The sequence below is a fragment of the Anomaloglossus baeobatrachus genome, chromosome 2 (assembly GCF_048569485.1).
Source record: "Anomaloglossus baeobatrachus isolate aAnoBae1 chromosome 2, aAnoBae1.hap1, whole genome shotgun sequence".
Taxonomy (NCBI): Eukaryota; Metazoa; Chordata; class Amphibia; order Anura; family Aromobatidae; genus Anomaloglossus; species Anomaloglossus baeobatrachus.
In genome coordinates this window covers 656,221,554-656,509,269 of record NC_134354.1, presented here as the reverse complement: position 1 = coordinate 656,509,269, position 287,716 = coordinate 656,221,554, and the positions used below count along the sequence as shown (strand labels likewise).

General features: G+C 45.8%; 2 protein-coding genes across 3 annotated transcripts; one reads left to right on the top strand and one right to left on the bottom strand.

Annotated features, from left to right (window-relative positions):
- Positions 1-56,809: 56,809 nt before the first annotated feature.
- On the top strand, positions 56,810-185,658 carry MYO1A (myosin IA). Of its 2 annotated transcripts, XM_075337051.1 has the most exons (29): positions 56,810-56,978; positions 90,790-90,940; positions 94,740-94,855; positions 102,736-102,830; positions 106,220-106,324; positions 106,801-106,847; positions 108,715-108,778; positions 111,802-111,900; positions 112,022-112,125; positions 113,467-113,614; positions 116,008-116,126; positions 118,747-118,833; positions 128,112-128,177; positions 129,422-129,526; positions 137,878-137,940; positions 139,085-139,285; positions 142,703-142,929; positions 158,732-158,932; positions 159,178-159,277; positions 160,137-160,286; positions 162,242-162,310; positions 162,464-162,550; positions 172,311-172,385; positions 177,347-177,481; positions 178,764-178,870; positions 179,039-179,171; positions 183,551-183,700; positions 184,363-184,502; positions 184,775-185,658. In XM_075337051.1, exons 2-29 carry the CDS (start codon positions 90,812-90,814, stop codon positions 184,893-184,895), a joined length of 3,243 nt encoding a protein of 1,080 aa, XP_075193166.1. In that variant the 5' UTR covers positions 56,810-56,978; positions 90,790-90,811; the 3' UTR covers positions 184,896-185,658. The 2 variants fall into 2 exon arrangements, with proteins under 2 accessions (XP_075193166.1, XP_075193167.1); XM_075337052.1 differs by lacking the exon at positions 162,464-162,550.
- Positions 185,659-190,888: 5,230 nt separating this feature from the next.
- Positions 190,889-211,883, bottom strand: CCDC89 (coiled-coil domain containing 89). The gene is made up of 2 exons (XM_075337050.1): positions 211,294-211,883; positions 190,889-198,489 (listed from the first exon to the last, which is right to left on the bottom strand). The coding sequence occupies exons 1-2, from the start codon at positions 211,864-211,866 to the stop codon at positions 198,067-198,069; spliced, it is 996 nt and encodes a 331-aa protein (XP_075193165.1). The 5' UTR covers positions 211,867-211,883; the 3' UTR covers positions 190,889-198,066.
- Positions 211,884-287,716: the final 75,833 nt, after the last annotated feature.

The following is a 287,716-nucleotide window of genomic DNA, read 5'->3' as shown; positions in this document are numbered from 1 at the left end:
CACATACGTGTCAAGAAGCTGCCAAACTCTGGCTCACGATTCTTCAATTTTAAAAAATATTTATGTGCTGCTGTTGGCCTTGGCTGATAGTAACTACTGTTTCCAGGACCACGTGACAGCACCACAGGAGTTGCTTCCTCCGCCCTCTACAGGGACAGGAACACAAGACGTTAAAAACCCCTCCACCTCCCAGCCTCTCCAGTGTTTTTCCTGTCCCTGTACAGGACGGAGGTAGGAACTTACCAGGATGTACGGGGTCCAGGTGGATTGAGGGGGGCTCCGCTCTCTCCGTCCGGCCTGTCAAGACGCCCCAGGCCGACACCTCGCTGCACGGGGTCCCTCAGCCGCGCCGGTCGAGCTGCAGCTCCCGGCGCTTCCCTCCGAGGGGAGGGCTCTCGGCCTCCTGCCTCGCGAGACTTCCGGGCACAGCGTGGAGAACGCCGGCGCATGCACGGACGCCGCATTTCTGGTTTCCGGGTTAGTGCGGCCCCGGAAAATTGGCACAAATTTCAAAACGGGACTCGGACGGCAGGACTGCGACCTGGCCCCTTCACTCAGGTAATAAAAACCTGGAAGGGTAGGGGGGTGGTACATTGTTTTTTCGTTAGGCTGCACTCCAGCACTGCCTGTGATGGCTGAAAAGGAATCAGACACAAAAACCCCTAAGGATGCCCAGGTCTCTGTAAGGGTCAGCCCTTCAGGGTTTCATTGCCCTGTAGCCGGGAGACTTGTCTGAGCCTTGTTCTTTTTTGCAGGGTGGAGGTTCTTCTGTGGGTTCTGGCACCATCCCCAAAAAGAAATGTACCACTAAAGTTAAACATTGTGTGGTGTGTGATGTTAAACTCCCTGACACCTGTGTTTAAAAAGCTCTGCGAGACCTGTATTACAAAACTGATCTCTGAAGAGCAGACTACCCTCCTGTCGGACATGAGGTCCATGATACGGGAGGAGGTTCAGGCTGTCGTTGCAAGTCACGTCCCCCCACCAGAACCCCCGGCGCCTCCTGCACAAAAACGTCCACGCCATCTGTTAGAGTCCTCAGAGGAAGATGAGATGTCCAGGAACTCCGACTCCCCAGGGGAAGATATGGTCCTGGGTCCCCTGCCTGAGGAAGAGCGGCGTTACTTCTTTTCCGCAGGCGACACCGATGAGTTACTCCGTGCCGTACGGAGAACTATGATGGTGGCGGATACGGAAAAGCCACGAACCATACAGGATGAAATGTTTGGGGGGCTCCGGTCTCAGCGCCACAGGGTCTTTCCAGTAAATCACCATGTGTGTGCAATGATTCTGGCCGAGTGGGAGGAGGTGGAGAAAAGACTGCTTGTTCCCAGGGACTTCAAAGCCAGACTACCGTTTGAACCCGACGACATCAAGGAATGGGAGGATGTTCCCAAAATTGATGTTCCCGTGGCAAAAGTCGCGCGGAAGACGTCAATTCCGTTTGAGGACTCCTCGGGTCTCCGGGACCCCATGGATAGGAAGGCTGATGGCCTTCTTAAAAAATCTTGGGAGGCTTCTGCAGCCACCATTAAGGCCAACATTGCCGCTACTTCCGTGGCTCGGTCTATGTCCCGTTGGTTATCTGACCTAGAAACTCAGGTTCGGGATGACGTCCCTAGAGACGCCATCTTGGAATCCCTTCCTATGCTAAAGCTGGCAACAGGATTCATGGCAGATGCTTCCGCTGAGTCTGTGCGTTTTTCTGCCAGGAATGAGGCAAATTCTGCCCGCAGGGCCATATGGTTGAAAACCTGGTCTGGTGACGGAGCGTCCAAAAATAAGCTGTGCTCCTTCCCCTTTTCAGGTGCCCGGGTGTTCGGTCCTGCTCTAGATGAAATTCTCGAAAAGGCTTCCGATAAAAAGGGCGGGTTTCCAGAGGTTAGACCCCCCCCCCCCCACGTTCCCTTCCCTCCCGGAGGTTTCGGCCCGCTAGGCAGGACTATAAGGGTAAGGGTAAGACGGGCAGGTGGGGTTTCCATAAGGGCGGCCCAGATAGGCAACCCCACTTCGAACCCCGCAGGAAACAGGATACATCCTGACGCCATTATCGGGGGGAGGCTCAGCCAGTTTTTGGGCACCTGGCAACAGATAACCTCCAATCCATGGGTCCTTCAAGTGGTGGGGGAAGGTCTACGGATAGAATTTTCAGGGACCCCCCCCAACCAGATTCCTCCTGACGAAATCGCAGTCGCAGTCCCTTGCCAACCGCCTATGGTCGGATGTGGATACCTTACTACACACCGGAGCAGTCCTCCCGGTTCTGATCTCAGAACAGTTCCAGGGCCACTATTCTTCCCTATTCTCTGTTCCCAAACACTCCGGAGAATTCCGGACAATCATAAATTTAAAGCCCCTCAATCGGTGGGTCCGGTACAAAAGATTCCGGATGGAATCAATATAATCCACCATCCTTCTTCTCAACACCCATTCCGTCATCGCCACGGTAGATCTGAAAACCGCATACTACCACATAGCCATTCACCCACACTACCAGGAATACCTGAGGTTTGCGTTAGAGAGGGACGGAGTAATGTATCATTTCCAGTTACGGTGCCTTCCATTCGGTCTCTCTTCTGCTCCCAGGGTGTTCACGAAGATAATGACGGAAGTTGTGGCGCACCTGCAAAGATCCAACGTGTCCATCGTCCCTTACTTGGACGACCTTCGGTTGTTGGCGGATTCCCCGGAGGAGCTCTCCCGGACGATCGCCACCACCTTGACTCTGCTGACGTCCCTCGGCTGGATCATAAACGATCAGAAGTCCAATCTCAGGGCGGAGACAAGAAAGGTGTTTCTGGGCATTCTTCTGGACTCCGATGCGCGAACATCCTTTTTGCCATCTCAAAAAGTAGTCATCAGGTCGATAATCCGGACCTTCGGCCAAAAGAACCAGCGCTCTGTCAGAGAGACCATGAGCATCCTGGGCATGATGACTTCCTGCATCCAATGTGCTCGCTGGAGTCAATTTCACTCCAGGCCACTCCAAAAGCTGATCCTGTCTTACACTGTGGGGTTCCGCTAGTTCCTCCATTGCAAGATTTCCCTGACCCCTCAGGCATTCAAGGTCTCTGATGGTGGATGTGCAGGAAAAATCTTCAATTGGGCGTTCTGTGGGACTGTTCGCCATCCGTCACGCTCACAACCGATGCCAGTCAGACGGGCTGGTGCGCCCATGTGAACTCCCTTTACTTTCAAGGCAGGTGGCCCCTGGAGGTGTCAACACAGTCGTCCAATTTCAGGGAGCTGCAAGCAGTTTGGCAGGCTCTACAGGCGGCTTCTCCCTTGTTCCACGGTCGCCATGTTCGGGTCCTCTCGGACAATGTTACGGCTGTGGCATTCCTTCGTCATCAGGGGGGCTCTCGCCACCCACCCCTGCAGGCTCTGGCATCACGGATCTTTCAGTGGGCGGAACGCACGGTTCTCTCCATCTCGGCTATCCATCTCAGGGGCTCGGACAACCATCTCGCGGACTTCCTGAGCAGGCGCACGATCGACCCATCGGAATGGGAGCTGAAGTACAGTGTCTTTCAGGATCTGGTCAAAAGATTGGGTACACCCCAGGTAGATTTGTTCGCGTCCAGGACCAATGCCAAACTACCAATCTTCTTCTCTCTGAATCCCCGGGATGCTCCGGCTGCGATCGACGCCATGGCCCAGCCTTGGTCCATGGGACTGGTGTACGCCTTTCCACCCCTGCCGTTGCTCCCCAGGGTACTCCGGAAGATTCAACAGGACGGCGCCCATGTGATTCTCATAGCCCCGTTTTGGCCCAAACGGAGCTGGTTCTCTTTACTCAGAAACCTGTGAGTTGCAGATCCAGTTCTCCTTCCCCTGACGGGCGATCTCCTCAGCCAGGGTCCAGTGCTTCACCCGGGCCTGGCTCACCTTCAGCTGTCGGCCTGGATCTTGAAGGGCAGTTCCTGAGACGGAAAGGCTTGTCGCTTGATGTCATCTCTACACTCCAGGCAAGTCGTAAGCAGATTACCCGGACCATCTACGGGAAAATCTGGAAGAAATTCTGCTCCTTTTTGGGTGAAGAACCTGCTGACAGTTCTCGGCCTAATGTTCCGAAAATCTTGGATTTCCTGCAACTGGGATTCCGCAAGGGTCTTACGCCTAGCACTCTGAAGGTCCAAATATCAGCGCTCAGCGTCTTCTTTGACATGCCACTGGCGTCCAATCCCTGGATTGCCAGATTCGTGAAGGGGTTCAGCGCCTTCGCCCTACAATTCGGCCCACAGTTCCTCCCTGGGATCTGACCTTGGTGCTCAATCGCCTTTGTGATTCTCCCTTTTGAGCCCTTATCTACCATTTCGATGGAACATTTGTCCTTCAAGACGGTGTTTTTAGTGGCCATCATCACGGCTAAGCGGATTGGTGAATTACAGGCTTTGTCTATCAGGGAACCGTATCTTCAGGTCCTGGATGACAGGATTGTGCTGAAACTTGATCCGACGTTTCGCCCCAAGGTGGTCTCCTCTGCTACCCTAGAACAAGAAGTTGTTTTGCCATCCTTTTGCCACAACTACACGAACCAAAAGGAACAGCGACTGCATTCCTTGGATGTGAAGCGGACAGTACTGAGCTATTTGGAGGCCACCCGGGACTGGAGATTGGACTCCACCTTATTCCTTCAGTTTAGGGGAAAATATTGAGGCAAATCTGCATCTAAGGCTGTCCTGTCTCGATGGGTTAGATCCACCATATCCTCAACCTATCAATTGGCGGGTAAGACCCCGCCAGATCACCTTAGAGCCCACTCCACTAGATCACGATCTACCACGTGGGCAGAAAGGGCGGGAGCTTCTTTAGACCAGATTTGCAAAACTGCCACTTGGTCAGGTCCCAACACTTTTTGTAGGCACTACAAGTTGGATATTCTGTCCTCCCACCAGACCTCGTTCGGTAGGAAGGTGCTCCAGGCAGTAGTCCCCCCCCCCCCCCAACTAAGGATAAATTAATTTGGTATTCTCCTGTGGTGCTGTCATGTGGTCCTGGAAAATAGGAATTACTACCTACCGGTAATGATGTTTCCAGGATCCATCATAACAGCACCCTTATTTCCCTCCCTTTGTTTCTACTGCGTGTGCATTTACATTGTATGTAGCTCAAGCATGAATAAACGTGGTGTTATACCCATCCTGGAGTGGTACTTGAAAAGCCACTAGAGAGGTTGGGAGGGGGAGGGGTTATTAACCTCTTGTGCTCTTGTCCCTGTAGAGGGCGGAGGAAGCAACTCCTGTGGTGCTGTCATGATTGATCCTGGAAACATCATTACCGGTAGGTATTAATTCCTATTTTTATGTTTGTAGAGATCGGGGCCTATGGGAGTGTGTCAAATGCCCGCATCTTTCACTCTTCCCGGTTTGCTCGATGGCCTCTATCTATCGATCGATCTTTAATATATCTTTATAGATAGCTATCTATGGCATAGTTTGTTAGGCCCATTCACATTTTATTTTTGAAGTTATCTAATTTCTTAAGCATTTTTTTTCTGAAAATCAAGGAGGGACTACAATATACAAAACCTGTGTTTTTTTTTTGGGGGGGGGGGGGTTTTCTTGGTGAGGCGAGTAGCTGCAAAATCATGTTAAAGTTAAAAAGAAAAAAAAAGTGACTGGATTTTAAGCTGCCATGAGGTTTTAAATTAACTATATATATATATATATATATATATATATATATATATATATATATATATATATATATATATATATATATATATATATATATATATATATATATAAAAATTAGCGAAGGCAAAAAATAAAAAAAAAAAAAACGTGAAAATTAAAGTGCTTCTCTACGTAACATCAATAAGCAAATAGTCCATAGCTAAGTAGACACAAGAGAATCAGTCAATTTATTAAAAAAAATTTTTTTTTTTTAAATTATGAAAAATGGACACAATAATTAAGACATAAGCAAAGAGGAGTTTATCTGGTCAAACCATGAAATAAACATATGCAAGCAGCTGATGCACTTTAATACACCTGGATCATAATGTGCACTATGAAAATCGAATAGTGCAAATTGTGCATCGATGCATGGGTGTTATGGTCCCTTTAAGAATCCAGGCACATAAACTGTCCAGCAAAATTGAAACAAACCTGGAGAGTAATGTGCAATACACTCTATGTGGAAAAATGATACTGTCCCTTTGTGTGCACTGGCGAAAGAGTAGTGCTGCTAGATTACAAAAGCCAGATCTGTAATATGCATGCGATGCAACGCACACTGTACACTCAAAAGCAGAAATATATGAACCCTTTGGGGGAAAAAACAAAACACAGGAGGTGCACTACAAGATTACCATAGGCTGGAAAATAATGGGTCTTTGCGCTGCTGAGCTGTATCTAAAGAGAGCATGTTTTTATATATAATATATATATATATATATATATATATATATATATATATATATATGTGTATATTTATATTTTATGATGTAATAAACACATTGCATGCATCTCTGACTCATGTTTGTGTTCCTTTTTTATTTGCACATCCATAGATATGCATCGGGGTCGGTATGGATGTGCATACACCTACAAACGCTTTAGGGCTGCTTCTCACTTGCGAGTTTCTCGCAGTAGAGCAATGCGAGAAAAACTCGCATTGGAATCGGACACATGTTAGTGAATGATTCAGCTCGCATTTGCGATTATTTTTTCTCAGTCCAAATCGGACTGAGAAAAAAATCGCAGCATGCTGCTTTTTTGCGAGTTTCTACTGCGAGTCTCTCCAATGCAAGTCTATGGCAGCGTGTAAAAAATCGGATGTCACGGGACGGCACTCACACCATCCTAGTGACATCCGATTTTCTAAATACATTTCTCGCATGTTTCCTAAAACACTGGAAACGAGTGATGTCTCACAATGTCTGTCAATCACTATTCTCTGTCAGTCGGTCTCTCCCTCTCGGTCTCTATTCTCTCTCTGTCGGTCCGTCACTATCTCTGTCCCTCTCTCACAGTTTGTCCGTCATTTTCCCCTCCTCTCTCATACTCACCGTTCTCCGATCTCCGGCGCGGCGCTGCACGGCATTCACACTGCTGCGGCGGCTTTTACTATTTTGAAAAAGCCGGCCGCTCATTAAACAATCTCGTATTCCCTGCTTTACCCGCCCACAGGCGCCTATGATTGGTTGCAGTGAGACACGCCCCCACGCTGAGTGACAGGTGTCTTACTGCACCCAATCACAGCAGCCGGTGGGAGTGTCTATACTGTGCAGTGAAATAAATAATTAAATAATTAAACCGGCGTGCGGTCCCCCACAATTTCAATACCAGCCAGATAAAGCCATATGGCTGAAGGCTGGTATTCTCAGGATGGGGAGCTCCACGTTATGGGGAGCCCCCCACCCTAACAATATCAGTCAGCAGCCGCCCAGAATTGCCGCATACATTAGATGCGACAGTTCTGGGACTGTACCCGGCTCTTCCCGATTTGCCCTGGTGCGTTGGCAAATCGGGGTAATAAGGAGTTATTGGCAGCCCATAGCTGACAATAAGTCCTAGATTAATCATGTCAGGCGTCTATGAGATACCTTCCATGATTAATCTTTAAGTTACAGAAAATAAACACACACATCCGAAAAAATCCTTTATTAGAAATAAAAAACACTAACAAATTCCCTGGTTCAACAATTTAATAAGCCCCAAAAAGCCCTCCATATCCGGCGTACTCCAGGATGGATCAGCGTCGCTTCCAGCTCTGCTGCATGAAGGTGACAGGAGCAGCAGAAGACACCGCCGCTCCTGTCAGCTCCATGCAGCAACTGAGGTGAGTATCGCGATCAGCTGAGCTGTCACTGAGGTTACCCGCGGCCACCGCTGGATCCTCCAACAGTGACAGCGGGTAACCTCAGTGACAGCTCAGCTGATCGCGATACTCACCTCAGTTGCTGCGTGGAGCTGACAGGAGCGGCTGTGTTTTCTGCAGCTCCGGTCACCTCCATGCAGCAGAGCTGGAAGCGACGCTGGACCATCCTGGATTACGCCGGACATGGAGTGCTTTTTGGGGCTTATTAAATTGGTGATGAGGGAATTTGTTAGTGTTTTTTATTTCTAATAAAGGATTTTTTCAGGTGTGTGTGTGTTTATTTACTGTAATTTACAGATTAATCATGGAAGGTATCTCGGGGAGACGCCTGACATGATTAATCTAGGATTTAGTGGCAGCTATGGGCTGCCAATAACTCCTTATTACCACGATTTGCCAACGCACCAGGGCAAATCGGGAAGAGCCGGGTACAGTCCCAGAACTGTCGCATCTAATGTATGCGGCAATTCTGGGCGGCTGCTGACTGATATTGTTAGGCTGGGGGGCTCCCCATAATGTGGAGCTCCCCATCCTGAGAATACCAGCCTTCAGCCGTATGGCTTTATCTGGCTGGTATTGAAATTGGGGGGGACCGCAAGCTTTTTTTTTTTAATTATTTATTTCACTGCACAGTATAGACACGCCCACCGGCTGCTGTGATTGGGTGCAGTAAGACACCTGTCACTCAGCATGGGGGCGTGTCTCACTGCAACCAATCATAGGCGCCTGTGGGTGTGTAAAGCAGGGAATACGAGATTGTTTAATGAGCGGCCGGCTTTTTCAAAATGGTAAAAGCCGCCGGAGCAGTGTGAATGCCGTGCAGCGCCGCGCCGGGGATCGGTGAGTATGAGAGAGGGCTGCTAACTTCAGTCACTCAGGGGATTAGCGGTCACCGGTGAGTCCTTCACTGGTGACCACTAATCAGGACGCGGCACAGACAGAGCCGCAGCATGACAATGAAGTCGGGTGAAGTTAACCCGAGTTCATTCTGATCGTGCGGCTGTGTCTGTGTCTGCTGTCATCTGCCATTCAGCTCTGCTACATGGCTGTCTGTGTCTGCTGTCAGCGGCCATGTAGCAGAGCTGAATGGCAGATGACATAGTAAAAAATACGCATTACACACGCATTACACACGCTAGTAAAATCATTAATTTATTCAGAAAAAGCATCGCACTTGCGTTGCACTCGGACCTAACGTGAACTAAAATCAGCCGAGTTTTTTTTCAGCCAACTCGGACCGATTTTACTCGCATAGATGTGTTTCCAGCCTTAAAGTGGAAAATGTAGCAGCATACTCCCCCCAGCTGACCAAATTTTCGCACTACAATAGACTAACTTTATGAAATGAGGCGAGTACAATCTGCTAATTATGATAGCACTTGCCATTTTATTGTTTAAAAGCTAAGTAAACCGTCCATTTAACAAAAAAGAGACTTCTCTGGGGCCACTTGCCAATCTTTCCGTGCTTGGATGGAGGATATGTGGCCCACAACGTCGCACCGTTCTACAATTTCACGCCATGTTTTTAAAATTAGTAATCTGTCATGTTATGTGTTCACCCGAGGGTCCCATAGCTCAGGATTCTGCTGGACCAGAGCTATTAAACGCTCAGTGTCAATTCTGTCTGACATTGTTGGCACAAAATGTTCACCTCGCTAGCAAACAGGTCTTCCCAGTAACAAAACACAGTGTTGAGTTTTCAATAAAGTCTATTAGGCCAGATTACAATTCAGGTAGTGTTGTGTAAAAAAAAAAAAAAAAACACGGATTCCATCTGTGTCCTGTGCGTGTTTCACATGCACCCATAGACTTGTATGGGTCCGTGTGAACCGACAAGCTGGAGAAAAACGAACAGGTCTCCGTGCGGCCCATACACTCTGTGTGAAAACACGGCTGTGTGAATAACACCATAGAATGACTTTGGTATGTGTGGCTTTCGGGTAAAAAAAAAAAAACAAAAAAAACAGATTTCACATGTACCTGAAACACAGACGTATGAAACCGGCCTAATTCTGCATCAACTGGACCTTATGGGTACTGGAGTATCACATTTTGTATGGTCCTAGAAGTAAATGAAACTCGAGAATTCCGGGTTAGAATCCTAGAACATGTCCGTGACATCAAGAATGCGGCAAAGTTACAAAAACTAGAGGAAATAGGGCTCTTAAAAAACATCCCCAAACACTTCAACGAAAAACATGAATGTAACTGGCGTTTGTTAAAATTTAGGGGGATAGAGAAGGTCCATTTTGGGACCAGAGGTGGCGACCTAAAAAAGATTCTGCACCAGAAGGAAGCTCGTTGGATAACGATTCTGGATACTGTTAGACCAAGGGGACTAAATTATGTCATAAGTTACAAACCCTTTTTGGCCTGATTGTGGCTCACGGTTCTGCAATTTGGGAGGGTTGTTGGATCTCTGTTTGCTTGCCTGCCATTTTACCATATGTTTTAATAATGTATTTTAATTTCCAGACTGCCTTTTTCCCTGGATGTATGAAGATTCACATAAAGATTGAATATCTCTTACAATGCAAGGGAGCTGAACTTATTGAACTTGAGGACATCGGGATATACTACAATATGATAATAATTTTTATACCTTTCATGTATTCCTCTGATATTGCGATTTTGCCCTCACTTCAGCCCTTCACTGCAATGGTGATTTTGACTTCCGCCCTGTGCGCGCGCGGCTCCCTGGTCTTCTCTCCTCCTCTCCGCCTGACGACCTATTGAGTGCTGAGCCTGTGCGCATGCGCAGACATGGTTCCGGGCGCGGTGGAGGATAGGCAGCGGGGGATCGTGGCGTGCCGCCATAGGACGGTAGGTCTCATTCTTTGGGGATAAAGGCAGCCTTGTGCACCACACCTGCACCTCCTGACGAGGCGGTAGCGAAACGCGTCGAGGTGCAGGGCGGTGTGTGTGTACAGGGTCTGAAGCGGTTCCTGGGTAGGTCATTGTACCTTTACCTGTCCTGGGCACCCTACATGGGCACATGTATTGACGCTTTGGTTGCAATCCTTTATCTACGTTTATGGTCCTATTATCACATTTAGATCGCAGAGCCTTATTATTGGTAACCTTGATCTAGTGCTATATGAGAGTTATTTCTCAATGATTAAAACTGCTGGCGGCGTTCACTGGTTAATGTTGTACCGAAAAAATCACAAAATTGGTTCTTTTATATGTATTTGGGCACATCTGATCCATATGAATTGATTATTTGCCGTTTCAGCTATATATTTAGGCACTCTATCAACTTGGGGTTATGGTATAAAACCAATTGTTTTCCTCTGTGAATAGAGGTCTTTATTCAATACCAACTGGGATTATTAAATCATGTCATATAAGTTGTTTTATTGCAATCATGTATTTCATCATATGTAATCATGTTGTTCATGTATATAATTATATAATCATGTCTTGCTCAGACCATGTATGTTAAACACACCCCCCTGCGGTTTTTACAACCTTTTTAAATGCACAGGCTGTGTCTCTTTCTGTCCTCTTTGTAGTCCTAGACAAATTTTGTATAAAAAAAAAATATATATTGCATTGAACTATTATGGTCTTTGAATATTTTATATTATTGAATATGAAGGTCTCTTGTAGGAATATAATCTGTTTTTGGTGATTCTTCATGGGATTATTATGCTAATATGGATTTAGCTATTCACATATTCTCAGATTACAATCCAGGTAGTGTTGTAAAAAAAAAAACAAAACAAAAAAACACGGATTCAATCTGTGTCCTGTGCGTGTTTCACATGCACCCATAGACTTGTATGGGTCCGTGTGAACCGACAAGCTGGGGAAAAATGAACAGGTCTCCGTGCGGCCCATACAGTCTGTGTGAAAACACGGCTGTGTGAATCAGGGCTGTGGAGTCGGAGTCGTGGAGTCGGAGTCGGAGCTCATTTTGGTGGAGTCGGAGTCGGTATAAAATGCACCGACTCCGACTCCTAAAATATATAATAAATTGGGGACAGGAGTGCAATGCAGAATGTGCTGAATATTTTACTAAATAATAACATTTAGTATAATGCTTATATTTAAGTGAAAAATGTATTGTAGTACAATGTGAACATCAGACATTTAATTGTTTTTATGATACAATAATCAAGATATTTGGATAGAACATAAAATATTTATTGGAATACAACTTTAGAACACAAAAAACTAATAAATTGTAAATATGTAAAATATATATATATATATATATATATATATATATATATATATATATATATATACAGTGTATATACACACACAAGATATATATGTAATCTACTGTATATTACATAGTGTATTACATATTTACAATTTATTACAGTTTTTTGTGTTCTAAAGTTGTATTCCAATAAATATATTTTATGTTCTATCCAAATATCTTGATTATTGTATCATAAAAATTATTAAATGTCTGATGTTCACATACACATATTCATGTACTACAATAAATTTTTCACCTAACTATAAGCAATATATGTAGGAGTCGGAGTCGGAGCCGGAGCCGGAGCCGGAGTCGGAGCCGGAGTCGGAGTCGGAGTCGGAGTCGGAGCCGGAGTCGGAGTCGGAGTCGGAGTCGGAGTCGGAGTCGGAGCCGGAGTCGGAGTCGGTGCAAGAGAATTTGAGGAGTCGGAGTCGGAGTCGGAGTCGAAGGTTTGGCTTACCGACTCCACAGCCCTGGTGTGAATAACACCATAGAATGACTTTGGTATGTGTGGCTTTCGGGTAAAAAAAAAAACAGATGTCACATGTACCTGAAACACAGACGTATGAAACCGGCCTAATTCTGCATCAACTGGACCTTATGGGTACTGGAGTATCACATTGTGTATGGTCCTAGAAGTAAATGAAAGTTTTAAAAGTAGAAAGCCTTCAAGCCTCAAATAATTATGAACCTTAACCGCTTTACCCCCTTAGTGATTTTCCATTTTTCTGGGGTTTTTTTTTTTTACTCCCCTTCTTCCAAGAGACACAAGTTTTTTTTATTTTTCCGTCTTGCCATATAAGTGCTTGTTTTTTGCGGGACAAGTTGTACTTTTAAATGAAACCATAAGTTGTACCATATAGAGTACTGGAAAACGGCAAAAAAATTCCAAGTGCAGGAAAACTGCAAAAAATTGCGGCAGTTTTTGGGATATTTTATTCAGTGTTCACTATATGGTAAAACTGATGAGTTGGTTTGATGTCTCAGGTCGGTACGAGTTCATAGATACCAAACATGTATAGGTTTAATTTTATTTAAGGGGTTAAAAAAAATTCACAAGTTTGTCCAAAAAAAGTGGCGCACGTTTTATGCCATTTTCCAAAACCTGTAGAGTTCTCATTTTTCGGGATCTATGTTTCAGTGACAGCTTATTTTTTTGCATCTCGAGCTGACTTTTTTAACAGTACCTTTTTTGCGCAGATTCTGATCACCTGGTATTGTATTTTGCGCAAAATTTGTGGCGACCAAAAAACATAATTTTGGCGGTTGGAATTTTATGTTTAATCTTTCTTTATTAAAGTAAACAAGAGAATTTACAGGAAAAAAAAAAAAAAAGATTCAAATACGTGATTACTTCATGTCAACTTACAGAGAAGAGTATAAGCCACATCCTAACTAACACCCCTTCTCTTACTATCATAAGGCACGCATATGACATGTAACCACCTTTTATAATACAGACAATCTCCTTCCAAAGGAGAACTACACCTCAAACAAAGCGAGGCTACTGCCGAAAACAAAAAAGAAAAGGAAAAAATGTGAAGATTTGGCGGTTGGAATTTTTTTGCCGCTACGCAGTTTACCGATCAGATTAATTGATTTTATATTTTAATAGACCGGGCGTTTCTGAACGCGGCAATACAGAGTGTGTGTATTTTTTATTTTTTAACCCTTTACTTTTCAATGGGGCGAATGTTTGATTGAACTTCTCAGCTTTTTTTTTTTTTTTGTTTTTTTGTTTATTGTTATACTGTCTGATTGCTCATTCATTTCTCCAGATCAGAGCAACATCGCTCTGATCAGGAGCAATGCTCCGTTCTTGTTACAGCCAGTGCTCTGCCAGCTGTAACAAGAACTGCGTCATGATAACGGCAGGAGTCATGACACTGTTCTACCGTGACAATCGACGGCTCCCCGTGTTCGCGTCACAGGGCCCCCAGTGGCGGCTGGAAAAGGTGAGGTCCCCGCTGCAGCGCATTAAATTGCGTTATCACATTTTGACAGTGAGATTTAAGGGGTTAACAGGCGCGGATGGATCATGTATGCATGCGCCTGTAAGGCTGCTTTCACACCTCCGTTTTTTCCTGTGCGGTACAATCCGGCACTTTGCAGAAAAAACGCAACCGTTTGGTTTTTTTTTGCTACCGGTTGCAGGTTTTTTTCATAGGCTAACATTTGTGCCGCATAGGCTTGCGTTCCGTCCGGTTTTTGCCACATGCGGCAGATTTAGCCGATGCGGCGGCCGGATGGAACGTTGCCTGGGACGTTTTTTTGTGCGGCAAGAAAACCCACATTGTGCCGCATCCGGCCGATGCGGCACATTTTCCTATGCATGCCTATGGACGCCAGATGCGGTGCAATGCGGTAAAAACCGCATCTGGCCGCCGCATGCGTTTTTTGCCACTGCACATGCTCAGTAGCCTGCCGCAAGCGGCAAAAACCGGACGGGCTGCATGTAAAAAACTTATGCAAAGGATGCGGTGTTTTCGCAGCATCCGTTGCATAGGTTTCACAGCCGGATTAAGCCGCACTGCTGAAACCGGATGTGTGAAAGGAGCCTAAGCTACACATCTCTGCTGATCAGATCAGCAGGGAATACCGCGGGTTTGGTCGTGAAAGGGTTAAAAATATCAACGATCTCAAGGTTGGTTACAAGTCCATCGTGAGAGTTCCTTTGTCCACAGTGTGCAACATAATGAAGAAGTTTTACCTGTGCCTTTGAGGCACACGTCTGTTGTGGAAATCAGCAGACGTGTGCGGGGATCACCACTAGCTCACCGCAGCACAGCTGCTTGTGATCACCCCTTCATGATTTAGGATGTACCGTTACGTCTTCGGTTGTGAAGGGGTTAATTGACTTCCCCTAACTAGACTTTCCACTGCAGTCTATCCTTAATACAGCAGCCACTGTCACCGATCTGGCTAATCGTTACTCAGACGCTTTCGCTCTGTGCCAGTCATTGCACTGGCTGCCGATACATCAGAAGATCCAATTTAAATTGTTTGTTCTCACCCACAAAGCTCTCCACAGTGGAGCACCCCCCCTACATCTCCAACTTCTTCTCAGTCTATCACCCTACACGCTCTCTACCCTCCGCAAATAACTTTCGACTGACATCCACACTAATCCGAACTTTCCACTCACTGCTTCAAGATGTCTCCCAAGTTGTACCAATTCTCTGGAATACTCTACCCGAAGAAACTAGGACAAACCACAAATTGCACAGCTTCAGACGCTCTCTAAAAACACATCTTTTTAGAGTGGCCTATCACCTTCCCTAATCGAAGTCAATTCATATACTCTACATCTCCTCCACTACTTTGTGTTTTGCTCATGCAGCCTTATCTATTCCCCATTTCTTCGAAATGGCTGGACTGTTGTTTTAAATAAGCACTTGTACCTTATGTCAACCCCACCACACCCCATTGTAGATTGTAAGCTCTTACGAGCAGGTTTGTCATTATATTTGCTTTAATTATTGTATTTTCTTTAACTGTTACTTATGAATGTTTGTATATGAACCTCTGAATTGTAAACCGCTGTGGAATATGTTGGCGCTATAGAAATAAAGGTTATTATCTCCAAGATCCTATCCTAATATGTAGTAGGTATAATAATATTTGGAAATCTAGTATAGTTCTCATGATTCACTATGTCATTTACCTCATGTTCAGGGAATTGCAGGACCTTGAGTATCCATGGTTACGTCCACGCATATAGTCAGTTAGTTGCTAGTGGTTATAACTATGGATACCTAAGGTCCTGCAATGCCCTGACCATTACGTAAATGACAGAGTGAATCATAGAGAATCATGAAAACTATACTAGATTTCTAATTGGAGATATTTGCTAATATTATTACACTTACTACATATTGGGATAGGATCTTTTGAGACGGGAATACCCCTTTAGTAAAAAACAACCAAAAAAACCCTTTAAAATTAAAAGGGAACCTGTCAGGTCCAATATGCACCCAGAACCACGAGCAGTTCTGCGTGCATATTGCTAATCCCTGCCTAACCGTCCCTGTATACACTAACATAGATAAAGAGATCTGTAAAAAAAAGTATTTCTAAAAATCCTTTATGATATGCTAATGATTGAGGGCACTAGTCACCTGGGTGTTAGTTCCCCTGGCTATTCGGCTCCATTAGCATGTTAGTACTCCCCTGTGGGCGTGCTATCATGCTAATGAATACACAGCGTCAGAGGATGATCTCACTCATCTCTCCACTGGTATCCGGTCCGACGCTGGATTTCGGCTTAGTGCGTATTACCTCGGAGTTTCGGTCATGCGCACTATGAAGCCGGGTGTACGAGTCCTGGCTTCAAACTGAAGTAGTGCGCATGACTGAAACTCCAGGGTCATGCGCACTGAGCCGAAATCCAGCATCCGACGCGATGGCAGCGCTCCCCCCATGCTAATGGAGCCGACTAGCCAGGGGAACTAACCCTAACCCAGGGGACTAGTCCCCTCGCTCATTAGCATACAATAAAATATCTTTAGAAATACTTTTTCTAAAGATCTTTATCTATGCTAGTGCATGCAGGGACGGTTAGGCAGGGATTAGCAATATACACCCAGAACTGCTCGTGGCTCTGAGTGCATATTTGACCTGACAGGTTCCCCATTGATTAGAGAAACACAATATTTCAACTTTTCTTCTGTTCTACTCCAAATTAATAGAAAATCATCTAAGACGTTTGTAAAAACATAGATAAGGGGAATATTCCGAATTCTGTTTGTTGAATTCTCCCATAAAGATTTTCTAAAACCAGCTCTCATTTCCTTTATGTTGGAGTTATAATTAATCATCAAATATGGTGTATAATGAACAATAAACTATCCATAATAAAATGCTGCTTCTGTCTGGACATAAGCAGAACTTGCTTCAAAAACTCTCATCACATTAATACTCTGTTCATGCTTGATACAGGAGTATAAGGTCCTGTGCGCACGCTGCAGATTTTGCCGCGGAATTGCTGTAGAAAATGTGTCTAACATTTCTGCAGTCATTCCCCAGCAAATCTTATGGGTTTTAAAAACTGCTGTGCGCACACTGCGTTTTTTTTTATACTCATGGATTTACCTGCGGATTTTCTGCTGCGGAATTAATGAGCACGTCACTTCTTTTCCGCAGGTACCTGCGGTTTTTGCTATAGATAATGGTAAAAATCCGCAGGGACTAACCTGCGGAAAAACCGCATGTGGATTTCGCTGCGGTTTTCGTGCGTTTTTTTTTGTTTTTTTTTACTGCAGGTGCGGGATTCTTTAAGAGGGTCAGTTTTTTTTTTTCTTAAGGGCTGCTTCTCACTTGCGAGTTTCTCGCAGTAGTGTATTGCGAGAAAATCTCGCATTGGAATCGGACACATGTTAGTGAATGATTCAGCTCTCATCTGCGATTTGTTTCTCAGTCCAAATCGGGCTGAGAAAAAAATCGCAGCATGCTGCTTTTTTGCGAGTTTCTACTGCGAGTCTCTCCAATGCAAGTCTATGGGAGCGTGTAAAAAATCGGATGTCACGGGACGGCACTCACACCATCCTAGTGACATCCGATTTTCTAAATACATTTCTCGCATGTTTCCTAAAACACTGGAAACGAGTGATGTCTCACAATGTCTGTCAATCACTATTCTCTGTCAGTCGGTCTCTCCCTCTCGGTCTCTATTCTCTCTCTGTCGGTCCATCACTATCTCTGTCCCTCTCTCACAGTCTGTCGTCATTTTCCCCTCCTCTCTCATACTCACCGTTCCCCGATCTCCGGCGCGGCGCTGCACGGCATTCACACTGCTGCGGCGGCTTTTACTATTTTGAAAAAGCCGGCCGCTCATTAAACAATCTCGTATTCCCTGCTTTACCCGCCCACAGGCGCCTATGATTGGTTGCAGTGAGTCACGCCCCCACGCTGAGTGACGGGTGTCTCACGGCACCCAATCACAGCTGCCGGTGGGCGTGTCTATACTGTGCAGTGAAATAAATTATTAAATAATTAAAAAAAAACGGCGTGCGGTCCCCCCCAATTTCAATACCAGCCAGATAAAGCCATACGGCTGAAGGCTGGTATTCTCAGGATGGGGAGCTCCACGTTATGGGGAGCCCCCCAGCCTAACAATATCAGTCAGCAGCCACCCAGAATTGCCGCATACATTAGATGCGACAGTTCTGGGACTGTACCCGGCTCTTCCCAATTTGCCCTGGTGCATTGGCAAATCGGGGTAATAAGGAGTTAATGGCAGCCCATAGCTGCCACTAAATCCTAGATTAATCATGTCAGGCGTCTCCCCGAGATACCTTCCATGATTAATCTGTAAATTACAGTAAATAAACACACACACCTGAAAAAATCCTTTATTAGAAATAAAAAACACTAACAAATTCCCTCATCACCAATTTAATAAGCCCCAAAAAGCCCTCCATGTCCGGCGTAATCCATGATGCTCCAGCATCGCTTCCAGCTCTGCTGCATGGAGGTGACCGGAGCTGTGGAAAACACAGCCGCTCCTGTCAGCTCCACGCAGCAACTGAGGTATCGCGATCAGCTGAGCTGTCACTGAGGTTACCCGCTGTCACTGCCTCCAACATGCGTTGAGCTGACAGGAGCGGCTGTGTTTTCTGCAGCTCCGGTCACCTCCATGCAGCAGAGCTGGAAGCGACGCTGGACCATCCTGGATTACGCCGGACATGGAGGACTTTTTGGGGCTTATTAAATTGGTGATGAGGGAATTTGTTAGTGTTTTTTATTTCTAATAAAGGATTTTTTCAGGTGTGTGTGTGTTTATTTACTGTAATTTACAGATTAATCATGGAAGGTATCTCGGGGAGACGCCTGACATGATTAATCTAGGATTTAGTGGCAGCTATGGGCTACCAATAACTCCTTATTACCCCGATTTGCCAACGCACCAGGGCAAATCGGGAAGAGCCGGGTACAGTCCCAGAACTGTCGCATCTAATGTATGCGGCAATTCTGGGCAGCTGCTGGCTGATATTGTTAGGCTGGGGGGCTCCCCATAACTTGGAGCTCCCCATCCTGAGAATACCAGCCTTCAGCCGTATGGCTTTATCTGTCTGGTATTGAAATTGGGGGGGACCGCACGCCGGTTTTTTTTAATTATTTAATTATTTATTTCACTGCACAGTATAGACACGCCCACCGGCTGCTGTGATTGGGTGCAGTGAGACACCTGTCACTCAGCATGGGGGCGTGTCTCACTGCAACCAATCATAGGCGCCGGTGGGCGGGGAAAGCAGGGAATACGAGATTGTTTAATGAGCGGCCGGCTTTTTCAAAATAGTAAAAGCCGCCGCAGCAGTGTGAATGCCGTGCAGTGCCGCACCGGGGATTCGTGCGTATGAGAGAGGGCTGCTAACTTCAGTCACTCAGGGGATTAGCGGTCACCGGTGAGTCCTTCACTGGTGACCGCTAATCAGGATGCGGCACAGACAGAGCCGCAGCATGACAATGAAGTTGGGTGAAGTTAACCCGAGTTCATTCTGATCGTGCGGCTCTGTCTGTGTCTGCTGTCAGCGGCCATGTAGCAGAGCTGAATGGCAGATGACATAGTAAAAAAATACGCATTACACACGCTAGTAAAATCATTAATTTATTCAGAAAAAGCATCGCACTTGCGTTGCACTCGGACCTAACGTGAACTAAAATCAGCCGAGTTTTTTTCAGCCAACTCGGACCGATTTTACTCGCATAGATGTGTTTCCAGCCTAAGACAGGCACTTTCTAGTGCTCACATAGCCTTATGCAGTTACATCCACCAATACCCATGTCACGTCATCCTGCCAGATCTTTCAGCAATGTTAAAAGGCGGCTAGAATCTTAGGCCTTGTTCAGTGTTTTTACCCTCATTTTTTTTTATGTTTTTGCTGCAGAAATTTCTTGAGAAAATGGTTTTAACCTTTCTTCAGACATTTCCCCAGCAAAACCTATGGAAAAAATAAAATAGCTGTGCGCACTTTTTTTTTCTTTTCTTAAGAACATTCTTTCTGCAGAATTTCTTGAGATAAAGAATGTGCATGTTACTTGTTTTCTGCAGTTACCTGTGTTTTTTCTTTTTTTTTTTTGGCCATAGATAAAGGTAAAAAACCGCAGGGACCAACCTGCAGAAAACAACGCGGTAAAAACGCATGCAGTTTTTGTTGCGTTATTGTTGCGTTTTTCGACCGCAAGTGCGCTAATCTTTCAGAAATTTGAGAAAAATCCTTTTTCTAGTGTGAAAAGAGCCTTATACCGTAGGAACACTGGTAAGGCTGCTTTCACACATCCGGTTTTTGCTGAGCGGCACAATACGGCGCTTTGCAGAAAAAAACGCAACTGTTTTTTGTTTTTTTTTGCCGCCGGTTGCGTTTTTTTCCGCATGGACTTGCATTAGCGCCGTATTGTGCCGCATGTCCTTGCGTTGCTTCCGTTTTTTGCCGGATGCGGCATATTTAGCCCATGTGGCGGCCAGATGGAACGTTGCCTGGCACGTTTTTTTGTGCGGCGAAAAAACTGCATCGCGCCGGATCTGCGATGCCGCACAATTTACAATGCAAGCCTATGGACGCCGTATGCGGCGTCCTGCGGCAAAAAACGTATCCGGCCGCCGGATGCATTTTGCACTGCGCGTGCTCAGTATCAAGCCGCATCCGTAAAAAAACCGGACAGGTCGCATGAAAAAACTTATGCAACGGATCCAGTTCCCCCCCCACCCCCCTCATCCCCACAAACACACCCTCATTATCTGCTTTAAACCAGGGCCATATGAATTCACTTACTTGAGTAAATGAACATTAGTGATCGAAAATGCACATCTAAGGCGCCTTCAAATTTGAGAGCAGTTTCCAAAAGAGTGATCCAAAATACCAGGTGAGAGGTGTTAGAAGCTTGATGATGGTTATAGGATGTTATTGATTGCAATTATTTATAACAAAGGGAGTGTAACTAAATATTAAGTTGAGGATTCCAACAATTTTGTCCAGAACATTTTGGGGGTTTTGTGTGAAATTATGTCCAATTTGCCCCCCTTTTTTTGTGGTGTTGTAGTACACACAAAGGAAATAAACATGTGCGTGACGAAATATGTATAATTGCAATAACTTTCTGGGCGATATACTGTATTTTTCGGATTTTCCGGACCGCCGACAGCAACTGGGACACTCTCCACACTGGCCTGCTCCACCATACAACCACCGCAGCTTCCGCTGCCAGCAGTAACCCGCCACTGCGAGCACGGACCTTCTGATGTGAGCACTGACCCACCACCGCTGCGAGCACAGCCTCTGCCTCCTGTGACCCCACTCCACCACCGCTACCAGCCTCCTCTGGTAAGACAGCAACAATCTCTAAATTTGGGGTGCGTCTTATAAAACAAAAAATACGGTACTTCATTTTTTGTAACAATTTCATAGGTGCCAACACTTTTGGCCAAGACTGTGTGTATATGTATGTAGGCATATATATATGATGTATATGTGTGTGTATTGATGTATATGTGTGATATATATTACGTCTACTTCTGTCTGTCTAACGCAGGGGTCTCAAACATGCGGCCCGTCAGGCTGCTTCGTGCGGCCCCCAGGCCCGTTTCCCTGTTCACTATTGTGGCCGGTGCAGGGGCCGCAGCCACTGTCTGCACTTTGTTAGATGAGTGTTTTGCCGGCGCTGCACTCTCAGAGGCAAGAACTGTGCGCGCGCAGCGCCGGCAAAACATTCATCTGACATAAATCGCTGCCAGGGGCAGTCACCGGGGCACGGCCTGCAGACAGCAAGAAGCAGAGGTGAGGAGCCGAGGGACCGCGGGACAGGTGAGAAGAATGGTGTTTTTTTATTTTTTGTGTATGTGAAGGACTGCACATTAACCCCTTAGCGACCTATGACGTACTGGGTACGTCATGGCTCCCTGGTGCTTAAGGACCCATCATGTACCCAGTACGTCATGGTGAAATCGCAGACCTAGTGGCTGCGATTGCCGTTTGCATTGCAAATAGCAAATACCTTAGATTCGGGCGGGGATGAGGGAACCTCAGGCGGGGTGGTGTCTCCTCCCCGGACCTATGGAGGCTGTGATTGGCTGTGCGGCGTTCGTCAGCCAATCACAGCCACTGTAATGGTTTCAGCCATTGAAAATGGCTGTAACATTGAAATCCAGCCCTGATCAGTGCAGCTGTAACACCGATCATTGGCTGGAGCTGGGTGACCTCTGTTTCACCCGCCCCCAGCTCTGATTGGAGAGATCGGTCACAAGGCCTGTCTCGCCAATCACTGTGGATCTGGGGCCGGAGACCGCCCTCTCACCTTCACTCCGGCGTCTGTGGGTGGAAGCCGAGAGCGATCGGTAAATTATAGCGCCCCCTTTCACCCGCCGCCACTGCCCCCACCACCCATTACTACAGGATGGGGACATTACTATAGGATGGGGATAAGGTGGGCACATTACTATAGGATGGGGACAAGGTGGGCACATGTCTATAGAATAGGGACAAGGTGGGCACAGGTCTATAGGATTGGGGACAAGGTGGGCACATTACTATAGAATATGGACAAGGTGGGCACATGTCTATAGGATGGAGACAAGGTGGGCACCTTACTATAGAATAGGGACAAGGTGAGCACATTACTATAGAATAGGGACAAGGTGGGCACATGTCTATAGGATGGGGACAAGGTGGGCACATTACTATAGAATAGGGACAAGGTGGGCACATGACTATAGAATGGGGACAAGGTGGGCACATTACTATAGAATAGGGACAAGGTGGGCACATGACTATAGAATGGGGACAAGGTGGGCACATGACTATAGGATAGGGACAAGGTGGGCACATTACTATAGAATAGGGACAAGGTGGGCACAGGTCTATAGGATTGGGGACAAGGTGGGCATATTACTATATAATATGGACAAGGTGGGCATATGACTATAGAATAGGGACAAGGTGGGCACATGACTATAAGATGGGGACAAGGCTGGGAACATTACTAAATGATGGGGACATTAAAAGGTGGGCATAATACTATTGGATGGGGACATTACTATAGAATGGGGACAAGGTGGGCACATTACTATAGTATGGGGACAAGGTGGGCACATGACTATAGGATGGGGACAAGGTGGGCACCTTACTATAGAATAGGGACAAGGTGAGCACATTACTAGAGAATAGGGACAAGGTGGGCACATGACTATAGGATGGGGACAAGGTGGGCACATTACTATAGGATGGGGACAAGGTGGGCACATGACTATAGAATAGGGACAAGGTGGGCACATGACTATAGGATGGGGACAAGGTGGGCACATGACTATAGGATGGGGACAAGGTGGGCACATTACTATAGGATGGGGACAAGGTGGGCACATGACTATAGAATGGGGATAAGGTGGGCACATTACTATAGGATGGGGACAAGGTGGGCACATTACTATAGAATAGGGACAAGGTGGGCATATGACTATAGAATAGTGACAAGGTGGGCACATGACTATAGGATGGGGACAAGGCTGGGAACATTACTAAATCATGGGGACATTTCAAGGATGGGCATAATACTATTGGATGGGGACATTACTATAGAAGAGGGACAAGGTGGGCACATGACTATAGGATGGGGACAAGGTGGGCACTTTACTATAGAATAGGGACAAGGTGGGCACCTTACTATAGAATAGGGACAAGGTGAGCACATTACTAGAGAATAGGGACAAGGTGGGCACATGACTATAGGATGGGGACAAGGTGGGCACATTACTATAGGATGGGGACAAGGTGGGCACATGACTATAGAATAGGGACAAGGTGGGCACATGACTATAGGATGGGGACAAGGTGGGCATATGACTATAGGATGGGGACAAGGTGGGCACTTTACTATAGAATAGGGACAAGGTGGGCACATGACTATAGGATGGGGACAAGGTGGGCACATGATTATAGAATAGGGACAAGGTGGGCACATGACTATAGGATGGGGACAAGGTGGGCACATGACTATAGGATGGGGACAAGGTGGGCACATTACTATAGGATGGGGACAAGGTGGGCACATGACTATAGAATGGGGATAAGGTGGGCACATTACTATAGGATGGGGACAAGGTGGGCACATTACTATAGAATAGGGACAAGGTGGGCACATGACTATAGAATAGTGACAAGGTGGGCACATGACTATAGGATGGGGACAAGGCTGGGAACATTACTAAATCATGGGGACATTTCAAGGATGGGCATAATACTATTGGATGGGGACATTACTATAGAATAGGGACAAGGTGGGCACATGACTATAGGATGGGGACAAGGTGGGCACTTTACTATAGAATACGGACAAGGTGGGCACATGACTATAGGATGGGGGACAAGGTGGGCACATGACTATAGGATGGGGACAAGGTGGGCACATGACTATAGGATGGGGATAAGGTGGGCACATGATTATAGGATGGGGACAAGGTGGGCACATGATTATAGAATAGGGACAAGGTGGGCACATGATTATAGAATAGGGACAAGGTGGGCACATGACTATAGGATGGGGACAAGGTGGGCACATGACTATAGGATGGGGACAAGGTGGGCACATGACTATAGGATGGGGACAAGGTGGGCACATGACTATAGGATGGGGACAAGGTGGGCACATTACTATAGAATAGGGACAAGGTGGGCATATGACTATAGGATGGGAAAAAGGTGGGCACATTACTATAGAATAGGGACAAGGTGGGCACATGTCTATAGGATGGGGACAAGGTGGGCACATGACTATAGGATGGGGACAAGGTGGGCACATGATTATAGAATAGGGACAAGGTGGGCACATGACTATAGAATAGGGATAAGGTGGGCACATGTCTATAGGATGGGGACAAGGTGGGCACATGACTATAGGATGGGGACAAGGTGGGCACATGATTATAGAATAGGGACAAGGTGGGCACATGACTATAGAATAGGGATAAGGTGGGCACATGTCTATAGGATGGGGACAAGGTGGGCACATTACTATAGGATGGGGACAAGGTGGGCACATGACTATAGAATAGGGATAAGGTGGGCACATGACTACAGGATGGGGACAAGGCTGGGAACATTACTAAATGATGGGGACATTACAAGGATGGGCATAATACTATTGGATGGGGACATTACTATAGAATGGGGACAAGGATGGGCACATTACTATAGGATGGGGAACATTACTAAAAGATGTTGGCCAAAATTTCTATATAGTGATAATTGTAACACTATTAGTTACTAGAAAGGGATAAAATGTAAAAAAAAACAAAATTAGGCATGACTTTTTTTTTTTTTTTACCATCAATTTTTTTTTTAACCAAAGAATGTGCACATTTGTTATAATAAACAAGTGAAAAATGTTGAAAATCAGTGATCCCAAGGTGTGTAAAATATATATATATATATATGGTACCAATAAAAATGTCACTTTGTCCCGCAAAGAATGCGGCCCCCAAATTATTTTTTTCCTCTGTGCAGCCCACACACCCAGCCGAGTTTGAGACCCCTGGTCTAACAGAAATACCACGTCGCTGATTGGTCGCGCCAGCCGCCCGCGACTAAACAGCGACAGACGCAGTCCGGTCGTGAATTGGCGTGGGATTTGAACCACACTTCGCTGTTTCGTCGCACACAGACACCGCCACACACAGAAGCCTCTATATACACCCCAGCAGCCTTTATATACACTCCAGCACACAGTAAAAAAAAAACAAAAACAATTATACTCACCTTGCACTTTCTTCTCTTTTCATACTCTGTAGTACTTTCTCCCTCCCCTCGCTGGCCCTGCAGGCAAGGAGATGCGGCTGCTTCCTATTTCCTTCTCGGCATGTGCCGCCCACCTCTCTGCTTAGCTGCCTCCGGATTGGATGTGGGTGTTGCTGAGGGAATGGTGCAGGCAGGCCCCTTAGATACCCGATTGCGGCCTTAACAACGTGACACAGACTGTCACAGAACCTGTGATAGAGAGCAAATGGAGGGGAAAGTAATGATTGCGGTGTGATGGCATGATGTGTGTGGGCGGCGGTTGATGCTGAACAATAACATTTAATGATAATGTATATATTTTACCCTTTATATTTATTGCACTTTTCTTAAATCTTGATAAACTAAATACATATTCTAGAATAACTGATGCGCTAGAATCAGGCCACCATCTAGTATATATATACAGTGCCTTGCAAAAGTATTCGACCTCTTTGAATTTTTCAGCCTACATTTCAGGCTTCAAACATAAAGATAAAAAAATTAATGTTATGGTGAAGAATCTATAAGTGGGACACAATTGTGATACTGCGATCAGATGTGAGGTACAGTGCCTACAAGTAGTCTTCAACCCCCTGCAGATTTAGCAGATTTACACATTCGGAATTAACTTGGCATTGTGACATTTGGACTGTAGATCAGCCTGGAAGTGTGAAATGCACTGCAGCAAAAAAGAATGTTGTTTCTTTCTTTCTTTTTTTTTTTTTTAAAATTGTGAAAAGTTTATTCAGAGGGTCATTTATTATTCAACCCCTCAAACCACCAGAATTCTGTTTGGTTCCCCTAAAGTATTAAGAAGTATTTCAGGCACAAAGAACAATGAGCTTCACATGTTTGGATTAATTATCTCTTTTTCCAGCCTTTTCTGACTAATTAAGACCCTCCCCAAACTTGTGAACAGCACTCATACATGGTCAACATGGGAAAGACAAAGGAGCATTCCAAGGCCATCAGAGACAAGATCGTGGAGGGTCACAAGGCTGGCAAGGGGTACAAAACCCTTTCCAATGAGTTGGGCCTACCTGTCTCCACTGTTGGGAGTATCATCCGGAAGTGGAAGGCTTATGGAACTACTGTTAGCCTTCCACGGCCTGGACAGCCTTTGAAAGTTTCCTTCCGTGCCGAGGCCAGGCTTGTTCGAAGAGTCAAGGCTAACCCAAGGACAACAAGGAAGGAGCTCCGGGAAGATCTCATGGCAGTGGGGACATTGGTTTCAGTCAATACCATAAGTAACGTACTCCACCGCAATGGTCTCCGTTCCAGACGAGCCCGTAAGGTACCTTTACTTTCAAAGCGTCATGTCAAGGCTCGTCTACAGTTTGCTCATGATCACTTGGAGGACTCTGAGACAGACTGGTTCAAGGTTCTCTGGTCTGATGAGACCAAAATCGAGATCTTTGGTGCCAACCACACACGTGACGTTTGGAGACTGGATACGACCCCAAGAATACCATCCCTACAGTCAAGCATGGTGGTGGCAGCATCATGCTGTGGGGCTGTTTTTCAGCCAAGGGGCCTGGCCATCTGGTCCGCATCCATGGGAAGATGGATAGCACAGCCTACCTGGAGATTTTGGCCAAGAACCTCCGCTCCTCCATCAAGGATCTTAAGATGGGTCGTCATTTCATCTTCCAACAAGACAACGACCCAAAGCACACAGCCAATAAAACCAAGGCCTGGTTCAAGAGGGAAAAAATCAAGGTGTTGCAGTGGCCTAGTCAGCCTCCTGACCTTAACCCAATTGAAAACTTGTGGAAGGAGCTCAAGATTAACCCCTTCACGACCTTGGACGGATCTATCCGTCCAGGATCGTGTCCCGTTAAGCCCCGCCCCCTGCCGCGGGCAGGCGGCGTGGATCGGCACACATATCAGCGGTTTTCAACAGCTGACATGTGTGCCTCCTAGCCGCGGGTGGAATCTCTTCCACCCGCGGCCATTAACCCCTTAAATCTTGCTGCCAAAGTCTGGCAGCAAGATTTAAATGCGCGCGGCCATGTTTGTTACTTACCGCCGCCCCCACCGGAAGTCACGTGTGTTATCACGTGACTATCGGTGGTTGCCATCGTAGCACAGGGTCATGTGATGACGCCTGCTGCTACGATGTTTCACTTTCGTTTTCCCTCGGCCGAGAGCAGAGGGAAAACCAAAGTGACCGAATCTGCTGATTACAGCTGGATTGCTGTGATCAGCAGATAGCGATCAGCGATCGGATTGCTGATTGCTATAGCCCCCTAGGGGGACTAGTAAAATAAAAAAAAAGTAAAAAAAAGTTTTAAAAAAATAAAAAAAAAACAAAAAACCTAAAAGTTCAAATCACCCCCCCTTTCCCCCCATTGAAAATTAAAGGGTTAAAAAATAAATAAATATACACATATTTGGTATCGCCGCGTTCAGAAATGCCCGATCTATCAAAATATAAAATCAATTAATCTGATTGGTAAACGGCATAGTGGCAAAAAAATTCGAAACGCCAAAATTACGTTTTTTGGTCGCCGCAAGTTTTACGCAAAATGCAATAACAGGCGATCAAAACGTAGCATCTGCGCAAAAATGGTACCATTATAAACGTCAGCTCGAGACGCAAAAAATAAGCCATCACTAAGCCATAGATCCTTAAAAATAAGAACGCTACGTGTTTCGGAAAATGGCGCAAAACGTGCGCCACTTTTATTGGACAAACTTGTGAATTTTAACCCCTTAGATACAAGTAAACCTATACATGTTTGGTGTCTACAAACTCGCACCGACCTGAGGCATCACATAGATACATCAGTTTGATCATATAGTGAACACGGTGAATAAAACATCCCAAAAACTATTGTGCGATGACACTTTTTTTGCAGTTTTTCCACACTTGGAATTTTTTTGCTGTTTTCCAGTACAATATATGGTAAAAGCTATGGTTTCATTTAAAAATACAACTTGTCCCGCAAAAAACAAGCCCTCATATGGCAAGATTGACAGAATAATAAAAAAGTTACGGCTCTCGGAAGAAAAGGAGCAAAAAACAAAAACGCAAAAACGGAAAGTGCCCGGGGGCTGAAGGGGTTAAAGTCCACATGAGACACCCAAAGAACCTAGATAACTTGGAGAAGATCTGCATGGAGGAGTGGGCCAAGATAACTCCAGAGACCTGTGCCGGCCTGATCAGGTCTTATAAAAGACGATTATTAGTTGTAATTGCAAACAAGGGTTATTCCACAAAATATTAAACCTAGGGGTTGAATAATAATTGACCCACACTTTTATGTTGAAAATTTATTAAAATTTAACTGAGCAACATAACTTGTTGGTTTGTAAGATTTATGCATCTGTTAATAAATCCTGCTCTTGTTTGACGTTTGCAGGCTCTAACTTATTTGCATCTTATCAAACCTGCTAAATCTGCAGGGGGTTGAATACTACTTGTAGGCACTGTATATAGTGGTCTAGATGACTCGTTTCGGCAAGTGCCTTCTTAAGGCCCCGTCACACTAAGCAACATCGCTAGCAACATCGCTGGTAACGAACAACTTTTGTGAGGTTGCTAGCGATGTTGCTGTGTGTGACATCCAGCAACAACCTGGCCCCTGCTGTGAGGTCGTTGGTTGTTGCTGAATGTCCTGGGCCATTTTTTAGTTGTTGCTGTCCCGCTGTGAAGCACAGATCGCTGTGTGTGACAGCGAGACAGCAACAACTAATGTGCAGTGAGCAGGGAGCCAGCTTCTGCTGAGGCTGGTAACTAATGTAAACATCGGGTAACCAAGAAGCCCTGTCCTTGGTTACCCGATATTTACCTTTGATACCAGCCTCCTCCGCTCTCACTGCCTGTGCTGCCGGCTCCTGCTCTGTGCACAGATAGCTGCAGCACACATCAGGCAATTAACCCGATGTGTGCTGTAACTAGGAGAGCAAGGAGCCAGCGCTCAGTGTGCGCTGCCCCCTGCTCTGTGCACATTTAGCTGCAGCACACATCGGGTTAATTAACCTGATGTGTGCTGTAACTAGGAGACTGGGGGCTGGTCACTGGTTGCTGGTGAGCTCACCAGCAACTCGTGTAGCCACGCTCCAGCGATCCCTGCCAGGTCAGGTTGCTGGTGGGATCGCTGGAGCGTCGCAGTGTGACAGCTCACCAGCAACCTCCTAGCAACTTACCAGCGATCCCTATCGTTGTTGGGATTGCTGGTAAGTTGCTTAGTGTGACTGGACCTTTAGTCATGTGCATCTAGGCCACTATAGTCCTCTTTATTTCCATCATTTTTTTTTTGCCAAAACTGATACCTGGTGTATGTAATTTAACCAATTTTTTGAATAAAATGTTACTTTTTAATCTTTTCTACTAAATTCGCTGGATTTTTTTTCAAAATTTCTCCTTATCCTTGTGCAGTTGGTTCTTGAACTGATCCGTCGCTGAACTACAAGTGCAATAATCACACACCTGGCCTTCTCACCAAGCAGTAAGCTGGCTATTTTTTCTTTTCCTGTGAAAATTCCTCCTAGGTCTTATTTTCAGGGAAACACAAAAATAAGTATGTATAATACATAATTAATAATAATTTTTTATTTGTTTTCCCATGTAAATACTTAGGCTATTAAAAAAAAAATGGATGAACTGGATCAGATTTTTTTCTTGAATTTTATTTGAGTAGATACGTTTCAATTGCAGAGCATGATGCAGATTCTAAAAAAAAAATAATGAAAATGTCCATCTCCCCTTACTTGGCCATGTATGATTCGCAGGTATTGTGCCCTTGTCGTCATGATTAGGGCAAATGACAAATAACTGCTAATCACGCACAGTCCCAAAAGATATATGCAGACCCAACATAATCATTGCTGCTCACCTCTGTCGTAAATCCTGACAACTCCTACTACAGGTGACTACTGCTGCTAAACGTTTATAGTGTGTAAATAGAGGTTGATCCAATCCCCATCAAATAATGAGCTACACGCATACATACCGGATGTGTGCAGCATGGAATACCTCACCGCTCTATTAAATAACACAATGAAGAGTTTTGATGCCATCTGGGCTCCTTGGGTGCAAAGGGATTGTTAATGGATGTGGTTACAAAAAGTAGTCCATGTTTAATTATCAGACTGACACTGTTCTTTGTTCTTCCTTATCCCATATCCTTACCCTTTTGTGTCAACGTCCTGTCTTTTCTAGTCTTCGTTGATGTTTAAGGGTAGGTTCACACACTGCGTTTTTTTGACGCTGCATTTTTGTGCGTTGTTTGCGGCAAAAACCACACAAAAACGCACCCGCGTCAAAAAACGATGCGTTTTACTGCGTTTTTGCTCACTGCGTCTTTATGCGTTTTTTATCAGTGAACAAAAAAAAAAGGTCTGATGTCATTTCCTTCTTCAATATGTTCTTCATTCTCCACTAGTGTATGCAGGAGAGCAGACAGCTGCAGAACTACAAGGCTCAGTATACTCCATCCAATACTGTATGCAGGAGAGCAGACAGCAGCTGCAGAACTACAAGGCTCAGCATCTTCTATACAGGACTGTATGCTGGAGGGAGAGTCAGGGGGAGCAGACCTAGAAGGTTCAGCATACTCCATCCAATAGTGTATGCAGGAGAGCAGACAGCAGCTGTCGAACTACAAGGCTCAGCATCCTCTATCCAGGACTGTATGCTGGATTTTTTTGCTCTCCCAAACAAAAAAAATGATGTGGGCTTCGCCATATTTTTGTATGCTAGCCGGGTACAGCAGGCAGGTACGGGCTGCCCCCAACCCCCAGCTGCCTATTTGTACCCGGCTGGGAGCCAAAAATATAGAAAAGCCCTTTTTTTTTTTTTTTTTTTTTTTTTTTTAATTATTTCATGACTTTCATGAAATAATTAAAAAAAAAGAAAATGACGTGAGCTTCGCCTAATTTTTGTGTCGAGCCAGGTACAACTAGGCAGCTGGGGATTGGAATCCATAGTGCAGGGTGCCCATGCTTTCTGTGCACCCCCGCTGCGAATTGCAGTCCACAGCCACCCCAGAAAATGGTGCTTTCATAGAAGCGCCATCTTCTGGCGCTGTATCCAACTCTTCCAGCTGCCCTGATGCCGGGTGGCTCGCTGGGTAATAATGGGGTTAGGGCTAGGTGTGTATTATCAGCTGGCCCTAAGCCCAAAATTCATGGTGTCACGCCAATATTAGACATGGCCACCATGAATTTCTAGTAAAGATAAAAAAAAACTCACAGAAAAATATTTTTATTAGAAATAAAACACAACACAATTAGTGACTCCATCTTTATTGAAATAAAGAGCCCCCCTCCGCAGTAATCCTGGGTCAAGGGTCCCGCGCCGTCCAATCCGGATCCAATATCATCTGATCGGTTTGCTGGAAGGCAAAGCAATCAGATGATGTGTCAGGATCAAGGAAGTGAATCACATCACACATCAGCTGATTGTATAAACTGCTTTTATTCAATCAGATGATGCATCAGTGCAAAAAAAAAAAAAAATACTCACTTATGTGCTGATTACCGGCAGCTCATGGAGCGGAGTTTGATCGTGTCTGATCGCTGCAGGAGCTGCCGGTAATCAGGGATGAAGTCTCCTGACGGCATCCGCTGATAGGTTAAACCGGCCGGGCGCCGCGTCACCCCGAGACTTGCGATCAGCTGATGCGTCAGGTGACTGCATCAGGTGATCCATCGCCAGGTCCTGCAGGCATACGTACCCGGGGAGACTGCAGACAGTTGGAACGGCGGTACCGGGAAGTGGAGCTGGGAGCGGACATGGCACCGGGAGTCTGCACACAGGTGAGTATGACTTTTTTTTTTCTACTCTTCACTTTTGTTTTCACAGCTGCCTCCACCTCCCGCCCAGACATGGCGCCGCACGGCAGCAGACATGCACAGGATTGGAGGTGGATGGTACCGGGAGGATTCACGCTTCTGTGTTTACTGACAGAAGGAATCCTCTTCCTGTACATGTCACTTTACTACCCACCTCCTGCGTTTATAGCTGCGTTTTTGGTAATTGACATGCTGCGTTTTTGTGGTCACCACAAAAACGCAGCTGAAAAAAAACGCTGTGTGCAGACAGCAAAAATGAAAACTCATAGACTTTGCTGGGGGAAGCAAAGTCATGCAGTTTTCTGGGCAAAAACGCATACCCTAAAAACGCCGCGAAAAACGCACTGTGTGAACTTACCCTAAATGTTGCTATTTCATCCTTCTTCTCTGCACGATTCCTAAAACTTAACATGGTCAAAACAGAGTTCATTGTCTTTCCTCCTCCTCACTCATCTCCTCCAACAAGCCTTTCCATCAAACTTGATGGTTGCTCACTCACCCCAGTCTAACAAGCTCGTTGCCTTGGAGTAACCCTCGACTCTGCTCTATCCTTCAAGCCACACATCCAAGCCCTCTTCAACTCATGCCGATTACAACTCAAAAATATCTCCCGGATCCGTGCTTTTCTTAACCAAGAATCTGCAAAAACATTAGTGCATGCCCTCATCATCTCCCGCCTCGACTACTGCAACCTCCTGCTCTCTGGCCTCCCTTCCAACACTCTTGCACCCCTCCAATCTATCCTAAACTCTGCGGCCCGCTTAATCCACCTCTCCCCTTGCTACTCCCCAGCCTCGCCACTCTGCCAATCCCTTCACTGGCTTCCCATCGCCCAACGACTCCAGTTCAAAACATTAACCATGACATACAAAGCCATGCACAACCTGTCTCCTCCCTACATCTGTGACCTAGTCTCCTGGTACCTACCTGCACGCAACCTCAGATCCTCACAAGATCTCCTTCTCTGCTCCTCTCTTATCTCCTCTTCCCACAATCGCGTACAATATTTCTCCCGTGCATCCCCCATACTCTGGAACGCTCTACCTCAGCACATAAGACTCTTCACTACCGTGGAAAGCTTCAAGAGGAACCTCAAGACCCACCTCTTCCAACAAGCCTACAACCTATAATAGCCCTCAGTCCAGTAGACCACTGCGCAACCAGCTCTGTCCTCACCTATTGTACCATCACCCATTCCCTGTAGACTATGAGCCCTCGCGGGCAGGGTCCTCTCTCCTCCTATACCAGTCTGTCTTGTACTGTTAATGATTGTTGTACGTATACCCTCTCTCACTTGTAAAGCGCCATGGAATAAATGACGCTATAATAATAAATAATAAATAATAATAATAATAATGTAACCATAAGAGATGAACTCTTCAGGGTTGAGTTCATTCATTGTTGCTGATAGATTCTTTAGTAAAATTGTATTGATTTTTATTATTTTGAGCTTTATGTTGTAATTTTGTAAGTTTACTTTTGGAAATTCAATAAAAATCACTGTGTTAAACAAGAAAAAAATGTGTTGCATCAAGCATGTGGAAATCCTTATCTTTATGACTGTGTCTGGCCTTCCTTAACACTGCATTTTTTGCTCTTCAATGGGAAGCACTTACTTTTACGATTTCCCTGACTTGTGGAATAGGTTGACCCCGACTACAAAATTAATGACAGGAGCGGTTGTAATTTGTGTTTCTATATACAACATTGTGCATGTATATAAGACAACCTACTTGGATCAATGATCGCTGAAGATGCAGCGACGACACTGGAAGTCAATAGGAGAATTCCTATGAAGTCACTGGACAATGTCCTCAAATCGAGGAACATTTCACTGGTGACGAAGACACGGGCTCATTCATAGTCTGGTCATTTCTTTAGTAACCTAGGGATGCGAAACCTGTAAAGTAAGGCTATGTGCCCACGCTACAGGATTTACCGCGGATTTTGCCGCGGATTTACCGCGGATTTGCCGAAAATCTGCAGCAGCAGCACTTCCAAGCCATTTCAATGGCATTTTGGAAATGCTGTGCCCATGCTGCGGATTTTTCCGCGGCGGATTTGCCGCGGATTTTGATCCGGAAAAATCTGCAGCATGTCAATTGTTTGGTGCAGATTTGGTGCGGATTTTTGGCTTTGAATGGGGAAAAAAAAAAAAAAAAAATCCGCATCAAAATCCGCGGTAAATCCGCGGCAAATCCGCGGGTGCGGATTTGCCGCGAAAGTCGCGGATTTTCAGGCAAAAAAATCCGCAGGGACATTCTAGCGTGGGCACATAGCCTAAGGGAACAAGACAGAAGAAGAATCAATACCTTTTGAAATGTGGTGGTGGATAAGGATGTTATCAATACCACGGATAGCAAGAAGAACAAATCAGTTTTGGACCAAATCAGGCCAGATATGTCACTTGAAGTGAGTATCACATTGCTACGACTTGCCTACTTTAGAGGCATCGTACAGAGAAAGCAGTCACTAACGAAAGACATCATAGTGAGAAGAATAGAATTAACAAGACGAAGAGCAAGACCAGCAACCCAATGGCTTGATCCTGTGAAGATAATGGCGGAAGAGACCCTGGTGGACCTATCTAGGCTGCACAAGATCGATCTTCCTACAGAGCATTTATCAATCAAGTTGCCAGGGTTCAAGCTCGAGCTGAACGCTGTTATGAAAAAAATATATAGGACATTTAATCGATTAGATTCTCTCAGCTGCTGACTTTCAATTCTGGATTCTGTAGCTCCAATTATTACAGTACTTCACATGATTCCTATGCAAATAATTGTTTCACTAGGTTCACAAGTAAATGTGTATAGGTTTCCTATTTATGATCGCTTTCTCTGGATGATGGAACTTAATGGCCTATTCTTAATCAGAAGAGTTTTGTAATTTTTGTCCTGTGTTGTTACATTCCTTATTATATAGCAGTGTGGTGCTGGAAGAAATCACTGAATCATCAGCTATAGGAATAAAGGATCTCCCTGTATACATGGTAGCCATGTGCTAGGGCTCATTCACACATCTGTGTTTAAACATGTTTGTGAAAAAATGATACCGGTGTCACCAGTGCATGGTCCGTGTGTATATTTTTACCATCAGTTTGTCATCAGTGTACATATAGCACACCAAAGGCATCCATGTGCTGTATGTATTTCTCAAGACTCATAGACTTGTATTGCCCCTTGTCATCCGTACTGCCGTACATGTCCTCCATGTGTTTCACGTGGACACACTGCGTAAAAATACGGACATGTGAATAGCACCATAGGTTATAATGGGTTTGACAACTCTGCGTCAATAAGAAATATCTGGCCACTTGTATGAGGGAGAACTATTCTTAATTATGCCATATGTATTGTTACTTTGTTTGGTGAGTTAAGGGACATGGTCCATTATTTCATGTGGGACTGTCCGGCGCCTTTGTTGCTTGCTAACTTGTGTAATTGCTGCTGATTGTGGATTATATCAGCCTCCTGCAGTATACTAATCTGCTTCATCTGGCGGACAATTGACCTAGCGAACAATAAGGAAACAGCCATGGTTATGTCTCCCCAATGCTGTGGGACACAATGCCCGGCAGTGGGAGCTGAGGGATATAAAAAGGGGCCTTTTCCTATTCTACAGGACTTCAGCCTAAGGATAATGGTTCCACCTGGTGGAATACAGAATTGCTCCACTACCCAACACTGAATCCACAAATTTGTTTGGAAAACCTAAGTTGGGACTATACGGACACCTGGCCACATACCTCGCTGTGCTCGGTCGGCTTACTTATCTTGACACCATCTCCTCTCAGTACTTGCCCACCAAAATCAAGGTGCTGCTGGCTGGGGTAGTGGTCTTGGATTCCCCGAAGTCATGGTGGTTCTACTACCTGGCAAGTCAGCTGAAGGGTGAGACTCACTTGCACCATCTCATGTCCTTGCTGGGAATGTATTATACACTGTTGACTCTTGGGACCCTAATAGTGTTACCAGAGTGTGGTAACCTAAACCTGTGTTGTCTGAGTAGTGCTCTGCCCACGGGGAAAGAGTACAGGCGTTCAGTAGGATGAGCCCCGGTCCATGCAGTCTTTGTAAAGTTAGCCAGGCCAGTGGACGAAAGACCCACTGACCCATGTCTCTACAATGGGTATGTGTGGTATCTGTTTGTTTTTTTTGGTTTGTTTTTTTTCATGGATACCACACGTATGTACCTTATGGATGTCTGAATGAGATGTTACTATTATTCTTGTATACTTTAGTACACAATTAACTGCATTTGGTTGGACGCTGACAATGTGGATGGTAATTCTCAGAACATCCTGAGATAGGTCAAATATTAATTCATAGTATAAGGACCTGAACGGCAAGTCGAAATCTAACATGATATACAGTATGTCTGGCAGTAATCTGTACTGATAGAAATATGCTACATGAACAAAAATTATGGGCATGAAATAGTTGTACTAAATAAAACATTTTATGAGGTATGGAGGGTACCTGTGTAAATAAGTAGTGGACCTCTAGGGGTCTATGAATTTAATTTATTTTTTTTGTCCAGGTGTAACAGCACAGTTGAAGTGGAAGCCTAGAAGCTCTTAATAGGGATTCCATGGACAGGCTTTTCACAAATCACTCCATTTAGACCATGGGTGGGGAACCTCTGGCTCGTGATGTCCTATTCTCCGGCCCTTGGGCAGATTCCTGGGAGACTACCTTTTGCAAACTGCCAGCCCTTTAATTGTTCCTTATACCAGTAGCATGCAGAGTTCACTACTGAACACTGCAGCACATGTAATGAAGGATTATGTCATGGTGCTGGCGCTAGTACTTTGTTGGTAGAGTCAGCGCACTCTGCACTCAAGTCTTAAGGACAACAACAAAAGCTGCAACCCTATTTCTCCAGTGATGTATATGCCCCAGCATCTCCTGTGACATATATAATCCAGCCTCCATCTCTGCTGTGCGATGTGTATGACACATAGCTGACGCCAGCTAATGATTTCGCCAGCTCTGCTTCTGAGCCGACATGATTCTAGTGCCGTACGCGCACAACGGTGTGTGGGAACACATTTCCCTCAGCGCCACACATGTACGGCGGATGTCATAAAGGGGTTCAGAATATATCCAATACTGTGATTCGGTCCATGCGGCAGATCCAGACTTTTTTTTTCCCATCCCAATGCAGACATGGCATAGAGTTCAAATCGCCCCCTTTTACCACCTTAAAAATTAGGAAAAACACTAAAATATACACACATTTGGTATTGCTTCTTTTGGAAAAGTCTGATCAATCAAAATATAAAATAAATTTAATCCAATCGATAAACAGCATAACAAGAAAATAGAATAAAATCCCTAGAATTGCAGGGGGGGCAATTGATGCCACTGTCTTGCTGTCTGCCTGAAATGTTTTTAAATATCAAAACTCCCAAGATGGATCTCCAAGTTGTGTCTTGTCTGTACTGGTAGGGGTATGGGAGCACCAGCCCTACACCTGTCTCTCATCTACCTCAATATTTCTTAAGTCAATAGTCTGGGATGCAAATGGCTGTGCGTAAACAGTGGAACTGTACTAGAAAACGTATTTTTGCTGTTTTGGAAACTTTGCGACCCCTCCCTAAAGGTGTTTTCTCTGCCTTTGGATTAGCCCCCCCATTGAATCCAATAGGGTTTGAAAAGGTTCGCCGAACAGTTCAGCGAACATAGGGAAGCGCCAAGGCTCGGTGAACCAAACTTTGAAAGTTTCGCTCATCTTTATGCGTTCATAACTCTGGAAAGATTTGATTTTATAAGCCCTTAAACCAGCAATGTTCTGTCACACAAAATAGTTAATAAATAACACTTCCCACATGTCTACAACAGCACAATATTTGAAACATGTTTTTTTTTCGTTAAAAAGCTAGAAGAGTTCAAAGTTTATCAGCAATTTCTCATTTTTCCAGCAACATTTCATAGCATTTCTGTATGCAAGGTGTCGATTCGTGTTGAATTGATGATGCCCTGCAATTTTTTAATTCACTTTTTTTCTCTATCTCGTTCCGTTTTCGACATAAAATTGCGAACTCCGTTGTTTTCCACCAGGTGGCGCTATAGGTGGTTTCATTGCATAGCGCATGGCTACTTTACTATATGTAGACACCACTTCTATTCCTATAGCTGCCGCCGTTCTCAAGTTAATGGTGGTGGACAGGATATGGGTGGACACTGTATAGCAGTATTATGCTGGGTCTATACAATGCAATGTAATGTGGTTACTAAATGGCGGTATTATGCTGGTTCTATACAATGGAATCTTGTTACTATATGTCGGTATTATGCTGGGTCTATACAATGCAATGTGGTTACTATATTTCGGCATTATGCTGGGTCTATACAACAGAATTTTCTTACTATATGGCGGTATTATCCTGGGTGTATACAATGCAATCTCTTTGCTATATGGTGGTATTATCCTGGGTCTATACAATGTAATCTCATTACTATATGGCAGTATTATGCTTGTTCTGTACAATGCAATGTTTTTACTATATGACAGTACTATTCTGGGTCTATACAATGCAATGCAATGTGGTTACTATATGGCCATATTATGCTTGGTCTTTACTATGCAATCTCATTACTATATGGGTGTATAGACAATGGATCTTAATACTATATGTCGTTATTATGCTGGGTCTATACAATGGAATCTTGTTACGATATGGTGTTATTATGCTGGGTCTATACAATGGAGAGAGTAAAGTAGGGTCTCCAAGCAGCACAGAGTATTTCCGGAGAGGAGTGCACTGACCTTAGGGTAGGTCACAGACTGAGGATGTCATAGTCGAAGAAGCATGGTCTCACAGCAGAATAGCGGAACTCAGCAGTGGAACATCACAGTCTCATAGGAGGTCAGAGGCACAGAGTATTTCAGGAAAGCAGTAAGCTGATGTTGTGGTAGGTCACAGATGGATCATTACACTGTGAATGATGCAAGACACACTGGCAGCACTGAGTATTTTAGGATAGGAATGTTGTGATATTGTGGTAGGTCACAAGCTGGAAATTGCAGGTTCCACCCTCAGAACAGAGTATTTCAGGAAATGAATGTCGAGTGCAGTCTCTCTCTCCAGACCTTCCTGGGTGTCCTCCCAAGCCTTCCTCTGAGGGTCTGCCGGAAAAATGCTTGTGTTTCCTATTGACTTCCATTATGGCAGTTACTCGGGCTGAGCGCTCAATCATTACAAATTGCTCTACTTGAGTAACGAGCATCCGAGCATTTTAGTGCTTGCCCATCACTAATTATGATCATTGTGCTTATAACTTTCTATTGTATTTTATCCATCTGTGTTTATAGAACATGTTGAAGTCGCTGGCCTTTTATCCTCCTACTACAAGCTTTCTGGTATGTGATCTGTTTGACTTTTTGATTTCCATGTATATATCTACTACGTGAAATCTAAAGTATGCAGTTAAGGCCCAGTCACACTAAACAACTTACCAGCGATCCCAACAATGATCCACCCTGATAGGGATCGCTGGTAAGTTGCTAGGAGGTTGCTGGTGAGATGTCACACTGCGACGCTCCAGCGATCCCACCAGCAACCTGACCTGGCAGGGATCGCTGGAGCGTCGCTACACAAGTTGCTGGTGAGCTCACCAGCAACCAGTGACCAGCCCCCAGCCAGCAGCGCCACGTGGAAGATGCTGCGCTTGGTAACTAAGGTAAATATCGGGTAACCAACCCGATATTTACCTTGGTTACCAGCGCACGCAGCTACACGTGCAGAGAGCAGGGAGCAGCGCACACCGCTTAGCGCTGGCTCCCTGCTCTCCTAGCTACAGCACACATCGGGTTAATTACCTGATGTGTACTGCAGCTAAATGTGCACAGAGCAGGGAGCAGCGCACAATGCTTAGCACTGGCTCCCTGCTCTCCTAGTTACAGCACACATTGGGTTAATTACCCGATGTGTGCTGTAGCTACATGTGCAGAGAGCAGGGAGCCGCGCACACTGCTTAGTGCTGTCTCCCTGCTCTCCTAGCTACAGTACACATGGGGTTAATTACCCGATGTGTACTCTGCTACACGTGCAAGGAGCACGAGCCGGCACTGACAGTGAGAGCGGAGGAGGCTGGTAACAAAGGTAAATATTGGGTAACCAAGGACAGGGCTTCTTGGTTACCCGTTGTTTACTGTGGTTACCAGCGTCCGCAGAAGCCGGCTCCTGCTCCCTGCACATTCAGTTGTTGCTCTGTCGCTGTCACACACAGCGATCTGTGCTTCACAGCGGGACAGCAACAACTAAAAAATGGCCCAGGCCATTCAGCAACACCAACGACCTCACAGCAGGGGCCAGGTTGTTGCTGGATGTCACACACAGCAACATCGCTAGCAACGTCACAAAAGTTGTTCGTTAGCAGCGATGTTGCTAGCGATGTTGCTTAGTGTGACAGGGCCTTTAGTCTTTTAGTGAGTACATTTTATAGGGCAATATATAATTAGCATAGAATTGCATAAGTATTGGAGCTTCTTACACAGATATCCTATATACAATATAGCACATAATTACAGATCCATTCATGACAGGCACATACTTAATAACCTGAGCCATAAATGCTTATTGTTAAGGGCGTGAATAAGGTTGGTAATATAATGTGTACCTTACCCTGTAATAACTATGTTTACTTAAGCGCCAGGTACTTTGTTCCATTCTTCACAGTTGCATTGACATTTCAATCTGATTTGTTCATTAGTCTCTATGGACTTTCACCAAGAATGTGTAGTATTCCCTGATAGGTGTGTCATCGTGAAAGACTGTGCAAAAGTATAGAAGAATGGCTATAATGTACAGCAGGGATACGTAACCTGTGGCTCAGGAGTCCTATGTGGCTCACGGGTCCATGATGTGTGGCTCGTGGCTGTCTGCCAACTTAATGCATTAGCACCAGGCGTAGAATACAGCTATGAAGAGCAGGTCTCCAGATGAAGACTTCTGTCAGCAGCTGTACACAGAAGAGCAGATCTGGATGCCTATATACGGTCCTTGAGTTTAGGGAGAAAAATTAAGGAAATGCTAAGGATGATACTGTGCGATAAACAGACTGATTGAAGCTTGATCCAATAATGTAGTGGTACTCAGGGCCAGGACGACGGGTAGGCAGGATAGGCACCCAGCTAGGGCGCTACCTCCTTATTTCCTGAGGGTAGCGCACCTTGGGAATAAAAAAGTGACAGTGATGGCGCTTTCCTGCAGCCAAAGACATTCAGTACACTGATGGCTGGGGTGCAGGCACAGTGAGCAGTGTCAGTCACCGACACTGCTCACACTTCTATCTGTCTGCACTCTGGCGGTCGCTCCGCCTCCCACCGTGCACTCAATTGTGGAGTCATCATACTATACATTATACGTGGGGGGCATCATACTGTATAGGGGCTGTGAGGGGTATTTTACTGGGGGCTGTGGAAACCTACTGTAAAGGGGGCTGTGGTGACCTTACTGTATAGTGGGCTATATGGGGACATTCTGGTGTCTGTGGTGACCATACTGTATCCGGAGTTGTGGTGACCATATTGTATAAGGGGCTGTGGTGCACATCATACTGAAAATTGGAGATTTTTGGAGGACATCATACTGCATGGGGGGCTGTGATGGATATCAAACTGTATGTGCGGCTCTGGTGACCATCATACCGTCTAGGGAAATAGTGTGAGGAGGGAGTTAAAGTTTGCAGAGGTAGGCAGTATGAGGGCATGGCATGAAAAGAGGGCACATAATGAATATACAGTGCCTACAAGTAGTATTCAACCCCCTGCTGATTTAGCAGGTTTACACATTCGGAATTAACTTGGCATTGTGACATTTGGACTGTAGATCAGCCTGGAAGTGTGAAATGCACTGCAGCAAAAAAAAATGTTATTTCTTTTTTTTTTTTTAAAATTGTGAAAAGTTTATTCAGAGGGTCATTTATTATTCAACCCCTCAAACCACCAGAATTCTGTTTGGTTCCCCTAAAGTATTAAGAAGTATTTCAGGCACAAAGAACAATGAGCTTCACATGTTTGGATTAATTATCTCTTTTTCCAGCCTTTTCTGACTAATTAAGACCCTCCCCAAACTTGTGAACAGCACTCATACTTGGTCAACATGGGAAAGACAAAGGAGCATTCCAAGGCCATCAGAGACAAGATCGTGGAGGGTCACAAGGCTGGCAAGGGGTACAAAATCCTTTCCAAGGAGTTGGGCCTACCTGTCTCCACTGTTGGGAGCATCATCCGGAAGTGGAAGGCTTATGGAACTACTGTTAGCCTTCCACGACCTGGACAGCCTTTGAAAGTTTCCACCCGTGCCGAGGCCAGGCTTGTCCAAAGAGTCAAGGCTAACCCAAAGACAACCAGGAAGATCTCATGGCAGTGGGGACATTGGTTTCAGTCAATACCATAAGTACTCCACCGCAATGGTCTCCGTTCCAGACGAGCCCGTAAGGTACCTTTACTTTCAAAGCGTCATGTCAAGGCTCGTCTATAGTTTGCTCATGATCACTTGGAGGACTCTGAGACAGACTGGTTCAAAGGTTCTCTGGTCTGATGAGACCAAGATCGAGATCACACACGTGAATTTTGGAGACTGGATGGCACTGCATACGACCCCAAGAATACCATCCCTACAGTCAAGCATGGTGGTGGCAGCATCATGCTGTGGGGCTGTTTCTCAGCCAAGGGGCCTGGCCATCTGGTCCGCATCCATGGGAAGATGGATAGCACGGCCTACCTGGAGATTTTGGCCAAGAACCTCCGCTCCTCCATCAAGGATCTTAAGATGGGTCGTCATTTCATCTTCCAACAAGACAACGACCCAAAGCACACAGCCAAGAAAACCAAGGCCTGGTTCAAGAGGGAAAAAATCAAGGTGTTGCAGTGGCCTAGTCAGTCTCCTGACGTTAACCCAATTGAAAACTTGTGGAAGGAGCTCAAGATTAAAGTCCACATGAGACACCCAAAGAACCTAGATAACTTGGAGAAGATCTGCATGGAGGAGTGGGCCAAGATAACTCCAGAGACCTGTGCCGGCCTGATCAGGTCTTATAATAGACGATTATTAGCTGTAATTGCAAACAAGGGTTATTCCACAAAATATTAAACCTAGGGGTTGAATAATAATTGACCCACACTTTTATGTTGAAAATTTATTAAAATTTAACTGAGCAACATAACTTGTTGGTTTGTAAGATTTATGCATCTGTTAATAAATCCTGCTCTTGTTTGAAGTTTGCAGGCTCTAACTTATTTGCATCTTATCAAACCTGCTAAATCTGCAGGGGGTTGAATACTACTTGTAGGCACTGTAGAGAGGGTTCAGTGTGGGCACAGGTTGGGGGAAGGTTAGCATGATGGGGGGACAGTGTGCAGATATAAAGAGTGTAATGGAAAGCAGTGGAGAGGAGTCGGGTGTGGTGCCATGGTTCTTAAGGGCAGATGGTGAGGTGGTCTAATAGATGCACCATTTCTGGGGTGGCTGAAGGTTGCTATTTTTTGCTGGGAAAAGCCAAATAACCATAGACCTTCTCACCCTGATAATACCAGCCGGAGGCTGTCTGCTTTACCTTGGCTCCTCTTCTTTTTTTTTTTAATTATTTAATTTTTAGCTTCCAAGCAGCAAGCAGTAACATCTCCATGCTGTTCCCATTCCTTTTAAGCACTTTTTGCATCTTTTTCAGTTATTTTCTGTCCCCCACAGATCTCCTAGGTGGGTAAACCAGAAAAATGCTTGAGTTCCACATAGACTTCCACTAGACTCCATACTCAAATAGAGTGGGTCCGAGCATTGGACCTGCGCAATTCGAGTAACCAAGAACTTTAGTGCTTGCTCATCACTATTTACTTGTAATACCTATTATGTCTCATCAGTACCGTTGTTCCTGTATGGTCCACAGTCTGATAAATACTGCTAGAAATAACTCCCACCATTGTTAAACACCTTCTGGGAGATGTTGGTTCATGAGATACAAATGTACATTGGCCTGACTTGATATTGATTTCTGTACTAAGCTTGGTGATGTATACATGTACTGAAATTTTATATACTGAAGTTATTCTGCTGAAAATGGCAATATCATCTAAGTAAGCACAGGTAAAGCCCTGACATTGTTCCAACAGTCGATATACCAGCCTCAGGAAAGTAACAGGAGTTTTTTTCATCCTTAAGGGGATTCCCAGGAACTCAAAAAGTCCATATGGAGTAATGAAGGCCGAGCACTCCCAAGCGTCCTCTGTTAGGAGTATCTACCAGTACCCCTTGCTCAAGTCTAACGTAGTTACAAATCGGGCACTGACTGCCGATCCAATAGATCATCATTCCTGGGCATGGGGTAAGCGTCACGCTTGGTGGCATAGTTTAATCTCCGGTAATCGACCACAGAACAATTGTGTACCATTCTTCTTGGGGACCAGAAGGACAAGAGAGGCCCAGGTGGTGCAGCAATAATAGGTTAACGACTGCGAGATGCCAGGCCAGTAAAAGGTTGTCTCTTTTCAGTTCTTTTTGTCCCTTGATGCCCAGCCAAGAAGATGTCATGGGCCAGATGGAGTAGCCGTGCCCTATACTTCTGGGGAACAATGAGTTGCCTGGTCACCACATCAGGGTTGTCCTTGCCACTAACCTTCATTACGCGATAATACAATCTCTTTTCTTGGTTGAAGCGATCTCCATTATCTCCCACATGCCCAGTTTCTGCCCTTAGCCTAAGGGCAGCCAAGGTACTGTCACCCTCTGTTTCTCTTCCAAACTTCTCTCTGTCCCAAGACTCTCCCAATATAGTAGCAGGGATGGATTGTTTACTAACTCTGATGATGTTCGTGGTGGTTGCTCCCTGGTGAAGTCCTGATGTTGTGCTTGCATGGCCTGTAGTCGGGTGATGGCTCCCACAAAATAGCCCTATAACTCCCCAATGTCATTTGCAAGGGGGATATCTGTGGGAAGATCTCCCAGAACTCCAATCCAGCACAGTTTTTTCCCCATAACCATAATCTAAATGCACAGGAGCTTGCTGTATATACAGTATTTCCATTTTCCCCCCGCCAGTGCAATGGGGATTCCAGGGCCCTGGTGTGGTGCCTTGGGTCAAACCACACAGGGGTTAGTTGTAGTCAGGAATGCCACAGTGTCTCTAAATCATGACACTTTGTATCCATCGATTAAGACATCATGCAGGTGGTGTTGCTGTTTCTCTGGATAGCTTGGGGACAAAGGCCGGAGGCTGTACACTCCAGAAGGGCTATCTATTGTGCAGGGGTTGTCGGTTCACTGTGGTGGGGGTGATGGTAGCTCTTCCTCAGGCGGGATGGAGTGCACAAGATGCATCGGACGAGGTGGAGGTGTGTGGGGCTCCCTTCGAGTTCTTGAGGGACAACTGGATTGCAGGTGCCCAGGTTTCCTGCATCTATAACATCTCTCTGATTCCCAAAGGTTGTGATTATAACTGTTTGTACCCAGGATTGTGAGATGTGGTTGTCATTTGGCCTGTGGCTGGGTGGAAAGGCAGTTATAACTGGAGGGGGCCGGTGAATGGGATCAGGTTTTGATTTATTCTCCAGAAACTTCCTCCATTGCAGTTGGAAAGTAAGGGCCTCATCGACCAGGGCTGCAGCTCTATTCAAAGTGCGCATCGTGCACTCTCGAACCTATTCCCGTATTTCTTAGAGACACTTATCATGAAATTGTTCTATAAAGAACGCCTGTATAACATCTTGCACAGTGAAGGCATTTTCTGCTTCCAGCCATCTCCACATGCCTGAGACATATTATGGGCATATATCCTAAAAGATCCCCATGTGGTACATGGGAGGTTTCGGAACTGGGCCCTATAGGAGTATGGGGTAATAGCATGGTAATCCAGAATAGTCCATTTTACAATATTGTAATCCCGATTCCGCTGTGAGTCAATGGTTCAGTAAGCCTCTGCCAAGCTTCCGTTCAGGAGTCCCATTAACAAACCCATCCAGCCACAGTGGAGCACCTCCATTATGACACACTGCTGCTCAAGTCCTTGAAGAACCCTTCCACATCTCCGGGTGCCTCATCAAATGGCTTGAAGCCCATCTGGGTGATCCGTACACGCTTCTGGATCATTCGGTTTACACTCCAAGTAACATTACTCCCTCTTTTGGGCTCCATTCCTTCTGGTCTCCGCTGTGCTCAGCAAGCTTTCCTCTGTGCCATCTGGGCCCAGAAACACCAGCTCTTCATAACACACCAACCAATTCACATACAAATTAACGGGGATTTCTGACGACCACTCCAGCAGCACATGTTGGGACCTAGGACTTGAGATAGATGCAGGTGGGACTTGCATCTATTGTATCCTTATGGCATAAATATATGAGATGGGAATGCCCCTTTCATAGTCTTAACTCATATAATCGACAGTGGATGTTCCCAAAATGTGTTGCATTGGTGATCTTGGGGTCTATTTGCAACGTATTTCTCTTTCTGTTTTGCACTTATGCCATGAAACTCAGAAACTCAATGAGTGGGTTCTAAGAGCCCGGAACAATGCCAAAGGGAGTGTACTTTTACCATCCACCAGGAAGTTATACATTGGTATATCGTAAATAACCTCATTTGCAAAAGATTTACATCTTAATGTGCCAATCGTGAATAAATCTGTCTTTATCTGTCTTTATGATATGTGGTTTGTATGTTTGTACTTATAGTGAGGAGAGGAATGCTAGGATAATGCAAACCTTGTATGCTTTTAGACTTGTACTACCAGCTTATAATGTCATTTGTTGGATCCTACAGGATAAGATTTGCCGTAAAGTCATGGAATAATCTCTTACCATATCTTACAAGAGTTGCAGGTTAAATAAAAAAAAAATGCCAGCTAGACACCAAAAAAACATGAATGAACGGCCGATTCATCTTTTGTGTGTCATGTATAATCACCAGCAGCGTATAGCCTGGTGATTACATGGTGGCATGGGCCCCCTGACAGTATGTTTATAGGTGTTTCAAGTTTAAGTTGTGGCATTGAGCGGTGCCAAATTCAGTATGGGGAATGAAGGGTTAATTCCCTTCATGTGGTAACATGAGCAGGCTGCTGTGATTGGTCAGCCTGCTGCGTGGTGGTAATGGAAGTTGTTATGATGGGAATTTATGGGGTTAATCTGCCCCCTGTGAGTAACGCGAGCAGGCTGTGTGATTGGTCAGCCTGCTGCGCGCCAATTTTAAAGTCTGTCATTGGTGGACAGAGGTAAATATGCAGGAGACTTGCCTTTATAAGGAGCCAGCTGTGAGCCAGCTGTGTCAGTTTCCAGCTGTGAAGAAAGAAGAATCCAGATGGAATCCCTCCTGGAGAAGATGATGGCTCGGGTCGGCGCAGCGGACGGCGAAGAGTGGCTGAAGAGGTGTCTGGCGCCGGTGAACGAAGCCGCCGAAGTGGTCCTGGATCCAGCTTCGGATCTCGCCGGCGTTCCTGCGCGGAGGGAAGAACTTCTGCGGCCCGGAGAAGGAGAAGACGTCCGGAGATCCCTGCGGAAGAAGAGGAAGAAGAGCGACGTCCACTCACCGCCTGCATCATGTTCTCAGCGGTCCGGCGGAGGGAGGAAGAGGTCGGCATCTGCTCGCGGTCGGCGCGGCGATGGGAGGAAGACGCCGGAGACATCGCGAGAGGCGGGAGTTCCGGCGAGAGGAGGGTCCGGAGCATCGCGAGACCGCCCAAGAAGCCGACGAGATTTGGCCGCGTCATCAGGGCGCGACTCCCAGAAGGCTCGGCGGGCGATTATCCCGGAAGTCGCCGTCGGGAGTTCCGCTCCGGCTGTTGTGGCCGGGTATAGCGGAGATCCTGGGTCGCTCACGGGCCTGTACGCGCCGCCAGCCCCATTGCAAAAGAGCTCAGCTGGGGCTTTGGCGGCGGCGACGCAGGTCTGGAGCTCGACAGAAGAATCCGAAGAGGACGTCGCAGCGAGCGGAGGTCGTCAACCCCAGTACAGCGCGTTGGATGGACCCGGGAGCGGAGGACATGGTGAGAGCCCCCTTGCTGGAGCACCCAATGTTAATTGTGTAAAGGACATGGTCATTAGGACTTTGTCTGAACTGCTTGGGGGCCATGTAGTGCTACCCCAGGCACCTGTTGCTGAAGTTTCTATTCAGGACAGGTTCCCTGGGGTGGCAGAGTCTCATTTAAAGGAAGCACTGACATGTGATGTTTCCCCTTTGGGTTTTCATCTCAGTGCTTCCCTTAAGGAAAAGATTTGGAGACAAGAATATGTAGAGATCTTTTCTCTGTTACCGGTTGCTAGGGAACTGCAGCATAAAGTGGAGAAACCGGATGGAAAACAAGAGGTTGAGTCAGAACGAAAGAAAAATTTTAAATCATTTTATTCATGGTTACAGGCTTTCTCCATTTATGCTGCAGTTCTTGGGGAGAAGTTTCCTAAATTGTGTAGTGGTTTGTTTCAGCACCAAGATTGTATTCTGGAGGCTTATCGTAATTTCGGTGGCTTAGCGTGGCTGAATTACGATGAGTCTTTCAGGCAGAAGTTGGCGGTTCACCCTGCTGTCAAGTGGGGTGTTAAGGATGTCGGGTTATGGCTGAATTTAATGCTGCCTCAGCGACAGAACCCTCACAGACAGCAGGTGAATGTCAATTCAAAAAGGGGGGTGTGCTTTGCATTCAATGAGTCCTCGTGCAAGTGGCAGGGTACCTGTCGCTTTCGCCATGAGTGCTCGTTTTGTGGCGGGGCTCACCCCTTGTTTAAATGTTTTAAAAAGCATGGTCAGTCCACGGTACAGCCATCTGGTGTTAGGGAGCAGTTTTTCAAAGGCTCAGACTCCAGTGAGCCTGGAAGGAATGCTCCCGTGGCTAGACCGTTTTCCAGACAGGCCGAAGGCAGCTCTGGTTCGTAGTGGGTTTCAGGCAGGTTTTCCTGTACCTTCTTTTGAAGGTATAGGTTGTAATGTAACTAGGAATTTACAATCAGTTGATAGCCATAAGGAGGTAGTCAGGGCACATATTGAAAAAGAGCTGTTGTTAGGCAGGGTGTCTGGTCCTTTTGAATTTCCTCCGTTTACAAATTTTAGGATATCACCTTTGGGGGTTGTCCCCAAGAAGGAGGTTAATTCTTTTAGGATCATACATCACCTGTCTTATCCAGCAGGTAGCTCACTGAATGATGCTATTGATCCTAATGCATCTTCGGTGAGTTACACATCCTTTGATGAGGCTGTGGATTTGCTACGGAAGTTTGGCCCGGATTGTTTCCTGGCCAAATCTGATATCAAGTCTGCCTTCCGGCTTCTGCCAATTAACCCCTTGGGTTTTAATTCTTTGGGTTTTTGTTTTGAGGGCTCTTTTTATTTTGACAGGTGCCTCCCTATGGGTTTTTCTTTATCATGTTATTATTTTGAGTCCTTTTCCACGTTTTTGCATTGGTCAGTTCAAGAGGGGTTTCCAGAGGGGGGTATGTTACATTATTTGGACGATTTCCTTTTTGTTGGTAGGTCAGGACGTTGTTTGCAATTGCTAAATAAATTTTTGGGTTTGATGAAGTTTTTTGGGGTGCCGTTAGCTCAGGATAAAACAGTTTTCCCTTGTACGGAGCTTGAGTTTTTAGGGATTGTTCTGGATTCACAAAAAATGGAATTGAGGCTCCCTGGCCAGAAGATTACAAAGTTAAAAGGCTGTATTGCGAGTTTTTTAGTGAAGAAAAAGTGTACCCTGCGAGAGCTCCAATCTCTGCTGGGTGGTTTGAACTTTGCATTAAGAATTCTGCCAATGGGGAGAGTGTTTTCCAGACGTTTGTATGATGCAACTAAGGGTGTTAGGTGTTCAGGTTCACACATTAGAATTTCGTGTGAGATGAGGAAGGATTTAAGAATTTGGTATGAATTTTTAGAAAGTTTCAACGGGATTAGCTGCGTTCAACAGGATTTTATGTTGTCTCAGGATCTCCTTTGGTTTACAGGGGTGTCTAAGGAAGTGGGGTTCGGTACGATTTTTCGTACACACTGGTGCTTTTCTTCATGGCCTTCATCTTGGTTGTCGGAAGGTTTGCTGGAGAAGCAGGTGTTATTGGAGCTTTTTCCGGTTTTTGTTTCAGTGCATATTTGGGGTAAGGAACTAGCGAATAGGAGGATTATACTCATATCGCATTGTCAAGGTTTGGTTTTTGCTTTGAACACCTTGGTGGTGAAGTGTAGGTTTCTGGGTGGTGTGTTGCGCAGATTGGTTCTATTGTGTCTGAAGTGGAATATTTGGTTGAAGGCTCGTTTTGCTCCTGAGTGCAATAATGCTTCCGTTTTTTACCTCTCTTCTCAGCGGTTAGAGGAATTCAGGAAGAGTTCAGGAAAGATGGATCCCCTTTTGACTGCATGCCCGTCCCAGTTGTGGGAGGCAATTTTGGATTAGTAGCAGATTCCATTAAAAATTCTATTGCACCAGGGACTTGGAAGGCATACTCGGCTGCTTGGTTGGCATGGAATCAATTTTGTGATTCCAGGAATCTGGTTCCCCGCAAGTGTGATGTGTCGACAGCACTTGGTTTTTTGAATTTTTATGTTGGTTTAGGTTATCGTTATAATTTTTTGTATAAAACATTTTGTGGAATTTCTTTTTTCTTAAAATTATATGGTGAGGAGTCTCTATTAAGCTTATTTGTGGTTCGGCAGGCGCTAAGGGGTTGTAAAAAAGGTTGTGTTGTGCCTGATCGCCGCAGGCCTATATCCGTGAATCTCTTAGAAAGATTATGGTTTATGTTGAGTGAAGTTTGTTTTAACAATTTTGAGTTATGTTTATTTCGTGCAGCTTTTGTGCTTTGTTTCTTCGCAGCACTCAGAATTAGTGAGTTGTTGTCCCATAGTCGGTACAACACCTCGGGTTTATATAGAAAGGATGTTTATGTATCTGACTCTTGTGCGGTGTTATTTATTAGTAGGTCCAAAATGGATCAACTTGGTAAAGGGTGTTCTGTGAAGTTGCGTCCTTTATGGGATTCATGTATATGCCCCGTCACCAATTTATGTAAATGGCTTACTGTACGGGGGGATACTCCGGGTTTGTTGTTTTTACATGTAGACGGTTCGCCTGCCACTAAGTTTCAATTTAATGCAATATTAAAAAAATGTATGGTTAAGTTGCAGCTAGATAGCTCCAACTTCTCATCACATTCTTTTCGGATCGGGGCGGCAACCGAGGCAGCAAGAGCTGGCCTCTCGGGAAAAAGAATTGGTAAAATTGGCAGATGGGCGTCAAAACGCTATCAGTTGTATATACGCCCGAATTTATTATAATTAATTTATTCTGTCTCTCTCCAATTCTAGGCCCAATGGTGATTTGGCTTGTAGGCCATTCGTTTATACACTGGGCGCAGAGGAGAGCGGCTTGTAGAAGTTACACAGAAAACTTATCTTTTCAGTATGAACTGATAAATGTTTTTTGGTACGGTATAAGGGGTCTGAAATTTTCTAATTTACTTGGCACCTTAAAAGGTATGCTGTTGACTCATCCGTATCCTGACCTTATAATTTTACACATTGGAGGGAATGACTTGGGTAAAATAAAGACTTTGGACTTGTTATCTAATTTCCGCAGAGATTTTGCGTTATTAAAGAATCTTTTTCCTTATTCAGCATTGATTTTTTCTGAAATTGTTCCGAGACTGGTTTGGAATGGCCAGCTTGCCTTTTTGGAAAAAATAAGGAAACGTGTCAATCGCGACATGGCAAAATTTTTTGTTAGTTTGGGCGACTTCTCATATCGCCATAGTGATCTGGAAGGTTTTACGGTTGGCCTGTACAGGTCTGATGGGGTACATCTCTCTGACGTTGGTCTGGACATTTTTAATGTGGGTATCCAGAATATGATAGAAAAATGGCTGCGGTGTTTGGGGGGGGCCTCGTATTGTTAATACTCGGCCGTTTGGGAAAAAATCGCCCAACTATGTTGGGTGGATTGTGGTTTTATAAGTGGTTAATGGTACTTTATGGTGGTATTTATGGAATTTTATGGTTATTGAATTTCAATAATATGGTGAATTTAATTTATCAAGTTACCAATAATAAAACACCACGGCCATTTTTATCCAAATGTCATGTGTCTGAGTATTTATTCTTTATTAATGGTAAGTTAATTGGTTATAGTAGGCTTTATGCTACCATGTATAATCACCAGCAGCGTATAGCCTGGTGATTACATGGTGGCATGGGCCCCCTGACAGTATGTTTATAGGTGTTTCAAGTTTAAGTTGTGGCATTGAGCGGTGCCAAATTCAGTATGGGGAATGAAGGGTTAATTCCCTTCATGTGGTAACATGAGCAGGCTGCTGTGATTGGTCAGCCTGCTGCGTGGTGGTAATGGAAGTTGTTATGATGGGAATTTATGGGGTTAATCTGCCCCCTGTGAGTAACGCGAGCAGGCTGTGTGATTGGTCAGCCTGCTGCGCGCCAATTTTAAAGTCTGTCATTGGTGGACAGAGGTAAATATGCAGGAGACTTGCCTTTATAAGGAGCCAGCTGTGAGCCAGCTGTGTCAGTTTCCAGCTGTGAAGAAAGAAGAATCCCCCGCCCGCCCTCCCAGTGTAAAGTCATGGTTTTTAACTGTTTATTATTTTTGTCGTGATGTTTTATTAGTTGGGAAAAAATCGCCCAACTATGTTGGGTGGATTGTGGTTTTATAAGTGGTTAATGGTACTTTATGGTGGTATTTATGGAATTTTATGGTTATTGAATTTCAATAATATGGTGAATTTAATTTATCAAGTTACCAATAATAAAACACCACGGCCATTTTTATCCAAATGTCATGTGTCTGAGTATTTATTCTTTATTAATGGTAAGTTAATTGGTTATAGTGGGCTTTATGCTACCATGTTTTCTTTTTTTTTTGTCTATCAACATCTTTGCACCAAATTCTTTAAAATATCACATGTGGTGAGTGAATTTTTTGTAACATTGAAAGTGCTTTTTAATTTTTCAAAAAGTCACATGCTCTGCTAAAATGTTCCAAATTTAGGCCAAAAATAACAGATGTAAATAAAAGTACTCCAGGGAAGGTGGGGGAGGTCTGGAGTATATTTGGGCAAATTTTTTTTTTTTTTCTTTTTAAAAATTGTAACTGATAAATCAGCCGTAAGCAGGAGACCCCAAAACGGCTATAAGAATCAGGAGACCCCAACACCCCTCCCACAATGATGAACAAAAAACAGTCCAGAACATATAAAATAGAGTTTAAAAAAAGTAGAAAATTAAGTGATGAAAAAAATACTAATCAAAAACAGGCAAAACACACTAAAAACTAGACCATAAAAAGGAGCAAATGCAATAAAGAGTGGGATCCATAGAGTTTACTGAAGTAAAAAAAATCATTACTTTTAACGTTGCCAATACAAAATGTATTTATACTTTATTTTAATAACAGAGACATTTCTTAGTGATTTCCTATTGCTTGCTTGTGTTGTGTCTACGTGTGCATCTGTAGGAAGGACAGTAATTGATGCACAATTCTGTCTGTCTATTCCTATATCTCTGTTTCTCTCTGTCTAAATTTATCTATAGCAATAGTGGCCGACCATATGGCCACTATGTGGCCCGTGATTTGGGGGGGCCTGATGCAGGCGCCAGCACTTACACAAGGTCCCTGCCCGCCATTACACTTTCAACTATACAGTAACTGCATTAAAGAGAAAAACTACAGTTGAAAGCAATGATGAACGAGGGAGCACTCCGCTTCACTCCCTTCCACATCATTCTTCCGCTGTATATGTGCTCTGATATCTCAACGCCGCAGGCATGATGATGTCACCACTGTAGACTCTTTGTGCCGAGATGTGCAGTGCTGCAGATTTTTCACCAAATAGACCAGGATCAGCAGGGTAAAAACAGAGAGGTGAGTTTTTTTGGGTTTTTAAGTCAGTGAGTGCACTGGCATATGACTATGGGATGTGCATTATAATATATGGAGGACTATGGTGGTACATTATAATATATGAAGGACTATGGTGGTGCATTATACTATATGGAGGACTATGGAGTGCATTATGCTATATAGAGGACTCACTTGCACCATCTCATGTCCTTGCTTGGATTGTACTATACAGTGTGTCCACCCATATCCTGTCCACCGTCATTAACTTGAGAACGGCGGCAGCTATAGGCATAGAAGTGGTGTCTAGGTATAGTAAAGTAGCCATGTGCTATGCAATGAAACCACCTATAGCGCCACCTGGTGGAAAACAACGGAATTAGCATTTTTATCTCGAAAACAGAACGAGATAGAGAAAAAAAGTGAATCAAAAATGATAGGGCATCATCAATTCAATACGAATCGACACCTTACATACAGAAATGCTATGCTATGATATGAAACCCATAACCTCCTCCCCCCCCAAAACATTGAATGCAGGTCACGCATATGGCGCTCATTTAACTTTGATGCTCAAAGTGGCCACCGTCAGCTGCAATGCACATCTGAACTCTGGACAACATACTGTATCTTGCTGCACATGGTAGGTGACACGTTTGCACAAGCATCTGTAATACGTCGTCGTAGGTCCTGCAATGTTGGTGGAGGGGTCGCATACACCTGCTTTTTGATGTGACCCCACAGAAAGACGTCCAATGGGGTCAGGTCAGGTGAGCGTTGAGGCCACTCCACACAGCCACCATACCCAATGACTTGTAGGAAGGTCTCCATGTTGTATTGCTTCATGTCCGCAGTCTTGTGAGCTTTACACATTCATATCATAGCATTTCTGTATGCAAGGTGTCGATTCATATTGAATTGATGATGCCCTACAACTTTGTAATTCCCTTTTTTTCTCTATCTCGTTCCGTTTTCAAGATAAAAATGCTAACTCCGTTGTTTTCCACCAGGTGGCGCTATAGGTGGTTTCATTGCGTAGCGCATGGCTACTTTACTATACCTAGACACCACTTCTATTCCTATAGCTGCCGCCGTTCTCAAGTTAATGGCGGTGGACAGAATATGGGTGCACACACTGTATATAGAAGACTATGGTGGTGCTTTATACTATATGGAAAACTATGGTGGTGCATTATACTATATGGAAGACTATGGGGTGCATTATACTATATGGAGGACTATGGGGTGCATTATACTATATGGAAAACTATGGTGGTGCTTTATACTATATGGAAAACTATGGTGGTGCATTATACTATATGGAGGACTATGGGGTGCATTATACTATATGGAGGACTATGGGGTGCATTATACTATATGGAGGACTATGGGGTGCATTATACTATATGGAAGACTATGGGGTGCATTATACTATATGGAAAACTATGGTGGTGCTTTATACTATATGGAAAACTATGGTGGTGCATTATACTATATGGAGGACTATGGGGTGCATTATACTATATGGAGGACTATGGGGTGCATTATACTATATGGAGGACTATGGGGTGCATTATATTATATGGAGGACTATGGGGTGCACTATACTATATGAAGGACTATGGTGGTGCATTATACTATATGGAGGACTATGGGGTGCATTATACTGTATGGAGGACTATGGGGTGCATTATACTATATGGAGTACTATGGGGTGCATTATATTATATGCAGGACTATGGGGTGCATTATACTATATGGAGGAATATGGGGTGCATTATACTATATGGACGGCTATGGGGTGCATTCTTGTAGACTATGACCCCTGTGTATACTGTGAGGGGCTTCAATAGGAGGTAAATTACTAAGTGCTATAAAGTTGTAAGATATGTTCTTATGTGACTCAGGCAAATATTCAAATTGTCTCTCCAGTAAAGGAGACAAACTCTAGCACAGCGCCACCTATTGGAAGTAGCAATCCTAAAAGTCACAAGTGGATTTTTAACAATCCTTTGCAATATGACTCAGGATATATAAGCCAGATCAGAATCCCAATTTGCATAATTATCAGGCAAATATTAATTTAAATGAGAACTTCTGCTATGGGGCCCCATGATTTCTATGTATGCCCCTGTATTTATCTATCCCAGTGCAGAGCTCTTTTCCTTTATACCCGCACATATTGTTCAGCTATGAAAATGTAGAATATTAAGACTGTAAAATCAGTTTTAATAAAAGCTGGAGTCTATAGTTAGAGCCATTCCGCAGATTTGTGTTCTTCTTCTGGATGCAGTGTGGGTCTCTCTCAGGTAGGGGGTGATACAGGGTCAGATACTTAAGGAAATAGGTGTGGTGAGTAAGGGCTGTGCTCAGCTGTAAGTGCTGCCAGTCTCTGCACAGCTGCCAGACACCATGGACAGCTCCCAGTGAGCACACACTAAAGGATCCTGCTCCAATAACCTGGTCTTCAAGGCTCCTGGAGTGTTCTTCATAATTAGGGGCTGCAGCCATCCCACCGCCAGCACTGGCTGTGAATACTCATTTCTCTGGAAGGTGAGTGCACATTTGCTAGAATTCTGCAGCTGCTAAATAATAGAAACTAAGTCAAAAGGGTCCATAGTGCAAGTAGGAAAGTCAGGTACTTCCTCTTTCTGGTCGCTGCGGAGAATCAGGATGTCTTTTATTGCACGATATGGACTTTAATACTTTACTAAAGATTTTTTTTTTAATAGGTGATAAATCCAGTTTATTTGTTAAAGGGCTACAGCCTTAGATTTAAAGTAAAGCTGCAGATGAAGTCCTCAATCAGGCAGCAATGCGATAACTATTGAATATACATTAAAGTGGATATTCATCAAAGTCGTGTTACTTCTATCACTACATACAGTTTAGCAAATCAGAATGAAAACCCTTTAATATCCACCCAATTATGTCTTCTAACTTATTAGAGAAATGAAATCCCTAAATGATCCCAATATTAAAGACGTGAATAACCGTCCCAAAGAGGTCATCCCTTGTAATTCATGCTGACGGCTATTTACCATCACTAATTTCTGTAAGGTTATATTGTATAGGACACCACAGCTGTGGTTATAAAAAAAAAAAAAAATCCCCCCCTGAAAAAGCAGTATCTTCAGAGCGAGCCCTGACCACCCGAGTTTGTCACTTATCAGGCCATTGGGACTAAGGTATTACAGTGCCGTGTATAAAAGAGTAAACTGACATATTGAGCTCTGCTACATCTTAAATTCCCCAATATTATAGATTGTGTTTAATGGGTTAGAGGCCTCTTCACACCTGAGATTTCATGTTAATGACTGTTCTCTTATTGTATTAAAATATTGCAAGATTATCTGTATAGGAGTTCACAAATAAAGCAGTGTCCCCAGGTAAGATCAGTAAATGGGTCCCCTTAAAGGGAATCTTTCACCGGGGTTTTGCTCCCTCATCTGAGAGCAGCAAAACGTAGAGAAAGAGATCCTGATTCCAGTGATGTGTCACTTAGTGAGCTGTTTGCTGTAATTTTGATAAACATCAATGTTTTCTCTGCTGCAGATCTAGCAGTTATAGAGAGCTCATGAATATACTGGACTACTTGGCAGCACGCCAAGCAGTCCTCTAATGATAATCTACTGCTGATTAATCAGTAATTCTATCAAACTACACTAAGCACTACACTAAGTGGCACATCGCTGGAATCAGGGTCTCTGTCTCTACGTTATGCTGCTCTCAGATTCGGTGGCAAAAATCTGGTGACAAATTCCCTTTAAGGTCTGGTTCCCACAATGAGTCTTACAGTTTCAGCAATGTGAATGGACTTTATAGAAATCTCATATCCCCATGCGTCTTTATAAACTGACCTACAGTGAGTGCTTGAAATCCACACCTTGACAATTTCCCCTGTGGGTATGCTGAGTTTTATGTCTGGGTTTTTTCCATAGAATAGATACTGCAAAAATGCACTGAAATTGCATGGAATCCGCACATGACTGTATCTATAAAGTTTGTCAAAGCCAAATACACATATTGGCATAATAAGTGCATGATGGTGCATGATTTTTGGAAATAAGGCTGCCTAAGAAACACTCATTTTTTAAAAATTGTGCAGTGTAAACAAACTGCTTGATCACCCAATGGATAAGTAAAATGCTTGTTCGTCGGGTGAAATGATCTTTTGGCATGCTTAAAGAAAAGTCGTCATTCTCAACAGCACGTTGTTCTGTGTAAACAGGACATGAACTGCAGAGAAGACAAACAGTGTGCATGCGCAGACCAAATTACTGCAGATCGTTCTGTGCACAGACATGTATTTAATGCTACAGTAGTCCTGCAATGTGAACGAGCCCTAACTCTACTATTGCATTAACCTGCCTACTTCCACTGTGTCTATGTGACCACCCTCGGGGAATGGCTGTAATACACCACTCCGCTTCCCACCATAAACCATCTCCTGTTTGATCGTCTACGTATTGAGATATACACTATATGCTTTATGATAACTCCTCTGTCAAAAATAAGTAATTGTCCGGATGATCCGAGAATTGATGGTGTGAATCCCTTGGCAATGTGCTGACTGACTGTATTGCACATGGTTAACCCCTTTCTGTCGGTCAATGATGGAATCGTGGGCAGATGCAAAAGCTACAAGTTTGTGCCAAATTTCAGGTCTTGTGGCCATAACCGTCTCATATAGTCCAATCATGCTGGTATTTTGGGTCTCAAGACCCACTATCAGGGTGGGAATGTGGCCCCAATACAGATAAGAATGAAGCCCTAATTATGTGAAAGTCCTACCGTCGTTGGCTATTTGTCTATGGAGGCATGCTGCTATGCCAGATGTCATAAAAGTGTGAAGTCTGATAACCGAGTATCGTGATGGCCAACCTGCCCATGACTGCCTAATTACACACCATAAAACATAATGATACCAGCATGCCCAGCATATGGGTGAATTGGTTTGTAGCACATGAGGTTGTTGCTGTGGGTCAGCGAGGTTTCCTTGACATTACTATCATCTGGTGATGGAATCCTGACCAGGTCCTGTCATCTTTCCACGCAATCTAGCTGTTTATATACGCGCCTTTGACATATTAGTGGCCTTGACATGACAGCTCTTCATTAAAGGGGTTGTCCAGGCATATGATATTAATGCTATATGATTTGGATAGATCATTGATATCAAACTGATGGGGGGGTCTATCACCAGGTTTCCCCCAATCTGTTGTTATTATCTCTGTCAGTGGCTAGATATGAGCAGAGCTGAACGGGATAGCCCATTCCAATTTGTAGCTGCTGCTGGCGGGTGCGGCAGAGCGGTTCCTGTTCTCTGGAATATCAGCTGACGTGCCAGTACAGCCTTATTCAATGATTGTCCACCACCAACAGAGCTGCTGGAGGCTGATTGGTGCGGGTGCCGAATTTCAGACATCCACTGATCTGATATTGATGACTTATTCTAATGATACTTCATCTGTCACCAGGGGTTTTTGCTCTACCATCTGAGAGCAGCATAATGTAGAGACAAGACCCTGATTCCAGTGATGTCACTTACTGAGCTGTTTGCTGTCATTTTGATAAAATCAATGTTTTCTCTGCTGCAGATCTAGCAGTTATACAGAGCTCATCAATATTCTGGACTACCTGCATAACGCCAAGTAGTCCTCTAATGATAATCTACTGCTGATTAATAAATGATTTTATCAAAACTACACTAAGTAGCCCAGTAAGTGACACATCACTGGAATCAGGATATCCGCCCCTACATTATGCTGCTCTCAGATTTGGTGGAAAAAACCTGGTGACAATTTTCCTTTAAATCTTTTCTCTCCGAGTAGTTTTGTGTTATTCCCTGCAGTCTGCCCCATCATCCTGCTAAATATAGTAGTATCTGTAGTATTGGTTATTGATTAGAATTCCTAATAACAGTCATCCAGGTGTGTGATGCTGCACAGGAGAGAGGTAATATAATGGGGTAAGGGGCCACATGACTAATGTGACCTTCTTTGAGGTAGGCGGGTGCGGTGAGGTGCAGAGATGATGCGTCAGCTCAGCCGGTATCACTACTCCATGGTGTGGCCGGGGGTGCTGGACTTTTCCCATTGATCTATCAATGTCCTAGATGATACTGCAGCAAAACTGCTAACAAATTCTCACAATCCACGATAATGTGTAGTGTTCCTGTCACTGGCCTGATCTTTGCTCACTTATGTACTTTTATGTATTTATGGCACCGAAATGGCAGATTATTTGGACTTTTATTTGAGGGGAAAGATAAGATTAGATTTATTGCTCTGGTTTGGGAGTCAAAGGTGGATATAAAGTGTAAAGAAGACATAGTGTGCAGAGCAGTCCACTTCTGTAGAGTCTAATCCCATAGCACTTCACAAGGATTATCTAATAACTATCCTGGTCATTTTAATACTGTGAATTTGTGCTACAGTCATAGAATAAGTCAGATAAATCAGTATTCGGGACGGATTCTCTATTGTTGGTGTCTTAAAGGGGTATTCCCATCTCTAAGATCCTATCCCAAAATGTAGTAAGTGTAGTAATAATAATAATATTAGCAAATACCCCCAATTAGAAATGTAGTATAGTTTCCTGATATAGCTATGTCACTTACCTCATGTGCAGGGATGGCAGTGGCTTAGGTATCCATGGTTACAACTACTAGGAACTAACTGTCCCCTATATGAGTGGCTGTAACCTTGGATACCTAAACTGCAATGCCCTGCACATGAGGTGAGTAACATACCTAATCAGGAGAACAATACTACATTTCTAATTGGAGGTATTTGCTCATATTCTAATTATTCCATCTACTACAGAGTGGGATAAGATCTTGGAGATGGGAATACCCCTTTAAGACCCCTATACACATTAGAAGAAAGTCGTCTGAACCCATCAATTAGGGTTGGCTGACAATCTGATGGGTAAAGGGCATCCTGACTCCTCCCCCTACAGATGATTTTGGGAAAAGAAGGTTCCAGATGCTGGAATATAAAAGTGTGAACCTCTTTGTTTTTCAGGTAAGATAAGCGGCTCACAGATATGTCTGACAGGAGTTATCTCCACTTCTCCAGTGAAAACAGATGAATACTCAGCCAAGTGGATCACTCATTTATGAGGGAGGAGAGAGAGATGGCTGTCAACCAAACTGACCGCTATCTCATAGGCTTCAGTACCACTTGCATATAGCTTCCAATGTGAAAGCTTCGGATGTGATATGATAATGACCCTCTGCTGCGAGCGTCAGCCGAGGGTCATGCGACTGTGATGAGATCTTGCGATCGTGTCACGGCTGTGGAGAAGAGATAGGAAGCACTTTCTCCATCTCCTCCGCTGTCTGTCTCTACGTATATCGCACTGCAGTCGGATAACATACAAGTGCAGTGCGATGTTTCACTCGCACCCATAGACTTGTATGGGGGGTGTGAGCCGAGACCCGCTGCCAAACACAGCATGCTGCGAGTCATTTCTCATGCTGACATGGCATGAGAAATCAATCGCAGATGGACACTGCCCCCATAGTTTTGCACTAGAGTGAGAGAAATCCGATGTTTTATCGGATTGCACTTTTCCATGCAAAATGCAAGTGGAACCGAGCCCATATACGGTATATCGCCAGCTTTCCAGTGCGCTCACACGAGCGTATGAGTCTCACATCGCATCACCGGACTATCCTAACAGGAGCGGGTCGGCTGCATGTATTTCTATGCATCCGCCACGCTCCTGTCCGATAAGTGTGCGGCCGCGCCGGGTGATGCGATCCGATAATCATGCGAGTCATACGTTCATGTGAGTGCACCCTTGTATAGTAAACCTGCCTCCTTCCTGCACCATGCAGAGGAAGCTATCGCACTACATACAAATGGGACCTTCCTTAGATTTACACACATTTTGTTATAGGGAACTGTTCAGTTGATTCATGCTGCTCGAACCGCTGGCAGCACGAATCGCAGCCTGTCTGCAGCCGGGTATATTGCAGCTGGGCAGCTCTCAGTCTTGTATGGGGGAAGGCGGAATTAGGGAGGGTTTGTACCACCTGACTTGTGGCATTAAATGACAGCTGAGCAGCCATTTGTCTGCAGGTCTGCGGTTAATTAATACAGTGCAGACTGCATCTCTCATGTCATGCACAGAAAAATTGGTAATGGATGGTTCTGAGCACAATCTTTTCACCCGACGAACAAGCATTATGCATGATCTTCAAGTGATTGGTCTCCTGCTTACACTGGGAAATTATCTTAGAAAGGCTTGTTCATGATAATTGTCCAGTGTAAATAGTCAATGTAATAAATATCCATTTACATAATCTATTTCAGTAATCCATTGTGATGAGATATAATAAAAACCAACATAAAGATAAAAAATTAGATCCTCTCCAAAGGCTGCTTGATGTCTGCACCATCCTAACCACATGTAACAGGGAACCCATTTGGACCCCTCTGCCATCTTTTTAACATTGCAGCAGCTGTGAAGACGCCATTCATGCACAGGCTATAAGGGGCCCCCTCCCTCCATGGGCCCTATTGGCAGACACATGGGCTGCCTCAATGCTATGTACACTGAACGCTCATGATTTCAGCTCTGAATGCAGATGGTGTATAACATATCCCTTTACTTGGACCTTTCTTGCAGTCTGTAGTCTCGCCAAGATTCTTTAAAGAGATTTGACTGATCACATTTCTGAGATTATCTAATGAAACATAGTTAATGGGAGTTAAAAGCTTGGGGGGGGAGACACAAATGGCTAGTAAATATTTAATTATTTTACTACGAGAGGACCTTAGAAGGCAAGAGCAAATACGGTATTATTCTTCCATTGTAGGTTTCTCTCTTCCTTACAAATATTGAACAAAATATAGTTAGGTTAGACAATCCCGCTCATTTCCTTTTCTCCCTATAAACTGTACATCTCAGTTAATTGGAAATGTCACTCCGCTTTCCATTAAAGGGATAGTCTTGTATAATGATATTGATTACTTTGGATAGGTCATCTATATCAGATTGGTGGTCAGACTCTCACTGATCAGTTTTTAATAACTCCACTGCAGGCCGGACTGAAACCATGTACAGCGTTCTGGCGCCCCTGAGGCTTCAGTCGCCACAGGGTACTGTACCTCACTTAAGGTGCAGCATTCATCTTGGGTAAGGAGAGGGTTAATCACCAGTGTTTCCACATTTCACAATACATACAGCTTAGGCACATTCTCACCGGGGGCTGGACAAGGGTAGGCTGCGGGGCGGCCATCACGAGGCATGGGACTTTCTCAGTCACTAAGACAACCACCCGGGGGCCGGGCACCACTTGGGGTAGAAGTGGGAGCAACCTTGACACAATCTTCAGTCAAGTCGAGACTTCAGTTCTGGCAACACGACACCACCTTCCTTTTTCTTTCTTCACAGAGCCTGAGGCTTAGAGCAAGAAGCTCAGCCCGGGTTCCTCACTTCTGAAGGGGCATCCCTTGGGAAAGGACACATTCAAACACCGGTGACTGCCTCTAACTTACCCAGGATTGGCTGGAGCCCATCACGGCGAAGATGGGCACCTCCGGGCAGCCCAAGGACAGTGAATAAAGACCTGGAACCGCAACTACTGTGTCAGCCCTTCATTGCCATCGCTGTCTCCCCGCGCTTCGGTGCCAACGGCCACTACTACCTCCATCATCCTCCCTGGGGCCTAGCTTCACCTGCAGGAAGCTGAACTGTCCTAGCTGCGACACCATCCACCACAGAGGGCAACGGCGGCTAATCTCTGGCCGCATACTGGAGGTGGCGTCACGAGACAACCACTACTCTCAACATTCTCATCCCGTCCTTCAATTCCCTTTTGGTGTACACCTCGGGACAACAAAGCCAGGCAGGTCCACCCATTACATCCCAGACCTGACAACACTGGCCCAGCGTTGAGTAATTTAACCCCTGTCTCGTGGGTGCTACATTTTGGCATCACAAACAGGATTCTGTGCCCGAACAACGGATACTGTGTGCCTAATGGACTGTGTATTTATGGACTGTGTGAGACACATTTGCTAAGAATGACAGTCGCCATTACTTGGGCAGCGCGGGAACAGAAGGGGCGTGCCATCATGGGCGGGACCCAAAAAGAGCGCAAAAGCATGGGTGGAGCCAAGAAAAAGCGTGAAGGAGAGCCCCACTGCTGGAAACCAGCAGGAAACCCTGTACCTGCAAGGACATGTCCATGGAGGCACCACAGCGCCATGCTTCAGCAACTGGAGTTGATGCCAGCTACACCGGTGATGGTGGAAGCCAAGGGACAAACCTTGGGTAAAGACTCGATCAATGAACTGCGGCTTCAAATCCTGGACTTGATCAAAGGTATGGCTACTTTGACCAAGGCGGTTCAAACCAGGCTGGAGGCTCAGCAACCTGTAACCATTGAACTGGCTTCTAGTGCCGACGACCTCCCTTAGTTGTGACGTTGAAGGAACCCGCTGCCTCAGATCCCCGACCGATACGATGCAAACGGGCAGCTAATCTGCCAGAGCTGCAACAAGGCTGGACATTTTACCCAGAGATGTCCCTTTAGTGCCCTGAACCAGGGGGCTGGGACCAGCCCTCTGGTACCACCAGCAGCCAAGAAAGAGTAAATGTTTTCTTATGCAAATGTTGATGTTTTGTTGCATTGATCACACTAATGACCGGTAACTGTTTAATGTTTGAAACTGTTGATTGATAATGCCTCCCATAAAGGGAAGATTGTCTGCCTGTTCATTTTGTATAACAAAATTGCGGTGAACCATTGTTATTTTATTGCAGCCCGGGAGTGCTGCAATTTGCTGTGGGGGAATGTGGCACCCCTGAGGCTTCAGTCACCACAGGGTACTGCACCTCACTTAAGGTGCAGTATTCATCTTGGGTAAGGAGGGGGTTACTTTCCCGGCCACTAGGATAAGCACCTGGGGGGCAGGCACCACTTGGGGTAGAAGTAGGAGCAACCTTGACACAATATTCAGTCAAGTCAGGACAACAGTTCTGACAACACAACACCATCTTCCTTCTTCTTATTTCACAGAACCTGAGGCTTGGAGCGGGGTGCTCAACCCGGTGGCTAATCCCCAGCCGCATACCGCAGGTGGCGTCACAAGACAACCACTACTCCCAACATCCTCATCCCATCCTTTAATTCCCTTTTGGTGTACACCTCGGGCCACGAATCTGGGCAGGGCCATCCATGACATCCCAGACCTGACAACACTGGCCCGGAAACGAGTAATTTAACCCCTGCCTCGTGGGTGCTACGGAGTCACTGAAGGAAGGCATGGATCCCGGGCCGTACGGGCTTTGTGCTCCTTCACAAGGAGCCCCCATGTATGAATTTGGACGGGGAATACAACACTTACTGGTTTCTTCAGACCAGTGTCCATCACCTCGCTGCTGGTCCCTGTTGCAGATGAAGTAGTAAAACGCGACACCAGAGTTTTCTTGGTAAACCAAACTTGTACAGTTTATTCTTCACACCGTTATGACAGACATGGCCTCACTTCTCACAGTTGTGCTATTTCTGTTATTGTGGTGTTCTCTCTTTCGAACTATCCCCACTATCTAGGATCTCATACTCAAGCTGCCGGTCCTATGTCTCCGTTCCTCTATCTTTCACTGTTGTCCACTTCTGGGCCCTGACAACTGCCTAGTTGTACGACTTCCCTGAGCACGCAGGCGTGAGCGGTAGGCTCTGGACTTCTCGAGGTTACCTCAGGGTTTCTTGACTGGCCCTGACACCGTAGTCTTCTCTTCTTACTCAAACCCTACCCTAGAACTGGCACCCCAAAAGGACTGCACCACTAGCCAACCCACTTACCACCTGTCACTTCTCCCCCCATTTAGCTGAACCCTACCTAACCTAACATCTAACCTACCACTGCTCCTGCCTGATCGCCAGATTGCGCCGGTTGCTACATGGTCACGGGTCTGCTACATCATGGCCTACTGTTCGCTAACAGCAGTACATATTATCATATACACTTTAAGACTCAACAACACCTACAATATACTTAGCATAAAACATCTTTTACAGTTAACTAAATGGCATAACAGTATGAGAACTCAACCACCTCTTACATTACAACCAAGTGAACTGTTTAGTGACCACTGCTGGGTACTGTAGATAATTTCTTATTGAAGTGAATAGGTGCTAAGCTGCAGTACATAGGAGCAATCTCTGTGACATTCGCACCCGTACACTGTTAATGTCAAGCCGTCGACAGAGCTATTAGCAGTTGATCATAGAGGTGTCAGGGAGTCTTCCCCACTGATCCTATGTTGATGACTGATACTATTGATAGGTCATCAATATCAAAGTACCCAACAATCTCTTCAGAACTAATAACTGCATATTTGCAATTTTCTCATACATTGGAAGAAAGTTTGGTCAACAAATATTGTCATACTTTCTAGTTGGGTCCATTCCAATATTAAATTATCTATACATGAATGTAATGAGTGACCAAGGCCCGGTTCCCACTGCCATTTTGTATTTTGCTCTTAAATGTATTGTCCACGATTTGAAGTAAACGTCTGCTTTTTTTTTCAGTAATTTCTCCACTTTTGTTCTTGTGTTGTATCAATTGCAGCTCATTCCTTATAAATGGTCAGTATAAAAAACTCTTTAAGAGAATCTGTCACCACATTTGACCTTTTTAAACTAATAATATGAGCATACAGGTTATAGAATGCTGAAAAAAGCCATAACGTTATACCTCATATCAGATGCCTTGTGGATAAATCATCTTTTATACCTTTATATAAATGATCTCTTCCAGGCTATGGGGTGGATACTGCCTGGAAGATAACTCCGCCTCCAGAGATTATTTTAAATAAAACAGGCATTACCAGTGTGAGACAAGTAAGGCTGCTTTCACACTACGTTTTTTTAACATCCGTCATGAACGTTTTTTAACGCAAAAACGAATCCAGTGCATATGCGTTTTCATTTCAATGCATTTGCAATGGACTCGCATCAACATGCGTTCACCTGCGTTTGCTTGCGTTATAGTGAGGATCCAGCGACTTGCAGTTTAACTTTTTTCAAAAACGCTACTTGTAGCATTTTTGAGCTGCGTCCAAATAGGATCCTGACTATACTGCACGCAAACGCATGTGAACGGTGGCATGCTGATAGACAGGATCCTGCTTGCTCTACTGAGCATGCCCAGAAACCAGCCTCGCGTGATCAGTCTCTCTCTCTCTCAACCTCCCTCCCCCTCCCTCTCTACCTCCCCCCCTCTCCCTCCACTCTCCCCCGCCTGAGAGCGGAGGATGCTCGTACCCAAGGTAAACATCGGGTAACCGCGGTCTTAGTTACCCGATGTTTATCTTGGTTAAGAACCGGCTCCTAGCAGCTGCAGACACTCGTAACCAATGTAAATAACGGGTATCCAAGCAAGTTACCCGATGTTTACCTTGGTTACGAGCCTCCACTGTTGTCAGAAGCCGGCTCCCAGTCTTTCAGGTTCAGTTCCCCCCACTCCCGATCACATGACTCCAATGCCCGCCCATAAACTTAAAGTGGCAGGATCCTGCAAAGTAACACATGCGTTTGCATGCCTTTTTTTGCTGTAAAAGCAGGATCCGCTTTTGCAGCAAAAAACGTTCATAACGCATGTTAAAAAAAACGTAGTGTGAAAGCAGCCTTACTGACACAGAATAGGAGAAATAAAATTTGTCTTCTTTCAAACACATTTTTTGCAGCTCACTGAAACAATATTGCAACACTGTCTCTCTGCAAGGTGGAGGCTGAAGCCGAGCGGAACCTGCAGACTATCAGCTATAATCACATACAGCTCTGCAGTGAGAGCAGAGAGTGGCCCTCGCACATCACACTGGTAACGCCCCTTTTATTTAAAATAAGCTCTGGAGGCGGAGTTATCTTCCAGGCAATATCCATCCCATAGCCTGGAAGAGCTAATTTACATAAAGTGATAAAAGATGATATTTCAACAACAAGAAATCTGATATGAGACATACAGGTATGACATTTTTCAGCATTCTATAACCTATATGCCCATATTACCAGTTTAAAAAGGTCAATGTGGTGACAGATTCCCTTTAAATAAATCACTAGTACATGCAGAGATAAGAAATTGTGTCATTACTTATCAGATATATATGCTGCTTTCTTCAGCTATGAGCCATTTCTCATTTCTTCTGCCTACGCAAATTCAGCATTTACTCTGAAAATGAAAAACTAAAATCCATGATGGCCAAAGTAACAGACCAGTTCACTTGGAGGATCAGATTACAACTGCCTATTGATGTCTATGGGAAAAGGAAGTATAGAGAAGGAGAGAGCAGCAATGTGCCAAGAACAGAGGCATAGGCACACACAGACTTGTGTTTATTTCCCCCCAGTGATGGATTCACAACATCATTTTCTCCACCCACTAGCTCAGAAACAACTGAAAATTAGATATAGAGCCTGCAGAGGAGAAAACTGGTGAAGAATGCAGGATACAAGTGACTTGATGGCCAGAAATAGTGTTATTGCTCATAGACATATACAGACATGACCGCCTATTCTAAAAGGTCATCTGAAGTGACAGATACACTTCAATTGATTAGAGCTAGGTTGCAATAATGAGCCCGACCTAAGGACAGGTGCAGCTTGCTTTATCTTCTAACGGCGCCATGACAGCTAGGAAAAATCTATACAGACTCCAAAACTCCTTATGGATCGTGTCGACTTGGGGTGTCCGGTTTTATAATGTTATCATTTTCTGGTGTTTCTAAGAACAGTGATGAAGAATGTTATCATTGCTGTCAAGGCACTGAAATTCCAACAAAAATGGTCAGTGCATACAGATATTCTTTCACTCGTTCTTGACCCAAATATAAAACCTGTTAAGGGGGCTTTACACGGTAGCGATATCGCTAGCAATTTCTAGCGATATCGAGGCGTGTAAGTACCCGCCCCCGTCACGCATGCGATTGTTTGTGATCGCTACCGTAGCAAACATTATCGCTACGGCAGCGTCACACGTACTTACCTGGTCGGCGACGTCGCTGTGACTGCCGAACAATCCCTCCTTCAATGGGGAGGAACGTTCGGCATCACAGCGACGTCACCGCAACGTCACTAAGCGGCCAGCCAATCAAAGCGGAGGGGCGGAGATGAGCAGGACGTAACATCCCGCCCACCTCCTTCCTTCCGCATTGGGACGGCGGCAGGTAAGGAGACGGTCCTCACTCCTGCGGTGTCACACAGCGATGTGTGCTGCCGCATGAGCGATGAACAACATGGATAAACAACCCTTACCGATTTTTGAGTTTGGGACGACCTCTCCATGGTGAACGATTTTCACCATTTTTGAGGTCGCTTAAGGTCGCTGGTCAGTGTCACACGCTGCGATATCGTTAATGACGCCGGATGTGCGTCACTACCTACGTGACCCCGACGATAAAACATTAACGATATTGTAGCGTGTAAAGCCCCCTTAAGTGTTTCCCAACCAGCATGTGCCATATATACAAATTCCAAGGTCCCTTATAGCCTTACAAAATGGGGGACACATGGTCGCACAGACCCCCTCAATGATTTTGTTTGTATCCAATATAACATTCTACTTTTGGCATTATTTTACTCCCCCCTTTCTTTGTTTGTATTAATGATTGAGTGTCCAGAAGTACTTACAGGTAGAGCTGGTCAAACTCGCAAAAAAGCAGGACCGGCGGGTCCCTGCTGAAATTAATAAAAAAAACCCTGTTACCCATATAAGTCTATGGGGACCAGAATCCAGAGATTAAAAAACGTGAGTGGAAGGGATAGGGGGGTAGGTCGCGCGGTCTACTCACCGAGGCTGTGTCATAGTGGCACACTCCGGGTCAAGCATTCCCTTTCGGAGCCGGCAATTAAATCTCATCTGCTTTGCCTGCCCACAGACACGTGTAATTGGTTGCAGTTAGATGTGCCGCCACCCTGAGTGGCAGTATGTCAGCTGACTGCAACCAATCACAGACGCCAGGATGGCTGGTAAGTGGGGAAAGCAGTGCAAGTGTCTACGGATCAGTATGGTGGTATAAAAATAAATGAATAAATAAAGCAATCGGCGCAGGGTCCCCATATTCTGATGCCAGCACAGTCTAAAGCCTGCGGCTGGAGCCCCCAGCTGTTGGGCTTTAACTGTGCTGTGTATCAAAATAAGCCCAGAGTCACACGTACGAGACACTCGCATCACATCACCTGGCACGGCCTGCTGCTCTCCGAACATAAGCGTGCAGGTACATAGAAACACATGCGGCCGACCCGCTCCTGTCAGAAAAGTGTGCGGCTGTGCTGGGTGATGCGATGTGAGACTTGTGCGAGTCCCTCGCAAGTGTAACTCCATCCTTAGGGCTCATTCAGACATTCCGTCTGTCCTGTTCAGTTCCTGTTTTTTTTGCGGACCTCCTGACAAGACCATCTATTCAATGTCTTTTGTGTAGGATCGGATAGCACACGGAAGCACTTTCGTGTGCATCAGTTCCTACAAAAAAACACATAGGATGCCATGTGTCCGTTCTGTTATTATGGAACATGTCCTATTCTGTTCAGTAATAACAGACCGTGACACTATACAAGTCAATGGATCCGCAAAATCCCCAGAAGCCGCATGGAAGCACTTCTGTGTGACATCCATCAGGTGCCCCTGCAGTCTGTGTCCCGCTTTCACGCTAGCACTGCAGCTGCTCTCACTGCAGTGGGTCAGCATCTGCCTGCACAGCAGTGTATTGGCATCTGCTACAACAGCAGTATCAGCAGCTGCGGGGATGACGAGCACCAACATTAGGAGGTTAGCAAAGTTCATTACCTGCGGTGATGAAGGCCTGCACTCCTAACCTAACGTCAGCGCTCGTCACTGACTTCCATGCCTGCCGCGTTCTCATATCACGTCTAACGGGCGGTCCGAGACTGTGACTAGCGGTGACGTCACAGGCCGCTCGCGATACTTTGCTTGTGAACGCGGCGGACAATGGAAGTCGGTGACGAGCGCTGATTTCAGGAGTGCAGTGGTGTTCGTCACCCAGGTAATGTACCTAGCTAACTTCATGATGGCAGCGCTCGTCATCCCCTGTGGTGACCTGGGCTGATCTAATGATGTTAGCTCAGGTCATTGCACTGCTCTCCCAGCCAATGGGGAACATTCTGTTCTTCCCTGACTGGGACAGTGAGTATGGATTTTCGTGGGACCCCCTTATTGGATTACGCCGGACCCGGATTTGTTTTTTCTTTTCAATAAATTGGTGAAAGAGGGAATGTTTTGGGGAGTGTTTTTTTTTCACATAAAAATTTGTTTGGCATCAATTTTGTTTTATTACTGACTGGGCTAGTGATGTCGAATATCTGATCACATCACTAACCCCAGGGCTTGATGTCAGGTGATATTACACAGCTGGTATCAACCCCATATATTACCCTATTTGCCACCACACCAGGGCATTCAGAATGAGCCGGGTAAAGTCCCAGGACTGTCACATCTAATGGATGCAGCAATTCCGGCCAGCTGCTGGCTGATATTTTTAGGCTGGGGAACTTCCAATAACGTAGTTCTCCCCAGCCTGAGAATACTAGCCAGCAGCTGTGAGGCTTTATCTTGGCTGGTACCAAAATTGGGGGGGGGGGGGAGACCACACACCGTTTTTTTTTTAAAAATTTTTTATTTATTGTACTGTACGATATTGACCCCCCCAATCACATACGCCGGTGAGCAGGCAAGCTGTGAATATGAAATAAGCCTAATGAGCAGCTGGCTCAGGAAGAACAAAGAGCTGCCGCAGGAGCAGTGACAGCTGCGCTGGTGATCGGTGAGTATGTAGCGTTTGCTCCTACCCCTATGCGCCGGATTCTGTTCCCCATAGACCAGATACCCAGGATTGTATGTAACTTTCCTTCCTTTTTTTGTGGTCCGCAAAAAAACCCAGAAGACACACAGATGATACATGGACTGTATACGGAATGGAACGCCACAGATGCAGTTGCCACACGGATGCCACACGGGTGCATCTGTGGAAAAACAGGACCTTTTTTGCGGACCGGAAAAACGGAACGGTCGTCTGAATGTAGCCTAAGAGAAACCGCATGCGGCTTTTTTTTATTTTTATTTAAATAAAAAAAAACCAAACAAACAGACTTGCGGTCCCCCCCAATTTTGATACCCAGCCAAGGTAAAGACAGCAGGGGGCTGGTATTCTCAGCACGCAGCCACTCGGTATTGCCGCATCCATTAGATGTGACAATCCCGATGCTACCGGCTCTTCCCATTGCCTTGGTGCGGTGGCAATCGGGATAATAGCAGGGGTTTATAACAGTGCACAGCTGCTACTAAACCCTAGGTTAGTGATGGCTCAGGCATCTATGAGATACCAGCATCACTAATCTGTAAATGAAAGTAAATAAGTAGAAACACAGTGAAAAAAATCCTTTATTTGGAATAAAATACAAAAACACACCCTGTTTCACCACTTTATTAACCGCAATCACCCCTCCAGGTCCAGCGTAATCCACATGAGGTCCCATGCCACTTCCAGCTCTGCTACAGTATATATCACAGCGAGCGGCCATAGATCAAGACCGTTGGCTGTGAGTGCAGACAATGACTGAGCCACGATGGGCAATGACTGCAGGCAGACACTGCCACAGGCTGGGGGCGTGTCTGACTTCAACCAATTACAGACAACAGGATGGATGATGGGCGGGGAAAGCACGGAAAGCTGTGTGTATGCAATGAGCTTATTGCGCTTTGCAGAGAAGGAGGGAGGGCATGAGATGCTGGGCTGTGACGAGTAGTGAAACTCCGCCCAAAGCCCAGTCACTCAGGGAAACTGGAGCCACCTCGATGATGTCAGGTCAACTGGAAGTTAACGTGACATCACCGAATCTCAGAGGTCACGGAGCCCGGAGGTCATGTGATGGGGATGAGCGGACCGCAATAGCACTGCTCACAGGCACAATTGACTAGCCAAGGTATGTGAAAAAAGCCTTCTTTATGAAGTTTACATCGATGTGTGACCACTATGCTGAGTAGTGAACCCCTCCTTTAATAAACATCACGGCCTCCTTTATCCATACAATGGTCTCTAATAATATTATTTAGTATGTATGAGGAGTTCGTCTTGTGCTGCCAATTCTTCTTATGCAGCAATAGGTTTTTTTAACGGCTACATTTACTCCCTCTCAGATACAGTTCAGGGTTGTTCAACATTGCTGTGAAGCCAAAAAATGCAAGACTTCCAGTAATGCGACCATTAGCTCTGACTGCTCTTGTGCTCATTGTCTGGTCATACGAGTCAGTGTGGTTTTTATCAATAGATTGTAAATTAAATGAAATCATTATCACAGGTAATACTATACTGTTCACATTTCAGTGGAGAGATCTGTAACGTATTGGGGGAAAGATCTCTAAAGTATGATACTTAGAGGGGAGATCGTTAAAGTATGGTACTTAGAGGGGAGGTCTGTAAAGTATTAGAGGGGAGGTCTGTAAAGTATTGGGGTAGAGAGCTGTAAAGTATGGTACTTAGGGGGGAGATCGGTAAAGTATGGTACTTAGGGGGGAGATCGGTAAAGTATGGTACTTAGAGGTCCAAATAGTAATTTACCAATTAATTCTTCTCATACTCGCCTTATGTCTCCATTTCACTCTCCGTTCTTAAGTACAAAACACATATACGAAGCCTTTCTGTGCCCTGATCAGAAATAATCTCATCAGAATTGACGATTATTGCTGAACATAAGTGTGGATCTAAAGTTATTTCAATGGTTATGAAGACCATTTGCTCTATTAGCTGTAAAGGTTGTTCTCTATTTCTAGCTGGAAGGTATTAGTCAGATATGTATTAGAAACCTTAACTTACAATGAGTCTCTAGTCTTTACTTTGATAGAGATGGAAAGTGGACTAAAACGCGCTTATCTCTGAACATCAAGCATCCTCATTAATAGCATTTCATTTCATGTGAAGGGACTCATATAGTAGTTCACTTTGCTATTTTTATAACTCTTTATAGGTTTTTAGTGCCTAATGTTACAGGCGAACGATAGCTCTGTGTGTCCACACATCAGCTCTGGCAGGTTTATCATGGGGACATTAAGTGGATCCAAATCATTACCTGTAATCACAGATGACTCAACAAATAAGTATGGTGTATATGGGAAATATGGTTTTGCATCACGCTGTGTAGAGACATGGTATCCATACACATGATATAGCTTAACTAATTTAAAGGAGTTTTCTGACTTCTAGGCTTATCGGATCAATGATCGCTGCAGAGTGTATAATCCTATGGTCAGTAGTCACTTGCATGTTCTCCGAAAACCTCATGGAGTCACTGTGTGGTCCCCTATGTACCGTACATCACGTATCTACTGTCACTGACAAAGTTGACAGAGCTTTGCTGTGCATCTCCGCAGCTAAGCAGTTCTCGGTGGCGGCGATGGCACCAGGAACAGCTGATTGACAATATTGCCAGCTTTCAAACCCTCACTGATCAGACATTGATGACATATCCTAAGGATACATCATCAATGCTAAAGTCCCAGACAACCTCTTGAAGGCTGACATTTCCTACACAGGTCTTAATGAAAGGAGCACTGGAGTAAGATGCATCAAATTCATTAAAAGGGTGACTTTGGCGCATCGTGCAAATGTTGTGCACGTCCGCTGGAGATGTTAGCTAAGGACTGTCATATATCTCTGGTGTGGTTTACAACACTTATGTAGCATAAATTATGATGAGTTTGATTTGATGTGTTTCGCTGCGCCCTGTCCCACCCCAGTTTCGCCAACTTTGGTGGAGTTCGCCCGGGCTGGCTGAAAAATTAGCAAAATTTGCAACTTTGAATTGCACTAAAGTTTTGAGACATATTGGCAAAAACTCCTTAATGAACTGCCTAAAATTACAAACTGCCTGTAAATTCGATTTTCAGGGGTGGCTATCTGGGCTATCTGCACTTGCTGGGAATTGTAGTGATGCAATCACTGGAAACCCACAGGCTGAAGTTGGCTGGTGTAGACAAAATTATTACATGACAAAGCTGTGGAGCCTTCCTTCATCCCAGGATGTTTACCAGGTAACTCAAGGGGTTTCCGCATGGCTTTATTTGTTCCATGCTAGGAGTGTGCCTAAGACAATTCATTCAGTGCTTTGTATCCTGGATCCACATCCTTCCTCTCCAGTGTATTGAAGTTGCTATTCCGGATGTCAGCTGTATGAGCTATATGGTAAATGAACCTGACTGGATACTATTATGCAATTTCCAGAAATAGTGGAATGTACATTCATATCGTAGAAGAAAACATGTCCCGGAAAGACCAAAGATGGGCACACCAGATGTAGATCCGCAGTCTTCCTCATAACGACAGAGCCTATAAAATGATGGTCTGTTGGTGATTGCTGTGAGTTTTATTAGGTATTTGTCACACTGATGAAGAGAAAAAGAGACAATAATGTGACCTGGAGTATTAGTGCCGATGCCACCAAAGCACAACCAAAATCCTAGTTCTCCACTCCACACCAGGCAGAGAGGCTTAACCATGTAAGGGGATGGTCGCCATGGAAAGGAACAAGTCCCTGGGATTAGCAAGCCTAGTGCAGAGCAGAGTGTGTGGGGAGAGGGAGAGGAGAGGAGCCCGGAGTTGTAGCTCCCGGGTTGCTACAGAAGCGTGCTCCAAAAGGGCCGGGACAGGCTGTTAGTGAGGAAGGGGCCAGAGGTAGCCCGGGCAGGGTAGTGGTCCACCGGTACCAAGGGTGACCCGGATCACTGCAGGGGAGTGGACTCCCCGTTCCCGGCTGAGGAGAAAGAGTGGAGAAAGAGGCACCTGGCTGCAGGGAAAGAACAGGGGCTGCTGCACCGTGCGTGGGACACTAACACCCTCCGTACCGAAGGCTGCGGACTCCGGCAGTTTCTGGTTAATTCCTGACTCTGTGTGAATTTTCTTGCAACGCGAACTGTGAGTAACAACATCCCCCGGTCCAACCGGACGCACAGATCTCAGACCATCTCCATCTCCTCCCTGCACCACCTCACTGGGGTCCCGGGACACCAACACCCTACCTGTGGAGGGAAATCACCACCTTCCTGGCCACCACCTTGCTGCCCACCACCATCCCCGGGATCCATTAACCGGCAGCGGCGGTGCTCCGTTACCTCACCGCACACCACGGGTGGCGTCACGGACAATCTCCCTTACCTAATCCCCTTCTTACTGTGGAGCCTGGGAACACAGACCGGGTCACGCCACCGTGATACCCACAGAAGTGACCCCGTGGCCCGGATCTGAGTACCCCTTGTACCCGGGCGACACAGATCCACTGACTTCTGATGCTGCAGGGGAAACCCTGCCTCAAATGTGGAGTAACAATGCTGCTGGCCAACACTGGCACTCAATCAGGAATGCCAAGGAGATGAGGACGTCAGGAGGCTGGAGACTGGTGTAATCCTGAAACTAGAAAATGGCAATAACCCTTGTCAAATACTTCCCAGCAGGACGTGGGGTGCGCCTGCAAGGGTTATTTTATCTCCTCACTCATTCCAACAGTCAACCTCTCTTATAAGCTATATAGTAAGCATTAATCACACCCCGACTCAGTCCACACACCCCGTCTACACAACATGCTGCCACCACTCACCAAACACATGGGTTGATGAGTCCGCGAAATATATCACTGTCTGACAATCAAAAGGGTCACACACACTATGTAAGGCTATGGATTCTTTAGAGCATACAAAGATCTAACGCATTAAAAGTTTTAAGCTAAAATATAATAAATACAGTGCTTACAATAAAAATGCATAAGAGATAAACATGACACACAAATATGCAGAGCAGTTCTAAAATAACAGAAATACCTATATGTTCCAGTCTAAAGTTATCTTCTGTTTCCTGGAGGAAAGGAGAAATTGAATTATGTAACACAATCAGAATAGGCTGACCCCACATGTTGACAACCTTCTTTTGTGCAGCCCAGCTTTTTATATGCGTCATCCTGGGCTCATGTTACTAGGATGGCTTAGAATGGAATATTAATATTAGCTATCTTGTGCTTCCCCCACTCCTTTCTATACAGTAAATGGGAAATATTCTACCCAGTTACAGACTAAGGGCCGCTTTACACGCTGCGACATCGCTAGCAATTGCTGGCGATGTCGAGCGCGATAGCACCCGCCCCGTCGTACGTGCGATATGTGGTGATCGCTGCCATAGCGAACATTATCGCTACGGCAGCGTCACACACACATACCTGTTCAGCGACGTCGCTGTGACTGCGGAACAATCCCTCCCTCAAGGGGGAGGTCCGTTCGGCGTCACCGCGACGTCACTAAGCGGCCGGCCAATAGAAGCGGAGGGGCGGAGATGAGCAGGACGTAAACATCCCGCCCACCTCCTTCCTTCCTCATTGCCGGCGGCCGCAGGTAATGTGAGGTTCCTCGTTCCTGCAGTGTCACACATAGCGATGTGTGCTGCCGCAGGAACGACGAACAACATCATACCTGCAGCTGCAACGATAATTGGGAATGGACCCCCATGTCACCAATTAGCGATTTTTAACGTTTTTGCAACAATTCAAAATTGCTCATAGTTGTCACATGCAACGACATCACTAAGGAGGTTGGATGTGTGTCACAAATTCCGTGACCCCAATGACATCGCTTTAGCAATGTCGTAGCGTGTAAAGTGGCCCTAACACTTTAAAGCTCAGAGTCCTAGGAACTGAGGTGCCATGTTTTGACACATCCAGTGAAAGCTCCTTCTTTCTTCCAATACTGGTAAATATAGTTTGTCATTTTGGCACTAATGTAACTTTACTGTTGTTTCCCAGTAAAAACACTAACAAGCAAAAGGATAACAATGTTTTGAACATTTGACTTTCAGGCTCCATATCTCTCCATTTTCCACAGCTTCATCATGTTAAACACAATCATCCTGGCAATCTCATACATTAATTTGACTTGCAACTTGTTATCATATGATTAGTTATGCAGAGTCTTATCATATCACTGCATTGTTACTGTTTTGCGCCTAAAAATCTAAATTTAAATTTGATTATTTTGTTAGTATTTTGTAAATCCACCTTTGACTTTCAAAACTGCCTGAATCCTTCTGGACTCGCTCTCTATCACCTTCAAGCATGCCACATTCCCAATGTTGGTGTATACTGGTCGTCTCACGGGATATATACAACTTTTTCTTCATCTCTACCCACAAGTGTTCAATTGGGTTGAGGACTGGGGACTGTGGAGGCCAATCCAGCACCTCTACTTCATTGTCATTGAACCATTTCTTTGCCAATCCCAATATATGCTTCGGGCCATTGTCATGCTGGAACACTATGACGTTCTTTGATACCCATAGTACTTGAGTGTACGAAGTAATTTGTCTTGAAGGATACTCACATATAGCTCAGCATTGAGACCACAATTGATCTTGGTCAAGTATTTTTTTCAGGCAACCATTTCAGACTTGTGTAACGTGCATTGCACGGTTCTTGCATGGTCATCTGTGATCTCACTGTTATAAAGCATATGAGCCAGCTCCACTGCTATTTGTCGCACCAGAACTAATAAACCTTGTGATGAGCCCACTTGCCGACTCTGATATTTTGCCTGAACGTCACCTCTTGGCTTTTAAATAGATGGACTGACTTCATTTGATATTCTTTGAACTGTTATGGCACTCATGTTGCAGACAGGGGCCGGGGCCGCTGCAGGGGCTGCTCGGATCCGGGTTCGTTACTGCGGCTAGAGTAGTGGCTGGACCCGGGCTCGCACGGCCGGCCGTCCTCACAACCGTAGGAAGGGAGTATTTACAGTGGATGGTTTTGTCGGTGACGCCACCCGTGGGTTGTGGTGAGAGATGGTAGCACCATCGCTGCCTGGTGATGGGGCGCCCGGGGCTGATGGAGCGGGGCAGCAGGATGGAATCCCCTCCACCGGTAGTTGAGGTGTAGTCCCGGGGCCCAGGTACATGGGAACAATGGCTACTGGAGGGGACGTGCCAGGTTGGACTGGGGGTAAATGGTGTACTTACAGTTCAAAGAATCGCACACAAGTCCAGTGATAAACCAACTTGCCAGTGACCGGTCGCCTCCGGCGGGTGTATTCGGGTCCCTTACTCCTGCACACAGTGTTTGTGTTTTCACTGGGACAACTCCGCTTGGAACGGGGAAGTCCACTCCCGCTCCCGGTACTGTGTATGTTGGGAGCTGTGGCCCGCGAAATCTGACCCTTGGGATTTCTATGGGTTCTGACAGACACCCTATCCCCCGCGTTGGGCTGCCGTTTTGCTCTCTGGGCTTCTGAGGAACAAGGCCTGAAACCTTGTCCCCGGCTGGTTAACTAACAAGGGGGCTTGCAACCGTCCTCATCCTAGGGTCCACGTACCCCAACTGTGCACGGCCTCTGGACCGGATTCCCGCTGTCGGCACTGGCGGGCTACAACCCTGCCCCAGTCCACTTTAGGTCTCCCGCGACCGGATCTCCGTCACCTGTGGTCCTGCTTGCTGTCTGCCACCTAGTCTGGTAGTCCAGGGGCCCCAACCCCTGACTCCACTGAACTTCCACACTCCTCCACTGTCAACTGTCAGTACTGTTCTGTTGTGTTCCCGGCCCTGACACCTCAGGACCCCTATGTGGGCGTTCCCATCCACCTTGTCCCACCCACTGGTGTGTCCCTATTGTCATGAGGGGGTGACTAGGCTTTACTGGCTGTGTGGTGTACCCGGCTGTGGGTTTTGTGTTGGTATGCAAAGGAGGATGGAGCATTGTACCTGAGAGATTTGTACAACCTCTGTGACTACCTGGTTTTGTCAGGGCGTCACACTCACATGATGCAGTTTGGCAATTTTCTCGTCCGGGAGACCTGGATGAACTAAATGATGTGGTTTCTCTTTTCTTGGGAAATCTTCTTTATGGCTGCGCCTCGATTCAAGCCTGTGACCCTTTGTTTGGAAATCAACCTAATAACACACTGAGCTATTAGGGAATGTCAGACTAAGTTGTATTGTGTAGTATACAGGAATAAAAAAAAATTCCCTCAGGAGCGAAACAGTAACAATGCAGTGACATGACAAGAATCTTCATAAGTAATGATATGCTAAATAGTTACAAGTTAATTTTATGTATGAGATAGCCAAGATGATTGTCTATAAAATGAAGGTAGTTTCACATTCAAAGCTGTAGTGAGTGGATGGTGAGATATGGAGTCTGAAAGTCAAAAGTTAAAAACTGTATACCAGTTTTAATTGCTTGTCCATTCCAAGAAGGCATATTTCAATAAAGATGGAAGTGTCATCTAATTAACCAATTATCTTCAGTGGGGGTGGATTTGTCCTTTCAGAGAAATGTGTTATCGATTTTAATTTCTTGCCAAAAGTACCAGTCCAGCTTTAAAACTTGCTCCTGGTATTGCAGAGGCGGTGAGCAGGAGTGAACGCACTAGACCACAGGGTGGACCCGGGCTTACTCTTTAGTGGGAGGGGCTTAACTAAGCGACTGCCACAAGGCGGACGCCAGGTACCCCTCCCAGGGCAGTGACTGGAACTGTGGCAGCTAAACCCCAGGATAGAGGACGGACTTGGCTATAGGCACAGGTGCAGGCCTGTACAGGCGGGATGGTTGAGGCAGACAGACAGGCGGTACGGAAAAAAGCCTGCATGTGACTGCAGGCTGCAGAATAGTGACAGCATGCCATGTGCACCCTGCACAATTTCTCGTTATTCCCGGAGAGAACCATTTGCATACTTGCCATCATGAGCCCACTAGTTTCATCCGGATTTTCTCAATTTTGCAAATCAAATGTGTGGTCGCGGACAACCGCTTGCACCAGGAATCACATTGCGTGCCAGCAGAGTTATGACCCAAGCCCACAGTCTATGGGCCTATAACTAGCATTGATAATGCAGCATAGAAATAAGATATTAAAATATGACTTTTCACGTTTACTGTACACTCCTAGGCTTTTTATATATTGCAACCGGTAGTATTACTTTAAATTTGTGATCCTGAAAATATGCTGGCAAAGCATTATAAAATGATATAACCGTGTCATCACATCCATTGAGATTCTAAGTTTCATTCGGAGTCTGAAACCCTCCAAGAATTAGTGATCATTGCGTTTTATTGCCCTTATTACAGAGCAGAGTTCACCTTTGCAGCGTCGGTGCAATTCTATGCATGTTCAGAGCTGCATAATAAAATGCCTTGTTGCTATGTGCCAACCATAAACCCCTGCCACTACCTGTCAATTGTGGATTATAAAAAGTAATTACTGTCAGTATTTGAATAAAGACCCTACATTACAGACTATATGGTAACATCAATATGAAAACCTGTGCTATAATATTGATATTTAATAAGTGTGATTCTCCATCTTCTATCATCAGCTCAGTGTTGGGTCCAACTTGACCACTAATTATTTCTTAATATATATTTACAGTAATTTGTTCTTAGTTTTTTTGGTACTATAAAGGTACCAAACAGTTATAAAGGGAATATGTCAGTAAGATCAACCCTCCTAAGCCATTTATATGGTATGTAGGTCATAGGAAGTTGAATAAAATAATACCTTGATATTAGAAATCTGATGTCTTAAGGCCACTTTACACGCTGCAATCTCGGTAGCGGGATCGCTGGCGTGCATTCCCGCCCCCGTCGGTTGTGCGTCACTGGCAAATCGCTGCTCGTGGCGCACAACATCGCTCTGACCCGTCACACGTACTTACCTGCCTAGTGACGTCGCTGTGACCGGCGAATCGCCTCCTTTCTAAGGGGGCGGTTCATTCGGCGTCACAGCGATGTCACTAAGCGGCCGCCCAATAGAAGCGGAGGGGCGGAGATGAGCGGGACGAATATCCCGCCCACCTCCTTCCTTCCTCATTGCGGGCGGACGCAGGTAAGGTGAGGTTCCTCGTTCCTGCGGTGTCACACATAGCGATAGGAAATGGACAGCGTGTCAACGATCAACGATAAGGGAGTATTTTTTGATAGTTAGCGGTCGCTCATACGTGTCACACTCAATGACGTCGCTAACGAGAACGGATGTGTGTCACGAATTCCGTGACCCCAACGACATCTCTTTAGCGATGTCGTTGCGTGTAAAGCGGCCTTTATTCCGGAAAAATCTACATATTTCATAATATGTATATGAGCAGATAAGAACTATGGGCCAGGTACATATTTCCCCAAGAGTCTGCCTACAGACATTATTTTAAATGAAAGGGGGTGTTCCCAGTGTGAGACATATAATGACTGACAGTCTGCTCTCCTGATAACACTGCAGATCTGTGTGTGATTTATAACCTAACACAGTACAGCAAACCTGAATTTTGTTTCATTACAAACACGCCTGCAGCTGCAGTTGTCCTCACACAGTGCTTCATCTCACCTCAGGCAGTAGTGTGGGGGAAGGGCAGTACAGTAGAGCTGACAGAACTATGAAAGGAGAGCTACAACTACAGAGGTGGTTGTAATAAGGCAAAGCTCAGCTCTGCTGTACTTTTGTTAGTTTAATAAAATAAGCTCTTCAGACAGATTCATAGAGCTCAAATGGAACCTGACAGCTGATGAATGCTGCTCACTCCGTGGCCATCATGTAACCAATCAGCTGCTTGAATTCAACTACATATGTTTAACTCTGAAAAGGGGACTGAGCTTCATGAGTGACTAGTCAGACAGGTGTATCCCAAGCAGTGTCTTCCCACCCGCTACCCTTGAATGAAAAGTGTCTCCTTACAAGCACAAGCAGGGAGACATCTGACAGTCACTATCAGTGAGCAGGGAGAAGCCACCAAGGATCTGCCTATCTTTTATTTTGGTCTTTTTATTTAATTCTAGTTTTCATGGTCTTTATAAGGGTGGCAGGTGAGCTAGAGAAACTGACTATAGCTTTAGCATGATGGAGCAGTGCTATAAAACTGCTAAGTATCAGAAAGCTAAAAAACATTAACATCATCCATCGTTAGACATATACGTACATCATTTGTTATGTCGTAGACTGGACTAAATTTGGGTTCTAAATCTAAGTTCTCAGGTGCTTTATTAGGGTATTAAGGGTTGCCAATCTGTAATTAAAGAGGTTGTCCCTACTTGGACAACTCATTCTCAATTACCTTGTTTCTCCCGAGTAAAATAATAGCAGCTATACTCACCACAGGTGCGGGTGCCATTTTAGTGGTGTTGGCACTGGCCCTCCCAGGGCTTGCATGACATTATTATGTCATGTGATCACTGTGCCCAATCAGCGGTCGCTTCACTTGACAGTTTTGATTGTTACAAGACACCTCTTATTTTTGGGCCAAAAGAGGTGTCGAAAGTGAAAAAAATATACTCAACTCCCGGACCAACGCAGCTCCTCTGTAAGTCAGCACTGCATTCCTCGACGGTCTCCAAGTATAAACTTCCTGCAGGGGTGACACGAGAGTGCTGCCGCCACTGATCGGATGAAGAGCAGAAGAAATAATGTGGGGGATACATGCTGATCTGGCAGGTGAGTATCATTTTTTTTAATCTACCTGGGCTTATTGATAAGGTGAAGTAGTGGACAACCCCTTTCATTTGTAGTTAAGAGAAAGTTGAAAACATTACCATGCTATTGGACTTTGCTCATTGAAATATGCCATAGACCCAACAAGAGAATTGTCAAATGAAACAACAAAAAGGATAATTAAACTCCTTCACAATGACATTTCTGTATGGAATGCGGGGAAATTTTCTGGCTTTTCCCATTTAGCTTTTTATAAAACTTGATGAAAGTTCAAAGAAAATGGAAAGATTAAAGAAATCAATACGATCGAAAAACGAGGATGTCAAAGAGTCAGGATACAAAACTCCAAAGAATATACCTCCAAGATGGAAAATGCACAGGAAAACAAATGCACAATCAGTGATCGGACGCAGGAGTCAATATGTGTGACAGATGTAATAACCCTGATGAATTATATGGGATTTACATACAGAAAAACCAAACCAAAACCAATACTTACACCTAAACAAGAAAACAAAGTTCTATTGAGCGAAAGAGAAGCCATCATGGAGCTTGGATAAGAGTGACGTTCAGTGATGGATCACCAATCTGAATCGGCCAAGGAGATGATGACGGTGCCCCACTCATCTATGATACGAGGATTCATGTCGGGTGAAGAAACAGTGGAGATGGCCTCATTACCTCAACAGTCAGTGCACTGGTGTATGTAGATATTTCAGAGACTTTTATCATTATTAAACTCATAAAAAAAACCTACACATACCATAAATCATTTATAAACATATAGCTTTGGCATTAACATATAAAATATGCAAAAAAACATTTTCTTGGAGACAATACCATACAAATACCAAGAAAAGAAAAGAAAATCAAGAAATGTGTGGTAATGTTTGCTTTAATCCTATAAATCAAAATAGATCTAAAAAATGACTCAAAAAGCGATAATTCACATAGTGTTGGACATAAAAAAATAGTAGAAGGATAAATCCCTTATAGATGATGGACGTTCCTAATATATAGATCCTTTTCTACAATATTACAGTACAATACCACCAGTGACAGAGGTCGATATACAGCGCAAAGTTGCTTAGTGCAAAATTAGTAATTTAGAGAAAATTCATTGTCTCAATAATACAGTACAATATAAATCACTATGTAAATATATCAACTAAAGTGCAAGAGGTTATACAGTTAGGTCCAGAAATATTAGGACAGTGACACAATTTTCGCGAGTTGGGCTCTGCATGCCACCACATTGGATTTGAAATGAAACCTCTACAACAGAATTCAAGTGCAGATTGTAACGTTTAATTTGAAGGTTTGAACAAAAATATCTGATAGAAATTGTAGGAATTGTACACATTTCTTTACAAACACTCCACATTTTAGGAGGTCAAAAGTAATTGGACAAATAAACCAAACCCAAACAAAATATTTTTATTTTCAATATTTTGTTGCGAATCCTTTGGAGGCAATCACTGCCTTAAGTCTGGAACCCATGGACATCAGCAAACGCTGGGTTTTCTCCTTCTTAATGCTTTGCCAGGCTTTTACAGCCGCAGCCTTCAGGTCTTGCTTGTTTGTGGGTCTTTCCGTCTTAAGTCTGGATTTGAGCAAGTGAAATGCAGGCTCAATTGGGTTAAGATCTGGTGATTGACTTGGCCATTGCAGAATGTTCCACTTTTTTGCACTCATGAACTCCTGGGTAGCTTTGGCTGTATGCTTGGGGTCATTGTCCATCTGTACTATGAAGCGCCATCCAATCAACTTTGCAGCATTTGGCTGAATCTGGGCTGAAAGTATATCCCGGTACACTTCAGAATTCATCCGGCTACTCTTGTCTGCTGTTATGTCATCAATAAACACAAGTGACCCAGTGCCATTGAAAGCCATGCATGCCCATGCCATCACGTTGCCTCCACCATGTTTTACAGAGGATGTGGTGTGCCTTGGATCATGTGCCGTTCCCTTTCTTCTCCAAACTTTTTTCTTCCCATCATTCTGGTACAGGTTGATCTTTGTCTCATCTGTCCATAGAATACTTTTCCAGAACTGAGCTGGCTTCATGAGGTGTTTTTCAGCAAATTTAACTCTGGCCTGTCTATTTTTGGAATTGATGAATGGTTTGCATCTAGATGTGAACCCTTTGTATTTACTTTCATGGAGTCTTCTCTTTACTGTTGACTTAGAGACAGATACACCTACTTCACTGAGCGTGTTCTGGACTTCAGTTGATGTTGTGAACGGGTTCTTCTTCACCAAAGAAAGTATGCGGCGATCATCCACCACTGTTGTCATCCGTGGACGCCCAGGCCTTTTTGAGTTCCCAAGCTCACCAGTCAATTCCTTTTTTCTCAGAATGTACCCGACTGTTGATTTTGCTACTCCAAGCATGTCTGCTATCTCTCTGATGGATTTTTTCTTTTTTTCAGCCTCAGGATGTTCTGCTTCACCTCAATTGAGAGTTCCTTAGACCGCATGTTGTCTGGTCACAGCAACAGTTTCCAAATGCAAAACCACACACCTGTAATCAACCCCAGACCTTTTAACTACTTCATTGATTACAGGTTAACGAGGGAGACGCCTTCAGAGTTAATTGCAGCCCTTAGAGTCCCTTGTCCAATTACTTTTGGTCCCTTGAAAAAGAGGAGGCTATGCATTACAGAGCTATGATTCCTAAACCCTTTCTCCGATTTGAATGTGAAAACTCTCATATTGCAGCTGGGAGTGTGCACTTTCAGCCCATATTATATATATAATTGTATTTCTGAACATGTTTTTGTAAACAGCTAAAATAACAAAACTTGTGTCACTGTCCAAATATTTCTGGACCTAACTGTATATAGTAAGTATACAAAAGTGATTGCAAAGTGCTTAAGGAGTGGTACATAAAATATGCTGCATACTATGGCATATACGTAAATGACTGTCTCCTTCATAAGCATATAACAAGTGAACCAGTCCTGTTGCGTCCACATAAACATCCAGACAGGGACACAAGATATGACACCGTAAAAATATGAAGACTGGATCAAACAAACCACATCACCACATGTCTTTGCGCCTGGTAAAGCGACAGCGAAACGCGTATCAAGGGGCTGATACATTGATAAAAAATAAGTTTGGTGATCATGATGTCATTTTTTATTATAGTAATGTATATTTTCATAAGAGCAAAGAGAGGTAAAATATTTCTTTAACTCAATGAGAGATTGGATCTAAGTACGTATGGTGGAACTTTAAAAAGTAGAAATTTGAAAATTGGTCCATGACAATGCTCCATCCAGGAAATCTCATCTGAAAATTGTTTTTTGATAAAGCTGGAGCCTGCTCAATGTAGAATATTTTTTATCATTAGTAAAGTTCATGCCTTAAGGAATTTAGTTAGTCATATATGAGCAGGAGATTCGAAGTACGTAAAAGGATTTATTCAGTTGATTCCTTATTTTTAAATCGATGTGGGTTTGACCTCATATGCGCTGCCGACGGTGCCATTTTATTAAAGACTAATATGGATGTGAACGCACATGCACCAACAACTACGTTATTTTATTACAGACCAATGTGAATGCAACCAAAAATAGAGGTTATCCTATGCCATTTTTTAAATTATTTATGAACAAATACTTTAAAGAAAACAGTGTGGGGTCCCTCTTATTTTTGATAACCTGCCAAGGTAAAGCGACATCTGGGAGCTGGTATTATCAGGCTGGGAAGGCCCATGGTTATTTGGCTCTTCCCAGCCTAAAAAAAAGCAGCCTGCAGCCGCTCCAGAAGTGGTGTGATCATTAGATGCACCAATTTTGAGGCTTTTTCCTGCTCTTCATGATTGCTCTGGTGCATTGGGTATCGGGGTAATATTTCTAGGGTTGATATCAGCTGTGAATTGACAACTGTCATCAAGCCCAAGGGTTAGTAATGGATAGGCGCCTGTCAGACGCCCTCATTACTAACCCAGTAAGTTAACTCCTTAGCGACCTATGACATACTGGGTACGTCATGGATTGTATGAGGTTAATCCCTGCCCCCTGCTATGGGCAGGCCATGGGGATCAGCACACATATCAGCTGATTTCCACCCCCAACTATTAACCCCTTACATCTCGCTGCCAAAATCTGGCAGCGAGATGTATATGCGTGCCACCATTATGATAACTTACTTCGCCTCCATCGGAAGTCACGTGACGTGATCATGTGACTTCCGGTGATTGCCATGGTAGCACAGGGTCATGTGATGACGCCTATAGCTAACATGAGTCACTTTCTCTCAATGCTGGAATAGTGCCACCATTGATAGTAAAGCAGCATACCTGCAGATCTCAGCTATGTAGCTGTGATCTGGAGATATGGAAGAGCGATCAGACAGCTGATTCATATAGCCCCGAAAGGGACCTAGTAAAATAAAAAAAAGTTAAAAAAAGTTTTAAAAAATGAAAAAAAATAAAAAAAAAATAAAAGTTCAAATCACCCCCCTTTCGCCCCATTAAAAATGAAAGGGTTAAAAAAATAAAAAATATACACATATTTGGTATTGCTGCGTTCAGAAATGCCTGCTCTATCAAAATCTAAAATTAATTATTCTGATCAGTAAACAGCGTAGTGGCAAACAAATTCCAAATGCCAAAATTGCCTTTTTTGGTCGCCGCAAAATGCAATAACAGGTGATCAAAACATAGCATCTGAACAAAAATGGTACAGTCAAAAATGTCAGCTCAAGACGCAAAAAATAAGCCATCACTGAGCCATAGATACCGAAAAATGAGAATGCTATGGGTTTCGGAAAATGGTGCAAAACGTGCGCCACATTTTTTGGACAATCTTGTGAATTTTTTTAACCCCTTAGATACAAGTAAACCTATTCATGCTTGGTGTCTCCAAACTCACACTGACCTCAGGCATCACAGTGACACATCAGTTTTACCATATAGTGAACATGGTGAATAAAATATCCCAAAAACTATTGTGCAATTGCACTTTTTTGCAGTTTTTCCACACTTGAAATTTTTTTGCTGTTTTCCAGTACACTATATAGTAAAACTTATGTTTTCATTTAAAACTACAACTTGTCCCGCAAAAAACAAGCCCTTATATGGCAAGGTTGATGGAAAAATAAAAAAGTTACGGCTCTCGGAAGAAAGAGAGGAAAAAAAACAAAACGGAAAAAAGCAAAACGCCCGGGGCTTAAGAAGTTAAAATAAAAAAAAAAAAAAAACACAGGAAAAAATAGTTTTATTTGAATAAGAAAAAATTCTCAACGTTCCGACGTAATCCAGTGGTGAATTAAGACACCGGACACTCGTTCACCAATTGATTAATTTAAAAAATGCTCAAAGCTCTGACGTAATCCAATAGTATAGTGTCCCACGTCATCCATCAAATCCTGTGGAGCCTTTTTTTACTCCTGGTCAGCGGCAGATACTGAATTTCTCATGCTCAGAATGAGGCTCCATAGGATTCGATGGACAAAGCAGGACATTATACAATTGGATTACGTCAGAACTTTGAGGAGTTTTTAAATTAATAAAGTGGTGAACGAGGGAGTGTAGGGGAGTCTTTATTTAAATAAAATATTTTTTTTCCAGTGTGTTTGTGTTTTTAAATGTAATGGGGGTGTCCATCAATTCACTGCTGATATCAACTCTCAAAGTATTACTCTGATTGCCACCGTGCCAGAGCAATCGGGAAGGACAGGGCAATGCACCAGAATTGGCGCATCTATTGTGATGAGCCACTTCTGGGGTGCTGGGGCTGCTATTTTTAGGCTGGGAAGGGCCAAAAAAACATGGACCTTCACAGCCTGATCATACCAGATACCAGCATCCCAGCTTCTTCTTCAGCTTGACTGGTTATCAAAAAATAGAGGGGACCCAATGTCCTCTTTTTATTTATTCCCTATACACATTTGTTTGTCCTGCTGTTAACCCCATTTTGTTTCCTTTTGCAGCCCTTTTGCCCTTAGTACAACAATTTTACAGCCATTTTACAACACCAAAGTTCTGGTCCCCATTGACTTATATGGCATTCAGGGTCCAAGGTCAAGCCTGGGTACTGAACCAAACTTTAAACTAAAGTCTAGCTTAACCAGGCAAACCCAAAGGTCCTCAGGTCTATTTCACCCTATTCCCGGAGTCTAAAATTTCCCAAAAAAATAAATTCACAAAAGTATGTCTGATATTGAGGTAGAATGAAGCGCACACAGAGAAAAAAGCAGCAAAAAAACCTTAGCTATATTGCTAGTAGACCAAAGAGAGTATATGAGCAAAATATCTCCCTAGTAGACTATGTATTTAAAACATCAGGTCATCATACAAATACAATGTTCAATCAAAGTTTATTTAGACAACCAAACGTTTATAATGGGACATAGCAAATACCATCATATTGGGTAAATCTGAGCTCAGCAAATGATAAATAAATGAGAATGATATTCAGGAGAAAGCATTCAACGTAGGAACATATAAGAAGAAGGTATTTACCACCTGGGCCCCCTGACACGCGTTTCGCTCTTTGGCTTCATCAGAAAATGTACATGGTGAGTCATAGTTTGGGTGTTTCTATCAAGGGGTGCAGTCAATGGGCTGCATCCCTGTGATTAAGCAGCTGTATCCCCTGGGGGGATAGCCTTGCCCGGGCCTCGTATCTATCCCCCATGGTTTACAGAAAAATGGATTTCTTCAGCACATATAATTTTAATCAATATTCCATATAATTTTAACCAGTATGGCCATGTCTGTACTTAGTAAATTCCTACTGACAGGTTCTCTTTAAATTTAATTGATCATCTTGATTTATATTGCAATATATAGTATATCACGTGTTGTGGCCATTTTTAAACAAGGTTTTGAGTGAAAAGTTGTTTCTAACTTAAAATATCTCCATTATTTCTGCAGATCCCAAGCCCAGACCTAAAAGATGGCTTTCAATACAACATCCTTCCTGGACGGCATGGTTGGAGTAGGGGACATGATTCTTCTTGATTCTCTGTCTGAGGATTCGCTACTCCAGAACCTAAAGGAACGTTTCAAACATGATGAGATCTATGTAAGTACAAGCACACTCCGTGCTTAGCCTCCGCTCCCATGCCATTCTGTATATATGCATTGTCTGTATAGTCATATTACTTCTATTAGTACTTATTTTTATATTATTACTACTATTATGACATATGCTATAGATGCATATTGTGGGCTGGAGCATTCAGTTGTGGCGGCACATGAATCCTAGGCTGCATATCTAAAATATAATTTAGTGTTTTTTTGTCTTGTACTTGGACAAAGTAGTAATTGAAATAGATCAATAAACTGTACTTAAGTGGGCAGACGTATTCTTTCATTTTATAGAAAATCTGCATTATTTATGGACATTATTCAAATGAACTCTCTATTTCCAAGAAAAGATAAGTAAAGGAAGCAAAATACTTACATAGTAGTGGATGTGACTGTAGGTCATGAGCGGCTAAAACCACTACTTACAAAAGTGACCTTGTACCAGGTTCTGCATAGTAAGATAAGATGGAAGAAGATAAGGGAATAGCATGAGCCGCGAGCAGGGTTGGGATAATTGGAAGATGGCACGTAATAGTAGTAACGAAACCATAGTATTGCCGTGTGATAACATACATACCAACAATTCTCCATGTTTGGGCATTTTGAAAATGATTTATTAGTGTATATTTTTTGTTTGATAAGAAATTTAGTGATTATTCTTCATAGGGTTGATCCTCCCCTATCATGGTGGCCTTTGCTTGACCCTCCCCTACCATGGTGGCCTTTGCTTGACTCTCCCCTACCATGGTGGCCTTTGCTTAACCCTCCCCTACCATGGTGGCCTTTGCTTGACCCTCCCCTACCATGGTGGCCTTTGCTTGACCCTCCACTACCATGGTGGTCTTTGCTTCACCCTCCCCTACCATGGTGGCCTTTGCTTGATCCTCCCCTACCATGTGGCCTTTGCTTGACACTAGCCTACAATGGTGGCCTTTGCTTGTCCGTCCCCTACCATGGTGACCTTTGCTTGACCCTCCCCTACCATGGTGGCCTTTGCTTGACCCTCCCCTGCCATGGTGGCCTTTGCTTGACTCTCCCCTACCATGGTGGCATTTGCTTGACTCTATCCTACCATGGTGGCCGTTGCTTGACATATACATTTTTTTCAACCATTCTTACCTTGAATCACCACTTTTACACCTGGACTTTTGTTATAGAATTTCTGTATTTGTATGTGATAGTGGAGAGTAGCAACCACTATAGGACTGGGATGCCAGAAATATTAGTAGCTCACTGTCATTCCTGGGTAGTTTATTGAAGGAATGTCATGATGCTGCCTTGGCCTGTACAGAGAGAATGAAGTGTATCGTGCAACTTCTGCTCAAAAATGGGAGAGAAGAGCCCACTTCTGCACAGAGACCCACTAGAGGATTCACCTGTTACCCTGTGGGTCAGTCGAGCCTAGTCCCAACATTATCTACGATTAGGTCCAATTTTGTATTGATGCTGTGCATGAAACATAAGTGATTAAAGAGACACTAAGGGCTCCTTTAGACTATTTAACCTGCAACCTTACATGTTTTCTGATTGGTGATCATTTCTTGAAACCTAGACGTGTAATATTTTGTTCACTGTGCATAGGCTGTTGTTGTCATCAGCATGGGTCCTGTTTACATAAGATGATATTCCACTGTGAATGATAATTTTGAAGTGCAACCAAAAATTATTTCACCCAACGAATGAAGGTTTTGATCGTTCTCTGGGTGATTAGTAGCTGCTTACCCTGCCTGATTATCTGGAACACAGCCTTCCTAGGAACCCTTGTTCCTGATAATCATGCATAAATGCTCCCTTAGTATTAATGATCATGTGATAATATATGGGTCTGTGCATTTCTGAAGCTGTTAGCACTGTGTCCATTAGAGCACAAACTCAGTGACCATTCAGATGAATCTATCAGACTTTGTGAACAATTGAAGCTGTGTATGGTGGGGTATAAATATAAGTAATGGTTTCATGGTGACGTTGGACCTTCTCATACCCGATAATCATACACTAAATGCCACAGGCTAAGTACCAGTTATTGTTGCCAACATATGCATTGCTTTACAGCCGCTTCCCAGACATCTCCTGGCCATTAGGGATATACAGTATCTTGAGAAGTTGTGGAAAGGAGAGATATACAGAATCAAATGGCAAACACGAAATCTGCAGCAGACGCCTAATTGTATTATGTTAGCATAGATTAAAATCTGTAAGGAATTTCCTGCCCCACTGGAATACTTGTCACTGAGGGTTTAGTTTATGCTAAGGAATATGGATATCTTACAATATAAAGAAAAATACTAAACTAAAGCACTAAATTGGTTTTGTAACCTCATTGAGCTTTGAACTTGATAGGCAGGTGTATCCAATCATGAGAAAAGGTATTTAAGGTGGCCACTTGCAAGTTGTTCTCCTATTTGAATCTCCTATGAAGAGTGGCATCATGGGCTCCTCAAAACAACTCTCAAATGATCTGAAAACAAAGATTATTCAACATAGTTGTTCAGGGCAAGGATACAAAAAGTTGTCTCAGAGATTTAAACTGTCAGTTTCCACTGTGAGGAACATAGTAAGAAAATGGAAGAACACAGGTACAGTTCTTGTTAAGCCCAGAAGTGGCAGGCCAAGAAAAATATCAGAAAGGCAGAGAAGAAGAATGGTGAGAACAGTCAAAGACAATCGACAGACCACCTCCAAAGACCTGCAGCATCATCTTGCTGCAGATGGTGTCAATGTGCATCGGTCAACAATACAGCGCACTTTGCACAAGGAGTAGCTGTATGGGAGAGTGATGCGAAAGAAGCCGTTTCTGCAAGCACGCCACAAACAGAGTCGCCTGAGGTATGCAAAAGCACATTTCGACAAGCCAGTTACATTTTGGAGGAGGGTCCTGTGGACTGATGAAACAAAGATTGAGTTGTTTGGTCATACAAAAAGGCGTTATGCATGGAGGCAAAAAAACACGGCATTCCAAGAAAAGCACTTGCTACCCACAGTAAAATTTGGTGTAGGTTCCATCATGCTTTGGGGCTGTGTGGCCAATGCCGACACCGGGAATCTTGTTAAAGTTGAGGGTCGCATGGATTCAACTCAGTATCAGCAGATTCTTGACAATAATGTGCAAGAATCAGTGACGAAGTTGAAGTTACGCAGGGGATGGATATTTCAGCAAGACAATGATCCAAAACACCGCTCCAAATCTACTCAGGCATTCATGCAGAGGAATAATTACAATGTTCTGGAATGGCCATCCCAGTCCCCAGACCTGAATATCATTGAACATCTGTGGGATGATTTGAAGCGTGCTGTCCATGCTCGGCGACCATCAAACTTAACTGAACTGGAATTGTTTTGTAAACAGGAATGGTCAAATATATCTTAATCCAGGATCCAGGAACTCATTAAAAGCTACAGGAAGTGACTAGAGGCTGTTATTTTTGCAAAAGGAGGATCTACAAAATATTAATGTCACTTTTATGTTGAGGTGCCCATACTTTTGCATCGGTCAAATTTTGTTTAAATGCGGATTGCACATTTTCTGTTAGTACAATAAACTTCATTTCAATCCAGAAATATTACTCAGTCCATCAGTTATTAGATATATGAAACTGAAATAGCTGTTGCAAAAACCCAAATTGTTATAAAGAAAAAAAGGTTAACATTAATAGGGCTGCCCAAACTTTTTCATACGACTGTAAGACTATTGCACCATTCAGAGACCACTCCTGTTTTATCCAATGGACTAGTAAAATTTTATTTAATTTATCTTGCTATATGTATAATCCCACATATCCTCTTCTGTATTCCAGACCTATATAGGAAATGTAGTCATATCAGTGAACCCCTACAAGCAACTTTCCATTTACACACCGGAGAAAGTGGAAGAATACCGAAACTGCAATCTGTACCAGCTGAAGCCGCACATGTAGGTGTAATAAAGGGAACCTTCGTATTGATTAGGAAACGTCCATCAATTAGTAGTCACTGTGTATGTATGTAAAGGCCCCGTCACACTAAGCAACATTGCTAGCAACATCGCTGCTAACGAACAACTTTTGTGACGTTGCTAGCGATGTTGCTGTGTGTGACATCCAGCAACAACCTGGCCCCTGCTGTGAGGTCGTTGGTTGTTGCTGAATGTCCTGGGCCATTTTTTAGTTGTTGCTGTCCCGCTGTGAAGCACAGATCGCTGTGTGTGACAGCGAGACAGCAACAACTAAATGTGCAGGCAGCAGGAGCCGGCTTCTGCAGAGGCTGGTAACCAATGTAAACATCGGGTAACCAAGAAGCCCTGTCCTTGGTTACCCGATATTTACCTTTGATACCAGCCTCAGCCGCTCTCACTGTCAGTGCCGGCTCCTGCTCTGTAAACATGTAGCTGCAGGACACATCGGGTTAATTAACCCGATGTGTGCTGTAGCTAGGAGAGCAAGGAGCCAGCGCTAAGCAGTGTGCGCTGCTCCCTGCTCTGTGCACATTAGCTGCAGCACACATCAGGTAATTAACCCGATGTGTGCTGTAACTAGGAGAGCAAGGAGCCAGCGCTCAGTGTGCGCTGCTCCCTGCTCTCTGCACGTGTGGCTGGTCACTGGTTGCTGGTGAGCTCACCAGCAACTCGTGTAGCCACGCTCCAGCGATCCCTGCCAGGTCAGGTTGCTGGTGGGATCGCTGGAGCGTCGCAGTGTGACAGCTCACCAGCAACCTCCTAGCAACTTACCAGCGATCCCTATCGTTGTTGGGATCGCTGGTAAGTTGCTTAGTGTGACTGGACCTTAAGTCACATACCGCCCTAAGGAGAAGCAACGTCAATAAAGTGCAGGTGTCAGCACAGATCTCAAAGGGCAGGTATCTCAAAGTGCAAGGTGTAAGATATACAAAGGTAGACTAATGGTCTCCATAACTTCCATTGATCCGCAGCCGACATGTTATTCATGTTTTTACTCAAGTGCCCTATACATGTAATACACATTTCATTTACAAAGGGGTATAAATACAGATCGCACAATATACATTATTTTTATACCAATATGGATGATTGTGCAGTTAGAGAAATTCTCTTTAAAGGAGAGGGTCACCCATATTTCTTTTTTGCTAGATCAATATTATGTTGAGAAACAAGGTTTCTCTCAAATACCTTATGTTGGTAATAGTGCCTGTGAGTGGCGTTATTGCGGACCGCTGTTCCCCATCGCCTGACCCCAGGGCTCTGTGACCTCGGGGATCTGGTGATGTCACGTCAACTTCCTGATCATGTGACATCACCGTGGTCGGCAGCAGTCTTCCTGAGTGACTGGGCTGTGGGCAGTGCTTCACAGCCCAGCATGACAGCCCATCAGCTCCCTCCTCCCTCACAGCAGATTGCTGCAAGCAGGAGACACGCTGGGCTGTGACTAGCAGTGAGACACCGCCCACAACCCAGTCACTCAGGAAGACTGGGGCCAGCTGCGGTTATGTCACGTGATCAGGAAGTTGACGTGACATCACCAGATCAGCGAAGTCACAGAGCCCTGGGGTCAGGTGATGGGGAACAGCGGTCCGTAATAGCGCCGCTCACAGGCACTATTATATAAGGTATTTGAGAGAAACCTTGTTTCTCAACATAATATCGATCTAGCAAATAATAAATATGGGTGAACCACTTCTTTAAGCCTCTTTGCTCTTTCTGTGCCTTCAGTTCTGGAGCATCTCGGAAGACATTAAATAATCACACACAGACTGGTCTCTATGGACATGTTTAATGACAACCCAACAGAAGCATTTCAGGAAGCCCGTCCATGGAAAACACTGCAAAGGACCCTACTACTCTCATAGATTTCATTAATAGATCAATGCAATAGAATATAGTATAAATAATAATACTAATAATAATAATAATAATAATAATAATAATAATAGTCATTCTATAGACAAATACTATACTGTATATACAGTATGTATATTTTATAAACACTGCAGATGCTATATAGAAATCTTGTAGATACTATAAATAGACTAATATTTTAAATAGATGTTATAAACTAATATTGTATATAAAAACTATAAATAGATTAATATTGTATATAAATGCTATGAATACTATAAATAGATTAATATTGTATATAAATGCTATAAATACTATAAATAGATTAATATTGTATATAAATGCTATGAATACTATAAATAGATTAATATTGTATATAAATACTATAAATAAATAAGTATTGTAGGTGGATACAATAGATCCTGTAGATACAGCAGATAGGTACACATGTGCACATTAATCGCATGCATAGTACAATGACACCACTGGTATAGTAAATATAATTATTCTTTTCTTAATTTGCCGGCCTCCTGGGAGCCCTCACTTGTGCTATATATATATATGTCTGCTTGACAATTATGTAGCAATGACAAAGAAAAAATTATTAATTAAAGAGAAGGCTGATATAATATTTGGGACTATCATAATGAAACGAGTCATTGATTTTACATATGGGCGAGAGACGTAAGGACATTGCACTCATGGTGAAGAAGCCCCATTTTCTAATACTACTTGTCTGAAAAGGCTATCCCCTTCTATGATATACAGCATATAGCATATTCTTGTGTAATGTAGTAGTGCATGTGATATCATGTATCTGTTATATGATGTGACATCATTTATGGTCACAAAATAATGCTCATTGTTACTTTTATTAGTCTCCCAGAATATTATCCAATGTGATAGCTAAGTGGGATCTGTCAGTAAGATCCTCCCACCATCTCCACCCAAACCACATATATAGACATGCAGGTAGGTCTAAAGCCCGCTTTCCACACTGAAATATATCTTACAATGTGTCGGCGGGGTCACGTCGTAAGTGATGCACATCCGGCATCGTAAGGTACATTGCAGTGTGACGGGTACGTTCGATTGCGATTGAACGTTAAAACGTTCATCGCATACACATCGTTCCTGTCTCTAGAATTGCACGTCAGATTGTTCATCGTAGGTACATTGCAGTGTGTGACACCCCGGGAACGATGAACAGATCTTACCTGAATCCCGCGGCTCCCGGCCCACAATGTGGAAGGAAGAAGGTGGGCGGGATGTTTACGTCCCGCTCAGCTCCGCCCCTCTGCTTCTATTGGCCGGCTGCCGCGTGACGTCGATGTGACGCCGAACGTCCCTCCCACTCCAGGAAGTGGACGTTCGCCGCCCACATCGAGGTCGTATGGACAAGTAAGTACGTGTGACGGGGGTTAATCGTTTGTGCGGCACGTTCAACAAATTGAACGTGCCACACATACGATGGGGGCGTTGCAAATCGCAGACGAAATCGTATGCAAAATTGAAACGTGTAAAGCAGGCTTTAGTGTATGTAAATATGTTGACTCCTTTTATATCTTCTATCTCTTGTTGCATTCCTGAATAATTAGCTGTTTTATTCATATTCAAATGATATGATAACTGCTCTGAACGTGACTAGGCACCTAACATGACTTTGCCTCCTAAGGCCTCTTTCACACGTCCCTGAAAAATACGCACGTTTTTCATGGACGTGTCAGAGGTGCGTTTTGCCCGCGGTGTGCCGTGTGTATAGCAAACATGTGTTCTCGTGTGTTATCCGTGATAACACACGAAGAACGGGAACTTTCTACTCACCTGTCCCTGGATTTTCTGTCCGTGGTGCTTATCTTCAGTCTCCAGTCCTGCTGACTCCCCGCTGCTGCTTCTTCCGGCCGCAGTGAAGTGAATATTCAGTGAGCATAATGAGCGGCGGTTGGCAGCAAGTGACAGCAGCGGCAGAGACAGGAGGGCTGGAGAAGGTGAGTAAAGGTTGTTTTTTTTTCTCACAGATACATGGCTTTTCTCCGGTGCGTGTCACATGGAACATATCCGTGTGGTCCGTTTGCATTACGTGTGACATGTTTGCGTTCCGTGTGACACCCGTGATGCCGGAGAAAAACGGACATGTTGGCGTGAGAAACACACGGACACACGTAGGTACGGAATGGACACACATTCCGTTCGAAAATACTTACGTGTGCCCAAAACATTAGGAATACAAAGGTCCACGTTGTACGTGTCTCCAGTACGTGAGAAAATTGCCAAACACGTACCGGAGGCACGTACGTGTGAAAGAGGCCTTAGGTTGTTTCCCAGCCCAGCTCCAGCCTCTTTTGTTTGATTGATAGGTCGCTGTCTGATTTGTTTACCTGACTTCACACAAATAGTCAGCTATAAATCCAACTAAAGAGCCTGCTGCATAAATAGGGAAAAAGATCTGGAGATCCTTAAGTCCTCTAACACAGCCAGAGCACTTAACACCTTGTTGGCATATTAATGAAAATACTAATTTCTCAAGAATGCAGCAACAGATAGAAGATATGAAAGTATCAATGTATTTACATTTCCAATACATGCATGCCCATATATGCAGCTTGCGGGTGGTGGGTTTTTGTTACTAACAGATTCTCTTTAACATAGAAGACTCACTAATATTTACATGGCATTTTTAGATTATAATGATTCTAAGCTATATTTTATGTTAGTAAACTGCTTTCCTCTTTGTAGTGTACATAAAGATGTCAGTAACTGAAGGGGTCCTGACTACTTGTATGTACAATACAGAGAATCATGAGGGCACAGCAGTTGTGGCAGTGCTATTAGGTCCATGAGGGAGTTGGAATTGTTCTTGACAATTTAGGGGCACTTTGCACACTACGACATCGCAGGCGTCGCTCTCGACATCGTAGTGTGTAAATCCTTTATGATATGATTAACGAGCGCAAAAGCGTCGTAATCGTATCATTGGTGTAGTGTCGGTCATTTCCATTAATTGGGAAATACCGATGTTACGATGTTATTCCTCGTTTCTGTGGCAGCACACATGGCTGTGTATGATGCCGCAGGAGCGAGGAACATCTCCTACCTGCGTCCTGCGGCTCACGCCAGCTATGCGGAAGGAAGGAGGTGGGCGGGATGTTTACGTCCCGCTCATCTCCGCCCCTCCGCTTCTATTGGCCGCCTGCCGTGTGACGTCGCTATGACGCCACACGACCCGCCCCCTTAATAAGGAGGTGGTTCGCTGTCGAGAGCGACGTTGCAGGGCAGGTGAGTGCATGTGAAGCTGCCGTAGCGATAATGTTTGCTACGCCAGCTATCACCATGATATTGCAGCTGCGACGGGGGCGGGGACTATCGCGCACGGCATCGCAGCATCAGCTTGCGATGTCGTAGTGTGCAAAGTGCCCCTAAAAGTGCTTTACACAGCATTTCACATTTCATCTACTGTATAGATCTTAAAACATGAATAACATTTGCAATTTACATGGTGTAAAAGAAATGATCCAGTGAAAGGTTATGCCATATTCTTGAGGAGCAAGGTAAGAAAAGGAAAGACCGCACTCCATCCGCTGTGCTGGAAAAGTTTTATTTCATACGGTGCAAGATAAAAGGCTGGAGGCAACCTGCAAGCCGGCTCCTAGGGGGGGACGACGGCCGTTTCGCCTACTGATTAGGCTTCCACGGGTCCACCAGGAAGAGATTTTGACTTGTAAGGTTTTCATTTTATTAATTGCCGACTACGGTATCTGCATTACCTCAATTCCAACATCTTCACTGATGAAGACCGATAGGCTAAAACAGCCCAGCCTACACATTCACATCGCAGATACCTGAACTATGTTCTAAGCCTCCCTTTGAGGTGAGACGTTGACCTGTGCAGAAACCATTTACTGTATATAGTATGTATATATTTTGAAGAGACGTTTTCAGTAAATCAATGTTGATTCTATGAATGGAGGCTTTATCAGCAGTTCTGTTAGAACTCACGACAAGAGCCGTACAGCATGCAGCTATACTCTTACTGTAAATAATGTCAGAAATGTAGCTGCTACCCAACACCTTTAGTGCTATACTAACATCGGTGCCCACAATTTGAGGTCCAGTGAAGGCATTATATTGGGTATGTATATTGGAGTCTATGGATATCATAGAAGGTGGTACCCCAAAAGTCCTCATCCTTGATAACTGAGTTCAGCCACGTATTACATGAAGGTGGTCCCTCAAAAGCCCTAGCCCTGGATAACTGAGTTCAGCCATGTATTACATGAAGGCGGTCCCTCAACAGCCCTAGCCCTGGATGACCGAGTTCAGCCATGTATTAGATGAAGGTGGTCCATCAAAATCCCTAGCCCTGGATAACTGAGTTCAGCCATGTATTACATGAAGGTGGTCCCTCAAAAGCCCTAGCCCTGGATAACTGAGTTCAGCCATGTATTACATGAAGGCGGTCCCTCAACAGCCCTAGCCCTGGATAACCGAGTTCAGCCATGTATTAGATGAAGGTGGTCCATCAAAATCCCTAGCCTTGGATAACTGAGTTCAGCCATGTAATAACATGTATTGTCTACTGCCCCCACTGCAGAAAAATATACTACATGTGGATGTGCCATCAGTTTTTATGTGGTCAATGGTGTTCTATCATTGAGCTCACAGATAGTTGGCTCCCCCAGAGTAAAGGGGGCTTTACACGCTGCGACATCGCTAATTCGGAGTCGTTGGGGTCACAGAATTTGTGACGCACATCCGGCTGCATTAGCGATGTTGCTGCGTGTGACACCGATGAGCGATTTTGCATCGTTGCAAAAACGTGCAAAATCGCTCATCGGTGACATCGGGGTCCATTCTCGATTATCGTTACTGCAGCAGTAATGATGTAGTTCATCGCTCCTGCGGCAGCACACATCGCTATGTGTGACGCCGCAGGAACGAGGAACCTCTCTTTACCTGCTTCCCGGCCGCTATGCGGAAGGAAGGAGGTGGGCGGGATGTTCCGGCCACTCATCTCCGCCCCTCCGCTTCTATTGGGCGGCCGCTCAGTGACGTCGCTGTGACGCCGCACAGACCGCCCCCTTAGAAAGGAGGCGGTTCGCCGGTCACAGCGACGTCGCCGGGCAGGTAAGTATGTGTGATGGGTCTGCGCGATGTTGTGCGGCACGGGCAGCGATTTGCCCGTGTCGCACAACAGATGGGGGCGGGTACCCACGCTAGCGATATCGGGACCGATATCGCAGCGTGTAAAGTAGCCTTAAGGGCGGCTTTGCACACTACGACATCGCAGGTGCGATGTCGGTGGGGTCAAATCGAAAGTGACACACATCCGGCGTCACTTGCGATGTCGTAGTGTGTAAATCCTAGATGATACGATGAACGAGCGCAAAAGCGTCGTTATCGTATCATCATTGCAGCCTCCGACATTTCCATAATGCTGGTGCAGCGACAGGTACGATGTTGTTCCTCGCTCCTGCGGAACCACACATCGCTGTGTATGAAGCCGCAGGAGCGAGGAACATCTCCTTACCTGCTGCTGGCCACAATGCGGAAGGAAGGAGGTGGGCGGGATGTTTACATCCTGCTCATCTCCGCCCCTCTGCCGCTATTGGCCGCCTGCTGTGTGACGTCGCTATGACGCCGCACGACCCGCTCCCTTAGGAAGGAGGCGGGTCGCCGGCCAGAGCGACGGTCGCAGGGCAGGTGAGTGCATGTGAAGCCGGTGTAGCGATAATTTTCGCTACGCCAGCTATCACAAGATATCGTACCTGCGACGGGGGCGGGGACTATCGCGTGCGACATCGCAGCATCGGCTTGCGATGTCGCAACGTGCAAAGCCCACCTAAGCCTGCATGTAAGATACTTTTCATGCTGCTGTATGCTTTTATTTAGCTCACATCACTAGTCTCATAACAGGTACTGAAGTGACCACAATGTATCCTGTGCTGCTTCATGAAGCTGGTAATATTGCTATGTCATTATTTTTTTTCTGATTCTTTGCTTTTTAGCTATGCTGTGGCTGATGATGCCTACCAGTCTTTGCGGGATCGTGACAGAGACCAATGTATCCTAATAACCGGGGAAAGCGGCGCTGGAAAAACAGGTAGATTTCCTTAAATGTTTAGTCTTCTTTATTAATGGGTTATCCACTATAGGACAATACTAGCTTAACCAATTTAGGACTTGAATTTAAAAAAACCCAGCACATCCTAATCTCCTGCAGCAGCGCCATTCCAGCGATTGTTCATGGGGAGTGACACGTCTTGTTTGTCACATGGCTGCAGATCATTAATATGCCTTCAGCACGGACATCCACACTGATGAAATAGTAAAGGTTGCAGCTGACAATGATCTGATCACTGGTTGCAGCCAGCACGTGGCACAACAAGTCATGTCCCTCACAGGAACAACGGCGCTGATATTGCTGGATCGGCACTACTCCAGGAGGTAAGAATACACTGTTTTTATTTTAAATAGGACCCTAAATACATTAACCTGTGGTTGTCTAGTAGTGAAGAACCTCTTTAATACAATGTTAAGCGGGCTTTACACGCTGCGATCTCGCTAGCGAAATCGCAAGCGATTGTACCCGCCCCCGTCGGTTGTGCAACACGGGCAAATCGCTGCCCGTCACGCACAACCTTGCTTACCCCCGTCACACGGACTTACCTGTCCTGCGACGGCGCTCTGGCCGGTGAACCGCCTCCTTTCTAAGGGGGCGGGTCGTGCGGCGTCACAGCGACGTCACACGGCAGCCGTCCAATAGAAGCGGAAGGGCGGAGATGAGCGGAGATAATAAGAATAAGGAGATATTCCTCGCTCCTGCGGTGTCACACACAGCGATGTGTGCTGCCGCAGTAACGAGGAACAACATCGCTAATGAGAGGTAAACGACTTTTTATTTTAGGACGATCTCTCCGCGGCAAACAATTTTTGCCGCTTTTGCGATAGTTTTAGGTCGCACATAACTGTTACACGCTACGATATCGTTAATGAAGCCGGATGTGCGTCACAAACAACGTGACCCCGACGATAATTCATTAACGATATCGTAGTGTGTAAAGCCCGCTTCAATCCTAGGCTTCCATCTAGAAACCGATGCGAAAAGAGAAAAGTAAAGGCCATGGGTGACTTTTGCTGGTTAAGTCAGTGAAGATGTCACTTTCCAAAGTATTGTAATAAGAAACAATCCTAAATAGTCACTGTCTGTCTTTTCAACACATTTTGATTATATTAATATCATAAAAGCAAATATTAAAGCCTATGTAATTTATCTTTATCAGAGAAATATTGGGTTTTTTTCTCCACTCATGAGCCACTTCTACTTCTCCCCTGTTTTCTAAACTCATCATTCATTCTAAAAAACAGCTAAAATCAGATTGGCTCAAGCCAAGATAGACTTTCAGCTCACTGAGTTATCAGATTACAGCTGCCTATTAAGATAGATAGCAGAGTGAGAGTCAGAGAATCACACACAGCACTTCTGTTGCTTTCTAGTAAGTGCTTTTTTCACCAGTTATTGGAATAATTGCTTAAGATTGTAGTATAATGGCATCCATGCTGCTGCTTCTGAACATGTAGTAGACAGGAGAGCATTAATCCCTCATGTCTCTGTGTGCTGTGTTGGTGAGACATCATTGATACTAGTAACCACCATTAGCTCTCAACTATAAATTGGAAATTAAGCCTGAAAAGGAATGTCTGTCAAAAATGCAGGATTCAAGTCATATAATGGCCAGATATAGTGTTATTCCTCATGTACATATGACAACTTGTTCTAAAAAGTCTCCAGAATTGCCAGGTATTCTTTAATGGGAATCTATCACCACTTTGACTTTTATAAACTGGGCATACAAGTAATAGGATGCTGAAAATAGTCTTCCGTGTATGTCTCACAGCAGATGCCTTATTGTTGAAATATCATCTTTTATAACTTTATGTTAATGACTTCTTCCCTGCTATGGGGTGTATGCTGCCCAGAAGATAGCCCTGCCTTCTTGCTTCACTAGCATCATTTTTGCCACCTATTATCCTCACAGACTGCCTGTGACGTGTAGTTCCTTCTCTTAAATCCTGCACCTGAGCAGTAAATGTCCTGATGTTAGCCTGTATTGTTCCTCCATCTGAAGGGCATTGGCTTCATGAACTGTTCTGCGCAGGGGAGTCACTGCTACTTCCGGTCTAGTGATCCCCGGCGCCCTATTGAAAGGTGCTCTCCCTACTTCCTTCGAAGGGCAGAACAATACAGGCTAGCCTTGGGACATTTACTGCACAGGCGCGGGATTCGGGAGCAAGAACTACACGTCACAGGCAGACTGTGACAATTAGGCCCCTTTCACACGTCAGTGATTCTGGTACGTTTGTGCTTTTTTTTAAACGTACCAGAATCACTGACATACGCAGACCCATTATAATGAATGGGTCTGCTCACACGTCAGTGATTTTTCACTGCACGTGTCTCCGTGCAGCGTACCCGCGTGTTCGTGATTGCCGCACGAAGACATGTCCATTTTTTTCTGGCATCACTGATGTCCCACGGACCACGCAGTGGTGTGGTCCGTGAAACACGTGCCAGAAAAAAACGTGCTTCTAAAATAAAAATCATTTTTACTCACCCGGCTCCAGTGGCGCTCTCTGCAGCCTGTGCAGCCTGCTACTTCTGAGCCGGCTCATTACTGTCGCGCATATTCATGATGCACGACACAGCCGACCCGGAAGCAGCTGCTGCGGGGGTCAGCGCCAGCCGGATGCTGCACCGCGGGAGCGATCAGCACCATGGAGAGCGGGAGCGCGCACAGGTGAGTTAATCTCTAAGTGCAATCACGGACCACGGAGAACGGAGCCCGGATTGCACTTAGACAACCCACGTGTGCTGTGATTCACGGCACACGGAGGGACATGTGCATGTTTTACACACCAGTGAAAAACGTCAGTGTTTTTCACTGACGTGTGAAACGGGCCTAATAGGCATCAAAAATGATGCTAATGAAGCAAGAAGGCAAGACTATCTTCTGGGCAGCATACGTCCCATAGCCTGGAAGAACTAATTTACATAAAGATTTAAAAGATGATTTCTCAATAAGAATGCATCTGCTATGAAGCGTACAGGTAAGACTGATTTCAGCGTCCTATTACCTCTATGCCCATATTAATAGGTTAGAAAGGTCAAACTGGTGACAGATTCCCTTTAAGGAAGATGAGGAAAAGTCTAAAGTTGCTTCAACCGTGAAAAATGACTACATTTGCTAAATAATATGCTTATCTCATCTTATTTATCTCCAACTACCGTACTTCAAACGCTTATACATATTCTAAGTCCTCGAGAGATGAATTTCCACTTTGTGATTGGTCCATTATTTTGTGCAGTCTTGATATAATCAGATGACAGGGTCGGCTCTGCTGCACCGGTGGGCTCTGACTGCTTCATCTGCGCAGATCTCTATTATGTTAGAGCTGCCTTCTAATATAAGTGCATGTTCTCGCTCTTCTCAGAGGCCAGTAAATTGGTGATGTCATATGTGGCTGCTGTGTGCGGGAAGGGAGCCGAAGTCAATCAGGTCAAGGAGCAGCTCTTACAATCAAATCCTGTCCTGGAGGGTGAGTAGCGAAAAGTAATGATGAGCCTGGCCAGTAATGTCTGTCGGTCTCAGGCATGGACTATATTTAGTGTTGTGGCTATTTTATGGATCACTAACGATAGAATGAAGTAACAAATGGATGGACATTTATGATGAAGAGGAATATTTCCATATATCAAGTGTTAATGTTCCCTCCACAGACTATATATATCTGTATCAGCACAAGCCCACGGCTTATTACCTTTATTAAAGACCTCTCCATGCACAATGCTTCCATTCATCTGATTGGAAACTCTGCACGCCGGCCTCTCGGGGCACATTGTCTGATCACATATGGTCTGATCATAGCTGTGTGGACACTGATTGGGGTAATTTATTTCTGTACTCTGCGGAGGAACATTGAGAAACACTGGCTGATCTTACTCATAGATGGAGAAGTTACACAAAGTCGATTTTTTTTTTATAAACTTTTTGTCTTTTTTTTTTTCTTTCCAGCTTTTGGAAATGCCAAAACCATCCGAAATGATAACTCCTCCAGATTTGTAAGTTCTTCTCTCACAAATTGGCATGTTTTCCCTCCCGCACATGATAGCTGACTATTGGGTAGAATGGTTGGGCACTACGGGTTCAGTGAGTGTGCCACCTAAATGTAGAGGAAACTAACGGCACTCCAAGAGATGCAATCAGAAAAGGAGTTTTAACTTTATTAATGTGTCAGCATAAAACTCTAATATGTGTAATGGCCAACCCAACATTTCGGTCATCTGTGGACCTTGGTAATAGCCGCTTATCCTGCAGTCCTTCCTATTGACTTAGTGCACAAATATTTACAAACATATCTGCATACCATAGGATTATTGACAAGAAGAGATATTTGGATGGAATGCAAATTAGGGATTAAGGGTATGTGCCCCCGATCCACACATGCTGCGTCCTGGAGGCAAATATTCTCTGCAGGAGAACGCAGCTGCCCGTGCCCATGATCGGGTATCTGGTGGCTGCGGACTTTAGCTCTATTCTACCCGCAGAGAAAACACGAGTCTCCGCAGCATAAATTGACATGCATCGGCTGGGGAAGCTGCACCGCAGGTCAGTTTATGCTGTGGAAAAAAAGAAGCACAGTGCCCAGGAGATTTCGATAAATCCATCCACTGTGCTTGTACTGTACAACACAGCGTTTTGGGTGCAGGGAAAACACGCAGCATCCAAAACACTGCTACTCCTGATCATGTGCACGGGCCCTAATTCTATCATCCAATGTTTTTTGTTGGATAATAGTGGAAATCCTTATATTCACAGTAGGATGGATGTGTGATTGTAAGAATTAAGTGAAGGCTATAAAGAAGTTGATCAATGATTTAATCAATGATTAAATGATTTAATGATTTGATCAAAGATCAATGATTTAGATGAAGGTATTAAGGGTAAACTGATTACATTTGCTGATGACTCAAAGCTAGGAGGAATAGCTAATACTAGAGAAGAGAGAGAGGATTCAACAAGATCTAAAGCTGGAACAGTGGGCAGCAACTAATAGAATGGTTTTTAACAGGGAGAAATGCAAAGTCATACATCTTGGCAAGAATAATGAAAAGAGCATATACTGCATGGGAGGAATAGAGCTATCCAACAAGCATGTGTGAAAAAAACTTAGGTATACTAATAGGTCACAGACTGAACATAAGTCACCAGTGTGACGCAGCAGCAAAAAAGGCAAACACCATTCTGTATTAACAGAGGCATACAGTCTAGATCATGTGAAGTCATTATCCCCCTTTACTCCTCTTTGGTCAGCTGGAATATTGTGTCCAGTTCTGGGCACCAAATTTTAAAAAAGACATCAACAAACTGGAGCAAGTTCAGAGAAGAGTGACCAGAATGGGGACTGGTCTGCAAACCGTGTCCTATGAGGAACGGTTACAGGATTTAGGATTGTTTAGCTTTCAAAAGAGAAGACTGAGAGGAGACCTAATAGCGGTCTACAAAGGCTGTCACACTGTAGAGGGATCAGTTTTATTCTCATTTTTACAAGGAAAGACTAGAAGCAATGGGATGAGACTGATTAAGAGTAGACAGATTAGATATTAGAAAAAACTTTTTGACAGTGAGGGTGGTCAATGAGTGGAAGAGGCTGCCACGAGAGGTGGTGAGTTCTTCAATGGAAGTCTTTAAAAAGAGGTTGGACGGACATCTGTCTGGGATGATTTAGTGAATCCTGCTTTGAGCAGGGGGTTGGACCAGATGACCCTGGAGGTCCCTTCCAACTATACTATTCTATGATTCTATGAAGTAAGACATCTAATGTTGATAGCTAAAATAGGACATTTTTATAGATCACCTATATTATTGGACTATACTTTTTGTAAAACTATACAATTGACACAACATGACTTATTTTCATCTTTACAGGGGAAATACATGGATATTGAATTTGACTTTAAAGGTGATCCAATGGGAGGTGTGATCAGTAATTGTAAGTATCATGTATCTATCTATTTAGCTAGCTATCCATCTATCTGTTTATTGCACCTCATGGTCTTTAAATCTGATAAACTGATGTCATGTCGCTAGGTTATGGTATCCCCTTTTATTGTTGAGTGTGGGGTCTCTGGGAGCTGACTCAGCACTTTCGCCTTTTCATTCTCAGTATAAATGGGGATTAGAGAGGTCAGACCACATTGAAGGAGTGTACTTTTTTTAATTCATGGGCTTGTGCTGGATTAAAATAATTTAAAAAAGCCATTTCGCATCCTCTCCTATGCACCATTACCTCGCACCCTCTGCTTTCCAGCATTACCTCTTTGCTGCTGCTTCGGGCTTTGTTTGTTGGCTGCAGTGGTGCTGTCACAACTACAGTGCACAGCACCTCTGCAGCCAATCACTGAGCTCAGCAGCTCATGCTGTTTCTGTTGGCACAGCCCCTCAGCTCATTGGCTATTATCAGTGGGATGTGCATTGATAGTTGTGATGTCACCGCTGCAGCCAGTAAACAAAGACTGAAGCAGTGGTCTGCGGAGGATGAGCTTTTGTATAATTTAAACCCAGAGTGAGACCATAAAACTAAAAAAAGTTATAATTGGAAAACCCCTTTACGTTTTATTCTGAAACATAAAACATAAAATAAACCCACTGTCAAGTATTACAGACACCTTTGAGTGTGTGCTTGAGACTGGCGGTGTCTGCTATGTTATGGCTTCACGTGTACAAGTGAGGCTTTCCTGTTCCCAACTGGGATATTTTTCTTAGATGGTTTATAGCAGGAAGTCTCCCACTTCGGCTCAATGGGATGACAGTTAATTTTCTTACATATATGTAATGCATCATTCTTAAGGCAACAGATGAAACCAGCCGAGAGGATGCTTCCCTGCGAGGATGGTTACGATCCTTTCCTATTTTAAACTAGTACTTGAATTTATTTTTCTACTCAATCATCAATTAAGGGATTTTCCACCCTTGATTTATTGCTTTAAAAAGTATACCACAAAACCAAAATATCCAGTTGCCTGATGCCCACTGCTCCTTTTCTAATGCTGTTGGGGTCCCCACTGGACTCTGCAGTACTCAACCCACATTGTCAAACGTGATGAATAACTGGCCACAAGGGCACCCATCTCTTCAAAAGAGGGAGACCATTTTCTGTGCATCCTGATTCTGTTCTACAAACATGTGACTGCTACAGCCAATCACTGGCCAAAATGGTACAAAGAAAACTGACCAGCACTTCCTAACACAATGAGGCAAGTGTGAACAGGTGCAAGCTGCTTTGAATGTATTATATACAAACTAAAGAATACAGCAGCACACTGTGTGAGCCAAAAAGTATGCAATCATTGAATATGTGGCATTTAAAAGAAATTTAACAGTCAATTTGTCATGATTCGCCTCCCTATCCACATGGCTAGGGGGCGGAGCCTTCTCTCGGGCCTCACTTCCGGCCCCTGGATGCCTTAAAAGCTGTCACTTCCAGTGAACCAGCGCCGGCTATAAGCTTAGCTCTGCTTTGCCTGTGATTGCTGGTCCTGTGAGTGATATCCTGATCTGTCTGTTCCTGTGCCCCCGTGCCCTTGTCTGTGTTCCAGTGGCAGCATTACACAATTTATGCTACCCACAGTCAGTATGAATCAGAGCTCCATTGCTTCAGAGAACATATAGTTTAAAGAGTTGGGTGGGAACTATAGGGGTTCTCTTCTTCTGTAAATCGGAAGAGACTCACCCATTCAAGTCTGTGAGAGTGCAAAAAAAATTGGATGCCACACGGTGCCATAATATAGCATCCATTTTTTACAGATACATTGCAGTTCTGTAACATAGGAAACTGTAAATGGGAAAAAAACAGATTCCGTACGGATCACAAATGAATAAAAAAATTGTCCCAGTTTTTTTAAGGAAACTCTGAAAGATTTTTTCACGCTAGGTATACGGGGAAGTACCAAGCGAATGGTGAAAGGGAAGCAAAACCTGTGTCTAGGGAAGTGGATGGTGATCCCTAACCACATCTACCGCTGGTCCCTGGGGTCCCTCACCACCCTAGATAGGTTCCACACCTATGCGCCAAGCCGGATACATGACCTTAGGTATCCTGAGTGCTGGGCCCTAAATAGGGAATTGGTTGGATGAGCTCTTCGTCAACCCCACTAAATGCTAGAGAAGACCCAAGGAAAACACACAGGGAAAATGCATGAATTACTTATGACTTAGGTAGAAGTTCAGAAAAGTTTCAGCAATCATACCACAGATGAATACAAGCCTCTTGCTTGCAACCAGAGTTAGAATGAACTGAACAATATCACCAGCGCAAGTCCAGGGAAGATGGGAGTATTTAAGCACAAGGGGAATACTGATGATCAGCAGCTGAATTGAAGGAGGGCTCCACTGGGTCCAAAAGAGGAAGAGATGAAAACCCAGCAGGAAAGCTACTAGTACAATAAATACTAACTGCTAGAAAAATAGAAAGTCAGGGATCATTTTTCGCAGCCAAACGCTGTGACCTTCTATTGCCATAAACCAAATGACTGTCTGTCACCCACAACACACCCATGACAGATTTTTTATATGCTTGTGTGAACCTTCCCTTATACTAATAGGAGGAGTGCTCAGCTAAGGAGGCTAAAGTGGTGATGCTGCACCCAATAAATAGCTGCACAGATCCCTTCTCCGTACAAGTAAGAGGGGGAACCACAGAGACCAGTTGAGAGACCCAGGCAGCATTTGTTTAAGAGCATTGGGGTTCAGTACAAAGTGAATGCTTTATTATTTTTTATAGCTTACTCCATGCTTTTCTTTATCATGTTTGGAAAACCTTGTTAATTACTTTTTTTTGCCTAGTTATCAGTAAGGTTTTAAATCTATTTAAACAAAGCAGCGAACAAAACACCTGAAGCGCCATCTTCATTGTGGTGAAGAAAAAGAACAAGGATGTGATCGAAAGCCACTGTTTTTATGGAGATTGGAAGGATTGTAAAAACATTGATCATATTTCTTTCCTGCCTTGTGTAGACCTCCTGGAGAAGTCACGAGTGGTAAAACATGTGAAAGGAGAACGAAACTTCCATATATTCTACCAATTGCTGTGTGGGGGAGGTGCTGACCTACTAGGTGAGGTTGCGAACCTTTCAGTGGATATATTTTTCTTTTTAGCAACAATTTGGACAAATATTTTGTAGTGTGATTTAATCTTTTACTTAACATCTTGTATTTTCTATTTTTCTTTGCTTAGGACAACTGAAATTGGCTCCAGATTGTAGCAAGTATGTCTACTTGAACAAGGACCCAAGTAGTTTATCTGGCATGAGTGATGCTGAGAACTTCAGAACTGTTAAGGTACGTGCGTTACCATTTCTAAGCTTGTTAGATTCAACTAACGATGGATCATTATTAAAGGATGAAGACTGAGGAGTCGGTGCTGTTTTATGTTTTCTTTATTTCTCATTCCTTACCCACTTTTTCAGTTATTTCTTTCTTCATTGATCTACTTAATTTGCCATGCTGAAGATTATACTGTTAATTGAAAATATTTTTGGAAAACATGAAATCATATTTACATACACCTCTAGGGTATATGCACATAGAGGGGCCAATTCATTAATACTGGCAATGCACACCGAGCAGGGCCGCCATCAGGCTATGACTGTGTATATTTTTATATATATATATATATATATATATATATATATATATATATATATAAATATATATAAAAAATAATATATATATATAATATATATTTATATATATATAAATATATATAAATATATATATATTTTTATATATATATATATATATATATATATACATATATATATATATATATATATATATGTATATATATACATACATACTAGGTGGAGCCTGGGCGGAGGCTCAAGGGGGCCTCCAAATTTTGCCAGTATGGGGCCCTGAAATTCCTAGCGGCAGCCCTGTGCACACGCCATTCTTAATGAAAGGCTCGCTGGTGAACAAGGCACCAAATTCAATAAGAGGCACGCACTGCTAATTGGATTTAGTAGGTTTTTTCCGTACCATGCATCTTGCCAGAAAAGTAGTGAAAGTAGCATTTCTGACATAAGAAATGCTGACACTATTGCTGAATTTTGATAGCCACATCTCATCCCATCTGGCTCTACCTCAACTTCCGCCCATTTTGGTGAAGCTGCTTCAAACGTCCGTTAAAATACTAACAGTTGCAAAATATTTGCGCTTTTCTGAAATTTTTTCTCAACTTTTTCAAGCGTTTTACACCAAGTGAGAATGAGCAGAAACTCCAAGTTTTGAGGAGGTTTAAGTTTTTGAGAAGTATTTGGTGAGTTTTTTTTGAAAAAAATCGCGTCAATGACACTTGACAAACTATTCCTATTTATTTCTATTTTAAAATCAATTTTTCTGTTCATATGCTCAGTATTTTGAACGTTTTTTTATCCACTTCAGGTTTTGATAAATGCCCAAAGGGAAAATAGAATGTGCACCTGCCCTTATACACTATGTGTTTATTTGTCAGTACTGCAAAGTCGGTCACGTCATGATGCAAAATGGTCATTTCAGGTCTTGAGTAGATATGACACAACTTTAATGCCCAGTCCACCATTTGTGTATAATGTGTAAGATATGTCAGAACCGTATAGTCATCACAAAATAGTGACACTGATCATGTCATGTTCTTTACAGGATGCCATGAAAATTATTGGATTTGCAGATTCTGAGGTGATTTCAATTCTGCAAATTGTTGCAGTTGTTCTGAAACTGGGAAATATTGAAATAAAGGGCCAGTTTCAGGCCAATGGAATGGCCTCATGCTACATCCCAGATGCAAAGGGTAAGAGCAACAAAAAAATGTGTATTATAGTATAGCCGTACAGAATAAATATTGTCAAAGAAGACCTATCACGGCCATAAAAATGTCATTTTAAATGTTGCTGTTCTCCTGAATCTCTTGAGCCATAGCTCAAGAATAGAGTGGAACAGGGAAAAAAACAATGTCTAATTCAGGATAACAGCAGCATGGAAGCCAGGTAAAACAAACTTCTATATGTATGGCAAGTGACAGGTTTACTTTAAGTGATGTTTAGTGATGAGTCAGAGCACTACCATGCTCAGGTGCTCGGTACTTGTAATGAGCAGTTGGGTGCTCGGATGGGTGCAACTTGAGTACGCAAGTATAATGGAAGTCAATGAGGAACTCCAACTTTTTCCTGGAAGAGCTCACAGAAAAATGCTCAAGTTCCCCTTTGATTTCCATTATACTCGGGTACTTGAGTCGTGCCATTCCGAGCATCCAACTGCTTGTTACGAATACCGAGTACCCAACTATGGTAGTGGTCGCTCATCACTAAACATCACTTAAAGTAAACCTGTCACTTCCAATAAATATAGAAGTCTGTAAATACGCACATGGTCAAAATTGTTGGTAACCCTCGTTTAATGAAAGAAAACCCCACAATGGTCACAGAAACAAATTGAATCTGACAAAAGTAATAATAATTTAAAAAATCTATGAAAATAAACAAATGAAAATCAGACATTGCTTCCACAGAATTTTAAAAAAAATAAAACTCATGAAACAGCCCTGGATAGAAATGATGGTAAACCTGAAAATAATGTGACAAACGATACTTGTTAAATCAAGGTACTGTACGTCAGCTAATTAGCATCACAGGTGTCTACAAACTTGTAATCAGTCAGTGGACTGAATATAGGGCTACAGATACTCACTGTGCTGTTTGGTGACATAGTGTGTACCACACTCAACATGGACCAGAGGAAGCAAAGGAAAGAGTTGTCTCAGGAGATTAGAAAGAAAATTATAGACAAGCATGTTAAAGGTAAAGGTTATAAGACTATCTCCTAGCAGCTTGATGTTCCTGTGACTGCAGTTGCACATATTATTCAGAAATGTAAGATCCAAATCAAAGAGACGGATGATACAAATGGTAATAAGAGAGACCAGAGAAGCTTCTAAAGAAATTAAAGGTGAACTTCAAGCTCAAGGAACATCAGTGTCAGATCGCACCATCCATCGTTGTTTGAGCCAAAGTGGACCTCATGGGAGACGACCAAGGAGGACACCATTGTTGAAAAAAAAATATTACAAAGCCAGACTGGAATTTGCCATACTATATGTTGACAAGCCATCAAGCTTCTGGGAGAATATCCTATGGACAGATGAGACAAAAATGGAACATTTTGGCCAGGCATATCAGCTCTATGTTCCAAGATGGAAAAATGAAGCATATCAAGAAAAGAACACTGTTCTGTGGTTGCTTTCCTGCATTTGGCACAGGGTCTCTTGAATCTGTGCAGGGTACAATGAAATCTCAAGACTATCAAGGGATTCTAGAGAGAAATGTGCTGCCAGTTTCAGAAAACGTGGTCTCAGTTGCAGGTCATGGGTCTTGCAAAAGGATAATAACCCAAAACACACAGCTAAAAACAGCCAAATGGCTAAGAGGAAAACATTGGACTATTGTGAACTGGCCTTCTTTGAGCACTGACATAAATCCTATTGAGCATCTTTGGAAAGAGCTGAAACATGCCGTCTGGAAAAGGAAACCTTCAAACACGAGACAACTGGAGAAGTTTGTTTTTGAGGAGTGGCCCAAAATACCTGTTGATAGGTGCAGAAGTCTCATTGACAGTAACAGAAATCATTTGATTGCAGTGATTGCCTCAAAAGGTTGTGCAACCAAATATTAATTTAAGGGTACCATCATTTCTGTCCAGGCTCATTTGATGAGTTTTAATTTTTAAAAATTCTGAGGAAGCAGAAAAGCAATGTCTGACTTTCACTTGTTCATTTTCATAGACTTTTAATTTATTATTACTTTTCTCAGATTCATGTGTTCTGCGACCATTGTGGGTTTTTCTTTCATTAAACGAGGGGTACCAACAATTTTGACCACGTGTGTATAGGAGTTCAAACACAGAAAACCCTGTAGAGGCCTGAGGAACGTCTCTAATGGAAAACATCAGATTCGGCAGCAGACAATCCCCATCCCTGACAGAATTGTTGCTGGTGTAGTATTTCCTACACTTGTCTCAATGAATTATCAATTCAAAACATGGAGAATGTTAAATGTTTTGTTTATCGTGATAAGCTAGTACTTTTATCTAATACCCTTTATGTATTTTTTACAAATCTTAGAACGGTCACTTACCTCTCCATTTGATCCTATATATGCGTTTGTATTACGCTCTTATTTCACATTCCAGAAATCAAGGAGATTTGCTCACTGATTGGACTTGATGCGGCTACATTGGAAAATGCATTTAGTGTCCGCACAGTGGAAGCTAAACAAGAGAAAGTAGTGACAACATTGAATGTGGCGCAGGTAAAAAATAAAAAATAGAATGTAAGAAAAAAGTTTTAAAAAATATATGTGGCCAGATATAGTGATAGATAGACTGATAGACAGACATATAGAGGCAGCATAGTGGCTCAGTTGTAAGCACTGGAGCTTTACAGCATTGGTGTCATATCCCACCAAGGACATCTTCTGCAGTCAGGGCCGGCTCCAGGTTTTTGTGGGCCCCGGGCGGAAGAGTCCCAGTGGGCCCCATCCACACACAGACACACACATACGTACACATACATATACATATTTAAAGACAAACTCACAAAAATACATATAGAACTGACACATCTATACAGTCATATACACTGACATACATAGATACACATCATACATGCATACAGACACACACAGCTCTACTGCATGCATACAGACACACACAACACAACTCTGCTGGATACATACATACATACACACATAGCTCTGCTACATACATACACACATAGCTCTGCTACATACATACACACATAGCTCTGCTACATACATACACAGCTCTACTGCATACATACACACATAGCTCTGCTACATACATACACAGCTCTGCTACATACATACACACATAGCTCTGCTGCATACATACAGACTCACACACGGCTCTGGGGGGCCCACACACGCAGCTCTGGGGGGCCCACACACGCAGCTCCAGGGGCCAGCACTTACGGCACCGGGGGGGCAGGGCATACACCTAGGGGGAAGAAGCCCATACAGCTCACCAGGGCCCATAAATCAAGGGGCGGGGAGGGCACATACCGCTCAGGTCATGGTGGAGAGGGGGCCACACACCGCCGGAAAGAAACGCTGTGCTGGGGGTCGCTGGCTGGCACTGCGCCTCCTTCATCTGTGGGACTGAGCAGGACACCAGGCGGTAGCTCCGCCCACAGATGAAGTTCAAACCAGGAAGTCTGCACGACTTAAAGGGACGGCGCCACAGATTTCTGCCGAGGACTGCGGTCCCCGGAATTCGGCCCGGGGGCAGCAGAACTAAGGCGAGTGGGCCCCATCCAAGGGGCACCAGAACTGACGAGGCTGAGTGGGCCTCCCCGGCTCTCCAGGGCCCCGGCATTTGCCCAAGTATGCCGCGTGCTGACGCCGGCCCTGTCTGCAGTCCTTGGTGGGACAAAACCAGTAGCTTATAGTTTGTATTTTCTGCCCATGTTTGGGTGGGTGGGTTTCCTCCAGGTTCTCCGATCTCCTCCCATACTCCAAACAAGTACTGATAGGGAATTTAGATTGTGAGCCTCAAGGGGCACAGTGAACATAACGTCAGTAAAGTGCTGTGGAATTAATTGTACTATATAAGCAAAGCGTGATAAATAGATTGATGAATTGATTAATTAATAGATATGGTAAGGTCAAATATACAGTGCCTTGCAAAAGTATTCATAATCTTGAACTTTTCCCATTTTTTCACATTAGACCCATAAAGTTAAATATATTTTATTGGGATTGTATGTAATATATCAACACTATGTAACAAGTATTTGTGAAGTGTAAAGGAAATGGTACGTGATTTTATATATATTTTTAAAATATAAATCTGAAAATTATGACGTGCATTTGTATTCAGCCCTCTGTAGTCTCATACCCCTAAATAAAATCCTGAGTGACCAATTACCTCCAGAAGTTACCTAATTGGTAAATCGAGTTGATCTGTGTGGAATTTATTCTCAGTTAACTACAGCTGTTCTGTAAAGGCCTCAAAGGCTTGTTTGAGAGCATAAGTGATCAATCAACATCATGAAAACCATGGAACACACCAGACCGGTCAGGGATAAAGTTGTGGAGAAGTGTAAAACGGGGTTAGGTTATAAAAAATAGCCCAAGCTCTGAATAGCTCATAGAGCACTGTTGAAGCCATCATCCAAAAATGGAAATAGTATGACAGAACTGCAACTGTCGCAGCGTGTAAAGTACCCTTTAGCGTTGGTATATCACATAAAATTTCAATAAAATACCTTTAAGTTTGTGGGTGTAACGTGAAAAATTGTGAAAATATAAATGGGAGTTTCAATACTTTTTCAAGGCACTGTAAATAATAATAATAATTTTATTCATTTATATAGCGCTATTAATTCTACAGCGCTTTACATACATTGGCAACACTGTCTCCATTGAGGCTCACAATCTAGAGTCCCTATCTGTATGTCTTTGGAGTGTGGGAGGAAACCAGAGAACCCGGAGGAAACCCACACAAACACGGGGAGAACATATAAACTCCTTGCAGATAGTGTCCTTGGTGGGATTTGAACCGAGGACCCCAGCGCTGCAAGACTGCAGTGCTAACCACTGAGCCACCGTGCCGCCGTAAATGTTCCTTGTCTGTTTATGGCATTGATGACTGTCACTAATGAGCTTTTGTGATTTGCACGTGCCAAACATACTGCTCTCTGCTCTTTCTCTTGTATCTAATTTTTGTAGAGATCATACTTTAATAGACAGACAATGAACTACTTTTTCATACCATGTACAACTTTTATTGTGTATAACCAATCTTTTTTTTTTTTTTTTACATCTTATTATTTTTTTTTTTTTTTACATCTATTATGTTATTCTGTTTTGTTTTATGGTATTTTTCTTACAATTGCCGACATTGTTTTAGGGAACTTATGCAAAAGATGCCTTGGCAAAGAATATGTACGACCGACTGTTCAGCTGGCTGGTGCAGAGGATTAACGAAAGTATAAAGGTTAGTCTCATGGCTTCTCTGCTAAAAAGTGACACCAGCAATTACATCCATCATCCAATTTGTAGTATCTCATTTCTACATTTTGAACTAATGTTTCAGATTTCATTCAATAGTTTATTTATATCAAGGTCCATTTTCTCATGTGCATTAAATCTATCATTGTTTCTGGACGACATATTAAAGAGGTTGTCCACTACTTTTATATTAATGTCTGATTGGCCGGGGTCTGACACCCTGCACTCTCGCCGATGAGCTGTTTTCGGTCTTGGCGGCGGCAGCAGGTGACCAGAAAAGCTCAGTTGCGGAACTGCTCTGTCTTCTGAAAGTGTCTGTGGCCGGGTTCTGCACATCCACCTCCAATTGTTTAGAATGGGAAACGGATGTGTCGTACCTGGCCGCGGCCACTATCACAAGACAGAGCAGCACCGGAATTGAGCATTTCCGGCTGCCTGCATCCACCGCCGGGACTGAGAACAGCTGAATGGCGGGTGTGTGGAGTGTCAGACCACGGCCGATCAGGCATTGATGACCCATCCTAAGGATAGGCCATCAATGCAAAAGTAGTGGACAACCCCTTTAAGATACAGTCATATGAAAAAGTTTGGGCACCCCTATTAATGTTAACCTTTTTTCTTTATAACAATTTGGGTTTTTGCAACAGCTATTTCAGTTTCATATATCTAATAACTGATGGACTGAGTAATATTTCTGGATTGAAATGAGGTTTATTGTACTAACAGAAAATGTGCAATCCGCATTTAAACAAAATTTGACCGGTGCAAAAGTATGGGCACCTCAACATAAAAGTGACATTAATATTTTGTAGATCCTCCTTTTGCAAAAATAACAGCCTCTAGTCGCTTCCTGTAGCTTTTAATGAGTTCCTGGAGCCTGGATGAAGGTATATTTGATCATTCCTGTTTACAAAACAATTCCAGTTCAGTTAAGTTTGATGGTCGCCGAGCATGGACAGCACGCTTCAAATCATCCCACAGATTTTCAATGATACTCAAATCTAGGGACTGGGATGGCCATTCCAGAACATTGTAATTGTTCCTCTGCATGAATGCCTGAGTAGATTTGGAGCGGTGTTTTGGATCATTGTCTTGCTGAAATATCCATCCCCTGCGTAACTTCAACTTCGTCACTGATTCTTGCACATTATTGTCAAGAATCTGCTGATACTGAGTTGAATCCATGCGACCCTCAACTTTAACAATATTCTCGGTGCCAGCATTGGCCACACAGCCCCAAAGCGTGATGCTACTGTGGGTAGCAAGTGCTTTTCTTGGAATGCCGTGTTTTTTTGCCTCCATGCATAACACCTTTTTGTATGACCTCAACTCTATGAACTCAATCTTTGTTTCATCACTCCACAGGACCTTCTTCCAAAATGTAACTGGCTTGTCCAAATGTGCTTTTGCATACCTCAGGCGACTCTGTTTGTGGCGTGCTTGCAGAAACTGCTTCTTTCGCATCACTCTCCCATACAGCTTCTCCTTGTGCAAAGTGCGCTGTATTGTTGACTGATGCACATTGACACTATCTGCAGCAAGATGAAGCTGCAGGTCTTTGGAGGTGGTCTGTGGATTGTCCTTGACTGTTCTCACCATTCTTCTTCTCTGCCTTTCTGATATTTTTCTTGGCCTGCCACTTCTGGACTTAACAAGAACTTTACCTGTGTTCATCCATTTCCTTACTATGTTCCTCACAGTGGAAACTGACAGTTTAAATCTATGAGACAACTTTTTGTATCCTTCCCCTGAACAACTATGTTGAATAATCTTTGTTTTCAGATCATTTGAGAGTTGTTTTGAGGAGCCCATGATGCCACTCTTCATAGAAGATTTAAATAGGAGAACAACTTGCAAGTGGCCACCTTAAATACCTTTTCTCATGATTGGATACACCTGCCTATGAAGTTCAAAGCTCAATGAGGTTACAAAACCAATTTAGTGCTTCAGTAAGTCAATAAAAAGTAGTTAGGAGTGTTCAAATCAAGAAATTGATAAGGGTGCCCATACATTTGCATCGGTCAAATTTTGTTTAAATGCGGATTGCACATTTTCTGTTAGTACAATAAACCTCATTTCAATCCAGAAATATTACTCAGTCCATCAGTTATTAGATATATGAAACTGAAATAGCTGTTGCATAGAGGCATAGAGAAGGAGATGCTGAGCAAACTGATAAATGGCTTGAGGGAAAAGATTCAGTATAAGGGCTCGCTCACACTACTGTATATATCGAACGAGCACTATCCGATTTTTTTTTATTGGATAGCCCTCAATCTAATGTTATACTGTGGGACAGTGCTGATCAGCGTTTTTTTCTAATGTTGATTCAGCAAGAGTAAAAGACGTTGTGATTTGCCGTGCAAATTTGATGCCACTCACCAAATTCAAGTCTATGGGTGGGTGGAAATCATCGTACTGCACTCGGATTTCATCCGTGGACTTAGGCGGGCTTTGCACGTTGTGACATCGCAAGCCGATGCTGCGATGTCGCACGCGATAGTCCCCGCCCTCGTCGCAGGTACAATATCTTGTGATAGCTGGCATAGCGAAAATTATCGCTACGCCAGCTTCACATGCACTCACCTGCCCTGCGACCGTCGCTCTGGCCGGCGACCCGCCTCCTTCCTAAGGGGGCGGGTCGTTTGGCGTCATAGCGACGTCACGCAGCAGGCGGCCAATAGCGGTGGAGGGGCGGAGATGAGCAGGATGTAAACATCCCGCCCATCTTCTTCCTTCCGTATAGCCGCCGGCTGCAGGTAGGAGATGTTCCTCGCTCCTGCGGCTTCATACACAGCGATGCGTGCTGCCGCAGGAACGAGGAACTGCATCGTACCTGTCGCGGCACCGGCATTATGGAAATGTCGGTGAATGCACCGATGATACGATAACGACGCTTTTGCGTTCGTTAATCGTATCATCTAGCATTTACACACTACGATGTCGAAGGTGACGCCGGATGTGCGTCTGGAAAACAAAGCACTAACAAAAATACCAAGTAGCTCCAATACAAACACAAAGAATGACACCCCCCCCACCCCCCCTCCATCAGAACCAGTCTTCCGATCAATTGGCCCTGAAAAACATTGCGAACCCACGACTTACAACGCTGAGACTTCCATCGACCAATCTGTTTAACTGTCTCAGCAGGGAGACCACACCTAGAGGTTTCCATCACCGCCCCAATACGAAAAGAATGCAACGCAAACATCGCCAAAACCAGTCCCAATGATCTCAAACATGCCCAAAAAACACTAATGAACTAATATCTGGACAAAAAGACCCGTCCTCGAGACATAACAATGGGCCATCCTGATTCGGGTGGACCTATGCAAAGCTCAAAACGCACTGCCAATGGCACATACCTGATGCCATAACCTTCCCTAAACGAACCCGCCTGCCCCCACTTGATCCGTTTTTGATTTCTGCATCCAAAATTCGATCCCCATGCTCCAAAATTAGGACGTCACTATTACCCAAGCCCCCGGGGCACGTCATACTGGGAAATACCAATCCGCCAATACACAAAGCCCCGAAAAACCGCCAACGAAAAGCCAACCGCAACAATGATACCTTAATTCCCTACCCAAACATTCCAATAAGCTAAATAACACAGGCCGTCTACCTATGGCCCCTATGCAAACCCTTCAACGCCTGAACTACCCAAAAAAATTTTTCCCATCCTGTACACCTCGCAACCAGAAATCGAATGCCAAATCTGCAATCAAATGACTCAACTTCGTGGAAGACCAACCTGTTATCGCCACTCCCCCGATTTTCCCAGGAACAGTCCTAACTGGGAATCCTCATTCAGCATGCAACCACCCAACCACTACTCCCAGGAACCCATGTGGCCTGATACGCCGCCCACGTGGTACCAGCCAAACTGCCTGAATCCGTGGTCTTGCTGCTTGAAGACCACGCTCCAAAGCTGCGCAGGGGACTACAAGCTGCTGCCGTCCGCCTCTACCGCAAAATCCCGGAAACAATCTCACTGAAACAGGAAAGGAAATCCGCTATTAGGTTCTCTATACCTGGTACCTGAGCTGCTGTGACCCGTATTAATTTCCAAACAAATAAAGACCAACTGCTGCAACACCCGAACAACTTGTGGTAGAATATGCCGAGCCGTTATTAATCGCCAGCACCACCCCCATATTGTCCCAGTTGAACCGGATCTACTTATTCTACAACTGGTCACTCCCCAAATGGAGTGCGACCATCATTGGAAAAAATTTCCAATAGCGACACATTCCTTGTCAACCCCTCCGCCATCCAACTTTCTGGTCACCAATCCGCACATCACTGATCCTGAAAAAAGGCCCCGAAACCTGAGTCACCCGCAGCATCTGTAAACAATTCCAATTTGAAATTAACCACTACCTCATCCTTAAGCAACGAACCACCATTGCCCTGCTCCCCAAAAAATTCTCCCCAAACCAACAAGTCCGCTCAATGTTCCTCCGACAAACTTATGTAGGGGTGAAGAGCAAGCACTCCAGCTGTAGCGCAAGCTAGCCGACGTGAAAACTCGGCCCATTGACATTACCCGACACGCAAAATTAAGTTTCCCCCAATAGTGATTGAACCACCTTTAATTGTAACTTCCTCACCCGGCATGCCCTTGCTACCTCAACCTTAAGCGTGGCAACCTGTCGTCAGGAAGCCGAACCTCCCAAATCACTGAGTCAATTATAATGGCCAGAAACTAAATACAGGTATTTGGCCGAACAGTTTTTCCCCAGGTGCCAAAGGCACCCCAAAGCCTCTCGCTATCCATTCCATTGCTGCTAGAATTCTTGTGCCTGTGCCGAAACAGCCAATCCCACACACCAAAAATTCATCCCGGTAAGGTACCAGTGATGCCAAACCAGAAACATCACGCCCCACCCATTCTAAAAAAGAACTAAAGGTTTCAACAAATGTGCACGATACTGCACAACTCATTGGCAAGCAGGGGTCTCCAAAACAATCTCCCTTCCAAAAACAAACCAATAACGAACACATTTGGATGAACTGGTAAGAGCCGGACAGCTGCCTCAATATCTATCTATTGCCATCAACACACCCCTCCCACAACTCTTTACCTACTTTGTAGCCTCATCAAACGACGTATACACCACCTAACGAAGCTCAGCCAGTATACCATCATTCGCTGACCTACCCCTGGGATGAGACAAATGGTGGATTAGCCGAACTTTACCTGGCTCCTCCTTGGGCCCCCCCCCGAATGACGAAACCACAAAATACGAAAAAGGTAGGAGGGTGACTAACTGTGCCCCCCATTCTCCCCAACGCCACCTCCTTTCCTAACTTTCCACCTACCAGCGCCAAATGTTGATACGCCGAGGGAGATTCCTGGTTGTCCCTGGAACTTCAAAAACAGGGGAAGGAATCCTGAAACCCTCCCCAAAACCCAACCTCAAACTTCAGCTTTGTCCCTAACAGGATCCCTATTTAGGTACGGCAGCATCGCAACTAAGCTCACCGGTGTCTGACCCTTGGACACCCCATGGGATGCTCCGTTACAATAGGTGCGGAGATGTCCAAACAACGGCAAGTGGCACTGACTTGCCTTCCCCCTCATTAACTTACCAACAGGAACTTGACTTCTAGGACCCTGTCTGTCCGTACCGACCACTGGCACCCCAGCTTCCTGACCGGCCGGGGAACCCTGCCCCGCCCTGAAATGACTGCCCAGATCTGGCTGCCGCCATCACCCGCAACCACAAACCTATATCCTTCTGATCCCATCTTATGGATGGACGGTAGCCATCCTCTGATGACACTGCTCCTCATAACGGATCCAGGTCTACCCCCCATAAATCCTATAGGCCTCACCAATCGAGCCCATATAGCAAAACAACTGAAAACAATTCTCTGGCGCCTTTCGCCAATTACTCTTGCCCAAACTGCAACGCCTTAAACCAATTAGCATAAGTCTGAGGAATCAAGTGCCATCGCCACTTCTCCCCATCTTCCTTCTTGCTATCGTCTTTTCCCCCTTTGTCAAAATAAATTTTGCCACCTCCTTACTCCTTTCAGTTTGAACTGCCACTAATACTGGGGAAGAGATACTCCCAACTGTGGACTCACTAGCCGCAATGACGGACAAATTAACCCAAGCCGCCACTGGCGCCGGGGTTTCCCTGGCCCCTAATCCGTGCCCGCAACTGGCGAACGCAACTTAAATTCTGACAACTCCCCACTTAACGCATTCCCCCTAACACCCGCTGGCACCCCCAAACCTAACCCCAGCTGACCCGTCACCCCCCCTTTACTGTGTACCTAAACAGCATGTGAAGACAAACAAAACATGTAATCATACTCACCAGGCTGCACAAAGGTAGAACCTCGCCAGCCGGACCACCTGTATCCTGACGTCCCTCCTGCCGATCTAGCATGACTTGGCTCCTCCCATCCGACTCTGCTCCATTGCTGTTTTAGCCGCGCGGCCCGAGGCCCCGCCGGCCGCATATCCTGGACCTGACGATCAGTAGCGCCGACCAACAGGGGGAGCTGCATATTATCCTCAGGGCTCTCCAAGCACGGCCCCCCCTGCTCCGCTCCATGTGGCCCCTCTCCCAGACAGGGCCTCTGTAGCCGCAGGCCCTGAATGCCAGGCCCGATGTAGTTCCGACCGCAGCCGCCTGGCTCCGCCCACCTCACAGGGATCCATCCGGGATACTATCGCTGCAGGGAGGAGGGGCTCAGGGCGCTCGGCCGGTACATCACCAGAGCGCCCCGCCGCACCGCTGACGTCACTCGCCGACAAGGCAGCAGCAGGCCCCGCCCCCAACTCCAGCGCAGGCCTGCCAACTGCCGCCGGGCCCAGCCGCCCGTCTGAATTCCTCCCAGGCCGGGGCCTGCCGGACCTCGCAGCTCGCGGCGTCCGGCCTGGAGGGTCCCCGGAGGGGCTTCTGTGGCGACGCTGGGCCCTGGGAGTCAGGTCAGGTGACCGCCTCTTTGCCGGTCCAGACCTCCGGGGGGCGCCGCTGTCGCAGGGGTGCAGTCCTTGCCCCCCCCGGACTCCCACCGAAGATCCTCGCTACCATGCTCTGCAGCCACCTGGGGGGATGGTCCCAGCAGCAGCTCTCAGCCGCTCCAGGAGCTGATCCACGGAGTCCATAACAGGTACAGAGATGGGGACTCTCACTGGTGTCCCAGAGCGGGAAAAGTGCCGCTCCTCCCCCAGCTTCACCTTTTAACTGTACCCTGACTTACTCCCCCTCCCCTACCCGTGACATCATGACCTCCACTCCAATCAGTGTCATGCTGGCCTCCACACATGCCCGGGGGGAGGGGGGGGTCAGTGCTCCGGCCATTCTTTCTGCTCAGTCACATGTTGCAGATCAGAAGATTGTGACAAGTTCCTTTTTAAGGGATTGTCCACTATTTAGACAACCCTTTCTCAATTGTTATAATCCCCATGTAAATAAAAAACAGCTTATACCTCTGGTATCATTCCAGCAACCGTAATGCTGGGTCTCACAGGACTCACATGACTTTGTTATGACACTTGAGCTTTGTAGCCAACCAGTGGCCGGTTCACTCACTTCCTTTGGTCATAAGTGACACCTGGTGGAAGTCCGAGCGCAGCAGCAGCTCTCACCTCTTCCAGATGGCAGATATATCCTTAAGAAGTGAGAGTGGCAGCAGGACTCACATGGCATAACAAGGTCTCGTGAGACACAGGCGTCATTGGAATAGTGCCGACACTGGAGGTGAGTACAGGCTGTTTTTATTTTATATAATGATTGAGAATTGCTTGTCTGAGTAGTGCATAACCATTTTGAGACTTTTTGACTATGTTACAGTGACATCAGAAACTGGTTTAAGCATAATACATGTATGCAAGATGCTTGCTGCCTTTTTGCATGTAAATTTCAATCAATATTGTATGATGGCATGTTTATCAAAGGCCATATTCACTTTCTGAATCAGTGATCCTAAAGGAAAGGAGTTAACAGTCCATGCTGCCAATGGAGACGATGAAGCAAAGGTATAAGACAAGTCGTTTTGTTGAGTCTACACGTTTCGAAGTGTTAAGCTTTTTCAGGCCATAAACTACTACAATTGCAGTATTATACTGTATGTCCTGAAGAAGAAGTTTAACACTTTGAAATGTGTAGACTCAACAAAACTACTTGTCTTATACCTTTGCTTCATCGTCTCCATTGGCAGCACGGACTGTTAACCCCTTTCCTCCCGATATACTGATTCTCTCTCCTCTGTTTACAAGTGCTATACGTGATTGTGGTTATACAACCCAAGCCAGGTGAGCCTGATTCATAGTTCACAATTCATTTGTCGTTCAGATAAGACCCTATATGCGCTTCTCTCCCCTGTTTTTAGCCCACACTTCTGCATATTCACTTTTGTACACATATCACAGTATAGGAATTGTGTAAATCATATATTCAGCCACTAAATTTCATGTTGATATTCTGTGAAAAACATACACTCCAATAACATAGATGTTTAATTTTCCTCATCATCCTATGTATACATTTTCACGTATAAGACATAGTTTTTTGTGAAGAGTTTGTGTCACGCATGGACTTGGGGAAGGTCCGCCACACAGCTAGACACGCAACAAACAAGGGGTACACTGGGGAGCCTGATGCTAGGGATGGGGATGATGGGACACCTCCTGTACTCACCTACATCTGCACCCTGCACTCCTAGCAAGACATATACAGGTTTCACACCTGTCGTTGAGCAGGATACTTGAAACCCTAGAAAGTCCTGCGATAACCCTGGCTAGTGAGCTGGCAGGTGAGGATCGCTAGTCACACCACTGCATTAAAACAACCGGAAGGGAAACGGAAGGTACGACAGACAGGGAAAACAATAAAGGATACGGTCCAACTTCACGGTTGCAGTCAGACACCAGGATTGCAACCTACACAGCTTCCATCAACAAAGCGTTCAGCAGCTCCTTCCCTTCCAATTCTAGCTTCAGAATAAATCAGAATAACCGACTCCATCAACTGGGAGATGGGGCCATATATAGGGGAAGGGAGTGGTCACCAACTGGAAGCACCTGAGGACAGGAATCAGAAGTTGTTGGAAGCTGCTGGCAACAAAACTTACATTAACCCTTTCAGCACCAAAGGAAAGAAACACATTTAATATTAAAACTCTCGAAACAGAATGAGACTCAGGCCCTGAACACAGGTCACTATATGCAGAGAGACCACCGTGACAGTTTGCCTCACAATATTTATATTTATGCTACTTTAATCCAACCTCCTCTTTTAGGTCTCGGAGTTCCAGGGGAAGAAGGTGATGGGAGTACTGGATATTTATGGATTTGAGGTCTTAGAGGTAAGTTTAATTTAAACTTTGGTTATACCCTACTAACTATAGTGCTTAAGCCCAAAGTCTTGAGTTCACTGCTCACATGAATGCAGCACTTGACTATTTTTGACAGTCCTATTTCTTATGTTTTCTTAGTTTTCCTTCAGTCAGATCCCCAGCATCAGTAAGTTATTCCCTGTCCCCTATTCCACAGATAAGGGATAACTTACTATCTTGGAAATAACTCTTTAAAGTTAATCTGTCAGCACGATTTCACACCCTAAACTATCAATATGTGCACGTAGCTCTTTCAATAACAAGTCCAGCAATACCTTTACATGGCCAGTCTGTCCCTCCAATACTGAGAAATCAGTGTTTCAACTGATATTGATATTGATATGGGGCTGAAGAGCTATGGTAAATCTCAAGCATCTGTCACTCCAGCTCTATTCCCCAAGCAGCGCCGCCTCCTTCTGGTTGCATAACGACTCCTTTACTTGAAGTCACACAACATAAAGGCTGTCAGTTAAGCAAGAGAAGGCGGCATTGGGTAGTGAATAGAGCTGGAGTGACAGAGACTTCAGATCTACCATAGCCTCATTTGCATATCAATTTAAGCATTGATTTCTCAGTAACGGAGGAACAGACTGGCCATATAAAAGTATTTCTTGACTTGTCTTCACAAGAACTGTATGTGCATTTAAATAGTTGGGGAGGGGTGAAATCCTGCTTACAGATTCCCTTTAAAGGGGTTGTCCACTACTTTTACATTATGACCTATCCTTAGGATAGGTCATGAATGTCAGATTGGCCAGAGTGCAACACCCTGAACCACCACTGATCAGCTACTCTCAGTGCTGGCAGCGGCAGCAGTCAGCCGGAAATGCTCAGTTCTGGAGCTGCCCCGTCTTCTGATAGAGGTTGCGGCTGGGTACTGCACATCCGCCTCCTATTGATCTGAATAGGAGGCGGATGTGCAGTACCCGGCAACTGCTACTATCAGAAGACGGGGCAGCTCCAGAACTGAGTATTTCATGCCGCCTGCTGCTGCCACCGGCACCAAAAACAGATGATCAGCAGGGGTGCAGAGTGCCGGATCCAGGCCGATTTGACATCTATGATCTATCCTATGGACAGGCCATCAATGTAAAAGTAGGGGACAACCTCTTTAAGATAAACCTTTCCTTCATTATATATGGATGTGTTTACAGAAAAAAATGACTCTTCAGCTGTAGCTGTAAATATTTTTTTTTAATTGTTATTTTTACCAGGAAAACAGCTTTGAGCAATTTATTATTAATTACTGTAATGAAAAACTGCAGCAGATCTTTATTCAGATGACTCTGAAAGAGGAGCAGGAAGAATACGCCAGAGAGGTAAGTAAAATGGTGATCTTTCTGGTCACGTTATTCATTTTACTCCTTTCCTGATGATAAGCGTGTGAATCTTATTGTAGGGAGCATACCTGAGGGATGGAGCGAAGTGTAAAGGCCCTGTCACACAGAGATAGATCTGTGGTAGATCTGTGGTAGATCTGTGGTAGATCTGTGGTAGATCTGTGGTAGATCTGTGGTTCCAGTGAAATTGTGGACAATCAGTGCCAGGTTTGTGGCTGTGTACAAATGGAACAATATGTCCATGATTTCACTGCAACCACAGATCTGCCAAAGATTTATCTGTGTGTGTGACAGGGCCTTTAGGGCTCATTCAGACATTTGATTTTCTGACGTACAAGAAAATCTTACTTATTGCTTTGATGAAACTTTGATCAGACGGTGGTCCGAGTGTCATCAGTTTTTATCTTCTCCTCCTTTCTTGGGCTAAGTTAACATATCCTGTAATCATCCGTGAGATCGGATCTGGCAGAGATCCATTGGCAAAAAAGTTGTGCAAATTCAACTTTTTTTATCCGTTCTTAAATATTTGATGTCGGACAAATTTGTTTTTAAACATAAGAGACTATAGAGGATGGATCCATTAACAGATTGCTATTTAGCCATCTAAACTAGGAATGGGGGGCGAGGGTATTCACTTTATAGAAGGGGAATGTAGTGCAGATAGTGACCAGGGCACAAGTAATGAAATTGGGGGTGGTACGGGGGGAAGAGTTAGGACAGTTAATACAGTAAGCAGGAATACAGGTACAGAGTCATACGTAATGTGCATGTACACTAATGCCCGAAGCCTCACAAATAAGGTGGAGGAATTAGAATTAATATTGTTGGAAGAAAATTATGATATAGTGGGGATATCAGAGACATGGCTGGATGAGAGCTATGACTGGGCTGTTAATTTACAGGGTTATAGCCTATTCAGGAATGACCGTACAAATAAGCGAGGGGGAGGTGTGTGTCTATATGTAAAATCATCGTTAAAACCCATCCTGCGTGACAACATATGTGAGGGTACTGAGAATGTAGAGTACCTATGGGTGGAGATAAGGGGGGGGGGATGAATAATAAAATAGTGATAGGGGTGGGTTATAAGACGCCGAATATTATGGAAGAGGTAGAGAGTCTCCTCCTAAAGCAAATTGATAAAGCAGCGAGTCTCGGAGAGGTAATTATTATGGGGGACTTTAACTATCCTGATATAAATTGGGGAACAGAAACTTGCAGTTCCAGCAAAGGAAATAGATTTTTGATAACAATGAAAGATAATTACCTTTCACAAATGGTACAGGACCGCACAAGAGGGGGAGCACTACTAGACCTTGTACTAACCAATAGGCCAGACCGCATATCAAATATACAAGTTGGGGGTTACTTGGGGAATAGTGATCACAAAATAATAAGTTTTCATGTATTCTTTAGTAAGATGTCTAGTAGAGGGGCTACAAGGACACTAAACTTCAGGAAAGCAAATTTTAAACAGTTGAGAGATGATCTAAGTGCAATAAACTGGGATGATGTACTAAGTAATGAAAGTACACAAAGCAAATGGGAGACTTTTATGAGCATCCTGAATAGGGCTTGTGCAGAAAATATACCCTATGGGAACAAACATGCTAGAAATAGGAGGAAACCCCTATGGCTAAATAGAGCTGTAAGGGAAGCAATAAAAGAAAAACAGAAAGCCTTAAAAGAATTAAAGAGGGTAGGTAGTGATGAGGCATTATATAATTATAGAAAATTAAATAAAATATGTAAAAAGCAAATTAAGTTAGCTAAGTTTGAGACAGAGAGACTCATTGCGAGAGAAAGTAAAAATAATCCTAAAATATTCTTTAACTACATAAACAGTAAAAAACTGAAAAGCAATAGTGTTGGCCCCCTTACAAATAGTCTTGGTGAAATGGTGGAAGGGGATGAGGGTAAAGCCAACCTGCTGAATGACTTTTTTTTCTACGGTTTTTATACAAGAAAATGCCATGGCAGATGACATGACCAGTGATACCATAAATTCACCCTTGAATATTACCTGCTTAACCCAGCAGGAAGTACGCCGCCGCCTCGAAATCACAAAGGTTGACAAATCTCCGGGCCCGGATGGCATACACCCCAGAGTACTACAGGAATTGAGTTCTGTGATAGATAGACCATTATTTTTAATCTTCTCAGATTCCTTAATAACAGGGTCGGTACCGCAGGACTGGCGCATAGCAAATGTGGTGCCAATATTCAAAAAGGGGACAAAAACTGAGCCGGGAAATTATAGGCCGGTAAGTTTAACCTCTACGGTTGGTAAAATCCTTGAGGGTTTCTTGAGAGATGCTATACTGGAGTATCTCAAGAAAAATATCCTTATGACAGAGTATCAACATGGGTTTATGAGGGATCGATCCTGTCAAACTAATTTGATCAGCTTCTATGAAGAGGTAAGTTCAAGCCTGGACCAGGGAAATGCAGTGGATGTTGTGTATATGGACTTTTCAAAAGCTTTTGATACGGTGCCACACAAAAGGTTGGTACATAAAATGAGAATAATGGGGATAGGGGAAAATATGTGTAACTGGGTTAAAAACTGGCTCAGTGATAGGAAACAAAGGGTGGTTATTAATGGTACGTACTCGGACTGGGTCTCAGTTCATAGTGGGGTACCACAGGGGTCAGTATTGGGCCCGCTTCTTTTCAACATATTTATAAATGACCTTGTTGGGGGCATGCGGAGTAGAATTTCAATATTTGCAGATGATACTAAACTCTGCAGGGTAATCAATACAGAGGAGGATAAGTTTATATTACAGGGAGATTTATGTAAATTGGAGGATTGGGCTGAGAAGTGGCAATTGAAGTTTAATGTAGATAAATGTAAGGTCATGCACTTGGGTAGAGGAAATAACATTTATGATTATGTACTTAATTGTAGAACACTGGGTAAAACAGACACAGAAAAAGACTTGGGTGTATGGGTGGATGGTAAACTTCACTTTAGTGGACAGTGTCAGGCAACTGCTGCCAGGGCTAATAAAATAATGGGATGTATTAAAAGAGGTATAAGTGTTCATGAAAAAAATATAGTTCTACCTCTGTACAAGTCACTAGTGCGACCGCACTTAGAATACTGTGTACAATTCTGGTCACCGATATATAAGAAGGACATGGCTGAACTGGAGAGGGTGCAGAGAAGAGCCACCAAGATTATTAGAGGAATGGGTGGGCTGCAATACCAAGACAGGTTATTAAACTTGGGGTTATTTAGTCTGGAAAAACGAAGGCTTAGGGGGGATCTAATCACAATGTATAAATATATGAGGGGACAGTACAGAGACCTTTCCAAAGATCTTTTTACACCTAGGCCTGCGACTGGAACACGGGGGCATCCGCTACGTCTTGAGGAAAGAAGGTTTAATCATAATCACAGACGAGGATTCTTTACTGTACGAGCAGTGAGACTATGGAACTCTCTGCCGCATGATGTTGTAATGAGTGATTCACTACTAACATTTAAGCAGAGCCTGGACGCCTTTCTTGAAAAATGTAATATTACCAGTTATGTATATTAGATTTTATGACAGGGTATTGATCCAGGGAACTAGTCTGATTGCCGGATGTGGAGTCAGGAAGGAAATTTTTTCCCCATTGGAACTTGTTTGCCACATTGGGGTTTTTTTGCCTTCCTCTGGATCAACATGTTAGGCTACGGGTTGAACTAGATGGACGTAGGGGCACTTTGCACACTGCGACATCGCAGGTGCGATGTCGGTGGGGTCAAATTGAAAGTGACGCACATCCGGCATCGCATGCGACATCGCAGTGTGTAAAGCCTGGATGATACGATTAACGAGCGCAAAAGCGTCGTAATCGTATCATCGGTACAGCGTCAGCGTAATCCATAATTACGCTGACGCAATGGTCCGATGTTGTTCCTCGCTCCTGCGGCAGCGCACATCGCTGTGTGTGAAGTCGCAGGAGCGAGGAACATCTCCTACCGGCCTCACTGCGGCTTCCGTAGGATATGCGGAAGGAAGGAGGTGGGCAGGATGTTCCGCTCTGATTGGCCGCCTACCGTGTGACGTCGCAGTGACGCCGCACGACCCGCCCCCTTAACAAGGAGGCGGGTTGCCGGCCACAGGGACGTCGCACGGCAGGTGAGTGTGTGTGTGAAGCTGGCGTAGCGATAACTTTCGCTACGCCAGCTATCACCACATATCGCTGCTGCGACGGGGGCGGGGACTATCGCACTCGACATCGCAGCATCGGCCTGCGATGTCGTAGTGTGCAAAGCCCGCCTTAGAGTCTCCCTTCAACCCTAAAAACTATGATACTATGATACTATGATCTGTTATTTTTGCATTTATAATGGATCCATTGTTTTCTTACAGGATCCGTTACAAATGAAAAATAAATAGCAATCCATTAACAGATCCGTCCCATGTTAAAAAAATGGATCTGGCAGAAATCAGTTTCCCAACGGATCTCTGTGAAATCCGTTCTAATGGATGATTACAGGACATGTGAACTTAGGGGTACTTTGCACACTACGACATCGCATGTACGATGTCGGTGGGGTAAAATCGAAAGTGACGCACATCCGGCGTCGCTGTCGACATCGGAGTATGTGAATCCTTTTTACTACGATTAACGAGCACAAAAGCGTCGAAATCGTATCATCGGTGTAGGGTCAGACATTTCCATAATTTCGGAAGGACCGATGTTACGATGTTGTTCCTCGTTCCTGCGGCAGCACACATCGCTGTGTGTGAAGCTGCAGGAGCGAGGAACATCGCCTTACCTGCGTCCCGGCTGCAATGAGGAAGGAAGGAGGTGGGCGGAATGTTTACGTCCCGCTCATCTCAGCTCCCCTGCTTCTATTGGCCGCCTGCCATGTGACGTCGCTGTGACGCCGCACGACCCGCCTCGCCCCCTTATGAAGGAGGCGGTTTGCCGGCCAGAGTGACGTCGCAGGGCAGGTAAGTGCATGTGAAGCTCCCGTAGTGATAATGTTCGCTACAGCAGCTATCACAAGATATCGCAGCTGCAACGGGGGCGGGGACTATCGCGCTCTGCATCGCTACCATCGGCTTGCGATGTCGTAGTGTGCAAAGTACCCCTTAGCCTAAGACTGTGTGCATACATTGCTTTTTTGCTGCATTTTTCATGCATTTTACCTTGCACGTTTAAATCAATACTACAAGAAAAAAACGCATCCCAGCTAAGTTTATGAGAATCCTGACTTGCTGTGCACGTTACAGATTTTTTTTTCCTTGCAGACTATGGTGCAGAAAAAATCTGCAACATGTCATATTTTTCTGTGTTTTTTCCTGCAGATACAGTGCCTTTGCAAAAGTATTCGGCCCCCTTGATTTTTTTCAACCTTTTCAAAACTTTCAGGCTTCAAACATAAAGATAAAAAAAGTAATGTTATGGTGAAGAATCAACAACAAGTGGGACACAATTGTGAAGTTGAACGATATTTATTGCTTATTTTAAACTTTTTTTAAAAAATAAATAACTGAAAATTAGGGCGTGCAATATTATTCAGCCCCTTTAAGTTTATACTTTGTGTCGCCCCCTATTTTTTTCTGCAATTACAGCTGCAAGTCGCTTGGGGTATGTCTCTATCAGTTTCGCACATCGAGAGACTGAAATTCTTGCCCATTCTTCGTTTGCAAACAACTGGAGCTGAGTGAGGTTGGATGGAGAGTGTTTGTGAACAGCAGTTTTCAGCTCTTTCCACAGATTCTCGATTGGATTCAGGTCTGGACTTTGACTTGGCCATTCTAACACCTGGATACGTTTATTTGTGAACCATGCAGTTGTAGATTTTGCTTTGTTTGGGCTCATTGTCTTGTTGAAAGACAAATCTCCGTCCTTGTCTCAGGTCTTTTGCAGACTCCAATAGGTTTTCTTTAAGAATGGTCCTGTATTTGGCTCCATCCATCTTCCCATCAATTTTAACCATCTTCCCTGTCCCTGCTGAAAAAAAGCAGGCCCAAACCATGATGCTGCCACCACCATGTTTGACAGTGGGGATGGTGTGTTCAGGTTGATGAGCTGTATTGCTTTTACGCCAAACATATCGTTTGGCATTGTGCTCAAAACGTTTGATTTTGGTTTCATCTGACCAGGGCACCTTCTTCCACATGTTTGGTGTGTCTCCCAGGTGGCTTGTGGCAAACTTTAAATGACACTTTTTATGGATATCTTTGAGAAATGACTTTCTCCTTGTCACTCTTCCATAAAGGCCAGATTTGTGCAGTGTACGACTGATTGTTGTCCTATGGACAGACTCTCCCACCTCAGCTGTAGATCTCTGCAGTTTTTCCAGAGTGATCATGGGCCTCTTGGCTGCATCTCTGATCAGTCTTCTCCTTGTTTGAGATGAAAGTTTGGATGGACGGCCGGGTCTTGGGTAGATTTGCAGTGGTATAATGCTCCTTCCATTTCAATATGATCACTTGCACAGTGTTTCTTGGTATGTTTAAAGGGAACCTGTCATCAGAAATTTAGCTTGAAACCTAAAAGTTTCCCCCTCTGCAGCTCCTGGGCTGCATTCTAGTAAGGCACTCTTTCAGCATCTTTTCAGTAGTTCTTCATCTCACAAATGTTCTTCTGTGTGATCCAAACACTTCAAGCTTCGATTTTTCTGTCCATAAAACTTTTTGCCAATCTTCCTATATCCAATGTCTGTGTTGTGTGTTGCTTTGCCCATATTATTGTTTTCCTCTTATTAGCCAGTCTCAGATATGGTTATTTCTTTGCCACTCTGTCCTGAAGACCAGCATTCCAGGGTCACCTCTTCACTATAGACGTTGACATTGGCGTTTTGCGTGTACTGCAGAAGAAGAAGCTGCCAGTTGAGGACCTGTGAGGCATCGATTTCTCAAACTAATGACTCTAATGTACTTGTCTTGTTGCTCAGTTGTTGCCCTGGTTAGAGCCTATTTGTGCTCTCCTCTGAAGGGAGTAGTACACACCGTTGTAGGAAATCTTCAGCGTCTTGGTAATTTCTTGCATGGCATATCCTTCATTTCTAAAAACAATATAGATGGTCGAGTTTCATATGAAAGTTCTCTTTTTCTGGCCATTTTGAGAGTTTTATGGAACCAACAAATGTAATGCTCCAGATTCTCAACTAGCTCAAAGGAAGGTCAGTTTTATAGCTTCTCTAATCATCAAAACTGTTTTCAGCTGTGCTAACACACTTACACAACGGTTTTCAAGGGATTTCTAAACATCCATTAGCCTTCTAACACAGTTAGGAAACAATGTATCATTAGAACACTGGAGTGGTGGTTGTTGGAAATGGGCCTCTATACAGCTATGTAGATATTGCATTCAAAACCAGACATTTGCAACTAGAATAGTAATTTACCACATTAACAATATATAGAGTGTATTTCTGTTTAATTTAATGTTAGCTTCATTGAAAAAAAATGTGCTTTTCTTTCAAAAATAAGGAAATATCCAAGTGACCCTAAACTTTTGAACTGTAGTGTATACGGCATGCTCTGTGAGGCTGTCTGTTGCTCAATAACCTCCACGCTCATCTGACCTGACCCCATTGGACTTCTTTCTGTGAGGTCACATCAAAAAGCAGGTGTATGCGACCCCTCCACCAACATTGCAGGACCTACGACGACGTATCACAGATGCTTGTGCAAACGTGTCACCTACCATATTGCACAACGTGCAGCAAGATACAGTATGCTGTGCAGAGTCCAGATGTGCATTGCAGCTGACGGTGGCCACTTTGAGAATCAAAATTAAATGAGCGCCATATGCGTGACCACCATTCAATGTTTTGGGGGGTCATGGGTTTCATATCATAGCATTTCTGTATGCAAGGTGTCGATTCGTATTGAATTGATGATGCCCTACAATTTTTTTAATTCACTTCTTTTCTCTATCTCGTTCTGTTTTCGAGATAAAAATGCTAACTCCGTTGTTTTCCACCAGGTGGCGTTATAGGTGGTTTCATTGCGTAGCGCATGTCTACTTTAGTATACCTAGACACCACTTCTATGCCGTTTTCAAGTTAATGGAGGTGGACACACAGATAAGATATAAGAACAGATAAGATTAGCCCTCCATGGTGACTTTTGGTTATATAGAGGTCAAGGAGTAAACATGGACCGTTGCGCGACAATGTGTCCATATATGGAAAAAGTTTCAGGTGACTTGCACTGCAAGAAAGAATTCCAACCATTCTACCATATGGAATATTTGAGTTCACACAGGAGTCGCAACGTTTCCTGTGTAGTCATCATCATTATAGTATAGCTAAGTGTTCTATATGGTACTATATGTTAGATTCATGTCTCATATTGTTATTTTTATTTCAGGGAATTCAATGGACCCGAGTCGAGTTTTTTGACAATGAGATTATCTGCAATCTGATAGAGGATGTAAGTAGCACATAAGGCCTGAAATGTAAAAAGTCAAAGCAGGAAGCATCACAAATGTGCTATTCTTAGATAGTATGTAGGTTTAGGGCTAACTTCAAGATTATTCAGACCCTCGGGCGCCATTGATCTCTACTACACTTGGTATTTTTCTTCCTTACTTTCCAAGAGCAATACCTTTTTTTTAATTTTCAGCAAATGGCATTGTAAGGTGTTTTTATTCATGATAAGAGCTATGGATTGTGATGTTACCCAAGCCCCACGTCCAATCAGCGCCGGCTTCTGCCTCCCCGCCTTCAGACCAAATCAATTAATCAGCAGGAAGTGAACACTGCGGCTTCACTCACTTCCTGTTGATTGCTCGTTTGGTCCAAAGGTAAGGAGACAAAAGTTGTTACTTATTGGATACGGGGCTCGCGTGACGTCATAATGTCACATGAGCCCCAGAAATGCGAACCGCGGCACCGCTGAAATAGCACTGGTAAGGGAGGTAAGTGTGTAGACTTTAATATTTTCACTGGGGAAAATGTGGAATCTGAAAGAGTTGTTTTAGTAGTAGACAACCCCTTTAAACTACAGGCAACAGTCTTTTTTTGACTGTTGCCTGTGGTTTGCAGCTCTTTCCACGGTTTCTACCTTTTTGTTTTTTCCGTGGTTCTTTTAAATTGAAATCATGTGTAGTGCCTAATGGATTGCTACGTTATTCTAACCCCTTTAAACTGTTGTAGTCAGAACTAGCTACAATCCAACAGTTAGACACTGGTGCCGGCTGTATAACACAGCTCGCATGAGTGCTATATGTGCACAGTTGCTGTACATATACAAGGGATATCATCAATGGAAATCAATGTCACGTGTGTTCTCTAGGAGCAGTAGGCCCACATGCCTTGGTTTGCCCAGTGCTAATGTTAACCATGGTTTTTTGTAAATACATAGAACACATTTTACTATCTCAGTCACAAGAAAGAACTTCATTGATATACTGAACGCCCATCTCTATTCATTATTATTATTATTCACTCACAGGCTAATCTACAGTTATGGCTTAGAGTTACTCTATTCTATATGTTCTCATATAATGTCAAAGAACACAAATTTACCAAGTGCTAATAGTTCTAAATTAACCCTTTATATTCCCTTGTGGCAGAGTACAAATGGAATACTTGCAGTCTTAGATGAAGAATGCCTGCGCCCAGGAAATGTCTCTGATGCCACCTTCCTTGCCAAGCTTGGGATTCGGTTCAAAACGCATAAGCACTTCAAGAGTAAGGCTACCCAGAATGACAAAAAGATCACTGATAAAACCTTACTTGATAATGCCTTCCGAGTAGAGCATTATGCTGGTCAGGTAAGAACAATGTCCTGCTATCCTGAAAAGCCTATCCATGCATAGTAGTATATATTTGTAGTAGTAGTATTTGTTCACACATATAGGCTCCGATTTATTAAGACTGGAATTTTGTTTACCAGACCTAATAAACCGGTGCTAGTGTCATGTGGTGTTGAGGTCCACAGTGGTGGGGTGCCGCAGCAGCATCAGACTCTGTTCAGATTGCAGAGTCCGAAAGGCAACCTGAGATCTCCTTATTGCTCAGCCTTAGGCTAGTTTCACATTTGCATTGTTTTCCTTCAGTCGCAATCCGCCGTTTTGGAAAACAGCGGAATCCGTTAACGGATTCCGCTGCTTCCCATAGACTTGTATGGACGACGGATTGTGACTAATGGACCTGCGTTGCTTCCGCTGGCCGATGCTGCGTTACTTCCGCCGGGCGGAAGGAACGCAGCATGTAACGTTTTTTGAGCAGCGGAATCCTTAGGATTTCGCTGCGCATGCTCTCTCTGGCTCCCTGCACACGTAACCAGAGTACACATCGGGTTACTAAGCAAAGCGCTTTGCTTAGTAACCCGATATTTACCCTGGCTACGTGTGCAAGGAGCCAGCGCTAAGCGGTGTACGCTGGTAACCAAGGTAAATATCGGGTAACCAAGCAAAGTGCTTTGCTTAGTTACCCAATATTTACCCTGGCTACGTGTGCAGGGAGCCCAACACTTCCCCGTTTGGCTCCTCCCCCTCCTGCACTCGATTCAGCATGTACACACGCACGCGCGCACACACACAAAAACACACACACACTCACCTGTCCCCAGCCATGCAGTCCCCGCGGCACTGTCCTCAGCGCCATGGCCCCGCTCGGCTCCGCCCACCCCGCACTCCGACCCCCGCACACAATCTCAGCGGCCGAACGATCAGCTGATCACCCGGCGACCAGCTGCTGTGAGCGATCAGCTGATCACCCGGCGACCGGCTGCTGTGAGCGATCAGCTGATAACCCGGGGGCCGGCTGCTGTGAGTGATCAGCTGATCATCCGGCGGCCGGGTGATCAGCTGATCGTTCACAATAGTCTGCCGCCGGTAAAACTGTAAAGAAAAAAAAAAAAGCAGATTCCGTTGTTTTGTACGATCCGTTGCATCCGTTCTGCCACTATATGCAAAACATCCGTTGCATGCATCACACAACGCAATGCAACGGATGCCGTTCAACGCAAGTGTGAAACTAGCATTAGCTGGGCATCGGCTGAGTCTATTCCACTACTTCTCAGTCCTGCAGGAGTTAATTCCTGTGAGAGTGATATGGGACTACAGGAGACTGAAGTTGCTAATTTCTACTCAGCTGTTTCCGCCCTATTTCAGGCTGAGGAGACGGTTGATTTGCTGCTGATAATAGCTTCAGCTTATGCTCCTGCGATTCCCGTCTTGTAACCTATTTTTCGTGACCAGTACTTTGCTGTTTGAATGGTGTGGAAGTTTCCCCGTTGTGCGTTTACATCGTTCTTTATACTTTATTCCCTCCCATACACGTATTGTCTCTCCTTTTTGTGCAGTGTGTACTTGTGTTGTTTTTTTCCCTGTCCCTGTAATTTATGGGGATTGATGCAGTGTGTCCAGCCCGCCCCAAGGAAGAGGGGGAGAAAGAAAAGGGCTCTGACAGGAATCAGGGTCATGCTGGGGGTTCAGATCTTGCTATAATCAAGCCTACCTCTGAGATAAGGGACAGTGCAGGGACCCAGTCTGAGGGCCAGTATATAGGTGTTCCTATTTAGTCATTTTATACTCCCTGATAGCTGCAGTAAGATGCTCCAGATTCATTAAGAGAAGTCTGCTACCGCCAGAAATGTATGCCTGCTAGGGATGCCATACAGGTCTTCATAATTTACACAACAAGTGTGCAGAACTGGCTGAGACTGGTTTTATAAAAAGAAATCGTTGCACAATTTTTGCAGAATTATGAGATAGTTACATAGTTTCATAGTTGTAAGGTTGAAGGTTGACTTAAGTCCATTGATTTCAACCTACAGCCTGACATGTTGATCTAGGGGAAGACAAAAAGTCCCATGTGGCAGACACTAAGATCCATATTAAGGGAAAAAATCTTTCTGACTCTACATATGGCAATCAGATTAGTTGCCTGGATCAATGCCCAATCACAAACTCTAATGCACATAAACCATAATATTATATTTTTCAAAAAAAGCATGCAGTCCTCTCTTACATTTCAGTAATGAATCAACCATCAGAACATTGTGGCAGAGGGTTCCATAGCCTCACTGCTGTTACAGTAAAGAATCTGCATCTGTGATTATGATTAAATCTCCTTTCCTCTAGATGTAGTGGATGCCCCCTTGTCTAGGCCTAGGTGTACAAAGATCACTAGAAAGGTCGCTGTACTGTCACCTCATATATTTGTACATTGTAATAAGATTGCCCCTAAGTCTTGATTTTTCCAAACTGAATAACCCCAAGTTTAATACCCTGTCTTGTTATTGCATTCCACCCATTCACTTAATAACCTTGATTGCTCTTCTCTGAACCCATTCTAGTTCAGCTATGTCCTTATATACTGGAGACCAAAATTGTTTCAGAGTATTCTAAGTGTGGTGGCATTAATAACTGGTATAGGCAGCGTCGGACTGGCTACCGGAGGAACTGCAGTAATACCGGGCCTGGCCGCAGTTACCTGCACTGAACTCTGGAGCTCTCAGCTGAGCTCCTGAGTGCAGCCTGGGCTGTCCGCAGTTGAATGCAGGTAACAGCAGCCAGGAGTGGTAATACCGGAAACTGCCGGTAATACCAGTCCCGGCCGCGGTTACCTGCATTGAACTCCGGAGATGTCATGAACTGCACTGTGATAGCCGGGGAATCAGTCGGCGCTTTCAGTCCTGGAAACCTGCAGCTCAGTCCAGGCTCCACTCCGGAGCTCAGGTGAGAGCTCCAGAGTTCAGTGCATGTAACCACGGCCAGGCCTGGTATTACTGCAGTTCCTCCCGTAGCCAGTCCGACGCTGGGTATAGGGGTAAAACTATGTTCTCCTCATGAGCATCTATGCCTCTTTTAATGCAACTCATTATTTTATTAGACTTGGCAGCAGATGCCTGACACTGATCACTAAAGTTGAGTTTGCCATCCAACATTGGATTATCTGAGGTGTACAATTTTGTGCCATTTCAAACAGTTTTACACAAGAAATCTGTTGATGAATGTGGGCCATAAAAGACCAAACGTCACCCGAATTATATTATTTGTCTTTGTTGGAAATAAAGATCCGATTGTTCTAAGGATCTCTTAATTTCTTAATATATATTTGCATTTGATAGTAGAGGGCGTAGATTTACTCTCTCATGTCATGTCCTAAGATGTTCTTTAGAGATAATAGGGTTGAAATAATTGATATAATGCAGTCTTCTTACAAGCCTGTGTTTTGCACAGGTCACATACATCGTTGATGGCTTTTTGGACAAGAACAATGATCTCCTCTTCAGAGACCTGTCCCAGGCTATGTGGAAGTCAAAGCATGAACTGCTGAGATCTCTTTTCCCAGAGGGAGACCCGAAGAGCACTTCTCTAAAACGTCCACCCACCGTTGGCTTCCAGTTCAAAGGCTCAGTGTCAACCCTTATGAAGAATCTGTATGCCAAGAATCCCAATTATATCAGGTAACGTGTTACCCGTGATCGATTGTTACATTGGTTACCCCCCATTTCATTTCATTATCATAGTTTGAGATTATAATTATACAGTTAAAAACATTGCAATATTTCATTTGCTGTATGCTAAACTGTTTTGCCAGATTTTAAGTAAAATCTATACAGACCATCGTATACAGCCCCCCATAACCCCAGAACAGATATTGTGAATAGTTAAAAGATATACTGTATGATTAACTGGTAACTGTATATTATTCTGCATTTACATTGGAGTTTTACACTCACTAAAATATTTTTAAAGGTAATGTATCACATATCTATTTTTTTTTAATAATGAAAGCTGCTTTGTTGATGAGGAGCAGCTGAATTGCCGGCAGAAGCGGTCAGTGACGCCTCTGAGCCGGCATCGGGTATAACAGGCAAATGGTTGCCTCTGTTAGCCTTAATTTTTAAGCACTTGGAAAAAAAATCATGGATATCCTCTTTAAAGAAGATGTCCCAACCAATTTTTTGTTTCTTAATGCCTCCTAAATATGTATAAGATTTTGTGTGAGTGCATTAAAATACTTACTGATCACCATGTTCTCCGGTTTCTAATGCCACTTTTCTTGTTTCCCAGCTTACACAGGACAGTTGTGTTGAGCTACCTCCATCGATATAAGCCTATGGAGATTTAGGACCAGGCTCCATAGACTTATCTTGAGAAAGTGACTTTAAAAGGAACCTGTCAAGTGCAATATGCACCCAGAACCACGAGCAGTTCTGGGTGCATCTTGCTAATCCCTGCCTAAGGCGGGCTTTGCACACTACGACATCGCAGGTGCGATGTCGGTGGGGTCAAATTGAAAGTGACGCACATCCGGCGTCACAGTCGATGTCGTAGTGTGCAAATCCTTTTTGATACAATTAACGAGCGCAAAAGCGGCGTTATCGTATCATCGGTGTGGGGTCCGACATTTCCATAATGTCGCTGCAGCGACAGGTACGATATTGTTTCTCGTTCCTGCGGCCGCACATGTGTCGCCCTGGGCAAGCCAGGGGACACGGGTCACAACACCACCACTACACCCCACACTCCAGGTAGGCACATCACAGCTAACCACAAATCCTTGTTGCCTTCCTCCAGAAGTCTGATGATGCACACCAGGGGGTGGGCCAGGCGGTTGGCTCCGCCCACCGAGGAGCTCACAACTCTGGAGGCAGGAAGTAACCAGGCAGTCCAGCTAGGGACATGAAAGAGTGAACAGCAGAAAGCCCAGGCAGGGCTAGAGTAAACAACAAAGAAGTGAAAGTGAAGGAAAGCAAAGTGGAAAAGGAGGAAAGCAAGAAGTGGTGACAGAGCAGAGAGTGTGAAAGCCTGAGAGCCCAGCCGTGTGTAGGGCCAGAACAGCAAGGTCAGCGACGGCGGTGACTGTTTGGAGGGGGACCGTTTGGAAGTTCCTGGAAGGACCCCGTTGGCTGTGTGCCCGGTGGTCTGGAGCAGTGTTCCGAAGGACAGTCAGCACCAGGGCAGGGGCCTCTCGGACCCCGGCAAGGCTAGGAGTCGCCAAATTTGCCAAATCTGTCAGTGACGGGGACGCAGATCCCCCAACAACCAAGTCCCGATTGACGGCAACAGCCCGACCATTACCGGGGAGACACCGCCACCGCCAGGGCACAAGTTTCCCCAGGGCCAGCGCCTGCGGGCAAAGTGTAGAGCTCCTCCGGCCCAGATTGCAGTCGGGGAGCGGGTAACCGGAGGGAATCCACCGCTACCATCAGACAACATAGGTGCAAGGAAGAGAAACGTCACCGTCACCTACCGGGAGTGCAGGTGCAGCCGTCTGTGGGACCGTCCTACCAGCCGTTGGTTTACCGTACAGACTGTGCCCGTGTGTCAGGCTGAGTGAGTACCAAAGTGCCGCAAGGCACAGCGCTGCCCCCGCGTCCCTGCGCCCTCCAGGCCCTACACTTCACATCTCATCACCGGGCCCCGGGATCACCAACCCCTACCCACGGAGGGGCAACACAACACCTGGCTGCTCCGCATCACCATCCCCGGGACCCCCACACTGAGCAGCGGTGGTGCAATCACCACAACCGTGGGTGGCGTCACGAACTATAACAATCCCCACATCCAACAAACACCCCCTTTCACTCACGGGCGAGGAGTGTCGCTCGAGAAACCCCGGGATCCGGCCCACAGCTCGAGCCACCACTGAGCAGCTGCCGGACCCGAGCAGAAGGGGTGAGCGCGGTGTGCTGACACCCTCCTCCCCGCCCGCGACAACTTGGCGTCACGAACAGGATCTTACCGCTCTGCCGTCAGGTGGAGGTGCGCCTTGTTACCGCCGGAGGCATCCGGCAGAAAAATTTCAGAAGCCGCCATCTTTGGCGCGAAAAGTTCCCGCTCGAGCGTCTTCTCGAGCAGTAGAAGCGCGAAGGCCAAAACCCCGCCCCGAGAGAGGAGGGGCCGGAAAAAGCTAAGGGGGACGAGATGGCGGCTGGCGGCATGTAGTCGCCGCTATAAAAGCAAGGACGCCAGGACCTTGCCAGAAAACCGTTCCTGGAAGCAAACAGCAAAGACACCATGTGGATGCCGTCCCGAAACACCGTGGCCCCCGCGCCGGGAACCGCAGCGTGGGTGGAGATCCGGACCGCGCAGCTCCATCTAAGGCTGCAGGTCAAAATGCAGCTCCTCCTGGAGGAGTGGGAGACCGACATGGCGGACGTTTTGGCAGCCATGCGGAGACGCGAGGAGGAAGCGGAGGAAGGGAGGGTGAGTGACCCACGCCCCTATGTCCCGGAGGGACCGGACGCTGCGGCTGAGGGACCCGGTCCAAGCCCTCTCCCCCCGTTGCCTCTCTCGCCACCCGTCTCGGAGGCCGTGACCCCGCCACTAGGCCCGCTACCACCGCAACTGGTAGCGATACCCAGCCCGTCCGCCCCAGCGGACCGACCTGTAGCCGGAGCCCGTAGCAAACCGGAGGCATTGCCTTGGAAGGCCCCAAAGATTGTGCCAGAGACAGTCCCCGAGCAGCTTCCCGAGCCGGAGCCGATGACCCGCTCCGAGCCAAGGGCCCAACTGCGGAAAGCCCCTGTGCCCATCCCCCACACCTCGGCTGAGGTGGCACCGGGTTGTCGCTGCAAGGCAGCGCCCAAGGCCATGACACCGCGGGATACGCTACCCACCTTCCTGACAGTGGGTAACGTGCTGGATGTCCCGCGGGGCTCAACCCGTGCGCCGGAGCCATACTGGGACAGGGAGCCGACCAAGCTGGGCCTGGAGATCGCGGAGAGGGAGCGAAGGAAAGCCGAGCTGGTGGCCCGAGCCATAAGGGAGAAGGAAAACCTGCGGCAAGCGACCTTCCGTGTCCGGGGCCCGTTCTACGAGGGGCAGGTGAGGCGATTCGATATCCGCCGGGGCTACGGGTTCATATACGAACCGGGCCTGGAGGCCGAGGTGTTTGTAGCCTGGTGGGATGTACATGCTCACCTGCCCGAAGAGCATCCTGGCCGCAATTTGATACCGGGAGACAGGGTGCGGTATACTCGGCACTGCGGAGAGAGTGGGTGGTTTGCCCTGGATGTGAAGCTGAGGGGCAGCCCGGAGAGCAAGGTGAGCTCTGCACCCCCTCCCTCGGAAGAAGCCGCAGACGGACCGGAGTAGGGCAGCGGATGCCCGTTGCACCGTCCCCGTGGGGACCACCAGAAGTTTGCTGTTTGTTTGAGAAAGTTGAAAGTTTGAAATCATGAAAATGAAAATGACCGAGTACTTCACCAGATTTGTTTGTGATTTGCAACCGGCTGGAGCCGGCACCGTTGTCCCCGTGGGGACCGTTTAAGTTTATTTGCATGGGAACTATCCATGGACAAGCCCGTGAACTCTGCAGGGCAACCACAAACGTTTAGTGGCTTGTAAATATGTTGGGTACCGTTACCGTTTCCGCTATACCGTCTCTGGAGAGGCAGGTTGGAGGGAGGGCCCTGAGCAGAGCAGGCCAGGGCCCAGCCACCAAAGGAACCGGTGGCCACCCTCTGGAGGGCAAGGACAGATCCCGCTCGGGTGACTTGTGCTGGACTGTGGGTCAAGGGGTGCTGCCTGGGTTTTAGGGGCAGCATCAGGGCCAGGTTGCTTGGGTGGGAGAGAGCGGAAACCGTGACCGTATACCGTTGCAACGTTTAAGTAAATGTGCCTCCCGTTTGGGAAGAGTTTTTGACTAAAAATGTATTTATGTTTTGCTTAACCCTGTTACCCCTTTTACAGAAAAATAAAACCGGTGTAGGACGGCAGCCCGCGGACGGTCTGCATTTTGCTAAGGGGGAATGTGTCGCCCTGGGCAAGCCAGGGGACACGGGTCACAACACCACCACTACACCCCACACTCCAGGTAGGCACATCACAGCTAACCACAAATCCTTGTTGCCTTCCTCCAGAAGTCTGATGATGCACACCAGGGGGTGGGCCAAGCGGTTGGCTCCGCCCACCGAGGAGCTCACAACTCTGGAGGCAGGAAGTAACCAGGCAGTCCAGCTAGGGACATGAAAGAGTGAACAGCAGAAAGCCCAGGCAGGGCTAGAGTAAACAACAAAGAAGTGAAAGTGAAGGAAAGCAAAGTGGAAAAGGAGGAAAGCAAGAAGTGGTGACAGAGCAGAGAGTGTGAAAGCCTGAGAGCCCAGCCGTGTGTAGGGCCAGAACAGCAAGGTCAGCGACGGCGGTGACTGTTTGGAGGGGGACCGTTTGGAAGTTCCTGGAAGGACCCCGTTGGCTGTGTGCCCGGTGGTCTGGAGCAGTGTTCCGAAGGACAGTCAGCACCAGGGCAGGGGCCTCTCGGACCCCGGCAAGGCTAGGAGTCGCCAAATTTGCCAAATCCGTCAGTGACGGGGACGCAGATCCCCCAACAACCAAGTCCCGATTGACGGCAACAGCCCGACCATTACCGGGGAGACACCGCCACCGCCAGGGCACAAGTTTCCCCAGGGCCAGCGCCTGCGGGCAAAGTGTAGAGCTCCTCCGGCCCAGATTGCAGTCGGGGAGCGGGTAACCGGAGGGAATCCACCGCTACCATCAGACAACATAGGTGCAAGGAAGAGAAACGTCACCGTCACCTACCGGGAGTGCAGGTGCAGCCGTCTGTGGGACCGTCCTACCAGCCGTTGGTTTACCGTACAGACTGTGCCCGTGTGTCAGGCTGAGTGAGTACCAAAGTGCCGCAAGGCACAGCGCTGCCCCCGCGTCCCTGCGCCCTCCAGGCCCTACACTTCACATCTCATCACCGGGCCCCGGGATCACCAACCCCTACCCACGGAGGGGCAACACAACACCTGGCTGCTCCGCATCACCATCCCCGGGACCCCCACACTGAGCAGCGGTGGTGCAATCACCACAACCGTGGGTGGCGTCACGAACTATAACAATCCCCACATCCAACAAACACCCCCTTTCACTCACGGGCGAGGAGTGTCGCTCGAGAAACCCCGGGATCCGGCCCACAGCTCGAGCCACCACTGAGCAGCTGCCGGACCCGAGCAGAAGGGGTGAGCGCGGTGTGCTGACACCCTCCTCCCCGCCCGCGACACACACATCGCTGTGTATGAAGCCGCAGGAGCGAGGAACATCTCCTACCTGTGTCCCGGCTGCAATGCGGAAGGAAGGAGGTGGGCGGGATGTTTAAATCCTGCTCATCTCTGCCCCTCTGCTGCTATTGGCCGCCTGCCGTGTGACAAAGGAAGAAGGCGGATCACCGGCCAGAGCGACGTCGCAGGGCAGGTGAGTGCATGTGAAGCTGCCATAGCGATAATGTTCGCTACGCCAGCAATCACAAGATATCGCAGCTGTGACGGGGGCGGGGACTATCGTGCTCAGCATCGCAGCATCGGCTTGCGATGTTGCAGCGTGCAAAGTACCCCTTAGTGTCCTAGCATTTAGTAGCAAAGATAAAGAGATCTTTAGAAAAAGTATTTCTAAAGATCCTTTATGATATGCTAATGAATACAGGGAGTAGTCGCAAGGGCGTTAGTTCCTGCACTCATTCCACCCTCTTAGCATGTTAACACGCCCACAGTGTCATCAGTGGTGACGCACGTACCTGTGACCGTTTTCATCGCTTCAGATGCTGGGCAGTGCACATGATCAGGAGGCCCCGGTACTTCCGATCATGCGCAGTAGACCTCTCTGAAGCCGGGACGCGTACACCCGGCTTCATAGTGTGCATGACAGAAGTGCTTGGGCCTTCTGATCATGCGCACTGAGCCTAAACCCGGCGTTTTGAAGCAGTGACAATGGACACAGGTACACGCGTCACCACTGATGACGCTAGGCAGTGTGCATTGAATAGCATGTTAGCACTCCACTGTGGGCATGCTAACATGCTAAGGGGGCAGAATGAGCACAGGAACTAATGCCCTTGCGACTAGTCCCAGCGCTCATTCGCATATCATAAAGGATCTTTAGAAATACTTTTTCTAAAGATCTCTTTATCTATGCTACTAGATACAGGGACGGTTAGGCAGGTAATAGCAATATGCACCCAGAACTGCTCGTGGCTCTGGGTGCATATTGCACCTGACACACACATTAACCCCTGAGTGACCTGATTAGTATGTTTTCACATGGGCCAAAAGAGCACTGGAGCTGTTCTGGAAATCGAAGATGATGGCGATCAGTGAGTATTTTAATGCACTTATACATCATTATACATATAATTTGGAGGGTTTAAATAAAAATGTTGATGGAACATCTTCTTTAATTTATTAATACACTTCCAGGAAAATTAACAGAGGAACACTGCTGAGTTATGAGGAAATATGACACAAAATTGTAATTTTATGTATAATACAAGTATTTACCGATCTGCTGTGTACGGGTGATGAGGTCCTCTTTACATAGTGAGTTGGGATCATTGCTACTGTAAATTCTTTTAAAACTGGTAATTTTAATTGAAAGTTTTAAAGCCAAACAAAATAATAATACATCAAAAGGACAAAAGTTTAGACTTTCGATTAAGAATATGTGAAGAGAAAAACATTTAGGGGAACGGCTGAGGAAGAGGAAAGGAGTACAGATGGGAGAGGGGAACCTGATATGGAGTCAAATTCTACTCAATGGATTAAATGTGTTAAGAAGAATCAGCATATATAGGCGTACTGGAGGTGTGGCGAAAGGAGTATGAATTCTGTCCAGGGTGGCCAGATTTTCATGAATTTATGAAGTCTAGGCCTGGGTTTCTCCAAGCTGAAGCGATGGTTTGCAATATAAAAGAAGTAAGGGTATTGGATTATTTAGGGATATTGTGGATGTGTTCATCTAGTAAGACCTCCCAAGGATTTTTCTTCAGGTTATTTTGTCGCGGGCGGGGAGGAGGATGGCAACGTTGCGCTCTCCCACTGCTCGGGTCCAGCCGCCGCTGCTCTGCGGCTGCTGCTGCTCGGTGGCTCAAGCGATGGGCCGGATCCCGGGGACTCGAGCGGCGCTCCTCGCCCGTGAGTGAAAAGGGGGGTGGTTTGGTGTTGGGGATGTTGTCCGTGACGCCACCCACGGTTGTGGTGATTTTTGGTGACACCACCGCTGCTCCGGATGGGGATCCCGGGGACGGTGACAGGGAGCAGCTATGGTTGTTATTCTCCCCTCCGTGGGTAGGGGGTTGGTTGTCCCGGGGCCCCGGTGATGGGGTAGGAGAGGGTGTCAGGCGGGTTATGGGGCCTGGTGAGGTGCAGGGATGCAGGGGCAGCGCTGTGCTGCACGGCACGGAGGTACTCACTCAGCCCAATGATGATGACACAGTTCACGGTAAAACAAGCGGCTGGTTGGATGGGTCCCACGGACGGCTGTGGTTTTGTTGTTCCCTGCAAGTTAGCGGTGACTGTCTCTTCCCTGCACCTAAGTACGGTTGTTGGTATCGATGGGTTCCCACCGCTAACCCGCTCCCCGGCTTGGATATGGGCCGGAGGAGCCCTTCTTTGCCCGCAGGCGCTGGCCCTAAGAAACTGGTGCCTTGGCGGTGGCGGTGTCTCTCTCATACGGTTGGACTTTTGCCTTCAATCGGGACTTAGTTGTTTGGAAACCCGGAGGTCCCCTTCACTGACGGATTTGGCAAATTACGGTGACTCCAAGCCTTGCCGGGATCCGAAAGGCCCCTGCCAATGGTGCTGGCCTTTCTTTGTGTACCGGTCCGGTACCGCCGGGCCACCACCCGTCCACGGTCCTTTCGGCAACTCCAATCGGCCACTCCTGCAGACGGTCACTGCCGTCTGCAAACCTTGCTGTCTCCCCCGGGGCACACACCCGGACGCTCTCAGTCAGTTTTGCTTGCTCTCCTACCACTTCACTCCTCACACTTTCGCCTCTCAAACTAATCTGCTTGGTTTTCCCGCCTCCAGGACTGTGAACTCCTCGGTAGGTGGAGACCAACCGCCTGGCTCCACCCCTTGGTGTGGACATCAGCCCCTGGAGGAGGGCAACAAGGGTTTTGTGTTCTGACCTTGGTGTGCCTGCAGGGAATGTGGGGTGTGTTGTGGTGTTGTTCTCTGTGGCCCCTGGCTTGTCCAGGGCGACACAATTTTATGACCTGTAACTGAAAGAATGAGGAAGTGCAACCTAATCCAGAGCTTGCGTGCTTTGGAGCAAAGCCACCATTTATGGTACATGTCTCCTGTGGATTGGCAGCCTCTGAAGCACTGAGATGAGTAGTTAGGAATGGATTTAGCCAGACTAAAATTCCATCTCATCTTAACTTTATAATTTGTTTCCAGTATCAAGGTATTAAGTAAATAAACCACCTGTGGTGGAGGACCAGATTTGAGTCCAGGCTATATCAGTTAAACTAGGGCAAATAACAGATTCTCACAGAGAGATGTAGGTAAGTTTACGTCTGTGGTTAGTATGGATTAAATGGTTATGTAGGAGTGAGAAGGACCTTGGAGCATGAATGGTTGCATCTCTGTTCTAAAGGAGTAAAAAAAATATGAAGGGGTTACATTCCTCAATAAGGAAGTAATGAAATGTTTGAGCTCTTTCGAGGGGAAATTGAATTTGTCTTGGAGGGAAGGAAACGGAATGACACCATCTACATTAATTAGATGGTGAAGTCTGGAGACGCCCGCAGTAATCTCTGCATGGAATGATAGGGGAACTTCACGCCTGGAAAGAATTGAGTGTTACCCCATAAGAGTGCTGAGAATAGAAAGGGAGAGATAATAGCAGAGGAGTATTTTTTGAGGAATCTCAGATTTTAAGTGAGTGGGACATTATAGGATGAAGAAATATTTTTATGTTGATTTGGAAGGAGCCATAGTAAGGCATCAATGGCACGTGGGTAGCAATTTGAGGGTTCCAGGGAGAGTCAAAGAGGTGGTTCAAAGGATGCTATAGCGTTGGGCAGTTGAGCTTCTTAATAAAATTTAGTTACATTAAGAACCCCTAAGCCACCATTCGGGAGTGGCGGTTCAACGTGACCTTATTTACGTGGGGAAGACCGCTCAAATGTTGAGTTGTTTTAAGGTAATAAGAGGGATGGAAACAAGTAGATTGCTCCTCATTTGTAGTAAAGAGCAAGGTTTACATAGTATTTAGGGGTAGTTTGTAGCAAAGAGGAATTTGAAGTTGGTGGTCACCTTAACACTGAGGTAATCGAGTTGATTACTGGTTGGAGCATGAATACAAGGGCTAGGAACAGGAGAAAACCAATGTGGCTAAATAAGGATGTAAAAGGGGCAATGAATAATAAGAAAAAGGCATTTAAAAAGCTAAAACAAGAAGGCAGCGAGGAAGCATTAAAAATATATAGAGAAAAAAATAAAATGTGTAAAAAACAAATATATTTAGCAAAAGTAGAAACTGAGAGACTCATTGCTAAGGAAAGCAAAGCAAATCCCAAACTATTCTTTAATTATATAAACAGAAAAAAGATTAAAATTGATGGTGTTGGCCCTTTAAAGAATAATGAGGGTAAAATCATAGAAAGCGATGTGGGAAAAGCAAATGTTTTAAATACTTTTTTCTCAACTGTGTTCACACAGGAAAAGCATATGCCAGGGGACATGCAGAGTGATCATGTAAATGCCCCATTAAGTATGACCTGCCTAACCCAGGAAGAAGTGCAGAACCGACTTAGTAACATTAAAATTGACAAATCACCAGGCCCTGATGGCATTCACCCTCGGGTATTAAGGGAGTTAAGTAATGTGATAGACAGGCCTCTATTCCTTTTATTTAAAGACTCTATAGAAACTGGGTCCGTTCCACTGGATTGGCGGCTAGCAAATGTGGTACCAATATTCAAAAAAGGGTGCAAAAGGGAACCTGGAAACTATAGGCCGGTAAGCTTAACATCTGTTGTGGGTAAAATGTTTGAAGGGTTTTTAAGGGATACTATTATGGAATGTCTCAATGTTAATAACTGTTTAACTCCATATCAACATGGATTTATGAAGGATCGCTCCTGTCAAACTAACCTGATCAGCTTCTATGAGGATGTAAGCTCTCACATGGACCGAGGAGAATCATTGGATGTCATTTATCTCGACTTCGGTAAAGCATTTGACACTGTCCCACATAAAAGACTGCTAAGTAAAATGAGAACGCTTGGGCTCGGGGAAAATGTGTGTAGATGGGTAGGTAGCTGGCTTAGTGGTAGAAAGCAAAGAGTGGTTATTAATGGTGCATACTCAGATTGGGCCAGGGTTACTAGTGGGGTGCCACAGGGGTCTGTATTGGGCCCCCTACTATTTAATATATTTATTAATGATCTGGTGGATGGTTTACAGAGTAAAATATCAGTATTTGCAGATGATACAAAACTATGTAAGGTAGTTAACACAAAGGAGGACAGTTTGCAACTACAGATGGATTTGAGTAAATTGGAGAATTGGGCTGAAAAATGGCAAATGAGGTTTAACACAGATAAGTGTAAGGTTATGCACATGGGAAGGAGAAACAGATGCTACGATTACTTACTAAATGGGAAACTGCTGGGGAAATCAGACATGGAAAAAGACTTAGGCATCTTAGTGAATAAGAATCTAAATTGGAGTGCCCAGTGTCAGGCAGCAGCCACCAAAGCAAATAGGGTGATGGGATGCATTAGAAGAGGTCTGGGGGCACGAGATGAAAACATCATTCTCCCTCTGTACAAATCACTAGTCAGACCACACTTGGAGTATTGTGTGCAATTTTGGGCGCCAGTGCTGAAGAAAGACATTACTGAACTTGAAAGGGTTCAGAGGCGGGCTACTAAAATAATAAATGGAATGGGTGCATTACAATACACGGAAAGGTTATCAAAATTAGGTCTATTTACTCTAGAAAAGAGAAGACTTAGGGGAGACCTAATAAATATGTACAAATATATCAGAGGGCCATATAGAGATCTCTCCCATGATCTGTTTGTACCAAGGACTATGACAAGAACAAGGGGGCATTCTTTTCGATTGGAGGAAAGAAAATTCCTACATCAGCATAGAAGAGGGTTCTTCACGGTAAGAGCAGTGAGGCTCTGGAACTCTCTTCCTGAGGAAGTGGTGATGGCCAACTCACTGAATGAATTTAAGAGAGGAATGGATGCATTTCTTGTTAGCAAAAGTATAGAAGGTTATAAATAGCATAATCTTACAGGTAGATAGAAGAGCGACCTAGATTATTAGAGGAATGGGGGGGGCTGCAATACCAAGACAGGTTATTAAACTTGGGGTTAGTTAGTTAGGAAAAACAAAGGCTTAGGGGGATCTAATCACAATGTATAAATATATGAGGGGACAGTACAGAGACCTTTCCAAAGATCTCTTTACACCTAGGCCTGCGACTGTAACACGGGGGCATCCGCTACGTCTTGAGGAAAGAATGTTTATTCATAATCACAGATGAGGATTCTTTACTGTACGAGCAGTGAGACTATGGAGCTCTCTGCCGTATGATGTTGTAATAAGGGATTCACTAGTAAAATTTAAGCAGAGCCTGAACGCATTTCTTGAAAAATATAATATTACCAGTTATGTATATTAGATTTTATGACAGGGTGTTGATCCAGGGAACTAGTCTGATTGCCATATGTGGAGTCAGGAAGGAATTTTTTTCCCCATTGGAGCTTATTTGACACATTGGGGTTTTTTTGCCTTCCTCTGGATCAACATGTTAGGCTACGGGTTGAACTAGATGGACGTAGGGGCACTTTGCACACTGCGACATCGCAGGTGCGATGTCGGTGGGGTCAAATTGAAAGTGACGCACATCCGGCATCGCATGCGACATCGCAGTGTGTAAAGCCTGGATGATACGATTAACGAGCGCAAAAGCGTCGTAATCGTATCATCGGTACAGCGTCAGCTGTAAAGAAACAATGGATCCATTATAAATGCAAAAATAACAGATCATAGTATCATAGTATCATAGTTTTTAGGGTTGAAGGGAGACTCTAAGGCGGGCTTTGCACACTACGACATCGCAGCCCGATGCTGCGATGCCGAGTGCGATAGTGCCCGCCCCCGTCGCAGCAGCGATATGTGGTGATAGCTGGCGTAGCGAAAGTTATCGCTACGCCAGCTTCACACACACACTCACCTGCCGTGCGACGTCACTGTGGCCGGCGACCCGCCTCCTTGTTAAGGGGGCGGGTCGTGCGGCGTCACTGCGACGTCACACGGCAGGCAGCCAATCAGAGCGGAGGGGCGGAGATGAGCAGGATGTAAACATCCTGCCCACCTCCTTCCTTCCGCATATCCTACAGAAGCCGCAGTGAGGCCGGTAGGAGACGTTCCTCGCTCCTGCGACTTCACACACAGCGATGTGTGATGCCGCAGGAGCGAGGAACAACATCGGACCGTCGCGTCAGCGTAATCATGGATTACGCCGATGCTGCACCGATGATACGATTACGACGCTTTTGCGCTCGTTAATCGTATCATCCAGCCTTTACACACTGCGATGTCGCATGCGATGCCGGAAGTGCGTCATTTTCAATTTGACCCCACCGACATCGCACCTGCGATGTCGCAGTGTGCAAAGTGCCCCTTAGAGTCTCCCTTCAACCTTAAAGACTATGAAACTATGAAACTATGAAACTACATGGAAAGCAAGTGGAAAGGAAAGCCTTGTTTTATTTGTGTTGTTAGAGAGGCGGAAAGAGTGATCTTCAGAGCCTGGCAATTTGACTGACCTCTAAGCCAGGCACTAATTAATTTTTTTTTAATTTACCAACATAAAGGGGGTTACAAGAATTATGGCCTATATGAAGTATTGCCTAAAAAGTAACATATTTGAGAAATATCAGTAAAACCTAAACTTTTGTTCAGTAAAATTACTTCAGATGAAGCCTTCCAGACTGACGTTAAAATGATCTATTATACCTTGTAATAATCAGTTGAATAGTATCACATATCTATTTAGTAACTATGTGTACATATAAGAGATGAGCAAAAAGATTTACAGGCACAGTGGCCATATATATAGTTTGTGGCCACTGGAACTGAGCCCTGCAAAACTTTCCCTACCTGCTGGTAGCGCCTCTTCTGATTAGCCGGCTCGGAGCATTGACATGATTGTATTGTGCCATAATGATGACATTGCTCTGGGCCTACTAATCAAAAGAAGCGCCAAGGATTCAAGAAGGTACAAGAAAGTGGTCTCTGAATGAAGGCCCTGAATCAAGGTCTTGCAAATAAATCTTGCTGTTCTACTCCAATATTTATTATTTGCTTGCCCGGCATGTAATATTCTGGAGGTTGTCATCCTTACTTTCCTTTCTCACTTTTTGCTTTGCTACTGTTGTTCCTCCATTTAGTCTCCTGCATTGTTCATTTTTGTATCCTTATTTTCTCTTCTCTTCCCCATCCACCTACTTTTTTGTCTAAAATTATCTAATTTGAACACCATGCTTGTTGACTTAATATATTGTATGCTTCATTGTTACATTGTATCTTGCACATTGCGGTATATTTGTGAAATGATTTTAATTGTTATGATGTGGATTAGTTATTGACTTAATATAGAATGAAATAACGATTGACACCCATGTGGACCAGTCAAATTAGAGCTACCATTATTTTTTGGATTACCTAAAGCAAATATTTAGAATTTTGTTTTAATACCCTATTATAACATTATTACTATTTGCAAATACATTATATATATATATATATATATATATATATATATATACAGTTAGGTCCAGAAATATTTGGACAGTGACACAATTTTCGCGAGTTGGGCTCTGCATGCCACCACGTTGGATTTGAAATGAAATCTCTACAACAGAATTCAAGTGCAGATTGTAACGTTTAATTTGAAGGTTTGAACAAAAATATCTGATAGAAATTGTAGGATTTGTACACATTTCTTTACAAACACTCCACATTTTAGGAGGTCAAAAGTAATTGGACAAATAAACCAAACCCAAACAAAATATTTTTATTTTCAATATTTTGTTGCGAATCCTTTGGAGGCAATCACTGCCTTAAGTCTGGAACCCATGGACATCAGCAAACGCTGGGTTTCCTCATTCTTAATGCTTTGCCAGGCCTTTACAGCCGCAGCCTTCAGGTCTTGCTTGTTTGTGGGTCATCCGTTTTAAGTCTGGATTTGAGCAAGTGAAATGCATGCTCAATTGGGTTAAGATCTGGTGATTGACTTGGCCATTGCAGAATGTTCCACTTTTTTGCACTCATGAACTCCTGGGTAGCTTTGGCTGTATGCTTGGGGTCATTGTCCATCTGTACTATGAAGCGCCGTCCGATCAACTTTGCAGCATTTGGCTGAATCTGGCCTGAAAGTATATCCCGGTACACTTCAGAATAAATCCGGCTACTCTTGTCTGCTGTTATGTCATCAATAAACACAAGTGACCCAGTGCCATTGAAAGCCGTGCATGCCCATGCCATCACGTTGCCTCCACCATGTTTTACAGAGGATTTGGTGTGCCTTGGATCATGTGCCGTTCCCTTTCTTCTCCAAACTTTTTTCTTCCCATCATTCTGGTACAGGTTGATCTTTGTCTCATCTGTCCATAGAATACTTTTCCAGAACTGAGCTGGCTTCATGAGGTGTTTTTCAGCAAATTTAACTCTGGCCTGTCTATTTTTGGAATTGATGAATGGTTTGCATCTAGATGTGAACCCTTTGTATTTACTGTCATGGAGTCTTCTCTTTACTGTTGACTTAGAGACAGATACACCTACTTCGCTGAGAGTGTTCTGGACTTCAGTTGATGTTGTGAACGGGTTCTTCTTCACCAAAGAAAGTATGCGGCGATCATCCACCACTGTTGTCATCCGTGGACGCCCAGGCCTTTTTGAGTTCCCAAGCTCACCAGTCAATTCCTTTTTTCTCAGAATGTACCCGATTGTTGATTTTGCTACTCCAAGCATGTCTGCTATCTCTCTGATGGATTTTTTCTTTTTTTTCAGCCTCAGGATGTTCTTCTTCACCTCAATTGAGAGTTCCTTAGACCGCATGTTGTCTGGTCACAGCAACAGCTTCCAAATGCAAGACCACACACCTGTAATCAACCCCAGACCTTTTAACTACTTCATTGATTACAGGTTAACGAGGGAGACGCCTTCAGAGTTAATTGCAGCCCTTAGAGTCCCTTGTCCAATTACTTTTGGTCCCTTGAAAAAGAGGAGGCTATGCATTACAGAGCTATGATTCCTAAACCCTTTCTCCGATTTGGATGTGAAAACTCTCATATTGCAGCTGGGAGTGTGCACTTTCAGCCCATATTATATATATAATTGTATTTCTGAACATGTTTTTGTAAACAGCTAAAATAAAACTTGTGTCACTGTCCAAATATTTCTGGACCTAACTGTATATCGTTGTGTAAACTTCTTATAACCAATGCAGGTGTTTGAAGCCAAATGGCACAAAGAAAGCCTCCTTGTTTGAGGATATCCTTGTGAAGACGCAAGTCTGCTATCTGGGACTACTGGAGAATGTGAGAGTACGTCGGGCTGGATATGCTTACAGACAAGAATATAGTTCTTTTCTGGATCGGTACAAGATGGTCAGCAGACAGACCTGGCCCAAATGTAGAGGAGAACCACGGTAAGGTTACATAAGATCAACATGACCTACCAAGTAAAGTGGAGTTATACATTCATCATGTCTATCAAACATGTTGTTCATCAGGTAGGTCTTCTGTATGCCATAGTATTATTGAAACCATATGTTGGGCAAAGTATAAAGTCCTTACCCTTGATGATATATCTTCTTATAAACTTTCTGACTTACTCAAGAACACCATTTCTATTGGAATCTTCACTCCAAATTTTACTTTTATTTTTGGACAGTGATGATGTAAAGGCATTATTAACTGACCCTCAAGTCAATATTTCCGCTAATGAAATTTCATATGGAAGAACAAAACTGTTTATCAGGACCCCAGAAACAGTACGTATTTCTTTTTCCTTTATATACCGGTCTCATTCTTTTACTAATTTCCACTATTATACTGTAGTTATTTATTTATAAAAGAGACGAAATTGTTAAAAATAAAATATCTGAATGAAATCACTTAATTCAGCATCAGTATTGGCACATATGAGGATGTTCAACGTGGTGCAGGTCCCAGGCGTTTCTGCTGATATACAACTAAAGCCTTGTTCACACCAACTTTGTGGCTACGTCTTTAGTCCTGAGAAAATGGATTCAGGAGTATCAGGGTCATTGACTTTAATGAACCAGAGTCACTTTTTGTTTTGTCTGACCTCATTTGGGGCAGTATTCGCCTTTTGCAAGTGGACACAAAAATGCAGTTGACCACATTTTTGTGCCTGCCTGAAAAAGGTAGACACTAATTAGGTACGGATAGAGCACAAAGTGATTCCGTCTGCTTCATTAAACTGAACGGCCCCATTGGCAGATACTCATAAATTTTGTTTTTCAGCCTTGAAAGAGCCACTCACATGTCAAAAAAGTGATGTGAACCTGGCCTTAGTTGTTATGTGAAGAACGTTTTTACTGAACTGACCGACACAATGAGTCAAGAGTTCTGATTCTTAATTTCAAGGCTCCGAAGTTGCATGTGATACCAACTGCCTTGCAGAGTAATATTTCTCTAATCCAAAGCTGTGTAGATATACAATATATTTGTGTCATTTTGACCAATACAAGTACAGACCTGTAGCTGTAATATTCCCTTAAAAACGGGAGCAAATTTGTCTGACAGGTCGGCTTTCAGTCCTATTTTAGATAAGCTTAGGTTAATATTTTTGTGTAATATTTGACTAAATAATGGACTTGCTTTCAGCTTTTTGCCTTGGAGGAATTGCGCCGGAAGAAAATGGATGAGTTGGCAACACTTATACAAAAGATTTTTCGTGGATGGAGGCTTCGGGCTCAGTTTTTACTTATGCGGAAGAGTCAGATCATCATTTCTGCATTTTACCGTGGGCACGCAGTAAGTAGTTCGGTTCAGCGTGTTCAGCCGGACTTTCGATAAAATTCAGTTCTGGACCTGAACCCCAATAGAAGTCACTGATTGTGCAATTTGGATCTCCCCCCATATGCAGCCAGCCATAAACAGAACACTTCCAGGGGGCGGGTGGTTTCCATTTTTTTTTTTTTGTGCACACTACATCCGATCGCCCAGTTGTTACCCCCAGTGTGAGTCATTCAAACACTGCAAGCGGCTCACACTGGGGTGAGCACTGCATGTACCTGAGCACAGCGATGCTTGCGCAAGTGGTTTTCATACTAAAATACCCAAACTCCAAACCTGAACTCTATTTTTTTGTGGTCTGTGTTCGGCAAAACACCAAACCTCAGGTTCGCTCATCTCTAGTTAAAAATCTAAGGTGATGTAAATTAATTAGTCAGCCCTAAATATAATCTGAGAACGTATAAAATAATTTTTGATAGTTTTTTTGTATCCAAAAAGTTGGGGAGTAAGTAAAATATGGTGAAGCAGTATTAGACAGACGTTTTATATTTAAAAATGAGCCACACTTTTTTAAATTTGGCTTAAATGACAGCACAAGGGAAAGTGACTTATAAAAAGTTCTGTCATATTAAAGGGAACCTGTCAGGTCCCATATGCCTTGTAACCTACAAGCAGGATGATGTGTGGCCTAAAAACCCCTTCTTACACATCCCTGCATTGTAATATTGTGTAAAATGAATGTATAAAAAAAGTTTTATAACTTACATGTTCCCTATGTAAATGAGCAGAGGTCCCAGTCCCCAGGGCGTCTCTTCGCCCCGTCTAGTTTACACTCTTTCCGTGGTATCACGCCCCTGTGGGTGTGATACCATAGATTTACATAAATGACGTCTCTGTCAGCTCCTGGGAATTCCGCGCGTGTGCTCTTCTCATAGTATAGCACTGCTGTACATTGCGTTGCATATATTGACAAAAAGAGCCACTCAGACTGTGAATTTTAGAAAATTTAAAACTCGTGGATACCTTTGACATGAAAAAATACCTACAGCGGTGAAATATGTTTTGATCACGTCACCAATTTCCTAAGTAAATATGATTCTAAAGGTGCTACTGGCATGAATTTCTCCCCAAATGTTGGTAACAACCCATCCAATCCACACTGGCAAAGAAATCAAACCACAGATGTCCATAAATTAAGTTATGTAGTATATAATAATGAAAAATGGCATAGGGAAAAAGTATTGAATGCATGCAGAAAAAGAGATGTAAAAAGCCATGGAAAATCATGATATCAACCGAAAACTTTCAGTAACTAAAAAGCAATCCTGACACTTATTAAAAAATAATATCAGCTGGTTCAACTGATATATCAACTTCCAGTTGACCTGACATCACCGAGGCGGGCTTCGGTGTTCCTGAGTGACTAGGCTGTGTGGGAAGTTTCACCGCTCGTCACTGCCCAGCATCGCTCCTGCTTGCTGCGCTCTGCAGCGACGGAGGGAACACGCAAGATGCTTGGCTGTGATGAGCGGTGACACGCCGCCCACAGCCCAGTCACTCAGGGAGACCGAAGCCCGCCTCGGTGATGTTGGGTCAACTGGAAGTTAATGAGACATTACTGGATCTTAAGATCATAAAGCCTGAGGGGCACAAGATGGGGATAAGTGGACCGCAATAGCACAGTACTACACCAGGGATTTGAGAAAAGCCTTGTTTATGAGCTTTACATCGATGTGTGGCTACTATGCTGTGTAGTGGACCACCCCTTTAATCTAAAGGTACGAAAGCAAAATGAAAAGCGCCAATATACAGATAAATAATACTAGCTCTACTATTCTTATTTGGTCAGTACCTAGGGTTAAAGGCTTACAAGTACAGGTATTTAGCAATGCTTCAACTAGTTGTTTTTAGGCTTGGCTTCCTTTACAAATCCAGGTTTCTCTACAGATTCCATGTGTGTTTTTGTTTTGCAGCATAAGAAACATTATCAGAAAATGCGCTTCTCTGCCTTACTTTTACAAGCCTATACCCGAGGCTGGAAGGTATGATATGACATGATACACATATTTTTACGACAAGTAAAATAATAAAGTGACTAGCTTCCTAGGTGATTATGACCAATAATCTGCATGTTTGTATATAATCATATTATCCTGTGTGTTTTGTGCTTTTGATTAGTGTTGATTTGCTTCTAGGCACGTGTGTTGCTAAGGCGAATGAAACTTCTCAACCGCCAGTCAGAAGCCTCATCTACTATTTGTGCTTATTGGAGGGGATACAAGGTAATGCTTTGTCCTCCGCACCATAATCCCAAGGACATTTGCCAAATTAAGTGTGGGCTACTTGAGCAACATCTAAAACAAATAAAAAAAGAAAATAGTTTACCAGCATCAATCAAAAATTAAATAAAAAATAAATTATATATAATATATATATATATAATACATATATATATATATATATATATATATATATACAGTATATATATATATATATATATATATATATATATATATATATATATATATACAGTATATATATAATATCTCAGAGATTCACCAGCCATACTACATATTGGTGTGCACAGAGGCCTTTAAAAAAATGGAGAAGCTATCTTCAGGAAATGACCTATTGTTTAAATCAGGTTTTTGTGTTAAATGTAATTTTCTTTATTTTTTGAGAATGTTTTTTTCCCAATTTGTATTAAAAATAAAAAAAAATGAAATCTTGCAATTTTTGTACTGGACACTGGGGCTTTTTTTTAGACTCAAACTTAAAGTGGTTGTCCACTACTTTAACATTGATGGACTCTATTCTTAGGATAGGCCATCAGTGGCTGATTGACTGGGATACGACACCTGGCACCCCTGGCGAGCAGCTGTTTTCAGTGCCACCAACATCGGAAGGTGGACGGAGATACTCTTTTGTGAAGCTGCCTTGCCTTCTGATAGTTGCTTCGGCCAGGTACTGATTTGAATAGGAGGTGGATGTTCAGTATCTGTACTTAGCCACTATTAGAAGACGAGGCAGCTCGCAAACTGAGCATTTCCGGCCGCCTGCTACTGCCGCCGACACCAAGAACAGCTGATCGGCGGGAGTGCTGGGTGTCGAACCGATCAGACATTGATGATCTTAGATATCACTAAGGATAAGCCACCAATGTAAAAGTAGTGGACAACCCCTTTAATGTTGTTTCTGTAAACAACAAATGTTCATAGCCATAAGGCTGGACTCACACGAGCGTATGGCATCCGATGCGAGAGCATCGGATGCGATATGCTAATGTCCCCCGGCTCAGGCTCTGCTGCGAGCGTGAGCCGGGTGTCATGCGACTGTAACCCGATCTTGCGATCGGGTCACAGCTGTGAAGCTGTGTGCGGGCACTGCGGAGGACAGGGAGGGGTTAATCCTCCCATCTCCTCCACTGTCAGCCTGTGCGTAGATTGCACTGCACTGGGATAACATCCGAGTGCAGTCCGATGTATCTCTCAGATCCATTCACTTGAATGGGTGCGAGAGATATGGCGGTAGCAGCAAAACGCAGCATGCTGCCGCTTTTCTCGCATCCAGAATCTGGATGCGAGAAAAGCTGACCAACAGCTCAACCTCATTGCCTAACATTGGTCAGAGTGCAATGCAAGAATTTCTCGCATTGCACTCGTCCGATTTTCACGCTCGTGTGAGCGTACCCTAATGAAAAGAGTTTGACTCTATCTTTTGTATTGAAGGATTTAATGAGCCTGTGAAAAGGCAGGTTCAGCTGTGACAACCCCTATGTTAATTGGTGGATTCGGTGCTATGAGCTGTATATAGAGCTGTTACCTATCATTGTAATCCTGCCTCCGATGACACTGAGCCTTCTTAAAATTATTATTGACAGTATAGGAAGTACTACACTAAAAGAAGAAAATGTGGCAATTGAGAAAATGTAAGCATTACTCAGTTCTTTCTTTATTAAAGATCATACTTTTAAGACTAAATGTTGCCAACATTTTTTTAAAATATGTAATAAGTATTGCAAAAACCTGATTTTAATAATAGATCATTTTCTGATGCTACCACCCCTTAAAGTGCGTTTACAATATGTAGGGTGATGGAGGATTTCCAAAAAATCACATATTTGTTTGAGTGATGCTAACAAGTTTTATTATTTTTGTTCCTGTTTTATCTGGAAATGTAAATCAAATTGTTTGGCCTTTCGCACCAGGATATATGATTTGTCTGACTAGTGATAGTGCTGTCTGAATATTTATACAGTCTAATGACAGTGGTGATCATCTCCCGATCTCTGGTTATCTATCCTGTTCTTTTCCTTTTTTATACCATACAAAAATAACTCAGGATAAACTTGATTGATCCACCGCCTATATATAATGACTAATATAATAAAAGATAATAGTTTAATTTCTCAGGTATGCAAATTTGGGTTTAGGAAATGTTTTTCAAATCCAATGACTGATCTTTAAGTTTTTTATGCCCTAATTTAAAAAACAAACAAAAAAAACCCCCAAAACAACACTCCTATTTTTAGCCATCACATATGGATTTTGCACAAAACGAGAGTGAAATTATGTGCAAGCAAGATGAAAAAGAATCTTTTTATAACCAAAAATGTACTATATATATATATATATATATATATATATATATATGTGTGTGTGTGTATGGGAAACCAGCAAGGGAACCCCTGTTTCATTCTGTTTTTTTCTATTGTATAATGCATATAACAGGGAGTGGTGCTCTGTTTGCTGGATTTGCACTCTAGCTCCTGGCTGCTTCATTAGCCTCCTTTTTGTTCACCGGCTGATCTTGTAGGTTTTTAAAACCCAGAAAAGATGCAGTGTAGTGTAGGACCCAGCAAAGGAGGGTGCCGTGAAGGGGCGCTGGGCTGGTATTGCAATGGCCACTATAATATTCTAAATACCTCCATTTATGTATAAGGTAGAATTTATTTTGGTTTTTCAAAGTATGCGGCTGGAATTTTTTCTCATATGTATATATATATATATATATATATATATATATATATATATATATATTGGTTGGCGCTGTGTGCAGCCACTTTTTCGCCTGGTTGGGGAGTTTTGATATCAAAGTTTTTTTAAGGTGCCTTCTGTTTCCCCATGCCTTGAATAGCATACAAACCAATTTTCAGCCAATTCTGTCCACTGGGTCAGTCTGCACACAGCTCCAAAAACCTTAGGTTATTTTATGGCCACCTTGTATATACAGTGCCTTGCGAAAGTATTCGGCCCCCTTGAATTTTTCATCCTTTTCCCACATTTCAGGCTTCAAACATAAAGATAAAAAATTTAAATTGAAGAATCAACAAGTGGGATACAATTGTGAAGTTTAACGAAATGTATTGCTTATTTTAACCTTTTATAAAAAATAAACTGAAAATTGGGGTGTGTAATATTATTTGTCCCCTTTAAGTTAATACTTTGTTGCGCCACCTTTTGCTGTGATTACAGCTGCAAGTCACTTGGGGTATGTGTCTATCAGTTTTGCACATCAAGGGACTGAAATTCCTGCCCATTCTTCCTTTGCTCGAGCTGAGTGAGGTTGGATGGAGAGTGTTTGTGAACAGCAGTTTTCAGCTCTTTCCACAGATTCTCGATTGGATTCAGGTCTGGACTTTGACTTGGCCATTCTAATACCTGGATATGTTTATTTATGAACCATTCAATCGTAGATTTTGCTTTATGTTTGGGATCATTGTCTTGTTGGAAGACAAATCTCTGTCCCAGTCTCAGGTCTTTTGCAGACTCCAACAGGTTTTCTTCAAGAATGGTAATGTATTTGGCTCTGCAATTCATCCAGAGTGATCATGGGCCTCTTGGCTGCATCTCTGATCAGTCTTCTCCTTGTTTGAGATGAAATGTTTGAGAAACGGACAGGTCTTAGTAGAGTTGCAGTGGTATGATACTCCTTACATTTCAATATGATCGCTTGCACAGTGTGTCTTGGGATGTGTAAAGTTGTGGAAATCTTTTTGTAACCAAATCCGGCTTTAAACTTCTCCACAACAGTATCACGAACCTGCCTGTTGTGTTCCTTGGTCTTCATGATGCTCTCTGTACTTTAAACAGAACACTGAGACTATCACAGAGCAGGTGCATTTATACAGAAGTTGATTACACACAGGGGGCTTATATTTATCATCATCAGTCATTTAGGACAACATTGGATCATTCAGAGATCCTCAACGAACTTCTGGAGTGAGTTTGCTGCACTGAAAGTAAAGGGGATGAATAATATTGCACGCCCCAAGTTTCAATTTATTTTTTATAAAAGTTTAAAATAAGCAATACATTTCGTTCAACTTCACAATTGTGTCCCACTTGTTCATTCTTCAACATAAAATTTTAATTTTTTTTCTTTATGTTTGAAGCCTGAAATGTGGGAAAAGGTTGAAAAAAATCAAGGGGGCTGAATACTTTCGCAAGGCACTGTACTTATTGAACACTCATTTTGCAACTTTATTGGAAAATAATTTTTGCGCCTTTTCCTTTTTTCTTCAAAGCTTCTTTTGATACCTTTTTTGGCTTATAGAAGGCCTGCGGATCTACTCTGTGAATGTTTCCAGCAGTAGTCTCCCATCATGTTCACGTTCCCTTGGTATCGCCCTTGGTATCTATGTTGATATTCTCATTCCATCTCCTTGATATCCTGATGAAATCTTTCTCCTTCCTCTTCGCTAACAGCACCAAGGTGTTCAGTAAAGTTATCCTAATGAGAATGTAAAAAGTGTAACTTCAAAGTCATCAGACAAACCCAGGCCTTGAAATGTTTCAGCATGTTCTCCATGATGGACTTATATTTTGAATCTTTGTATCTTTGTACTTTGTCTTTGTACTTTGAATCCTTCAAATTTCTTCACGATTTCTTTAAAAGAATCCCAAGCCCTTTTCTCAACAGCTTTCATTTTTGTTTTGAACACGTGGTCCTTCATGAGTTTCCAAATATCCAAATCCACAAAAATGCCTTACTTCAGTTTTGCTTTAGACAGTCCCTGAAACTTGGTACACAGGAACTTAAAAGTCTCCCATTCTTTCTGTAAAGCTTTCACTGCTTCATCAGTCCAAGCTTAAGGTGGAGTAAAGCTTAACCCCTCAATGACCGCAGGCCGTAAAATTACGTCCTAGTGGTCATAGTGTTAATGCCCCTGGCTGCCGTATGCAGTCATGGGGGGGGATATCTGCACACATGTCGGCTAATTTATACAGCTGACATGTGTGCCTACCAGGTACGAGCAGATCCGCGATCTGCCCATACCTGTTAACCCCTTAAATTACCCTTTGAATTATAATAGCAGTCGTTGTGTTCCGTTTACTCACACCCGACACCGGAAGTCACGTGACGTGATCATGTGGATCTGATGGTTGTCTAGGTAGCACAGGGTCATGTGATGACTCCTCTAGCTCACATGACTCCCTTCCTGTCTCACACGGCTGAGAGCATATCTGGTATTCACACATGTGTATCTGTGATCAGCAGATATGACAAAGCGATTAGACTGCTGATACTTATAGTCCCCTAGGGGGACTAGTAAAATAAAAAAAAGTTAAAAAAAAAGTTTTGAAAAATTAAAAAAGATAAAAAACCTAAAAGTTCAAAGTACTCCCCTTTCGCCCCATTGAAAAGTAAAGGGTTAAAAAAATTCAAAATATAGACACATTTGGTATCGCCGCATTCAGAAATACCCGCTCTCTCAAAATATAAAATCAATTAATCTGATCGGTAAATGGCATAGCAGCAAAAAAAAAATCCAAACGCCAAAATTAAGTTTTTTGGTCTCCACAAATTTTGCTCAAAATGCAATAATAGGCGATCAAAATGTAGCATCTGCGCAAAATAGTACCGTTAAAAACGTCAGTTCGAGATGCAAAAAATATCACTGAGCCATAGATCCAGAAAAATGAGAACACTACGGGTTGCGGACTATCGCGCAAAAACGAACGCCACTTTATTTAAACCAGATTTTTTTTAACCTCTTAGATAAAAGTAAACTTATACATGTTTGGTGTCTACGAACTCTCACCGACCTGAGGCATCACAGCAACACATCTATTTTACCATATAGCAAACATAGTGAATAAAATATCTCAAAAATAATTGGGCAATCACACTTTTTTTGCTATTTTTCTACATTTGGAATTTTTTTGCCGTTTTCCAGTACACTATATGGTAAAACTCAAGATTTAATTAAAAAGTACAACTTCCGCCAAAAACAAGCCCTTACATGGCTATATTGACAGAAAAATAAAAATATTACGTCTCTCGGAAGAAGTGTGGCAAAAACCCCCCCCCCGGAAAGCGCAAATTTGGCCGGTCGTGAAGGGGTAAATGCAGGAGCACTTAGTGGGGTCAAGTAAACTTTCCACAAGTACCATATGTTCTTGAGTCCAGGGTTATAAAAATGTTCTAGTTGGCCAACTTTTTAGGCTTCAGTAATTTAGTGATCCCTGTTGTCCCATTCACACAAAAAGTCTGGCTACCTTGTGTATCCTTCTTGCTGCCCAAGGAGCAAAGAGAGAATTTTCAGATCACTATATATTTTTCATCCTTAATCCTCGTTTTTAAGTTTCTTAAGAATAAAGTCTAAATTCTCATAGCTTTCTCTCAAATGCACAGAATGCCCTACAGGCGCTGAATCATACTTGCTACCATTGTGCAGTAGCAGCTTTCAGACTTTTTTGAATGAATCAATAAAGAGTCTCCACTCGCTTAAATTGTACTCAATGTTACATTTTTCCATCAGCCGAGGAACATCACTACAATACACTAGAGCACCATCTTGATAAAAGTATGGAAGGAATTTCTTTTCTTTGCTTCTGTACCATGAAAAACCGTTACCAAGGGCTAGCAAGATTGTTTCATTTGTTCTAGAGCCTACATTTTGAAACAAATCTACAATCTGAATGAATTTGCCACTACACTATATAGACAAAATTATATGGACAGCTACATACAGTCATATGAAAAAGTTTGGGCACCCCTATTAATGTTAACCTTTTTTCTTTATAACAATTTGGGTTTTTGCAACAGCTATTTCAGTTTCATATATCTAATAACTGATGGACTGAGTAATATTTCTGGATTGAAATGAGGTTTATTGTACTAACAGAAAATGTGCAATCCACATTTAAACATAATTTGACCGGTGCAAAAGTATGGGCACCTCAACATAAAAGTGACATTAATATTTTGTAGATCCTCCTTTTGCAAAAATAACAGCCTCTAGTCGCTTCCTGTAGCTTTTAATGAGTTCCTGAATCCTGGATGAAGGTATATTTGACCATTCCTGTTTACAAAACAATTCCAGTTCAGTTAAGTTGATGGTCACCGAGCATGGACAGCACGCTTCAAATCATCCCACAGATGTCCAATGATATTCAGGTCTGGGGACTGGGATGGCCGTTCCAGAACATTGTAATTGTTCCTCTGCATGAATGCCTGAGTAGATTTGGAGCGGTGTTTTGGATCATTGTCTTGCTGAAATATCCATCCCCTGCGTAACTTCAACTTCGTCACTGATTCTTGCACATTATTGTCAAGAATCTGCTGATACTGAGTTGAATCCATGCAACCCTCAACTATAACAAGATTCCCGGTGCCGGCATTGGCCACACAGCCCCAAGCATGATGGAACCTCCACCAAATTTTACTGTGGGTAGCAAGTGCTTTTCTTGGAATGCCGTGGTTTTTGCCTCCATGCATAACGCCTTTTTGTATGACCAAACAACTCAATCTTTGTTTCATCAGTCCACAGGACCTTCTTCCAAAATGTAACTGGCTTGTCCAAATCTGCTTTTGCATACCTCAGGCGACTCTGTTTGTGGCGTGCTTGCAGAAACGGCTTCTTTCGCATCACTCTCCCATACAGCTTCTCCTTGTGCAACGTGCGCTGTATTGTTGACCGATGCACATTGACACCATCTGCAGCAAGATGAAGCTGCAGGTCTTTGGAGGTGGTCTGTGGATTGTCCTTAACTGTTCTCACCATTCTTCTTCTCTGCCTTTCTGATATTTTTCTTGGCCTGCCACTTCTGGGCTTAACAAGAACTGTACCTGTGTTCTTCCATTTCCTTACTATGTTCCTCACAGTGGAAACTGACAGTTTAAATCTCTGAGACAACTTTTTGTATCTTCCCCTGAACAACTATGTTGAATAATCTTTATTTTGAGATCATTTGAGAGTTGTTTTGAGGAGCCCATGATGCCACTCTTCATAGGAGATTCAAATAGGAGAACAACTTGCAAGTGGCCACCTTAAATACATTTTCTCATGATTGGATACACCTGCCTATGAAGTTCAAAGCTCAATGAGGTTACAAAACCAATTTAGTGCTTTAGTAAGTCAGTAAAAAGTAGTTAGGAGTGTTCAAATCAAGAAATTGATAAGGGTGCCCATACTTTTGCACCGGTTAAATTTTGTTTAAATGCGGATTGCACATTTTCTGTTAGTACAATAAACCTCATTTCAATCCAGAAATATTATTCAGTCTATCAGTTATTAGAGATATGAAACTGAAATAGCTGTTGCAAAAACCCAAATTGTTATAAAGAAAAAAGGTTAACATTAATAGGGGTGCCCAAACTTTTTCATATGACTGTACTACAGCTATAGGAGCTTTTATGACATCCCATTATAAATCCATGGACATGAATGGTCCCTTTAATGCTAAAATACGTTTTCCACTCTGTTAAGAAGAATTTTTGCAAGATTTTGGAGTGAGTCTATGGAACTTTTTACCCATTCATCCAGAAGGACATTTGTGAGGTCAGATACTGATGTAGGATTATAGAGCTGGTTCACAATCTGTTTTAGTTCATCCCAGTGTTTTTTACTGGGGTTGAGGTCAGGGCTCTGTGCAGCCAGTCATGTTCTTCTACAGCAAACTAACCCAACTATGCCCTTTTGGATCTTGCCCTGCACACTGGGCATAGTCATGAGGCACACAAAAGGACCTTCATCCAACTGTTTCCACAACATTGGAAGTATACACTTTTCCAAAATGTCTTGGTATACTGAAGAATTAAGGATTCCCTTCAGTGTAACTAAGGGGCCTAAGCCAACCCTTGAAAAGCAATCCCATATCATTATCCCTCCTCCAAACTTTACAGCTGGCACAATGTAGTTTGGAAGGTGATGATCTCCTAGCATTCACGAAACCCAAACTCATCCATCATACTGACAGAGAAGAGTAGTTTGTCACTTACCAGAACACACTTCCACTGATCCATAATCCAGTGGCAGCAGCCTTACACCACTCCATCTCATGCTTGGCATTGTGCTTCAATGGAAAAACTCGGCCATGGAAATCCATGTCATGAAGCTCGTGGCTTACCGATTTAGTACTGATGTTAACTCCAGGGGAGGATTGGACTCTTAAGTTATTGAATCAACAGAGTTTTGGTGACTTTTATGCACTATGAGCCACAGCACTTAGTGACCCTTAGGGGCAGACATATCATTGGTGCAACTTGTGTGGCTGCACAGGGCCCCAAGAGTTAAGGCTGGCCCATTTCTACCTCTAAAGCAGGTGGGATTTTGCAATTTCATGAGCTCTTGGGCTGCAAAGGACCCATATATTGTTCTTGCATAGGGGCCCTCTTATGTCTATGTCCACCAGTGGTGACCCCACTGTAGCATTATGTGGTCTGATACAAAGTGGCTAAGTTCTTTTCGTTCTTAAGCTTCCATTTTTTAATAATATCCTCATAGCCGATGATGGAATATTTAGCAGGGAAGAAATTTCACAAAGTGAGTCATTCCATCGGTGGCTCCTATTACTAGTATGCGTGAGTTCATTAGAAGGAGCCATTCTTTCAGAAATGTTAGTAAGGGCAGACTGCATGGCATGGAGCTGTATACACCTGTAGGAATAGGACTGAGTGAAGAACCTGGATTCAATGACTAAGAAGAGTGTCCTAACACTTTTAGTGTATGACTGTCTCGAATACTACACATTATTCTTGATGTTTGAACACATAGAAAATATAGTGTGCAACTCATGTGATAAAGTCTTTCTACAGGTGAGAAAGGAATACGCCAAAAAATTCCGATCTGGTGCAACAAGGAAAATTGCCAACTTCATCTATCTGAGGATTGTAAGTATTTCGCTAATGTCTGGGTTTTGCCGACATGAAAGTATAAAAGAAAACTCCACCTTATATCAAACTTGAATAGCTGTTTCTTACTCACCTTTATAATAAGGCTGTCCAAGATGACAAAACAGGACTGCTTTTTTGTAACAAAGAATAGCACTGCTTCTGTCCACAGGTTACACGCAGTATTACAGCACAGCACAATTCACTTCTATGCAACCAAGGTGCTATAGCTGACACCGCCTATGGACAGGTCTAGCTCTGTCTAGTTATTATTATATTTCTGCATTGTGCTGTTCCTTTATTATCCCACATAGAAATTAATAAATTGACTAGTAGATTTTACCATTCCACTTGTCAAAATGGGCCTTTCCCCTCAAGTCTGATACTGTCTGATCAGTGCCAATTATATCAGTGTGCTGGGACCCAAATGGAAGCAACACTGTGGGGCTGATTCATTAAGACTAGCATTGTGTATACCAGTCTTAAGGGCTCACTAGAGTATGATGCACCAAATTCATTAAGAGGCACACACCACTCAATGAATTTGGTGCCTCTTCTCAGTGGCTTGCACCTAAGTACTGTGTCAATACTTTTGCTGAATCTAATGGATGGGTGTAGCCATGTCCCAGATCCTCCCTAGCTCTGCCCACTTTGGCAGAGCTGCTTCAAACTGGCATAAAAACAGGGATAATGGCCAAATATTTGCAAAACTCTGCATTGCGTCAAATATTCGAGAATTTTCAAAGCATTTTACGCCATTTTCCTGGCATGAAAGCTTTGATGACTCAGGGCATAGATTTTGATCGAGGACCTTTCACCGTGTCAGCATGTTAAACTGGTCACGTCATGGAAAAGTGGCTGCAGTTTTTATTTTTTATTTCTCATCTCTGTTGTGGATATATTAGTTTGTAAAATTTACTTTATAAGTTCTGATTATCCCAACACAGTATATTTTTTTTTCCCTTGTATGATGTTGACCAATCATAAGCAAGAGGCGTTATGCAGGGCAAAAATGAACACAACCCCTTAAGGTCAGGAGAACATGCTTTTTCCTGTAGGTTGTTATAATACTGCCCTGATCTCTGCAGCTTCTGTGTACAGTGGAGCAGACCTGGATGTCATTCCAAACATTTGCAGCTTTAATCTCAGGGCTCAGTGTAAACTGATTATCATTACAAACACCTCCAGCTTTCATCTCATGACTGTACATGTGGGGGGTGGGAAGTATAGTCAAATTGAGTGCCATTACAAACACATTTTGTAACTGCAGCTCACCTCTCACAGCATTGTCAGCTTTGCTGTACCCTCCACCCCCACACTGATTGCCATGAGCTGATAGCTGGCTTTGTTTGTAATCACTATCAGCCCTGCTCTATACTACACAGTAGCTGCAGAGGGCAGGACTGCAAGCAGAGGACTTTCTATCACTACATCTCACAAGAGAAAGTCTGTTCTTCTGACATTCTTGGGGCATGTTCTTTTTCCCTTTGCATAATGCCTCCTGCTTATGATTGGGCAATGTCATGCAGAGGAAAATGTACATGTTCCTAGAGAAGTAATGCCTCCAATGGCTTATCATTAATTATAGAATAAACTTTCACAAATGAGATGAGAAAATAATTAAAAAACAAACATTTTATTCAGTTCGGTGGCCATTATTACATTATGTGGCTGGTTTAAGATGCTTAAACTAGTGTTTAAAAGGAATCTATCACCAATCTGGGGCTGCTTTTTTATTTAATAAAAGAATGAACAGCTCCTGATTGATGATATTTCTACATATCAACTATTACCAAAAGTGCCCAGAAGCAAACCTAATGTCTCTCGAACTTCTGGGTTGTGGGATTTTACAACCCTCTGCGGCGCCTCTCACAATGAAAAAGCAAGATCTCATGAGATCTCCCTTTTTGCATTAACCTTGTGCTGCCGCATCATTTACTGAACTTTTACCCAGCATCGTTAGGCTATGTGCACACGGTGCGTTTTTCTCTGCGTTTTTGCGCGTTTCTCGGGTGCGTTTTTGGCCTCAAAACTGCATGACTTTGCTTCCCCAGCAAAGTCTATGAGTTTTCATTTTTGCTGTCCCCACACAGCGTTTTTTTTCAGCTGCGTTTTTGTGGTGACCACAAAAACGCAGCATGTCAATTATTCCCGCGTTTTTCACTGCGCTTTTCATCCATTGAGTTCAATGGGATGTTGAAAGACGCAATGAGAAACGCAAATAGCTGCGTTTTGGTGCGTTTCTAAGACCAAAAACGCAGCTATAAACGCAGGAGGTGGGTAGTAAAGTGACGTGTACAGGAAGAGGATTCCTTCTGTCAGTATATACAGAAGCGTGAATCCTCCCGGTACCGTCACCGCTGCGTCCACCTCCGGTCCTGTGCATGTATGCTGCCGTGTGGCTCCATGTACAGGCAGGAGGTGGAAGCGGCTGCGAAAACAAAAGTTAACAGTAGAAAAAAAAAAAAAAAGTTATACTCACCTGTCTGCAGCCTCCCGGTGCCATGCCCGCTCCCATCTCCTCTCACGGTATCGCCACCCCCGCTCCGGCTGTGTGCAGACGGCCGGAAAACCTCCGATGGATGCAGGACCTGGCGATGGATCACCTGATGCAGTCACCTGACGCATCAGTTGATCGAGTCTCGGGCTGACGCGGGCGCCCGGCCGGTATCAGCGGATGCGTCAGGAGACTTCATCCTACCGGCAGCTGCTGCAGCGATCGGACGGGATCAGACTCCCGCCCCATCGCTGCAGGAGCTGCCGGTAATCGGTAATCAGCACATAAGTGAGTATTATTATTTTTTTTTTTTTTTGCACCGATGCATCAGCTGATGTGTGATGGGATTCAGGCACTTGATCCTGACACATCATCTGATCGCTTTGCCTTCCAGCAAACCGATCAGATGATATTGGATCCGGATTGGACGGCGCGGGACCCTGACCGAGGATTACTGCGGAGTAGGGTTTATTTCAATAAAGATGGAGTCACTAATTGTGTTGTGTTTTATTTCTAATAAAAATATTTTTCTGTGTGTTGTGTTTTTTTTTTATCTTTACTAGAAATTCATGGTGGCCATGTCTAATATTGGCGTGACACCATGAATTTCGGGCTTAGGGCTAGCTGATAATATACAGCTAGCCCTAACTCCATTATTACCTAGCTAGCCACCCGGCATCAGGGCAGCTGGAAGAGTTGGATACAGCGCCAGAAGATGGCGCTTCTATGAAAGCGCCATTTTCTGGGGTGGCTGCGGGACTGCAATTCACAGCGGGGGTGCCCAGAAAGCATGGGCACCCTGCACTGTGGATTCCAATCCCCAGCTGCCTGGTTGTACCCGGCTGGACTCAAAAATGGGGCGAAGCCCACGTCATTTTTTTTTTAAATTATTTCATGAAATTCATGAAATAATTTAAAAAAAAAAGGGCTTCCCTATATTTTTGGTTCCCAGCCGGGTACAAATAGGCAGCTGGGGGTTGGGGGCAGCCCGTAACTGCCTGCTGTACCCGGCTAGCATACAAAAATATGGCGAAGCCCACGTCATTTTTTTTTTGGGGGGGGGCAAAGAAATCCTGCATACAGTCCTGGAAGGAGGATGCTGAGCCTTGTAGTTCGACAGCTGCTGTCTGCTCTCCTGCATACACTATTGGATCGAGGATGCTGAGCCTTGTAGTTCTGCAGCTGCTGTCTGCTCTCCTGCATACACTATTGGATGGAGCATGCTGAGCCTTGTAGTTCTGCAGCTGCTGTCTGCTCTCCTGCATACACTATTGGATGGAGTATGCTGAGACTTGTAGTTCTGCAGCTGTCTGCTCTTCTGCATACACTAGTGGAGAATGAAGAACACATTGAAGGAAATGACATCAGACCTTTTTTTTTTTGTTCACTGATAAAAAACGCATAAGGACGCAGTGAGCAAAAACGCAGCAAAACGCAGCAAAAAACGCACCAAATCGCGGCAAAACGCGTGCGTTTTTTGCCGCGTTTTTTCGACGCAGGTGCGTTTCTGTGCGTTTTTAGCGGCCAAAAACGCACAAAAACGCAGCGTCAAAAAAACGCAGCGTGTGCACATAGCCTTAGAGTGATTATCATTCAGTAACAGCTTAGTAATGTATGTGGCAGTGCTGGGTTAGTGCAGAAAGCAATATCACGCTCTTTGACTGCAAGAGGGGCCATAGAGTGTTGTGAGACCTTCAGTATGCCGGGATCATACAACCCGAAAGTTGCTAGAAAGTGCAGCCATTTTGGGAGTGATTAATGTTATTTCTAAAAATTTTCGTTAGTAGATGAATTTTAGCAAAGTCACCAGTCTCTGGCCTTTTTGAGTTAAGATCTAAAGGGTGCTTTACACGCTGCGACATCGCTAACGATATATTGTTGGGGTCACGTCGTTAGTGACGCACATCCGGCATCATTAGCGACAGCGCAGCGTGTGACACCTAGGAGCAACGATCAACGATCACAAACATGTCAAAAATCGTTGATCGTTGATACGTCGCTCCTTTTCATAATATTGTTGGTGGTGCATGCCGCTGGTTGGTCGTCGTTCCTGCGGCATCACACATCGCTATGTGTGACACCGCAGGAACGACGAACATCTCCTTACCTGCGTCCACCGGCAATGAGGAAGGAAGTAGGTGGTCGGCATATTTCAGCCGCTCATCTCCGCCCCTCCTCTGCTATTGGGCGGCCGCTTAGTGACGCCGCTGTGATGCCGAACAAACCTCCCCCTTAAAGGAGAGATTGTTCGGTGTCTCCAGCGACGTTGCTAAGCAGGTATGTGCGTGTGATGCTGCCCCCATGACGAAAAAGCGACGTGGGCAGGTGCTATCGCGCATGACATCGATAGCTATCGCTAGCGATGTCACAGCGTGTAAAGCACCCTTTACAGTCAGTGCCTTCCATAAAATACACATTACATATATGCGATTTTCAGTATATTTTCGTTGTGTTTATTTCTCAGCTTCAAAGGTATTTCTTAGGACTGAAAAACAACCTGCCATCAATGTCTCCAACAAACAAGTCTTGGGAACCTCCCAAATACAAGTTTCTCATTGGTATAAATCAAGAATTAATGAAACTATTCCAGCTTTGGAAGGTGAGATACTGAAATAACAATATTGCTCCTTTATATGCAGCATGCTATGCATGTACTGGAACAAGGTTAGTGTGACAACTAGAATATGTCATTTAGGATCATTTCCATATATAAAGGCTAATTACATTGCAGCCATTCGCAGTGGCAGAAAGGGTTACTCTCGACACACGGTGAATTGAACATTTTGGAATTAGGCCACTGCCCAAAGCTTTTTGATTACTTAGTGAACCATTTACAGCGTCTTCACCTTCTTTCACCGCCACTCCTATCGGTCTCCAGCAGTTTGTGACCTGCCGGCAGATCCAGTGTTTCATGAAGTGCAAATCGCTGCCCGTGACGCACAAAGTCAGTAACCCCCGTCACACATACTTACCTCTCGTGCGACCACGCCGTGGGCGGCGAACGTCCACTTCCTGGAGTGGAAGGGACGTTCAGCGTCACAGCGACGTCACACGGCCGCCGGCCAATGGAAGCGGAGGGGCGGAGATGAGCGGGACGTAAACATCCTGCCCACCTCCTTCCTTCACATAGCCGGCGGCGGCCGCGTGACGCAGGTGAGCTGCTGTTCATCGTTCCCGGGGTGTCACATGGAGCGACGTGTGCTACCCCGGAAACGATGAACAACTAAATTAAACAATATTATGGAACCTAACGAGCAGTACACGACTCACGATTTGTGAGCGATACTGCGTCGCTAGGAGGTGTCACACAGGCCGGCATCGCCAGCGATGCCGGATGTGTGTCACAAAAACCGTGACCCCGACGATCTATCGCACGATAGATTGTCTGGTGTAAAGCAGCCTTTAGAGAGCCTTGTTTTGTGCCTCAGTCTGACTCTCAAAGAGATGCATTGAGAGCTTGTGACCTAACTTCTGATCTCCGGCCAGTCAGAAGTTGAAGACACAAGAAGGTGCAGTGGAACCGGTTGGAGTTGCGTCAATAAAAGGTGAAGAGGGTGAGTATAAGATTGACATCAGGGACCTTAAATTAAAAGCACCTCTCCAGCACTAAAAAAAAAAAATTCTGGCCTGGTGCTTTTAGGGTAATAATAAGAGCTTCTTAAATAAAGTGCTATGGCTATAGCGGATGGTAGGACTCCATAATCTTCAATGCCCGGAGGCCCAGATTCTTGTCAGTCCACTCCTGAATCCAAGTTTATTTTAGGACTGAAGTGTAAAATAAGGCATGAAATTAATTTATTATGGATTTTATTTAGTGAATATGTTTGCCCTTTGATATGTAACCACTATGCGTATTTTATTATCTTTTTATTTTTCCCTAGTGTAAAAGATACAGACAGACTCTAACTCCTCAACGCAAGAATTTACTTCAAGATAAACTATCTGCCAGCGAACTCTTTAAAGGCAAAAAGAAGTCCTATCAGTCCAGGTCAGTATCTGTGAAATAACAAAGCGTAAATCTAATGTCTGTATTAGATTATTAGGCATAGTAATGCCATGAAATAAATGATTAATAACATAATAATACACTGGTCTCAATTATATTCTTAATTTTTTTTTGCCACAAGTATAATATAAGCGTTTTGCTTCTTTTTAGTATTCCAAGACCATTCCTAGGGGATTCAGTGGGGATACAGAAAAACCCTAAACTGCAAAGACTGTCTTCTCTAGTAGAAGGAAGGATAGATGTAGCATCCAACGTGCAAAGAATAAGCAAGACTGACGGAAAGGTTTGTTATCTTACACTATGGTGTGTGAAGACCATGAATACTCAACCTTCCAATGAGCTGCTTATGTACAGTGCCTACAAGTAGTATTCAACCCCCTGCAGATTTAGCAGGTTTGATAAGATGCAAATAAGTTAGAGCCTGCAAACTTCAAACAAGAGCAGGATTTATTAACAGATGCATAAATCTTACAAACCAACAAGTTATGTTGCTCAGTTAAATTTTAATACATTTTCAACATAAAAGTGTGGGTCAATTATTATTCAACCCCAAAGGTCCAGTCACACTAAGCAACTTACCAGCGATCCCAACAACGATAGGGATCGCTGGTAAGTTGCTAGGAGGTTGCTGGTGAGCTGTCACACTGCGACGCTCCAGCGATCCCACCAGCAACCTGACCTGGCAGGGATCGCTGGAGCGTGGCTACACGAGTTGCTGGTGAGCTCACCAGCAACCAGTGACCAGCCCCCAGTCTCCTAGTTACAGCACACATCAGGTTAATTAACCCGATGTGTGCTGCAGCTAAATGTGCACAGAGCAGGGAGCAGCGCACACTGAGCGCTGGCTCCTTGCTCTCCTAGTTACAGCACACATCGGGTTAATTGCCTGATGTGTGCTGCAGCTAAATGTGCACAGAGCAGGGAGCAGCGCACACTGCTTAGTGCTGGCTCCTTGCTCTCCTAGTTACAGCACACATCGGGTTAATTACCTGATGTGTGCTGCAGCTACATGTGCACAGAGCAGGAGCCGGTAGCACAGGCAGTGAGAGCGGAGGAGGCTGGTATCAAAGGTAAATATCGGGTAACCAAGGACAGGGCTTCTTGGTTACCCGATGTTTACATTAGTTACCAGCCTCTGCAGAAGCCGGCTCCTGCTGCCTGCACATTAGTTGTTGCTGTCTCGCTGTCACACACAGCGATCTGTGCTTCACAGCAGGACAGCAACAACTAAAAAATGGCCCAGGACATTCAGCAACAACCAACGACCTCACAGCAGGGGCCAGGTTGTTGCTGGATGTCACACACAGCAACATCGCTAGCAACGTCACAAAAGTTGTTCGTTACCAGCGATGTTGCTAGCGATGTTGCTTAGTGTGACGGGGCCTCTAGCTTTAATATTTTGTGGAATAACCCTTGTTTGCAATTACAGCTAATAATCGTCTTTTATAAGACCTGATCAGGCTGGCACAGGTCTCTGGAGTTATCTTGGCCCAATCCTCCATGCAGATCTTCTCCAAGTTATCTAGGTTCTTTGGGTGTCTCATGTGGACTTTAATCTTGAGCTCCTTCCACAAGTTTTCAATTGGGTTAAGGTCAGGAGACTGACTAGGCCACTGCAACACCTTGATTTTTTCCCTCTTGAACCAGGCCTTGGTTTTCTTGGCTGTGTGCTTTGGGTCGTTGTCTTGTTGGAAGATGAAATGACGACCCATCTTAAGATCCTTGATGGAGGAGCAGAGGTTCTTGGTCAAAATCTCCAGGTAGGCCGTGCTATCCATCTTCCCATGGATGCGGACCAGATGGCCAGGCCCCTTGGCTGAAAAACAGCCCCACAGCATGATGCTGCCACCACCATGCTTGACTGTAGGGATGGTATTCTTGGGGTCATATGCAGTGCCATCCAGTCTCCAAACGTCACGTGTGTGGTTGGCACCAAAGATCTCGATCTTGGTCTCATCAGACCAGAGAACCTTGAACCAGTCTGTCTCAGAGTCCTCCAAGTGATCATTGGCAAACTGTAGACGAGCCTTGACATGACGCTTTGAAAGTAAAGGTACCTTACGGGCTCGTCTGGAACGGAGACCATTGCGGTGGAGTACGTTACTTATGGTATTGACTGAAACCAATGTCCCCACTGCCATGAGATCTTCCCGGAGCTCCTTCCTTGTTGTCCTTGGGTTAGCCTTGACTCTTCGGACAAGCCTGGCCTCGGCACGGGAGGAAACTTTCAAAGGCTGTCCAGGCCGTGGAAGGCTAACAGTAGTTCCATAAGCCTTCCACTTCCGGATGATGCTCCCAACAGTGGAGACAGGTAGGCCCAACTCCTTGGAAAGGGTTGTGTACCCCTTGCCAGCCTTGTGACCCTCCACGATCTTGTCTCTGATGGCCTTGGAATGCTCCTTTGTCTTTCCAATGTTGACCAAGTATGAGTGCTGTTCACAAGTTTGGGGAGGGTCTTAATTAGTCAGAAAAGGCTGGAAAAAGAGATAATTAATCCAAACATGTAAAGCTCATTGTTCTTTGTGCCTGAAATACTTCTTAATACTTTAGGGGAACCAAACAGAATTCTTGTGGTTTGAGGGGTTGAATAATAAATGACCCTCTGAATAAACTTTTCACAATTTAAAAAAAAAAATAAAAAAAGAAATAACATTCTTTTTTGCTGCAGTGCATTTCACACTTCCAGGCTGATCTACAGTCCAAATGTCACAATGCCAAGTTAATTCCGAATGTGTAAACCTGCTAAATCTGCAGGGGGTTGAATACTACTTGTAGGCACTGTATGTATGGCATCTGTAGTGTCTTTATAACATACAGTAGATGAAGATTCAAGAGGCGTATATGACAGGTTCACACATTGTGTTTTTGGTGCGGATTTTACTCTCAAATTTTCTGCATGTATAGTACTCTATGGCACTTTACAGTGCGGGCAAAATTGGTGCGTAGTAGACGGGTTGTCCAGGTTTGGTACGAAAGTCTACAATCACTCTATGTGACTATAGACTTGGCACATGTTGTCAGGATTCTCCAGTGCCGACAGCGAGGGGTCAAGTGACTGGAATTATGCGATATGCCTACTCCCGTCTATATTCCGACCTTTCTCAATATAAGTCAATACAGACTGTTGGCAGACTTTCAAGCTACACTTGGACAACTTAGTTAAAAAGTGCAGCTTCTGGATGAAATTATTTATAGTGCAGAATCTATTCAGAAATGTGTTTTTTTTTTTTTTTTTTTTTTTTTTTTTTTTTTTGCTTTTGTTTTAATAAATAACAAATCAATTTCTATTGCGTAATCACACCCTTTGCAGATTTTACCCATTTATTACACACGGACCCTACACTAAAGGTTACACTGCTGGTCTGTCATTGTTTTATCATGTGTTTTGGTGCGTTTCCCCCCAAAAAAACACACATAAAAACCCATGAATAAGTGGGTGAAAGGATTTTAAGTGCCGAAACACTGCAGACTTCAATTTAGCATTTTGAGGATAAAATACACACCAAGGATGTAGTGTGTGATCACCTCCTTCTCTAAATTTTCATTAGGCTACTTTTCCACAATGAGCTTATGGTGAGTTTTTGATGCATTATCTTAAAGGTCCACCAAAGTGGGTTGGATTTATAGAAATCTCCTGCCCAATGTGGTGCTTTTTTACTCAGTGAAAACTGACCTGAGTTGAGCGTTTCAAATCTGCAAAATTTTAATTTCTCTTGTGGGTATGGCAGAAGAAAAGCACTTGCAGAAAATCATAAAAATCGCATGTAATCCACCCCTAAGAATGTAAATAAAGTTTTGTCAAAGCCAAAAAACTAGTAAGTTTAAAAAATAAAGCAGCTTTATTTAAAGCATGACATACCAAACCCAGAAAACTGCAGCGTAAAAAATGCAATAAAAACACGTTAAAAAATATGCACTCAAAACGCAATGAAAAACACAAGTAACCTAATTTACATAATAGGTGGAGAAATTCTGCAACATCAAAAGCTCTATGTGGGAATGCTGCCTTAAAAGACAGGATTAAAAACTGAACAACTCATAGGCTGCTTTCACACTGCGTTCCTCTCCCCGTTCAGAGTTCCTATTGGGCTTCTGTTCGAACCCCCCGCAAAATGGGTTTCGGACATATGCGCCAACGGGGTCACTGACTATAATGGTGAAGACTGAGTCAACGTGTGCTCTGTCATGCATAATTTTCGGGAGTATATGCTTACTGGAGGAACACACCCAGACACAGTCTACCACATCTGGGTGTCCGCCTCCAATAGGCATATACTCCCGAAAATGGTGCATGACAGAGCACACAGTGACTCCGTCTGCACCATTATAGTCAGTAGTCCTGTCGGCGCATGCGTCCCAAACCCGTTTTTGTGGGGTTGAATGGAAGCCCAGATGGGACCACTGAAGGGGGAGAGGAACGCAGTGTGAAAGCGGCCTATGTATTGTCCAGGGAAAATTACCCATCCTAGGTTGACTCATACTTCCAGAACCCGTTTTGCGGGGGGGGGTCAAACGGAAGCCCTGACGGAATTACTGAATGGAGAAGAGGAACGCAGAGTGAAGGTGGCCTTAACATACAAAGAAAAATATGGAAATCTGGAAGTTACATTTTCACAAAAATAGGGAAGATTGTCTTATATTTATCTATATTCTTTTTTTCAGGGAACAGCCATGATATTTTTACTGTCAAAAACACAGGTTTCTCTTGCCGATTCTAAAGGTCAAGTGAAAACAATGGTGAAAACTGATGAGATTGCCAGTGTGGCTGTAAGCAAGTTCAGTGATGGCCTGTTCTTAATTCAGCTGACCCAGGTATGGATTTCCAGTGACGGCTTCTGATCTTCAAAATAAAAGGGTTTTTTTTGCATCCACATTATGAACCCGGCAGACATCATATAACTCCCAACGCGTTTCTTTCACTTTAAAATCCTCAGGAGAGTCTGTGTGTTTAGACTCTGCACATCCAGGATGCCAACATTCCATTCCATGTACTGGCTCCTCTACCATAAATTAATGCCCACAACGGACTGTAATTAGAACAGCAGGACCTTAATAATCCATTATCCAATATACCCTATCCTGGCCCATCATATTAAAGTAAATTAACAACTTACCTTAACGTGTCCACTGACATGCATAGCCATGCTGCGCCGCGCTGAACGTTACGGGCACCGACATTTTATATTCATTGCGCATGCCTACTGCATCGCAATCAACAGGAAGGGTCACATGGTCGGACATAACGTCCGCACCACGTGAGTAAAGAGAACGCCCCCTGGAAACAAGGAAGTGTGTGGAACGCACGCTGTGCGCTCCACACATTCAATACATCCTCTCCAACAGTGCTGTGCGCCCTGTGCAGACCTCCTCTTTCCAGCCTAGAAACCTCAGCGCTGGGAATCCTTCCATATCGTTTTAAGGCAGCGATAATCAATGTTCTTATTATAGCGTTCATATCATTCTTTGTTTTGTAGAACGCCACACCAGGAGCAAAAGGAGGAACAGTAGCAGATATTCTTCTAAATAGTGACAATGTCATTGAGATTGTGACAAAACTTGATAAAGCCGTACTAGAAACAACACAAAGGAAATTAAACGTCCAGGTTACTGATGAGTATGTGTCTGAAGACTTATTATTATGTCTTATTCTGTATGTGATGTGATGACACCTCTTTTTTGGTGACCACTTCTGATCTAGATTAGATTATTCTAGAATGGATTTCCTTACATCCTATTTACCGTATATGTGTCTCTTTTTGAGAGAGCCGGCCTTCTGGAATTCCATTTTATGTCATTTTTGGGTGATGACCTCACAGAGGTTTCATTGTGGTTTATATCTAGTGTCTTTCTGCGTAGCAATACCTTCATCATCTGCTCCAATTCTAGGTTTACAGTAAAGTTCAAGAAAGATCCAGTGCTCGTTAAACTGATTGAATCACCTGGACAAAATGGAAAAGGCCCCGTGTTCAAGAAGAAAGGAAGTCAAAGGGTAGAAGTCTTCGTATAGTGACCAGGTCCACAGGAACTCACTCGTCAGTTCGTTCCCTTCATAAGAGGCTGAAGTTGTCACCTAAATATGTTTCCATTATTGGCTTATAAACATCAGCCTGAGAAATAAATTAGGACGAATCAACAACAGACCAATTACTGTGGGTAACAGGGCCACTTTTCCTATGCACTGTATTTCTGCATACCGAAAATCCTCCTCTAACTTATGGTGATAATTATCAGCTGAAGTCTACCCCATAGTGTCATTACATCCCCACTTACCATGGAATATATACATTGAATTTAGTATATGATATAATTGATGTACATAAGCTCACGAATCAGAGAACATCAGCACTGGTGGCATCACTCTGACACCTAATTTTATTTGATTAAATGCTTTTATAAGGGGCCCCAGCTACAAAGATTTAATGTGTGGGCGGATATATATATAAATATATATATATATATATATATATACAGTATATATAGCGTCACACACTGTAATTACCACAGATAATTCTGACAGCGGCCAAGAGAACATATTTTTTGTTTTTATGAATCATCCAGAAAACTTTGTAGAAAGTGTTCTGGTCTGAAGATAAATTTGATGTATAGAAGACAATCATATATACAAGAACGTCCGAGGGATCAATATGTTTCTGAATTTTTGGATGGAGAAACACTGAATGTACAATTTGGCAATTAATCGATCTGTTTTGTCAAAAATCCCATTGAGATTTATATGAAATAGTTAATAAACCTTGAATGTGGCTCGTGAATGCTCTTACTTTGTCTATTTTTTTGCTAAAGAAGTTTTACACTTTGGCCCTGATGGTTGTGTTAAGTCTTTTTATGCTTGTGTCTTATGCAAGATTTCATTTGCACCATTTCTTAAGTTAACTTTAGTTGGTTTCAACTGTTTTTTTATTGCTCGAAAATATAGATGTGGTTTTCCATACCCATATTTTAGCCTAATTCATCATTTGCGACTTTTTGGAAATGTCATAGAATTGTTCTGTTTTTGAGCTTCTGACCCAGCTGGAGTAAAAAATCAAATATAAATAGTTTAATTTTGCACGGTAGAAAACTAATTTAAGAATTGTTTGGCTTTTTAGTCTACAAAGACGCAAAAAAGGCAAAAGATAAAAAAGCATCTTTAATTTCCCTCTCAAAATTCATCAATTTAATTATACCATTTTTAAGAATGTGATGCAAAAAAAACAGAAAAAAAAAAAAAATCAATTGAAAAAAATACAAATGATAAATGGGGCTCATGTCCGTAAGTGTTTCTCCCAATAACTGAGTGTACAATGCTGGTTTGTCTAGAGAAGCTCATGTTAAATGTTTTTTCGAAGGCTATAAATACTAAAATGTACTTCATGTGTACATCGGTCACTGTAATGTTCAAAATCCATTCACAGGTTAAAGAGATTTTCTGGGAGTCCAATGTCCCCAGTGTAAGCCGTCAGTATCAGATCCGAACGTTGGCACACCCTACAATCAGCAGAGTAAAGAAATTATAGTGCTCAATCAAGCATCGGGCTTCCATCTTTACCAGCTCTAATGGTGATTATTATAATTACAGTAAGGCCCCGTGCACACAATGAGTATTTGGTGAGTTTTTTACCTCAGTATTTGTAAGCCAAAACCATGAGTGGGTAATAAATCCAGAAGTGGTGCCATGTTTCTATTATACTTTTCCTCCGATTGTTCCACTCCTGGTTTTGGCTTACACTGTGGTAAAAACCCCACCAAATACTCAACGTGTGCACATGGCCGTGAGGAATAACCATTGTTTTACTTTTTATGTCATAAATCAATAGCACACATGAAAATAAGCAACTTTGTAATATATCTTAGACAAATTTACTTCTTTCTCATTATCACAATTCTCAATTCTGAGGTAAGATCTGTATTCAGTGAAGACTTTCCCATTACTGAGAGGAGATGGCGGCTGTTACTGAAGAGATTCTATCTCAGTAATGGGAAAGTCTTCAGTGAATACAGATCTTACCTCAGAATTGCGAATTGTGATAATGAGAAAGAAGTACATTTGTCTGCTAAAATATATTACAAAATTGTTTATTGTTACTATTAATGTATGACATAAAAATTAAATCAAAGGTTACGCTTTAAGGTTGAGTTCACACTCCATATTTGGCCTCCAAACATATGCCTTAAATATAGACTGTGATGAATAGCAGAGGCTGGCGCCTCCTCTTTCGGCCATCGGCCATCTTTGTCACCCTTCTTCTGAAGCCGGGGTGCATGACGCATCCTACGTCATACACACTCGCCGGCACTGAGGTCCTGCGCAGGCGCTCTTTCATCTGATCTGAGTAGGGCAGATCAAAGTATTGTAGAGTGCCTGCGCGGGACCGTGTGTATGATGTAGGACGCGCCATGCACACAGGCTTCAGAAGGAGGACGAAGATGGCCAAAAGAGGAGGCGCTGGCACCGGAGAACGGAGACGCCCATATGACCCAACTCCACCGCAGCGACCATTTAGGTAAGTATTATAAAGTGATTTTTACGTTCTATACAGTGGCCTGGGCTCTTATATACAGCATGTTAGAATGCTGTATATATGGGCTCACTGGTGGTGGCCGCAGCGTATAGGCCCCAAATCTGCTGACGGGCTCCCTTTAAAACCCATCCCCACCCAGCGATTTGTTTTTATTTTTTCTTTCCCTGCTTCAAAGAGCCATACATATTTTATTTTTCCATCATAATAGCTGTATGAGGGTCTGTTTTTTGCAGGAAGAGTTGTAATTTTGAATAAAACCATTAATTTTTATTATAAAGTGTATTAGAAAATGGGAAAAAAAAATCCAAGCACAATGAAATGGCAGAAAAAGTGCTCTTCCACAATTGTTTTTTGGGTTTTTTATTTACCATGTTCACTATATGGTAAAATTGACCTAGCAGTATGATTTCCCAAGTCAGTATGAGTATGTAAATACCAAACGTATAGTTTTTATTTAACTGTTGATAAAAAAAACTAGAAGTTTATACAAAAAAAAAACAAAAAAAAACAAAATAGCTTTTTTCGCCAAATTCCAAGACTAGTATTGTTTTCACTTTTCAGGATCTGGGGTTCAGTGATGGCTTATTTTTTGGTGTCCTGAGCTGCCATTTTTACTGATACCATTTTTGGGTAGATGCGATGTTTTGATCGTCTCTTCTTATATTTTGTTGCAATGTTGCGGTGACCAAAAATACGTAATTCTGGTGTTTTTAATTTTTTTTTCCTTTACGCTCTTTACCAATCGCATTAATTTATTTTCTAGTTTGATAGACTGGACATTTCAGAACGCAGCAATACCAAATATGTGTACTTTTTATTCTTTTATTTTCAATGGAGCAAAAGGGGGTGATTTAAACTTGTTTATTTTTTTCATATTTTTTTTAAAAAAAAAATATTCACACTATTATATTTACTAGACTCCTTAGAGGAGTTGAAGCTGCGATCATCTGATCACTTGTGCTGTACAGAACAGGGTATCAGCATCAGCACTGCCATGTACAGCAGAATTGATGATCTCCTATGAGTGCTGGCTCACAGCCAGCATTCACAGGAAGTTTGTCATGACGGACTCAGGGGTCATCAGTTGACACCTGGCTGTCATGACAACCCATCAGCGCCGCAAGATCATGTCACAGGGCTGTCAATGGGAGCAGGGAATGATGTGCTGCCCGCCAGCGCATGTAAAATCCCACTGTCAGAGATTGACAGTGGGATTTAACTGGTTAACAACTGCAGGCAGATTTCTGTTTGCCCGTGGCTGTTAGAGGCACATGATGGCTGATCAGATCAGTCTACATGTGCAAAGATGCGTGCTCGGCGTGCGAGTCTGTATCAAAGGCAAAGACACGACCTTGGATGTACCAGTACGTCCAAGGTTGTGAATGGGTTAAGGGGAATCTGTCAGCAGGATTTCACCCCCTAATTGATTTATATGTGCATGTGGCTATTTCAAAGACAAATCCAGCCATTTCTATGCATGGTCAGTCTGTTCCTTCATTACTGTTTGAATTGATATGTAAATTAGGCTGAAGAGCTATTTGTAGATCTGAAGCTTCTGTGGTGAAAAAAACCATGTTAACATATTTTAGGCTAAGTTAACACAGATTTTTTTTATGGCAGAAAAATCTGATATGCATTTGCAGTGACTAGTGATGGGTGACCTTCTACGATTTCTGGGCAGAAACCACTTTATTAAGTAACATGGAAAAATATGTGCCCATATGAACGCAAGATAGTGTCTCATGGTGTCTGGCTCAAAACTCTCCGAGTGTGAGGACTACATCTGATGCTGTTCACACAGCACTCCACATGATGCAACAGTGTACCGCCCTGAGAGGGGTCCGACCTGCTTATTCCGCTTGCTCGGGCCGAGCCGCTCGAGGTCCGGGCTCGGGTTTGTCGGTGGCACGAATGCCTCCGGACTGGGGGCCACGTCGCTCTGTTAAAGGGGAGAGGCAGTGGGGTGTTGGTGGTGGTGACGGGACGAGGCGCGCAGCCGGGGAGGGCCGCACTGTCGTCCAACGGGTCGTGATGCCACCCACGGGTCGTGGTGACGGGATGCACCACCGCTGCGGCTGGAGTGAAGGCGGGCTCGTCCGGGATCGGTGTTGTGGCCGCAGCCTAGATGTTAGCCCCTACATGGGTAGGGGCGGTGTGTCCCGGGGCCCCAGTGGTGGGGACTGGAGTGCTGATGTTGTTGTCGGGGTGCAGGGTGCCGCGCCGCGGTGTAGTGTCGTGCCCGAATGGCATTAGTGTACTCACGATTGATTCACACTCAGAGTCACTGGTAAACCAAAGTTCGGATATAGTCGGTTCCCGCGGCCGGCTGCTGATGTCCCCTGTGGGGTTGATGGTGGCCCCTTTTCCCGTGCACCTCTGGATGTTGTGTTTCGGCTCCCCTGCCTGAGCAGTGGTAGCACGCTCCCCGGCGTTGAGCTGCCGGAGGAGCCCTCGGTTGCCCGCAGGCTCTGGCCCGTCGGGTGTTTGGCCCTTGGCGGTGGCGCTCACCCGGTCTCGGTGGGCTTTTGCCTTCTTTCGGGGCTTTGGCTGTGGATGAACCCGTGGGGTCCAGCCAGCAATCAGTCAATTTGCCTACACTCAGTGGCTTCTAAGCTAGGACGGGGTCTGAGTACCCGGTTTCTGGTGCTCCGGTACACTGTTGACTCCTCGGTTCGGAACCGACAGGCTCCAACCCAGGCCCGGTCCGTACGGTTCCGCCGGTTGCTGTAACGGTACTCCTGCAGACGGCCACCATCGTCTGCCTGCCTCACGTTTTCCAAGGGGACCCAGGCTCCTACCCGGGTCCCTGACAGCTGCTCCACTACCACTCACTGTCACTGCACAAACTCAACTCTCGTTCTGTTTGAACTTCCTGCCCCAGGACAGTAGTCTCCTCGGTGGGCGTGTCTTTCTGCCTGACTCCGCCCACCTGGTGTGCTCTACTGGCCCTGAGGGAGGCATCAGGTCTCCCTCTCGGGTGACGTGTGTGTGACCTCACAGGGGATGGGGGGGTGTATGTATGTGGTAGATGTAATTACCTGTGACCACGTGATGCTACAGCACTCCACATGATGCTACAGTACTCCACATGATGTTGCTTTTGAGTTGCACAGACAAGCGCAGGTGTTGACCAGCTGTGCTCTTGTTAGTAATCCAGCTTGTAGGAGTTAATTTCTGCTTGAGTCACATGTTGCAAAAGACCTTTTGTAACATACATCACACCCGGGTTGTAGCGCAGGAGGCACTATCAGGCCCAGATGTAGGTGCTGAGTGGTGGTGTGGCTTTTCTGTGGTGTTGTGCAGTTTGTGGTGTCACGTTGCTCCTACCTGGTTCCTGGCACTCCAAACCCATTCACAGGGTACATCTGTATGAGGTAGGTAGCAATAAGGCAGACTGGACCATGGTATGTACAGTTCAAATGCTTTACTGGATCATCCAATGATGGTTTACACCTTCTGAAGTATTTAGCTGTGACACCGGATCTCCATACAGAGATTTGGTTAGTTGCCAACTGGACTGGTACTCTGCTATAGGAAATCTATAACTGCAGTTTGGCCCTACTGCTATGGGCTCTGAAAATACTGTCTGGAGAGGTACAAGACATTAGCAGCACCTTGAAAACTGCCCATCACCTCAAGCTCGGCTTGTCGTAACTGCCAACTGTCAACTCTCCTTGGTTACCATAGTGACCAGGCTAAAGAGGCTATTGATCAGACATTCTCCAATGCAGTCCCTTGACAACACATACCACCACCTGCTGGTCTCCAGTGGTATTACAGAGCAACAACTTACATTTAATTTGACAATGACACCAGGCAATACATTAAATCATAAATTATTCTACTGACTGCTATGAATGCACAAACATTTGTAATTGCCACTTATGGGTCATTACACTTTCAAAGTCGCCTAAGCCCTTTAAGATAGTGGAGCCTGGTCTCCCATGCCGATGATAGCTGTATGCAATCCCGATCCTTGTGCTTTATTATCCTGTTGCTGGTGAACTTCTGTGTGCTGTTTGGTGTGTTGTGGAAATACTCTTGGTGTCTGATTATTTCCTCCCTTCCTTTAGTTTTCTCCTGATCACATATTATCTATACCTCGGTGAGTGATTGCTGTGAATTTGAAATCTCCCCCCCTCCTCCCCCCATCTGTGTATTTTTGTGAGAATTGTCACTCCTGTCCTGGCCCTCTCCTTGGTGGAGGGAGGAGGGGGTCACTAAACCAGGGTTGTTCAGGAGCTAGGGTAAGGAGAGCGGCCCAACATCCTCACCTTCAGACGTACCTTTGAGATCAGGGTTGGCTAGGGTTCCCCTAGACTGAGGGCCAGTTTAGGCTCCCCTGTTCCGAGTGATCCAGTTATACCCATGACAGATGGATCTGTAATTGAAAACTATGGGCGACAGTCAGTGATTTCCCTGTGGATTTGGGTGCAGAATTAAAAAAAATTATATAAGATCAATGACTCATTTTTATTAAACTTTTGTTAAAAACCCCAATATATTTAATCTATCTTTAAAGAGCACTAAAATGTAACTAAAAATATTCCTATAGAAGACTGTACAGAATGAATTTTGGCATATTGTAAACATATACAGTATATTACTAAAGTGAGTACACCCCTCACATTTTTGTAAATGTTTTATTATATCTTTTCATAGGATAACTCTGAAGATATGACACTTTCATACAATGTAAAGGAGTCAGTGTACAGCTTGCATAACAGTGTAATTATGGTATGCCCTCTAAATAACTCAACACACAGCCATTAACGCCTTGACAACCAGGAACGAGCCCGCATTATTCCCGCACATGTTGGCTGAGATCCACCAGCGCCTGTTAACTCCTTAGATTGCGCTGTCAAACTCTGGGGATCGCGCAGTTCACCGCTATTATCGGTGCTCCTATGACATTGTCAGGGGATGCCAATGGGTTGCCATGTGTTAAAAATAGGACTGACGTGGATTGCCAGTATGATTCGCAATGAGGATTAGGAGAGGAAAAACTTGATAAAACAAGTTAGATTTATTTAACTGTCAAAAATCATTAAAAATGAAATAGTTCTTCATACAGAAAAATAATGTTTGTTAGTGAAAGATAAAAGTATTTAAAGACTTAATTGCATCTTTATTACAGGCAGTGGCTCAATGGGTAGAGCTGCTGCCTAAGGAGAAGTAGTTCACGAGTTTGAGTCCCGGCTGTCCCAGTAAAGAATTTAATTTATGACTGGCACATGACTTATTTCTTCCAAAGACAATACTAAGGACCAGGGGTCATACACTGCAAGTGGAAGAAAAGCGATTCCAGCAGCTATATAGGAAAGGGTTCTTTACAGTTAGAGCAGTCAGACTGTGGAATGCCCTACCACAAGAGGTAGTAATGGCAGATACTATAACAGCTTTTATAAAAGGGCTGGATGATTTCCTCAGTACACACAACATTGTTGGTTATACAAGACTAAAGGCCGCTTTACACGCTGCGACATCGCTCAAGCGATCTCGTTGGGGTTCACGTTTGTGACGCACATCCGGTCGCTTTAGCAATGTCTTTGCGTGTGACACCAATGAGCGATTTTGAATTGTCGCAAAAATGGTCAAAATCGCTCATCGGTGACATGCCCCCCTATTCTCGAATATCGCTGTTGCTCGGTGTACGAAGTACTTTGTCACTCCTGAGGCAGCACACATCGCTATGTGTGACACCGCAGGAATGAGGAACCTCACCTTACCTGCGGCCGGCCGCAATGAGGAAGGAAGGAGGTGGGCGGGATGTTACGCCCCGCTCATCTCCGCCCCTCCGCTTCTATTGGGCGGCGGTTCGATGACGTTGCTGTGACATCGCTGTGACGCTGAAAGAACCGCCCCCTTAGAAAGGAGGCGGTTTGCCGGTCCCAGCGACGTCGCAGAGCAGGCAAGTAGTGTGACGCTGCCATAGCGATAATGTTCGCTACGGCACCGATCACACAATATCGCATGTATGATGGAGGCGGGTGCTTTTGCGCTCGACATCGCTAGCAATTGCTAGCGATGTCGTAGCGTGTAAAGCGGCCTTTAGTGACCAAATGTAGAACTGGTGGAGGAAGGTTGAACTAGATGGACCTAGGTCTTTTTTTCAACCTAAGCAACTATGTATCTTACATATGACAGATGTTATAGGAAATTAACAGTGGTAGGAGACTTCTCTCATCATGGGAGGTCCTTGTCCGGATTCCAGCCTTCTGAGAATGGGTGGATATTATGACTACCATGTACTCAGGCTCAGTTTAATTACATTTTTCCTGCTGATCCAGCATGGGGATATAAGTTGTTCATAACTATACATGGGGGCCACGCCAGTTGAATACGCAACATACAACTTGTATCCATTCATGAGTCTATGATAATATTGCTGAACTGATGTAACTAGTAATATTTTTGGAAGACCACATATGTTTTGGGTTGCCGCAGTAAATAGTCATGTTTTCTATCGTATTGGTAGCGGTTGTCATTGGAACACAATTTTAACTCGACTTATAAAATTTTCCTTTGACCTTTAGATTATTTGAGTCTTTCTGGCTGGCAGAAAAAGACATTAATGTCATGGGGAATGATTCCAAGACAAGTGGTTCTCAAGCAAGAAATTCAAAAGACCATCTGTACACTACTGAACTGTCTTAGTGAAAAACCCCATTTCCATTGCAAACCTTTTACAATGCAATGTAAAGCCTAATATGAATCAAAATTATTCATTAAAAAAAAAAAAAAATCCCTATTTTCTACCATGACAGCGTGGGGTCATGACCGTCTCACTGTAATGACTCACATTTCTGTGAATGCCGGCACTCACAGGAGATCAGCATTTCTGCTGATCAGAGCGATGCTGAAGCGATCGGACAGTGCAGGCATAAAGTGTCCTAGGAGGACAAATAAAATCAATAAAAATTGAGAAAAGAAAAGTTTTAAAAATATGAACCCCCCCAAAAACACCTAAACGTTCACATCACCCTCTTGTGCCAAACTGAACATAAAATAATAAAAAAACACACATAATTGGTATTGCTGCATTCAGAAATGCCCGTTCTATCAAAATATAAAATCAATTAATCTGATTGGCAAAGGGCGTAGTGTAAAAAAAATAAAAAACGCCAGTATTAAGTTTTTTTTTCGTTGCCGCAACATTGCATTTTAATCAATACATCGCATCTACCCAAAAATGGTGTAATTAAGAATGTCAGCTCAAGACACAAAAAATAATCTGTCACAGAGCTCCCGATCCCAAAAAATTAGAACGCTACGGGTCTCGGAAAATGGCGCCAAAAGCGCAATTCTCTTTTTTGACAAACTTCTGAATTTTTTTCACCACTTAGATAAAAGTAAAACTATACATCTTTGGTATCAACAAACTCGTACTGACCTGGGGAATCATAATGTCAAGTCAGTTTTACCATATATTGAACACGGTAAATAAAAAAAACCTGAAAAACAATTGTTGAATTGGACTTTTTTTGCAATTTCACCACACTTGGATTTTTTTTTTCCCCGTTTTCCAGTACAATATTGGGCAGAATGAATGGTGTTATTCAGAAGTACAACTCATCCCACAAAAAAAGAAGCCCTCATACGGCTACACTGACAGAAAAATAAAAAAGTTATGGCTCTTGGAAGAAGGAGAGGAAGAAACGAAAAATTGTCTGGGGCTAAAGGGGTTAATGTTTAAACTGCTGGCAACAAAAGTGAGTACACCCTTAAGTGAAAATGGCCAAATTGTGCCCAATTAGCAATTTTCCCTCGTTGTGTCATGTGACTTATTAGTATTATAAGGTCTCAGGTGTGAATGAGGACAAGGTGTTACATTAAGTGTTATCGCTCACACACTCTCACACTGGTCACTGGAAGCTAACCGTGGCACCTCATGGCAAAGAATTCACTGAGGATCTGAAAAAAAGAATTGTTTCTCTACATAAAGATGGCTAATGCTATAAGAAGATTGCCAACACCCTGAGACTTAGCTGTAGCACAGTGGCCAAGACTATACAGCAGTTGAACAAGACAGATTCCACTCAGAACAGGCCTCCCCATGGTTGAATTTGCAAGAAGTTGAGTGCACATGTTCAGTATCAAATGCAGTCTCCGAATAGTCTCATGTGTGCTGCCAGCATTGCTGCAGAAATTACAGGGGTAGAGAGTCAGCCTGTCAGTGCTCAGGCTTTCATACGACGTACCCTGCATCAAATTGGTTTGCACTGTTGTCATCCCAGAAGGAAGCCTCTTCTAAAAATGATGCACAAGAAAGCCTGCAAACAGTTTACTGAAAACAATCAGACTAAGGACATGGATTTCTGGAACCATGTCCTGTGGTCTAACGAGAAAAAGATAAATTTATTTGGTTCACATGTGTCAAGCGTGTGTGTTAACAACCAGTTGAGGAGTATAAAGACAAGTGTGTCTTGCCTACAGTCAAGCATGGTGGTGGGAATGTCATGGTTTGGGGCTGAAGAGCTGCCAGCTATGGGGAGCAACAGTTCAGTGAGGGAACTGTGACGACATGGACTCTGTCAGTGCCTAGCATGGGTTCAATTTCTTAAAATTCAGCCAGACATGAACATAGTTTGTTTATAGATGGGGATAAGCCCCTCATTGTTTCTACAAGACTCTAAAGCTGGGTTTACACACTGCAACATCTCAAACGACATCGCTATAACGTCACCAGTTTTGTGACGCAATAGCGATGTTGTTTGCGATGTTGCAGTGTGTGAAACCTATCAGCGACCCGGCCCCTGCTGTGAAGTTGTAATCGTTACAAATCGTTCAGGACCATTCCTAGGTCCTTTGTTTCCCGCTGTGCAGCATGCATCGCTGGAAAGTTTCAGTGTGTGAAAGACTTTGCAGCGACTTTGTTAGCAACTTCCCTTTCAAAAGGCTGCTTATCAACGCCCCCAACAACCAGCTAGGTCGCTCTGCAGGACCGGATCGCTGTTGCGTTGTTGGCCAGGTTTGCCTGTTTGACTGCTCACCAGCGACTTAGCAGAGACTTAGAGAGGTCGCTGTTACGTCACAAAACCGGTGACGTTACAGCGATGTCCTTTGCGATGTTGCAGTGTGTAAACCCAGCTTTAGGAGTCTAGTGTTACAGTTGTTGTTCACTCATGTAATTGCCTTGGCCAGTGAAGGTCAGATACCCAAACAAATCAATTATGCGATGTAACTTAGCTGTCTCTGCCAGAGACCATTACTATCAGGCATATTTTGTATACGGCTTGAAATCTAGCTAATAAGAGCCCAGTCTTATCCACCAATCATGAAGACCCCAATGGTCTGAATGGAGAGCTCAGGGGTCTAAGAAAGAGGTCTGTCCATTGCCCAGCTAGACTCTTGCTACATGTTACCAATCTAGGACCTGCGGATCCGATTGGCAAGCCATAACCGAACCTGGATTATAATACTATATGGACTTCAGCATCGAATGCAAGGATTCGGCTGAGCTATCAAAGACTACCTAAGGAAGGAATCCAGCTTGGGACAATCCAGTCACCTGACTACAGACTTTGCGTACCTCAGCCAGCTTCCTAAATCTGGTGTAATTCATTCTCGGTGGGTGCCCGCCGAAAGTGGGATGCTGCTGGTTTGGAGTAAGTAGCCCTGAAAGGTCTGAGGCACGGACATTCTAATCCCTGGTGAGCCAGCGGAAGAGTGAGAAACTGTTGCCGGTTACATTTTGTGGTTTCGCTGGTTATGTGCTATGTGCCGTTAATTGTTTGGGATCCAATGAAGTCTTAATATTGTGATTCCCTCATCCTGTGTTGTCTGAGTAGTGTTCCGCCCACGGTTAAGGAGGTCAGGTGTTCAGTTGGGATGAGCCCTGGGCCATGCGGTCTTTCTAAAGGCGGCCGGATCAGCGGACGAGAGCACCCACTGACACCCGTGTCTCCACAATTGCCAACACCTACTGTGACATACTGAAGCAAAGCATTATCTTCTGTTGGAACATGGGCCGCAGGGCAGAATTCTAACATGATAATGACTCCTAACACACCTCCAAGACAACCACTGCCTTGCTAGGAACTGAGTAAAGGTGCTAGACTGGTCAAGCACGTCTCCAGACCTAAACTCTATTGAGCATCTATGCGGCATCCTCAAACATAGGATGGAGGAACACAAGGTCTCTAACATCCACCAGCTCTGTGACGTTGTCATGGAAGAGTGGAAAAATATCCAGCGGCTCTTGTAAAGCTCTAGTGAACTCCATGAGCAAGAAGGTTAAGGCAGTGCTTGAAAATAATAGTGGCCACACAATATATTAACACTTTGAGCATAAGTTGGCCATTTTCACTTAGGGGTGTACTCACTTTTGTTACCAGCAGTTTAGATATGAATGGCTATGTGTTGAGTTATTTAGAGGGCAACAAATTTACACGGTCATCCAAGTTGCACACTACTTTACATTGTATAAAAGTGTCATATCTTGTGTTGTCCCATGAAAAGATATAATAAAATATGTAAAAAATGTGAGGGGTGTATTTACTTTTGTGATATACTGTATGAGACTATACAAAAAGAACAGCTACATGTGCAAAGTCAGGTAAAATCGCGAATAATCCTGCGGGACTGGTTTCCATTCACACTACTTCCTACCTTTTCTTAAGTACTATTAATTTTTTAAGTGCTGTCATAGTCCGGCTGTCAGCCAATCAGATGGCGCAGTTTGGCATTCAGCTCCCTCTCTTTGGCCAGCAGGTCACTGCTGTGCTTCTTGTAGGCCTCAAACTCCCGCTGTAGTTGTGCCAGCTCTTTTTCCCTGTCTGCCAGTCTTGCATTGAGCTCCATTACTCTGGCACTGGCATCTACAGCAGCCACGTCTCTCTGATAGCGCTCGTCTGCCTCCCGCTGCTCCTTCTCTGAGGCCTGCAGGCGAAGAGTAATATCAGCGGCTTCTCTCTGGCGCTCCTGTAGAGATCGCCCGCGCTCCATGCACAGGTTTAGGAGCTTCTGCTTCTCCTGATTTAGCGCCGCCATCTTCTTTTCAGCTTCTTTTTGCTCAGTGATTTGTACCTCTTCCAAGTGGCGCATCTTCTCCTGTAGCTGGTGACACGTCTGCTCTGAAAGCTGAAAATCACAGAGAATAAGTATGTAAGATATGCACAGCAATCTGTACATTGTGTTGTGCGTATAGGTTATAGCAAGTAGATAGAAGGATTAACAATACTGTTCAAAAATGCTATTTTCATGGTCCATTGTGGAGTCTTCAGCCCTGTGTGCAATTCCGTAATATGACACTGTATGACATCTGTGCTGCGTGGAGTCTTATTATGGCGCTCATACTCTCATCACACTTTGTATGTCCCAGGAAATGCCATTTACTCAACCACTGGCTGAGACAGGTGATCGCTTCAGGCAGCGATTGACTGAGTATTGCCTGATATAATGGTGGTGGAGACCACTGAGAGCAAGTAACTGTTGAGAAGGGAGAAACAAGAAGTCTAAAGCTTTACACGCTACGATATATCTAACAAGATGTCGGCGGGGTCACGTCGTAAGTGACGCGCATCCGGCATTGTTAGTGATATCGTAGCGTGTGACAGCTATGAACGAGCAGAAATACTCACCTTCTCGTTCATCGTTGACACGTAGCTCATTTTCTAAAAATCGAACGTCCTGTTGTTCATTGTTCCAGAGGCAGCACACATCGCTCCGTGTGACACCCCGGGAACGATGAACTGCAGCTTACCTGCGTCCCGCTGGCAATGCGGTAGGAAGGAGGTGGGCGGGATGTTTACGTCCCGCTCATCTCCGCCCCTCCGCTTCTATTGACCGTTCGCTGTGTGACGTCGCTGTGACGCCGAACGTCCCTCCCCCTTCAGGAAGTGGATGTTCGCCGCCCACAGCGAGGTCGTTTGGAAGGTAAGTGCGTGTGACGGGGGGGTTACAGCATTGAGCGACACGGGCAACAAATTGCCCGTGCCGCACAAACGATGGGGGTGGGTGCGATCGCAAATGCGATCGCAATAGAAATCGACAGATGTAAAGCAGCCTTTAGGGGAATATCACTTCTTTTACTCTATTACAGAGCAGGCTCAGGAGCTGAACCTGCTCCTCACACAGCCGGCACCTGTCTCGAACAGCAGTGATCAGATCTGGCTCCAATCAGTGCCTTTAACCCCTGTAATGCAGCTGTATCACCGATAGCGGCTTTTAGGACACATGATCCCAGCTGGGTGTCTGTCAAGGTGCACATTGGTCTCAAGATTGGGGATGATAGGTTGCCATTGCAGCCGATGGCTTACTGAAGGCTCTCATTGTTGCCATGTTGGTATTGCTGCGACTGGGCATAACAGATGACTATGATACTGACAATTATTGTAGGCTCAAGGCCAATATGGGGGCTAAAAATAAACTGTGAAAGGGATTTTCCCAAGATCAAAAAAAAAAAAAATTAAATTAATAGATCTTGCTATAATTTTTTTTTCCACAATTGGATGTTTTAAAGATAAAACGTTCCTGTGCTGAGATAATCTTATATCTGTGTCCGTGCTATGTGCTGTGTAATGGCCGTGTCTGACCATACAGGGACATGTGTTACGAGGGGGACCCGGGGAAGCGTGCCAAGATGGGAAATGGACTGCTTCCGCCGGTCAAGGTCCACTGTGCGGTGTAAGGGACCGCCGCTATGGTGGGTGAAGAGTGAGCGGGTTGCTGCTAGCGATCGTCTGGAATGTCACAGACGATCTATGTACACCGATCTGCCCTAACCCGTGAGGGTTGTATGGCACAGATCTCACGGCTCGGTGTACCTGTTGCACGGGGAAGCACAGAGGTGCCCACGCACGTGTGCCAGTGGAAGTCACGAGAATATGGCACGAGGGTAGCACAGAGGGGCCCACGCACGTGTGCTTTCAATAACCAGGTGAGTCCAAAAGGAGACTTGAGGAGCTCACCTGGGACAGGAACACGGCCTGTTGACGGGGGTACTGCCGGAGCAGCAAGGCAGGAACACGGCCTGCAAACGAGGTACTGCCGGAGCAGCAAGGGCCAAGCCCACAAGAGACAGTAATGCCTGAGCAGTGGCGTGGCAGCACGCTGCCAGACATCCAAACATAGGACGGTCGCGCGCCGCCATGATGGCAGGGGGAGCTTTTAAGGAGGTGCAGCTCCACCCGAGGGCGGGCGCGAGGCGGAGATGACGGACTTGACCCAATCAGGGTCCACGACGTCCCAGCCTGGCCAGTCAGGATTCACCACGTCACCAGCCTTGTCATCAAGCCGTGTGACGTCAGTGAGCGAATCAGGACCCACCACGCATTGCACATGCTCACCCTCCTGCCTCTGGGAAATAGAGGCGGGATCCTCGGTCTCACAATGTGCAGAGATAACGGGAATCTCACTGCTTCCCTGAGCAGTAAACCTCTGCACATTGCGCAGCCTCGCAGACCTTCGGGGCCGCTGAGCAGGAGAGTCTGCGGCAGGCCAGGAATGGGAGACCGCTTCACTCCTTGTAACAGGAGAACCACTAGGTGTCACCCTTCTGCTGCCTCTCTGAGAAGGTATCTCCTGCACACTGCGCAGTCTGGCAGACCTTCGGCGCTGCTGAGCAGGAATGCTCGTGGCAGGCAAGGAATGGGAGACTGCCTCAGTCCTTGCCTCAGGAGAGCCACGAGATGTAACATTACCCCCCCGTCTAGGCCCCCCCCCTGTCCGTGCTCGAAGGCCGCTATCAAACCCGGGGCACGGATATGATCCTCCAACTCCCAGGATCTATGCTCCGGACCACGGCCGGCCCACTCCACGAGGTAGTACCTCTTGCCCTGTATGACTTTTGTCTCCACAAGTTTTGCCACCTCAGGGTCGTCGGACGGGGAGTCGGTTTGAGCCGGCAGGGACCCCGAGAATTTATTAAGTCGTACGGGTTTCAGGAGGGACACGTGAAAGGTGTTGGCTATAGCCCAGCGTGGAGGGAGCTGGAGTCGATATGCCACTGGGTTTACCTGCTGTAGTACTTTAAACGGACCCAGATACCTAGGGGCGAATTTGGCTGCCTGTACCCGTAGGTTAACATTTTTAGAGGACAGCCATACTAGGTCACCAGGGGCGAAGGATGGTGCAGGGCGGCGGCGAACATCAGCCGTTGTCACCATCCGGTCTTTAGCCCTTTTAAGAGCCTCTTGGGTGTCATCCCAGATCTCCCGGGCCTTGGTCGCCCAATCCTCCACTCTAGTATCGGGTGACGTAATGGGCATCGGAACCGGGATTCTGGGATGTTGTCCGTTATTGAGTAGGAACGGAGTCTGGCCAGAGGATTCATGGACCGAATTGTTAATGGCAAATTCGGCCCAAGGAAGGAGGTTAGCCCAGTTGTCGTGGTGCGCGGATATAAAATGGCGGAGGTAAGTTACCAAGGTCTGATTAGTCCTCTCCACTAGTCCATTGGTCTCGGGATGGTATGCGGAGGAGATGTTCAGCTCTATCTGCAGGAGCTTACAGAGCTCTCTCCAGAAGCGAGACGCGAACTGGGGACCCCGGTCGCTCACCACCTTGTCAGGCATGCCATGCAACCTAAATACATGCCGAATGAACAAGGTGGCGAGAGCACGTGACGTCGGGAGTCGTGGGAGAGGCACCAAGTGGACCATTTTAGAGAAGTGGTCCGTGATGACCCATACGACCCTGTGCCCTGCTGACTTGGGCAGATCTCCCAGGAAGTCCATCCCTACCACTTCCCAGGGACGATCCGGCACTGGCAGTGGGTGAAGAAGACCTGCCGGTCTCTGCCGGGACGGCTTATTCTGAGCACACGACATACAGGCTCCCACATATTCCTGTATGTCCTGGGGTAGTCTCGGCCACCAATAATGCCTGGTCACCAGGTCTCTGGTCCTTTTGACCCCGAAGTGACCCCCGACCTTGGAGGCATGGGCCCACGATAGCACCTCGTTCCGTAGTTCAGGGGGAACGAGGGTTTTGCCAGGTGGCACCTGGTCCAAAGAAGTGGGAGTGACCATCCTCAAGCTGTCCGGGGGTAGTATAAGACGAGGCTCCTCCTCGTCCTCCTCCAACACAACCATGCAACGTGACAAGGCATCGGCCCGTACGTTCTTCTCACCGGCCAGGTGGCGGATAATAAAGCGGAACTGGGAGAAGAATAAAGACCAACGGGCCTGCCTTGGGTTCAGGCGTTGTGCTGTCTGGAGGTATGTGAGGTTTTTGTGGTCAGAAAAAACCTCAAATGGATGCTTCGCACCCTCCAGGAGATGCCGCCATTCCTGGAATGCTAGTTTCATCGCCAGTAACTCCCTATCCCCTATGGAGTAGTTCCTCTCGGCCGGAGAAAAGGTCTTGGAGAAAAAGAAACACGGATGTTTCCTTCCTCGTTCGTTTTTCTGGTACAGGACTGCACCTGCACCGACCGAAGAGGCGTCTACCTCCAGTAGGAAGGGTTTGGAGATGTCTGGACGATGAAGGATGGGAGCTCTGGAGAAGTGAGTTTTGAGAGTGTGATATGCCTCTACCGTTTCCCGTGTCCATGCTTTGGGATTAGCGCCCTTGCGGGTAAGGGCAATGATGGGTGCTGCCACCGTCGAGAAGTTGGGAATGAACTGGCGATAATAATTGATAAACCCCAAGAATCGCTGGATCGCCTTCAGCGAGCGGGGCTCAGGCCAGTTCATCACTGTCTCCAACTTCCCCGGATCCATTGCTAACCCCTGACTGGACACTATGTACCCCAGGAACGGCAAGGATTCCTGTTCAAAAACGCACTTTTCCAGCTTAGCATATAACGAATGGGTGCGGAGCCTCTTAAGTACTCGGATGACATCCCTCCGATGGGTGGTAAGATCGGGGGAGAAGATAAGAATGTCATCCAGGTATGCAACCACGGAAAGATACAAATCCCGGAAAATGTCATTCACAAAGTCTTGAAATACGGCGGGGGCATTGCAGAGTCCGAAGGGCATTACTAGATAATCGTAGTGACCGTCCCTGGTGTTAAAGGCGGTCTTCCACTCATCGCCCTTTCGGACTCGCACTAGATTATACGCCCCGCGTAGATCCAGCTTTGTGAAGACCTTTGCCCCGCGGAATCGATCAAATAGCTCAGTAATGAGGGGCAAAGGGTATTTGTTCTTGATTGTGATTGCATTTAATCCCCTGTAATCGATACAGGGGCGCAGATCCCCTTCCTTCTTCTGCACAAAAAAGAACCCTGCACCAGCCGGTGAAATAGACTTGCGAATGAACCCCTTCGCCAGGCTGTCCTGAATATATTTGGACATAGCCTCCGTCTCTGGAGCAGAGAGTGGATACACTCTGCCCCTGGGGGGCTCGGAGCCTGGCTTCAGGTCTATTCGGCAATCATATGGCCGGTGGGGAGGAAGAGTATCTGCGGCCCTTTTGGAAAAGACATCCCTGTAGGCCTCATAAGGTGTCGGTAAACCCGGCCCCTCAGTATTCCCTGAGGACCCAACCGACCTAATGGTAGCGGGTGGTTCGGTAGTCACGAGGTGCTCTCTACAGGATCCTGCCCAGGATGAGATCTCCCCTGTTGCCCAGTTGAGTATAGGAGCATGCTGTCTCAACCAGGGAAGACCCAGTAGGATCTCATCCGTCCCCCCTGGAAGCACCAGGAAGGACACCTGCTCATGGTGTCCCGGTGGTACATCCATCCTGAGAGGGATGGTGATCTGGGTGATAGGATCGACTAGTATGGACCCGTCGACTACCCGGACCCTGAGTGGCTTGGGCAACAGAACCAGGGGAACTGAGTATCGGGTTGCCAGGGAGGTCGAGATGAAATTGCCTTCAGCGCCTGAGTCCAAGCAAGCCAGGGCAGAGAAGAGAGTAGTGCCGAACTGCAACTGGGCGCTGATAGTCAACCTAGAGGGAGAAGTAGCGTCTAGAGTCCCCCCTCTGATAGAAACTAGACGCTGTCTTTTCCCGACGGTTTGGGACATCGGGTAGCTATGTGTCCCCTCTGCCCACAGGAAAAGCAGATGACACAAGACCGAGAACCTGGGGCAGAGGAGACCACCTTGGACACCTCCATTGACTCCACGGAGTCGCCTACAGGACTGGCTGAGGGACCTGTCTGATGGAAGACGGGAGTCAGACGCTTTTTAGGCCGAGAAGACGTGGGTGCTGAAGAGACCTCGAGCCTTCGCTCCGCCTGGCGGATGTCTATGCGAGAGGCAACCTGAATCAAGGACTCTAAAGTGGCAGGCACCTCACGTGTGGCCAGTGCGTCTTTGACAAACCCTGCCAGGCCCTCCCAAAACACAGGGACAAGGACCTTATCCGGCCAGTCCAGCTCTGCGGCCAGTGTCCTAAAATGTACAGCAAAGTCCCCGACTGAAGCAGACCCTTGCCGAAGTCGTAGGAGGCACAGCGCGGAATCGTGGGTGACTTGAGGCCCGAGGAACACCATTCTCATGGCCCCAAGATAAGCTGCTAAGTTATTCACCACACGATCTCCGCGCTCCCACAACGGCGTGGACCACTTCAGCGCTCTCCCTGTGAGCAGGGACTGGACGAAGGCTACCTTCGCCTTCTCGGTAGCGTAAAGAGTCGCGGACAGCTCTAAGTAGGTGGTAACCTGGTTTATAAAACCACGGCACTCAGAGCTGTTGCCGCTAAAGCGCTCTGGAAGCGCAAGGCGAGGAGACCTTCCGCCCAATAGCACAGCCTGGGTAGCCGCCTGGGTGGCGACTGTCGTCAGAGTAGTCTTATCGGAGGAAGACTGCTCCACTGCTGCCAATCGTGACTCCAACTGCTGCACATAACGCAGCAACTGCTGCTGCTCTTCAGCCATAGCCAGACCTTTGGCGCGACCGTAATGTTACGAGGGGGACCCGGGGAAGCGTGCCAAGATGGGAAATGGACTGCTTCCGCCGGTCAAGGTCCACTGTGCGGTGTAAGGGTACCTTCACACTTAGCGATGCAGCAGCGATCCGACCAGCGATCTGACCTGGTCAGGATCGCTGCTGCATCGCTACATGGTCGCTGGTGAGCTGTCAAACAGGCAGATCTCACCAGCGACCAGTGAACAGCCCCCAGCCAGCAGCGACGTGCAAGCGACGCTGCGCTTGCACGGAGCCGCCGTCTGGAAGCTGCGGAGACTGGTAACTAAGGTAAACATCGGGTATGGTTACCCGATGTTTACATTAGTTACCAGTGTGAGCAGGGAGCAGGGAGCCGCGCACACTGAGCGCTGGCTCCTTGCTCTCCTAGCTACAGTACACATCGGGTTAATTAACCCGATGTGTAATGCAGCTACATGTGCAGAGAGCAGGGAGCCGCGCACACTGCTTAGCGCTGGCTCCTTGCTCTCCTAGCTACAGTACACATCGGGTTAATTAACCCGATGTGTAATGCAGCTACATGTGCAGAGAGCAGGGAGCCGCGCACACTGCTTAGCGCTGGCTCCTTGCTCTCCTAGCTGCTGTACACATCGTGTTAATTAACCCGATGTGTACAGCAGCTACATGTGCAGAGAGCCGGAGCCGGCAGCACAGGCAGCGTGAGAGCTGCAGAGGCTGGTAACTAAGGTAAATATCGGGTAACCACCTTGGTTACCCGATGTTTATCTTGGATACAGCTTACCTCAGCTGTCAGACGCCGGCTCCTGCTCCCTGCTTGCTTCATTTGTCGCTCTCTTGCTGTCACACACAGCGATCTGTGTGTCACAGCAGGAGAGCGGCTTTGAAGAAAACGAACCAGGGCTGTGTGTAACGAGCAGCGATCTCGCAGCAGGGGCCAGATCGCTGCTCAGTGTCACACACAGCGAGATCGCTAATGAGGTCACTGCTGCGTCACAAAAAGCGTGACTCAGCAGCGATCTCGTCAGCGAGCTCGCTGTGTGTGAAGCACCCCTAAGGGACCGCCGCTATGGTGGGTGAAGAGTGAGCGGGTTGCTGCTAGCGATCGTCTGGAATGTCACAGACGATCTATGTACACCGATCTGCCCTAACCCGTGAGGGTTGTATGGCACAGATCTCACGGCTCGGTGTACCTGTTGCACGGGGAAGCACAGAGGTGCCCACGCACGTGTGCCAGTGGAAGTCACGAGAATATGGCACGAGGGTAGCACAGAGGGGCCCACGCACGTGTGCTTTCAATAACCAGGTGAGTCCAAAGGAGACTTGAGGAGCTCACCTGGGACAGGAACACGGCCTGTTGACGGGGGTACTGCCGGAGCAGCAAGGCAGGAACACGGCCTGCAAACGAGGTACTGCCGGAGCAGCAAGGGCCAAGCCCACAAGAGACAGTAATGCCTGAGCAGTGGCGTGGCAGCACGCTGCCAGACATCCAAACATAGGACGGTCACGCGCCGCCATGATGGCAGGGGGAGCTTTTAAGGAGGTGCAGCTCCACCCGAGGGCGGGCGCGAGGCGGAGATGACGGACTTGACCCAATCAGGGTCCACGACGTCCCAGCCTGGCCAGTCAGGATTCACCACGTCACCAGCCTTGTCATCAAGCCGTGTGACGTCAGTGAGCGAATCAGGACCCACCACGCATTGCACATGCTCACCCTCCTGCCTCTGGGAAATAGAGGCGGGATCCTCGGTCTCACAATGTGCAGAGATAACGGGAATCTCACTGCTTCCCTGAGCAGTAAACCTCTGCACATTGCGCAGCCTCGCAGACCTTCGGGGCCACTGAGCAGGAGAGTCTGCGGCAGGCCAGGAATGGGAGACCGCTTCACTCCTTGTAACAGGAGAACCACTAGGTGTCACCCTTCTGCTGCCTCTCTGAGAAGGTATCTCCTGCACACTGCGCAGTCTGGCAGACCTTCGGCGCTGCTGAGCAGGAATGCTCGTGGCAGGCAAGGAATGGGAGACTGCCTCAGTCCTTGCCTCAGTAGAGCCACGAGATGTAACAGACATGGTCTGATCATACCACATCTCCTAGGGTTGGGGTGGACACAAAGAGAGTATACAGATAGCAGAGCATGGCATCATAGCTGATTATTTCTGTGAGGTAAAACATGTTTAAAATAAAGCAGGGAAAAGTTTAACCTCACAGAAAGAATCAGCAGTGATCTGATGCTGTCAAATCTGTATACTCTCTTTTGTGTCCTCCCCTGCCCAGGAGCCGTGGTACGGTCAGACACTGCCATGATATAGTATGATATAGTACATAGCATGGACACATTTAGAGGATTATCTCAGCACAGGAAAAAAAAAAAAAGAAGCCGCCTGTATGGGCCTTTTAATCCCCAGAGAGTCGGCCTCACTCAAATTTTACCTTTTTTAGCCACTTGATATAACCAGGAAAGTTTTCATTTGCTGACAGCAGACGCAGATTTTATAAATGGTGACTCTGACCCAGCAGCAGAATTAACCATTAAGCCTCCGGTGGTCAGGTTTTCTGTAACACAGAGCCTTCTATCCAGACCACAGGTGTCGCTGTGCAATGATTGCTGCTGGGAGATACAGGACGACCTGAGGGGAAATCATTTCTGATGGCAGAAGGTGGAAAATCTAATTTGCTTGTTATTTCCAGCCGGCTGCACCGTGTCTTGGTAACGCGCTCTCAGCCTCCAAGCCATGAAGATGGCAGCCATGTGCTGTCTACACCACACCCTGTGCATTGGCAGTGGATAGAAGGAGCTGTCTCCTCTCCTGACACCCGTGTCTGTAAATACTTGTCTCCTCTCAAAACACACAAGTCTCTTATCACTCTGTTGTTGTTTCTCAGTTGTTCCTTCAAGAAATTGATAAATTGTCAATTGTGTTCTTCTTATGCGGGCGTCACACGAGACGATCTATCGCGCGATGCATCGTCGGGGGTCACGGTTTTCGTGACGCACATCCGGCATTCCTTGCGACGTCGTTTCGTGTGACACCTCCGAGCGACGCAGAATCTCTCACAAATTGTGAGTCGTGTTCTCGTCGCTTATTTTTAAAAAATTGTTTATTTTTCATGGCGCCGGTTGTTCATCGTACCCGGGGCAGCACACAAACGCTCCGTGTGACACCCCGGGAACGATGAACACAGCTTACCTGCGTCCCGCGGCTCCCACCGGCAATGCGGAAGGAAGGAGGTGGGTGGGATGTTTACGTCCCGCTCATCTCCGCCCCTCCGCTTCTATTGGCCAGCCGCTGTGTGACGTCGCTGTGACGCCGAACGTCCCTCCCCATTCAGGAAGAGGATGTTCGCCGCCCACAGCGACATCGCTCAGCAGGTACGTGCGTGTGACATGGGTTTAACGACTTTGTGCGCCATGGGCAACTAATTGCCCGTGACGCACAAACGACGGGGGCGGGTACGATCGCTCGTGCAATCGCACGATAGATCGTACCGTGTGACGCCCACATTAGGCTGCGTGCCCACGATTAGTGTTTGCAGCGTTTTATGCGCAGCATGCTTCAGCTGCTTCTAAAACGCTGCGGTGTACAGTACAAGCACAGTGGATGGATTTCTAGAAATCCCGTGCCCACTGTGCTTGTTTTTTCCGCAGCAATCACTGACCTGCGATGTGTCTTTCCAGACCACAGCATGTCAATTGTTTGCTACGGATTTGTATGTTCCTTTGTAGGGAGAACACAAGCGAGAGACCGCAGCGCACTGAACCCTGATCGTGGGCACATACCCTTATAGCAATGTCTCTACTGTCTGCATTATAGGGACGTCCCTAACTGGTAAAAGACACTATTCATACAATTCTACCGTAGGAGGAATAATCCTCCCTCTATTTTCTTGTCATTTTTATCTAGAACAGCTGCATCAAAAACTAAAGAGAACCCAGAAGCAGGCCGTGTCCACACAAACATGTCTGTAATACGGATTTATAAGGAAACCACGTGTCAGAATTTGTCGGATGAGCGTTTACATGTGGGTTTTCATTATTGTGATTATTTTTCTATTAGGGTCACCGCAGACTGGAATCAGCAGAGCAGCAATAGGTGCAGTGACGACACTAGACGTCACCAGTGTTATATGTGACACACAGTGGGGTCATGATATAGTTATTGTATTTGGGCCCAGGAAGTTCAGGTTACACGTCTGGCCAAGGGGCACTGCATCCCTCTACCACCATCACAGTGTGGGTACCTCCTGATATTGTGTTTTTCCAAAAATAAGACCTCCCCCAAAAATAAGCCCTAGTGGGAATTTTCAGCATTTTTGGAGCAAGGCTTGAATATAAGCCCTCCCCCGAAAATAAGCCCTAGTCGTGGTTCAATAATAAAGTGTCTGTGCAGCTAAAAAAGATAAAGATACTGCAGGACACTTCATTATGGACAGCGGGCACCCGGCAATCACACTCAATTGACACAGAGCAGAGGACCTGCAGTGATCGCATCCAATCTCACACACACACAATCAGATCGCACACACAAACATCGGATCACACACACCTCGGATCGCACACACCTCGGAACGCACACATACTCAACACATCCAGCAACACCGATTTCTTCTCGCCAGCAGAATCCTGACAGGCAGAGCGGTGGCATGCAAGGACCTGCCGCAATGCTTGCTTACAGGACCTTTGGGACACGTGACTTCCTCCCATCATTCCCTGCGGCCGGAAGCATTCTTTAACGCTGGATGTGATGAGTGTGTGTGTTTGCGTGCGTGGGATCTGCGATCTGCTGTGTGTGTGTGAGAGATCTGCGATCTGCTGTGTGTGTGTGTGTGTGTACATATGTGTGATCTGCGGTGTGTGGTGTGTGAGTGTGTCAGCCAGAAGCAGGGGAGGACGGCGTGCAGCACCCATCGGAGATCACAGGAGGACCTGGGAGCCACACAGACGTCCGGGTCTGGTGAGTATGAGTCTCCTGGGAAGTGGGGAGTCTGCTTTTTTGGGGGGTAAACTTGCCCCCCAACCGTGTTTCTCCAAGAATAAGATCTCCTCCACATATAAGCCTTTTAGTGCTTTTTTTAGGGGGCAAAAAAAATATAACTGTCTTAATAATTAGACTGTCTTATTTTTGGAAAAACATGGTATGTAGTGCTCTACAGGGCCCGGGCATCTATATGACCACATTGGGCAGGGGTGTAAGGAGCGGACTGGGTTCTGTTGCGATCCTCTTGAAGACACAAATCACGTCATTGTATTGTCGTGTAATGTAAACTGTGTCATGCGTCTTCTTTAGATATTGTGTTGTATGGATTGTAATGTAAGATTATGTGTGGTAATGTATTGCATAGCACTTGTATAGGAAGTTACCAGACTGTAGGGCAGTAACAGTTAAGTGTTAGGACAACCCACAACGGGAGGGGTTAGTTGATAGGGAAAGGAAAGGAAAGGTTCTGGAAAAGTTAGTGCAGATCTAGTGAGTGACAGTCATGGACGGACAGTCTGCAGGTCGTGAGGTCGCATACACTGGGTGACTTATGGCAGGAAAAGAGGAAAGGAGTCAAGAAAGCGGAGGGGGGGGGGGGGGGCGTTATGCAGTCATACAGCCGTTGGGGGGACGTTATGCAGTCATACAGCCGTTGGGGGGACGTTATGCAGTCATACAGCCGTTGGGGGGACGTTATGCAGTCATACAGCCGTTGGGGGGGGGGGACGTCATACAGCCGTTGGGGGGGGATGTTATACAGCCGTTGGGGGGGGGATGTTATACAGCCGTTGGGGGGGGGGATGTTATACAGCCGTTGGGGGGGGGGATGTTATACAGCCGTTGGGGGGGGATGTCATACAGCCGTTGGGGGGGGGACGTCATACAGCCGTTGGGGGGGCGTCATACAGCCGGTGGGGGGCGTCATACAGCCATTGGGGGGGACGTCATACAGCCGTTGGGGGGGATGTTATACAGCCGTTGGGGGGGACGTCATACAGCCGTTGGGGGGGGGGCGTCATACAGCCGGTGGGGGGGGGGGGGCGTCATACAGCCGGTGGGGGGGGGGGGACGTCATACAGCCGGTGGGGGGGGGATGTACAGGGATGTACAGCCGTTGCGGCACTCGCCTGCAGGCTCCGGTGCAGGGTGCCGATCTCCCCGGTGCCGGCCTCCTGCTGCCCCCGCAGCTCCTGCACTCTCTCCCGCAGCTCGTGGATCTCCGCCCGCCGCGCCGTCTCCTGCTCCCGGTGCCCGGTGCTGGCGGCCTGCAGGCGGCTCCTCAGCTCCTGGAGGCCCCGCTCCTTCTCCTCCAGCTCCGGGTACGTGCCCTCCCGCAGCCGCTGGTTCTCCGCCCGCAGCTCCTCGTTCTGCCGCTTGTACTCGTCTTTGAAGCGGATCATGTCCTGGTGATTGGCGGCCAGGAGCCCGAACCTCTCCTCCAGCCGCTCCGCCCGCCGCCTCTCCGCCGCCAGCAGCCCCTCCGTCTCCGCGCCCCGCTTCTCCCGCTGCCGGTTGTCCTCCTCCAGGCCCTGGCAGCGGAGCAGTGACTCGTCCGCCCTCCGCTTCAGCAGGCAGATGAGCTGTGACTGCTCGTCCAGCCGGGACCGCAGCATGCCCATCTCCGTCTTCTCATCCCACACCGGAGAGCTGACCCCTCGCACCGACGCCTCGGCCGGATCCTCCCCTGACCTCCCCGGCATCCTGCGCTCCGCTGCCCGGTGCGATGGATCCTGTACAGGCCGCACGCGTCTCCATGGTGACCGCATCGCTGGTTGTTATGGGCGGTGCCTTAGGAAACCGGTGCACACGATAGCCAATCAGGTCACAGCCATAACCAATCAATCACTAGTTACCATGGAGACGATAGCGTTTAATCCACAACATTTGTGCTGGTGGTTTATACTACTTCTGTTGGGATGAGTGCACACTGAGGAAAAACTGCACCCTCAGGCAGACCGACAACTGCTACTGTCTCTGTCTGTGTCTCAGATAGAAATAATACATAGAAAGAACAGAATAGCTCGATAGAGGGATAGCTAGCTGGGACAGCTGTTTTTTTTATTTTTTTTTTGGGGGGGGGGGGGGGGGTTAAAACTATGATTTGGAGTACCCCCTATCCAGCACAGGAACAGCAGCATCTGCAGGTGGCAACCCCCAGCTGTCTGCTGTACCTCGGCTGGTTATGACAAATAGAGGGGATCCCACCCACACTTTTTTTTAATTATTTTATTTATTTTTTAAATGACGTGGGGTCCTCCCCATAATTCTAAAACCAGCCAAGGTGTAGCAGACAACTGGGGGATGATATTATTAGGGTGGGAAGGGTCATTGTTATTTGGCCCTTTCCAGCCTAACAATAGCAGCCCACAGCCACCCCAGAAGTGACGCATCCATAAAATGCGCCAATTCTGGCGCTGGGCCCGCCTTTTCCCGTTGCCCTGGTGCGATGGTAATCGAGGTAATAAGGAGTTAATAACAGCCCACAACTGCTACTAAGCCCTAGCTTAGTCATGGCAGGCGTCCATGAGACACCCCCATCACTACTCTGTAAGTGAAAGTAAATAAACACAAACACCAATAAAATCCTTTATTTGAAATAAAAGACAAAAAAGCCCCCTCTTTCACCACTTTATTAACCCCCCAACACCATGTCCACTCCAGGTCCGATGTAATCCATATGAGGTCCCACGACGCTTCCAACACTGCTACACCAGAGGCTCACAGCAAGCACCATAGAACAAGACTGCCCACTGTGAGCGCCACATAGCAACTCAAGTGAGCCGCGCGATAAGCGGTGACGTCACTCAGGTTAGCTGCAGCTGTGCTGCCCCCACGCCTGTAGCAGCCGGGCTGTTCGGATCTGGACCCGCTGTGTTTGGCTCGAGGGGTCACGCGGACACGCCAAATGAAAAGGGGGACGTACTGTAGTTGTACGGTCTTGGCCGTATTCAGTTCGTGACGCCACCCACGGTGTGTGGTGAAAGGTGGCACCACCGCTGCTGTTGTGGGACACCCCAGGGGAGATGTAATGGCAGCTGTTAACCCCTCCGTGGGTAGGGATAGTAGTTGCCCCGGGGCCCAGTAGCTCTGTGCAGGGGATGGCGATGGCAGGGACCTGCGCGCCCGGACGTACCAGGGGATGTTTGGTTACTCACAGTTGAATAAATCACACGAGTCTTTTGGTAAACCAAGGGGCTGGTGGCCGGCCGCCGCGGCCGATTGTACTCTGGTCCCCCACCCGGGCTGGTGGTCGACATCTTTTCCCTCTGCACTGTTTTTGTTTGTGTTGGACTTCCCGGTATGGAACACAGGAGTCCGCTCCCGGCTTGTTGTGTACCTGAGGAGCCGTGCCCGCTGACGCTGACCCGTGGGATGTACCGGCCCCTGGCGGCTGCCCTATCCCTCTCTGTGGGTGGTTGTCTACTTTTGGGACTTTGGTTGGGACAGGACCTAAAATCCTGCCCTCAATTGGTTAATTAGCTAGGCTGTTGATTCTGGTCCTGGCTTCAGGGTCCAAGTACCCCCTCTGTGCACGGTTTCTGGGTCAGTTCTCTGGTATCGGTACCGGCGGGCTGCAATCCTGTGCCGGTCCACCTAGGCTCTCCGGCTGCCGTCTTCCCGTCGCCTGCTGATGGGGACCACCGTATATATATCGTAATATATCCCCATGTTGCCCCTCTCCTTATTATACCCACTATGCTACCACTCTCCTTAATATACCCCTTATGCTGCCCCTCTCCTTAATATACCCCCATGCTGCCCCTCTCCTTAATATATCCCTATGCTGCCCCTCTTCTTAATATATCCCCATGTTGCCCCTCTCCTTAATATACCCCCTATGCTGCCCCTCTCCTTAATATACCCCCTATGCTGCCACTTTCCTTAATATACCCCCCATGGTGCACCTCTCCTTAATGTACCCACCACACTGCCTCTGGAAAATATTGCCCTCCCCACCCTTTTGTAAAATATCCTTCCCCTCACGCATACTGCCCACTCTGAATAAAGTACTCACCTCACTACCTCTCACAAAGCTGTGTTTCTTTCATGATTGTGCACCCCTTCCCCAGCATCCACACTGATTACATACCGTAGTTCATCTTCTGCTCCTCCATGGAGCGCTCACCGCTGCCCGACGTTTCTTTGTGGCGCCTGCAGCAGTGTGATGACGTCAGCAAGGTGTTGATCTCATCACACTGATGCACGTCGGAGCCCAGGCTCGCGCGCCACACTGCACTGTTCAAATGTATTTACGGCTGAGAGTCACAAATGCATTTGATCAGGAAGGAGGAAGCTGCAGTCACCAGCGCTCCCCTCAGCAGTGAGTATTCCCGCCGCAGGATTGCACAGCAGGAGCGCACAGCAGGAGAGGCACGTGTGCACAAGCCAAACTAAGGCTACGTGGAGTGCACACTACTGTGGATAACGGTGGTGACTGAAGATTGACCTACTGACAAGACCATGTTTTCAATGTGTTTTGTGTCGGAACGGATGGCATTCCGTGTGTCATCCATGTCCGTATGTCCGTTTGGTTGTTATGGAACATGTCCTATTCTGATCCGCAAAATGCGGACTGTGACCCAATACAAGTCAATGGGTCTGCAAAATAGATGGAAGCCACACGGAAGCACTTCAATGTGGCTTCTGTCTATGGGTGCCCCTGCGGTCTATATAATGTCCCACTCCCCTGGCCAACCCAGCAGCGGCTCACAAAGCAGAGCAAACCACAGACAATTTCAGGAATTTCTGTCTGAGCTAAATGTTGCCTATGAAGATGTTCTGTACTACACAGTAGTCCGTTGGCTGAGTTGAGGGAGAGTTTTGAGACATTTATATGACTTACTTCCACAGATTACAGCTTTTATGCTTTTCAAAAAACATAGAAGTACCAGAGCTCAATGATGCAGAATGGAAATGGTACCTCGTCTTTCTGACAGATGTAACAGAGCTACTCAACAGTTTCAATGTGCAACTTCAAGGCCCCCTTCACACGTCAGTGAAAAACACTGACGTTCTTCACTGACGTTCTTCACTGACGTGTAAAACACGCACATGTCCCTCCATGTTCCGTGGGTTGTCCATGTGCAATCCGTGATCCGTGATTGCAAATGGACATTACTCACCTGCCTTCGCTCATGCTGTCCATTGTGCTGAACTCCTCGGCTCTGCAGCATCCGCCCACCACTGTCTGCAGCTATTTCCTGGTCGGCTGTTCCTGCTTTCATGAATATTCATGAGCCGGGCAGGAGCTGCAGAGATCGGAGGCTGCACAGCGCGTCGCTGGAAAGGTGATTTGCAATTGTTTATTATTTTATATGTCAGTGATTTTCTGGTACGTATTTCACGGATCACACATGGATCACACCATAGTGTAGTCTTGGGGTCATCAGTGATGCCAGAAAAAAATGGACTTGTCTCCGTGCAGAATCATGGACACGCGTGTACGCTGCACGGAGACACGTTCAGTGAAAAATCACTGATGTGTGAGCAGACCCATTGATTATAATGGGTCTGCGTATGTCAGTGATTCTGGTACGTATAAAAAAAAGCACATACGTACCAGAATCACTGACGTGTGAAGGGGGCCCAAGGAAAAGGGAAGCTCATCAGTGATATACAATCACATGTGAAAGCATTTGAAGTAAAATTAGGCCTCCTTATCAAACAAGTGAAGCAAGAAAATGTCTGCCATCTCCCCTTAACTCAAATCTGTTAGCGGAAAAACCCTTGATTGTATTCCCAAAAGAAACAGGTGTGAATTCACTGTAAAAGGTGCAAAAGGCAGGGGCGTAACTACCGCGGTCGCAGCGGTCGCCATTGCGACTGGGCTCGGGAGGTTAGGGGCCCGCCCTGAAGATAAACAGCTGATCGTGTCAGGGAGCGGGAGCTGCGTTGTAAGTTGTAACTATACTATACGAGCTCTTATACAAGTGGCCGGCACCGCCCCCTCCAGCCTCTTTACCTGTTACCTCGGGCTGACTGCCTGCCACGTCATCTACTCTTCTACAGCGAGGGTATGGAGACAGTGACTGGCTGCTGGGAGTGACTGTGGCTGCATGTCAGTGTGGCGCCCTGGACTAGCCAGGTCGTCACAGGTAAGACGCACACACCCCCAGCCCTGGACAGTTACATTAGCCAGACACAAAATCCTTGTTGCCTCCCTCCAGGGTCTGATGTCCACACCAGGTGGGGCGGAGCCAGGCGGTTGGCCCCGCCCACCAAGGAGTTCACAGGCCTGGAGGCGGGAAAAGCGGACAGTTCAGTTCAGGAAGGGAAGGAGTTCAGTTTTGGAGGTTGAAGTGAGAGGAGTAAAGTGGAGAGAACTGCAAGTGTCTGGGTGTGTGGCCCAGGCACTGACAGCAAGGTTGCAGACGGTGGTGGCCATCTGCAGGAGTGGTGGATCAACGCGGAACCGTAGGACCGGGGTCGGGCAGTGGCCCGCCTGTACCGAACCGGGGAGTGAAGTGAAGCTAACACACACAGGCAGGTCCTTCGGACCCCGACCAGGCTTGGAGCCGCCGACAAAGGTCAAATCAAATAGTGACAGTAACCCCAGGGGTTTCCGTTTGGTTTACCAGAGACTCTGTCATTGACTATCTGAGTTTATGCCGCACTAAAAACCACTGATGCGTGTAAATTAAAAGATTTCCTTTTTATTTGACAGTTCCTACGCGTTTCAGAGACATCCGTCTCCTTCCTCAGGAAAAGAAAAAAAGAGATGATTTCTTTTCCTGAGGAAGGAGACGAATGTCTCTGAAACGCGTAGGAACTGTCAAATAAAAAGGAAATCTTTTAATTTACACGCATCAGTGGTTTTTAGCGCGGCATAAACCCGGTCTTCTCTTCTACCTGTGTGATACAAAATTCCTCTCCCGGGGCTGCAGCTAAACCACCAGGCACTCTCAGGCTATCATAAGGGGTTGTGACTTGCACAACCTCACCAGGTAAGTGCTTCTTTCTCTTGTCTGTCTACCCTCATACCGGGTAAGACCCTATTGCGCTTTTTTTCCCCCCTACAGTTTTACATTGACTATCTGAGTGAGTACACCAGTGCCATCTGGCACAGCGCTGCACCGCTGTCCCGCATCCGCGCTGCCTCCCTGCGTCGGCTCCCGCACCTAGGCCCTACCCACCAACATCATCCAATCGAAACCCCCAACCGGGCCCCGGGACCAACAGCCCCTACCCACGGAGGGGCCAACACCTCAGCTGCTCCCTGCCATCTCTCCCGGGAACCCTCGTCACCAGCAGCGGTGGTGCCCATTATCACCACAACCCTGTGGGTGGCGTCACAACCGACATCCCACCACCAAACCTCCCCCTTTTCACTCGTGGGCGAGGAGGCGCTGCTCAAGCCCCCGGGTCCGGCCCCCATGCTCGAGCCACCGAGGAGAAGAAGCACCAGACCCGAGCGCCAGAGATTCCCCCAGGCGAGCGGCGTTCCCCAGAAACCCCTCTCCGCCCACGACAGAACTAGCTGAACTGCAGAATTGTGACTCTCTAAAAGATGCATTCAAGTCAAGGGGGGAGGGTGGAAGGGGAGTGGGAGGTGAGATTGGGGATAGCTGCCTTACAGGATGGATCTAGGCAGTATGATCACAGCAGATGGAGGAGGCAGCAGATGAAGGAAGCAACAGATGAATGAGGTAACAGATCGGGGATGGTGAGAGGTGGGAGAGGGGGCAGCAGATGAAGAGGATGGGAGAGAGCGGGTAGCAGATCGGGGAGGGGGGCAGTGGCTGATGGGGGAGAGCGGTGGCGGAAGGAGGAGGGGGCAGCAGATCGAGGAGGGCGCCGGTGGATCGGGGGCAGTGGCGGCGGATCGGGGGCTGTGGCGGAGGCGGTGGCTGAAAGGGGGCAGTGGCGGCGGCGGCTGAAAGAGGGCAGTGGCGCTGAAAGGGGGCAGTGGCGGCGGCTGAAAGGGGGCAGCAGTGGATTGAGTGCAGGGGCTATAACTTACCGATGGGGCATGCACAGGATCATTCTCCTCAGCTTCCACGGACGGAGTGAAGCTGAGGAGAGCTGTCACCGACCCCAGATCCACGGTGATTGTGATTGGAGAGCTCGGTCACAAGGCCAGTATCTCCAATCACAGCTGGAGGAGGGTGAAACAGAGGTCACCCAGCTCCAGCCAATGATCAGTGCTATAGCTGCAGTGATCATGGCTGGATTTCAATGTTTCAGCCAATTTCAATGGCTGTGATTGGCTGAGCGGCGTTCGTCAGCCAATCACAGCCTCCCTAAGTCCAGAGGGGTGACGCCACCCCTCCTGATGTCAGGCAGAGGTCCCCTCTGCCTCGAATCTTTGTTTTTTGTAAACTGATCGCAGTCACCAGGGCTCATGGGTCCTTAAGTACCAGGGAGCCATGACGTACCCAGTACGTCATAAGTTGATAAGGGGTTAAATTGACTTGTTCTTTATTTTAATTATTGTATTTGTTCCTGTTTTGTTTTTTTACTTTAAAATAAGATATTTGCAGTGTGCATAGAGATTTGTTCATAGTTTTTGTTATAGTCCGGCCCTGCAACGGTCTGAGGGACAGTGAACTGGCCTGGCTTGGTGTCTTGACAAACTTTGCTTTAGAAGCCATTTTTTGTGTTGTGTCCGTGTCCGTTTATGCATGAACGAAGAGTTTGAGTTATATGGACTGACATACTGCAAACCGTAGATAACAATAAATAACATGTAACATGTATTCAGAATGACATGATAATTGTTGTTTTTTTAAATTATTTTTCCTTTCCTGTTAAATTTAATTTCATTTGCTACATAAATAATAATTTTGCAACAGCATATTTTCATAATACATTTGGTAAGTCCTCTCTGTGTCCTTCCACTGTATGCCATATTTTTGATTTTTATTTCTACAGTATTACTTTTTTTTTTACTTGGTGCTATGATATTTTTTATTGTAGTCCCTCAGCAAAAGGAAATTTTGGGTTAGGTGGAAGAAATCCTTTTAAAATGAGATCCTTTTTGAGAATGTACTAACATTTACTCAATATCATCGAATCATAGAATGTTAGAGTTGGAAGGGACCTCCAGGGTCATCTGGTCCAACCACCTGCTCAGTGCAGGATACACTAAAGCATCTCAGATAGATGTCTGTCCAGTCTCTTTTTGAAGACTTCCACTGAAGGAGAACTCACCACCTCTTGTGGCAGCCTGTTCCACTCGTTGATCACCCTCACTGTCAAAAAGTTTTTTACTAATCTCTAATCTGTGTCTCCTCCTAATCAGTTTCATCCCATTGCTTCTAGTCTTTTCTTCTGTAAATGAGAGGCTCCAGCCCTTTAACCCAATATAACTATCAAATTGGAGAGTGATAAGTACCCTACAACCCTGTATCTGCCGATATTGATTTATTTAAGCACTGTGCACTTTAATATATCACTAGGCACTTTTTGAGGCACTGCACTTTATTCGGCAGGGGCATACAGGGCTAGTTAGGGTGAGCCTACGGTGAGTGGGGACGCCATTACACTATTTAGGGTGCGGACCTCCGCTGGTAGGTAGGGCACAGGAGGGAGAAACTATTATAGGGCTAGCAATTCTCCCTTCTCTGTGCACCTGTAGTAAGGTATTCACCTAATGAAACACTTGGTTTGACATTTTAAATTATCTAAATAAAAATTGTTTTTAAAGGGGTATTTTGATTTATGACCCATGATCATATTCTAGATGAGGTCTGACCAAAGAAGAGTAGAGGTTGATAATTACTTCACGTGATCTAGACTCTTTGCTTCTGTTAATACAACCCAGATTTGTGTTTGCCTTTTTTGCTGCTGCATCACACTGTTGATTCATGTTCAGTCTGTGATCTATTAGTATACCCAAGTCTTTTCACACATGCAGGTTTCTTAGCCCTAATCCTCCCATTCTGGATATGTTTGGGGGTTTTTCTTTTCATTTTTCTTGCCCATGTGTAGGACTATATATTTCTCCTTGTTAAAAAAAACAATATATTTCTAATAACCTATAACCGCTATTGTACGTTGTGGTAAAATTAAATTTCTAGTATACTCCTTTTTTTATTTTTATTTACTGCCTATCCATTTCTCAGACATTCTTCCTGAGTTAGTTCTAAATTCCTATCAAAAACTGCTGCTACAATTCTCTTTGGATATTTTTTCTTTAAAAAACTTTCCTTTAGAGTAGCTGATTGCTGAACATAGTCATTTTCTTAAAGTACAATTTCTTCTGATATGACAAAATTGGCTGGAAGGAATATTTTTCTTTCACTTAATAAAATGTGCACTATGATAATCTAAATAGTCATTCATATCCACTGGTTTAAAGTGTGTTCTTGTAATGGTGGAAAGGTTTTTTGAGAAAAAATGTCCAGAGAAAATTGTAGAATCAGCTTTGGAACTAACTCAGGAAGAATATCTGATTAACGTAAAGGCAGTGAATAAAAATACAAAAGGAGAATTTTGGAAATTTAATTTTATCACACCATATAATAGGGGTAACAAGGTTATTTGAAATATATAGAGAAAATATTGGTAGCTTCTCAAAAAGTAGATTGAAAAAGGGAGAGGTGCTAGAAACTGCACAGGCATCCACAATAGAAGATACAGATACAAATATCTAGTAAATGTGCAATATACACAAAATCACCTGTTAAAGTCAAATAAAATGCAAACTATTTATTAATTAAAAATAATGTGCGCGAGAACAATAAAAACATTTAAAAAAGGAGACTTGTACCACATAACAATGCACAAGACCCTTGTACATTCCAACTCCTGACAACAAGGTAGTATTCCACCATGCACAATAGTATACAGTCCTGATATAATTAAACCACATAAAAATAATGTAAGTTAACAGAGAGCCAATTGGCAAAACAGATAATCATACTAAAACATCATGATAGAGTAGAAAGAAAAATCCAGCATCCAAGTCCGAAGCATTATTTAATAAAGATTTTTTAGTTCATGACAACCTAAGGGTTAATGCTATAGAAAAAGTTTTTTTGTCCAACAGAGGTGGAGATATTATTAAAACCTTACACAAAAAAGAATCCAAATGGATATTTGTAATGGGGACCAGATCACCCCTGGGGATGAACCTGAGGGATGAACTAAAAAATCTTTATTAAATAATGCTCTAAGTTTTTCTGTTCATCAACTGCTTTGTATAAAAATCACTATGTATTTAGTCTCAAGCTGTGTTTCTGGTCATGATGTCACATCCTGCAGACTTCTTTTTAAACCTCACTTTTGTCTGTATTGGTATGGATTCGGACTAAGAGTGCTAGTCACTCGAAACGCGTACCATGTTTCACTACCATATGGTTTTTATTATGTAGAACCTGCAAAAAATTTTTTAAAAAATTTCAATAAACGGAAATTTTAACATATCTTCGGACTTGGATGCTGGATTTTTCCTTCTACTCGAATATACTTTGGCTGACTTCCATCCATGCATTGTCCTCCCAATGGTTTCCATGTGGATCGGGTGAGCTGAAAACTTTTTCTCTTTTCCTGGACAAAACATCATAATGTATATTGGGCAAAGATGGAATAAGAGGAGGAAAGAAAAGTAGTGCAGCCCCACGCATTATGCCACCATTGTGGCTTCCTCACGGATGGGCACCCATGCACAAAATAACAGAGTATTTAAACCTTATAAAATTAAGCACATTGGTCACAGGTGATTCAAACAGCTGACGATACGGCTATACGCCGGAGGCGTCCTCCCTCTTAGGTCAGAGTAAGGGGTACTTTGCACACTGCAACATCGCTAGCTGATGCTAGCGATGCCGAGCGCGATATTACCCGCCCCCGTCGCACATGCTATATCTTGTGATAGCTGCCGTAGCGAACATTATCACTACGGCAGCTTCACACGCACTTACCTGCCCTGCGACGTCACTCTGGCCGGCGACCCGCCTCCTTCCTAAGGGGGCGGGTCGTGCGGCGTCACAGCGACGTCACACGGCAGGCGGCCAATAGAAGCAGGGGGGCGGAGATGAGCGGGACGTAAACATCCCGCATAGCTGGTGGACGTGTGTCGCCCGGGGACAAGGGGTACTCAGATCCGGGCCACGGGGTCACTTCTGTGGGTATCACGGTGGCGTGATCCGGTCTGTGATCCCAGGCTCCACAGTAAGAAGGGGATTAGGTAAGGGAGATTGTCCGTGATGCCACCCGTGGTGTGCGGTGAGGTAACGGAGCACCGCCGCTGCCGGTTAATGGATCCCGGGGATGGTGGTGGGCAGCAAGGTGGTGATTTCCCTCCACGGGTAGGGTGTTGGTGTCCCGGGACCCCGGTGAGGTGGTGTAGGGAGGAGATGGAGACGGTCTGAGAGCTGTGCATCCGGTTGGACCGGGGGATGTTGTTACTCACAGTTTGCTTTGCAAGAAAATTCACACAGAGTCAGGAATTAACCAGAAACTGCTGGAGTCCGCAGCCTTCGGTACGGAGGGTGTTAGTGTCCCACACACGGTGCAGCAGCCCCTGTTCTTTCCCTGCAGCCAGGTGCCTCTTTCTCCACTCTTTCTCTTTCTCCTCAGCCGGGAACGGGGAGTCCACTCCCCTGCAGTGATCCGGGTCACCCTTGGTACCGGCGGGCCGCTACCCTGCCCCGGCTACCTCTGGCCCCTTCCTCACTAACAGCCTGTCCCGGCCCTTTTGGAGCATGCTTCTGTAGCAGCCCGGGAGCTACAACTCCGGGCTCCTCTCCTGTCTCTCTCTCTACACACTCTGCTACAGCCCCTCCCCTCCTGCTCTGTTTTGCTCTTACACTGGGGGAGGTGGTTTGTCCTGCTGCACTGGTGTGGGATCAGGTTACCAAGGAGGATTAACTCTTTCTGTGACAACCTGGCTTTGCCAGGGCGTCACACACCCCCTTGGTAAAACACAGCCCGTCCTCGGGCTGTCTGGGCACCAACATTTATTGAAACTGGAAAAAAGGAAAAATCAACACATTACAATCATACATCTTCTCACATCGGGAGGTACGTTTTCTTAAACTCTAAATATCCTGCCACCCCCCCACCTGCTGTGCAGATGGCCTCCTCCTGAACTTGAGGACGCTGAACAGGGTTGACAGTCCATAAAACAGTCCACTTTAAACTTGCGGGTAGCCGTCCATGCTCCGCTACCACTGCTGCTGCCGCCACTCCCAGTACAGGGCACGGGTTCCGTGCTCTGCCTCCTGCTCAGGAGCCAGGCGCACTCGGATGCCCTCGGCGCCGGCTACAACTGGCCTCGCTAACTGCCGAGGGCCCCATCGCTCAGTGGCCTGCTCCTCCTCTTTGCAGGTGCACTCCGGCTGCTCTACAGCCGGGACGGGGTACCTGGGAGCGGCCGGCGCCGCATCTGGGGCAGACTTCCGGTCAGGTGTCGCCTCTGCTGCGGCCGGGTGGACTGCCGGAGCAGACGTCATCACCGTTGCGGCCGGGCGGACTGCCAGAGCCGGGTGAGATGTCATCGGGGTTCCGGCTTCTGCTTGTCCAGGAACGGAATTAGGCAAAGTCCTGGCGTCCCTGCCTTTACAGTCCTGGTCACATGAACTGCAGTTCCTTCCTACTGCTCCCCCTTGGTACTCGGGAGCAGTCCTTCTAGGAACTTTTTAAAGTTTTCCTTTCGCTTCCGGTCCTCCGTAGCATCACTTCTGCCCGCATTCTCAGGGGGCGGAGCCTCTTTTTCGCGCCCACCGCTCGGGGAAGAAGTCCCTGGGCGGGAGATTTTCGCGCCCAAAATGGCGGCAAAGATGGCGACTGTCAAAAATTTTGCAGCGGAGCACCGCTGACAGTCCAGAACAAGGCGCACTTCCTCCAGATAACTGGATGGGTAAGGATCCTGTTCGTGACGCCAAAATGTGTCACCCGGGGACAAGGGATACTCAGATCCGGGCCACGGGCTCACTTCTGTGGGTATTACGGTGGCGTGACCCGGTCTGTGATCCCAGGCTCCACAGTAACAAGGGGATTAGGTAAGGGAGATTGTCCGTGACGCCACCCGTGGTGTTCGGTGAGGTAACGGAGCACCGCCGCTGCCGGTTAATGGATGCCGGGGATGGTGGTGGGCAGCAAGGTGGTGATTTCCCTCCACAGGTAGGGTGTTGGTGTCCCGGGACCCCAGTGAGGTGGTGCAGGGAGGAGATGGAGACGGTCTGAGAGCTGTGCGTCCGGTTGGACCGGGGGATGTTGTTACTCCCAATTCGCTTTGCAAGAAAATTCACACAGAGTCAGGAATTAACCAGAAACTGCCGGAGTCCACAGCCTTCGGTATGGAGGGTGTTAGTGTCCCACACACGGTGCAGCAGCCCCTGTTCTTTCCCTGCAGCCAGGTGCCTCTTTCTCTTTCTCCTCAGCCGGGAACGGGGAGTCCACTCCCCTGCAGTGATCCGGGTGACCCTTGGTACCGGCGGGCCGCTACCCTGCCCCGGCTACCTCTGGCCCCTTCCTCACTAACAGCCTGTCCCGGCCCTTTTGGAGCACGCTTCGGTAGCAGCCCGGGAGGTACAACTCCGGGCTCCTCTCCTGTCTCTCTCTCTACACACTCTGCTACAGCCCCTCCCCTCCTGCTCTGTTTTGCTCTTACACTGGGGGAGGTGGTTTGTCCTGCTGCACTGGTGTGGGATCAGGTTACCAAGGAGGATTAACTCTTTCTGTGACAACCTGGCTTTGCCAGGGCGTCACAGACGCAGGTAAGGAGATGTTCTTCGCTCCTGCGGATTGACACACAGCGATGTGTGCTGCTGCAGGAACTAGGAACAACATCGTATCTCCTATTGGTGCGACATTATGAAAATGTCCGACGCTACACAGATCACCGATTCACGAAGCTTTTGCGATCATTTATCGGTGCATCTAGGTTTTTCATGTTTCGACTTCATTACCGACGCCGGATGTGCGTCACTTTCGATTTGACCCTGACGATATCGCAGTAGCGATGTCGCAACGTGCAAAGTACCCCTAAGAGTGCCTCCTGTCTCTCCACTGGTCAAGACACATTCTGCCGGTGCTGCTCCATCTCAGCGCTGTTCTCAGCGGATGGCCCAATCTTTCTTTATGTTACTGGTGGCTGTTCAGCCGTATGGAAAACAGGGAAGTGCGCATGCGCGGGCCAAGTTTTTTCCTAAGTCTGGCTTTTTGGCCAATACACATGCGCATGATGTGGCATCTTCGGATTGGTCGTCTGACGTCAGCTTCCGCGATGACATGGCTTCGCGGGATTGGCCGTTGGACATCAGCTACGCTGATTGACTGTGAGCTGAAACTAGGCAGTGCTTAGGTTATATAGGGACGCCACCAATGCCGGATGGCGCTAAGTCTTTACTTGCCTTGCAGCGAGAGCATCTCTTAGGCAGATTTCTCACTCATCGCTACCTAGTAGTAATAGCCAGTGTCTATGCATTCTAGAGTACTGATACCCGCAATCCTAGTTGCAGTGACTGTGCTGGTGAAGTCACTGTCATTCTTGAGCCTGCTTCACCTGTTCCAGTATAGCAGCACTGGTTAAGCGTACTGCTACCCGTACGTTTACGTTGTTAGGTGGCAGTGCTGGTTAAGCAAGTCGTTGGTCTGAATCATATTATCTGCAGCTAGTGCTACTGCACAGTTTCTGTGGTGTAACTCAGCTGCATCCGTACTTCTGTTTGTTGGCGCACTTTCTCAACCGCGGTGGTCTTTCAACCACACGGTTGTTTGTGTAAGAGTGAGTGTGCAAATAACACCATTTGCACCCTGTTAATTTGAACCTATTTATATTGAAGTCGGTAGTTGTCCAGCTCTCTGGGCTCTTAGCAGCTACATTCCATGCATAGCACGGTGGACCTCGGGTTGCGCTTAGCACAATGTGTACCATCCTCCCTCTAAGCTGCCAACCCCGTATCAGCCGATTAGTGGTATCTGGTAATGAAGATCATGGTTTTCCTCAAACGGGGTTCATATTCTGGTTCTAAGTGCTGGCACATAACATAAAAAATGCGCGTGTGCGTTCCAGCATGGAACGCACCACCGGAGAAAAAACAGAAGGTCCTATAGCCGGCGTGTGAGTGAGTCAATACACACGCGCAGGAGAATAGAAGGAAGTAGAACAGGATCTGCACTCTACTCAGGGGCACATGCGTCAGAGGCAGGGCTTCACCAGGGCAGGAGAACTATGTGTGTGGATACGTTCCAAAGTGGGATGCATCGGCGGTGTACACATACCGCACACCTCCTAAAGAGTATAAATAAGCAATACCAAAAAACACGGAAAACGTGCCATATTTGCAATATGGAGGGAGCCATATACAGAGATTAAGATGAAAAAAAGGAAAGATTCTGTACAATGACTTAGTTGCAAAAAGTATATAAATAATTTTATTAAATATTAAGGAAGCATTATAGCAAGCAGGAAAAAGTACATAAGATGTAAAGAACCATAGAGTTACACGGTATACACCAGCAGATGGCGCCCTCACACCACATTGGCACTCAGGACCACACTGAAAATAAGCTGACAAACAGGCAATGCCCCACCGTGACCATAACAATAAATACAATAGTCAATACAGCAATATAAGATCAATGTAAGGTTACTGCGGTGTGCAGCCCAACGTACCTAGATGTGAAATGAGGGATCCAGGCCCCGACCTATAGGTTTTGGTGTTAATCCTTCCCCCGGAAGAAGGATTAACACCGAAACCTATAGGTCGGGGCCTGGATCCCTCATTTCACATCTAGGTACGTTGGGCTGCACACGGCGGTGACCTTACATTGATCTTATATTGCTGTATTGACTATTGTATTTATTGCTATGGTCACGGTGGGGCATTGCCTGTTTGTCAGCTTATTTTCAGTGTGGTCCTGAGTGCCAATGTGGTGTGAGGGCGCCATCTGCTGGTGTATACGGTGTAACTCTACGGTTCTTTACATCTTATGTACTTTTTCCTGCTTGCTATAATGCTTCCTTAATATTTAATAAAATTATTGATACACTTTTTGCAACTAAGTCGTTGTACAGAATCTTTCCTTTTTTTTTACCTCCTAAAGAGTGTGCAGTATGAAGGATCTAGACACCAAAAGGGAGCATATGAATAATGCCTCCAAATAAACCCTGTGTAATACTATTGTATGTACTGAGGATTTCGATTGCGTTAGGGCAATGACAACCAGAGACGAGTTCTTGGTGCAAAGATGTTTATAATATGTAACCAACAAGATGTACATAAAACGGAACAAAACACAGTAGAACATAAAACACAGGAAATACCTTCCAGGATCGGAGCGAAGGGGAATTCCCGAGGCCACGCACCGGACTCCCCCAGGGAGACCACCAAGAGCGAACCCCTCTACAGGGACTGTCTGGCAATCACCCCAGAAGGCCTAAATGCGCAGCAGCCGGGACACAAAGGGCAATAGGTATAGTCCAAAAATGTCCGTACGAGATGAGAGTCCAGAGTGGTTACGAACCGGGCAGAAGTGCTGAGCAAAGACGGCAGACGGAGTCCGGGCACAGCTTGATGAGACCAGGTGAAGTCCAGAGTCGGTGTCGGTTGTTTTTCAGGAGGATCCAAATGTCAATCAGGAACCAAGAGCAGCAAAGCAGGAGTACACAGCAAGCAGTATACTCAGGCACTGGACTAAGCTTAGGGGCGGCCTTTTAAAGAGATGGACAGGAAGTAGGGCAACAGAACAGCAAACTCCATGTTAACAAAGGGCAAGCTCTTTCAAAAGAGAACTGGAAATCCCGGAACTCTGACAGTACTCCCCCCCCAGAAACGGCCTCAGGACGGATCAGGGCCTGGCTTGTCCGGGTACCGCCGATGAAACTGAGCAACCTTCCGGGGCGCACGAATGTTACCCACGGGTTCCCAGGAATCGTCCTCGGGGAGTACCCCTGCCAACGTACCAGATACTGAAGCCGATGCCGATGGAGCCGGGAGTCAATAATGTCCTCAACCACGAACTGCTCCTGGCCATCAACCATCACAGGCGGAGGAGGAGGCACGATACGACCATGAAACGTATTAGGGGAGACAGGTTTGAGTAGAGAAACATGAAAGACCGGGTGTACCTTCAAATGGTGCGGCAACCTCAGCCGACAGGCAACAGGGCTCACGATCCCGGTGATCCTAAACGGACCGATGAATTTCTGCCCCAGCTTCTGCGAAGGAACACCCAATTTCAGATTTTTGGTGGATAACCACACCGAGTCCCCTACCTTATACATGGGTGCCTGTTTCCGGTGAGTATCTGCCGACTTCTTGTAACGCTCCTGAGCCGAAGCCAAAGAGTCCTTTAAAACCTCCAGATTGTCGTAGCTCCGTCACTCTGTCCTCCACCTCTGGCACCGAAACCGCCACCGGTGACCTAGGCAAAACATTCGGATGGTAACCCAAGTTAGCGAAAAAGGGCGTTACCTTAGTGGAGCTGCTCTGAGTGTTGTTATACGAGAACTCCGCCAAAGGAAGCAGCTTCAACCAATCATCCTGCAGATGGCTGACATAACAACGTAGGTACTGCTCCAGGGTTTGATTAGTCCGTTCGGTTTGCCCATTTGTCTGAGGATGGTATGTAGAAGACAAACAGACATCAATGCGGAGTGCCGAACAAAACCCCTTCCAGAATTTAGACGTGAACTGCACGCCCCGGTCAGAGATGATCTCATCTGGTACCCCATGCAGTCGAAATACATTCTGGATAACCAAATCCACTGTCTCTGCGGCTGAGGGAAGACCGGTACATGGAATAAAGTGAGCAGCTTTGGTCAACCGATCCACCACCACTAAAATGGTATTGTTACCGCCTGAGACTGGCAACTCCACAATAAAATCCATTGAGATGGATCCCCAAGGGCGAGATGGAACGGGTAACGGTTGAAGGAGTCCCGTAGGAGCCACACGAGGGACCTTGCACCGGGCACAAACCACACATGAGTGGACATAGTCTTTCACATCCTTTAAACAGGTTGGCCACCAGAAAAAATGACTCAGAAATTCCTGCGTCTTCTGTACCCCCCTATGACCTGCCAACACGGAGTCATGGACCAATTTGAGAACCTGAAGTCTTACAGCCTCCGGGACATAAATACGTCGCTCTCTCAACCACACACCATTCCGAAGGACAAGAGTCACATCATTCGGGGGGGCAGCAAGAAATACGTCACCATCATAGGCCAGCTTGATGTCCTTCCACAAGTCCTGGTCCTGGATTACTCCAACGAAATTGGCATCAGATAACACGGTCTGAGACGGGGTTCCAGGCACGGAGTCCATGGCGTGGATTCGGGACAAGGCATTGGCTTTCCCATTACGTGAACCTGGACGGTATGTAACGATAAAATTGAACTGGTTAAGGAACAAGCTCCAACGGGCTTGCCGTGGAGACAGGCACCTGGCAGATTTAAGGAATTCCAGGTTACGATGGTCTGTGAGAACTATCACTTGCTGCGCTGCTCCCTGTAAGTGGTGTCTCCATTCCTTAAAAGCTGCAATAATCGCCAACAATTCCTTGTCCGCAATGTCATAGTTCCTTTCTGCAGGGGACAACCGGCGAGAAAAGAAAGCACACGGATGCAAGAGACTCTTGTCCCCAGTTCTTTGGGAAAGGATAGCCCCTAATGCATAATCGGAAGCGTCGACTTCCACAATAAAGGGGAGTGCGGGATTCGGGTGTATTAGTATTGGTGCTGAGGTAAAACAAACCTTGAGACGATTGAAAGCTTCCTGGGCCTGGGCGGACCACACAAACTTCTGTCCTTTCTTGGTTAACAGAGTAATAGGACGGACGATCTCTGAAAAGTTACGGATAAAGCGTCTGTAAAAGTTGGCAAAACCGACAAAGCGTTGTACCTCCTTGATGTTTCCCGGTTCCGGCCAGTCTAGAATTGCTTGTATCTTGCCAGACTCCATGTTCAGTCCCTGAGGAGAGATGACATATCCTAAAAATTGTATTTTTGAGCAATGGAATTCGCACTTCTCCAGTTTAATATACAGGTGGTTATCCCTCAGTCGGGTAAGTACTGTCTTGACGTGCTCCTGGTGTTCCTGTAGGGAATCAGAAAAGATCAAGATATCATCCAGGTAAATCACCATGAATTGGTCCATTATATCCCTAAAAATATCGTTGACTAGGTGTTGGAAAGCCGCAGGAGCGTTACAAAGTCCAAAAGGCATCACTAGATACTCATAATGTCCATACCGACATCTGAACGCTGTCTTCCACTCGTCTCCGGGACGTATGCGGAGTAGATTATATGCCCCACGGAGATCCAATTTAGTGAATATCTTTGCCTGTTGGACTCTCTCCAATAGCTCAGGAATCAACGGTAACGGATACCGGTTCCGGATGGTTATCTTATTTAGTTCCCGGTAGTCGATACAAGGTCTCAGAGTCCCCTCTTTCTTTTTCACAAAAAAGATGGGTGCCCCTGCTGGTGAGGTAGAAGGGCGAATAAATCCCTTGGCTAGACTTTCATCGATGTAATCCTTTAGTGCTTCTAACTCAGGTGCCGCCAACGGGTAGACATGACCAAACGGGATCTCTGCCCCTGGGAGTAAGTCTATGGGACAATCATACGGTCTATGCGGGGGAAGCCGATCTGCTTTTCTTTTGTCGCATATATCAGAGAAGTCATTATAAACCGGGGGTAGAACAGGTACCTTTACAGTGCCCTCCGCATTCGGTGTTACTGGAACCGGTACAGTTGGACTAATGGTCGGACCACTCTGCGGTGGGAAGGATATTTCTTTAGTCTCCCAATCGATGACTGGATTTGTAGACTGCAGCCACGGAATTCCTAAAATTATCGGAAAATGGGGAGAAGAAATTAACATGAAAACAAGGGTCTCCTGCTGACCTGGCTTCATCACACATTCTAGGGGTACTGTTTCCCGATCAACTGGTCCAGAAACTAATGGAGAACCGTCTACCGTCTCCATGGTAACCGGTGAGGATCTTTGTTGAGTCTGGATACCGTGTTTCCTGGCAAAAGAAGAGTCCATGAAATTTCCCCCTGCCCCAGAGTCTATCATAGCAGATGTAGGAATTAACTGTCCCTCCCACCGTATCTGAATGGGAAGCGAGCAATGGGTGTATTTCCCTTCTGAGTCCTTAGGTGACGTTGACATTACAGTCAAGGGAAATACCGCATCCAGGTGTCCACTTGCCTCAGAGATATTGGACTCTGCGTCCGTGTTGTCACACTCTGCCATGGCTGCCAATACCTTATTTGGGCGATTTGGACGTTTTGGGCAGTCAATCAGGAAATGGTCCGATTGACCGCAATAGAAACACAAACGCTCACGGAGCCGGTGTTCACGACGTTCGTTGGTCTCTCGCTTTTGTAGAGAGTCCACTTGCATAGGAACATCCTCGGCCTCCCGTGGCGTCCTGAGAGCGGGTTCTCTGGAAGGAAACGCAAAGTTGGTTACCCGGTTTACAGCTGCCCATTTTTCCTGTCTACGTTCCGCCAAGCGGGTATCGATACGCACAGTGTTGGAGAAACAGTTCAAAATCCCCTGGAGATTCGGAACGAGCTAACTCGTCCTTGATGGTACCGGACAAACCTTTTCTGAAAACTGACAATAACGCATTGTTTCCCCAGTCTGTGTCTACCACTAACCTCTTGAACTCAGTGGCGTATTCAACGACAGACCGCTTTCCCTGACGTAAGGAAAGGAGAGCCGATTCAGCGGTAGCACGGCGATTCGGATCATCAAACATTTGCGCCATTGCTGTTAGAAAGTCATCCAGGTGATTTAAACGGATATCACGATTCTCTATCATAGGATTAGCCCAAGCCAGTGCTCGGGAGGTTAACAACATGATTATACATAACACTTTTGACCGGTCAGAACGGTAATAATCAGCATGTACATCAAAAAACAGTATACACTGGTTAACAAATCCACGAAACTGACTACGATCACCACTGAAACGAAACGGGGGTAACCTAGGCATACCGGCAGCTGATACGGACGTAGGGGGGGCGGCTTCCTGAGCCTCCACTCTGGTTTGCAAATCCTGAATAGCCGGACCCAGTACCTGGTGATCATGGCCCAGCTGTACCTCCACATCTCTAAGCTTAGTTTGCACCGCCTCCATCTCCTGCTGCAAGGAGTTAATCATGGAAAAAAGCTGATCTACTCGTGTCTCAGTCATTGCCCCAGCGAAATCCTTTTATGGCCTGAGTATAATGTAATACTATTGTATGTACTGAGGATTTCGATTGCGTTAGGGCAATGACAACCAGAGATGAGTTCTTGGTGCAAAGATGTTTATAATATGTAACCAACAAGATGTACATAAACGGAACAAAACACAGTAGAACATAAAACACAGGAAATACCTTCCAGGATCGGAGCGAAGGGGAATTCCCGGGGCCACGCACCGGACTCCCCCAGGGAGACCACCAAGAGCGAACCCCTATACAGGGACTGTCTGGCAATCACCCCAGAAGGCCTAAATGCGCAGCAGCCGGGACACAAAGGGCAATAGGTATAGTCCAAAAATGTCCGTACGAGATGAGAGTCCAGAGTGGTTACGAACTGGGCAGAAGTGCTGAGCAAAGACGGCAGACGGAGTCCGGGCACAGCTTGATGAGACCAGGTGAAGTCCAGAGTCGGTGTCGGTTGTTTTTCAGGAGGATCCAAATGTCAATCAGGAACCAAGAGCAGCAAAGCAGGAGTACACAGCAAGCAGTATACTCAGGCACTGGACTAAGCTTAGGGGCGGCCTTTTAAACAGATGGACAGGAAGTAGGGCAACAGAACAGCAAACTCCATGTTAACAAAGGGCAAGCTCTTTCAAAAGAGAACTGGAAATCCCGGAACTCTGACACCCTGTAATTAAAAGTTATATGAGGAGACACACACAGCCTCTATTCTATATGTTGTGGCCACTACAAGTATGAAAGAGGAATGTTGTCATGATAAACAACATCCTGAAAACCAAATGACGAATTGAAACTTATTTTGCAAGTTATGAAAGAATCTCAGTATATATATGTATTAGGGGGGCGAACAGCGCCCTCTCCTACGAAGGTAGTGTCAGTGTAAGCTTAATGTGCATATCAATGTACTGTGTAAATGTACTGTGAATACCATGTAAAATGTTTAGTAGGAGTACTGGCCCTTCGTGCTGTGTCAGACACGAGACGTAGTACAATGCCAGGAGTGCTGTAGATATATGTTTGGAGATAGAAAGTTGGGTTAAGTTGTAACTAGGGAAACAAGCAGCAGGAGGTAGATGAGAGGAGTAGTTAGCTATAATAAGGTTCAGCAGGAATACAGGAAGGGTAGCAAGATGGTTATTAGGGAGACGGAAATAGGAGGAAGGAGAAACTGAGGGTATTAGAATGTGTGTAGGAAGTGATTAGTTAGTTGCAGTGGGAACTGAAGCTTACAGGCAGGACACAGAGCAAGGAGTCTGCCTGGATAGGGAGGAATCCTTCTGTGTACCGAGATCTCACCCAGAGGATGGACAGTGGTGTGTCTTGTGACCGGTGGGACGTCGGGCTACAGAGACCGCTGGCGGGACCCTGAACTGGTCGAGAGCAATCAGCCATGCGTCCGGGGGCAAGAGTGAGGTATGACAGCTGGCAGTAAGGGATACCAGGAAAGAAAGGTTATATAGGACTCAGCTGGCGGACAGTGCCCAGGGCGAGTGCCAGGAAGATAGAAGTTTCCCCCGAGGTAGAGTGGACACAGCACGGGTAGTCCTAAGGGCCTGAAGCGTGAGAAGAAGAGTGATTTGCAATAAACAAGTTCCTGTTTTGCTTATCATAGTCTGCATGTGCTTTATGTCACCATCCCTGTCTATGACAAGGACCCTGCAAGTACAGATGAAGGTAATAGAGACTGTTATGATTATTGACATATGCCCCGATTAGTGATGGGTGATCGCGATCTATAAGATCAGGGATCGTACCGATCACATAGTGAACGTGTACACAATCCCAATCACAAGCTTTCCTGGGAAGCTTGTGTTACAGATCGGGTCCAGATCGGGTCCAGGGGCTGTAAAAAAAAAAAGCACATTATTAAAAAACATTATGATCATACTTACAGGTCCCGCAACGTGTCCTGCAGACTATCTCCAGGCCGCTTCTGCTTCCGCGTCCGTCCAATCATTGCTGTGCCCCGCGGTAATCACCTCTGAATAAAAGGACCTTCCGTGACGTCATAGCCACGTGACCAGTCAAGTGTGAATGTTGTATTATCTCATTGACTACAGACTGCTTACATGACTATGACGTCATCAAAGGTCCTGGTAACTGAACTTTCATTGTCACTGTGCGAGTGTTGCATCGCATATCGACACACAATCTCCAGACAGAAGCAGTCGACTGCATGTATTTCCATGCAGCTGAAGCGTTCCTGTCCTGAGAGCGTCAGGTGCGGGGTGATGCTCTTTTATTCTATAAACTAGTATGTTCAGAAAATAAATACAAAATTTATTGCTTGGAAATTCGGAGACATTTTGTCAGTAGTTTATAGAATAAAAGAACAATTTACATTGTACTCAAAAGTATAAATATAAAGAGAAAAGTCAGAAAAACTGAAAATTTTGCAGTGGTCTCTTAATTTTAGCCAGAGCTGTGTATATATAAGCATATATATATATATATATATATATATATATATATATATATATATATAAAAAAATGTACACAATATATAATTGTATGAAAATAGATAATTGAAAAAAAAAATGACATAGCGCTCCGCTGTATTTTTGATTCTCAGCGCACACAAAGCGGATGGCTAGGGGCTGCCACCCCCATCTGCCTGGCTTTACCTTGGCTGGCAATCAAAATACAGCGAAGCCCATTTTTTTGTTATTTAAGAAAATAATTTAAAAAAAAATATGTGGGCTCCCGCTGCATTTTCTATTGCTAGCTAAAGGTAATCCAAGCAGCTACTGGCTGCTAACCTCAACTGCATGGTGTTACCTTCACTGGCCATGGAAAATCCAGGGAAGCCCTTTCTTTCTTTATTTTTTTAAGCCAAAAAACTAAGGAAAAAATGATGTGGGCTTTGCCATATTTTTCTATGCTAGCCAGGTACAGCAGGCAGGTATGGGCTGCCCCCAACCCCCAGCTGCCTATTTGTACCCAGCTGGGAACCAAAAGTATAGGGAAGCCCTTTTTTTAATTATTTCATGAATTTCATGAAATAATTAAAAAAAAACGACGTGGGCTTCACCCAATTTTTGTGTCCAGCCAGGTACAACTAGGCAGCTGGGGATTGGAATCCGCAACACAGGGTGGCCCAAGCTTTCTGGGCCCCCCCCGCTGTGAATTGCAGTTTGCAGCCACCCCAGAAAATGGAGCTTTCATTGAAGCGCCATCTTCTGACGCTGTATCCAACTCTTCCAGCAGCCCTGGTGGGTAATAAAGGGTTAATACCAGCTTTGTTTTACCAGCTTGTATTAAGCCCAAGATTCTTAATGTCAGTCGAAGTTTGACTCAGCCATTAAGAATCTCCAATAAAGGGTTAAAAAAAGACACCACACAGAGAAAAAGTACTTTATTACAAATAAATACACACACACTTAGGGACTCTGTTATGATCTGATAACTGTGGACGATCACAAAAAATCCCATTAATCAGAAAAAAAACAAAATCACAAGAGTAGTTGGAAACTGAGCAGACCGCAATCCCCTGTCTATCAGATAACACTAGAAATAGCAGTGGGATGTTCCTAACACACTTAGACACCTCATCACTGCCTGAGAAACGTGCTACACCTCAAAGATAGAAACATGGAATCCTAACTTGCCTTGGAGCAGTCCCCAAAGAAATAGGAAGCCCCCAACATGCAACAATGTCACATACACAGATAGAAAATATAGATTAGCAAAGGTGAGGCCCGACTTACTAGATACAATAGGACAGGACAGATAACTAATTGCAGCTAGCAAACAACCCTGAAAAAAATGCCAAACTCCTGATATGAAAAAATACTAAGACCACACAGTCTCTCCCCCACTATATCAGGTACTCTTGTGCCAGACCCTTTAAATAGAACTGCAGATATAATGGGAAGGAACAAAATCACAGAGCAAATAATATTCAAGTTCAAATAATCCAAACGTGAACAGGGAGCAAGCTCCATTTCTTGCAGAAGGAACTGCCCTGCTCACAGAAACAGAAAGACAGATTCTCACATACAAGAAACCAAACACAGAACCAAATGGAATAAGCAGAAACAACCTTAAGTGCAATTTCAGCAATTAAGCACAGAAACTAGCAAACTTATCTGGAGTAGATTCAGGCACAGAAGAAATGGGAGAAACTGAAGGGAAAACTCCCAGACATCTTCTGAAGCAGGCAGGAAGCATCATCACCAGTGGCCGCCAGGCAGAAAATGCTCTCCTAAATACACTAGGCTGATTTGCAATAGGATTTCCTGGATTCCCAATTAACTCCAACTCCTGTCTGGGTCACAGATCCAGACTCCGCTTCATTACCATTCCTGGCCACCAGAGGGAGCTCTACACCAGCACCCACTCAGATGATATTCACAACAGGACTCCATCTTTATTACTCCCTCTCACCTCCTGGTGAGATCCTATGATCCTGGTCTATTGTCCCCGATCTAGCTCTGCTATATCAGAAAGCACAGGGGGAGGAAGGACGCCTCTGCTCCCTGTGCTGTCTAATCACTCAATGAGTGAGCAGAGACAACGGGTTGGTAAGCGGTGACTGCAACCATTGCCATAGTAACCTAACCTAACGAGCGGGTTACTATAGCAATGGCGATCTCCGATCACCTGATTCCCAGCGCCGCTATTCACTGGCTGTGGCATTACAGTGTGTGGCAGCTAATCCCTGCATGTGGGCTGACTCTGTAAAGAGCGCGAACATGCAGGGAGGGGGAGCCGAGCATGTGCTCGAGCATCTCGCCAGTACTCGGCGCTCACCGAGTATCTCGAGTACTGAGATGCTCGGGTGAGCACCAAGTACCGGCAAGTATGCTCGCCCATCCCTCTCCACTGGCACTACAGAACCTTGCATCACATCATAGCCATGTGACCAGTCCGTAACCAACGAGGTAATACAAAATTCACACCTGACTGGTCACATGGCTATGACGTCACGGAAGGTCCTTTAGTCAGCGGTGGTTACTGGGAAAGCACAGCGTTGATCGGGCTCGGAAGCAGAAGCAGCGGGAGACAGAGTCTGCAGGATGCGTCACGGGACATGTAAGTATAATGACAATGTTTATTATTAACTATATTCTTTATATCACAGCTCCCCTTGCCCCATCCCATAACTGTAAAGTCCAAGATCAGTGATCGGACGCAAGATCTTGTTATCTCGCTCCGAGCTCGATCTTTACAAAATGTTTGGGCGAGCCTTCTCCATCCCGACCATCGGGTGGATCACCCATCACTAGCCCAGATGGATGCTCTACACCAGGGGTGGGGAACCTCCGGCCCGCGGGCCGTATGCGGCCCGCGACGACTTTTCCTGCGGCCCCCGAGCTGATTCCCGGGGATTGCAGTGCTAGAGCGCCAGCCGCATCTTGCTGGCTGCTGGCCCTTTAAAACCACACAGCGCGTTCAATGCTGAACACTGCATTTCCTATAACTGAAAGACTACGTCCCCACCTACATGAGGATGTACTTTGTAGGTGGGGTCGGCGTGAGGAGCGCTAAAATCAAACAGGAGAGGATTAACTGCCAATCATCCCCCAGGTTTGTTCCCGGCGGCGGGGGCGGCTCCCTGTGCCCGGCGGTGGCTCCCTGTGCCCGGCGGCGGTTGCTCCCTGTACCTGGCGGTGCCTCCCTGTGCCTGGCAGTGGCTCCCTGTGCCCGGCGGTGGCTGCTCCCTGTTCGCGGCGGTGGCTGCTCCCTGTTCGCGGCGGTGGCGGCGGCTCCCTGTTCGCGGCGGTGGCGGCGGCTCCCTGTTCGCGGCGGTCGCGGCGGCTCCCTGTACCCGGCGGTGGCGGCGGCTCCCTGTACCCGGCGGTGGCGGCGGCTCCCTGTACCCGGCGGTGGCGGCGGTTCCCTGTACCCGCCGGTGGCGGCGGTTCCCTGTACCCGGCGGTGGCGGCGGCTCCCTGTACCCGGCGGTGGCGGCGGCTCCCTGTACCCGGCGGTGGCGGTGGCTCCCTGTTGGCGGCGGCGGCGGCTCCTTGTACCCGGCGGTGGCTCCTTGTGGCCGGCGGAAGCTGCTCCTCTCTGTGCGCGCTGGCAGTGCTCTCCGTGCCCGCAGCCACCTCCAGCACTCAGTAATCCAGGCCTCCCCCAGTTCTCTAACTGCCTCCAAGCTCCCCCGGGTCTGCCTGTGCCCCCAGTGATCTGTGCCGTCTCCCCAGTCTCCGCAGTGATCTGTGCCGTCTCCCCAGTGATCTGTGCCGTCTCTCCAGTGATCTGTGCCGTCTCTCCAGTGATCTGTGCCGTCTCCCCAGTGATCTGTGCCGTCTCCCCAGTGATCTGTGCCGTGTCCCCAGTGATCTGTGCCGTCTCCCCAGTCTCCCCAGTGATCTGTGCCGTCTCCCCAGTGATCTGTGCCGTCTCCCCAGTGATTTGTGCCGTCTCCCCAGTCTCCCCAGTGATCTGTGCCGTCTCCCCAGTCTCCCCAGTGATCTGTGCCATCTCCCCAGTCTCCCCAGTGATCTGTGCCGTCTCCCCAGTCTCCCCAGTGATCTGTGCCGTCTCCCCAGTGATCTCTGTGCCCCCCCCAGTCTCCCCTGTGATCTCTGTGCCCCCCCCAGTCTCCCCTGTGATCTCTGTGCCCCCCCAGTCTCCCCAGTGATCTCCGTGTCCCCCCCCCAGTCTCCCCAGTGATCTCCGTGCCCCCCCCAGTCTCCCCAGTGATCTCCGTGCCCCCCCCAGTCTCTCCAGTAATCTGTGCCCCCCCAGTCTCCCCAGTAATCTGTGCCCCCCCAGTCTCCCCAGTGATCTCTGTGCCCCCCCAGTCTCCCCAGTGATCTGTGCCCCCCCAGTCTCCCCAGTGATCTCTGTGCCCCGAGCCTCTCCCAGGTCTGTCTGTGCCTTCAGCCTCTCCCATCCTTCTCTGTGCCATCTGTGCCCCCAGCGTCCTCCAGATTTGTCTGTGCCAGCCTCTCCCATCATTCTCTGTGCCCCCAGGGCTGTCTGTGTCCCTCCGTCATCCCCCAGGGCTGTCTGCCCCCGGCTATGCATATAACCCCAGCAATATTTATGCCCCCCAGTCTTGTCTGTGCAACCCAGTAATGTGTATATACCCCCAGTGATGTATGTACCCCCAGTGACGTCTATGCCCTGCTGCTTCCCTAGTGATGTATATTCCTCCCAGCCCTCCCCAGCAATGCTTATGCCCCCCCAGCTATGTCTGTGCTCCCCGTCAATGATGTATTTACCCCCCAGTGATGTCTATGCCCCCAGCCTCCCTAGTGTTCTATATTTCTCCCAACCCTCCCCTGTGGTGTATATGCCCCCATACCCTCCTCTGATGTATATACAGCAGTCCCAGACAATTCAAACCTGGAAAAGCAACAAGATCAACATCGCCTAATATTACAGCTGCACCAAAGAGTAGAAGCTCCAGCCGCCACAGTGAGTTAATTGTTTGACCAAATATATTAGGGTAATTTTCAAGTTGATAATTTTGTGCGGCACCCGAAGGTTGGTAGAAATTTCCAAATGGTCCCCGGCAGAAAAAAGGTTCCCCACCCCTGCTCTACACGTACATTGATATTATCATCTGAAGCAGGGGAATGAACCATCGGCCATCAAACGGCTCCTCTCTTCATATATCTGAGGACAAATGAAAATCGCAGAAATATAGCATGAAACAATATATTTAAATCAACCAAATACCAATAAAAGGCATAAATAGCATAGCATGAAGAATAGTCAGGTGCTAAATGGACCTACAAATATGGTGCAAGTTAGAAAAAGAGGAAAGAGGGGGGGCTGGGTATAAAAAGGCTTCGACAGGCATGAATGAAAACGTGTATGAACATCACTGTAGTGACCCGTGAATAACAAATTTTTATTCATGCCTGACGGACCCACACAATTCAAATTACGTATCCAGCGAGACTACCAGGCGTAATAGGGGTAAGATCACATTACCCTCTCGCATATTTCTCAGAATGAGGTCAAATCCAGTAATTATAGTGTCACAAATCCGATAGTTGTGTTCTTGAAGGTAGTGCGCTGCAACTGTTGATAGTGTCTTCCCCTGTTTATGGTGTTTTTCAGCTAATTAAATATTCAAAAAGTGCTGTTGGATGTGTAACGCCCCTGGACTATCTGGTCGTCACAGGGTATTGCACAATCTGCCCTCCCATGCAGTATCAAGCTCCTTCTTGATTTTGGGCCCCTAACCATATGGTGTTGCCTAAATCGGTTAATCAAATCCTAGATACACCCTACACCACACCCACCAAACACACCAGTGGATGGCTTGAGTGGAATAGAGTCGCCCACCTGGGGGCTTGGGGAAGGCGAGGTGAGCAGTGTCAAAGAGAGAGTAGACTGAGTAGTGAAAGTAAGAGGAGGTCAGGAGCAGGGCTCCTGGGAAACTATCTAAGTGGCAGACGGGGGTCTGGGCCTAGAGGAGTCGGACCCCCGGTCGCAGGGGATCGTGGCAAGGGGCACAGATCTGTCGAGGAGGACAGCCATCGGCCTTGCACCATCACCGGTCTGGGACCGAGGCACGATGGGGTACGTGGACCCTAGATTGGGGAGTAGCATCAGGAAACCGATAATTTACCCGCGGAAAACGGAGCCTTCAAGATTCGTTCCCCACCCGCTCCAGAATCGGGGCATTAGCGCAGCGAGGGGGATATGACTTTCCAAATCCAAAACAATCCAGAAAATCCCAAGCGTGAGCCCTGAGAGCAAGCTCCCACACTTAGCCATAGTGGGGAGCGGAAGCCAGCAAGTTTCACACTAACAGGACCACCAAAGAAGTGAACTTAGTGCCAGGAGGCAGGTCACGGATCACCAGGCAGCACCATTGGAGACGTCACCCGAACTAACTCCCCTCAGTGGCAGCGGTGTCCAGAGACTTGGTATACCAGTTGTCGGTGTCTGCTTAATGGACTGAGTGAGTACCAAAGTGACCCCCTGCACCCAACGGCATTCCCCTACCATCACCGAGTCCCGGGGTATTCCCCCCTACCCGTGGAGGGTTCTAACACCTGGCTTCCCCATTCCATCACCCCCAGGTACTCCCAACTGCAGCGGTAGTACTCCTAATTACCACAAACCACGGGTGGTGTCACGAACTCTATATAATCCCTTGTAAATAACCCCCTTCATTTGAGTGGCCGCACGGACCCCCGGGTCCGGAGACCCTCGAGCCACTTAGAACCCTGGATCCGAGCAGCTTGGCTGCTGGCATGGAGGCGGCACAGATGCATTTACGTAATTCTTGGGTGGTCCGTCCCACATATGTCTTCTTACATGGGCATGAAAGCGCATAAACAACATTGGTAGTACGGCAATTGATATAGTGCTTCAATTCGTATTCCTTCTGGTTCGTATGATTGAAAAAAAAAAAAAAAAGATGCTGACTTGAATTAGCATTTAGAACAATTGCCACAAGGAAAAGAGCCCTTGATAGAAAAACCCGTACCTAGGTTGGCGGCTGGGCGTGGGAAGTGTCTTCTAGTTAGATGGGATTTCAGATTTCTGGCTCTTCTAGCTGTCAAAAGAGGCCTGGTGCAAACAATCTTTTTGAGCTTCTAATCTGATAACAACAAGCTCCAATTTTTGTGGAGAAAATGGTGGATATCCCCCATTAATTGTTGAAAGTAGTTGCCAGACTTAATCAACCATCAGCTTCTTGTGTCTTGTTCTTGGGTGTCTTGTGATCCTCCATATTTGCTTGATGAAACGCCCTGCCAATAACTTTGGGTAGCCCCTGACCTGAAGTCATCCCAAAAGTGCTTTTGCCTGTAATAAGAAGTGAGATTTATGGCTACAGTGTCTTTTGATGTGCAGATATTTGTCACGCTCCCCAGGTCCCCTGCGCTGCCCTCCGGCTCACCTGTCACGCTCCCCGGCTCCCCTGCCTCGCTTCCCGGTTCCTCGGTCCGGTCACCGCCGCTCCCCGCTCTCCAGCATCCATTGCCGGCGCGTCCCCGGCGTCCTGGTCCCCGCTCCCGGCGCCCGTCGGCTTCTCAGCCCCAGCCCGGCCCTGCTGCTTCCTCCTCACAGCTTCCTGCTCTGGCTTCTGGCACTCGGGCCGCGCGCATGCGCATTAGGGCGCGCGTGCGGTCATTGACCCTTTCTTAAAGGGCCAGCGTCCATTAACAGGAAATGATGCAAACAGGTACAGGGTATAAAGGGGTTTAATGTCCAAGGGGGCGGGGCCTGATCTTCGTGTTTCTTAAGCTAGGAGTCAGGTCTCCTGGTGTCTCTGTGATATACTCACCTATCTCTCTTGTAGAGCCGTGCCTGCCTCGCCATCCGGTCCTGCCGAATCCCGAACCCCAAACGCTGTCCATCTGCCATCCTGACAGTCCGTACCATCTCGGATCCCTGCGGTGACCCGTCATCTCGCTCCAAAGGTTCCGAACCCCGCCTGACATCTTCTCGGCTTCCGAACCTGAGCTGCGTCACCCGGACTACCATCAGTGACTCCGTGGTCCCAGGGACTTCTCCGTTATACTCGTGTGCACGGACTGTTCTGCTGCCTATAGTGCTCCAGCTACCGGACCCCTTACCACCATCTAGGAGTTCGGCCCAGTGGATCCACCTCCTGGGTCTGCCCGTCCACCTGGCCCTGACAATATTGACCTACAGGGATCCCATTCTTGAGATGCATAGGATGAAAACCCCCATAATGAAGAAGGCAATTGGTGGACTGGCCTTACAGTATATATTTGTCACAATGTGTTATTCACAAATCTCCAGTCTCAAATCCCAAAAAATTAAGGATGTAATAGAAATCTGACAGGTTAAACAAATATTGAGGACATTTGAATTCAGCTCAGAGATGAATTTCAAACAGTCTTCCCCCGATCCTGTCCACAAGAACAAAATATCGTCTATGTACCGGAACCAACCACAGACCTCTCCCCGGAACCTAGGTGAGGTATTCACTTTTCACCTCCTACTCCTCCACTTCTCGCCTCTGCAAGTCCCTTCATTGGCTCTAAATTGCCCAATGTATCAAATCAACCTAAAATCATACCGTAAATGTTTATCTCTAACTTGCATATTGCTTGTACATTTTTTCAGTTGTTCAGGTTGCCGCACTCTATTTCACAACTACATTGAATAAAAAAAAGATCCTTTCATATGAAAATGAGAAACAAGGCCTTCAATCTAAAAACTTCTTGTTTTCAGAATGTGCTCTGAAAAAGAAAAGAATATGTAAGGACACTGCTGCATTCATAACCAGACAGCAACTAATATAATGTTTCATGTCTTCATTACTTTATCAACATCATAGAATTCAGACATAATGCCACCATATGATGCCCAATAAATACCACGACATAGTGACACACTATTGCTGTTAATTTCTGGTGTCCAAATGTCATACAGTGTTCCAAAAGTATCACTAATTTAAAATATATGTGATAATATAGAAAGCCGGATTGAATAACAGTAACACAGTAATAGTCATTCTACTCTTCTGTCAGTAGGTGGTGGAATAGTGTAGGGTATGCTTGCTTTATACTGTATGCTGGCTTCAGTTTGCAAAATAGAATATGAAGCCCTATTAGTAAAACCTTGGCTAATTTCTATTTTTGTTTTTTCATCCCCTTCTTTTTTTATTTTTCGGTCCACCTGTACGGACGTATGTGGACTTATTGTTTTGTGGGCCGAGTTTTATATTTGAATGACATCCGCATAGTGTACTGGAAAATGGGAAAAAAATCCAAGTGCTGTGAAATGGGAAAAGGAAAAAAGTTCCCCTCACTTTCATAATATGCTTCCCAGATCTCTTGTAGAGGTATGTTCTTTATTTTGAGAAACTGTAAATCTATCTGGTTGTAGATGTTGCAGTCATAGCCCCTAGGGGTAATTTTGGGGACAGCCAAGACACAGATTTAAACAGCAGTTTTGGCACACTTGGGTCTACTTGGTCCATCATCTGAGCTTTATACCAGTTCCTGTCACTTCTATAATTTGTTCAGATCTTCACCGATCTTTTGTCCTGGTGGGGGACATCCTCTGATTTGTTGAATGTACAAGACCCTGTAAGGGCCATGTTCTTTATTTTGAAAAGTTATTAATCTGTCTGGTTGTAGATGTGGCAGTCATAGCTCCCAGGGGTAATTTAAGAGGCAGCCTTTACACCGATTGGAACAGCAAGATTTGCACATCTGGGCCTACATGGTCCTTCATTTGAGCTTTGTACCAGTTCCCTTCACTTTCAGAAATGCTCCACAGATCTCTTGTCAAGGTGGGAGATATGCTCTAATTTGTTGAATATTCAAGACCCTGCAAGGGTCACATTCTTTAATTTGAGAAGCTGTAAATCTATCTGGTTGTAGATGTGGCAGTCATAGCCCTCAGGGGTAATTTTGGGGACAGCCCTTACAGAGACTGGAAGAGCCGCATTGGCACACTGGATCTTTCAGCTGAGCTTTGTACCAGTTTCTCCTCACTTTCATAGTATGCATGCTGCACAGATCTCTTGTCTTGGTGGGAGATATGTTCTGATTTGCAAGGGACATGTTCTTTCATTTGACAAGCAGTAAATCTATATGATTGTAGCTGTGATAGGCACAGGGATAATTTTGGGGGAAGGCCCTGCACATTTTGGAACAGTAGCTTTGGCACACATTGGCCTACTTGGTCCTTCTTCTGAGCTCTGTAGCAGCTCCCCTCACTTGAATAATATGCTCCACAGATCTCTTGTCTAGGTGGGAGATATTCTCTGATTTGTTGAATGTACAATACCTTGCAAGGGACACGTTGTTTCCTTTCCGCCGTTGTGTATCTCTATGGTTGTGGTGGGGACAGACGTCATCCACAGGTTTTTGCAGCTCCTATCCTGCAGAAGCTGCATCAACATCAAATGCACAGCATGGGGTTAAAAATTAATTTTACAGACCCTAAACAAATCTGTGGCTTCTGATCTCCATTTGATTGACACTGGTTGAATTTGCGTGTAACAAACAGGCCAAGAATGCAACATACAGAGAGGGATGATGCAGTGGTGACTTTGTACTGTATTTATTGTTTACAGACTGTAGGATGGTAACCGTCTACTCTTGTACTTGTGGTGCCACAAGATTGACTAAAGGGGGCTTTACACGGAAGGGGGAGGTTCGTTCGGCGTCACAGAGCGGGTCGCCAATAGAAGCGGAGGGGCGGAGAGCAGCCGCATCTCCGTCACTCCCACCTCGGTGCTCGTTGAAGACACAGGTACACTGTAGTTTGTCATTCCCGAGATGTCACACATAGCAATGTGTGCTGCCTCGGGAACGACGAACAACCTGCGTCCTCAACAACCAACGATTTTTTTGAAAATGAACGACGTGTCAATGATGGACGATTTGGCAAGTTTTTTCCATCGTTAACGGCTGCTCGTTGGTGTCACACACACAACGACGTCGCTAACGATGCCGGATGTGCGTCACTGAATCCGTGACCCCGGCGATATATCGTTATACATCGTTGCGTGTAACGGGGCCTTAAGGCATTACAAGGGTCAGGTTTTCAGGTTGTTGGAGAGATGGGCATGCCCACATACCTCTACCTGTGGGTGGGGCTCATAGCATATAATGTGAGTATTTGTTTAAGCACATGTAGCGCCCCTGAACCTGTCAGGGCACTACTAGGTACTGCATCCTGTCATAGATGCAGGGCCTACCCCTGGAAGACCAGTGCCAGTTCCATCAAAACACATAACATCCTCAGTTCCCTCTCCCAATCATGGATAACTGACTAGTTGGGGACCCAATGGATGGCCACCTAGGGGTGGAGCCGATCCAGTCCACTAGCCAACAACCAGGGGGGGGAGGAGTGAGTCAGTAGGTCAGACAGTAGTAGGAGACGGACGTGTCGAGACAGGGTCATGTAGCAGTGACCTGACTGGTACAGGAGAGTGGTTGCCAGGGAGGGTACGACGATGTACCCCTGGAACCAAAGCACCGACAGGGCACAGGGCCCTAGGTTAGGTGAACACTTCAAGCTACCTGACAAATACCTGCACAGTGAGGGGACCATCCAGAACATCACTGACCCAAGAGTCCGGGGGGCACGAGCAGTAACGAGAGAGCCAGGGACCGGAACAGCACACCGATCCTACAGGGTTCACACTGCCCGCTGTATGGACCAAAGCCTGACGACAAACAGCAGGAGACCCCCAGATGCTCCAACCCACGGGGTTCCACAAAACTACTGAGAGGTGCAGGGGAAAGAAGCCACCAGGTTACCACACCGGCACTGGGACTACAGAGACCAGGGGTCTGAATCAGCCGTCCAGCATTACCATCGCTGTGAGTAAACAACAGTTGCACTACATTCCCATCGTGTGGCCTCCGTTCTTCCACGCCGTACTCCATCATCTACCCCCTGGGGCTCAGTCCTACTTGCGGAGGACCCAACATCCAAGCTGCCATTTCTACCAGCCCCAGTGGCCATAGACTGTGCTCCAACTACCTAGCCGCAACCAGCAAGTGGCGTAACAACATAAACCTTTTCATCTCCTCAGTATAAAACCCCTTTTAAAGTGCCCCCCAGGGTCACAGAACCGGGCAACTGCCATTACACACCCGTGACACAGCATCCCCGTACATATATGACCCGGGACTGAGTACCCCATAGCCCTGGGGCGGCTCAGCTTTTCTGGCATCACAAACAGAATTTAGACTGGACTCGTTAACACTGGGTGATGAGTGCCTTGTAGACTGTTTTTGTGACTTGTGCAAACTACCGCCATTTTATTTCTTGTGAAAAACTGGCTGCGCCATCACTGTGGTGAAAAGGGCGTGAAAAGGGGATCCCGCCCACAACTCCTGCAAGCGCGGGTGGAAGACGGAAGTGCCCTGACCTGGAAGCTCCCGAAGTTCATGGTCTGACAGAGAGAGAGAGACATAGGATGTAATAGGACATAAGTAGAAGTCGGGTATATACCGTTGTCTGACCTGTACGAACAATAAAGAGATTACATTAATATACCATTGAGTATCAGTGCGGCATATACCCGACTTCTACTTATGTCCTACTACATCCTATACACCTCGGGGGTGCAGCTGACACCACTACTGAATGTGCCACATAGGGGTTGTGACTTGCACAACCTGAAAAGGTGAGTGTATCGTGATCCCTTTATATCCCATATCCCTACCGGGTAAGACCCTATTGCACTCTCTCTTCCACAGCAATTCAGCAATTCTCTACCAGAGAGAGAGAGTCAGTCTCATGGGGAGACAGCCCCTGGAGGGGTGTCAGCCTCTCTGAGGAGGCTGTATGTGCACTGACCGGAGTAAGTGTGTAGAGGCACTTATGTCTCCAGAAGAAACCTTCAGAGGAAGGAAGACTGCCTTGGGGAAATAGTGTGCCCTGAGATGGGTGTGCACAGTTATGCAAATAGACAGAGGTATGTTGTATTAGTTAACGCCCACCCAGGCCAGGCCTTTAGTGTTCTCTCATATGATGTAATGGGTTTACCATATGATGTACTGTGTGGGATCCAGCTGGCTGGAAATTAAAGCCTTATGTTCCCTGTATATGGACTTTTTGGGACCTGTGTCACTGCCATACCGCATTATAATGCCCAATCTGTCGCTTCTGAGCTTTATTTTACTGACACTGGTTGAAGTGTAAAGGTCGCATACAGCATCTCTCAAGAGTCAAGATACTGCTGAAAAACAAAGCTTCTAAAAAAAAACTAGTTTAATTGATTACTGAAAAGAACAGTGTATGCATTTATGCTATGTATCACGCCATCGAAGCTCCCAGCCCGGGAATGCCGACGTCATACCCCGCTCACTGTTCCAGTCCACGCACCTCCTTTTCAGTCCTGAAGTCCCTGAGTCTACTCCGTACTCCCATCGGCATCGGCTCCAGTCTCCTCCTCCGTGCTTCCTACTCTGGTGTCTGGGTTCCATGGTTCTTGCATGCCTACTAGGGCGCAGGCGTGCGCTCTCCCCTTTTCTTAAAAGGCAAGGACCACCCGACCCAGATATGACCTTTGCAGGTACTGGGTACTTAAGGCATCCTCACCGATTGGGAGGTGCCTGTTCAAAGTATTCCTGTAGTATTTTTTCCAGCACTAATTATCAAGTCCCCTGTGCTCCTTCATATTAGTTTTGACTTTGCCTCTGTTTCTGCCTAGAGTGCCTGTGTTCCAGTTTGAGTGCATTCATCTACCCCTGCTCCTGCAAACACCTTCCACCAGCAACGTTGAGTGGAGACACCATTATGTCAGCTGGGGTTCCAAGCCCTGAAGTTAGGCAGGTACAAATCAGGGTCAGGTTTAGCGAACTCTTAGGGGTATTTTGCACACTACGACATCGCAGCTGCGATGTCGGTGGGGTCAAATCGAAAGTGACACACATCCGGCGTCGTTGTCGACATCGGAGTATGTGAATCCTTTTTACTACGATTAACGAGCGCAAAAGTGTCGAAATTGTATATTCGGTGTAGTGTCGGGCATTTCCATAATGTCGCTGCAGCGACAGGTATGATGTTGTTCCTCGTTCCTGCGGCAGACCACATCGCTGTGTATGAAGTCGCAGGAGTGAGGAACATCTCCTTACCTGCGTCCCGGCTGCAATGAGGAAGGAAGGAGGTGGGCGGGATGTTTACGTCCCGCTCATCTCCGCCCCTCTGCTTCTATTGGCCGCCTGCCGTGTGACGCCGCTGTGAAGCCGCATGACCCGCCCCCTTAGGAAGGAGGCGGTTCGCCAGCCAGAGTGACGTCGCAGGGCAGGTAAGTGCATGTGAAGCTGCCGTAGCGATAATTTTCGCTACAGCAGCTATCACAAGATATCGCATGTGCGACGGGGGCGGGGACTATCGCGCTCGGCATCGCTACAATCGGCTTGCGATGTCGTAGTGTGCAAAGTACCCCTCACCCTCTTTAGGGTCCTTTGATTAGATATCTCCTGACTTGTCCATCATTGTGTGGATAAGGAAGCAGGGAGAAATGAAACTAAATGTCCCTGGCCACAAGCACTTGTGCACATATAGGTTACTTGGTGGACATTACGAGTAACCGCATTGGTGACAACACGGGTGATGTTATAATACACTTGTTGTTGTAGGGCACAAAATAGTGGCTGCTGGGGAGTAAAGCCTGCTTTACACGGGACGACCGATCGTGCGATTTCACGATCGATCGTACCCGCCCCCCGTCGTTTGTGCGTCATGGGCAATTGATTGCCCGTGGCGCACAAACTCGTTAACCTCACCGTCACACGTACTTACCTCCCGGGCGACGTCGCTGAGGGCGGCGAACATCCACTTCCTGAAGTGGGAGGGATGTTCGGCGTCACAGCGACGTCAAGCGGCAGCCGGCCAATAGAAGTGGAGGGGCGGAGATGAGTGGGATGTAAACATCCTGCCCACCTCCTTCCTTCCACATTGCCGGCGGGAGCCGCGGGACGCAGGTAAGCGATGTTCATCGTTCCCGTGGTGTCACACAGAGCGACGTGTGCTGCCACGGGAACAATGAACACCCGGCGCCATGTTTCATAAACGATTTTATAAAACCTAGCGACGAGTACATGACTCACGATTTGTGAGCAATACTGCATCGCTAGGAGGTGTCGCAAGCGACGCCGGATGTGCGTCACAAAAACCGTGACCCCGATGATCTATCGCTTGATAGATCGTCTCGTGTAAAGCACCCTTAAGTCAAGTCCTGAAGGCCAGCCGCTGTCATAAGGTTGTGGCAAGACTCAGTGTCCACAAGCTTAAATTACCACATTTCCAGGACTAGCAGTCTGAAAATATGCCAGTTTAGTATTTAAGCCTGTGGGTGGGTACTTTTTTGCCTTGGCTGTATATTTCTGTTTTTATGTCAAGGCCTGGATTAGAGATACCTAAATGCTGAGCTGCAAAAAAAATCTGACAACGTTGCTCGTGGTGCTTCAAATGTACAGCGGCAGATGTGTCGCGCCCTGGAAAACCAGGTAGATACACCAATAGGCCCCCGCAGAACATCAATCCCACAAAGGTTTACAGCAGCCGACCTGAAACCCTAGTCACCCCCCTCAGAGAAGGACAGACACACCAGTGGGCGGGACCAGGCGGTTGAAACACGCCCACCTAGGGGTCTGGAGAGCCTGGGGCAGGAAAACAGTCAGATGGAGATAAAGTTTGGAGTTTGAAGTAGGAGGTCAGGCTACACTGACAAGTGCCAGGGTCGGAGCCTTGACACCTTGACTAGGTGGCAGACGGTAGCCAGAGCCTGCAGGAGATGGGAAGACGGCTAGGTGGATCCGATGTGGACCGGGACAGGGTTGGAGTCCGCCGGTACCAACACCGGAGAACTTACCCGGAAACCGTGTGCACAGAGGGGATACTTGGACCCTGAAGCCAGGACCGGCACCGACGGCCTAGCTAATTAACCAATTGAGGGCAGGATTTTAGGTCCTGTACCAACCTAAGGATGTACTGCACTTAGTTCGGGAGCCATGTTTCCAGACAGCTGAGGGAGCCGCACGGCCATATGCAGCAGTGGTAGTGGAAACCATAAGTCTACCCGCAACAAGTTAAAAGTTTGCAAGTTGACGTTTATGGACTGTCACCCCTGCTGAATGTCCTCATGTTCCTGTAGGAGGCCATCTGCACAGCAGGTGGGGGGTGGCAGGGCAGTTGAGAAGTTGAATGTTACAGCGCTCCATTCTTGTTACCCCTGCATGTTAAAAGTGAAGAGGCCATCAGGGGTAGGAGCCCCTGGTGGAGGACGGAGCCATGACCGGAGGAGCAGTTGTACCCGCACCGTCGACAGCTGAAGAAGGAGTCTTTTGGACAGTGTCGCCTGTCAGTGAAGGTGGCATTGGGGACTCGTGATGTCCGGTGGTCGTCCGTGGAAAGCTGCAGAAAGAGACTGTTCTGGCAGCGGTGTTTGAAAGTTTTAAAATTGACAGGCTAACCTTTCTTGTCCCGCGGCAGCCACTGGAGAGGCTGATTGGAGGAAGAGCCTGCGGTAGAGTTGGCCGAGGCCCAGTCACTACCAAAACCAGTGACAAACCTCCAGGCCAGGGGTCCCCGGACTTGGGAACCCGTGACAAGGACTGCCGGGTAAGGAACTTTTTACCCGGCCCGTGTGAGCGTCACCTGGACCCGTTCCTGGACTTGGGAAAAGGGGTGTCACCCAGTTCTCAGGTTTGTTTGGGTGGGAGCAACAAGAAGGTGGCCCAGTCCATCCCGTTCTGTTTAAATGTGCAACGTTTAAGAGATGTGCCTCCCAAAAGGGAAGAAATTGTAAATATGTTATTATACTTGTAAATTTGTGTTTTTTTCTAATTTTACAGTTCCCGTTAAAAATAAATGGTGGTCGTCGGACAGTCTGCGGATGGCCTGTATTCAACCAAGGGGGAATGTAGCGCCCTGGAAATCCAGGTAGATACACCAATAGGCCCCCGCAGAACACCAATCCCACAAAGGGTTACAGCAGCCGACCTGAAACCCTAGTCACCCCCCTCAGGGAAGGACAGACACACAAGTGGGCGGGACCAGGCAGTTGGAACACGCCCACCTAGGGGTCTGGAGAGCCTGGGGTGGGAAAACAGTCAGATGGAGATGAAGTTTGAAGTAGGAGGTCAGGCTACACTGACAGGTGCCAGGGTCGGAACCTTGACACCTTGACTAGGTGGCAGACGGTAGCCAGAGTCTGCAGGAGATGGGAAGACGGCTAGGTGGATCCGAGGTGGATCGGGACAGGGTTGGAGCCCGCCGGTACTGACACCGGAGAACTTACCTATTAACCGTGTGCACAGAAGGGGTACTTGGAACCTGAAGCCAGGGCCGGCACTGACGGCCTAGCTAATTAACCAATTGAGGGCAGGATTTTAGGTCCTGTCCCAACCTAAGTCCTGACACCTACCGAGAGGGATAAGGCAACCGCCAGGGCCCAAGGGTCAGCGTCAGATGGGTACGGCTCCCAACCAAAGGACCGGGAGCGGACTCCTGTGTTTCAAACCAGGAAGTCCTATCTACAAAACACTGAGTGCAGAGGAGAGAGACTTTTGACTACCAGCCCGGGTGTGGGGTCAGATACACCCGTTTGCGGCAGCCGGCCACCATCACCTTGGTTTACCACAAGACATGGGTGCTTTACTTGACCGTGAGTAACATCCCCAGCCTGGCCGGGTGCGCCGGCCCCTGCAATCACCCTCCTCAGCATAGAGACATTGGGCCCCGGGGCATCCATCCATACCCACGGAGGGGTTAACATCCAGCTGCCAGACTATCACCCCCGGGAGTTCCACAACGGCAGCGGTGGTGCTACATATCACCACTAGAGATGAGCGAACCGGCCGTGGTTTGGCTCGAGTTCGGGTGTCCCATTCGAGTTCGGTTAGGCGAACGTTCGACGAACCGAACTCGAACCGCATAGGAAACAATGGCAGGCAATCACAAACACATAAAAACACCTAGAAAACACCCTCAAAGGTGTCCAAAAGGTGACAAACAACTCACAACACAACACAAACACATGGGAAAGTGACAAGGACATATACTCATGCGAAAACAAAAGAGCTGGACAAGGAAAAAGAGGAGGAGACACAGATATAGGCATGGCACGCCCTTCTAAAATCATGTAAAACACCGCAAGGAGACTCCAAGCGGAGTTCTCCCTTTTTCCAAAAATTGGGCCACACACACACACAACCCTTCAGTGGCAGCACTTGTGCCCCAGTTGTACACTTCACAGCTAGATTTGCATCAAGGACAATCAAAAATACGCCATACTTAACTGTTCCCAGGATGACCCCGGGGTACGTAGCTAAGTCTTTCCTGATCCCAGATCTGTTCATCTTGGATCATTTTTAAAAACAATGTAAGAAAGGGTTACTCCAAGTGGAGTCTCCTTTTTTTCCAAAAATTGGGCCACACAGACACTCACCCCTTCAGTGGCAGCACTTGTGCCCCAGTTGTACACTTCACAGCTAGATTTGCATCAAGCACATTCAAAAATACGCCATCCTTTTCCGTCCTCAGGATTGCATCAGGGTAGGTAGCAAAGTCTTTGCTGAACCATGACTTGTTCATCTTGGCTCCTTTTAAAAAACACAGCAAGCAAGGGTTACTCCAAGCGGAGTCTCCCTTTTTTTTCCAAAAATTGGGCCCCACACACACCCACCCATTCAGTGGCAGCACTTGTGCCCCAGTTGTACACTTCACAGCTAGATTTGCATCAAGGACAATCAAAAATACGCCATACTTAACTGTTCCCAGGATGACCCCGGGGTACGTAGCTAAGTCTTTCCTGATCCCAGATCTGTTCATCTTGGATCATTTTTAAAAACAATGTAAGAAAGGGTTACTCCAAGTGGAGTCTCCTTTTTTTCCAAAAATTGGGCCACACAGACACTCACTCCTTCAGTGGCAGCACTTGTGCCCCAGTTGTACACTTCACAGCTAGATTTGCATCAAGCACATTCAAAAATACGCCATCCTTTTCCGTCCTCAGGATTGCACCGGGGTAGGTAGCAAAGTCTTTGCTGAACCATGACTTGTTCATCTTGGCTCCTTTTAAAAAACACAGCAAGCAAGGGTTACTCCAAGAGGAGTCTCCCTTTTTTCCAAAAATTGGGCCACACAGACACCCCATCAGTGGCAGCACTTGTGCCCTAGTTGCAAACAGGTTGTTTTGATTTGCATCAAGCACATTCCAAATCCACAAGCATTTACTCTCCCCAGGATGACACAGGGGTAGTAAATTCCTTGTGGATCCATGACTTGTTCATTTTGATGAACGTTAGTCTGTCCACATTGTCACTGGACAGACGCGTGCGCTTATCTGTCAGCACACACCCAGCAGCACTGAAGACACGTTCAGAGACAACACTGGCAGCTGGACACGACAAAATCTCCAAGGCGTAAGTTGAGAGCTCTGGCCATTTTTCAAGATTTGAAGCCCAAAATGAGCAAGGCTCCATTTGCAAAGTCATGGCACCGATGTTCATTTGGAGATACTCCTGTATCATCCTCTCCAGCCGTTGACTATGTGTCAGACTTGTTGTCTCTGGTGGCCTTGCAAAGGACGGTCTAAAAAAATTATGAAAAGATTCAATAAAATTGCTGTTACCAGCACCAGATACGGTGCTACTGGTATGGGTAGACTGTTGAAGATGACGAGACCGTCCCATGTTTGTCAAGTTACAACTGGGAGATTCACTCCCTGCACCTGCATGGTTGTTTGGTGGAAAAGCCGAGCTAAGATCGAGTAACAGCTTCTGCTGATACTCCTGCATACGTGCGTCCCTTTCTATGGCTGGAATTATGTCACAAAATTTGGACTTGTACCTGGGATCTAATAGTGTGGCAAGCCAGTAGTCATCATCACTTCTAATTTTGACAATACGAGGGTCATGTTGGAGGTAGTGCAGCAAGAAGGCGCTCATGTGTCTTGCGCAGCCATGCGGACCAAGTCCACGCTGTGTTTGTGGCATAGAGGTGCTAACCATTCTTTCTTCCTCTGACATCTCCCCACAACCTCTTTCAACTGAAATTTGACCAAGGTCTCCCTCATCCGCTGAGTCTTCCATGTCCATGGACAGTTCATCCTCCATTTCTTCATGTTCTCCTGCACCTTCCTCAACATTTCGCCTGCTACCATGCGCCCTTATTGATCCCTGTCCCCCATGGTCCCATGCCTGCCGCGTTGGTGATGATGAACGTCTGGACCTTGGTGATGTTGTTGTGTCTTGCGCATATGAATCCTCCTGTAGTTCCTCCCCTTCCTGTTGTCCCATCCCCTGACTCCGAATAGTGTTTAGCGTGTGCTCCAACATGTAAATGACTGGAATTGTCATGCTGATAATGGCATTGTCAGCGCTAAACATATTCGTCGCCATGTCGAAACTGTGCAGAAGGGTGCATAGGTCCTTGATCTGAGACCACTCCATCAAGGTGATCTGCCCCACCTCTGCATCTCGTTGGCCCAGGCTATACGTCATGATGTATTGCACCAGGGCTCGGCGGTGCTGCCACAGTCGCTGTAACATGTGGAGAGTCGAATTCCAGCGTGTCGGCACATCGCATTTCAGGCGATGAACCGGCAGGCTGAAAGACTTATGGAGCGATGCAAGTCGCTCAGCTGTGGCGGTTGAACGGCGGAAGTGAGCAGACAGTTTTCGTGCCCTGGTCAGAAGGCCATCTAGGCCGGGATAGTGTGTTAAAAATTGCTGGACAACAAGGTTCAACACGTGAGCCATACAAGGCACGTGTGTCACCTTGCCCAGGCGAAGGACCGCACCCAGGTTTACAGCATTGTCGCACACGGCCTTACCAGGCTGCAGGTTGAGTGGAGACAACCATTTATTAAACTCAGTCTCCAGAGCTGCCCACAACTCAGCCGCTGTGTGACTCCTATTTCCAAGACATGTCAAGCTAAAGACCGCCTGATACCGTTGCGCTCTGCTGCCAGCATAGTAATGAGGGGTGCGTGGTTCCTTCTGCGCAGTGAGAACGCTGGTGGCCTGACCAGGTAGGCTTGGTGCGGAGGTGGAGGACCCAGATGAGGTGGAGGAGGCAGAAGCAGTGGCGGAACTTGGACAGACAGAGGATTGACACACAAGTCGTGGGGACGGCAAGACTTGTGCAGCAGACCCTTCACCATCTATCACCATAGTTACCCAGTGCCCAGTCAGCGACATGTAACGTCCCTGTCCATGCTTACTGGTCCAAGTATCGGTGGTGAATTGCACCCGTTCACACACAGAGTTTCTCAAGGAAGCATTGATGTTGTGTGCGACATGCTGGTGTAGCGCAGTCACACCTTTCTTAGAGAAGTTGTGGCGACTGGGCATCTGGTACTGGGGCACAGCGACAGACATAAGGTCTCTAAAATCCTGTGTGTCCACCAGGCGGAAAGGCAGCATTTCGGTAGCCAAGAGCTTACAGAGGGATAAAGTCAACCTCTTAGCTTTGTCATGGGTCGCAGGAAATGGCCTTTTATTTGTCCACATCTGAGGGACAGAGATCTGGCTGCTGTGTGTAGACGGTGTTGAGTAGGGTGTCCCTGGAAAAATGCAGGTTTGTGAGGAAAGTGCAGGCGTAGACATGATGTTGCCTTCATCCAACATTGGTGCTATCGATGTCTGAGAGAGCTGTGCACACGCACTTGTTTCCCCTTCCAAACCAACTGACGACCTACCAAGCAAACTGCCTGTTGCGGTTACAGTGGTGGAAGTTGTGCGTGGAAAACCAGGTGTGACAGCTGTGCCCACAGTCCTAGAAGATGAAGAGCGCGCGGATGCACTGGAAGGGGCAGGCGGTGGATGGTTCGCTCCGCTAGGCCGCATTGCAGCATGGTGAGCTTCCCACTGGGACATATGATATTTATTCATGTGACGATTCATGGAAGAAGTTGTCAAACTGCTGAGGTTTTGCCCTCTACTAACAGAATCACGACAAATTTTACAGATCACATAATTTGGGCGATCTTTTTCTATGTCAAAAAAGGACCAGGCTAGGCAAGGCTTAGAGGGCATGCGACCTGCTGAGCCCCCCCGACTAGTGCTCGGAGGCAGAGTGGTGGCTGAGGATGCAGTTGTAGACGTGCTACCAGTGCTCCGACTCTGTCCAGGAAGGCGCAAGGTAACTTCGTCGTCGGTTGCATCCTCCTCCACCGCCTCTGTTGACCTCCTCGAGTGCCTGACTGTGGGTTGACAGTAGGTGGGATCTAGAACTTCCTCATCAACTGTTGTGTTTGCACTCCCCTCACCCTCAGACCGAGCCTCTTCTTGCCCTGACCGAATATTTAAGTTGTCATCCCAATCTGGTATCTGCGTCTCATCGTCATCAGTATGTTCCTCATTGTCTATAACAACAGGTGTTACAGTTTGTGAAAAAGGGTCAACATTATGCTCAGAAACTTGGTCCTCATGGCCTGAATCAGAGTCACAAAGGTTCTGGGCATCACTGCAGACCATTTCCTGGTCTGTACTCACTGTAGCTTGGGAGCAGACTTCTGATTCCCAGGCTATAGTGTGACTGAACAGCTCTGCAGACTCAGCCATCTCAGTTCCACCATACTGTGCAGGGCGGATGGAGACTTCAGAGCTGGGAGAATGCAATTGTGTTTGGGCTGACAACTCAGAGGACTGGTGTTTTTTGGATGCGGTAGTTGAGGTGGCGGAGAGGGCACTTGTTGGACCACTTGAGATCCATTCAAGCATTTTCCTTTTCTGGCCATCATCTACCTTTGTTCCAGTCATTCTTGTCCGTAAAAAAAGGGAGCACATCGGATTGTCCACGGTAAGTAGTAGACATCTTACTTTTGCTGGAAGATGGTCTATCTTCAGCAGATGTTACTGGAGCTTTGCCACCTTCCCCACGGACAAACCCTTTTTTTCCTTTTCCAACACGCCTCTTCCCCTTTCCACCAGCATCTGTCATTTTGCCACTCATTTTGATTGCGACAAGATTGTGCACTTAAAATGTGGTAGTAAAAATTGAGAGGTGGTGTAGATTTCAGCGGTGGTCTAGCTTTATTAACAGCAGAATAAACAACAATAATTATCCCTGACAATGCAACTATGGCCCTTAAACTGGCAGCATAATTTGCTAGTATAATGGCTTAGTAACAATGAGTTTGAGTGTGCAATGCAGGCAGACGTGCTGCAAATATCTTTGCACTAGTGGGACAATAATGAAGTCCAACAGCCACTTTTAGGATGCCACTAAGTTTCCTCAGTGTTTGCTAGTATAATGGCTTAGTAACAATGAGTTTGAGTGTGCAATGCAGGCAGACGTGCTGCAAATGTCTTTGCACTAGTGGGACAATAATGAAGTCCAACAGCCACCTTTAGGATGCCACTAAGTTTCCTCAGTGTTTGCTAGTATAATGGCTTAGTAACAATGAGTTTGAGTGTGCAATGCAGGCAGACGTGCTGCAAATGTCTTTGCACTAGTGGGACAATAATGAAGTCCAACAGCCACTTTTAGGATGCCACTAAGTTTCCTCAGCAGTGTTTGCTAGTATAATGGCTTAGTAACAATGAGTTTGAGTGTGCAATGCAGGCAGACGTGCTGCAAATATCTTTGCACTAGTGGGACAATAATGAAGTCCAACAGCCACTTTTAGGATGCCACTAAGTTTCCTCAGTGTTTGCTAGTATAATGGCTTAGTAACAATGAGTTTGAGTGTGCAATGCAGGCAGACGTGCTTCAAATATCTTTGCACTAGTGGGACAATAATGAAGTCCAACAGCCACTTTTAGGATGCCACTACGTTTCCTCAGTGTTTGCTAGTATAATGGCTTAGTAACAATGAGTTTGAGTGTGCAAAGGGCAGGAAGGTACAGTGGCTGGGTTGTGGGTCTGGGTAGAGGAAAGGAAGCCTCCCTTTCTATCCCTAATGGGGAAATGCAGCGAGGAAATCCCTGACCTTAGCTACACAGACGCTGTCATCTTGTGTAGCTGTTAAAATCTGTTTTCACGGACCTGACTGTCACCTACGGCTCTGACCCTGCCGGTATTAGCCCTTACAAGGGCTGAAAGAAACTTCTATCCCTATTCTGTATAGCGCTGTGTATAGAGCGTACACAGCAGTATCGGAGACAGGAGTTACGCCAGCGGTGACTGACACCAAGACGCAGAAGGCAGATAATGGCGTGCTGGAGGAAAATGTCCGTTTTTATAATGCAGGGACATGTGACATGGACATCCTATCACACATGCCGTTGCTTCTCTGGCTAAAAGTCCACTTAGCTGTGTGTGTGTCTGGGATTGGCTGACATGCTGGCCCGCCCCACTACACGCGCGCGCTTAGGAAAGGAAGACAAGGGAAAAAAAAAAAAATGGCGATCCATTATCCAAACAGCAGTGATCTGAATGTGCTGTTCCCGCACACTATACGCTGAAGTTTCATAATAGTGTGAGTCACAGAGTGACTTACACTATTACAGCGGAAAGCCAGCTAGTAATTAGCTTGTCTTTTTGCTGCTAGAACCGTTCTCGAACGTATCTAGAACTATTGAGCTTTAGCAAAAAGCTCGAGTTCTAGTTCGATCTAGAACAGCCCCCAAAATCACTCGAGCCGCGAACTGGAGAACCGCGAACCGCGCTCAACTCTAATCACCACACACCATGGGTGGCGTCACAGACATTTTACAAACAACCCCGTATAAATACGTCCCCCTTTATTCGGAGTGTCAGCGCGACCCTCGGGTCCAGAGAACCCCTCGAGCCGCACCATAGATCTGGATCCGAGCAGCATCGGCTGCTGGCACGGGGGAGGCACAGATGCAGGTCAGGAGGCATCTGCACCTGCATCCTGGACACTGGATTGGCAAGCACGTAGAACTCTATGTACTTTTGTAGAAACTCACAGATGTCAGACATCTATGTTCACTGGTCAATTCTTATGTGCGGAAGCTGACCGTAAAACCGAAGGTCATATTGTAGCTGGTATTGCAAAGTGCAGTGGAATATGTCATGTTACACTTGTTGGTGAGCTGCCACTTGCAAGCGCTGCTGAAGCACTGCCATACAACTGGCATCTGGAGTTGACTTGTGGAAATGGGCGCACAGACAACGTACCTTCTGAAGTAGCTCAGGCAAATTGTTTTATCATAAATCGCTGAACCACTAAGTTGAGAGTATGGCCAAGCCATGGTACTTGTGCGAGCTTGCCAAGCTTCAGAATTACCACTAGGCTACAAGCATATTACCACACAAGACCATGGCTGATTTTAGGTTTGAATGCCAAGAGCCACAAAATTTGTCTGGTCAAATAGACCTTTCAACAACTCTGGTTGAGTGTGCGATTTATCACCAAAAGATAGTGATTTAAGCAGTGCCTGTTGCCGCTTTGCCAAGGCAGTGCTACAGTGCTTCCAGCTTAGGACTGATGGGGAGGGTAATTCAGATGAAGATGACAAGAACATATATAGTGAAAAAAACAATCCCTTTAAAATTTTAATTTTATTAAATATGTCTTAAAAATTCCCAAGTGATTCACCTATCTAGAATTTATCAAGGGTAGTATAAATATACACCAGGGTAGCCACCCCTATACAAAATACAATCAGAGGCAGAAAAACGGGGTATGGGATCCCAAATGGGATTAAACTGGCCCTATCAGGACCTAGCACCTCACACCTTCCTACCGACGGAGGTAAATCACCTTAACTTAGCCGGGCGCCCCCGTTCCTCGGTGGCTATCCCTCACTTACCCTAATATATTCCCTACCATATGAGGAGAAATGCCTGAGCAAGTTACCTCTAATTATTGGTTGGACTTTTTTTTACCCCACTATGCACTTTAAGGAGAGGGCAATTATAGCTCCACCTGTTTAATATGCTCAAAATCAGCTGATCAATTATTCATGTACGGGGGAAATAGACACCATTACACCCTGTCCAGTTAATATGCTCAAATTCAGCTGGTCATTAATTCATATACAGGCAATTATAGCTCCACCTGTTTAATATGCTCAAAATCAGCTGATCAATTAATCAAATACAGGGAAAATAGACACCATTACACCCTGTCCAGTTAATATGCTCAAATTCAGCTGGTCATTAATTCATATACAGGGATAATAGATACCATAACAACCTGTCCAGTTCATATACTCAAAATCAACTGATCATTAATTCATATATTGAGATGACAAACGCCATAGTATCCTGTTATTGATTCAGACATAACAAATACCATATATCCAGTTGAAATGTTCCAATTCAACTGGTCATCTGTTAATATACAGGGACAACAGGTACCATAGCACCCCGCTATCTAGATCAGGTTGATATGCCCCAGTTCGACCAGAATAAATTCAAATGCAGGGGAAAAAAGTCCAAATACCAAGTTATCCTAATGAAGAAAACACAATTAACTTGCTTTCAGCAAAACCTAACCTCTGGAACAATGCCAGTATGTATACTCATTGTAAATGAATAGATATCATTTTAAAGCTGATGAATTAACTTCCCTTTATCAAGTGCATCCGCACTGCCTCGACGCGTTTCTCCGCCCTCTAATCCGGTTCATCAGGAGGCCCAGGGAGACAGGGAACTATTCAGTAATGATACGTGTCTTCATATGGCAGCAGCTGCCGCCATTATGCCGGCAGCTTAAATAGACCATATCAAACCAATGAGAGCAACAATGTCCCAGGTGTACGATAGTGGGCTTCTGTCTCAGATGGGTATAGTGCGCATGTCCATTTCCATTCTGCCGCTAGAGCATGCGAGGTGAGCATTGCGCATGCTCCGAGGCCGTACCTCATTAATTCATGACTCATTCCTATTGATGCGAACAGTCACGCCCACAAGCCCCGAACACGGGCGCGCTGTCATAACAACCCAGCAGGTACGTCATCATCTGACGTGCTATTCCACACTGCACACGTGCCCAAAAGCTACCAGGACAATACCGCCCTATGTTGTGCACTAAAGACGCATGAGTGCCGTGATATAAGAGTGAAAAACTTCATATTATCACATCGCAGGCATTGCACATGCCCCGATGTCATACCTCATTAATTCATCCTCTTAATCTAAACAGATACGCCCCCACCTCAGAGATCAAACACGGGTGTGTGGTCCTAAAAATCAGACAGATACGCCATAGTTAATATTATGGCAGAATACCCTGCACCACAAAATTCTCAGACCCAGAGAAATTGGCTTGGGGAGGAAAAAAAGGGGGGAAAAAAAGGGGAAAAAAAACGGCTGGGGGGGGAAGGAAGAAGGGGAGGGGTTGGGTTGGGGGTTGTGGTTTAGGGAAATAATGTCCCCAGCATCAAAAAAGTCGCATGAACATCTAAATAGAAACCTTCTGTTTCCATCACACTATAACACTACTAGGCCTAATACCAAATACTACCAAAAACACCACTTGGACATATTAATGCCTCTAATGATAAAGAGGGCAGGAAGATACCGAAAGATAATAATAATCATTCTCACCTGGTTTAAATTTTACACATATACATGTGTTTATATATATATCTATGTATATATATGTTTATATCCTTTTTAAATTGTGCTACACATTATATATACACAGATTTTCATACACGTATAAATAATTTTATTCCGTTATTTGTTAGGCTTATACCCTAGGGTATTATGAAAATTGATTAACGTGCAGTTTAATTGTCGGTTTTAAATACTGTTTGCTTGTATTTTTATAGCTCATTTTCAGGTCTTACCTCATATTTTAATATTGTATTAATTGATCATTGTTTTTAGTATTATTGTTCTGGTATTTTTATGTAGATTGTGTAATTTTAATGATCACAAAAATTATTTAATAGATATTAATATTATATTTTTTTTATATTTATTGTTTTTTCCATTCTCTGTAATTTTATGTGGATCTTGGGTCTCTGATACACCTCTACTGTTTTCTTCACTATTCCACACATATTTTCTTATTTAGCAACATCTCCCATGTATATTTATCACGGGTAAATCCTTTCACTTTTTTCCGCATGCGCAGTTATGTTTTTTCTCACGCTTTGAACTTTCTCGACCTTACAATTCTATCTTGCTTCTTACCTTTTTCCCGCATGCGTACAAGTTTTTTCCCACGGTCTGAACTCTCACGACCTTACCTGCTCTGGGAAGTGTAGTTCTCAGTTTTTTGTGCTTTATGAAGGATGTACATAGCACTCACATTTGATGTTTGGCGTTGCAGGAGCGGGTTCTCATATATACCGCTACCTGTTCGGTATGGTTTAATGGTCTAATCCCCCGTCACATTCCTTACACATATGAATCTGATGTCCTGCAGGTTCTATTCTGATTCATTGCCTGGTCTATTCTCCGCACACAAATTTTTTTCTTTGTATATATATATATATAATTCTTTCACTGTCACAAATACACGGGACTCCAATTTTCTTTTTTCCTTTTTTATTTTATCTGGAGTTTTTATGACAATTTTAATAGACATGTTTATAACAAGGAAAAGCAGTTTTTGCATTGAAATCATGTCACTGTTTTATTCAATGAATGTATGTAATTCCCGCCGATTTTTTTCTTTTCTGGTTGAAGTGGGCGTATTAATGACGTCACACCGGAAGGTATAAAGTTTTCGGTTCATTCCTTGATTGCTGATTTTGATGTTGCTTGTGCCTGTATTGTCCTGAGGAAGGGAGCGGACGCTCCTGAAACGCGTAGACCTGAATATGGAATAAAGTCACGTTAAATCCATCTCCTGCATTAGTGGTCCTTGGCGCGGTTTTCAAACATCCATCTCTTCATCTATACTATAATATTAACTATGGCGTATCTGTCTGATTTTTAGGACCACAGACCCGTGTTTGATCTCTGAGGTGGGGGCGTATCTGTTTAGATTAAGAGGATGAATTAATGAGGTATGACATCGGGGCATGTGCAATGCCTGCGATGTGATAATATGAAGTTTTTCACTCTTATATCACGGCACTCATGCGTCTTTAGTGCACAACATAGGGCGGTATTGTCCTGGTAGCTTTTGGGCACGTGTGCAGTGTGGAATAGCACGTCAGATGATGACGTACCTGCTGGGTTGTTATGACAGCGCGCCCGTGTTCGGGGCTTGTGGGCGTGACTGTTCGCATCAATAGGAATGAGTCATGAATTAATGAGGTACGGCCTCGGAGCATGCGCAATGCTCACCTCGCATGCTCTAGCGGCAGAATGGAAATGGACATGCGCACTATACCCATCTGAGACAGAAGCCCACTATCGTACACCTGGGACATTGTTGCTCTCATTGGTTTGATATGGTCTATTTAAGCTGCCGGCATAATGGCAGCAGCTGCTGCCATATGAAGACACGTATCATTACTGAATAGTTCCCTGTCTCCCTGGGCCTCCTGATGAACCGGATTAGAGGGCGGAGAAACGCGTCGAGGCAGTGCGGATGCACTTGATAAAGGGAAGTTAATTCATCAGCTTTAAAATGATATCTATTCATTTACAATGAGTATACATACTGGCATTGTTCCAGAGGTTAGGTTTTGCTGAAAGCAAGTTAATTGTGTTTTCTTCATTAGGATAACTTGGTATTTGGACTTTTTTCCCCTGCATTTGAATTTATTCTGGTCGAACTGGGGCATATCAACCTGATCTAGATAGCGGGGTGCTATGGTACCTGTTGTCCCTGTATATTAACAGATGACCAGTTGAATTGGAACATTTCAACTGGATATATGGTATTTGTTATGTCTGAATCAATAACAGGATACTATGGCGTTTGTCATCTCAATATATGAATTAATGATCAGTTGATTTTGAGTATATGAACTGGACAGGTTGTTATGGTATCGATTTTCCCTATATATGAATTAATGACCAGCTGAATTTGAGCATATTAATTGGACAGGTTGATATGGTATCTATTATCCCTGTATATGAATTAATGACCAGCTGAATTTGAGCATATTAACTGGACAGGGTGTAATGGTGTCTATTTTCCCTGTATTTGATTAATTGATCAGCTGATTTTGAGCATATTAAACAGGTGGAGCTATAATTGCCTGTATATGAATTAATGACCAGCTGAATTTGAGCATATTAACTGGACAGGGTGTAATGGTATCTATTTCCCCCGTACATGAATAATTGATCAGCTGATTTTGAGCATATTAAACAGGTGGAGCTATAATTGCCCTCTCCTTAAAGTGCATAGTGGGGTAAAAAAAAGTCCAACCAATAATTAGAGGTAACTTGCTCAGGCATTTCTCCTCATATGGTAGGGAATATATTAGGGTAAGTGAGGGATAGCCACCGAGGAACGGGGGCGCCCGGCTAAGTTAAGGTGATTTACCTCCGTCGGTAGGAAGGTGTGAGGTGCTAGGTCCTGATAGGGCCAGTTTAATCCCATTTGGGATCCCATACCCCGTTTTTCTGCCTCTGATTGTATTTTGTATAGGGGTGGCTACCCTGGTGTATATTTATACTACCCTTGATAAATTCTAGATAGGTGAATCACTTGGGAATTTTTAAGACATATTTAATAAAATTAAAATTTTAAAGGGATTGTTTTTTTCACTATATATGTACCTTTTGACTATCCTGAAATTATTTTGATTGTTAGCCTTTTGTTTCATGGCGGGCTTCCTCTCAGGGACTTTGGACGCTGCTATTTGGCTGGAGGATGCGAAGGAAGTCTTCTCAGTTGATGGTGTTTCAACAATAGATCAAGGGGCGATATCCCTTAAAACCATTTTTAGGGAATTACAGGAGGAATATTTTGAGAACTTACGATCTTGGTGGGAGGTAAAGACAATTGAGAGTTATATTAAGAACAACATAGTGCCTAGAGGTCTGCGCATTAATATTTCTCCTGCCCCTAGACTGAGGGATCCTGATTTCTTGGCTTTGTGGGAGCAAGAATCTATCGCGTCGTCAATTAGATTCATGACAATTGTATTGGATAAAGAAAAGAAAAATTTGTCGGATTCAAGTTTGAGATTGGATAATCTTAGGAAAAAAGCTCTGGAACATAAATCTGAAACCGAGTTTAGTAGGAAAGAAGCCACCCTTCAAAACAACGTTGAAAAACACCAGATTACTCTTAAAAAACGCAAACAAAAACAGTTCGTAAGAGATCTGGGTGATTTCAAAGAGAAGAGGGCGTATAACTTTAATTTGAGTCATACAGCACCGATATACACAGACATATCTTCCTCAGACCAGGAAGCCTCAGACTCTGAGAGACCTGAGTCAAGGGGTGGAAATAGAGGAGGAGGGAGGGGCAACAGAGGTAGACGGAATAACAGGGGAAGATGGACGAATTGGTGGGGAAACCGCCAATATCCCCAAAATATGGGAGGACAGATGGTATCTGGAACCACAGTTTCCAATACCTCAGCTCTTGGAAACTCTGGTTCATCTGCTCTTGCTTCTCCCTCTTCATCTTTGGCTCCTCCATCTGCCTCTTTTTTAGAAAGGGAAGCCTCCAACCGTTATGGTCTGAGAAATCGCAATACATAAGCGGTGACCAAACGGCAGGTCAGATTATTAATCTTTCCTCGGTATCCCTTACCCCGGATATGAGGTCCCTACTGCACAAAGGTCTTTCCTCTGTTCCTCGGACTGGTTTTGATAAGTTTGAGTGGACAAAGGACATCCATCTTTTTGGCCGAAAACTTAAATGGCATAAATTTTTTAAAAATAATGATCGGGAAAAATGTGCAGAATTGGGCATTGATCCGGAAGATTTGGGGGCTTTCAATACATTTACAGACCTATTGGAGGAGGGAGAGTCAACTAGAGGTCTCGGACCATTTACCACATTAAAGAAAAAAAGTCATAGGCAGCCACCGGTGAGTGAACTAAATAGCATTGACATTTTTGTGAAAGTTGTTGAGGAAGAATTGAGTAAGATCCATTATATTGAGGGGGCGGATAATTTGTCCGAAGGTGAGAGGGTGGCGTTACGAACTCTAAGGGAGGAACAAAATGTTATTGTTAAGTCCTCAGACAAAGGTGGGAATCTGGTACTCATGGACCATGGACCGTACAGAGAGATGTGTCTAAATATATTGAAAGATAAGGACACATATAATATACTTAATAATGATCCAACAAAGATATTTTGTGCTAGATTAGAAGAAAAGCTAGACGAGGCGTTGGATAAACGGTTAATTTCCAAGAACGAGTATGAATTCATGGTTCCTGTGAGTCCCATGATTCCCACCTTTTATACGATACCAAAAATTCACAAGGGTATAGACCCCCTCAGAGGTAGACCAATTGTGTCAGGAATAGGGTCTGTGACGCAGAATGTCAGTATCTATCTTGACAATATCCTGAGACCTTTCGTTTCGACCCTCCCCTCATATATAAGGGATACACCGGACTTACTTATGAAGATTCAAGACATCTTTGTGGAAGGTGATTTTTATCTAGCCTCCATCGATGTGGAATCTTTATATAGCTCTATCCCACATGAAAGGGGTTTGGAGGCAACTAACCATTTTCTCCGATCCAGAGCAAATTTCCTGTGGGATCATAATAATCTGGTAATGGACTTACTCAATTTTGTACTCACGCACAACTACTTCATGTTCGACAGTAAGTACTTCCATCAGCTCAGGGGCACTGCGATGGGGAGCTCATGTGCTCCCTCTTACGCAAATCTGTTCCTGGGCTGGTGGGAGGAAACTGTCGTTTTTGGAGATGATACTTCATGGTGGGTCCCGCTCATCCTATATTGGGGTAGATATATTGATGACGTTTTAGTCATATGGGTGGGTACCCAACAAGAATTCCATGAATTTATGCGACATATAAATGTCAACGATATTAATCTAAGATTCACTCACCATATCGATAGATCACATTTGGCGTTCTTGGATGTGGAAATTGGTATTGAAGACAATGGCACTCTATCAACCAGGACCTATAGGAAGCCAACCTCCACAAATAGCCTCCTACGCTGGGACAGTTTTCATCCTACTTCTCTTAAAAAAGGCATACCTAAAGGGCAATACCTGAGAGTGAGGAGAAACTGTTCCAGCGATCGAGATTTCTATGAACAAGCTAGGGATCTTAGGACACGCTTTAGGGAAAGGGGTTACCCACATGATGTTCTCAGTAAGGCCTTTCGACACGCTCAGACAAAGGAACGTGGTCCACTTTTACAGACAAATCAAAGGCAGAACACAGAGGGGGACCTAATAAGAATTATCGGTACATATGATGATCAATCCGATAGTGTTCCAGATTTTGCGGAGACATTGGGGGATTCTTAGAGCTGATCCTGATCTGGTAGATGTCCTTTCCCCACGACCTATGGTCACCTTCAGAAAAGGAGGCTCTATAAGAGATCAACTGGTGCACAGCCACTACAGTCGACCGGTGCCAGTGGGCACGTGGCTTGATCGGCGGCCTTTAGGTACTTTTCGTTGTGGTGGCTGTAAGTACTGTGACTGGATTAAACAATGCAAATCGGTCATTAGTGCTAGCACTGGTCGTGAGTATTACCTGATGGATTTCGCTAACTGTAAAAGTGAAGGTCTAGTCTATCTTGCAACATGTGATTGCCCACTTGACTATGTGGGCAAGACTAGGAGGGAGTTGAGGAGACGCATAGGGGAACATGTCGGTGACATCAGACATAAAAGAGAGACCCCGATAGCGAGACATGTGTGGGACTTTCACCAGGGCAATATTAAATCAATCTGTTTCAGAGTCCTGGAAGTGATTAGACGGAATCCCAGAGGGGGTGACTGGGACAATAGGATCTTGAGAAAGGAATGTCAGTGGATATTTCGATTAAAAACTCAATCTCCAAACGGTTTAAATGAACAATTAAACTATACACCATTTATCTGAGGTGGACCCCTCTTTAGCGTTTTTTCCGAGTAGGTAGAGTCCAATTTCTGGTTAGGATAGCCATTCAATAAACCACGGAAATGGTGGTTTTTGTACCCCCTGCAAATGAATGGGGAGTTGATTATTTTAGTGGACATGGGTGATTCATTATAGGATGTAGTCCATATCACCAGGTGAGAATGATTATTATTATTATCTTTCGGTATCTTCCTGCCCTCTTTATCATTAGAGGCATTAATATGTCCAAGTGGTGTTTTTGGTAGTATTTGGTATTAGGCCTAGTAGGGTTATAGTGTGATGGAAACAGAAGGTTTCTATTTAGATGTTCATGCGATTTTTTAATGCTGGGTACATTATTTCCCTAAACCACAACCCCCAACCCAACCCCTCCCCTTCATCCTCCCCCCCCTTAGCCGTTTTTTTTTCCCCTTTTTTCCCCCCCTTTTTTTCCTCCCCAAGCCAATTTCTCTGGGTCTGAGAATTTTGTGGTGTAATAACTATGGCGTATCTGTCTGATTTTTAGGACCACACACCCGTGTTTGATCTCTGAGGTGGGGGCGTATCTGTTTAGATTAAGAGGATGAATTAATGAGGTATGACATCGGGGCATGTGCAATGCCTGCGATGTGATAATATGAAGTTTTTCACTCTTATATCACGGCACTCATGCGTCTTTAGTGCACAACATAGGGCGGTATTGTCCTGGTAGCTTTTGGGCACGCGTGCAGTGTGGAATAGCACGTCAGATGATGACGTACCTGCTGGGTTGTTATGACAGCGCGCCCGTGTTCGGGGCTTGTGGGCGTGACTGTTCGCATCAATAGGAATGAGTCATGAATTAATGAGGTACGGCCTCGGAGCATGCGCAATGCTCACCTCGCATGCTCTAGCGGCAGAATGGAAATGGACATGCGCACTATACCCATCTGAGACAGAAGCCCACTATCGTACACCTGGGACATTGTTGCTCTCATTGGTTTGATATGGTCTATTTAAGCTGCCGGCATAATGGCGGCAGCTGCTGCCATATGAAGACACGTATCATTACTGAATAGTTCCCTGTCTCCCTGGGCCTCCTGATGAACCGGATTAGAGGGCGGAGAAACGCGTCGAGGCAGTGCGGATGCACTTGATAAAGGGAAGTTAATTCATCAGCTTTAAAATGATATCTATTCATTTACAATGAGTATACATACTGGCATTGTTCCAGAGGTTAGGTTTTGCTGAAAGCAAGTTAATTGTGTTTTCTTCATTAGGATAACTTGGTATTTGGACTTTTTTCCCCTGCATTTGAATTTATTCTGGTCGAACTGGGGCATATCAACCTGATCTAGATAGCGGGGTGCTATGGTACCTGTTGTCCCTGTATATTAACAGATGACCAGTTGAATTGGAACATTTCAACTGGATATATGGTATTTGTTATGTCTGAATCAATAACAGGATACTATGGCGTTTGTCATCTCAATATATGAATTAATGATCAGTTGATTTTGAGTATATGAACTGGACAGGTTGTTATGGTATCGATTTTCCCTATATATGAATTAATGACCAGCTGAATTTGAGCATATTAATTGGACAGGTTGATATGGTATCTATTATCCCTGTATATGAATTAATGACCAGCTGAATTTGAGCATATTAACTGGACAGGGTGTAATGGTGTCTATTTTCCCTGTATTTGATTAATTGATCAGCTGATTTTGAGCATATTAAACAGGTGGAGCTATAATTGCCTGTATATGAATTAATGACCAGCTGAATTTGAGCATATTAACTGGACAGGGTGTAATGGTATCTATTTCCCCCGTACATGAATAATTGATCAGCTGATTTTGAGCATATTAAACAGGTGGAGCTATAATTGCCCTCTCCTTAAAGTGCATAGTGGGGTAAAAAAAAGTCCAACCAATAATTAGAGGTAACTTGCTCAGGCATTTCTCCTCATATGGTAGGGAATATATTAGGGTAAGTGAGGGATAGCCACCGAGGAACGGGGGCGCCCGGCTAAGTTAAGGTGATTTACCTCCGTCAGTAGGAAGGTGTGAGGTGCTAGGTCCTGATAGGGCCAGTTTAATCCCATTTGGGATCCCATACCCCGTTTTTCTGCCTCTGATTGTATTTTGTATAGGGGTGGCTACCCTGGTGTATATTTATACTACCCTTGATAAATTCTAGATAGGTGAATCACTTGGGAATTTTTAAGACATATTTAATAAAATTAAAATTTTAAAGGGATTGTTTTTTTCACTATATATGTACCTTTTGACTATCCTGAAATTATTTTGATTGTTAGCCTTTTGAAGATGACAAGAACTAAAGCGAAGACCCCTTCCGGGCCCCCTCCCAAGTGTATGAGGGCCCTTCCAAATTTCTGGCAGAGGGTCACCTGTGGGCCATCCCAAATGTGTGATATAGAAAGGGCCCTCCTAAATTTCTGGCAGAGGGACACCTGTGGGCCCTCCTACATGTATGATAGAGGAAGTGCCCTCCCAAATATCTGGTAGAGATCAACCAAAGGGCCCTCTCAAATCTATGATAGAGTAGGGGCCCTCCAAAATTTCTGGTAAGGGGCCACCTGTGGGCCCTCACAGATGTATGAGAGAGGGCCTCCCAAATGTATGAGTGAGTGCTGCCTGATGGTTCTTCATAAATTATGGCTCAGGGCCACACAATGAGTCTGTGAATAGGGTGGAGGAGGGCACCCCAAAAAAATTAGATCCACAGACACCATCTTGTGCGCAATGTGTCTAGAGACTGCAGTGCTAACCACTGAGTCACTGTGCTGCCCTACCAAATGTTTGAGAGCCCTCCAAAATGTATGAGTGAGGCCCACTTGATGGCCCTCCAAAAATTAAGGTTGAGCTCCACATGATGAGTCTGTGGATATGGTGGAGGAGGAGACCCCTAAAAAAATGAGATCCACAGGCGCCATCTTTGGCACAGTATGTCCAGAAACTACAGTGGGATTGCTATTTCCGATAGGTGACATTAGAGTCCTCTTCCTCTATCAAGATTATATTGGCATATTAAGACTGACATGTACAATGCTAATCTTTATGAATTGGGCCCTTAGTGTTTGTTATAGATCAGCAACAGAGTTATACAATATATAAAATAACGTATCACATCAACTGTCTGCATTTTAGGCTAAATCTGTCATTGTCCTTCGAAAGAGTAGGATGGATAACTAATAATACAGATATCTGGAAATGCTTGCGTGACTGAAGTGATGTATTTTAGAAGTAGGAGTAAGTCGTGACTCAGAGTTTAGCAGTCTCCTTTATCACAGTTTTTTCTATATTAATTGAAATTGCTAATTAGAAAAGACAGCAACGTCTTCAGATTTGACCAAAGGGACCTGTCTCCTCAATCTGAGTGTTCCATCTTATGGCTATAGATCCTGCAAGTGGAAAGATAAATAATTAGCACTTTAGGGCCAATGTCATGACATTGACAAGGGTCACCCACTATGACTTGTGTTGTTCTACCCACAGGTCATGGAGTATAATGACGTTTTACCAGTTTCTGAAAATACAATAAATATAGATGTAAGATCATCTAATGTCAAAATCTTCCAGGTTTATTTGACATTGTAAATATGGATCTGTGTTAATGAGAAATGTTTGGTACCTGATTAAATACGCATTAAAAATATGTAAACTTCTGTTTGATTTTGCTGAACAATATATTTAGACAGGTATGGAATTGCTCAACCTTGATAAACTAGTTGCAGTCATCATCATCATCATCCTATGTATTTAATTCCACCTGGGTGACAACAGTTATCATTACTGTTTAGAGAAAACCTCAAAATGCAGCAACAATAGCTGTCACACGAGTTCTGAATTTAGAACGCTTTCGGGCTAAAATCAAAGCTTTATTCCTCAAAAAAATCAGGTTATGTTTAAAGCCAGCTTTACACCTTACAATTAGGTATGCGATCTCGTATGCGATGTGACACGCCCAGGTCGCATATGCGATTGAATGAGATTGCACGTAGGTCGTTCATTTGCTGTCACACGTGCGTTAGTAGTCTATGTTAAATTGATCAATTTTGTGTGCGATCCTTTAGATCAGGGGTGGGGAACATCCGGCCCGCGGGCCGTATATGGCCCGCGACGACTTTTTATGCGGCCCCCAGGCACATTCCCAGGGACCGCTGTGCTCTGGCAGCAGCCGCGCTTTTCCCGGCTGCCGGCCCTTTAAATCTCACTGTCTGATGCCTTGAGGGTAGATGCTAGAATGTACGGGCTCTATCCAGATCCTGACTTCCAGGACCTGACTGCAGCCCATACATTCTAGGCTTAACCCCGGCCTGTGCTAGTGTGCTCTGGTGGGCGGGGTAAGCAGCACGCTGCGATATGTCACAGAAGAGCTGCAGCAGACTTACCAGCCTCCCGGACCTGCTGTGTGTGTGACTCCTCCTCCCCCTCACTGTGAGTACGCAACCCATCGCTGCCCCCCCCGCTAAGTGCTGTGTACTCCCTCGTGCTGTGTGTACCCCTCAATGCTGTGTACCCCTAATGCTGTGTGTACCCCCCAGTGCTGTGTACCCCCCCAGTGCTGTATGTACCCCCAGTGCTGTGTGTACCACCTAATGCTGTGTGTACCCCCTAATGCAGTGTGTACCCCCTAATGCAGTGTGTACCCCCTAATGTTGAGTACACCCCTAGTACAGTGTGCACCCCCTAGTACTGTGTGTGCTCCCCTAGTGCTGTCTGTACCCCTTGGGTGATGTCTATGCCCCCCCAGTGCTGTCCGCACCACCTAATGCTGTCCATGCTGCCACCAGTGCTGTCCATGCCACGGTCAGTCCTGTCTGTGCCCCGTTATGCTGTCCGTGCTCCCCAGTGCTGTGTGCCACCCCTCAGCACTATGTACCCCCCAGTGCTCTGAACTTGCTACTGCTGTCTGTACCCTCCCACTGCTTTCTATGCCCCCAGTCTGTGCCCTCCTGTTGATGTCTATGCTCCCCCAGACTTCTCTGTGTCTCCCTAGTGATGCCACCTAGTGCTGTCCGTGCTGCCACCTAGTGCTGTCCGTGCTGCCACCTAGTGCTGTCCGTGCTGCCACCTAGTGCAGTCCGTGCTGCCACCTAGTGCTGTCCGTGCTGCCACCTAGTGCAGTCCGTGCTGCCACCTAGTGCAATCCGTGCTGCCACCTAGTGCAGTCCGTGCTGCCACCTAGTGCAGTCCGTGCTGCCTCCTAGTGCAGTCCGTGCTGCCTCCTAGTGCAGTCCGTGCTGCCTCCTAGTGTAGTCCGTGGTGCCTCCTAGTGCAGTTCGTGCTGCCACCTAGTGCAGTCCGTGCTGCCACCTAGTGCAGTCCGTGCTGCCACCTAGTGCAGTCCGTGCAGCCACCTAGTGCAGTCCGTGCAGCCACCTAGTGCAGTCCGTGCAGCCACCTAGTGCAGTCCGTGCAGCCACCTAGTGCAGTCCGTGCAGCCACCTAGTGCAGTCCGTGCAGCCACCTAGTGCAATCCGTGCAGCCACCTAGTGCAGTCCGTGCAGCCACCTAGTGCTGTCTGTGCCACAGCCAAGGCTGTCCATGCCCCCCTACTGATGTATATGCCCCAGCCCCCTCCTGTGATGTATATGCCCCAGCCCCTCCTGTGATGTGTACTCCCAGTGTCTCCTGTAATTTATGCACCCCAGCCCCTCCTGTGATGTATATGCCCCAGCCCCTCCTGTGATGTATATGCCCCAGCCCCTCCTGTGATCTATATGCCCCCAGCATCTCCAGACCGAGACAAACCTGGAAAAGCAGCTGTGAGAAACAAGATGATCAATATCACCGAACATCACAGTCACACCAAACAGAAGCAGCTCCTGCCTCCACAGTAGGGGTGAGTTAATTAATCGTTTGACCAAATATAGCTGGGTTATTTTTCAAGTTGATAATGTTGTGCGGCCCCCAAAGGTTAGTAGGATATTCCAAATGGCCCCCGGCAGTAAAAAGGTTCCCCACCCCTGCTTTAGATCATGTGTTCTGTGACGTATGCATTGGGCACCCTTTTTTTTTTTATTTATTGACTTGCCAAGCGTGTGTAATGTGTAGGGATGCGTTTTTACTATGTCATCTGCCATTTAGCTCTGCTACATGGCCGCTGACAGCAGACACAGACAGCCATGTAGCAGAGCTGAATGGCAGATGACAGCAGACACAGAAAGAGCCGCACTGTCAGAATGAACTCGGGTGAACTTCACCCGACTTCATTGTCATGCTGCGGCTCTGTCTGTGTCGTGTACTGATTAGCGGTCACCAGTGAAGGACTCACCGATGACCGCTAAACTCCTGAGTAAGTGAATTGCGCAGCCCTCTCTCATACTCACCGATCCCCGATCCCCGGCTCTGCACGGCGTTCACACTGCTCCGGCGGCTTTTACTGTTTTGAAAAAGCCGGCCGCCCATTAAACAATCTCGTATTCCCTGCTTTCCCCGCCCACAGGCACCTATGATTGGTTACAGTGAGACACGCCCCCACGCTGAGTGACAGGTGTCACACTGCACCCAATCACAGCAGCTGGTGGGCGTGTCTATACTGTGCAGTGAAATAAATAATTAAATAATTAAAACAAACGGCGTGCGGTCCCCCCCAATTTTAAAACCAGCCAGATAAAGCCATACGGCTGAAGGCTGGTATTCTCAGGATGGGGAGCCCCACGTTATGGGGAGCCCCCCAGCCTAACAATATCAGCCAACAGCCGCCCAGAATTGCCGCATACATTATATGCGACAGTTCTGGGACTGTACCCGGCTCTTCCCGATTTGCCCTGGTGCGTTGGCAAATCGGGGTAATAAGGAGTTATTGGCAGCCCATAGCTGCCACTAAATCCTAGATTAATCATGTCAGGCGTCTATGAGACACCCTCCATGATTAATCTGTAAATTACAGTAAATAAACACACACACCCGAAAAATCCTTTATTAGAAATAAAAAACACAAACATATACCCTGGTTCACCACTTTAATCAGCCCCAAAAAGCCCTCCTTGTCCGGCGTACTCCAGGATGCTCCAGCGTCGCATCCAGCGCTGCTGCATGGAGGTGACCGGAGCTGCAGAATACACCGCCGCTCCGGTCACCTCCACACAGCAAATGAAGACAGCCGCGCGATCAGCTGAGCTGTCACTGAGGTTACCCGCTGTTACTGGTTCCAGCGGTGGATGCAGCGGTGGCCGCGGGTAACCTCAGTGACAGCTCAGCTGATCGCGCGGCTGTCTTCATTTGCTGTGTGGAGGTGAGAGGAGCGGCGGTGAGTAGAACGATCAGCTGAGCTGTCACTGAGGTTACCCGCGGCCACCACTGGATCCAGTGACAGCGGGTAACCTCAGTGACAGCTCAGCTGATCGCACGGCTGTCTTCATTTGCTGTGTGGAGGTGACCGGAGCGGCTGTGTCTGCTGCAGCTCCGGTCACCTCCATGCAGCAGCGCTGGAAGCGACGCTGGACCATCCTGGAGTACGCCGGACATGGAGGGCTTTTTGGGGCTGATTAAAGTGGTTAACCTGGGTATATGTTTGTGTTTTTTATTTATAATAAAGGATTTTTTCGGGCGTGTGTGTTTATTTACTGTAATTTACAGATTAATCATGGAAGGTGTCTCATAGACGCCTGACATGATTAATCTAGGACTTATTGGCAGCTATGGGCTGCCAATAACTCCTTATTACCCCGATTTGCCAACGCACCAGGGCAAATCGGGAAGAGCCGAGTACAGCCCCAGAACTGTCGCATATAATGTATGCGGCAATTCTGGGCGGCTGTTGGCTGATATTGTTAGGCTGGGGGGCTCCCCATAACGTGGAGCTCCCCATCCTGAGAATACCAGCCTTCAGCCGTCTGGCTTTATCTGGCTGGTTTTAAAATTGGGGGGACCGCACGCCGTTTTTTTTAATTATTTAATTATTTATTTCACTGCACAGTATAGACACGCCCACCGGCTGCTGTGATTGGGTGCAGTGTGACACCTGTCACTCAGCGTGGGGGCGTGTCTCACTGTAACCAATCATAGGCGCCGGTGGGCGGGTAAAGCAGGGAATACGAGATTGTTTAATGGGCGGCCGGCTTTTTCAAAACAGTAAAAGCCGCCGGAGCAGTGTGAACGCCGTGCAGCGCCGGGGATCGGGGATCGGTGAGTATATGAGAGAGGGGGATAGACTGACATGGACAGAGAGTGAGGGACAGAGATAGTGACCGACTTACAGAGATTAGTGAATGACAGACATTGTGAGGCGCTTCAGAACGCAGCTTTTCAGCTGCGCTCTGAAGCGGACCTTTTTTAAGCTGCGGTGCAGAGCGCACACCTGCGCACATAGCCTCAGACACCAAAATCGTATGAGGGATGTCACACGTTACAATTCACTAGGTTCATACAACAAAACGTCCAATGTATGAGGAATAAACGACGTGTATGCGATCACCGTATTTTCGTTCAATCTTGATTGCACGTAGGTGTCACACGCAAATACGTCACGAACGATGCCGGATGTGCGTCACTTACAACTTGACCCCGACGACGGATTGAAAGATTTATTGAAGCGTGTAAAGCAGGCATAAGAAATAACTTGCTGAATACTGGGTGCCCGACCGATGAGACCCCTAGCAATCCCAAGATAAGAGGTTCTGCATACCTCCCAACTTTTAAAGAAGGAAAAGAGGGACAAAGTTTGCGGCGCGCGTAGCGCGCCGCGGCAAATTTTTAGGCCACGCCCCCTAACCACACCCATTTCACAGTCACGCCCATATCCACTCCCCATCCACACCCATTCAGCACAAACACGCAGGCAGCCGGCGGGCCTCCAGCACGGACACGCAGGCAGCCGGCGGGCCTCCAGCACGGACACGCAGGCAGCCGGCGGGCCTCCAGCACGGACACGCAGGCAGCCGGCGGGCCTCCAGCACGGACACGCAGGCAGCCGGCGGGCCTCCAGCACGGACACGCAGGCAGCCGGCGGGCCTCCAGCACGGACACGCAGGCAGCCGGCGGGCCTCCAGCACGGACACGCAGGCAGCCGGCGGGCCTCCAGCACGGACACGCAGGCAGCCGGCGGGCCTCCAGCACGGACACGCAGGCAGCCGGCGGGCCTCCAGCACGGACACGCAGGCAGCCGGCGGGCCTCCAGCACGGACACGCAGGCAGCCGGCGGGCCTCCAGCACGGACACGCAGGCAGCCGGCGGGCCTCCAGCACGGACACGCAGGCAGCCGGCGGGCCTCCAGCACGGACACGCAGGCAGCCGGCGGGCCTCCAGCACGGACACGCAGGCAGCCGGCGGGCCTCCAGCACGGACACGCAGGCAGCCGGCGGGCCTCCAGCACGGACACGCAGGCAGCCGGCGGGCCTCCAGCACGGACACGCAGGCAGCCGGCGGGCCTCCAGCACGGACACGCAGGCAGCCGGCGGGCCTCCAGCACGGACACGCAGGCAGCCGGCGGGCCTCCAGCACGGACACGCAGGCAGCCGGCGGGCCTCCAGCACGGACACGCAGGCAGCCGGCGGGCCTCCAGCACGGACACGCAGGCAGCCGGCGGGCCTCCAGCACGGACACGCAGGCAGCCGGCGGGCCTCCAGCACGGACACGCAGGCAGCCGGCGGGCCTCCAGCACGGACACGCAGGCAGCCGGCGGGCCTCCAGCACGGACACGCAGGCAGCCGGCGGGCCTCCAGCACGGACACGCAGGCAGCCGGCGGGCCTCCAGCACGGACACGCAGGCAGCCGGCGGGCCTCCAGCACGGACACGCAGGCAGCCACAGTGAGGCGGCCGGTCGCCTTCACAGACAGGCGGCCGGCCGCCTTCACAGACAGGCGGCGGGCCGCCCGCACAGAGAGGCGGCCAGCCGCCCGCAGAGAGAGGCGGCCGGCCGCCCGCAGAATGAGGCGGCGGGCCGCCCGCACAGACAGGCGGCGGGGGGCGCCCGCACAGACAGGCGGCAGGGGGGCGCCCGCACAGACAGGTGGCGGGCCGACCGCACAGACAGGCGGCCGGCCGACCGCACAGACAGGCTCCGGCCGGGGGTGAGGGGGGAGGGAGGGAAATCAGCGCTGGGGAGATTAGTTTACTGTACCAGCAGCAGCACAGGCAGCGCTCCTCTCTATGCCACGTCTACTAGGATGGTAGGAGGGAAAAGCAGGGAGGCGGAGAGAGAGTGGGTGGGCGGAGCCCGGGAGCCGGCCGTCCCGCCCGTGGCAACGGGACAAACAACGTAAAGCGTGAAAGTCCCGCTGTATCCGGGACGGTTGGGAGGTATGCAGCATGTTAGAATGTGTACATAAGATCCTGCTGGTGGTGGCCGCAGCTTATAGGCCCCAAATCTGGTGACAGGTTCCCTTTAAAGTGAACCTGTCAGGTGCAATCTGCACTCAGAGCCAGGAGCAGTTCTGGGTGCATATTGCTAATCCCTGCCTAACCGTCCCTGTATACACTAGCATAGATAAAGAGATCAAGAACAAATATTTTTAAAGATCTTATATCTTATGCTAATGAGCGCGGGGACTAGTCACAAGGGCGTTACTTCACTTGGCTAGTCGGCTCGCATAGCATGTTAGCATGTTATTACGCCCCTGTGTGAGTACTAACACGCTATGTGAGCCGACTAGCCAAGTGAAGTAACGCCCTTGGGACTAGTCCCCGCGCTAATTAGCATAAGATATAAGCTCTTTAAAAATACTTTTTCTATAGATGCCTTTATCTATGCTAGTGTATACAGGGACAGTTAGGGAGGGATTAGCAATATACACCCAGAACTGCTCCTGGCTCTGAGTGCAGATTGCACCTGATAGGTTCCCTTTAAAGGGAAACTGTCACCAGAAATTTAGCAAAAAAAATAAAAGATTCCCCTCTGCAGCTCCTGGGCTGCATTCTGGAAAGGTTCCTGTTGCTATTGTGCCCCCTTTGAGACTTAAAATAATACTTTATGAAGTCTTACCTTTTTGTATGCAAATCTGTTTTTATGGTCACGGGGGCGGGCTGCCTGGCGTCCGTTATTCCCCCTCCTGCCGTTGTGCGCCGTCCCCCATTGCTCATTTCCATACATGAGGACGCCTTCCTCATGTAACTGTCCTCCTGAAGTTTTGTGCATGCCCAGTGCCACTCTCGCGGGAGTGAGCACTGTGCAAAGTGTGAACGCTTTTGAGGTGATTGCGCAGGCGCGAGATTATGGGCGGCGCTGTGATTGTCATCAGCAGCGTCATCCAAGTACCCGCCCATAATCTCGTGCCCGCGCTTCTCACTCTGCCTCCACCGTTATGCGCAAGCACTGGCCATATGAACCACGTTACCTATTACCGTGGGCGCGAGATTATGGGCGGCGCTGTGATTGTCATCAGCAGCGTCATCCAATACCCGCCCATAATCTCGTGCCCGCGCTTCTCACTCTGCCTCCACCGTTATGCGCAAGCACTGTCCATATGAACCATGTTACCTATTACCGTGGGCGCGAGATTATGGGCGGCGCTGTGATTGTCATCAGCAGCGTCATCCAAGTACCCACCCATAATCTCGTGCCCGCGCTTCTCACTCTGCCTCCACCGTTATGCGCAAGCACTGGCCATATGAACCACGTTACCTATTACCATGGGCGCGAGATTATGGGCGGCGCTGTGATTGTCATCAGCAAAGTCATCCAAGTACCCGCCCATAATCTCGTGCAAGCAGTAATAGGTAACATGGTTCATATGGCCAGCACTTGCGCATAACGGTGGAGTCAGAGGGAAAAGTGCGGGCACGAGATTATGGGCGGGTACTTGGTTAACGCTGCTGATGACAATCACAGCGCCGCCCATAATCTCGTGCCTGCGCAATCACCTGAAAAAGCGTTCACATGCGCAAAACTTCGGGAGGACAGTTACATGAGGAAGGCGTCCTTGTGTATGTAAATGAGCAATGGGGGACTGCGTAAAGCGGCAGGAGGGGGAATAACGGACGCCAGACAGCCCGCTCCCGTGACCATAAAAACACATTTGCATACAAAAAGGTAAGACTTCATAAAGTATTTTTGTAGGTCTCAAAGGGGGCACAATAACAACAGGAACCTTTACAGAATGCAGCCCAGGAGCTGCAGAGGGGAAGCTTTTACTTTTATTGTGAAATTTCTGCTGACAGTTTCCCTTTAACTGGTAGAGGAGCCAGGATAAAGCAGAGCTGAAGCTGTTGGGAAGCTAGGACCCAGCAGCTCTGCTCCACAGGCAGGAGACCACTGATCGGTAAGCTAATAGAAGCCTGCAGATGTCACTCTGCATAGGTTATTGTCAGTGCTATCTGCAGGAGATAAGTGCTGATTGCACGGTCTCCTCAGCTTCCTGACTCCCCGCGTGTCTGCAGCAGTGAGAAGCCGCACACGGGGAATCAGAGAACAGCTGCAGACAAACGCAGGCTCCGGGACTGGGGGGGTCGGCTCTGGTGCAGGGGGGGGGGGGCTCTGCTGCAGGGGGGGGGGTCGCTCTGCTGCAGGGGGGTCGCTCTGCTGCAGGGGGTGATTCATACCTCAGCAGCAGTCACAGGAGTAGGTGCGCGCTCGGCTCTGTAATGAATAGTAGAAGGGAGAAACAGCGAGGCGGGGCTACAGTGGGTGGAGCCGGGATAAACAGCCTCACGGGCGGGACCCGGGATCAAAGGCTCAGAAGAGGGACTGTCCCGCTGTATCCGGGACGGTTGGGAGGTATGGGTTCTGCAAAGGTCATCTTTTTACTGTAGTCCCGTACACTGAACAGAGCTGAGGCTGAGCATGCCCATTTTTGCTCCATTTAGTACAGGGCTACAGAAGCCCATTCTCAAGGTTCCAGAGCTCCATACCTTGGTGGTCACTGGGGGTTCCAGGGGTTATACCCTATTCTATGGAAATATTTAAGACATGCAGACAGGAATATGATAGGTGAAAAATGTCAGTGTACTTTCATGTTGTCTTCTACCATCTTGTAAGGAGGAAGAAGCAGGATATAGCCACACATCAGTGCAGCACTATCTGTTATAGCTTGTAAAAAGTTCTTAAATTGTTTTCTCCTCACAAACAATAATGGGGACACTTATTGCTATAGGAACATTCCTCAACCTAGATTCTTGCATTGCACCCAGATGGAAGGATCTAAAATGTGAAATATGACCAATGTTTTTCTCATATTGCAGATTTCTACCTTGAAATGTTAGTAATGGTAAAAAAAAATGTTAATGTTGTAGCCCATGTAAAGTAATGTTAATGGTAAAACAAAAACGCTTGACCTCTGTATGAGGCAAACAGAGTGGTATACGACTCTGCAGGCAATCTTTATTTCACCATATTTCACCATCCCCTACAGCTTTGAATGAGAGACTACCTACATTTTATAGACAATCATCTTGGCTATCTCATACAAAACTTTTATTTGAAACCATTTAGAATATGATTAGTTATGCAGATTCTTGTCATGTCACTCCATTCTTACTGTTTTGCTCCTGGTGGTGGAAAATTCTTTTTCTTCTTGTATATACTACAAATTTACAACTTGTTCTCACATTCCCTACTAGCTTAATGTGTTATTAGGTTGATTCCCTAGTAAAAGGTCACTGGTTCGAATTGAGGAGCAGCAATGAAGAGGATTGCTCAGGGAAAGAGAAACTGCATCATCCAGCTCATCGATAGCAGTCTCTTGGCCAAGAAAAGTGCCACACTGCATCATGTGAGTGCCATAACAGTTGGAAGAATATGAAATGAGTACGTCCATGAGTACGAGGTTAGACCCGTCGAAGCACTGCCACAGTGCGAAACGGCCGTCGTCTGACGTGCTGTCCCGTCCTACCCCCTCCACGCCTGCCACGGCATGTAACCTCCACGTATGATTAAATATTTTTCTATTGCACAGCAAAGATCGGTGAGTGCTTTTTCATTTTCTACATTCAGAAGCCTGAGAATATGAGTTGGTTTCACAGCCAAAATCATTAGCTACTTTACCAGTGTTGATAGTGATCTCAATTTTCGAGCTATATGTGAGTATCCTATAAGGCGATTTATTTTGTTTAGTCAAGTACTATGGGTATAAAAATGGCGTCATAGTGTTCCAGCAGAACAACGATCTGAAGAATAGGTCAAGATTGTGTGAAGAAATGGTTCAATGACCATGAAGTAGAGGTGCCAGATTGGCCCCCACAGTTCCCAGACCGCAATCCAATCAAAGACTTGTGGGTAGAGTTGAAGAAAAAACTGTATACATAAACAATGTTTAGAGGAGATCTTGGACCAGATTTCAGTCTAGGCATGCTAGAATCTGATCAAAATCATACCCAGAAGGATTTAGGCAGTGTTTATCCAAAAGTGGATTTACAAAAAACTAACAAAATAATAAAAATTGGATTTTTAGAAGCAAAACAGTAACAATGCAGTGTCATGACAGGAATCTGCATCACTAATCGTATGCTAAATAGTTGCAAGTCAAATTTATGTATGACATAACCAAGATTTTTGTTTATAAAATGAAGGTAATAATATGTTTTCACTTATATAGCACTATTAATTCCATAGCACTTTACACACATCAGCAACACTCGCAATCTAAATTCCTTATCACTATGTCTTTGGAGTGTGGGAGAAAAACAGGAAACCAGTAGGAAACCCATGCAAACACAGGGAGAACATACAAACTCCTTGCAGATGTTGTCCTTGGTGGGATATGAACCCAGAACCCCAGCACTGCAATACTGCAGAGATAACCAATGAGCCACCGTGCCGCCCAGTATCACAATCAAAGCAGTAGTGGATGGTAAGATAAGGAGCCTAAATGTCAAATGTCCAAAATATTGTTACCCTTTGACCATCAGTGTAGGTGTCTCTGCTCCATGGTTTTACTAGTGGGGTCTGTGTCCTAAGACTTAAAAGGAGAAATTGATGCCTAAATAAAGTTTTGACTGTGATTTTTTTTTGATGTGTCTTCTTCTTTAGTTTGGAGTTTTATCAATGACTATATGAGTGAGTGGCAAGGGGCAGTAGCCGTGGGCTAGGGATTAACTTCCGATGCCCAAACATGCTACAAAAAATAGAGCTAGTCCTGGCTGGTTGTGTGGGCTTCAGTCGTGTGGGCTGGGAACACATGTAGGTATATTACCACTGGTGTTGACTGGCCATGACTGGATGATGACTCACATACACAAGGAGACCAACTGCTCACTTTAAACCACAACTCTTTACTAGACGGTTCATTATCGTTCACAAATTATATTCCAGGTAGTGGGCATGTATCTTCCAGCAAGTTACAGTCTTGCACAACGTTGTGAGACACAGTTCAACTTCCCTCTGGGTTGTGTCCGATCTAACTTGACCGGTGAGTCCTAGTGCAACCCAGTTCAGCATTACAGTATGCACCGTGACTGTCACTTTGCTTTCCTACAATCCTACGTCCAGTCTCCTTAGGGGTTCTGTAATGGCCAGAATAAAGCTTTGCGAACCCGGACGTCTAGCGGGACACTGCTGGGCTGGTTGACTACGTTCACCTGCTCGTTTAAGTTAACCTGGTATCTTGACAGTTAAGGGGCCTGGCCACTAGAGTCCTGCACCAGTAGAAGTTACCTGGTACATTGACTATTTAAGGGACCTGGTTACTAGGGTTCTGTCCTCCTGCTCCTATTGTCTGGGGCCACTCCGTTCGAGAATCGGTCTATAGTTACAATGCTGTTCACACCCTGTGTCTTTGGGTATGTCTGAGGATCTTGCTATCTTGCATTCTGTCTTGTTTGCTCCGTTGCCACAAACCAACCACTGTATGTGACATTGTATGTCACGTGCACTCGTTAGGCCTTTACTGACGCCTTCCAGAATTAATCGCCACTTTCCCCATCAGCTGAAACCTCCGAGGGTGGGCTAGTCCCAACACTTAATTGTTTCTGTCCCTGTGGTCTGTTGCTGGGCAGAACTTCCTTACAAAATATTCCACATCTGACATAACAACATAATATATTACTCTGTCTCAACATTACATAGCACATTACCAATTCCTATCACACTCTACATCACAATACATTACACAAATCCAAGAACAGAATGCGGCAACTCACTCCATCACGTGCAAAAATATCCTTTATTCTGCGTTATTGCAGACAAAATACAGGAGCATGGGGAGAGAGGGGGTGCAGGGGACGGTGAGCGGACGACAGCCTGTTTCGCGCTGACACGCGCTTTGTCGAGTCCTAGAGAAAACAGTCAGCTGGTCGTCTTTAAGAGTCTTCCCAGCTGACGTGAGTGCTAATTAAAAAGCAGCATCAGCCGCTGACATATACACACAACATCAACAAGCCGCAATGGCATTGGAACAGTATAACAGACCACTATATATGCATGATATCAACCATTGTTAATATTAACCCATTATTATATATTTTCAAAACGGTCAAAATTTCATTTTCTATAAGTCATGCATATTTTTTCATAAATGCCTGAATATACCGGTAGTTAGAGTGGAGCTAGAATATTTTACAGTTATTCATGTTCATTTTCTATCCATATACACCCGGGCTTATATGCAGCCGAAAGAGCCTCCTAACCCTGCAACGGGAATAAAGGGGAAGCATCTTTGTTTTTTAATTTTTAATTTTTAAATTTTTAATTTATCCCCTAAGGTTTTTTTTTTTTTTTTGTAATGTCTATTATATACCAAATAGCTCTTACATTATGTCCTGGACTGGCAAAGGAGAATAACAAGCGCAGATCATGGACTCCTGGACCTATCCATTTAAAAAGGGAAAAAAAAAAAAAAAATTAAAATCTTTTTTCTTTTTTTTTCTTTTCTTCCCTTCCCCTTCTCTCCTCCTTCTCCTCCCTCTCCTTTTTTTCTAATAACAACTGGAGAAAAAGCTTTAACCCTCATTGCTTCCATGACCGTTCAGGGGCCACAGAAGGCATAAAAGACAGAAAGGGCTGACAAAAAAGGGGGGGGGGGGGAAAGAAACAGAAAAATGGAAAAGTAGGAGAAATAGGACAATAGAGAGACCCGAAATACCAGTAAGGGCCCACTTATGTTCATTGCCACGTAACCAATGGTAATAAGAAAATGAAAGATACCCTGTTTAGAAAGTTGCACTTTAGCGCTACCTTATATGTAACGTTGTCTAACTCCTCATTTTTGAATAGTTTACTAATTTTATTTTATTTTATTATAATTTTAAATTCCACTACTTGTTGTCATAACCTAAGGTCATCTCATCAAAGGAATACAGCCATATCGTTGCGATCTTTAAGACCCAAAGGGCCCATTGCCCTTGTTCTTATAATCAATCGCGATTCTTTCTGTAATAGTGTCTTGTGGGTGTCCCCCCCAGAATCGAACAGAGACACCCTCAAGACACCGGCAAATCTCAGGGACTCAGGATTTCCCGCATGGCATTCCCTTATGTGTTGGATGAGCCTTGGTGACCCTTTACCAGAGGTGATAGAATTAAAATGCTCCCGAAAACGCACATATAAGCATCGGATGGTTTTACCGATGTAATATCGTAAACATGGGCAGTAGATGACATATACCACATTCTTTGTTTTACACGAGATGAAATCTGTTACATTAAAGGTGACATCACCCATACGTAGTGTTTTTTCTATAAGATGGAAAGGACAGAACCTACAATTTCCACACTTGAAATTTCCCTTCATGGGGGTTTTTTCAAGCCATGTACTACTTCTGTCCTTCCACCTATTGTGCACGAGGACGTCTCCTAAATTCCTACTCCTCTTGTACGTGATCAAAGGACCAAGTGCTACTCTATTTTTTGAGCTTCTCTCTTACAGATGGGGCTTCAGGATCGGCCCCTTTAGAAAGGCAATCAGAAGGGGCAGAAAGAACCGTGGGGGCAAGCAAAGAAAAGCAGGTGTCATGGAGGGATTAGCGACCAATATCCAAAAGAAAGAAACCATCTGGAATTTGTCAACTCATGCCCTCGACAATAATATGATTTCCCTCCTCAATAAGGGACTGAACTTCTGTATCCCAGAGAAATTTGATTTTTGTGATTTTTCTGTTGAGTTGTATAAAGGATGTCGCAAAATGCATCTTGCTAAGTTCTATGGCAGCACGGAAAAATCCGTTGAACAACAGAAAAAGGCATCCATTGAAAAGAATCCAATAAGTATTGGACCCTTAGGCTTTTTTCAAATTAATGAAGCCATAGATGCCATTAAGGATGATGCCCTGCTGCTACTGGAACTTACAGAACCAAACATTATTGAGCAGTGTAGTGGTGAAGAAATAGCGGATTTATCCGCCCCCTTTGTGGGGGGGTTAAAATCTAATTTTCATCCCCCAAACACCCCAGGCAACACTATAGATCTTTTCCAAGATCTTGTCAAAAGAGATATTGAGGCTCTCATATATCCTGAAGCGCCGCATAACTTGTCATCAGGCGAGAAGAGAGCCTTAAAGGAACTATCTGCATGGGATGATGTGGTCTTCAGGAGGCCCGATAAGGGTGGGGGGACTGTGATTTGGCCAAAAACTTTATATTTGGCAGAAGCCAAAAAACAACTGGATGATGCGTCCACGTATTCCAAGCAATTGTTTGACCCTACGAGTCAGTATAAAGAAAATCTGCGTAGTTTTTTGAATCGTAAAGTTACAGAAGGATTTATTTCAAAAAGTAGAGCAGAAAAATTACTCCCCCTGCACCCGTCCTCGCCACATTGGTATTGCATACCAAAAATTCATAAAAACAAAAATATGCCGCCCGGTCGACCAATAGTGTCATGCATCAATTCGATTTTTGAACCACTCTCGCAGTACCTTGACTGGCTGTTAAACCCCTTGTTGGAAAAAATTCCAGCCTTTATAAGGGACACTAAAATGTTCATAGAGGTAATTGATACTATTGAATGGCAGGATAACTTTCACTTAACATCTATAGATATAGAAAGTTTATATACAAGAATCCCTCAGGATCTGGGGATAGAAACAATAAAGGGTTTGCTGGAAAAAGTACATGTCGAGAAAAAAACCATCGACTTCATTGAAGAAGCTCTGAAGTTGGTGCTCAAAAACAATTCCTTCAAATTTGGAGCTCAGTGGTATAAACAATGCGGGGGTACCGCGATGGGTACCCCCGTCGCATGTGTTTTTGCCAACCTATTTTTGGCGGCCATAGAAACTGAATTAGTTTATGGTATGCAAAATCTTTTCTTGAGACATATCAAAACATATCTCAGATATGTCGATGATATTTTCATCATATGGGACGGGTCACAGGAGGAATTTGTAAATTTTGTAGCATACTTGAAT

Coding starts and splice junctions, on each gene's coding strand:
- MYO1A (XM_075337051.1), top strand. CDS start 90,812: ATGGCTTTCAATACAACATCCTTCCTGGACGGCATGGTTGGAGTAGGG. Junction 139,286..142,702: donor TAGAGCATTATGCTGGTCAG/GTAAGAACAATG, acceptor TGTTTTGCACAG/GTCACATACATCGTTGATGG. Junction 158,933..159,177: donor AAATGTAGAGGAGAACCACG/GTAAGGTTACAT, acceptor ATTTTTGGACAG/TGATGATGTAAAGGCATTAT.
- CCDC89 (XM_075337050.1), bottom strand. CDS start 211,866: ATGCCGGGGAGGTCAGGGGAGGATCCGGCCGAGGCGTCGGTGCGAGGG. Junction 198,490..211,293: donor CCCTGCACCGGAGCCTGCAG/GCGAGTGCCGCA, acceptor TGTGATTTTCAG/CTTTCAGAGCAGACGTGTCA.